The sequence below is a fragment of the Oryza glaberrima genome, chromosome 7, assembly GCF_000147395.1.
Source record: "Oryza glaberrima chromosome 7, OglaRS2, whole genome shotgun sequence".
NCBI classification, from domain to species: domain Eukaryota; kingdom Viridiplantae; phylum Streptophyta; class Magnoliopsida; order Poales; family Poaceae; genus Oryza; species Oryza glaberrima.
In genome coordinates this window covers 6,606,103-6,894,460 of record NC_068332.1, presented here as the reverse complement: position 1 = coordinate 6,894,460, position 288,358 = coordinate 6,606,103, and the positions used below count along the sequence as shown (strand labels likewise).

Sequence of the window (288,358 nt, the reverse complement as noted above, 5' to 3'; positions counted from 1 at the left end):
TTACCTGTTATTCTAGGGCTTTGAAACACAACGGGAATGATATTCCACCATCTCTTATGGTTGATTTATCTGCTTTTCCTCGTGAGCAAGGACTAGGAGGCTACATAACAGACACGCTCTCCGTTCCGATGCCACCAGAATTCTCTCCACCATGCTGTGGACAAGGTAAGCATCGCTAGATCTCGTTCTTTCAACCATTACAGTTCAAATGCAAATTTGCGAAAATAGTGGTTGTGAAACACTGAGCAAACCAACTAAAGGAACTCCCCCCAATGGCTTAGACTTGAAAAACTTGGGCAGGATGGATGGGTTAGGTCAAACGAAATGGTCTTTGTATAGTGTAAAGAACAAGAGAGGATATTGATTCTTTTGTTTATTGAGCTTGCAATTTAGTTGAGATCTTGTTGGCGTAAGAAACTGATGTTCGATGACTAGGTAATGCTTCACTATCGAGTTCTGCTCCATCATTGGGGATTTTCACACTTTTGTTCCCCACCTCGATGCCATATCCTTTCTAAACTATATAATGCTATCTTCAGATCAATTGCACATAACTTCTGATTAAGTGCTGCTCTATTTTTCTTAATGCATTAAATTCTCGAGTCACAGCATATTGAGACTGATCAGTTCTGATTGTTGCGGCGTTTTTGGCTGCAGCTGTCCAGCCCACCCAATCGATTGCTACCCAAAATCGTACAACCAGCGGTGGAAAATGAAAAAAAAATCTTACATCAGGCTGTCAAGCTTTTAAACATTTATATGGGATTGAGGCTGCAACTACAAACCTTTTGCTCTATATTTTTCTCTTAAACTTTATCCTGTTGCCTGTCATATTCATATGTTTACATGGGATTGAAGTAGCCAGTGTTGATGCAAGCTAGACTCAAGGATGCTGGACATGTTTTTTTTAACAGTAAGTTAAGAAATATTTAACTTACAAATAAGAGTACATAGGCTGCTAGGACTGCCTACAATCTGTTTTCAGAAGAACAAAGCTAGATTTCTTTTGATGTAAGTAGATAGCATTTCCTGTGTGGCCTGCATTTTGTAGAAAGCTTTATGAGTAGGGCTGGAAATGAGCCGAGCCAAGCCTAGCTCGGCTTGGCTTGCAGTGGCTCGCAATAAACTAAGCTTGGCTTGGCTCGGCTTGGTTTGGGAAACAAGCTAAAACTTGAGCTCGGCTCGGCTCGTTTCCTGGCTCGAGCCAGCTCGAGCTGGTTTGCAAGCCTTCCTGTTAAAACACCTCTTCATATATATTTTGTAATTATTAAAAAAAGCAAAGAACAAATCATCAACATGTAAAATTTAAATAAGTTTATATATTCAATACTTCAAAATCTTAATGATAAATTTCAAGTTGACAAATAATAATGCCATATAAAGTAAAATAATCGATATAAACACACAATGGCCTAGGCTCGTGAGCCAAAACAAGCGGCTCGTGAGCTAGCTCGGCTCGGCTCATTTCAGCAACGAGCTAAAAAGAAGGCTTGGGCTTGGCTCGTTTGGCTTACGAGCCGAGCCAAGCCAACTAAGCTCGAGCCAAGCCTGAGCTGAGCTCACGAGCCCGAGTTTTTTTTCCACACCTATTTATGAGGCTCCCTGAATTGGTTCTTGTTAGGCTATCAGAAATTGGGGTTTTCTGTACGAAACCTTCCATCCATTTACTCATATTCCATGGCTTTTAATTGCACTGCTTATGCTACATCAACAGATCAATGTCATTTGTTTAGAGCTGACTTTTGGATTGATTTGTTCCCTTTTTTCAGCAAAGTATCAATTTAGTGGGTCCAGGAGCCCTGAATAGCTACCTCTGTGCACATATGCAACTCAATTCAATTTTTTTGGCTTATGAATCATCCAACCATAGAATTGATTGTCCATTACCCACTTGAGGATTAGCTATTTCCTTGAACCATAGCGACTGTTCTAAAATATCCACCAAAAAGTTCCCCCTCTTCTCTCTTATAAAGAAGAGGCTCTATCCTTTGTTTTTAGGTCTGTATTTTCTGTAATTGACCCATGAAATGTCTTTGTTGTTGAAGAAATTGTGGAGAAAATTAAGAAATACTAATACTTTTAAGAATGCGGATTTGTCCTTTTGAGAAATAGTTCATGGGTCAATGTCATTTCTTGATCCAGATTTCAAAGCTTCTCTTTTATGCAACTATTTTCCCTTCTTCTTTTTTAAAGATTTTGCTGTGGCTGATGTTTTCGTCTTTGCACAAATTACATGTTATGCTCCAGTATATATTAGAAGCAAACACATAGTATTATCGTATAGAGAAAATAGTTATACGGGAATGGTATGACATACATATATAACTATTACTATATACTGGCAAATAAGGACTGACCTATTTTCCTCTAATCCAGGCAAACCAAACTAAGTCACTCTCTGATCTCCAGCAAGTGTACAACCTTCCTCCATTCCTCTCCCATTGGAATATCACCTGCTATGAATATGACCAAACAAGCTAGCTTGTGGTGCACCTGTGGTGTGTGATTCTGGAGGACATATTGATGCTTTATGTGTTGTGGTTCATTAGATTTTTATATTGAATATACTGCAGGCATAGAGAATATGTGCCTCATGACAAAAGATACTTGTGCGTGTTCTCAATCAATCGTTGACGCTATGATGTCCTAACAGTGCGAACATTATGGTATTGCTCTGGGTTTGAATTGCGGACGTGTGGTCCTATGCTGTATTGTTTGGTTTTGTCCCCTATACTCGCAAAATTACTTCTCTTGCATTCACTTGCCATGTTACGAAATACAGAATGCCATCTGTATATACTTGTTGCGATTAGTTACTTGATTTGATGTCATGAGTGTAAATACAACTAAATACGTATATCCCCGGACTGAATTAGGATTTTATTGCATTACTACTTTTTATTAAGAAGCACTCAATAACTATTCAGCACAATTTTACTCTATAATTTGAAATTGATGTATTATTTTTTTTCCCGTCGCAACGCACGGGCACTTAACTAGTGGGAAGAAAAAAAGAGAAGATGGGAGGATGGAGCTGAAGAAGATGAATCTGACAAGTGGGCCCCACGTGCCGATGGGAAAAAAAGATAGAAAACGTGACGGCGATGGCATGGTTCCATTTTGAAAATTTAAGTGGCACGATTACGAATAGACAAATTGTAATAACATTTATCTGAATAGACATATTTGCAATGGCACGGTTCAAATTAACCCAACTGAAAAGGGGTGCTCTTGATAGAGTTGTGATTAATGAAACTCAAATTACATATGAAAACCAAAAACAAATGGGGCTTATTTTACTTTATGCGCTGCAACCTTGGAACCGGAGGAACTGACGTATTCACAAGTCGTGTGTGCAGCTGTTGGATTCGTAAGATTGATCCCTGGAGCCAATCCTACAATCATACAGATCTCAGCATGAAGTCTTCATGTTTATGTACACATGCAGTGTGGATCCGCTGTGAGTGTGGAGTTCACTATTGCAATCCTGACACCACCTAATCCCACTGCACAGCCTGCGCTAGTAGTATGCACACCTAATAACAAAGAGTACTGCCAGAGAAACACAAGAGGCATACATGCTCAAAAGCCTAGCCGTGTTGCAAAATTTTAAAAGAAGAGAGATGAGAGGAAAAGATTTATAGAGCATGATAAGGCCAGTTCCAATCCAAGACATTAAACATAATTTTTATAAACTTTATATCATCAAGAAACTAGTACTAGACACTACTCTTACAATACAAACACCACTTTTTCATACTTAAATTAACTGCTACTTATCTCACATGATATCTTGAATGTTGTGTACAAACCATGTCTCATGCAAGACCTGGTTTCTCCTCTATCCTCATTTATGCACTTTCCATATCATCTTTCATCCTACGTGACCGTTTATTTAATGCTATGGACATCATCCTAATCATTGGGTTGGAAATGGCCTAAGGCTGTGTTCGCTATCTCCAGATCCCAACCGGAACAGTAACGCACGGAAAACGGAGCGATCCATTAGCACGTGATTAATTAAGTATTAGCTATTTTTTTGAAAATGGATTAATTTAATTTTTTTAAACAACTTTCTTATAGAAACTTTTTGCACAAAACGCACCGTTTAGCAGTTTAAAAAACGTACGCGCGGAAATCAAGAAAGAGGGGTTAGGAAAATGGGCATCCGAACACACCCTAAGTAGACTCGCCTCAAAAGTGCACATTAACTCAACTGTTCCAAGGAGTAGGATCTGCGTACACACATAGCATATTGCATAGGTACTATATATGAACTCCATCACCTGGCTTCGTTCGTTTCAGCCACTTCCCAACCCCTCTCTCTCATTTTTCACGCGCACGCTTTTCAAACTGCTAAACAATACTTTTTTTTTGCAAAAAATTTCTATACGAAAGTTGCTTAAAAAAATCAAATTAATCTTTTTTTAAAAAAATAGCTAATACTTAATTAATCATACGCTAATGGATTGCTCCGTTTTCAGGAGATGGGTTCCCAACCCCCAATAACGAACACAGCCCAATTTACACCACATGGGCCACATGCACCTCCATTTACACCACTACTAGACAAGCTCCAAACAACCTGAAGTATTAGGCTCTGTTTAGTTGGGGAAAAGAAAATTATTGGGTGTCACATCGGACGTTTGACCGGATGTCGGAAGGGGTTTTCAGACATGAATGAAAAAACTAATTTCAGAACTCGCTAGGAAACCGCGAGACGAATCTTTTGAGAGTAATTAAGCCGTCATTACCACATGTGGGTTACTGTAACACTTATGGCTAATCATGGACTAATTAGGCTTAAAAGATTCGTCTCGCGATTTCCCCCATAACTGTGCAATTAGTTTTTCTTTTTAACTATATTTAATACTCATGCATATGTCTAAACATTCGATGTGATGTTTTTGGGAAAAACTTTTTGGGAACTAAACGGGCCCTAAACCTTATTTGAGATGAAAGAGGAACGATGAACCATGATTGGTTACTCTCTACTACTAGTAGAGCGTACTGTAGTGAGGCTTTGAGTGTTTACCTTTGCCATTAACACAAATGCCTCAGTTCAAAGTTTCATGAATCAACAACTTCAGGATAGCTTTCGGTTGCATTTATCACATCATGCCTAGCTATGATGAATTTCTGGTTATGAAAGACATGGTTAATGAATTATATTTGTCCCAAGATAATGACCAATGTAGTTATATACGCGGAGGCATGAAATACACTTCTCAGAAATTCTATGCCCTCAATTTCAGAACAGTCAACCACCACAACACCTTATATGGAAATATGGATAAGGAAGAGTAAGTGTAACTCAAAATTGAAGGTTTTTTTATGACTCCTTTTGATGGATAGACTGAACCCCAGCCCATGTCATGTTGGATCATAAGAACTGTGCTCCACCAGATTGTGATTTGGCGTGTGTTTTCTGTAGTCATCAACCTCTAGAGACACTAATTTTTGGTTGTTCTTCCAATACCCTTTTTCAGTTGCTTGCTGGAATATTGTGGAAATAACTTGGGACACATCCTTGAGTATGGAGAAATTATTGTTGGTTGCATGGAACATTTGGAAGCTAAGGCCCTGTTTGGTTTCATGGGCTAATTATTAGCCCTCACCTTTTAGCCCTGAATTAGCCATCAAGAATCCAAACAGGTGGGCTAATTTGAGGCTTAAGTGAATCAGCCTCCCTAAAAACATTAGCCCCTCCATGGGGTGCTAATCGGGCTAATTTTGTGTGGGGACTATCAAAAAGCAGCTCTCTCTCTCTCCCTCTCTCTCCTCTTTTTCTACTCTCTCTCTCTCCACCTTTTAGCCTTGAATTAGTCCATAGATCCAAACATACCACCCTAGATTAATGTTTAGTCTACCAATTCATAACTAAACATTAGCTCTTAAAATTAGCCCTGGGCTAATCTTCCAAACAAGGCCTAAGTAATGGTTCGATCTTCAGTCATAATTCATCTACGTTGCTTTCTTGGACACACCTTTTCAAGTGAGACCTCTTGCTGCTTCTTTTCAGACTTAATGAGAGAGATTAGAGTGTAGTACAGAACTGAATTATACTGCTGTAATTGTTTTTTGTTTTTTTCTTATTAACAAGAGTTCTTAACAGCAAGGGAGCCCCTGCTGTTTTCTGATCGGCTGTTGATCAAGAAATTTCAACTTTGAACTCCAAATGTCAATGCCAACTACTTTTAGAGCCAGTGAATATACTAGATATAAAACTGTGCGATAATCTAATTCGGCTCATTGCAAGTATGACTCTTTAACACATACTAGAAGAAGCATTTCAAATTATTCAGGCCGGTATATAAAAACCATCCATCTCTTCCCCCATGAGCCCATCGGGCAAACACTTTTCCTGCTAGGCCATAGCTCACATATTCTTCCAGTGTGATTGTCTATATCTACCTTGACTTTGACGAGACGACAACGAACACCAATTTGCAGTACCATCCTCTTATCATTTCTCTCTTCACCATATTACACAACACTCTTGTCTCTGAGTGTGTGTGAGAATATCAATTCTAGCACGCATCGTCAGAGCAGTACTGTACCCTCTTCAGAATCACTAGAACAACTATATAGCAATTTGATACTTGAATGTGGTCATGCTATGAAGCCTGTATTCCCATTGCCTCCTAAGCCTACTGGACTTCATGCATGCACCCAGGGAACAACTTGGGCAGGAGGACTGCACAAAAATTCTAATAGGCTTAGAGCAAGACCAATGAGATGTGTAGATGACTGTGTGAGCAATGGCACATGCCTTATATGTAGGGCAAAGCAGAGGAAGAAAATAAATGGTTTCAATAGATGCAATTAAAATGGCTATCCATTTAGATTTCATGAAAAATGTGCAATTGACACCTCTGTCTATTCCATACACCTAACGCCGTTTTCCACTCCGTTCCCTAGTGCCAGGATTTATTGCCGCCGTCACTGCCTGCTAAACTGTGGCATCATGTAGTGACAAATTAATCCACTGCCCTACAATGGGTGAATTCCTTGTTCCTGTTGCATCCTAAACCTACTAGGATTTGCACTAGCTAGTTAACCAACTAAGGCAGAGGTAGATGAAATGGAAGAAACATGCATATAGAATTAAGAGCAGGATCGAGAGATAAGATAAGATAAGATGACTGTACCTAAGCAATGTGAGCAGATGAGCAAGGTCATGATGATTTTATCATTGCCGAAACAAAAGGAAGGAAATAAATAGTTTCTATCATTGCCATTAACAATGTCTTTTTTGGGGGATTACATGATTTACGCTTCGGTATACAAATATTAGAGCATACATAGTGCATGGATGCACAGTAGAGGTAATTATGTGAATCTCATGAAAATCATGTTGAAAATTAAATCTACCCCGTGCAAGAACACATGGAACACTCCATGTGATACCCATCAATATAATGGTTGTGAGGCGCAGAAGTAGGAGCTCCGGGAGGCCGTCGAACACTCCATGCCGCTGCCGCTGACTGACAGGGTAGAGGCCATGGCGGCAAGGCTACAGGCTTGTCTGCGCACCGCGTCGCCGGATCTGGCTCCCCTTCGCTAGATACGGCAAACCCCCCTAATGGATCAGGCTTCTTAGGCGAGGGACGCCGACTCCCCTGCGATGGCTCCCTGTGACAGGGAGGCGGTGGCATGCGGTGAAGGGGCAGGCGGTGGAGGTGCCCCACGGCGATGGTGCCACACGCGTGTGGATGAGAGTTGACGAGTTGGCTAGTGAGGCCCGTCTTGACGGTAGCGAGTGGTGCCGGAGGCAGCGAGAAGGATGCGTGGAGGTGGCCGATGATGCCTAGGGTGGGCTGAGGCTGACTGACGAGGGGCATCCAGCGGGGAACGAAGGGAGGCTAGCACGACGCAGGTGGCGTCAGTGGTTCAGGAAGGCTAATGCTGGTTGCTCCAGGAGGTTGGTTCGGGCGATGGCAGGGAGGCCGCCCCGGTCGATGGCGCGGAGGGCCGACGAAAGAGAGGTCGGTGAGGCTATCTGGTGGAGGGCGTCAGTACAGTGGTGACCATGTACCGATAGAGGATGGTAGGTGGTGGAGCTTTGGAGCTTTTTCTTCAGGTCTTCATGGACCGAGCGACATAGTAAAGCCTAGCTTGGTCTTGCCAGGTCGACAACAATGGTGTTTTAGGCGTTGTTTTCCATCTTTGGGGCATTGTCGAGCCGCCCCTCTTCCTCAGGTGGGCTACCAGGAGAAAACCTATTGTCTTGGTTCTCCTTGAGATCTCGACGGATGGCGATGTTGGTGTTCATCATCGTTTTTCTCACTGGAGATGTTGTCAAGGAAGCCTCACTGCGAAAACCTCTCTCGGGGGCTAGGCCAAACCATTTGCCCCCGCGTCGCTCCCAGGGTAGGGGCGACACGGGAGGCGACCCAGCCGCCGCCACCGCACCACCCCCACCGCCCTCCTTCCACCTCGCCGCCGCCCGAGCGGGCCGCCGGAAACCGCGCGGCCGCAAGGACGGCGGCGGTGGGGCCTTCTCCCCCTCCCCCCAAGGTCGCAGTGTTCGGAGCCCACGACCCCGACCTAGCTCTGGGGCAGCGACTTCGGCGGCTGCGACGTCGAGCTTGACGGTTGCGCATGGCGTCGGCGAGGTGGCGGTGCCGACGACGGTTGAAGAGGTGGGCGGCCAGGCCGACGACGACGAGGCGGCGGTGCTGGCTCCTATGCTCTCCTGCGTGGATCTGGTGCGGGGGGATGGATCGCCGGCAGGGGTGATGAGCGTGGAGGTGGCGGGGTGGCCGGATCCGGCCCCCTCCTGTCTGGATCCAGCACGGGAGGCCGAGCTCCGACCCCAGGCAGCGAGGCGAAGGGGGCGCGCAACGCTGGGCGGCGGTGGCTGAAGGCGGCGGAGACGGAGCTGGCCGAGGGCGCGGAGGCGGCAGCGGTTGTCCCGTGGCTGTGACGGCGCGGTGCCTGGCGGCGGCGTTGGCGGTGCTCCACAGATCCGCGCCTCTCGACCGGATCTTGAGGGTGGCGGCAGTTGGTGACGGCGGTGGCGGTGTGGCGACGGTGGTGGCGGCAGTTGGCCGGCGGCAGTTGGCGACGGCGGTCTCGGCCGGATCTGGACGCCGGCAGCAGTTGGCGATGACAGCCATGGTGTGGTGATGGCGGCAGCGGCGTCAGTTGGCAACGGCGGCGGCGGTCGTGGCTGTGGTGGCTGCCGTGTCAACTGGCGGCGGCGGCGGAAGACATGGCGTCGGGCAGCTAGCTGCTCGGTGGTGGAGGGCGACGGCGCAGCGGCAGTTTGCGGAGGCAGCGGCGACGGCGGCAGCGGCGACGGCGGCAGCGGCGACGGCGGCTGCGGCTGCGTCTCTGAGGTGGTGGCTACGTTGGCGGCAGGGAAGGAGTCGGGTGCGAGGTGAGGATGACAACGGCGAGGTGGCTGGGTGTTAGGCAGCGGCGGCTGTGGTGGTGGTGACTATGTTTGCGGTCACCGGAGGCATGGCGGCCTCGGTTGACTAGCCGAGGGCGTGGGAGACAGCTGCATCTGGCCGGCGCGGCATCGTTCGGTGGAGGGGTCGGAGACCAGCTTGGCGCAGAGAAGCGCAGCCGATGGCAGCAGAGGCCGGCTCGGCGCGAGAGGCGCGGGCGGCAGAGATGGAGGCCGGCTTGGCACGAGAGGCGCGGGCGATGGAGGGAGGCCGGATTGGCGCGAGAGGCGCGTCCGGTGAAGGAGGCCGGCTTGGTGCAGAGAGACGCGGCCGGCGGTGGAGTAGGCGATCTAGGTGTGAGGAGGAGCTGTCGGTGAGTGTGGCGCGGTCTTCGGCGCACTAAGGCTGTTCGGCGGGGGACGCCGGTGCAGGGGTCTCACATGTCGGCAAAGCTTGTGTGGTGGTGGAGCATCGGTGCATCAGCCGTGGTTTCAGGATCTCATCTGTGCCCCTTTGTTGGCCTATTGGCGGTCGGTCACGCTTAGCGGCGGCCGAGCCGGTGCTAGCCTTCTCCTGGGCGTGTGTGTTGGCGATGTCGGCATGTGGGTGGTGGTATATTTTTTCCTTTTTCTAGTTACGACTCTCCAGGGTTGTAATCTTGTAATTTTTTTTCGCTCTATCAATAGAACTTCGCACCGTCTAGTGCGAGTCGTTCAAAAAAAAACCTCTCTCAGAAACCTAGTGTGTGCTCTCTGCTGGCATATGTCCTCTTGCGGTGGCGACATAGTCAAATGCAAGCTGGCCATGTTGGTGAGCCTTGTAGGGGAGAGTGGTTCCATCTTCTCTCTCATCTTCTCCCCTAAAACCTCAAGGGCGTGGATAGAGTTGAGCACAGTGCCCATTGTTAGGGTTTGGCTTTGGTGCCCGGGTGTTGTTTCTTTGTTGGTCTAGCAGCGACTAATCATGCTTAGCGGTGGCTGGTCCGATGCTAGCCTTCCCCTAGATCCTGTATAGGTGATGTCGATGCGTAGTGTGTGGTGGTGGTGGTTCTTTTCCTTTCCTTGCTACCGCCTTCCAGGGTGCTAGCCTTATAATTTTTTCCTGTTCTATTCAATGAATCATCGCACCGTCTGGTGTTGTTAGTTCCAAAAAACATTATTTCTGATGACCTGTAGCTAGAGTAGCTGTAAGGGAATGAATGAGACATATTTGAAGCGCTTCTGAATTAACAAAATTCTGAAATGCCTCTACAGGGAGGTCATTGGTTTCAGGTTTTGTCCCCAATTTCAGAGTTTTGTCTACCTCTTTAGCTTATTGGAAAAATGGTTGCAGCACGTTCTGCCTGGAGTTTGTCGCAGAGTAGATCATGGTTGTTCTCACAGCAGATCGTAGATGGGGTCAAAGTTTGCGAGGAGGTCTGACTTGCATGGAGATAGCAAACCCAGAGAAGGAACCTCCTGGTAAAGGCATGTCCATCTACTGTGCTATCAACCACAAGTGTTTCAAGCCTCCGAATACCTCCTAAACCTATTTTTATCATGATCCCAAAAAATGTATACACATGATTATTATGGGCAAATCTTGAATTCAATAAAAGTAGCAAAAGCCTAATGGGCGAGCAATGGGAGCAAAGGCTTGCAGATCTTACTTTGGTTCTCACTCGAAGGAGTACTCCTAACTTTGGTTTGCTCTAGCATGTATCCAAGAATGCTAATATCTATATATAGTCGGCAGTAGTTGAAGAAAAGAAGCGAAATATATACATGCATGATTGTTGCATAGTAAAGTTTTGATATGGAAATAGTCAGCAAATCATGGGCATTTCCAAAATTTTGATAAAGTTGTGTTTGGTTTTGTCGCCGAATTTAAACTGAATTTCTTGTAGGGTTGCTAGGCCTATTGTTTTGTTTGAAGCAAACCACAGTATCAAGCATTGTGCAGTACCAAAGTTTTAGCATTAGATGGGGACACGTTAATTAACTTTATAAAGATAATACGTACATATCCCGTATATTGCCCTTAAACATGTACAAACATGAGAGAAAATTTCTATTGTGTTCTTTCTTTTTTTTTTCCATTTGCTTCCGCCACCATTTGAATAGTTTCTTTACAATAACTAATTTTCTCATGATGGTTGTTGCAGTCTGTATGCAGTGAAGTTTATGGAATTATGGAGGCTAAGAGTTAGAGGTTTGAATGGGTTATCAAATGGGGACGAGTCGGGAAGTTCATCTGAGGGATATGCCTAGCTTGGGGACAGCCCGGGCGTCATCCTTGTCAGAGTGTGTGTATATGGGCCTGTGTGTATATGGAGCTGGAGCTCAGCCAAACAGTTTCAACTCTACCAAAACTGGGAGTGGAGCTGGGTGGAGCTCTCTCACAAAATGAACTAGAGTTGTGGAGCTGGGTTTAGGCAGCTCCACAACTCCACTCCAGACCCAACTTTTGGAGCTAAATTTAGGAGTTAGAGCTGTACCAAACAGGCCCTATATATCTCCCTTGATTTCTCCACTTCACTGTCAACCACATTGAGTTTAAGCTATGTACTAGTCCGAATGCCTCCTAAACCTACTGTATCATTCACCAAAAAAATACTCTCTCTGTCCCAAAATAAGCCAATCTCATACAGGACGTGATACATCATGGTATGATAAATCTAGACACACCTATATATTTCTCTACACACCTATATGTTTGATTGAGGTTGCCTATATGTTGTCCACCACAGCTTTCTCTTTTTGTGTAGAAGTGCCAGTATGTCATGCCTCTCATGCATTGCCACCCATTTCTCCACCCCGCAGAAAGACATGAAAAGAAAATATATAACAATTCAGTACTTGATCAATTTAACAATCTGAAATCTGAACTCCCATTGCCTCCTAAACCTACTAGACTTTATATGCAAGCACCTAGGGGGTGGATAGAAAAAACAATCTGGTAGGCTTAGAGCAGAGCAGTGAGGTGGCTGTGTGAGCAACGGAAGATGAGCAAAGTCATGCAGGCTTTATGTAGGACAAAATAGAAAGAATAAATAAATGGATTCAATATTTGCCATCAATGTAGCCAGTTTTTGAGATTGCAGAGAAGACACATAAGCACATACGTTATCACATATCCAAACTTCTGTGAGTCACCCCTCTTAAAGACTTAAAATAGGCATAACACATAAGAGATGAGAGACAGATATACTTGTTCCGGATAAATCAATTGTCCACTAGCTGCTCTCTCTCTTTTTTTTTTCATGAATGAACAGAAAAAGGAAGAATTCAGCTTCAAAGAAAAATGTACACACACATACAAACGAGTCACATGAATATAATGCTCAGTAAAGCCACATTATATTCCGAAAGAGAATTGTTGACGTTGGATTGAATGGCCATCCAAGGTTTTATTTAACACTCCATTTTTTTCCAAAGTAATGGCTCGAAAATCAAATAACTAGAATCAGAAACAAATGTTATGGCGTTTGGCTGCCAGTTGAATCAAAATGATTATTGGTTCCACATCCAACCTCTCTGGTTTTTTACTCCAAATCTAACACCATCACCAATCGAGGTGAGTTTTTTCACCGCTATTCATCACCTCCATCGCCTCATATTCCCCATTGAACAATGTAACAAAAACCAGCTATATATCCTAACCTGCACACCGTCATCTCTTGTGCTCTCCAACCTTCCAAGATCTGCCACTAGTTCTAATGCTAAACATACAGATGAAAGATGCCAATTTTGTCGCATCATATATATGCAGAATATCCAAAACTCTCAAGTCTCACTAGATGTATTGTTTTGTACATTCTTCTGATAGGTTCTATCACGACAAACCCAATATCGTTGACCTTACATTCCCTATGCCTCCTAAGACTACGTTATGACATCCAAAACCAATGGCTAATACAAATACTGGAAGACTGTGTAAATTCAAAGACTCTATGTCATACATATGTACCGATCAAATGCCATTGAGAGTTTGAGACGAGATGTCATCCAGACTTTATACATCCCAACAATTAACATATATGCTCTAATGAGGTAGCTCTGGATTATAATCTGTAAAGCCGATTCTAAAATTCAGAATTTGATTATGTAATTTAATTTAGGGCTTCTCTTCATCACTCCTGTGACCTGGCTATCTTTTTTGTGAAGATAGATTGAAAATATACTTGAAATTGTTCTTAGAAGTTCTAGTTTGAAAATCAAACTATCTTTCTATCATAATCTGCAGCGAAGCTACGCTTTAAACTCATCAATTTCAGCTCTAGCCTTTTCTAATCGATCAACACATGAAGCATAGGCCAAAGTTATCTTCTCATTTTCAACCGCCAAGTAAGTGCAAGAATCAGAGTGTATTTTATCTAAAGATTAAGATCACTTATCTTAATTCTAGCACTAGCAAGCTCAATAGCTCATCTTGCAAAGCAACACAAGATTCACATGGAATAGAAGCAATGCACTTTAAAACATCAATTTCTAAAGTTAAACATGAAAAGAGAAGATTTTAGTTCATCATTTAAAGCAACAATTGAATTATTTTGAACGGTCAAATCATCACAAGAATTCTTGAAATGTGAACAATGTTTTGATAAGAATTCAACATGATATTCTAAACAGTTTACTATGTTCTTCAACTCCTTATTTTCCTCAAGCAATAAATCACAAATGTCATAGGAAAATCTACTGACATTTTAAACATTTTACTATGTTCTTCAACTTCTTATTTTCCTCAAGCAATAAATCACAAACTTCTTATTTTCCTCGAGCAATAAATCACAAATGTCATAGGAAAATCTTCAACTTCTTATTCTAAACATTTTACTATGTTCACAATGATTTGAGAGAAAATCTAGTGAAAGTAGATTATCATCATCATTATCAAAATTATCCAACACCTCATGAATTAGAGCACGCTTGATTGATGAAGACTTTTTGTTCTTCGGAAGTTTGGGGTTCCTATTATTATCATTCAAAGAACCACAAGACGATAAGGGAGACATAATGGTAGGTTTGTCATGAAAACTCAAAATCATAGAAGATCAAAAAGAGCAAACGTGGCTCTAATACCACTTAATAGGATCGAACACAGGAACTAAGCCTAGTCTAGATTCATCACAGGCCATACTCCTATGGCCTCAAGCAACAAAGAAACTCCATATCCAAGTACAAGTTCGCACGAACTTGACTCACATCAGCACACAATAGTATCACATACGGATATAAACCATCTAGAAGTCATAAACATGAAGCAATCTAGAATTTTAAGAAAACATTCCGAAACCGACTACCTCATAGAGTCACCCAGTCAGACCGTCGGGTCACCTGGTATGACCGGCCATACAGTGCCAACACACTGTTCGCCAACAAAAAAAAACATTATTCACCATATTTTCCAAAACACTTACCTTTGATAATTTATTCATCACATAGATTAAATTAAGAGTAAAGTCCATCACCGGTCCCTAAACTTGTACCGTTGTGTCATCCCGGTCCCTAAACTCGCAAATCGACCATTCAGGTCCTCAAACTTGTTTGACTGTGTCATCCCGGCCCGTAAACTTGCAGATCACTCGTTTAGGTCATCCAACTTGTTCAGTTGTGTCACCCCGGTCACTAAACTTGGATTTGAATATCATCTGGGTCAAATAGGACCGTCTAAAGACTTTATATTTTAAAATAATTCATAACTTTTTCATGTGAACTCTAATGAAGAAAAACTTTATATCAAACTTGTAGCCCTCGACGCGATCTACAACTTTGTAGTTGATTTTTTTATTCTAAGTCATTTTTGTCCCAAAATATAATTTTAAAATTAAAATTTCAAAATCTATAAACATGCAACAATATTTTAGGACCCTAAACAGTTTTAATTCAAAAACTTTTCAACTACAAAGTTGTAGGTCGCGTCGAGAGCTACAACTTTCATATAAAGTTTGTATTCATTAGAGTTCACATAAAAAAGTTATGAATTATTTTTTTATATAAAGTTTTTAGACCGCCCTGTTAGGGATATAAATTACTTGTTGCACCACCAATTCCGAATCACCAAAAGCCTCCACATGTTTAGCTCCAACTATCTCCATAACTTGTAAGCCGAACAATAAAGCATTGTATTCGGCTTGATTATTTGTACAATAATACTCTAAACGAACCGATGCCTCATAACACATGCCATTAGGTGAAAACAAAACTACCCCTATTGTCACGTCCCAAAACGACTCTAAAATATATACTTTAAATTATGCCTAGAATAATTAAAATCCTTGTGAAAGCCTTCAAAAATTAAAATGTGCAAAGTAAAAGTCAAACAAGGCTTAGAGGATTTTTGTATATTTCCTAAAAGCCTAAAATGTGTAAATAAATTTTAGTGGAATTTTCAGAGCACAAAAAAATAATTAAGAAGAAATAAACAAAGTTAAAATGATTTTATAAAAAGAAAAACCCTAAAAGTCCCCCTTCCCTCCCTTGGGCTGGCTCGGCCCATCTCCCATCTCCCCCCTCTCTCTCTCTCCTCTCCCCCGCAGCCCATTCGGCCTCCCTCCCCGCGCGCGCGCCTCTGACGGGCGGGCCCACCCGCCACCCTCGCTGACGGGTGGTGCCCACCCGTCATCCCCGTCCTCCCGCCGCTCCGCCGGCGCCAAGCGCCGCCGCTGCCGCCAAATCCACCACATCCCGCCGTCCCCGCGTGAAATAAAGTGGGCGGAAATACTCCCCGTGATTCCCTCTCCCTTTCCCCCCATTTTTCCCTCTCTCTCTCGCGTTCAAACGGGCGGATTTGCCCCCGCAAATCTCGCCGGCGCCATTGATGGCGGCCGGACCTCCCGCGCCGGTTTCCTTCCTCCCCGGCCGCTCTCTCCCCCTTCCAGCCCTATTTAAACCCTCCCCGCACTTCCTTCGCCCGTTTCCACCCTTTGCCGCGCCTTCTCCTCGCCGGAATCGAGCTCGCGACGTCGCTCTCTCTCTCTCCGCCGTCGCCGCCGAGCTCCGGTCCACCGCCGTCGTCGCCCCGGACCGCCTCCCACCTCGGCGCCGCCTCCTTTGGCTTCGCCGCCTCCCCGCCGACCTCGTCCACCTCTCCGTTTCGGTCGCCGACCGCCGGAGCGCCGCCGTCCCCGTCGACCCGAGCCGCGCCACTGCCTCCTTTCGCTCCGGCCGCCTCCTCCATCGCCGCCGTCGCCCCGGGGTGAGCCGTGGACCGTCGCCTCCTTTCTCCCTTCCCTCCCCTCTCTCAGCCGCCGCTCCGCCGCGCCGATGGTCACCGGCGGCGACCATCGGGGCGTGGGCGCGCCGCCTCCCGCCGACCGCGCCGGCATGGCCGCCCTCGGGCGCGCCGAGTGGCTGCCGCGTGGGGCCCGGCCGTCAGCCGCCCGCGCCCTCGGGTGCGGCTGACGTGTGGGGCCCACGGCGCCGGTCGGTGTGAGCCCGGGTGCACCCGGTCCACCGTGGACCGTGAGGCTGCCGTGTGGGCCCCACTCCCGTGGACCCGGTCCGCGCGCCCCTCCCCCTCGGCTGACGCAATAAACCCTTTTTAAATTAAAATTTAAATGAAGAAATTCGCAAATATTCATTTAAAGAGCATATAAACTTCAAATGGCCATAACTTGGCCATTTGAACTCGGAATTGGACCGTTCAAGTCTCTAATTTTTCCTTAAGAAGTCAAGAACCCATTTTTGTGCTTTGTTCCTGCTTGTTATATGGAGCTTATTAGAGTAAAAGCCTTTTCTTTTCCGTTGGTCGTGTAGACGCTGCAGCTTCGGAAGATCCGCTCTTCGTGGAGGTTGAAGCCGACGTTTGGGAAAGCGAGCAAGGCAAGTCACATCATCCTTGAACATATTGCATCCCATTTTATAAAATTATTTTGATTTAAATTATTGCATTATCGCTTTATTTAAATTCCCGCGTTATCACTGTTTTATTTAGCCATGCCTATCTACCTTTGTTATGACCTTATTATTATTGCTATTGTTATTATTACCTTGTTCACCCTAGAATAAACAAAACCCCAACTAGTGGACACTCTACTCATGGTACCACTAGTATGAATTTAGGTAGATGCTTCGCCGCTTAATTAGGCAACATTAGGTGGTTTTACAACTCTAGAGTTTGGGAATATTCATCCCACCTGGACACTATGGAATGGTTGGATTATTGTGGAATTGGATTCACACCTCCCCCTCTATTCAAAACCATCAAAATGGTTTTAGGCTAGGCTCGGGGTGCATGGTTTTGATAGTAGCACCTCGGCCATATAAGGACCGGTCTTCAGGCCTCTGTTGCAAAGCACTACCGTACTTCCACATGTCTAGTGGGTAAGGCTTAGTTTGTGGCTCGGTCTGGTTATAAACAAAAGTACACGGATGGAGATGGACGAAGTCGGGGGTCGATGGACATCTCTAGGGCAAATGAAGGCTACACGAGCTACGGCCCGGTAGTCGAGATGTCATGGCACAGGGCTGGTGTCCTGCTGCTAGGGGCTCAGTCCTGCCTACCTGTCCCGGAGGTTCCGGCCGTAGGTGGGGTTGGGTCGGTACTCTTGTCTATGGCTAGGATGGGTTGGAAACTATTTCACGTCTTCCGTCCGTATACCGTGGTGGTATGTGGCACGTGGTCACACGTGAGGAAGATGTGTCTTGTGGGTAAAGATGTACACCTCTGATCAGAGTATAACCTATTCGAATAGCCGCGCCCTCGGTTATGGGCAAGCCGAGCAATGTACCCAAGTTAGTGTTTTAATTCTTAAAACCTACTTAACAACTAAAATGTGGAATGGTTGGCCTGGGTTGGCTTGGGACGAGCTGGGACCCAGGGTCGGGTTGACAGTTCGGTCTGAATCATCGTAGGCCTTGGGTTAAGGCAGGTTCATGTGGGTTCACGGCCTTGATTAATAACCTTGTATAGCTCTAGGATCGTGCTTACAAAATAGCTTTGAGCAACTAAGTGGCTTTAATGCTGTTTACTGCAAACCCTAACCCCTTATATTATAACCCCGCTTGTACTCCCTTGCATTTATTCTGCACTTATAGGTGTGTCTTGTTGAGTACGGTGGTTGTACTCAGTCTTGCTCAATTTCTCCCAAACCCAGAAGAGGAGTTCCTGGAAGATGAAGGCTTTGGTGTCTAGCTCGTGCCTGCCGTCAAGCGCCTGTGGTCGTCGCCCTAGTCTTCCGTTGTTTTTCGTTTGTCTTCTTGTGTGCTGGGCCTTCGCCGCCCATGTAATAAATTAATTACTTACGCTTCCGCTTGTTAAACTCTGAATTGTATCAACTTTTGGTGTACCTTGCCTCCTGGGACGAGGAATAATACACGCACGTAAGGAACGCCCGTTGGGTTATTTCCAGTCGTGACACCTATGCCTTGACCTTCTTTGCAAGAAGAACCATCAAAATAAATCTTCCAAGGTATAACTTCAACTAAGCAAACCTCTCCCTCATAAGCAACATCTATATTATGGTCGACTATAAAATCACATACAATTTGGCCTTTTATAGACTTCAATGGTTCATAAGCCAAATCATATTCTATCAAAGCTTACGCCCATTTGCCAATTCTCCCACTTAGAATTGGCCTTTGCAACATGTGTTTAATAACATCGGCTTGACAAGTAACTATGCATGTACTAGATAACAAATAATGCCTCAATTTGGTACAAGCATAGTATAAGCATAGACAAAGTCTCTCTATAAATACATACCTTGTTTCGGCATCCAAAAGACGGTGGCTCAAATATGTAATGATATATTCCTTGCCATCTTCCTCTTGCGTCAAAACGGCACCAATGACTTTGTCTTCGGAAGCAATATATAACCAAAAAGGCTTTCCGGCTTTAGGCGCTCGCACAACGGGTGGAGTAGACAAATATCTCTTCAACTCTTCAAACGCCTCTTGTTGCTTTGCCCCCCAAGTAAAATCGGCTACTTTTTTCAAGCGAAGTATAGGAACAAAAGCATTGATTTTACCCGCTAGGTTAGAAATAAACCTTCTCAAATAATTCACTTTACCTAGCAACTTTTGGACCTCCTTCTTGCATGTCGGCGCTTTGAAATCACGAATCTTCTCTATCTTCTTAGGATCAATCTCAACTCCTCTCTCATGCACCATGAATCCTAAGAACTTCCTCGCCGACACACCAAAAGCACATTTAAGTGGGTTCATCTTCAAACCATACCGGCGCATCCTCTCAAAAGCTAACCTCAAATCGGCTATGTGTCCTTCCATACCATCTGATTTGACAACAATATCATCAATATAGATCTCTAGGATAATACCTAACAAATCATGAAAGATCAAATTCATTGCTCTTTGATATGTTGCACCGGCATTCTTCAACCCAAAAGTCATGACAACCCACTCAAACAAACCAACAAATCCCGGGCACCTAAAAGCCGTCTTGTACATATCCTCTTCCGCCATAAAGATTTGATTGTAGCCGGCATTACCATCTAAAAAGCTAATCACCTTATGACCCGAGGCATCATTAATCATCATGTCGGGTATAGGCATAGGATATTCATCTTTGGGAGTAGCTTTATTTAGATCTCTAAAATCTATGCAAACTCTAATCGTACCACTCCCCTTCTTCTCCACCGGGACTATGCTAGATACCCACTCCGCATAACGACATGGCCTAATAAACCCCACCTTCAACAACCGATCAATCTCCTCTTTGACCCGGTCATATAGCAAAGGATTAAAACGACGAGGTGGTTGCTTATAAGGCCTAAAACCCGGTTTAATTGGAAGCCGATGCTCAACGAGCTCACGGCTAAGACCCGGCATGTCACGCCCGGAATTTCTATCCAAAATTCCAAACGCTTACATGTGTGTGAACCCTCGTCCAGGAATCAGCCGAGGCACACAATAACAAATTGATAATAGAGTACAACTATTACTCTAATTAATAAGCGAATAAAACAACATTACAGAGGTAGATAGTTCCTCTCAATCAATAAAGATCTAAGCAGCGGAAAAAAAAATAAGATAAACGGCGCAGACGACTCCACTCCACAGGCAGCTTGACCAGGGCTACACCTACTCCTCCACATCATCAGCATCACTGTAGAACTCCTCCTCTGATGAATGATTGCAAGGTGAGTATATGACATACTCAGCAAGCCACGCAGCATTTATGCAAGTGCACAGGATAACAAAGGATGGCATAGTAGGGTTTCATTTGCCTAAACAGCATTTAATAGACATTTCAGAATTTATTAAAACAGTTAAGTAATAATTAAACATTATTAATCAACGCTATACAACATACCCTGTTGCATAGGCCCAACCATTCTGAACAACCAACCCGGCTGCACAGTTCTATCTCCAAACCAGGAATATACCATTCCAAACCAGGAGCTAATCAGATTATTACCAGTTATAGCATCTTTTATTATGGTGAGAAGTGTGAAACTAATCACGGAAGACATTGTTAGACCCACCCATAACCGCGGGCACGGCTATTCGAATAGTTTTACTCTGACCAGAGGTGTACCACTGTACCCACAAGACACAGCCCCACGACATGTCACCATGCGTCTTGATACCACCACGGTACCTCAGAAAGGAGCTGTGACCGTACCCCTCGCACAACACAATCCACCACAGCGCACCATTCCTGGATCACAATCACCCCCTTATAAACAAGGCATGGACTCCCCAGCGACCCCCGTGGGCTTATCTCCGCCACTTCTCAGTCTGGTGCCCCGCAATGAACCATGCTATACAAAAGGTAAAGCCGTTGCCCACGCTGGCTTGTGGTTGGCACGGTTAATGTTTCACAACCGAAACTCGTGAACCGGTCCTTAATTGTCATGAGCACGACCATCAAAACCATGTGCTCACAACCCACCATTATCAGGTTTTAGTTGGCAAATTAATTAATTAACCAATCATGATTAACCATCATGAGTTATCATTAAGCCATCATTAAATAATAGTGAGTCATAAGTTATCCCAATAGTGTGCTAAAGTTTCTAAGCATGGCTAAGCAATCACATCTAATATCTAGCTGAACCGATATATAAAGCTCAACTAGTCAATTTATAATAACCCAAGGTATCAAGGAATAAAGTAATCAAGAACAAAAGGGCTATAACAAACAATAGGTTAATTCTACCCAGTGACATTCGAAAATAAATGCAATAGTTGAATAGAAACAATAGCGTTAAACGGGATCAACATGCTCAAAGGGTTGTTTGGGATCTGTGTGACTTGCCTTGCTGGCCTCGGAACTCCTCAAATTCTTCTCCTGCGAAAACGGACTCTCCGGAAACGTCGGAATCTAAACAGAAAAGAGCAAAACACCAAAACAGCACATAAACAAGCATGAACAGTACATGTGGATATTTTTAACATGTAGATCTCAATTTTAGAAAAATTTAGAGACTTGAACCAACTAAATCCGAGCTAAGATGAATTAGTTATGAATTTTTAAAGATTAAATCGGATTAAAACACTTATATAGATTTTAATTGAATTATGACGCAATAATGAATTATTTTTGAAAAGGAAAAGAGGATTTATTGCGTCAGCGGCTAGGGTTTGCGGTGGACCGGGTGCACGGCGACGGTTCACGAGATTGGACGGCCGAGATCGACCGGTCCACGGCCGGACCACGGCGGACGGCACGGCGAACTCACCGGCGACCAAAGCGACGGCGGACGATGACCGGACGACGTCGGCGACGAGGAAGAAGCGGTGGCGACCTCCGGCTTGATGACGGCGACGGTGTTCCGGCGGTCAACAGCGACGGCGGAGGGGCGGACGAGGACGGCGACGCGACGGCGACCATGACGGCGGTCTTCCCGAGCGACGGCGACGACCGGAGCGACGGCGGCGCACGGCTGGAGCGACGGCGGCGACGGCGGCGCTAAGCTACACGGTGCTAGAGCTCTACCGGCGACGAGAGGCGAAGGCGAGGGTGGCGACGGGTAGCGGAGACACCGGGGATCCTTTTATAGGGGCAAGGACACGGCGGCGAAGGCCCACGGCGGCCGGCGACGAGAAGGAAAGTCTAGGGTTCGGAGGAGAGAGACCGATCCGATTCGACCTCGAATCCACGAATTTCCAAACGATTTTAGCCGATGCTTCCAAAAGAGAAAAGATAGAGGAGATCGAGAAGATCATTTCCCCTCTATCGATTTCATCGGAAACGGAAAGGATCGGCCGGATTTGGAAGGAGACGGCGGCGGCGCGGCACTAGGGTTTCGGGCGGCGGCGGCGCGAGGAAGACGAAGACCTGACAGGTGGGCCCCACCTGTCAGCGAGCGGGAGCGCGCGCGAGCGGCGGCTGCGGCTGCGGACTGGGCCGACTTGGGCCGAGGAGAAGAGAGAGAGGGTTTTGGGCCGATTTTCGGCCCAAAGCCAAAGAGACTTTTTTAAAACTTTTTCCAATTTAAATTATTCATGAAATGCAATTCCATTTATTAAAAATACTTCCTTAGCTCAAATAAATCCCAGAAAAATCTAGGAATTATAGAATTAAGCAAAGTATTTAATGAAATTTTATCTGGCCCCATTTTATATTGGAATTTATTATTTAAAATTAGATCTTCTCTTCAAGGCTTTTAAAAACAATTCTAATAATTCCAATTTAGACAACAATTTATATATTTGGGATTTTTAGGGTGTGACACGGCATCTCATGATACTCCCATGCAAAGCAATCAACATACTCTTTAAGTAGCTCGATTATTCTAACCTTATAATCGGCTCTCATATTTTTGTTTACAAAAGTCGGCCTTGGTTTAGTTCCATCACCTATGTCTACTTCTTCCAAAGGATCGGCCGATGTAAACCCTTTTCCAAGCTTCTCTACTTCCTCAAAATCCTCAACGGTTTCACCAATATCGTTCTTTGTAGACCGATATTCTTGCACCCTCTTTTGCAACCACTCTAAATTAGCCTCTTTACTCATTATACAAATTTACATGGCTTAGCCGTGCTACACTAGCCGGCTTTACAGAGATAGGTACAAATTTGCCATCGGAGATACTAATAAAATCATAGCTAGAAAGATCCCTCCCCGATAAGCATTGGATATTCCCATGACGCCATTCAAAAGTAGCATCGGCCATTGCAACCTCGGGCGATGTATCCGCTTGAACAATCTCAACATCATCGCCGTCCCATTGAATTAAACATTGATGCAAGGTAGAAGGCACACAACTATTGGCATGGATCCAACAATGACCCAAAATAACATTGTAGTTACCTTGCACATCGACGATGAAGAAAGCGGTTGGTAGCGTCTTGTTTCCCACGGTGAGCTCCGCCGAAAAGATACCCCTCGCCTCCGTTGGTTCACCATTGAAGCCATTGAGAATCATGTTGGTCTTTTTCAACTCATCATCCTCACGCCCCAACTTCTTGAATAACGAGTACGGCATCAAGTTCACGGCGGCACCTCCATCCACTAGCATCCTAGAGACCGGCTTCCCATCAACATGGCCTTTAAGATAGAGAGGCTTCATGTGACGGTTCGATTCATCGGGCTTCTCAAAAACCGCATCTTTAGGACCTAATGAGAGTTGAGCAACTTCAGCTTCATCCATAGCACAAAACTCCATAGGCAACATACACACCATGTTGATATCCATGTCTTCCTTTGGAGACGATTCACCTTTGTCAACCGATTATTCTTCCTTCCCCTCTACATCAACCGGTTGTTTCTTCTCTATGGATTTAGGCCTCCATACCGGTGGTGGTCGCAACTCATTGAACCTTTTATCTCTTTGTTCTTCGGCCTTTTTCTCTCTTAGTTCTTGGGCTCGAAGACGTTCCAACCTTCTCTTTTGAGTAGCCGTCAAATTCTTAGGCATCCACCTAGGATTCGGCTTTGTTCCAGGAGGTAAATAATGTCCTCTATTGACTTTGCTTGAAGACGATGAAGCCCTCACATCGCCTTTTGCAACCCTCTCATCAAACCGGCGCTAGAGCCCGGTCAGACCGGCCGTAGACCACCGGTCAGACCGGCCAGACGCGCCGGTCAGACTGACATGTGGCGCGCGGTCAGAACGGCCTAAGGCGTCGGTCGGACCACCGTCAGGTCGGCGGTCAGACCGGCCTGATGGCCCGGTCAGACCGGCAACATGGCCGCGGTCAGACTAGCCAGAAGGTCATGGGACCCCACTTTGATAGTAATTACTTCCGAAGTCCTCTCCTCCACCTTGACGCGTTTTCCTTCCCTCTTTTCTTCATTAGCCCGATTCTTACCATAGAACCGGCTATTATTTGACGAAGACAAACGCTCATGAATTGGCCTCCTTGGTCCTCCCCACCCTTGGTTGAATTGCATTGGAGGCATATGATTGTACATTGGCGGCGTTGCCCCCCATGGCATGAAGTAAGGATAAGGATAACCCGGCGGCGGCGTTGGATAAGAACCCCATGACATGTCTTGTGGATGATGATATGAATGCGACCGTCTTGGTGAATGACCAAATCGCTCCCTAGGGGGTGATCTTGGTCTCTTCCCTTTGTTGCGAATCTTCTCACCACCTTGCCTCTCACATTTCTCGAAAAGCATATCAAAGGTCACTTTGGTCTTCTTAGGAGCCTTAGAAGTTGAAGCTCCACTCTTATTTTCTTTCCAAACACCAACCTCCGGCTTCTTTGGAACTATCATCTTAGGCCTAGGTTCACCAATGACCACTTCCTTTCCCTTAGTAGATTCGGCTTGCTCCGGCCGAATCAACACCTTCTTATCATTGAAATTAATTGTGTTCACCGGAAAAGGATCATCATCAAGCTTCATCTTGGAGCCATTGGTGAACTTCAATCGTCTTTCATCTATGGCCGATTGAACCTGTCGTCGAAACACATTGCAATCATTAGTAGAGTGAGAATGAGAATCATGCCATTTACAATATGCTCGACGCTTCAACACTTCTTGTGATGGTATGACATGGCCTTTAGGTAATCTAATTTGTTTTTCTTGCAAAAGATAATCAAAAATCTTATCACATTTGGCCACATCAAAACTATATTTAACCTCACTTTGCCGATCTTTGCGAGGAGTCGGCATTAGGTTAGAACAAACAAAAGGCTTACTTTTATTAGTCCATGACCATTCGGCAACATAAATATCATGATCACCCTCCTCCTCACTATCACTAGCCTCAGGGTAATCAACTACATTAACATTAGGCTTTTTGTCAAATGGTCTAGCAAATTTTTTATTATCCTTAACCTGACTTTCCTGAGCCAGAGCCCTTTGCATGAGTTGACTAACATCAAAAAATTCTTGGCCATCTAGTCTTTCTCTAAGAGGAGCAATTAAACCATTAAAAGCAAGACCAGCCAAATCTCTATCAGTTATGTTCAAAGTATAACATCGGTTTCTAACATCTCTAAATCTCTTAATATAATCAACAACAGATTTATTATACTTTTGCTTAACCGATGTTAAATCACATAACCTAAGCTCAGTTTCTCCAGTATAGAAATAATCATGAAACTTTTCTTCTAATTGAGCCCAAGTATGAATAGAATTTGCCGGTAAAGAAGTAAACCATGTAAAAGCATTACCGGACAAAGATAAAGAAAACAAGCGCAATTTAAAAGTATTACTATTAGCCTCACCACATTGCGCCAAAAATTGACCTACATGCTCCCATGTGGTCTTACCATCCTCACCACTAAACTTGGCAAATTCAGGAACTCTATAATTGCGAGGAAACGGCACATTATCATAATAATCAGGATACGGCTTTTTCTAAGTTCTAGCACGATTCCTAGTTTCAATCCCGAATCTATTCCTCATAATATCACTAATTATATCCTCCATATTATTAGGCCCTTGTTGATTTGGTGGTGGATTTGGTGGCCTAATAGGTTGTGCTTGTGGCACAATATTATTATATTGGCCTTGTCTAGTATTGGGAGGATATCCCCTAGCAACATCATTATAAGCATTAGGAACATGTGGGGGAACTTGGGGACTACTTGTAGCAGTAGATACAGGGGGATCAAATGTTCTAAGATGATACAAATAACTAGCATTAGTCATAGGATCTATCCTTTGTATAGGAATAATTGCGCCGGTCCGACCGGCCCAATGCCCGGTCTGACCGGCGTCCAGAGGCGCGGTCGGACCGGCTTGAGTCCCGGTCTGACCGCCGGGGTAATACCCGGTCTGACCGGCCGTCTGGCCGATCGAACTGACGGCTGCGTCGCGGTCTGACCGACCGTTAGGCCTAGTCGGACCAGCCGTGTGCGCCGTTCCTTCGGTTTGACCTATAGGAGGTTGATTAGCAGTGATAGAGGCTTTATTTTTCACAATGTGATCGGCCAAAAGAGGGCCGAATTTAACCCTTAAAAACTCATCAAATTTACCCTCAAAAGTTGCATCTAACTAATCTTTAAAAACAAGCATAGATGAATCTATTGTAGGTGCAATTTGTTGTTGGATAGATTGTGATACCTCATCATTGCTTACCGAGTCGGGAGCGAGCTTAGGACGTGGTCCGGGCTTGAAGATTACGCCTTGACGGGTCCTAGTGCTTGCCCTCATCAACGCCTCCCGCGTGAGCTCGTTGATGTACTCCTCCATAGCTTTGCAATCTTCTCCTTCGAAGTCATCCAATGTGACCGGAATCATATTGGATGGCTCCACCTCCGTCTTGGATGGCGGCTTCGTAATGGCGAAGTCGAAGTTGAGTTGACGATGAACGGATCTCCTCCCCAGCGGAGTTGCCAAAAATCGTGTTGGCAACTTTTTGTGACAAGTTTACAAGCATGATTGCAGCACCTAAAGCTTTGCGGTGATCCTAGAGTCGCCAACCACCTCGATCTAGCAAAGAGCTAAACCTAGATGGGTTTTGATAACTAAACCGGCTAGCGGAGCCGATTTCTAGATAACTACCCGTCTCGTGGGCAAAACGGAACGTTTTCAGGACAAACCTACAAAGAGATGTCGCACTCTCGTAGCGGCAGCGGACGGTTTACGGCGCAAACTGACAAAGATGGACAAACTAAGAGAAAACTAAAAGCAATATGAGAAAAACGATTCGATTGATTGATGTAGATTAGTTTTTACAATGAACCGGCCATGTCCCTTATATAGGGGTTGATCTTGCCCTCTACAGGCCCTCCTCTACGTCCAACTCGGGGTAGAAACCAAAGGAAACCCGAAACATGCCTTCCCAAGCAAGGAAACCTCGAGACCCGATGAAACATAGTCGGACTCGGTCCTGCCGGTCAAACCGGCCGCACACCGCCGGTCTGACCGGCCCTCAACCGGCGGTCCGACCGCCCAACACACGGCGGTCAAACCGGTCCACTCGGAGGAAACCGGTAGACTTCCAAATTTTGGCAATCTTTCCTATTTTAATCCTAGGTGCCAAATTTTGGTGTAAACAGACTCAACTCTGAATTGTGCAATCCTGATACCTCCTAAGCCTAAGCCTTCTCAAAGACCCATGTACACATCCATGTAAATGAAAAGATTAAAATGCACCAATGAATGTAAACCGTAAACACCAGTGGCCAGCAAACTACATATCAAAGTTGCACAAATATATATGTTGAAATAGGGGGAATTCACCACTGAGATTGATGATATATATACCTACTGGCAAGAGACAGATCTCACCTGAGAAGGAGTCCTGACATGATCGATAATGCTATTTAAAACCATGCATGCCTCGGATTAACTAAATATGAGATTAATTTCTTTACTGTCCTAGAGTAGGTGTATAGTAAGATCAGAAAATCCGATGCACTGAACCAAAAAAATTCTAATAGAAATGTATATATCCTGTGAGCAAACATGCTGATGTATGAGTTTATATGTTATTGTTGTAGCTAGGTTGGAGTAATGCCAGAGCATTTTCTTCCATATTGATCTATGTGGTGACTGGTGAGTGAGTCAACTGAAGTGGATTAAAACAGATACATTTTCTGGTTATTCCAAGCGAATTAATAAGCACTTGATCGATTAGCAAGGCATACGGCATACCACTGTGCTACCTGCCCACCTGGGTTATAATCCCACCTGCCCACCTAGGTTCTAATCCCACTGCTACACCTCCTTTCTAAGTGCATGCCAGCAGTTTATATATCCCACAAAATGACCATGCCACTTAACTAGCTATTCTCTCAAACCAGACCTCATTCAAATTATAAAAAAAAAAGAAAATAAAAAACAGACCTCATATGTAAGATATCTCAATTGTTGGATGACTGATACTAGATAGAAAGATCACATCAACACATTTTAACAAAAAAATGTTGGGCCATGAATATTATGGACCTGTTTAGGGGAGCTTGTGTTGCAGCTTCTCCTAGAAGAAGCTCCCCCAAACAGTTCAGCTTTACATCCAAATTCTGAGAAGACGTAGTTATAGAATCTCAGAAGTTGGCTACCAACCAGCAGTTTCTTGGAATTTTAAGTTTTCCCAAATAAGCGATACATCTCCCACGATATGCCGATATTCACAGCTATAATCTAATTAGATGACTGAAAATAGAAAACATGTCAACTCGTCTTGACAGAAACCTTGGGTCGTCGACAGTATGAGTCACTCTATGCCGCATTCTCGATATGAACCTACCGATAGGCTCGTGTGAGTCGGGAATCTCAACCTAAGGTGTGGCTATGCATCTACATGCAGAAGATCCGAACTGTCAATCAACCTATGAGTTTGGACATGCATGTTCACCTTATATTCCCGACGTCTCCAAAGACTACTAAATTGTTTATATAAATGTTTGACATATATAGTATACATGAATGTAAAAGTTCTCAAAATATATAGGCCTGTTAATACCAACTAGACTCATTTTGAACATATGTCTAGAGCATGTCAAATTAGATTGTTGGTAGTGTCATCCAACATATGTGTCAACAATGTATAGCTCTACAGAAAAGTAATGGCAGAAGTGAACACTGAAGTGATCATTCCTAACCTAATCAATATATCCTTTTGGTAGGTGTGTTGCGTAGTAGAGAAAATAAATGGAATGATGATTCTTATTTACCTGGAACTTCACTCCTATAGTTGATCCAAATTTTAAACTCAGTTGTAGCTCACTTTACCTCATGAACGATGAAATGTAAGATTACATCAGATTACCAAAAAAAAAAAGTCTTTATCTCACTGCCCTGACCGAGCCTCGGGGGCTTGTGCCTTATGTTGTCTAAGAAAAGTTCGGTTGAACGTCAGTTGGATTTTTGTACATATATTGTTGGAAGAGTCATTCTTTTACCATTGACCATCCGCCTGGAGAAGATGAGAAATCACATCATCAATTTATTTTCGGTTAACTTAACTGTTAGGAAGCGATGGACAAATAAACGATGAAGAATAATAGATCAATCACAGAAGATACGACATTTAACGTGGAAAACCCTTCCAAAGCAGGAGAGAAAAAACCACGGGCACCAACTAGCAAAATATCTTCACTATATCGGGTGAGGTTATAACGCCGCACGACGGCTTACAAGAAGTATATATATATGGTGGAAACCCTAAAAGGGATGACGATCGGTACCGCGGGGCTCCACCCCCACTCCACTACTGCAGAAGCAGGCCTTTATTAAGTGCAAATGAATTTGTATCACAACTCAACATTAACAAGTTCTATGACTATAGCTAATTAGTTATACCTCAATGACTCATTTGTAGATAAATAATAACTTTTTTTAAGGAACACCGGGGGGAAATCCACACCTGAATTAGATTAAAACAAATATCTAAAATCTGTACAAGAAGGAAAAGGAAACGATCGAAAGAGGGGGAGAGCTAGCACAGCTAATTGCAAGTTATCGACGTCTTTCTTCGATCTGCATCGACTCACATCACACCGCTGTACTTCTAAACACTACTCCATCACCCTTTTCGCTAAATCTGGTTCATTAATTCCTCTTCTGGGAGAATCATAAGTTACTGCTGCCTCCTAATCCTAAGAAAATAAATGGTGTCTCTACGCATGACTCACAGCAGAGATATAATTTCATCAACCAAAAAAGTGCAACAGAAGGCAACGCATGTGGATGGGTGAAAATTTTCATGCCATCTCACACATTCATGCACAGTAGAGGTAGGTGTGCTTCAATAAAAATCCTAGGAGGTTCACAAATTGAACCCTTAGCTCGTCTGAATTTCACATATTTAAAACCATCTATCAGAAATTTCAACATACTGCACAAGTCTATTTATTATACTCAATACTATTATATCATAATAATGCGAAGCGACGTATATAAATGCGTATGGTTTTTGTACATCCCGTGGCTAAATCGGTGCCCTAAAGTCTTTATCTTTTGTGGCCGATGAATGAACCGAAAAATCAAATAATTGATGTTTAAAACAAAACAGACACATCCTAACAGAGCAAGTGAAAGTGTGAAGTCCAAAATAGACTAATTGAGATTGCATTTGCATCACGTACTCACATAGTGATAAAAAAATATTATTCATGGTAAACCTAAAAATGATCATCTAAGCCCAAGGTTTTGTTCAGTAGTAAGCTTTCTATGTCTTCTACCATCTCATTTTCCGCATGCAAGTTTCCTAAAAAAAAAAACTTTTGGTGCATATTTAAAACAATATAGTTATTTTAAGTCATATTAATCTAATTTTTAAGTTTTTTACTAAGTATTAATTAATTATGCATTAATCCATAGCTTCGTTTTATGTGCGAGGAAGTTTCCCAACATGCACAAATGAACATAGCCTAATTAAGGCTCTGTTCTTATGTCCCAACTCCCCTTCCTTGTTTTCCGCGCCCACGCTTTTCAAACTGCTAAACGGTGCGTTCTTTTGCAAAAAGTTTATATACAAAAGTTACTTAAAAAATCATATTGATCCTTTTTTGAAAAAAAAATTAGCAAATAACTAATTAATAACGTACTAATGGACTGCTTCGTTTTTCGTGTCGGAGGAATGGGTTTCCAACCCAGGCGAACGATTAGAGCCTAAAGACTTAGCACTGCTTTAAGTGACATCTTTCAGGCAGAAAATTAAATGATATTTACGTCACATGTGAACATTTTGTTGTCGTTGATGAATAATTTTGTTGAAACTTAAATGATTGATCCTTTATTTTTCTCACTTTGTGTCTGATGACTAGGAGATGACTCTGAACATAATATATCCAAATCATATCTGGAAGTAGTGACTCTGGTCGTACAAAAATTGAAAAACACTGTAATTTACCGAGTACCAAGAATGGGTGCTCTGGTAACTTTCTGGCCACGTCAGAGCTCCAACCGCCGTGGTAGTGCAACTTAGGAAACAGGCAGATACCCCTTGAACTTTCATCATCTAGACAATGTCTTCTCGTGGAGTGATTCTACTGTGCTGAGTGAGAAATTGCAAGAACCTGATACCTCCTAAACCTATTAGACAGTACTGCAGCCCATCTAAGAGAACTTTTTTTTCTCGAATACACAGGAGATCTACGTATCATTCCATTAAGAGAGTAAAAAAAAGGGTGGAGAGAAAGATCCCCCACAAAGGCCTTACAACAAATAAAACCAAAATAACACACACATCCACGCCAACCTTCCTACGGAGCTAGCACTATAGGAGACATTCTACTATATGACTTGATATGTAAGAAAACTGACTTGGTATGTGACTATAGGAGACATTCTCAAATTACTATGTCCTATATATGCGTCTATCTATTTGAATAAAAAAAAACTAGTAAATGATTTTAGAGAAATTATGAGCACTAGGAGCAGATCATATAGTGTAATGTAGGCATTATATATAGGTTGAAATCGAAACCGTACATGTAAATCATTTTTTTCATTACATGGATGACACACACACTAGCATATTCAAGTGTGGCTCATGTGTGTTAGTTCTTCAATAGAACAGGTACATACATATTATATGTGCGGGTTCTTAATTAACAAGGTTGTCACGTATAATTCAGTTTAGTGACCGTTAGTGAGTCCCGTCATATCTGTCTACTTGCGAGATGAAATGGCACTGAAACTGTGAAATTCAAGTCACATATAATGGGACTCACTATAGGTCACTAACCGAACTTCATTGTGAAATTCAATTGCTATCCAAAATTATAAGAAATAGGTAGCAAAACATAGAACAATAAAATCGCCCTTTCGTAGATCAAATCATTCATGATATCTGCACCCACATTTACATGGTCAGCAGCTAGCTAGTTGTGGATCAAGAGAGCAGCCTAGCATTAATGAACCGGGAGCTACTTTGCATTTGAGAGAGGCAGCTTGCAATGCTGAAAACCGGGAAACATTTTTTTCATCACCCTGACAACAATCTGAACTGAACGTTTCAAATCAGCAACCTCTTCATATTCTTTCTGGCTAGGGCTGTGTTTAATTAGTTCAGTGCAAAGTTTAGATTTTGGTTGAAATTTAAGATGATGTGACTGAAAGGTTGTGTGTGTATGACAGGTTGTTGTGTTGGAAAAAAACTGAAGTTTAGAAACACAGCCTAGAAAGAAGAAGCACCACCGACCGTTTCGATAAGATCATATTCAATCGAGTATGCAGTATAATCATGGAACAGTACCGAAAGGTTTATTTGTTGAGAAATTTTTAGTATTTAGGAAAGTACCTAGAGGTACCAAGATTTTACAGTAGAAATTTTACATTGGAACAATCTAAGGTTGTTTTGCTAAATATACCAAATTTTACACTAGAAAATGTGGTACCACCCGGTACCTTCTAAAGGATGGTAAAATTACACGTGCTTGTTTCTTTAAAATGGAATGATATCTCCATTAGCAACTTGGGCAAAAAATAAACAGTTAGTATTGCTGGAAATTCTATATGCAATTGCGGCAAACGAGATTGTCGCGAGGGAAACCCACCTCAGAAATAAACAGTCTATGAGATGGATGAGCAAGAATGGACTGTTATTATTGGAAGTTGAATTTTAACCAAGCAATTTCATTCACGGTACAAGAACTCGTCAGGCGGGTGTGTTATAGGCTTCTAGTAATATGAAAAATGAGCATAAAGTGAATCGTCTCTGTCGACGTTTGATGTCGTGATTCCGGTATTTGCATGGTATAGGGATCGTTGGTACTAGGATATACGCGAGACTGAGGTAAAAGAGACAGAGACGAGGATTTTTATACAGGTTCGGGCCCCTGAATTATCAGGTAATAACCCTACATCCTGTTGGCCGAAACCGGAGTTGTTTTTTATTCACCATAATCGCACCAGTACAATATGTGGGGTAGCCTATCTAACTGTTGTCGACATGGCGGTCTGAAGTTCTGACTCTTAGTCGACAACAGGGTAGTCTTCCTCCTCGAATCCGTGCACGGCGAGATCAGAGATAGCGCTTTCGTCTCTCCTGACAGTATCCGAAGACACCGTAGGGGACTAGCCGTGCTGATCCCTGAAGTCGATATCCGGCGTCTTGTCTTGGCGTATGTTGGCTTGTATGTTGTGGCTTCTGTTGTTCCGTAGATTGTGGTGTGTGTTGATTGAGGTGGTCGTGTCCCCTCTCCTCGTAAGGGGCCTTGTATTTATACCCATAGGTGTCCTCTTATCCAAGTAGAACTAGGGAAACCAATATGGATACAATCCGAGTAGTCCTTGTCGTTTCCATGTAGAACTCTGGTTGTCTTTCCTTATCCGGAACTCCCTCCATATCCGATGTCAATTTCCGTATAAGACATGGTATGTGGTGGATCCTGCCGAGATGTAGTCGACTACTATTAGGTATGTGGTATCCATAACCCTGACAGTCTCATTGTCATGACTATATGAACACCTCTCTTTTCCCATGATGAATACAAGTTCAAATTTGGAGTTCTTAAATTATTTGCTAAGAAGCATGATAAAAAAAATAAAGCATGGCAAAACAATCCTAGAAGAGATGGAGTACAAGAAAAGATAAGAGAAAATCAATCCTATAAGAAATGAAGTACAAGAAAAGAAAAGATAAGTGCAGAACAACCCTAGTAGAAGAAAAGATATAGAAGAGCTGAAAAATAGCAGAAGTAAAAGAAAAGATGTATAAGAGCTGAAAAATAGAAACAAGTGCAGAACAACCCTAGTAGAATGAAAAATAGAAATAAGTGCAGAACAACCCTAGTAGAAGAAAAGATATACAAGAGCTGAAAAATATAAACGGAGTGAAAATTATGTCAGAAGTGGGATTTGAACCCACGCCCTCGTTAGAGGACCAGAACTTGAGTCTGGCGCCTTAGACCACTCGGCCATCCTGACTTGATGCAATTACTTGAAATAATTTCATACAAATTTCGTATATTTCACGTGATTCGATTCTGCTTTCATGTCGATGACTCATTCAAGATCGAGCAGCCCTACTCACCTGTAAGGCTGTAAACAAAGAGAGTTGACAGAAACTTAACCTGAAAAAAGAACATATAAATAAGTAGTATCTGAACTCTGAAGTATCCATATTCTCCTATGAAACATTGGAGTCATCCCGAGACAGAGTGTGGTTGTGAATTTATGGACTACTCTATATTATGTTCGTCAAAGGTGGAAAATATGTGCTGAATAGATTGATCTTCATCTAGCTGAATATACGCCAAAGACATAATACTAATTTGGAAATGGGAGGCTTCAGGTCATTGAGATTTGCATTGCTGGATCAACCTACCGTGCCCTCTTCCTTGGCTAGTTGGCCGTCTTCAGATCCCATAGAAAATGAGACGCTAGCTAGTTTATAGCATGTGTATTTTCTTAAGAAATAATACACTCAAAATAATTATTTAAAGGTTTTCTTAATTTTAAATTTGTAAAATTAAGCTAGACTAGTAAAATCATCCTAATTAGTGGTCTTATCATGCTGATCGGACAATTTAATTTGGATAAATGACTAAACCTGACATATATTGGTGAAAAAACGTGTTTTATTAATATTCAACACAATTGTCATAATCCTGCAAGTGATAGAGTTTGTATAATTAGTTGGAAATACATATCTAAAATAAATGTGTCTACGATTACCTATTTCTTTATGCTGGTTTCATTTAGAAATAAGGGACATTGACATGGTAAAGATACTGAATGCAACACAGCTGGTTAATTTCCGTTGTTTCAATGGTAGACAATCTACCAATCTTCATCAATCCAAATATACTCTTGACGACCTAGTTTTCGGAGGGGCTCATATAGATTTACGTAAGTAAGTGTACGCAGGTGTATATGAGCGTCTATATTTATTTTGTGCTTCACACATAAAATTTATAGCAAAATTATTATTATTACTTACCCATGTTCCAAAATAAATGAATTCCTAGCACACAGAAAATATAATGTGAGGAGAGAAAAACAAAAATGTTCCGAACAAATAGGAAAGTAGTGGTGAACTTATCGGTTAACATGGAATAAACCTATATGTCCATCTAATTTCACATTTTATTCTTTCCATTATATAGAAATTTAGATATTTTCTCGTTTGAAGTAAACTTATTGTAGATTGTATTTATCTAAAGACTTTCGATTGTTCTAACACAATCATTGCTGCTACTCTATTATTTTTTATTTATTTTCACTATTTTTTTTAATTTTCTAGAAACGCATGATGCTAACGTGAAGTGACGACTTTCCCTCGTTCCGACTCTGTAGTGGATTAATTGTAATCCTATTGTTTTAGGGCCGGTTTGGATTGGATTCAAGCCAAAACGTGCCCTACCAAGATTTTGGGTAACATAGATAGTAAATGTGCTAGTTTGGATTGAAGCCAAATAGTTGGTAGTGACCATGCTCAATTTAGCTATATTCTAAAATCTTCTTCACCACCCTACTAAAATTTGATTTTATATTAGTATCAAACCAAATATAGATTAGTTAATTTTGCCCTACCTAAAAATTGGTAGTGCCAAAATCTACTAATTAATTGGTAGGGTAGAGAAGCAAGAAGGCCCTTATTCTTTTTTTTTTTTCCTTCTACTATAATGGCTTTGTACGTACTACCTTCAGTCCTTCACGTTGCCTTTTTTTTCCCAGCGAACGGCTTATCGCGGGGTAAGCTGATGGGCCACTGACCGCGCGCAGCCTTATCCCCTATATACTATATATACTAGTAGTATATTTAGTAGTATATTGTACTCCTCCTCATACTACTATACAATGTATTTGTATTTGTACACAGATATATATACTTTTAATATATACATACCAAGTCATTTTTTATGTATGAAAAATATATACACATATACAAACTTTATATGCATACATATGCAAACTTTGTACATGCACGTATGCAAAGTTTGTATACGTACGTACGTATGCAAAATTTGTATACATCGTATACAAAATTTGTATACATGTATAATATGCAAAGTTTGTATATTTATGTATACATGTACAAACTTTGTATACGATATATACAATGTTTGTATACGACGTATGCAAAGTTTGTGTATATATGTAGAAACTTTGTATATGATGTATATGAACTTTGTACACGTATATATAGATTTAAAAACTGGAAAAACATATATATATTAAAAAACCTGGAAGAAAACCCAAAGAAAAAAAAAGAGAAAAAAGGGAAAACCGCAAGGAAAAAACCCAAAAAAAACCGCATGAAAAGAAAGAAAAAACCGAAAAAAGGGTATGTGGTGCGCTCTCCCACCGCCCTCCTCTCTCCGTGCACGCCACGTGGTTGCGCCGCGGGGGGTGGGGGGGAGGGTGCGCGACTGACCGCTAGTTAGCGGTTTCAGCTTATCGTTGTGTGAGGAGGAGCCCATGCGCATGTACATATTGCGGAAAGGCCGTGGGACACCAGGGCAAGGCCCAAGGTCGCACGCCCTAGCTAGATGCAGGCCCACCCCGCATGTTTCTATTTTTCTCCGATCTCTCACGATGCGGATACTTCACCCATCACTTTAACACGTGGCAGTTTCTCAGAGAATTCAAACCAAATTCGTTGGGTGCCACGTGGCCCAATAGAAAACCAGATCACAGACCCTAAATTCGGTCTTAGAGATTTCTTGCCATGATACAGAAATCATTTGCCCAACCTTAGACGCAGACACATGCTATGCTAGGATAGCCCGTCATCGCCGATGCTGGACCACGGATAGCCTAGAGAAGAGAGGATTGCCAAAGTAGAGTCTTGTCTTTTGTTTGCAAATCAAAAGCAGATTCAATGCAGCTTGGACAAAATTGTTGATTTCTCTAGTACCCCTCTGCTTCATATTATAAATCACTTTAACTTTTTTTTCTTAATCAAACTTATAAAGTTTGACTAAGTTTATTAAAAACTAGCAATATCTATAATACTAAAGTAGTTTCATGAAATCTAGATTTGAATATGTTTTGATAATATATTGTTCTTTAGGTAAGTTTACCATTTTTTAAAAGATACTAGGAGGTACCACATTTTCTGATGTGTAACTTTGGTACCTTCATGTACTATAGGTATAGGATACCAAAATTTTAAGTACCTTGATATACTTTTCTCAATGACTGTAATATTTATTTTGTCTTGTGCATTGGAAATGTTTCTACGTTTTTCTATAAGCATGGTCAAAATTAAAGATGTTTAAGGTCCTATAATATGATATGGAGGGAGTAGCAAGGATGATCTTTTTGTTTGTTCAGTTGTAAAGGAACTTCCCTTTCTCACTTATGTGGAAATTAAACCAGCAAGAAAAGAATGCTATCACTTGTCACAGCTCTAATGATGATGCTGTAACATTGTAATCCAATCCTTCAATCAGCCTCCATACTAGTTATACAACTAGCTTACTACCACTGCTACACTATATAACTGACCAAAGTTTCTTCTCTGAATTCTGATCAAGACACTGAAGTCTGAACTACGTACAGTGTACAGTCACCTAAACATGAATTCTGAACAACTTGATCCCTTGTAAGCTGCTTCTTCTAGGGACATATAAGCCATGTCGACGGATTCAAGCCATGTAATCTACAACAACCGAACAGCCCTAGTCACCTGTAAATTAAGAGAGTTGAGAGGCACTGAACATGGAAAAGAACATATAAATAAGTAGTATCTGAAGTATCATGTTCTCCTATGAAAAATTGTACTCTTTTCGAGACAGAGTGTGGTTGTGAGTTTGTGGACTACACTATATTGTGTTCATCAAATATGAAACATGTGCTGACTAGATTCATCTTCATCTAGCTGAATATGCGCCAAAGACATGCTACTAATTTGGAAATGGGAGGCTTCGGGTCATTGCGATTTGCGCAGCTTGATCAACCTACAGTGCCCTCTTCCTTGGCCGTCTCAAGTTTCCTTCCTTGCCATGACACAGAAAACCAGGGTTTACAGGGAAATAAATGGAGGGAAACAACAGGGTATACAACAATTCCAGGGTGACCTGGATGGAGCCTTGTTGAGGAATCTTTGCTCTCTGTTGTCATGTTGTTTTTTTATGATTCTTTTTGTTTGTGAAGTTGTAACCTAAACTTTGCGCCTTTTCCTTCTTAATGCAATGATCGCACAACTCACTTCAAGTTTTCTGTTTATAAAATTTGCAGCATCATTCTTGTCCCACAGATTCAGTCCAACTCACTGGTTACTTATACCATTTCACTGAATCTGTTTATACTAAAAGAACTTTTCTTTCTCACATCTATGGAGTGAACACGGTCAGTCAGAACATACAAACAACAAGCAAACATGGTAAATTAACCAGCAAGAAAAAAATGTTATCACTTGTCACAGCTCTAATGATGATGCTGTTACATTGTAATCCAATCATTTAATCCGCCTCCATACTAGTTATACCACTAGCCTACTACCACTGCTACACTACAATCCTGACCAAGTTTCTTCTCTGAATTCAGAACAAGACACTCTGAAGTCTGAAGTACATACAGTGTACAGTCACCTAAACATAGAGAGCTCTGAATTCTGAACAATTTGATCCCCTGTAACTTGCTTCTTCAAGGGACATATAAACCTGACCACATTATGTACACAGCAATCACTCTTAGGCCTGAATGTCTGATGATAGATGCTGCCTGGCAATGCTGCCATTTGGCCTTCCATGCGTCAAGGTTTGTTTAAGCCATTAAATCTGCAATTGTTAAGCAGCTAAAAGTTTTTCTTTGCAAAATTCGTTGAGGACAATACCTTATAATAGAAAATAAAATATAATAACTATTTTACTAGTGCCTGAAACTTTTCAGATGAACAAAAAAACTCCTTTCGTATGACATAACGTATGTAATTCAGGTGTTTTCACGTTATGTTTGCCGCGTACAATGTTATTTCTCATACCAGATAGTTTCGAAGTCCAACGAAAGTTTTCTTCAAGGTATCCCTCGTCCTACCTATCTGATGGTGACAAGGTGGTCAAAACAAACTGTCCAAATCACCAAATTCAGCTCATTGACTGAAGAACAATATCACTTCTAGTCTCATATTCTCATGCTATTCACTCTTAAGTCATGTTGTAATCGGCAATATTCGAGCAGCCAAATTCATCTGTAAAGAGGCTTGAGTCACTTGACAGACACTGACCTTGGAGAAAAAACATAGAGAAAATAGAGGACTTTTACGGTACATTCTACTACAAGTATATACTTGCAGTATATAAAAGGGTATGTTTGGTATTTGTTAAAAATCTGAAAATGGCTGTTTAGTCATTTGAAGTTAGGATTTATTTTCATCGGGAGTAATTTTCCACCGGTAGTAGAGATTTTTTGGTCGCACTTGCATCTGAAAATATTTATCAGCACTGTTAAGTTTTGGCATGCATAGCCATGATCCATCAATTTGATAGATGGTGACTAGTTAGTCCATACTTTTTTGCCAGACATATCAAGTTCTCAGTATCTACTATGTTGATTTCTCAGTTTATGATGGGATGATTTGCCAGTTTTATCAATCCCTGCACGGAGGCGGCACCAGGAGACAGTCATGCAAAATGAAAACGACTATGGCTATCAGTACAATATCTCAATGGGGCTGGGGCTGGCGACCGGGCAAACGAGAGGCTGGGACGCGTCGTCGCCGACGGCACCGAGTTTGGCTCTGGCGCTTGGAGAGTTTTGGTTGTCGGCGGCGGCGATAGCGCATGGAACTAAGGAAAGCTAACCTCTCGAGCGGATTTCTCTCAAGCCGGATCTGAAAAAAAAACGCGAAAATACAAAAATACCCTTTTTAATTTATACTGCAAACTAATTTAGAGAGAGATCAGATGAATCTGTACCGTTGGATCGTTTATACTACAAGTATATACTTGCAGTATAGAGTACCGTAATCAGTTTGTGAGCTCTGATTATGAGGTATCCATGTTTTCCTATGAAACATTAGGCTTGGACTACATATTAAGTTTATCAATATTGAAAGTTGTTAAGAGCATTATAGTCTTCTCCCATCTCTTTTACATATCATATATACCTATTTGGCCTAACTCAATATTGCAACAAGTTCGATCCTTAATTTCTCTCTTCTTTCAGTATTTGACAAAAGTGAAACATGTGTTCCCTATATCCATGTTCATGATGAGTTATCTATTCGAAGACGTGCCGGAAATCCTAATTAATTTGGAAATGAGAGGCTTCGGGTCGTTACAGTGCCAGATCAACCTACAGTGCCCTCCTCCTTGGCCATCTCCAGCTTTCTGTTCTTGCCATGACAGAGAAATCCTAGGCCCCAATTTGTTGCAAATACTCGCAAGACTTGCAGTGGGTGTCGCTGTTACTGGACTGCATCATGCCTTGAGAAAAGAGAACTATCACCCCAGGGAACTGCATATGTGTGATCAAGTTACACAGAGAAACATTGATCACATTTGATGAAATTATCAGGGAACTGCGTTTTGTTCTCTATGAGTGCTTTTGGTTAGCTATTTTGTTTGTTCAGTTGTGGCCAGACTCTGCACTTCTTCTTGATGGAATGAATGCGCACACACATCTTTCGCACATTCACTAAAACATATGTGTGCACTTCTTGTTTTCTGTTATAATATTTACAGGTTACAGCACCAGTTGTTGTCCCACAAATGTGCTCAGCTCAAGCCCTATGTCCAAGTCATTGATTAGACCATCCCAATGAACTGAATCTCTTGTACTAAATGAAGTTCTCTTTCTCACCTGTGGAGTGGTCAGTCAATCAGAAAGAACAAGAAACTAGGGCTGTGTTTAGTTCCCTTCAAACTTCTAACTTTTTCGTGTAGGATCAAATCACAATAACTAAGCCAACCAAAGGGGGAGTGAATGGTTGGTATACCCAAAAACTGAAAACTTTTAGCAGAAATAAACGTTACCCTCAAATTCGACGGATCGCGTCTGACCGAAGGTGTTGCGCTGGTCTGACCGCCTGATGAACGTCGGTCTGACCGATGTACATTGATCGGTTGAACCGCCGAGATCGCCTGCTAGCTCCTGCCTTCGCTGCCGGTCTGACCGCCTCGTACCCACCAGTCTGATCGCCGCAATGTTGCCGGTCTGACCGCCGGTGCGTTGCCGGTTAGACCGCCGAAACCCAGAGAACACAAATCGAAGAACTCTTAAAGTGGATGACGACTTTATTGATTCTCTCTGTGTTTATAAAGTGCACCAACAGCACTCCTTACAAAAATTTCGACTAAACTCAAAACCGTAACTCAAAACTCAACTCAATTGCTCTCAAAAGCGATACCGGGAAGCCTCACGCTCCCCCTCTATTTATACCCGAGGTAGGCAGCCTAAAGCCACGAACCAAACTCATACTAGGAGTCCTAAACACCTTAGGAAACCCTCTAGCACAAGAACCAAACTTTAAATAACCAATTATACCAAATTTGGACTCCTTCCAAATTCGACTCCGCATCCCATATGCACACAATAACTCCATCGTATGCCATATGGAATCTTCACCAACCACGTGCATCAACTCTAGCCTAAGTATCCCACATGATCTCTGACCACCACGGACGTCGTCTTATCCCCAAGCCGACTCCCGGTCCATCACCGCAAATACTCTCCCCGAGGCATCGAGTCACCTACACATGAAATAAACAAAGAAACCATATTCCGAGACCAAGCTATCTCCAACTTGACTCATTAGTAGCAAACAACAGTATTACATACGTATAGTATCCATCTAGAAGCCATAATCATGAAATAATCACGGATATCCAAACAAACAACCCGAAACCGAAACCGACACAGAGTCGGCCGGTTAGACCACGGGCTGGGCCGGTCTGACCGCGCGATACACGCCGGTCTGACCGGCAACACCTGCCCGGTCTGACCGGTCACATGAAATAACAGCAGTATCCTGTAGATTCACCAGTGAAATCCAATCATCTCCATAACCACTTCGTGAATAAATTCCAAATATCAAAACCAATAATCTCCGATGCCAATTGTTCATCACAAAATAATAATCAAAAACACCTTTGATTTTACATTTCGTCACATCAAATATTTAGACACATGCATGAAGCATTAAATGTAGACGAAAAAAATCAATTGCACAGTTTCCATGTAAATTGCGAGACAAATCTTTTGAGCCTAATTACGCCATGATTTGACAATGTGGTGCTAAAGTAAACATTTGCTAATGAGGGATTAATTAGGCTTAATAGATTCGTCTCACTATTTACAGACGGAATCTGTAATTTGTAATTGTTTTGTTATTAGTCTATGTTTAATACTTCAAATGTGTGTCCGTATACATCAAATTTTTTTTTTGCCAGAATAACTAAACACGGCCTAGGTAAACTTGAAAGAAAATACTGTTCTCACAGGTCTAATGATGATGATTCCATTGGAATCCAATCCTCCCGATTCTTTTCTGATTAAGATATATATTTTATCTCGGTTTCCGTTGCCACACTTTTCAAACCACTAAACGGTACATTTTGCATGAAAACTTTCTATATAGGAATTGCTTTAAAATATTAGATAAATCTATTTTCAAGTTTAGAATAATTAAAACTTAATTAATCATACGCTATTGGTTTTCTTGTTTTATTATGTGAACTCAAATAGGGTAAAGTACTAACAAAAGTTTTTTTTTCCCTTTTTCTGAACAAGGCTGACCAAATTATGTAGCCCACAATCTATTGCTCGATACTCCCTCCTTACTCATAAAAGAACTCGTTTAGGGTAATGTTTAAGTCAAACCTTCGGAATATAAATCATGAATAACTCTCAAGTTGTTGAGTTTGAAAATATAAAAATTATATGAATATATTTGTCTTGAAAAATACTTTCATAAAAATATACATTTATCACTTTTCAATAAATATTTTTATAGTAAAAAAATCAAAGTTTGTGTTTTGGAGACTGTGTCGCTTTTCAAAATGACTTTCTTTACGAGTCCCGAGGGAGTACATGCTTTGGCTTCTCTGAAAGGCGAAGGGCTGCTCTTGACCTCAATTCTGCATCAATTTTTACCATATATCAAGGTTTGTTTAACCCATCAAATCTGCTCTCATTAAGCAGACATCTTGGCTTAGCACATTAATATTTATATAACATACTGTATATAATAACCAGTTACTAGTTTCTGAATCCTTTTTTTAGATGAGCACAGAACTATGTTCGTCAGGCAGCGTTTGTCATGTTTCTTCATGGATGAAAGCTGTGTAACGTCATCTTTGTCGCGTACAATTTTATTTCTCAAATTGTCATGCCAGATACTTTCAAAGTCCAATAGAAAATTTCTACAGGGTATCGATCGTCCTGCCCGTCTGATGGTGACAAGGTGGTCAAAAGAAACTGCCCAAATCACAAGATTTCACTGCTAGTCTCATGCTCTCATGGTATGATCACTCGTCTTCTTTAAATGCACAGCAATCCGTGTCAAATTATCAAAAGCAAGGAACTCAAGCAATGGCAAATTAAGGAGGGATGTGTTTAGCACTCAGTTAATCGTCTGACATACAATTCTTACCGCATGGTAAACCAGAAAAAAGAAACAAAGAATTTTGTGAATTGACACAGCTTGTACTTCAGTTCAGATACTATGGCCTGCTTGGACTTTGTTCACAAAATTCTTTGTTTCTTTTTTTTCCGGATTGTCACAGTTCAGATACTATATATTCACAAATGTATCTAACTTAAGTACTCATGTTCTCTGATGAACATTGGACTTTGTTCCTGAGAAAGAGTGAGGTTGTGAGTTTATGAGCTATATTATGTTCATCAAGGGTGAAACATATGCTTGCTCCATGTTTTCTGTTTATAAAATTTGCAGCATCATTCTTTCCCCACAGATGAGCTCAACTCAATTCCTATATCCAAGTCATGGATTAAACCATCTCACTGAACCTCTCTTTCTCACTTCAACAGAGAAGAACACATGGTAAGCCAGAAATGTATAAAGAGGGTAATCACTTGTCACTCCTCTAATGATATGACTGCATCGTAATCTAATCCTTCAATCAGCCAACATACTAGTTATACCACTGCTACACTACACTTTGTAACTAACTAAAGGTTTCTTCTCGGAATTCTGCACAAGACACTCTGGATTCTGATTGTCTGAACAACATACAGTGTACATTCCCCTAAACACAGAGAGCTCTGAAATCTTAACCACTTGATCCCCTACAAACTTTCTTCTTCAAAGGACAAATGAACCTGACCAAAAAGTCTGTTTAAGCCATTAAATCTGCAAATCTTAAAGCAGCCAATATTTTTCTTTAGCAAAATTGGTTGAGGACAAAACCATAAATAAATAAATACAGTATAACCAATTTAGGCTGTGTTTAGTTCAAGCCAAAGTTTGGGTTTTGGTTGAAATTGAAGATGATGTGACTGAAAAGTTGTGTGTGTATGACAGGTTGATGTGATGGGAAAAGTAGGAAGTTTGGATGAAAAGTTTGGATCTAAACACACCCTTACTAGCGTCTGAAGCTCGGATGAACATTTGACTTTGTTCGTCACACATAGCATCGTCATGGATGAAGTCTGTGTTCACGTCATCTTTGGCGCGTAGAATTTAATATCACAAATCATCATACCTGATATTTTCAGAGACTAATAAAAAATTTCTTCAGAGTATCGCCTTGACCTACCTATCTGATAGTGACAAGGTGGTCAAAAGAAGTGGCCCAAATCACCAAATTCAGCTCATTGACTGAAGAAGGACATCACTGCTAGTCTCAACTTGTATCAAATCCTTGTTAAATCATCGAATGAAAAGAACATAAGCAATGCCAATTCAAGGATGGATGTGCATTTATCCACAAATCTTGAGCACAACATGGTGAACTTGATCCAGGAAATAAAAAAAAAAAAAGAATTGTCACTTGACACAGCTCTGATGAATCTGTGATGATGAGTAACACTCAGTATACTACATTAATTAGAATCAAATCATTAATCAAATCTCCAATCTGGAGTAACACTGCTAAACTAGAAACTAACCTGCATATCATACTGCTCATAAGCCACTAATCCTTAACCATCTCTGAATTCTGAACTTGCCTGAGAACTCTGAATACTGAACATGTCTGAAAACTCTGAATTTATATACAGTGGTGCAGTCACAGAGAGAGAGAGAGAGAGAGAGAGAGAGCTCAGAAGAATGGCGCGCCGAGCGGCTCCGTCTTCGCCGCCGGCGGCGGCGCGAGCATGGAGAGGTCGTCGGCCTGCAGCAGCGAGCCGAGGCCCTGGAGGTCGTCGAGGCTCATCCCCATGAGCCAGTCGTCGTCGCGCGCCTCCTCCTTGGGCAGCAGGGCGTCGTCGAACGACGCCGCCGGCAGCGAGTAGTCCATCTCCGGGAACGCGTCGCTGTCGACGACCTCCGACTCCGGCGTCCGCGTCTCCCCCCACGACTGCGCCGCCGCCATGGCCTCCTCCTCCTCCTTCCTGCTCTGCATCTTCTCCCACTCGTTCTTCTTGTTGTACAGCCGGCACAGCACCCAGTCATCCAGCCTGAGCGCGCCCGCGCCCGCGGCGGCGGCGGCGCCGCCCTTCTTGGCGAGGCGGTACTCGTGCATGATCCACTCCGTCTTGACGCCGCGGGGGGGCTTGCCGTGGTAGAACACGAGCGCCTTCTTGATCCCGGCCGTCCTGCCGTTGTGCAGCACGGGCTTGTCGGCGCCGGTGGCCTTCCAGTAGCCCGAGGCGGCGGCGCGGTTGGGGCGGGAGCCGTTGGGGTACTTGCGGTCGCGCGGGGTGAAGAAGTACCACTCGCGGCGGCCGAAGAGGGCGCGGTGGGGGAGGTCCCATGGGTCGTGGCGGTAGAGGTCGAGCTCGGCGATGATGGGGACCGGGGCGGCGCGGCCCGCGGCGCGCGGGCAGAGGTAGTGCGCCACCAGCTCCTCGTCGGTGGGGTGGAAGCGGAAGCCCGGCGGGAGGTTCAGGTCCGCCTCGGCGTCGCGCACTCGCCGCTTCGCCGCCGCCATGGACACGAGGTGTTCGATCTTGGGACTTGAGGGAATGAGGGTGGTGGGTTGTTGGATGTGTGTGGCGGCGGGGGTGGGAGGGAGATATATATAGAGGGAGGTGGGAATGGAGAAGATTCGTGGGAAGGAGAGGGGGGGTCGAGGTGGATATGGGGAGGGTGGAGGAGGAGGAAGAAGCACTGCAGCGGCATATTCGGTCGTCTGTCTGTCCTCTGTCCGTTACTCGGTTGATGTTCATCTGCTTTTTTTATTTTTTTACCTTTAATTTTAAAAGTTAACCGTTCTAAAATTTGTTTTAAAAATCTAAACCTTTTTACAATGTTAGCCCGCTTACGCGTGGCAAAATAATACCGTCACACTCACAAAGCCCGCAATGGTTGTGATAGTTTTGTCATGTCACGGTGACATAGCAGGACAATATTGTCACGCCAGCTAGGGGTGAAAGCGGTCACGGAAATTACCGATCGACCGGACATCGTTTTCGTTTAAAGGGTACCGTTTCCGACTGTATCGTTTTTGGCTATTTTTAAATTTTATTTTTTCTAATTTCTTTCTACATCGTATTAATGTAGATACTGAGTACTTTAAATAATAAATATGGTCAATTACCGGCCGATCGAGCATCGTTTCCGAAGTGATGCTATCGATTCCGACCGTTTCCGATCGTTTTCACCCCTAACGCCAACCATACCGACATGGCCAAATAGCATTGTCACAATATTTAGACGAGCGTGGTAATGGTGTTTTACCACACTAACCCGCCTGGCATGATCAATAAAATTAAAGATTTTATAGGTTATAACTGTTGTATCAAAATATGAGGATTCTTACAATGACTCACATGATTCCAATCACTTCAATAATTCTAAATCCAACCACATGCTTGCAAAGGAAATCTAGGCAACTAAAAATTCAAACATTGACAACTGTAGTGACTAAAAGAAAATCATTTGATTTAACCATGGTACGTGCTAAATGACCTTACAATTCTTATTTTATCTAACAAAGGGAATAAGTAGTAGTACCAGCTAATAATTAATACTCCCTCCGTCCCTAAATGTTTGACGCAGTTGACTTTATTTAAATATGTTTGACCATTCGTCTTATTCAAAAACTTTTACAAAATATGTAAAACTATATGTATAAATAAAAGTATATTTAACAATAAATTAAATGATAGGAAAAGAATTAATAATTACTTAAATCTTTTGAATAAGACGAACGGTCAAACATATTTAAAAAGTTAACAACGTCAAACATTTAGGGATGGAGGGAGTATATTACTTCCTCTGTAGCAGAGTACTATTCTTCGTCTAAATAGTATATCCCTTTAGTTTAAATTTGAACTAGAGAAGTACACTCATTTTAGGACGAAGAGAGTACCAAATTAAGCACATCCGCTATCTAGTTTTTTAAATTTATTTTGGAACGGATGGTGTACGTGGGAGTAACGAACACCACAGCGAAAGCGACGGTAAACATACATGATGCGAAACCGCTAATTCGCATCACGTATTATATATAGAGAGAGAGAGAGAGAGAGAAAACGAGGGAACAAAACCTACCGCGCGTACGTTAACGCCGATCGGCCGATCGATGTCTGGGTCGTTTTCAACTGTATAGTAGAGTGAGTGGTCTCCGGCGTGGCGGCTACCGGGGCGGCACGTGCGGCCATCGCCTAATTTCATCACAAAAAGGAAAGAAGAAAGAAAGGCGACCGATGGAGACGTGGACGGGGGGTCGCGCGCGAACGTACGTGTGGATTCATCGAACCTGACTGACCCGACCCGATCGACCCGAGCTTCTGGACGCTTTTGTTATCTAGGCCGACGGCGACGTATACAGGCCTCGTGTAGTTTGCAAAAACAAAATTTTTAGGTTATACTTCCTCCTTCGTATTTTAATATAGGAAAAAGTATGAATTACCCTCCGAACTATTATGGTCGTCTGAATTACCCTCCTGAACCACAAGACCGGATATTTTTCACCCCGAACTATGTAAACCGGACAAATTACCCCCCTCGATCTAAACCGCGGTGATTTTGGTCCAGTCAGCAATTTATTTATTAAAAAATAGGTGGGCCCCACCTATCAGTCTCTCTCTATTCTATCTCTCACTCTCTCTCTCTTCTTCTTTAGACAGCCGCGGCGGAGGCAGCAGCGCGGCGAGGGGAGGCGAGGGGGTGGAGAGGCGAGCGCGTCGGCAAGGCGAGGCGGCGGCGGAGGAGGCGAGGGGGTGGCGAGGTGAGCGCGTCGGCGAGGCGAGGCGGCTCCGCGTGGCCCGCGACGCCGCCGCTGCCGCCTCCTCCACCGCACCCCGCCGCCGCGCTCACCTCCTCCGCCGCAACCCGCCGCCGCTCGTCTCCTCCGCCACATCTCACCGCCGCTCGTCTCATCCACCTCACCCCGCCGCTGCTCGTCTCCTCCGCCGCACGCCGCCACCCGCTCGCCTCCTCCGCCGCACCCCGCCGCCGCGCCGCCGCGCTCGCCTCCTCCACCGCACCCCGCCGCCTCGCCTCGCCTCGCCTCCTCCGCCGCGCCCTGCCGCCGCTCGCCGCCTCATCCCCCGCCGCTCGCCTCCACCGCCGCCGCCGCTCCCTGTCGCCCGCCTACCTCCGCGGCGCGCGTGAGTGAGAGAGAATGAGAGAAGAGAGAGAGAGGAATAGTTGGATAGGAGTATGACAGGTGGGTCCCACATTTTTTTAATAAATAAAATGCTGACTGGACTGCCACGCGTACGCCACGTAGAGCAAAACCACCGTGGTTTGGGTCGAGGGGGGTAATTCGTCCGGTTTACATAGTTCGGGGTGAAGAATGTCCGGTTTTGTGGTTCGGGGGGTAATTCAGACGACCGCGATAGTTCGGGGGGTAATTCATACTTTTTCCTTTAATATATGACGCCGTTTATTTTTTAATAAACGTTTGACCTTTCGTCTTATTCAAAAAATTTATGTAATTATCATTTATTTTACTGTGACTTGATTTATCATCAAATGTTCTTTAAGCATGACATAAGTATTTTTTATTTGCATAAAAAATTTGAATAAGACGAATGGTCAAACATTAGTTAAAAAGTCAACGGCGTCATACATTAAAATACAGAGGAGTATCGGATATTAGAATGGATTTTTTACACGAATAAAAAAACTAATTTTATAACTCGTCAGGAATCTTTTGAGTCTAATTAATCCGTAATTAGCACTTAGGCTCAAAAGATTTGTCTCATGATTTCTCCCCTAACTGTGCAATTAGTTATCTATATTTAATGCTTCACGTATGTGTCTAACAATTCGATGGGATGTTTTTAGGAAAAAATTTTGGATAACTAAAGCAGGCCATATAATTAATACTATTGGCAGCGATGACGTCAGTGCCGACTTCATCCACTCTTGCACGTATAATTAATTATATTATTACTTCGAGATTACTACTGCCCGGACGGGAGGTGATGCCATAGGCTACAGCAATGTGTGTAGGTACGTAGTTCTTCTGCAGCCATGGAAGTGTGTGGTCCGTTTGTGTGCATATTCTTTACCTGCTTTGCCGGTTGAATGTCGATGCAAAAGTTTTCAATTACGGATAGTTGTTCGTGTGTACACCTCTGTCCCTTAAAAACACAAATCTAAAATTGGATATGACACATTCTAATACAACGAATTTAGACAGAGACATATCTAGATTTATAGTACTAGGATGTATTATATTCAGTACTAGGTTAATTTTTTTATGGGACGAAGGGAGTGAGTGATCTTCAGAAGCATATATTGTTTACGGTATGTGGCACTTACATCAGGTGCTATATGGCAGAGGATATCAATATATAAAACACTCCCTAGATTAATATATATTTGGGGGGGTAAAATTGATTTTTTTTATGTATTTACATTGAAAGTTGACCGTGATAGCGAAGAAAGGAAAGCACACTAGCGCGGTAGCATTTTGTTTAACTCATGTTTATCCATGATAAAATGTGTAGTAGTAGTAGTAGTATACTTGAACTTTTTGTTTCATTTTCATGAATCCGTGCGGCATCAAATACTCTCTCCATTCCATATTAATTAATCATCATATAAAAATATAGAAATTTCAAGTTGATCATCGTATAAACCCGGTCCCTTTATTTGACATGCAATATTATTATTGCATCTATGCATGTAAATTGAGTATCCATGCATACATTTAGGGATAGGTAAGCGTTTGTTTCTTGTGCATATGAGGAGTTATAGCCTACATGCATGTTTCTTGATTCTTTCCCTCCACATACTTAGATTATATAAAATGCATAATAGTTTTTTCTTCTCAGTGGAAAGACTTATATGATAACTAATATGAAATGGTTGGGGTACTAGCTACGGGCCTATACATCGCACATGATCTAGATCCACCAATCGGCACTACAAGTGTAACTGTACACACTTGCGTACGTCCTACTAGTAGCTAGTAGGTAGTAATTCTATGTCCTATAGAAACTAACATTTAAAGTTTTCACTAATATCCTGCAAAACATGTCATTCAACAATATAATCAAAGAAGTTCCCTAAAAAAAGAATTAATCAATAAAGAAGTGGGACCATATACTTCAAAAATTTTAAATATGCTAAAGATTATTTTGCCATGTGTCGTAATTTCTGTGACCATATAGCTCCCGCGTTCGAAATACAACATGGCAATGAGTTGTGGAAAGGATCGACTAATTAATTAATTACACGCGGAGAGATTATTCGTGCTCCTGTCAACCACATTGCACGCACTTGACCATAAAATGACAAGCTGAGTCTTAGTAACCTGGTCATTTCTAGTAGGAAAACTAATTTGCCTCTAAAACCTTCTTACAACCGTCGAGTTTTGTGGAACGGAAGAAGTAGGTGAAGTAGTAGAGTGGAGCAGAAGATCCTGAGCCTCGAGGGATCAATGCGTGCATGCGACAGTGCTGACCTTTCCCTGTCGCCCTGTCGGTTCCCTGTTGGATGATGATTCCAGGTGATGAGAAGAGATGAGAGAGTGGCGCGCAAGTAGCCGCCGCCTCCTTCCATAGCATATCCACGAACCACGATGACCGTCCGTCAAGGGGAGCGAGGGGCCGCGGTTTATTGGCTCCGTAGTACGTACTACCTCATGTACTACGTAATAAATACAGCCGTAAATATTCGTACCTAACGTTTGATTGTTCGTTTTATTTAAAAAATTTGTGAAAAATTTAAAAATATTTAGTCACACGTAAAGTACTATTCATATTTTATCATCTAATAACAATAAAAATACTGATCATAAAAAATATCAAATAAGACAAGCGGTCGAACGTTGAACGTGAATAGTGCAGAACTGCACTTATTTTGGGACGGAGGGAGTACGAGCTAGGCAGCCGCGTGCGATTTTGGCTGTGTTTAGTTACACACTAAAATTGAAAGTTTAATTAAGTTTTTTAAAAAAGTTGGAAGTTTATGTGTGCAAAAACGTTTTAATGTGATGAAAAAGTTAGAAATTTGAAGAAAAAATTAGGAACTGAACTCAGCCTTTACATTCTTCTTTCAACGAACGAACGCTCGATCGCAGGTTGTTGACGGACGCATGCATTTCCACGTGCTGAATAAAAATCATACTCCAGCAATGAGGTTTACTTGCTGCCTACTTCGATGCGTCGCTTATGGATATGGGCCATATGCAATGCAGTGCACCCCACATCGTTCCATATACGCACAGCGCACACCCTGCTAATTAATTTGGTCAAGCCTGACCTTTACTGCTCGTGCTAATACTAATATTCTGGCCCACTTCTATTCTTCAGCTTCAAGCACACTTAATTTCCAACTATTAGATGATACTTTTTTTTTAAAAAAAAATCTCTATAGAAGTTGTTCAAAAAATTTAAATAAAACCATTTTTCAAGTTTATAATTATTAATACTTAATTAATTATGTGCTAATGAGATTTCTCGTTTCGTGTGTGGTACAAATCTTCCTCATCCACCTGTAATTGAACGAATCATAAGAATGTGTTCTGTTGGTTGATTTATCAATTCCATGCCCCAAAAAATTAAAAATAAAAGATAAAGTTCTATTTTATGTTTTTGGTGAAAAATAAATTCGCATATAACATGGCATTAACCCCAGCTCACCACCATCCCTGTAAAAGGAAGAGTAGGAGGGGGGACGCCCCAACTCTCTCAATTCTAAAACCCTAGAACCTAAGTCGTCCGATCAACTGATGCGGGAAGAGATTAGTGAGGTGATCTATATAATTTTCTTTTGTTTTATTGACAGAAAAGCCAACGCCCTATACTTCTCCTACAGTGAGAAGAATTACGAGAAGATGAGAAAAGAAAGAACAAGAAGTAAATCAAAGTGACCGGCTTCAATGGCTTCATCCTCAAGTTAGCAGATAAATAAATTCTGCATTGAGTAAAAGTAATCATGTTTAAACTAAATCATTGAGATTATGTAAATTAGACTCAACACGTTCAAAACTCCATTTTAGTTTGGCTACTTCCTCAATTTTTGTTAGCACACATTTAAAATTGCTAAACGTTACGTTTCTTCTAAAAACTTCCTATATAACGAGTTGCTTTAAAAAAAATAAAAAATATATGTTTTTCAAGATTTTAATAACTAATACCCAATTAATCATATACTTATCACGCTTCTCGTTTTACACATGGCTAATCATCCGTTCAAACGCACTTTAGAATGCACCCTAATAATAGCATCTTCTAACTAAAAAAATTATATCAAAACATATCAATTTCTAGCTACTTCAATCACAATCATCTCTCATTTAATTTCTCCATTTTTACTTTCTCATGTCTTAACTTATCACAAACTTTTCTCATTTAATTTCACATTTTCCCTTAATTTCCGTAAAAAAATACTTATATATTTTTAGATGGAGGGCGTAGTCCACTGTGATGCTACAATTTGTGATTTTAGATTTTCGGGCTTTCTTCATTGTTTTTTGTTACTCAACTTTTATATTGTTATGAAGAAAAGTAAAAGAAGATGACCTAAAATTATTATTAAAAAGAGTTAAAATCCAAAATTAGCTTGAAAAAAGCTGTACCAAATTTAAAAGCTACCTTTGCAAACATAGGTAGAGGGAGGAATAGCTTCAAATTAACATATTGTTTTTCAACGAGCATGCCAACTTCGCTGTGTTATAAGGTGAGGGTGGGGAAACTTCCCTTTCAGCATGAGAATCGAAATGATGGATTAGCGCACGATTAATAAAGTATTATAAAAAAACTCTAAAAATAGGTTAATAAACTTTTTTAAAACAACTTTTCTATATTTATTATTTTTATTTGTCTTAAAAAAAGGCATATCTTTTAGTAGTTCGGTAAACGTGCGCGTGAAAAAGGGAGCGAGTTGTGAAAGAGAAGAAAAAACACACCCACCACTATATGTCTTCACCGTTGACAGCACGGCATGTATGCCAAGCTGCATCTTACATATGCCTCCTCAATATATATTCGGATTCCTTATACTTTTAATAAAAATCAGCGCATAAATATCTCTTATACTACTGCAGATTCTTCAACTTTTTTACACCTAAAAGTCTGAAAAACCTTTTTGTCTAATGTAATAACATGGGAAGAAAGGCTTTTACCCTCGTGGGATTCTAGACACTTGAGTACATGAATCCAAAAAAAAAAGGCAAATGGACCTTTTGGATTTAGTGAGCATAGGCGCAGACCATACACGACTAGATGTGGAATTTACACTTACATCTTCCCTAATTGAAAACCGAAAATTCCTTCTTGTTAGGTTGAATGAACCGTCAAACTTTCGTATACCAGTAGAGAACACAGTAAAAAGCATAATTAACTTATTACTCTAAACAAGTTTCAGATGCTGATCGACTCCAATTACCACATGGTTGGTCCACATGTAAATCAGAAAAGAGAGTAGCGTCGCCCAACACATATTTTTAACACACATAATACTAGGATTAACACAGCAACTTAGGCAAGCAGGCAGCATCAAGTTACCAGATATGGAAGCTGCAGCTTCCAGATGCCTCCACTATCTAAGGCTCCTTTCATCTTGAAAGAATCAGCACCCAAAATTTCACACTAGATACTGCTTTTCACTTTTCTCAAGTTCAGAACGTTTTACATGTAAACAACGCAGAATCTTCAGATTTTCTTGGTATAGGCACTGAAAGAATAACCCAGTGTCAAAAGCAAAAGGTGATCTGATTTGGAGACAGAGATGGAGAGAGAGCCCCACACCTCTCAGATCTGGCACATTTTTCTTACCAACGTAGTACATGGTATCTTGTCTTCCAGAAGGGTTGGGCCCTGAGATATGTAGCCACCTTTGTCTTCCAGATGTCTGAGGCATATGGAAGAGGACATGAGATTTTGGATTAGTATGCAATCACATCAAAGGACTACACATGTAATTCATGCTTAGTGAAGACGACAGTGGAACAATGGACCTAAGCTTGACCACAGCAGCACCATTAATTCAAATGTTATTCTAGGATTTGACGATTTGTTACTGATTCTGCAGGAGCCTAAGGTGGATAAGTTACTAGCGAGAATGACCTGGCCAACTTTTGTTTTGATTAAATGTAAGATTATTCGTCACAAACTAGCATACCGGTTCACACAATTGATTATTCTTTGGTAGTATTGCCTGAACCATCAATCAACATATATGACCCTCCGTACACACAAAAAGACATTCCGCCATATGTAAAAGGTGGACTCCATTCTGGAACAGAGAATGGGTTTCGTGAAAATGCATTATTGAGCAATACAATGGTTGGTTTAACTCCACGAGACCTACAAAAAATCAAACTAACACCAGCCTTGAAATCAAATACAGTGTCATGTTATCTACCTATCCAATATCCAGGTGCTCAGCCGCCTTAATATAGAAATGCAGGAAACCTATTAGTAGCATTGAACTGACCGGGATGTTAAGGTCTATATAAACTCCTTGCAGTCCAATAATTTATTTTGTTTATATCAAAGATCTCGATCATGCAAAGTAATTTGTAGGTACTTACAAAAATATTTTTTTGTAAATTATAGGTGAGGTGTTTGATTAAAAAAAATTATAAGTGAGGGTTTTCTAATGTTAAAAGGCTCTTCATAATTTTGGTTGGTTCTGCAGTGTAACATCAGTAGCATGTAACAACTAGTTTCACTACAAATGGATTGCATCAATGTCCTCTCCAAAAGAGAAAAGAAAAAATAATATTTGGGAAAAAGATCGGAAGGGTGTGAATTGCATGCACTGAGCCACTGACTACTCCACTACCAGCAATACTATTTCAAAGCTTGTGCCATTTAGTATTGAGATACCATACAAGCGCCAGACAAATTATTAAAGAAAAGCTTCATTGGTAAATGATGAGAAACTAAGCAAATGACAAGGATGTGTAAGATCATAAAATTGGGGAGATTAAAAGCATGACAGCAAATCTGAAAGTTCTATCAGGCTTAACATTTGTGATTGTCTCATGAAATGTTTGATACGAAGAAACAAAGTACATTACTGATGTGCGTACGGCGTACCATCTAGTGCCAGAATGCTAGGACCACAGCAATACTGAAAAGTATCAACAAAGCAACATTCCCACCAGGCAAAATATCTTCACATGAACCAGACGATCTGTATGAAGAAGCATACACAAAACTGGTCATTACACACTAAAATGATAATATGTCGAACACTAAATCATAGAACACCAACAGTTTAGAAACTCAAGTTTTTTTTGTGTTACTGTAGTTTTATAATATTTTATATTACAAAACATAACATCATTTAATCATTTTAAAAAAACATGTCTTGTATCTGGAACCAATGATCCTATGTCACATATATTGCATCATGTTACTCACACACACATAAGATAAGATGTGAAACAAAGTCAAAGATATCTCTGGTTTGCCAAGAGAATGAAAGGGATGGATAGCTACTTAATTTTAGAATTATAAAGTTGGCTTGGTTGTTACTAATTCACACCCGTGACTATCATAGTTCTTGAAGAGTGACAGGTTTAAATCTAGAAAAAAGGTACAACTAATGTCTCGAAAACCATGTGATTGTATTAACAAAAGGAGGTGAAATGTCCTATCTTGAGGCTAACTTGAGTAGTAATAATGGTTTGTTACAGATGTGAAAAGAATGAGACACATGATTCACAAAGAAAGTACATCAATAGTGATGTTAAGAATGATATTTTGAGCTGGAGGTTGTGGACAGGCCCAAAAGCTCTGATCCTTGAATAAAATGCATGATTTAGTGCCTTCCAATGGTTTTCGTATTCAGTACATGTCAATCTTGCTTTCAATCCCTAATTGTTACTTTTACAACCTCTTTTTTAATTTCCTACTTGACCCAGTACAATATGAAATTTCAGTCTTGTATTTTGTCATAAGTTTTCTTAGTTACCATGCACCATGCTGCAGTTTTGCTAGACATTATCAAAGATTTTGTATAGTCATTCTAAGAATCATTACACATTATTTGAGCATTTCTATATCCTCCTTATTTGCTTCCGATTCATAATTGTTGCCTTTCTGACTATTTTTGTAATTTCCCACCAAACCTTTTCTTATGGTTCATCATGAACTTTTTGTAGTTACCATGCACCAGTTCCACATAGTTACACGGTCCAGTTCTTTTAGACATTGTACAAGATAAGGAGAATTTATACCAAATTTTCATAAATAATAATGCTACTGATCATCATACATTATTTGATCTGAGCTCTCTCTATCCTCCTTGATGGTTATCTAAATTTATATCAGATATATTGAGTTATTGACTAACTGCAAAAAGTATCTTCTAGAAGAGACATGGTCTAATGAAGTTACCTCTTTCATAAACTTTTGTTTATTTACCATGCACCAGTTCTGCATAGTTCCCATGTTGCAGTTCTGCTAATCATTATCTAAGATAAAGAGAGGCTGCTACCTGGACGATTTATATATAATCGTTCCACAGATCATTACACACTGTTTGAGCATCTCTCTATTCCTCCTTTAATTGTTTTCTGAATTTCATACTATAAGGCATATTGAAAACTGAAAAGTTTATCTTCTACTAGAAGAGACATGGCATAAAGCATAATTGATGTTACCTCTTTCTCTTCTGTGACCGGTGAATCCAGGCCATGACAGGAGGGAGGATCCCAAAAAGGAAGCAGTTTGCATAAACCCCAGCAAAATCCAGTGCCTTGGAGAAGGCCGCTGAGAAGAACGACGCAATAACGATAGGAATAATCAACACAATCCATGTGAGAATAGCCCCATTTCTTCCATGACCACCGCTAGATTCAGAGAGCTGCCCAATTCCTCGCTTCGGAGAAAACCTCTGCCCAATCAACTCCACTGTATCAGCCAGCTGCTTCGGAAAGCTCACCGCGTATCCTATCAAGCTCGTCGCCAATGCGGCAAACGCAAAGCCTCGAACGGCAGGCAATGCTGCTGGATTCACCGAGAGCAGCAGCTTAATTGGATCATCGAATCTCGCACCGCCACTGGAACTTGCCAACCCGAGAATGACGGCATTCCAGGACAACACCATGGCCAATGGGACGGCACCGCCGATCAGTATTGCGCGCCGCGCATCGTACACTGAATCCCCCACAATCTTGCAGATGAACGGCGTGATGACATGGAACCCAAGCGTCAGGACGGTCACCGGAATTGCAGGCAGGATGGTAGCAGGGCGCCAGCAGGCGTAGCCGAGCGATCTCAGCATGCTGCTCCGGCCGACGGAAACGCCGGTGACAACAAGCGCGGTGATGGAGGCGAGCATCAGGCCGCAGAGCGCGCGGTTGGCGCCGTCGACGGCCTTGAAGGGGAAGAACGCGATGAGCGTCCCGGCGAAGCACGGGAAGATGGCGTTGGCCAAGGCCGGATCCACCGCCGGGAAGAGCTGGGACACCAGCGAGCCGATGCCGGCGACGCAGGCGACGAGCAGGGAGAAGCTGAGGGCGGCGTAGACGACGGCCACGACCGCCCCGAGCGTCGCCCCCAAGGTGCTCGACGCAAGTCCCGTGAAGCTGACCTCGTCGACGCCGCCGTCCTCCATCGCGGCGAAGCTGAGCTCCGCGACGAGGACGATGGAGGACACCACGTAGACCCACGAGAGCACGATCGCCGCCGTGGACGGGACCGGCCCGGAGCGGATGGTGGCGGACGGCAGCCCCAGCATCCCCGGCCCCACCGCCGTTCCGACGATGAGGCTCACCGCCGCCCAGAAGCTCTTCTTCTCCCCTCCACCGGATACCCCGTCCTCGACGAGCGGCGCCGGTGATTCTTCTTCGGCGGCGTCGGCGTCGCCGTAGCCGCTCCGCCACCGCCATTGCCGCCTCGGCGACAGCCAGGACAGCGGCAACGGCTGCGGCTGCGGCGGCGCGGGGTTCTTGGAAGCTAGTGGCGGAGGGCGACGCGTTCGTGGCTCCGGGAGGCCGAGGCGGCGGCGGCGGCGGAGCGGAGAGGGGCAGGTTGCCGGCGAGGAGGGCGTGGCGAGGTGGAGGCGGCTGGAGAGTAACATGGTCAACGGTAAATTTTGGTAGGGTCAAAGGAGGCGGGTGAATTCTGGGCCTCTTTTACCATTCGAGGCCCAGTTTTTCAACATACGAGTTTCTAAAACATTTTGGATTGGGAATTTGAAGAATGAATAATAATACGTAGTACAAACTGAGCGGATTCATGTAAAAAAATACTGTAAAATTTCTGCGTCCTAATGGAGCCTCAGCAAGGCCTTGGAAGATTTGGGATTAGAGAAATTAATATGGCTGAATTTACGTTTCCATTGAAACGGAAGAATTTTAGTGAATTTTCATTATCATTAGTAAGTAGTTCAAGTGTTCAACCCATGCAAGAATCCTTGAAAACAATCCTACGGTTAACGCGCTCCACTTGTGATGGAGGAATTTTGCAAAAATGAAGTAATAAAGCCTCGTAGTGATCGATTGAGGCTACCAGTTTGGTGTGTTAAGGCCATTCACACTAGTTTGAGGAGCTGAGACTACCACATAGGACGAAGACACGGAAAAAATAATACTTACCACAAGTTTCACAGTGCTATGTGAAAGTCATTCTCTCCTCCATCTCCGACCGCCGCTCTTCCCCCCTTCTCCTCCCCTCCTCTGGTGGCCGCCGCTCCCCCTTCCTCCTCCAACCGCGCCTCCTCTTTCTTCTTCCGGCCGCCGGCCACCGCGCTACCCCACTGGGTATGCGCCTCACCTCCTCCATCTCCGGCCGCCGCGGCTCCCCCACTTCCTTCGACCGTGCTCCTCTGGGGTCGCCGTCACCATCCGCACCGCTCCCGGAGACGGAGACGAAAGGAAGGACGACATGGCGGTCGCGGAGGAGGAGGTGACATTGTCGGCGAAGATGGTAGAGCATGTACTTGCCATCGACGACTTCACTCGCTAAGAATTGATCTCTGGCGAAAGGCAGCTGGGTGCTACCAAAGCTTAGGGATGGCAGTGGGTCGGGTCGGGCACGGGCAGAGCGATTCCATGCCCGACCCGAGAGCCACATGCCCGTGCCCGACACATGCTCGCCAGCTCTATCGGGCAAAACTCCATGCCCATGCCCATGCCCGACGGGCACGGGCATGCCCAACGGGTACCCACTGGATACCACAAAGTTAAAAACGAATTTAATCACAGCAAAACCACATGTACACAACACAAAATTTCAGATCTGGCATTCACATACACAAAATCACAAATATACATACACAAATACTAAGATACACATACACAACATCAATTTCAGAAAATGCTTGCCGTCGTCTGTGCACAGCCACCGCCGTCGTCTCTGCGTCGCCGCGCCGCCCCTCCCGTGCGCCGCCGCCGCCTGCTCCCTCCCGTGCGCCGCCGCACCGTCGTGCCGCCCCTCCCGTGCGCCGTCGCGCCGTCATCTGTCCGCCGCCGCGCCACCCCTCCCGTGCGCTGCCGCCGTGCCGCCCCCTCCCGAGCGCCGCCGCCGTGCCGCCCCCCCTAAGCACCGTCGCCTCTGCCTCCGCCTCCCAACGCCGCCCCCTCCTGAGCGCCGCCCCTTCCCGACTCCTGTGCATGGTGCGCCATGCCGCCGCTAGACAGAGACAGAGAGACACGGGAGGGAGTGAGAACTGAGAAACTAGGGTTAGGGTTAATAAGTTGTGAAATATATACCATCTGATAATGGGCCAATGGTTGGGCCTAACTCCTGAGGAGGGATGTTAAACTACAGGCACATTTTCGGGTCGGGCATGGATTATCCACGGGCGAAATGTAAAACCCGGCTATGCCCACTAAGTTAGCGGGTGTCGAGTCAGGCGTGCCCACGGACAAAATAACGCGCCCACGCCCGTGCCCATCGGGTCGGGTATCCACGGATACCCGAGCCCGTGGGCATTACTACCATCCCTACCAAAACTGCTACTGTTTTGGCTCCCTGGTAGGCCCTCCCCCTCGCCTCGCTCTATCTTTCTCGTGCTAGCTAACAAATCTCTGACGCATTTTGACGAGGAACGCGTGACTAACTTTGGATCCACGTTCCTCATCTGGGCACGGGAGAGACCGACGTGGCTGGGAATATTCGAGTTGAAGGGCTGAGGATGAATGCCAGCGGTGCTCACTATAAATGCCCTTAGTGATCTCATCCAATTATTAAAAAAAAAATCAAATACTCTATTCCTAAGTACAACAAAATCAAATCGTAAACAAACTACTAATAAAACATGGGAGCTCCAATTCAGTGACTTTGTGCATGTTGGCCAATTGATTTCTCTCTACTCTTAAGGGTTTGAATGAATTTAGGTAATATTTTTCTCCCATTCCATATAGAAAATGAACTAATTCGTACAAAATTCAGTTAGAACACTATACACTTGATCATCAACATTGTGATATCTCATTAGCCGTATATCCATGAAGATCGTCACCGACTAAGTTGCAGTTAGTGGCCAAAATAATATCTACATTTTGGAGAGAACTCGCTCACTGTTTGCTGCCCAGGTGCATCCATCAGGGCCATTTCACTCTGCTATGGAAAGATTTATGCATCCACAACATGTTGTAATAATAGCTTAGGCAAAATGATATTCAAAGCCTAAGATGAGAAATCAGGATTTATGTCAGCATACAAGAAAGCATTATATCCACCCAAAAATTTCCAAAGAAATTAGCTTTGTCCATCCATGTCCAGCACATCATTAAGCATGCGTGACCCCAGTACTGCCACTCTATTTCACAATAATACAAAAGATCTTGTTTACAATAACATAAAAGATAACATTAACAGTGTAGTCTGCATATGACATTCTGGACATGATACACAACCAAATAGTGTACTCTGCATCACAACAAGAATCCTACAGGCAATGTGAAATCAAGCCACCAATTCACCCAAAACAGAACAACTAACCACAAACATCACATGCATTGCTGCTACACCGCAAAGATGATATATAATGAACAAAAACTGAACCATGCGAAGTAAGCTGAAAAATAGTTAACAAGCACAATGAACAATCCATAGCAACACCCAAAAGGCAAAACTGCATAGTGCAAACATGACCATAGCTGGAATGAACTGATCAAAACTTTTCGCGGCACAACAGAGTATATCGATTGGATGACAGCCAAAATTTCAGTGGCGATAATAGTTTGTAAACTAGCATACATCATCATGTATGTGGCATGCCTCACTGTAAACTAACAGACCAAAAAAGAATTCCGATACAAGAAAAGCACCTGTTCATCTACTGGCAAGTGCAAGCATGGGTGAAATCATCCCTTGGATCCCCTGCAATGTGTGCTGTATCTGAATCTCCTCTGCAGCCATCCTCTTAAGATTTCTAACACAACCCCTTAGGTTCTCATCTGATCGGATATCATCCGCGCGCATCTCCAGCACCTTGTTTGCCACCCCCATCAAGAACCTGGCATACCTTGGCAAGGTTGCATTTCGGTGCAGGAACAGCAGGAGAAGAACGAGTTCTTCCGTGTCCAAGTTCTCGATGCATCTGACCAGCTTTCTCCTTGAAACTAGCTCCTCCATCACCGCCACTATGCTCCTTGGATTGTTTCGAGCTAACGCTGAAACTAGAGCATCCTTGTGCCTGAACTTCCTCAGCAACTTATCGTGTTCAGCAACCTTCACCTTCTTAGGCTTCTCAATCACAAGGTCACCTTCCTTAGCCTTCGCATTTTGTCCACGGAGGAAGTACCTATAGTTGGACGGTGCCAACCGCCGCTTCTCCGGCTTGGTTGGTGCCCAATCAAGCTCACCACCAACACCCTTACCCTCTTCCTCGTCCTCCCCTGTCGACTTCTTTTTCCTCCTACCCATATAAATTGTGCCCTTTGAAGATCCAGCAACCAGCACTGTCCCACACGGCGAGCACGCCAAGGAAAGCAATTCCTTAGGATATCGCATCGAGTGCGTGAGCTTAAGCTTGCCATAATCAAAGCTCTTGACATAACCATCACTCCCCGCGCTAAGCAGCCGCGTCTCGCCGGTGTTGGTCATCTTGGCGAGCGCGAGGGCCATCACCGTCTTGACATGGCTCTCCACCGAGTGGAGAAGCCGCCCGCCACCAATGACATCCCAAATCCTGACGACGTTCCCGCCGGCTGTCGCCAGCAGCCCGCCGAACGGCAGGAACAGCACGCTCTCCACCAATTCGCCATGGGAGAAGGACAGCGTCGACGTCTTCCCCATGCGGGCGTCCCACAATTTGACGATGCGGTCGTACGAGCCCGTGGCGAAGATGTTGTGGTCGGCGGGGGACGCGGCGCCGGCGCGGATGTAGTCGCGGTGGGCGGCGGGGGCGGCGAACACGGGCGTCTCGGATGGCACGTCCCAGTAGGCGAGGAGCGCGTCGTCGCCGGCGGTGAAGAGGTGGACCTTGTCGCCGCCGGCGACGGGGTAGCGGACGACGCGGGTCTCGGCGGTGTGGGCCGTGAGCGTGCGGAGCGCGCCCGACGACTGCTTCTTGTCGGCGCGGAAGACGCGGACGACGCCCTTCTTGTCGCCGACGGCGAGGAGGGAGCCGTCGGAGCGGAAGGACGGGGAGAAGGCGACGTCCTGGGAGGCGGGGATGCGGGGGAGCGGGGAGAGCGGGTCGCCGGAGAAGAGGAGCACGGAGGTGGACCACGAGGCGGCGAGGGTGGGGGCCGACGAGGGGGAGAAGGCGAGGTGGGTGACGTTGAACTCGTTGGCGGGGGTGAGCTCGGAGGCGCGGAAGGAGCGCCAGTAGGAGGCCTCCGGGGAGAGGCGGGAGGGCTTGCGGCCGGAGGGGAGGAGGGCGGGGTTCGGCGCCGCCGGGAAGAAGGGCTTGGAGGTGTCGGCGGCCATGGCGGCGGCGGCGGCGGCGGCGGCGAGTGAAACCCTAGTTTGTGGGGGAGAAGTGGAGGAGAGGGGGTTTATGGGTTTTGGACTTTGTTGCAGATGGGCCGTGGAGTGGAGGAACGAGTCCTATAGGAGAAATGGCGATGGATGGACAAGGGAATTTTACAATTAGGCACCTGTTTCTCCCTCTTACAGTATGCCACCGAGAAGTTTGAAAATTTTTGGAAACTACTCGCAGGAGATGAAGTTCTTTTTCTATATTTATACCAGAAAATATACCCGTGAATTGCAATAAGTGAAGGCTATTTTAATCTTATTATTGTTATATGATTTAATTAAGGTGAAATTTGCTGTGTTAAATTCGCTTGGATATATTTTTTTTATAGAAAATTATGAGCTGCAATTAAGAGTATGATCGTCTCTAAATTAGCTTACGAGTTTTTTTAAAGAGATTTGTTATAAGATTCCTTCTGTATTTCAAAAGCGAATGAACTTTTAAAACCGACTCCTATACGGATGATGTACCAAAGTACCGGCAAAAACATCTTTAATTTTTATAATAGTAGAGATAAATAGTATGGAGAAAAAGAGAAAAAAAGTTTAAAATGGAATAGTCAAAAGAAACAATCAGATCTATTTCTCTCTACTTGTCTATTTTTCTTTCTGTTTCATAGTCTTATACGCAATCATTTGCGTATGAAAAAAACAATTTGGCCATTTGGGTCATGAAACATTTGTGGAATATGAGAAAAAAAGTGCAACATCTGGATATAAAAATGAAACTTTTTGAGAACTGGCATATAAAATAAATAAATAAGTTAAAACACCATTAAATTCAAATTATAACATATTGGCCTCACACGCGCTACATATAGTTGCAACGTTGGAATCATCAATATATTTATAGAGAATACCTTCTTCCTAACCAAACGGTTTGAGCCCAAGATCGTTTTCTTTGAAAACAGAGGAAAAACAAGAAACCACAGTCCGACATAACACAACTTGGACCCCAATGTCACTATGTAGGGCGACATGGGCAATGACCAAACTCACTCTACCGCCAGCCCTCCTCCCGCCATCCCCTTCCTCGTAACCGCCAGAGCATGGCAGCAGCCGTATGTGCAGCTACAAGGACGGTGATGACGGGCCTCTAATCTATCGTTTTCCATTCCTCCCCATCCTCGAGCTCCGTGAGGCCACGACCCCTATGATGACGATGGTGATTGTGATAGGGATAGCCAGATCTGGAGCCACCTCGACCGGATACAACTTCTCCCTGGATAGATCCGGCCTAGATCCCACATCCCTGATTAGATTCGTGCGCAGTGGAGGTATCGAAAGAGGCGAGCTCGACAAGCAAATGTGGTGACATTGGTGGTTGGGTGGCATCGGCGGTCAGATGTATGGACTATGGTGGTGGCACGCCTGAGTGGGAGAGGCCAGCGAGGATTGGTCGGAAGAGGTGATGACTTCTCATCTAGACTTGTTGTCTCCGTCGACTAGATCCGATACGGGACGACGGTCTAGAACGAGGAAGGCTGGCGAGGGTGTGCTTAGTGGGTAGGCGGGGGCGAGGTTGGCGATTGGGCGGCTCAGACAGTCATAGTGGAGATGGCGGTGTGCTTGAGGGGGCGGCACCTGATATGGAGGCAGCCCGTGAGGAGGTTGCTGAGGGCCTATAAAGGGGTGTTGATGTGGTGACTATGTGCTGGTGGTGGTCGACTTGGTGCAAGGTAGCTATGATGATAGGGGGAGAAGCCTCCAGGTGAAAGCCTAGCTCGTATTTCTATGAGCTGGCAACGATGACGTTTTGGGCATCACAATCCCTCGTGGGGGTGTTGTTGAGATGTCTCTTTCCCTCCCTAGCAAAGCACTTTGGATGAAAACCTTGCCCAAGTTCTCTTGGGTGGGAGACGGCAATGCTCTCAGTGTCAAAGCCTTACAGGAGGTGTCATCTTTGGAGGCCCAACTCTGCAGTTCCTTCCTTGGGGTATCTGTTTGCCTAGGACAACACTCTTCAAAGTTACATGGTGGTGGACATGTGCGATGGATGAGTGAATCTTTCTTCTATGTCGCCCTCTCTCTCTACACTCTTAGGCTATGGTGATGACTGGGAGCCTTGTTTTGTATGGGGTGGGCGATGGGTAGTGCTTTTGTGGCCCTTGCTCTCCTGGCGACGAGCGGTCACGTATAGCAGTGGTCAGCTTGGTGCTGGATCCCTTCCTTGTGGTCAGGTGTGAGGTTGTATCTGGCACATGGTATCGTTTGTTTCTTTTCTTTTTCCTAGTTATAGCATCCCAGGGCTTTATAGTACAACATTTTATAGCAAAAGGTGCATTCAATGAAATCACAATATTTAAAAGCACATCATGGAAGCAGGGAATCATGCTTACTCTGTCTTCAGCAACATTTTTGTTGTGAACTCTCATCTATAGTGCAAGCGATCCAGAATGTCCAACCTGCATAACAACATTGCTGCTCCCCAGATCCAGCCATATAGCCACCAAATATTGGATATTAGGATTGAGAAGCATGGGGAAATTAGCCCTCGCAAGGCGGTAGAGAGGATTTCTACAATTGTGTTTTTGTGTAGCTAACAATTCAACCAGGCAATCTCTCCACTTTAGGCAGATATGTGAAAATGTCGAATGATGCCTGCGAACCACTGAAATGGTGAAGTGCTGCTGAAAAACAAGTAGAAAATGCTGAAAGATAATTATCCACATAGGTTTCATGCAACTGGACATTGAACATCTGAAATACACCACCGTAAAGAAACCAATTACTGGTGTCTATTCGGCAATGTTTTTAATGCAAACTCTAATGATAGTTTCATAAACATGGACATGTACAATGGTTCGATCATATATAACTAGATAATCTCTAACATGTGTTCTTGTTAATCATATAAGTTTAGCAATTATTGTTATAAAAACCGGTACCTTAAACTACATCGGAGACCAAACGCGGAAGAATGCCATAGAAGATCCAAACTTGATGACAATTCTGAGGTACGATATTTGTTAACATAGTTAAGTGGAAACCTTGATCTACCGTCGACAGTCATCCCCTATTGCATATGTTAAATCGTCATGTGGTTACAACATGCATGCCTCTCTATTTAAGAGAGAGCATAGGTCAGAATCCGACTCTAATACTAGCCTAATACTTAGCATAACTCCAAACCCTAAACTGTAACGACTTTGTGCACATATTGGATAAAAACTCTAACCGTTATCACAAACAATTTATGATGTCAAGCTAAATCTTAGACTCTGAAATGGTTGTCAACCTTCAGAGATTAAGGGCTTAGCATTGGCGGCTTAGCATTGGCTCTTTTTCAATACCATTGGGATACTCTAAAATAAAGTGTTACAATGGTATCCGTGTGCTTACGAATTTATATGTGAACGTAACAAATCCCAAAAGGGGTGGAGGGCCGGCTGGGATTTTTATTTATTTTTATTTAAGTTGGGGTTGAGAAGACCTATAAGTTATCTCTAACAACACTCAAAATTATGTCCGTTACATATGAGAGACAATTATCGGTAACGGGCTTAGAGCCATTACAGATAGGCTCATCAATAACAGCTTCTTCTTTTTTTTAGATAATGAATCAATAACTGCTTCCTAACTGAACCATTGCAGATAGGGTGGATAATGTCTGTAACGACTCCTCATCAACTGTCCATTACAGATGAGTGTTAATCCTAATGGTTCAGATGCCACTCGTTACAGGTATGTGATTTGTAACAGATCGTTATAGATGTGAGCTAGGGTCGTCTATGCTAGTGCACGTAGATAGAGAAGATCCATTATATATGTACCAATGGTCACACAGTGAACTCTCCTTCACATTCAAGAAAACACACATTGGGAGTTTCCAATGGAAATGGCAAGCATATGGAACTTCCAGAAGAGAAAGATAGCAGTGTTGCTCTATCAGTTAGTGCTACCCAAATTGGATCTGAGCAGTTAGGCCTGAGAATCACCGGGAAATTCACCCTCACCGAATTATTATTTCCAGTGTAGTTGTTGTCCATAGGTAGGAGATGAACCGTAACCGTCCGTTAGGGATGAATCGAGGATATTACAAAGAAATTTTTGTTGGCCTCAAGAGCCCATTTCTGATCCTAGACTATTAATTCCGTTCTATCGAGGTTGTAGTGATCTTCAGATTGTTGGTTGTCTGTCAACAGTCATAGGCTACCAATATCTGGGATCTTGAATACTATAAGCGCAGTTGTACCATTAAGAATTATGCACAAAGTGGTAGCACCCAGATTCAAAATAATACTATCTCCATATTTTAATGTATGACCCCGTTGACTTTTTATCTAACGTTTGACCATTCGTCTTATTTAAAAATTTTATGTAATTATCATTTATTTTATTGTGACTTGATTCATCATCAAATGTTTTTTAAGCATGACATAAACATTTTCATATTTTCACAAAAAAATTGAATAAAACGAATGGTCAAACGTTGCTTAAAAAGTCAACGGCGTCATACATTAAAATACGGAGGGAGTATATAGTTAGTTGGGAGGTTGGACTCAAAGTAAATTAAAACACTCAAGTAGGCCAGAGTATGAGAGAAACATATCTTTTAATTAGGTGACATATTTTTCTAACTTTTGTGGATGTATATCAGGATGTGAAGCACAAAATTAGCTGCAGCACATGGAGGGGTGCAATAATGCAGGTGCCAAATTACTTGGTCAGTTAACAATCAATCACACTCAAGAGATGGAGCACAAGAAACAAAACTCAACGCTTGGGAAATGCTATTATAATCAATTAATCCGAATTCCGTAAATTACTTGTTAATTCCCAAATTATTTTCTGAAATATACTATAAAGTTTCTTGATTTTTTTAAGATGCATTAATTTGACATATTCTTAAGTTTGGTCTTTATTACGTGCCATGAATTTTCTATATATATATATATATTGTTCCGTTGAACCCTCTATGCCAATAACACGTCCATATTGTTTTTTCCAAGACTTCACAACCACGAAGAACTCGAATTCATCCTCAATGCGAGCCAATCATGCATGGATTTCAGGGGTGAAATCCGTGTGCTGCTTGGCATTCCAATTCTCTTGAAGGCCTCATCTACTTCATCGCTGTATCGCCGACCAGCTTGATGATCTTGCTACTAGATCTCGACTAGATTGCAGTCCTGTAATGTGGAAGGGGTGTGCTCTTGGATCAACACAAAAGAGTCTTCAAAAAAAAGATTAACAGCTGAAAAGGAATTGGAGAGCAATTCATTTCCCCACAGTATATCTGAATTGAATGTCCAACAGAATTCAACTCGGCCAATTCAGATATCCAAAACGAAGCCTAAAGCATCATGCATGTAGGTGATCTTAATAAGCGAGTAACTCGAATACATAGAGATCATGCCAAATGTAAAAATATAAAAAATCAAGGGAGCATTTGTAAAATTTGTTGCAGATTCATCCACTGCTTTGTTCTAACACCTCCAATTGGTCTACTTTCCAACTTCAACATGAAGCTGTCAAAGAACATGGTTTTTTGATTCCAGAGAGCCAAATCATTCCGTGTGCGTGGCGGCGCACCTAGGGGAAGTTTCAAGAATTGCAGTCCAAGATTATTGTGAATCCAGGAGCACTTTCTGGCATGATCGATGAAGCACGAAACTTGGTCAAGGTATCAAATTATTATCCTACACATCATAATTTGATCGATGAACACATATCATACATACTTGGATCATAATTGTTACATTTGAACGTAGTGTTGTGTGCGTATGGAAAGATGAGTAAAATTTAGATTGGAGTCTAAGTTTGGGAAAATTGGAGTGTGGAATTGTATGGGGATGTTCTTTCCCAGGTATGGTAGGTTTCCTATATATGTGATCAGGAGTCCTAGTTTTAGTTGGATTCATAGTTAGGAGTCCTAGTTGAGGCTAGAAGAGATCTATTTTTCTGGAGATAAAAGTTAGGGTTTGATTCGAGGTTTCAATCCTAGTTCGTGAGTTGAGAGAGGAGTACTTCAGATACACTTTGTAAACACATATTGATGCAATAAAGTTGATATACTTTCAGGAAGCGGTTTGATTGGAGTTCATTGGGCAGTCTAACCGGTGGCTTGGCGATGGTCTAACTGGCGTAGAGAGGCGGTCCAACCGGCGGCAAGGCGGCGATCAGACCAGCGGCTATACTGCGGTCAGACCAGAGATCTGACGGTCAGACCGAGGTACAGTGCAACTTTGTCACGCTTGAGGGTAATGTTTTAATTGTGCAAAAAGATTTGTTTTTAGTGTTTCTACCATTCACCTCCCTTTGGTAGACTTGGTTCTTGTATTCGATCTCACAAAAGTTTTATAGTACTGCAATTTATAGCGAAAGTTGCATTTAGTGAAATCACAATATTTAAAAGCGCACCATAGGAGCAGGGGCACATGCTTATTCATTCAGCAACTTTTTTGTTGGGAACTCTCATCTGAAGTGCAAGCAATCTAGAATGTTCAACCTGCATAGCAACATTGCTGATCCACAGCTCCAGCCATATATATAGCTACAAAATTTTGGATTGATGTTAGGGTTGAGAAGCATCGGGAAATTAGCGCTCGCAGCGCATTGGGGGCTTCTACAGTTGGGTTATTATTGTGTAGAGAAACTTTCAACCAAGCCCGTCAGCCAGTGAAACGGTGAAGTGATCCGGATGAGCCTGTTAGAAAATGCTGAAAGATAGTTATCCACCACTGAGTTTCATGCGTCTAGAGATTGAATAGGTGAAATATGCCATCCTGATGAAACCAATTACTGGCCCTCACTTCTTGCCACACTGTAAACTCTCCTTCACATTCGTGAAACACACATTGAGAATTTTCGATAGAAATTAGAAGCATATGAAACTTCTAGCAGAGAAAGATAGCAGCACTGCTCTAGCCATTTGATACCCAAATTGGGTCTGAGCAGTTAGGACTGAGAATCACCGGGAAATTCATCCTCACCTCATTTTCATTTCCAGTAGGGTTGTTGTCTATGGGTAGTAGATGTTGTGCAATCATCCGTTAGTGATGAATAGAGGATATTAGAAACCAATAAATATTTGTTGGTCTCAAGTAGCCACATCTGATTGTGAGTAGCCTATGCCCTCTTTGTAAAACCTTTTGTGAAGATACTTTGCATTTTTTTTTCACTGGTGAAAGAGCAAACGAAGTCTGGGATCTCCTAGGCTTGAAACATATAATTGCTGATGCTGTGGTAGTGGATTGTGCGGGTTCAGCCATGTTTGCACATTTGCTGCAAATGATCAGTGGTGGAGCTTGACCCAAAATGCAGAGGGGGCCAATATAATGTGTTACTGAACACAAAACCTCTGTTTTTTCGTGTTTAATACGTAATACATTAGATAATTGTTCTTTTTATTAAACAAAAAAAATATTATGTGTTACAGAGCACACAACCTTTGTTTTTCATGTTTAGTAATCCCTCTGTCTCTAAATATTTGACACTGTTGACTTTTTTATACATATTTGACTATTCGTTTTATTCAAAAACTTTTATGAAATATATAAAACTATATATATTCATAAAAGTATATTTAACAATGAATCAAATGATAGAAAAAGAATTAATAATTACTTAATTTTTTTTAATAAGACGAACGGTCAAACATGTTTTAAAAAAATCAACGGCGTCAAATATTTAGGGACGGAGGGAGTAATATATTAGTATATGATCGTCATGGACAAAAATAGTTTTGAGCAAAAGACACAACAGTAATAAGAAGATATTTCCCAATATATCGGTGGAAGAACAAAAGAAATATCTTCATAGGATAGAAAATATATCAACGCTTGGAGTTGGACAAATATTCCATTCAAAGGCTATGAGAAAATGAAATTGTCTAAATAATAACAGAAATATTAGTTAATTGGCGTTCGTGAAAAATATTAGTTAACACCATTAACACTTGGAGAACTGAAAAACACATGGGCTTGAGAGGTGTAGAGCAGAAGGCCTCGGGTCTCACTGGTGTAGGCTTGCAGGAGCTTATAGCAACGTCAGACAGTACTCTCATTTTGCCAGTGTCATCTTCAAGTTCACTCGTAATCAAAGAGTATGTGGTGTTCCTTTCTGTATTTAAATCAGCACTGTCAGGAGCCAGATTATGAAATGAAAATCAGAACAATGGACACACCATATAAACAGAGAAAGCCATTATATGTAAACCAATGGCCCTCATTTCTTGTCACACAGTGAACTCTCCTTCACCATTCAGGAAAACAAACATTGAGAATTTTCAATGGGAATTTGAAGCACATGAAATTCCCAGCAGAAGAAGATAGCAGTGTTGCTCTAGCCATTTGCATTTGATACACAAATTGGGTCTGAGCAGAGCAGTTAGGACTGAGAATCATCAGGAAATTTATCCTCACAGAATTTTCATCTCCAGGAGGGTTGTTGTCTGTGGGTAGGAGATGTTCTGTAACCATCCGTTAGGGATGAATCAAGGATATATATTAGAAAGAAATCAGTGGTGGAGCCACCACCTGGGCAGGTCGGGCTCTGCCGATGTCGTCTCCACTACGAACAGCTGTTGACACCTATTAAAATTAATCGATCGCTGAAAAACGCTATTAGTTGTCCAGACTTGATGACAATGCTGGCTCCGCCACTGAAAGAAGTTTTTGTTGGCCTCAAGCAGCCATCTCTGAACTGGCTATTCCATTCCACCGAGATCGAAGTGATCTTCTGATTGTGTTTGTTTGTTGCTAATTGTCATAGCGCCTTGGCTTATCCCTATTGATGCGAGGCCATGTCTTGAAAGCTAACAACATCTGGGATATTATCTTGTACTCTTCAGTCTTCAAGATAGCGATCACCCACTGATGGAAGGTTAAGCTTGTGGTTGAGCCATTAAAATTATGCATAAAGTGGTAGCAGCCAGATTCAAAATTACAGTTGGTGGAGAGATTGCAAAAAAAAAAAAGTAAGAGATTTTTTACCATACAACATGCCGATGCGGTACCAAATCGTCGCCATTGAGTGGATAGGATCCAACGGCTGTCAACACTGAGTATCGTGAGGCACCCACTCGTTCTTGTGGTGGCACTGCATTAGGATGTGGAGGTGGAAGGGTACTTTTGTACTTTCGCATGGCTGATTCGGTCTCATCCACTTGGATTGTTTCATCTGACACCGCCTCTTTCATCTCCATCTCCGCGTACCAACTTTGCAGCCCCGATGTAAAGCGAGCATGGTGTCTCCGCGGTGGCCGCCGTCGTGGAGAGAAGAGCGGGTGCACAACTGACGGCCCCGGACGAGCACGTCGAGAACCACAAAGCATGGCTCCGCCAAGGAGGAGCTCTTATTTACTGAAACACTCAAGTAGGTCAGAGAGTGAGTAGAAACATATCTTTATTTTTAGGTGACATTTATTTTTCTAAGTTTTGTGGTTGTATATAAGCATGTGAACCACAAAATTATAAACTCATATTTACTGAAGCTACAGCACACAGGAGGGGGCAATACAGGTGCCAAATTTTGACCTTTTTTAGTCATTTCATATTATTAGTCATTTTGACCTTTTTCTATTCAATTTTTTAAAAAATTATAATAGCGTTTTCAACACAAAATAAATATATTACCAAAATATATTTAATGAAATAAAATTGGTATTTTGGATGTTGTTCTATTTTTCTATAAACTTGGTCAACTAAATTAAAATTGACTAAGAAAAAATCAAGACGACTTATAATATAAAGGTAAATTATGCTTCAGGATACTCAAAATTTGTGTAATTTGTGGACAGACATAAAAAACGTGTCATTAATGAAAGATATCCTGAATATGATAATTTGCTATAGGATATATTTGGCTAAATTGGAGAGATAAATTCTTAAGAAAGACGGGAATGCCCCTAGAACCACATGTTTCAAACATGATGTTAGAGTAAAAATTTATATGTCATCACCCCAAGTACATCATTAGCGTACATCATATTCCATCTTCACTCCAGTCTCAACTCAAAAGCTTTTGACTCTAGGGACATTCTTGTATTTTTTTTAAAAATTCTCTCTCCAATTGAGCCGAAAGTGTCCTCTAGCAAATTACCAGTGCTTTAGAGTGTCTTTCAGTCATGACATGTTTTTACAATGTCTAACAACAAATTACACAAATTTTGAGTGTTATGTAGCAAATTTTGCATAATATGAAGGGTCTGTTTGGCACAACTCTAGCTCCTTCTCCACCTCTCCTAGAGTTAGAACTCAGCCAAATAGTTTTAGCTCCATCTAAAATGGGAGCGGAGCTAGGTGAGGCACACTCACAAAATGAACTAAGGAAGTGGAGCTGAGTTTAGGTTGCTACACAACTATACTCCAGACCCAACTCCTGAAGCTAAATTTAGGAGTTGGTGCTTCACTGAACAGACCCGAAATGGAGGGAGCAACAGACAATCACACTTGTGAAGTATTCAAGAGATGGAACACAAGAAACAAAACTTTGAAATATAAGTATTTAATTCGAATTATGTAAATTACAAGTTAGTTCCCAAATTAATTTCTGAAATACATTATGTTTCCTGATATTTTTCAGATGCATTAAATTGACGATCTTCTTAACTTTGGTCATTATTGCGTGCCAAGAATTTGCTGTATATATTACACCGTTGTCAGTAACATGTCCATTGTTTTTTTTTCCAAGACTTCACAACCACGAAGAGCTCAAATTCATCCTCAGTGTGAGCCAATGCAGGGATTGGGATGCGTCAGGAATATGGATGTGCCATATCTTTGTCCTATCATCTCAGGTATGCAAATGATAGTGTGCTTCTGAGAAATATCCCAGCTTTTGCAAGAATTGCTCATTTGGTTAATTGCTCTGCGGCTGGGATATATACTAGAAGCAGATTCACCTACCAACTGCTTGATCGCCCGCTTACCCGTGCAGGTTCTTAGATGAACGGAGTTCCATAGACCTGTTCGTTCCGAGCACTCGTCCGCGTATGTTCTTAGGTGGATGGAGTTTGGGAGGCCTGCTTGCTTCCGAGCACTCTTGCGTGTAAGTGCTCAGAACTGGGGAAAATGGATGTGCCATATCTTTGTTCATCATCTCAGGGATGCAAATGATGGTGTGCTTCTGAGAAATATCCGAGCATTTGCAAGAATTACTCATTTGGTTCATCGCTCGGCGGCTGGGCTACAGGAAGCGGATTCACCCGACCACTGCTCTCAACCAAATTGTAGAGCTGTAGTAGAGGGTGTGCTCTTGATCCAATCAAAAGGGATTGGAGAGCAGTTCATTTCCTCTTCAGATTTTAATGGAAGGAAAAGACAATTTGTTTCAGTAAATTCAGAGATCCAAAATGAAGCTTACATATATGAGATCTTAATAAGCAAGTAAGTTAAATAGATAGAGATTGTTAAAGGGAATATGTGAATGTGACGTGAGTATTATAGAATTTTCTCATCACTTGTACACGTTATGCAGTCTTTGAGCCAAAGTTAATACATACTGATGGAAAGGTTAAGCTGGTGACGACCCTTTAAAATTAGAGAAAATTCACTCTATGCCACGAAGCTTGCCCGATTCAACGATTTGCCATTGAAACAAATTAAATACACATAGTAAAATTGAAAAATGGATTTAAAAAAAATACTCTATGAAATTAATATATAGAAAGTTCTATAAAAGAATAGTGCTGAGCTCACCTGAAACATGCCCTTCAACTGTTGTATTTGCTAAAAAAACAATCCTAGTATTACACTATGGAATTAAGCAGGGACCATCTATATAACGAGTCATCTTTATTCCTCAGTAGTCGTTCAGTAATATTGTTGGTGAAAATCATCATCTGAACAGAAGCAATATAGAATGTCCAGCCTGCATAGAAGCATTGGTGCTTCAGTCATAGGTACCAAATATTGGATCTTAGGATTGAGAAGTATCAGTAAAGCCGTCATGACAGTGTTAGGGACTTCTACAGTTGAGTTATTGTGTAGATCCAAACTCTAGTCTCTACGCAGATTCGTGAACTCATCCTGAAAGTCCTCTTGACATTTATCCACCACAGCGATTTATGCAGCTAGACATTGATTAGGCGAAATACGCCATCGTGAAGAAACAAATTCCTAATGTCCATTTACAATGTTTTTACTACAATTATATATATGTCAGTCTCACAAAGATGGGCATGCACGATGGTTAAATTTAGATGGCTGATTAATCTCTAAGATGTGTTCCTGTTAATCTTCCAAGCTTTGGAATAATCACTAACGGTTTATGACTTCAAGCTAAATCTCAGACTCTGAAATGGTTCTGATAGAACCTTCAGATGTTATAGGGGTCAAGCATTGGCTGTTCTGTAGTAGAAGTGTGCAATAATTCTGCTATATATTATCAGAACTTTGTAAGGAATGTATGGAATAAACAGTATGAAATTTGTTTCAACAATTCATGCATATTACAAATGGACAATAATTTCCGTGGACTAATAATGAATTCTCTAGTAAAAAAGTTAATGTTCAAGTTTTACACTATCAATCAAAATGCACACAGTACTCCCATTTTGCCAGCCTCGTCTTCGAATTCATTGAAAATCAAAGAGCTAGGAGTTAAGAAAAAAGAAACGTCAGGGTTTTTCAGTACTTATCATGAAACAAACAAATGATACCAATGCTTTAATGTGGAACATATTGATAAATATATGTTAAATATTATAAAATGATAGATAGATTTGTTAAAATATTGCTAAAATATATGCTAAATATTACAAATACTTGCATGCCAATTTGTGGAAACTAAATAGATTACAAATGATGTTGCATGTTTGCATGGGGTTAAATATGTAGTTATTGCTAATGGGTAATGATGTGACATGGTTGCGTGTTGAGATTTAGAGTTAATGGGCTGTAACTTTATAGAAAGTATAGGTCAACCCCTTCAGGATATAGATTATATATAAGAAGAAAGTCACAACAAACGACACACCACATAATTGTTGGAATAAATGGGCTAGGCCCAATTTAATTCAATTAAAATATCAAGAGCCCACAAGTAATGTTAGAGACAATAATACTGCCTTGAAAATTTAGGTGGAAGAACCTCGACTTAAATAGGGTGATATGGAGATTCCCTGTTGACCGGTATAGGTGATGGTTGGACTGCCACGCGCGCACGTGCCAAGTCGGCCTCGGCCGTGGGCGTGGCGAGGCGAGGTGGCCGACCGAGCCGAGCCTGCCTGCTGCTCTTCCGTTTTATAATAGATGAGAATAAAGTCACCATTAACAAATGAAATTCATTGTGTTGTAACCTCCCCAACAAATGAGAGATTCATTGTGTTCTAACATCCACAACAAATGAGAGATTCATTGTGTGGTAACCTTCACAACAAATGAGATTTATTTTGTGGTAACCTTCACAACAAATGAGATTTATTTGTGTGTTAATGGAGATGTCTCTCTCTATATATAACGCAAGGCAGAGGCTCTCAAAGATTGTGTCTTCCTCCTGCTGTTGTTTCTCGGCGATACTCTCCTTCTGTTCCTGCGTTGTCTCTCTGTTTCCCCAGTTCTGTTCGTCCCGCACGCATGGGTGATCAGAACGAGCAGGTGCCTTCGAAACTTCGTCCGCTTGAGAACCTGAACGGGTAGGCTGGCGATCAAGTTTTTGGGTAACGCTTCAAGCGCGACTGCTCTGCATCATCTTCACCAACATATCGACAACCGGCGACAACAACAACATTGGAGATAAGGAGAAGGAGCCTCCCGTCAACACCAACGGAGGCAATACTGCCTCAAACTCCAGCGGAGGGCTATTCTCGGGGTATAACGTTTCACTATTACCATTCGTTTTTCGTTTCCTACAACTGTCAGTCGCAATATTATTGCGTTCTCTTGTCTATGTTGATGCTTATTCTATATTAAACATGCTCATGTTGTACACATCTAGCACTGCCACTAAATCTACTCAAATTACAAATGTCATGTTTATTGTCTTAATATTTTAGATTAAAATATACCGAATTATGACCAAATTTCCAACAGTAAACAGATAACCTCCAATGACCCTCATTCTTGCCACATTGAACTCTCACTCACTTCCAAGAAAACAAACATTGAGAATCTTCACTGAAACTTTGAAGGCATCTGGAATTCCTAGCAGAAGGAAGATGACAGTGTTGCTCTCTAGCCATTTGATACCTGAACTGGGTCTCAGCAGATAGGACTGAGAATCATCAGGAAATTTACCCTCTCGGAAATACTGTTTACGGTAGGTTTTTTGCACAAAATTAGGATGTGATTTATACTATACCGCCCATTTTGTCTCAAGCAGCCATATGTGCCCGAAGGCTGTTCTGTTTTACCTAAATTTATCCTCCTTGTGAGGGATTCATACAATGCTCAATTTGGTCATAACCTACTGATGCAGATTGGAGAGGTTAAGCTTTTGGCTTAGCCATTAAAACTATGCACAAGTTTAGCAGCAAGATTCAAACTAATAGCTAGTTGTATGAAATTGCACACGAAGTAAATTTAGACACTAAAGTAGGCCAGAGAGCCAGAGTACAAGCATATCTTCATGTTTAGGTGAAATTCATTTTTGTTGTTGTTGTATATTTTGCAAATGCATATGCGAACCACACAAGTAGCCAACTCAAGTTCAATGAAGCCATAGCACACTATCCATGCATGTTACTGTCTTCAAATTTAACTGAAAGCTTTGTACTGCTGCACTTTAAAGCAAGGTTGCATTCAGTGAAGATCACTATATTGGAGATCACACCATGGATGAAAGACCATTTATATAGCCACATGTGCTTATTTTTCTCAGTAACATATCTTGTTATAAGCAATCCAGACTGTTGTAAACCTGCATGGCAATATCAATTGCTGCTTCAGTCATATGCTCATAGATACCAAAATTGGATGTAAGGATTGGGAATCATCAGAAAATTAGCCCTCGTAACATTGGGGGAGAAGCTGCGAAAAAATTTCTATGCAACACGGACTAATCCCTCATCTCTGGAGGCCTCTTCTGGTATTGTGACAGGTAGCTGACGAGGATCTTAAAGCAATCTCCTTCCTACCACTCATCCTCCGGCCTGCGCGCTTGATGGACGTTGGTGTGGCAACTGCCGGCACCACCGGCCTCCTGCCCTGGTTCTGCTTTGTCGCTTCATGGATGCTGCCCATACTTCTACATTGGTGAAATGGGGCTTTCTCCCCCACTGGAAATATAGTCATATATAATTCGGCATATTTTAATCCAGATAAATAACATAGTAAGCATGACATGTTAATAATAGAGTGATCCAATGATTAGTACTAAACATGAACATGCTAATAACAGTAATAGCATCATCTAGTAACATATTTAACACTAATATGAGTAGAGTAATATACCCAGTGAACACTCCAGAGAATGATGAGGCATTGGTGTTGCCTCCGTTGATGTTGACGTTCTCAGTTTTGCCTCCTACAGTGCTACCATTCCCTCCTCCTCCAGTAGCACTGGCACCGGGTAGACATGACGTTGTAGAGAGAGAAGACCTTGACAAAGAGGATGCAGTACCGAGAGTAGTTGTGCGAAGAACACGCTCCCAAAAACATAATCGCTCACCTACCAACGCAGGTTCTTAGGTGGACAGAGTTCCGGAGGCCTGCTCGTTCTGAGCACTAATGCGCGCAAGTCCTCAGGTGGACGGAGTTCGGGAGGACTGCTCATTCCGAGCACTCGTGCGCGCAAGTGCTCAGAACCGAGGAAAAGCAGAAGTAGTGCAGGAACAGACCAGAAGGTGTGGTGTACCGAGGAAGAACAGGAGGATCATAGGAGAGATGAACCGAGAAGTGAGTTCTTTCTGTCTATCTTAGAGGAAGTGATAAGGATGCGCGAGAGACAGAGGAACGTTACAGGTGTCTATCCCGGAGGAAGTGATAAGGATGCGCATGAGAGAGAGGAATGTTACGGCCTTACGGGGAGTTCATAGCGATTAATGATGATGATTTCGACCATTATTGGAGAAACATCATCATTAATCACCGTCGGTTACACCTTTACTTTCAGTAACATCACCATTAATCACCTGGAGGAGGAATGTTACGGGGAGTTGGTGTGGTGTACCGATAAAGAACGGGAGGATCACATATGAGATGAACCAAAAAGAGAGTTCTTTTTTCTATCCTGGAGGAGGTGATAAGGATGCGTGCAAGAAAGAGGAACGTTACAGGGAGTTGACACAATTTATTAATGATGATGATTTTGTCTGTTATTGAAGTAATGTCATCATTAATCGCTGTCGGTTACGCCTTTGCTCATCAAAGCATTATTTATGATGATTTCGTCCATTTTTGAGTAACGTCATGATTAACGCTGTCAGTTACGTCTTTGCTCATCAAAGCAAAATGTTAGGGAGACAGGTAGCCGTCCGCACCACACTGCACCCATGCCTAGGCCTCGGCCATGGCTTGGCTTGACGCGCGCGTGTGTGGCAGTCCTACCATCACCTCAACCGCTCAACAAGTGCTCTGAATTAGCAGTGTATATAAGGTGGTATTAATCCCTTAACATTAATTGTCGGCCCATGAAATTTACTAAGATTAAATGGGGCCTAGCCGATTTAATTCTAACATGATCATGGCTACATATACTGGAATTCACCACTGCACCACTATCAAAGTCTGTCTGCAGTAGTGGATATAGGATTTCAAGCTAGGCTGTGTATTCACTCAACCATTGCCGATAAAATTCATCACAGGGAAATAAATAATGTTAGGAGGAGGAATTTCTAGATAATGGAATAAATATCTCGGTCGGCCTCTACATCTTGCAATATCAATGAACACAACCTCAGCAACCACACCATGAAACAGTAAACAATCCAATAGAAACAAACTTCTTAATAATAATCACTTGTCCACAAATCCTATGTTATTATGAAGTAAATGCCCACTAACTTCTAAAGTTCAACATGCAAGCATGCCATATCATCACCCACTAGCAATTATTATCTAGAGTATTTTAAATCACATGCTAGTGTACCATATTATCACCCACTAGCAATTATTATCTAGAGTACTTTAAATATCATACAAACATGATATATCATTTTCAATTTTGTTATATTTTTAGAGCTTAATATGCAAGCAATGTCAAATCATTATCTCCACATCATTTTCACATTATTTCATCCTATACATATATCATATCTGTAATGTATAACATACATTCTTTCACATATTCCGCAACAAAGCACGGGGTATCAACTAGTTCTATTAATAAACTTCCACCCATGATTGGTGGAATGTTCCCATCAAAAGTTTCCAAATGAAAACGCACACCTTTATATTTCCATTCCACCTTTTGTATCAAGGATAAAGAATGAATCTAGTGAGTAACCTTGAGATTACCTGCATGGCAAAAGTTTGTACAGGAGATATATTGCATATTGTAGTTGATTGTATTGAGCTTCAGTGGCCAGTGTATACATTGGGTACAAGAGATAAGGAAGACTACTATACAAATCAACCATATTATAATATCCTTCTAACTATCATATACTCTAACATCCCCCATAGTCCAAGCATGAGCAGCTTAGACATTTAGAGACTTAGACTGGAGAATAAACCGGTGATAGTGCTGAACGATACCCTTGTGTTGTTGTCGAGGGGAGCCGAAGTGAAGGCACGGTGGAGTCATGATTGATGTAGTTGTGTGCAGAGTAGCCATGATCAAAGTAGCCAGAGTCGGGTTGCCGATGATGTGCGAGGTAGCCAAGCTATAAAGGCACAAGGAGCGCCATGGAGTGGCCATGTTGGATGGTGCCTTGGACCAAGGTGTGCGTGAGGACTCACCAAGAACGAAGATGGTGACACGATCACAGTATTCGCTGAGGAAGCCGACTATGCATTGCTGGGGAACCCATCTTTACTCCCGGTTTGCAAACCGGGACCTCGAATCCGGGACGATTTTTTTCTTTTTTCATTTTTTTTGCTGCTTGCATATTGATTTCCATAAATCGAGTTGCTCTCTACATCCGCAAATCAAAGATTCACAGATAACATCACAAAGCACAAATAACATCACAGGTCCACATCACAAATTCTCAAAAAAAAATACATCACAAATTATAAAAAAATACATCACAAATGCATCATAGATTCACATCACAGATCAAATACATTACAATTTTTTTTAAAAAGACATCACAGATTCGTATCACAGATCAAATACATAACAAATTCTAAAAAAAAGAATTCCTGGTGCTGCCGCCTGCAGCCCGCTGCCTGCTGCGTGCCGACGTAGAGGGAGGAGTGGACGAGGAGGAGGGCCCCCGGCGGCTCGGTGAGCCGTGGGCTGCTGCCTGCTGCCTCCCATCCGCCGGAGGGGAGGGTGCTACCACCCGCTGCGTCCCGCCCGCCGCCGCCTGTCGCCACTCGGCTGAGGGCTGACGGAGTGGAGGAGGAGGAGGAGGGGATCGGAGGAGAGGGGAGGGGGGAGGAGAGGATAAGGAAGATAGAGAGAGAGAGAAGAGGATGAGAAGATAAGGTGCGCGGTTGCGATGCCGAGGAGATAAGGAAAAGAGAGAGAGAGAGAGAGAGAGAGATGCCAATGACGTGGGAGAGATATTTATCACCAACCGGAACTAAAGTTTGTTGGGGGCTTGATAGCTACTGAATCGGGACTAAAGATCAAAAAGTACCTATGGGATTTTGAATCGGGACTGGTGTGATTTTTGCATGACCCAACAAAGATCACTTCTCCAGTAGTGATGGAACCATGGAGGATGAGACGTCACCGGGCTTGCCAAAATTGGGTGACAACTTCAAAGGAAGGAGCACAATGGTGTTGCAAATACCGTGTGAACAAGGTAGGATACCAGCATGAACCTTACAAAATTGTCGAATTGAACTAAAAGAGAAGACCTCCAAGACAGTTGCGCAGTGGTGTTGCCAATACCGTGTGAGCAAGGTAGGATACCACCATGAACTTTGCACAATTGTTGAAGTGAACTAGAAGAGAAAGCCACCAAGACACTTGTGGTGCACAGGGTGATGTAAAGGTGGTGCACAGGATTAGGAAGAATTAGGAAATGAGCTCTCGCACCATGGGGGGGGGGGGGGGGATTTTGACAGTTGAGTTTGTGCAGATCTATCAAAGATGCCAAACCAAGCCTGCCAGCCAGTGAACCTGCGAACTCATTCTCAAAATACTCTAGAATAAGCAGAAAGATAATTATCCACCACTGGGATTTATGCAGGTTGAGAGTGATTTACTGAAATACGCCATCATAAAGAAACCAAATATCAATTTTTTAATACAAATATTAATGCCAGATTCATAAACATGGAAATGCATGATGGCTCAATCAGAAAACTGATTAATCTCTAAGGTGTGTTCTTGTTAATCGTCTGATATTAGTACATATTACTAACGGTTTGATTTCAAGCTAAACCTTGGTCTCCAGAATGGTTATCAAAGAACCTTCAGAGATAAGGGGTCGAGCATTAGCTGTTTTGTACATACAAGTGTGCAGTAATTCTGCTATATATATTCTTTTGAACAATATGAAGTTTGTTTGACGTCAAGGAATGTATGAAGTGAACAATATGAATTTCGTTTGAACAGTGCGTATTCAGATGGATCATAATTTCCGTGGACTAATAAGGAATTCTGTAATAGAAAAATTGAAGGTTCAACTATGATTTCTTTGTTTACTAGCAAGAGAACTGGTACTTCTGCTATTTGTTACCAGATTTTGGAAACCAAAATATCTGTCATGTAGGATATGTGTAGGATCCAAATTTGATATAATCGATCAAAACGCACACAGTACTCCAATTTTGCTAATGTAGGATCCAAGTTTGAGCTGATCAATCAAATTCCTTGGAAATCAAAGAGCATGTGGTGTTCCTGTCTTTATTTAAATAAGTGCTGTCAGGAGCCAGATTATGAAATGAATGTCATAAGAATGGATGCATCATATAGATAGTGAATGGCCATTATATGTACCAATGCCCTCATCTCTTGCCACACGGTGAACACACATTCCGAAAAACACACATCAAGAATTTTAAATGAAAATTTGAAGCATATGAAATTCCCAGCAGAAGAAGGTAGCAGTCATGCTCTAGCCGTTTGATACCCCAAATTTGTGTGAGCAGTTAGCACTGAGAATCACCAGGAAATATATACTCAGAAGAATCTTGTTAGGTGGTGATCTGAACTATACCATCAGTTAGGGATGAATCGAGGTTACTACAAAAAGAAGTGTTGGACTCAAGCTGCCATATCTGACCCAAGGTTATTCAGCTCTGATGGTTGTTTGTATGCCAACTGTCATAGCGCATTGGCTCATCCCAATTCGTTGAGGACATGATTTGAAAGCTTAACAACATTTGGGATCTTCAAAACTTCAAGATGGCAATCGCCCAGTGATGGAAATATTAAGCTCTTGTGGTCGAGCCATTAAAATTATGCACAAGTGCTAGCAGACAAATTCAAACTAATAGCCTGATTTCTGAGATTGCATTCAAAGTAAATTAAAACACACGAGTAGTCGGAGAGTCGGTACAAGCATATCTACGTGTTTTGGTGGCACTTATTTTTCTGATTTTGTAGATTTATATCAGCATGTGAACCAAGAAATTATCTAACTCAAATTCACACATGGAGGTGTGCAATTCAAGTGCCAAATTTCTTAGTTGTTTAACAGAGAATAGCATTCGTGAATCATGATAGGCTGAAGCCTTGAAGGGATGGAACACATGGAGCAACGCAAGAAACAAAACTCAATGATTGTAGAATGCCAATATAAAGTATTAATTTCACTTCTGTAAATAACTCGTTAGTTCCACAGTAATTAATCTGCCAAATCTCTCCAGTTTCTTGATTCATATGCATTAAATCATATATTTTTTTTTAACTTTGATCTGTAAATCCTCTATGTCAGTAACTTTGATATTGTAGTTTTTCAAACACTTCACAAACGCGGAGAACTCGATCAAATTTGTCCTCAATTTGATGCAATCATTCATGGATTGGATGCGTCAGGAATATGCTCCCATCATTTCAGGGATGCAACTGACAGTGTACCGCTGACTAATATTCCATTCCCAGGGAAGCACCACATCTAGTACTAGCTTGCATCACTATAATCGCCAACCATAGGTAGCTTGTTGATGTTTCAACTGATCTTAACCAGATCACTATAATTGCTGTAGTGGAAGGACTAATGCAATTCATCTCTTTATATTTGAACTGAACGTCCAATGCAATTCATCTCAGTCGATTCAGAGATCCAAACAGAGCCTAAAGTATCAAATGTTTGATCGTAATAAGCAAGTAGTATAAATAGATACAGATCACACCGTATGTAAAACACACCAAAAAATAAAAAAACCAAGGGAGCATGTTCTAACAATTCCATGTAGGCCAGCTGTCCAATTCCAACGTGAAGCTATAAAGAACACAGGGGTTTTTAATTCCTGAGAGCCAAAGCATTTTGGTGTCTAAAAAGTTCAAGAATGTTGCTCCAAGAAAGTTTAAGAACACATTCCAACATGATCAGTAACTAAAGCACGAAACTTGACCAGTCTATGTATAATACCATACCAAACGATGATCCATTGTCTTTTAACGTTTCAAAGCATTCTCTCCATTTGAGATTATAAATCATTTGACTTTGGTCAAAGTATTTTCAAGTTTGACTAAGTTTGTAGGCAAATATATTAATATTTACAATACTAAATTAATTTCATTAAATATATTTTTATAATATATTTGTCTTGTGATGAAAATATAAATATTTTTTCTATAAATTTGATCAAACTTCAAAGTCAAAACGACTTATAATCTGAAATGGAGGGAGTACTTGATTATGGTTTTTCTTTGTCAAGCTTTCAAATAACCGTTTGACAGGTTGCACATTTCACTATAGACTTGTCAATCTCAAATACATGATGTTCCAGTCTATATTCGAGGTGCTTATAGGGATAGATTATGTGTTTGGGTGTTCCAAGGGGATGACTGTGTGCACATGTGTACGAGCATCTACATTTGAATGAGTTTCTTTTCAAAAAAGTTGAAGATTATTTTATTCCGTGCTAAATGTTACTACCTCCGTCCCAAAATAAATGCAGCCATGGATATCCGTGCCCAACGTTTGACCGTCCGTCTTATTTGAAAATTTTATGAAAAAATTGAAAATATTTAGTCACACATAAAGTACTATTCATGTTTTATCATCTAATAGCAATAAAAATACTAATCATAAAAAATTTTCAAATAAGATGAACGGTCAAACGTTGAACGTGAATAGTGTAAAACTGCGCTTATTTTAGGACGGAGGGATTACATGCTGAGTGATCACAGTTTGGAGCACTAGTAGATTGGTACTATTTTTGCTTCTTTTTTTATAATCGTGATGTCACACTGATGTGCAGCAGCTAGCTTGCACGTGCTCACTGTATGCGCTCGACTATTGATAGAGTGTGCAGCCCGGCCCAGCAACCGTGGGTCACCCATGTTACATTGGGCCTGCTCCACCACAGACCCAATCGGAGCTACAACTTTAGGTCCTAGACCTACACAACCAAAAAGACTAGTCTGATGGGTGAGTAATGTTCGACCCATGGAAATTGGCTTCCAAATCAGAGCTCTGATATCACTTGTTAGAGTGTGCATCCCGGCTCAGCAAGTATGCAACCTGGCCCAGCAACCATGGGTCACCCAGGTCACATTGAGCATGCTCCATCACAGGCCCAACCGGAACCACAACTTTAGTTTCTGGGCCTACACAACCCAAAAAACTAGTCTGATGGGTGAGAATTGCCCGACCTTTTAAGTCGTGCTGCCCCCATCATCAATTATCGATATGTGACTAAACCCAACAACTATAGATATGGCTCAACTATATAAATTGAAGACCCTTACATCACATACATATATCAATGTTTCCTAAAGAAACCCATAAATACCAGTGAGTGTGTAGGTTCAGTTCACTTTACATATGAAATATATATAGTAAAATGGGAATGCATGCTATCCTTGAAAGAATGGTAAGGTCAGATAAAATTTGCATGCTATCCTATTCTTGTTGATGCTTGGCCACTATGACTCGAAGAAAAACAATAGTTGAATAGGCTTGAGAGGAATCTAGAAAGTTAATATCTCTAACAGCAACAGTTGGGGCTCACTGAAGAATCCTGCTGGTCTGTTTTGTTTTGCAGCAGTAGCTTCTTCCAACCATTGAGGAGGGTGAACGGTAGATTACGCCAGCAGAACTCAAATAATCAAATCTTGATAGATTAAAACATATCCCAACTTAAAAAACCAATGGAACGCACGTTCGGCGGTCTATTCGACCTACCAAGGTTAGTCTAACAGCAGTTCACTTGGCGATCTGACCGTCAACCTAAAAACAGTCTGACAAAGCTTCTGTAAAAACTCGATTTCACTTAAACCAACCATTGGATCCACTTGTAAACTTTACAGAATAAACTAAACAAACCAAGAAACAACTCCACTGAAGGTATTTGCAAACTAATAAACGGTTTAAGAGAAAACACCCTCGAAAGTCAGCTGTCTCAGAATTTCAGCAAATCTGAACAAAACCTAAAACTTAAGCAAATTCGAATAAAACTTTCCAGATCTGATCTATGAAGTATTAGAAAGGTTTTAGATAGTTTAACTTGAATAAAATCGCATCAAAATGAAGAATATCAAGTTAATGCTAAAACTGAACAATATCGTAAAACTTATGAACCGGAAGAGATCGTCGATGCCTCGATGATTGAATATAATATTTATTGCTCAAGTATTATTTACATGGTGCAGACACAACAGCTCTTGAGGCTAGCTAATCATACATTGTTTACTGTTAATATGCATCTGAAGCACTCCTTGTGAAATATGGTCGAAAGGATCTTAATATGTGCCAGAATGGAATGGTAGTACCCAGAATTGTTGTCAGTCGGTTAAAGAATTAGTTAGCTTTCGTTAGTCCTGACAGGACACTAATTAGTCACTCCTCTTACATGTGCAGTCTCTGAACCATTTGGTATATTGAAATCAATAATGCCTAGAAGTAACGTGTGAAAGCATTTGTGCTCCCGGTTCGTAACCCCATGTACTCCCAGTTTTGCAAGTGGGATTATGAATCCGGGACTAAAGGTGGGTATCTTTAGTATCTAAGACTAAAATCCATATTTAGTCCCGGTTGGTAGATGGTTAGGGCCACGTCACGATTGTTTTTTACTTTTTATTATTTTTTTTTGCTTGTACCTATTCCCCACCCAAACCATTCACAAATTATACACAATAAAATCATCCACAAATCATACACATTCACAATCCACAAATTATACACATCCCCAATCCACAAATCAATCACAAAATCATCCTCAAATCAAAAAAAAAAATCTCCGTTTGAATGGCAACTAAATAACAACGAAAAATTAATCGAACATAATATGTATTATGCGATACTAAATCACTATATCTAACAAAAATCAATTAAAACGCTCTAGAGCGCTCATAAATCACCATATAATATGTCCTAAAATTATAAGAAAAAAAAGCAAAATTTGATAAGGACACCCAAAAAATATGTAATTGGCTGGGAGACACTGTAAAAACGTGACATGGCTGATGGAAACTATAAAAATTATGTAATTGGCTATAGGACACCGGAGGCAATATTTTATATTTCCGAGTCAAAACAGGTGAGAAATTTTTTGAAATGGTGAGATTGCCCCTAACACAGAGCGTCGCCGCCGCCTCGCCCACCGTGAGCGGCGGCGGTTGTGGCCTACCCCACCGCAATCCGCCGCAGCGGCGCCATCCGCTACTTCCGATGGGTGGATCCGGCTGCAGAAATGTCCTGCGGGTTGACGAAGCGCCCTCGGTGATGGCGTGTCTTGAGCCGCTGGAGCTTGTCTCTCCTCTCCATCTTCGTCCGCCACCACCCGCCATCTCTCATCGGATGACGAGCTTGTCGCCGGTCAGATATTACGTATTGCTTTGTGATTTGCTCGATTCCGTTGGTTTCCAGCTTTCACTCCTATGGATCATCCCAGCTGATTTTATTAAGTTCGATTCAGAGTCTGTTGGTTTAATTTTTAGCTGATTTTGAATCAAACTCTTTTTTTTTCTTTGGCTATCGTATGGGATGTAATTGCGTGTGTGTGGATAGAGGGTACCGCTTGGTCGGATTGACGGACAAAAAAATATTGTAACGATTGGAAAGTTACTATTTTTTATAAGTAGTTAAGATACGGATAAATGTGAATTTGTCCATATTTATATCTAAATTTTTTGACACAGGGAGTAACCAACAGCCTTTTTCCCACGAATAGAAAAAAAAAGAACATAACGAACACGGACTACAAATCACCGAGCGACACGTGGCTGGACGTACGAGGTGCTAGATTAAATTTGATCAATTAAATTGACGTATCCAATATTTTATCTATTAGATCTATTTTTTAAAAATAAAATCTTAAGTTATCATGTCTCACGTCCTATAAAAAAGGGATAAATGACCTTGGAAATTCTTAGAAAAAATGAAACACCCTGTCATCGGCTCTCACTTAAATCATTTAGAAAAATTAGAAAAATAAAATCTCCACCTTCTCCTCACTCTCACATCTACACAACACTGTCGTTCCCTCCCTATTGTTTTATTTATTAAATTAAAAGAGAAACAAAAAATATGTTTGATATTATTTTAGAAACAAAGTACAAACGCGGGCGCTCACAACGTGCGCGCACTCACCTATGTGAAAACACACATGCACATACCCCCATGAGTACTTCTGATAGACTAGGATGACATATTTTGAGATTGACGAAGTCACTACGTACGTCTCGCTTTCGACGGGTACGTCACCTACTACTGAAAGAATTTGTAATTCTGGGACATGAACACGAGTGGGAAAATTCCATCACAACCAACGTTTACTTCGTAGTAATGTTGGATATTAAAACAACCATAATTTTTAAACTACATTTCTGGAATACTCCTATGCCCTTTAAACCGGTGGAATCATTATTTCTAACAGTTAGAGCTATCTTATATAAGAAAAACAAATGTGTATACATGGTACATCACATTTAAAATATTATTGTGCAATTATATTTCGCTTTCACATTAGCTTGCGTGGTACTTCTGACCCACTCTACATTAAATGTTCATAGATGGATCGGCTCTCAAATCACATCAATCATATTAGGCTATATAAACCCATATATTTAGTGGAGCTTCATGTCCCACCCAATTAATCCTCAAAGAAACCATGATAATATATATGCAATTAAAAAAAGAAAATACCTTAGTTTTACTTTGCACTTACTCTTCGTTGACATGTTTTCTAAGAAAAATAAGTCTACCTTCTTTTCAAATGATGAAGATTATAAATAATTGTTTATTGATATTACTTAAATATGATATAATATAAAGCTAATAGGTTAGAAAATTATAAAAGAAATTAATGTTGACGAAAAGAATTTACGGAGAAATCGTGGTAGATGTTCACCGGTTAATATTTTCGTCTTATAAGCGTCTCAATCTTAGCATACGACCCATGCCCGCGCGAATGCGCGGGCTACCTTCCTAGTTTGATAAAAAAGGCCTTACATATTTTACAGGAACATCGATCCATCCATGAGGCTAGCTACCAAAGCTGTTGCTAAAGAGATTTAGGACAGATGCATATGTGTAGTATGGGACTGGGAGGCATTGTGGAAATTTCGCATGCCTATCAAGTGTGGTTTTGCACGAAAGATGGTGGTGTGTCACCGTGCCCAGGCATTCGTCGCACTGACAGTCCACATCATCCTGCCACTCAGCAGCATTTGCAGGCTATCCAATATTTGACAGCACTATGCAATATATGAAATGCATGTCGCTAGCCTCGATGGTAGTGTTTGCATTAGTAATATGAGTGTAGAGAGAAAAATTAAGTTGAATTGATTATCCCTATCATTTTTCTCAATTGTTCTTTTCAAGAAGACACAATTAGTAAGTGAACTGTATGTGTTCAGCAATACTAACGCGGTAGGCTCAGTTCAACAGACTACGTACATATGCTTCTCATATATCACAATGAACAAGCTAATTTTTCAAATCAAGATCACAATGAAAAAGATTTAAAAAGTCTAAAGGGAAAAAAAACTATATTGTACATATATAATCTGATATAACCCATCTCTAACGGATAAAGATCATGCAACACAACATATGCTAATTGAACCTTCCTTGGACTGGGATGCGTCAGGATTATGCATATGTCTTATGCTTTCGCATCATTTCAGAGATAACTGACAATTGTGTTTCCCACGATAAGGGTGTTGCTTGTCTGGTTCATCAATGTAACATTGGTCAAGGAAGTTTGTTTCTACTTCAGATTTGAATCAAGGTCGCGTGCAATTCATGCCAGCAAATTCAGATATTCAAAACGGAGCCTACATATACGTGATCAAAATAACAATGTAATTGAAATAGATATGATTGAGATCACACCATACGTAAAAACATGAAAATCAAGGGATGGTTTGTGATATATATGTGTTTCAGATGAGCTGTCTAACAATAGCAAGTACACTATAGCTGTCCAACATGAAGCTCAAGCTACCAAGAACAGGATTTTAAATTTTTCAGAGCTGAAGTGACCAAGCTTGAGAATTTTGGTCCAAAGTTATTTTAAACCCTGCAAGAACAATGTCAACGAGATATCGTGAAGCATAAAAGTTGGCTAGTCATGTCAGTTGCGATGCAATGATCAACTTTCATATACAATTAACGTTTCAAAGTACTTAATCAAGGTTCTTAGTAGCAAGCTTAACAGTGATACAGGACAAACCATCTGCGGATCTGCCAGATTGCAGACTGCATCCTTTTATTCTGTCATATATAGATATCAATTAACCCACTTGTGTGAGTCATCGCAATTTGATTGATTGAAAATTACAATCACTCTGCAAAGTAGATTGATGTCTAACACAGAATATGTAAGTCATTAATTGCCACAAATTGCACTGAGAGTTTGTAACTTAATTGCAAGGGTTGATATAATCTTTGCATTAGTTTTTATATCTTCATGTGATATACAGCAGTTCTTCAACTTGCACATGTTCACTGAATCCGCTATCGAGATCAACTATCTGAACTGAAGACCCTATATATCATCACCATATATATCAACGAGTTTGTAGGTTCAATTCACTTCACATATGAAATATGTAACTAAATGGTTAGGCTAGATAATGTACAAGCACCTCATGTATGCATGCTGCCTATTCTTGCTGGCTTTTGGCGACTCTATGAGTCTCAAAGAAAACAGGAGCCATATACGCTTGGGAGGAATCTGGGGAGTCGATGTCACTGGTAGGAGTGATCAGGAATACGAACGGATGATCAGTTGAATTTGGTATTTCTCTCGTTTCTTATAGGCATGATCTTACAACCACTAAATTGTTTCTTGTGTGTTTGCTGGGAGGCTAGCTTAAACAGTAGATGCATTTGAACTTCTGAAGCTTGCCATGCCCAATTTGTTGAAAAGTAGCTTAATATATATGCAGAATTGGATCGCAAGGCCTCTACCGTAATCTATTTGCTCTATACAACCTTCTTAAGGTGGCCACTCTCTTACATGTGTCCATTCTCTGAAATCTATGGTATATTGGTACAATAATGGCTAGTGCTAGCTTATGAAAAAGAGGTTTTATCAGAACTAAAAACCAGTTAACATTGATAATACTTGCAGAAAATATCTCCAAGTTTTTTTTTTCTAATTTCCAAATAGTCTAGCTTTGTCTAGCATGAGGCTTTGGAACTCTCTCCTAGGGTGTGTTACACTACAAAGGTTGGTACAGCTGCATTTTAAAGCGAGGTCGCATTCAGTAAAGATCAGAATATCGAAGAGCATGACACGGCGGGAGCATGTACAGTATTGTTGGAAATATGGTCATATATCGGTATATTTTAATCCAAAATGTTAAGACAATAATCATGACATGAACAATTTGGGGTGATCTAGTGACAACATTTAGCATAACCAGAAGCATGCTTATAGTACCATAAGCATCATGAACATACCAAGAACGCAATGCGACCAACAGAACAAACAGAGGTATGAATGACAGTAGGAGAGAGACATACCCCGAGAATGGCCCTCCGCTGGATTTTGAGGCAGAACTGCCTCCGTCGATGTTGACGTTCGCAACGGCTCCGGCTCCCAGAGCTCCATCTCCAGAGACGGCGGCAGCGGTGGCTCCGGCTCCAGGTGCAGACATGGTGGACGACGAGACAACGACGAACAGAGCAGTCGTGCGGGAAGCACTCCCCAAAAACCTGATCACCCGCCTACCCGGTGCAGATCTCAGGCGAAGGTGTGGTTCCGGAGGCCCTGCTCCTTCCGATCTCTCGTGCGCGCAAGCGATTGCGATCAGAAGCGAGGAAGCGAAATAGAGGCAGCACTTATATAGGAGGAGAGATATCCGCCAGTTTAGCGGCCTCCTTATATAGGAGGAGAGATATCCGCAAATCGTTCTGATCGGACTAGCGGCCTCCTTATATAGGAGGGCGGAGGACTAGCCGCCTCCTTATATAGCAGGAGAGATATCTGCCAGTTTAGCGGCCTCCTTATATAGGAGGAGAGATATCCGCGAATTGTTCTGATTGGACTAGCGGCCTCCTTATATAGGAGGAGAGATACCCGCCAGTTGCCGCACGCGCGTCGTGGGATCGTGCACGCGCCGTTACGGAGGCAATCGTGGTAGCAAAAGGACAGAGACTGACGTGACGCACGCCCCGCCCCGGCCCGGCCAGGCGCACGCGCGTGGCTTTCCGATTCCCTCCTCAACCGGTCAACAGAGAGCCTCCAATAACTCCCTATTTAAGTTGAGGTACTCCTCGCTTAATTCCTGAGGTGGTATTATTATCCTTAACACTTATTATGGGCATTTGAGATTTAATAGAATAAATCGGGCCTAGCCCAATCTATCTATTATATACTAAAAGTCCATTAAACTTCCTACAAACGCTCTCAAGCTGCCACATGGCCTCCTACAAACACTCCTATGTCGCCACGTGGCATTTTATAATCTCACCGTCGATTTTCTTTTAAATTGGTGGAGCCGTTAATTTTAAGCGTTAGATCTCCCTTAGAGAAAAATCATCCCCACTATTTTTGAGAAAAATTACCGTATTTGCTTTAACTAATAGATAGAAAAAAAAAGGAGAATACCATAATAGGACAAGAGGCCAGTGAGGATCGGGCAGGGTACATACGTTCTTTTATTTTCTGGTGGCATACGTTCTATTTTTTTTTCCTGGTGGCATACATACGTTACTACGTTAGTATTTTTTTAGCCTTTTTTTTAGCAAACAATATTTTTTGCTTTACACATTCGGCAAACAGTACTATTACTACGCATACGATACGTACACGTACGGGAGTTTAGGGGGAAGTGTTAATAGATATAAAATCACATGTTACCGATTTAAGTGAAAACCGATGGTTTGATTTTTTTTCTCATAATTTTTAATATTTATTTTAATCTAGAGATATGACATGTAGTGACCTACGAGCATTTATACGAGCGCCACGTGGCGGCTTAAAAGCGTTCGTGGGAAGTTCAATGGACTTATATATACTAAAAGCCAATTAAACTTTCTATAGACGCTCTCAGGTTGCCACATGGCCTCATATAAACGCTCCTACATCGTCACGTGGCATTCTATAATAACACCGTCAATTTTCTTTTAAATTGGTGGACCCGTTCATTTTAACCATTAGATCTCTATCTCAAAGGAAATAAATCTGGTATCCCCACAACTAACACCTTACATACATGAGGTAAAAAAAAGCAGTACGTACTCTTTCCACCCTCCGAATCTCCCCTCCTCTCCTATTTTCTAGCTAACTTATCCTATTTTATAATTAACACTCAATATATCAAAAAAAAAATAATTCAGACATCTAAATGATCATAACCCTCAAGTTACAATTTTATTCTCATTTTTTGTTAATTGTTGTGTTATTTATAATTAAATATAAAATTCAAAATCCATATTGCTCATATTTTGTTATCTAAATATTAGATCATGCAACCATTCTAACTACAAATGTCTAGGCCTAATGGTACGCCCATAAACGCTTCTAAGTCATTTGCCACATGACACTCTATTAAATTAAAAAAAATCTATAAATGTGACAAATGAAAACAAAACATCTAACCATCAGTTTCCACTTGAATCAATGGATCCACTATCTTATATGGTTAGATCTATTTTCAAAAGGAAATCCCAAAACTCCGTCCCAACCGTTTGTCCCGTTCCTCTCTCCCTACCATTCATTATCTGTTCTTTTTATCTCCATAGCAACTAAATCCAAAATTATCTTTACGAGAAAAAAACACCCACAAATGGACTCCGCCTAACAAGTCTAGCTAGCTTTTCCTTTGTCATGTGCTTCTCTTCTCTTTCTCCTCAAGCTAGTACTTATAGAAACAACCTAAATTAGACTTTAAAATAATCGTAAATTTTTAAATCTTATATTCAATTTATGACATTTCTAAACTACTGTAAGTTTCAATTAAATCAATAATTTAATACATTGTGGACCCATCTATCCACCTTGAAGCCTCCAATAAATAAAATAAAATACTAAAATTTCTAATTAAAAATTAAAATATCCCACCTTATGTTTTTAATAGCAGTCAACCCATTATTTATACCATGCTAAATAGCTAATTGCCTTCCTCCAACTCCTTCTGTTTCAGATTACAAGTCATTTTAAATTTTGTCTATGTCAAATTACTTGAATTAGTTTATAAAAATATAGTAACATTTTCAACACAAAACAATTATATTATAAAAAACATATTCAATTTTGAATTCAATAAAAATAATTTGGTGTTGTAAATATTGATATATTTTTCATCAACAATGGAAGTAGTTAATTTCTCTTAACATTCAAATAGGGGCTATTTACTTATACTTAGATGCGCTTTTATGAATAAATGATCTTTTTAGAGGTAAATAGACGTTCCTAAGATCATCATAACATCTAAATTATACATATTATATCTGATGTCACTAATAGATTAGAGTAAAAGCTTTTAATTATATCTTTTTTTCTTGTCATAACGTGTACCCTGTCTAGGATCTATTTGTCATAGACAATAGATTGAAAACAATCAATGGATACTTTTATCCCATGCCAAGTTGTATGGCCTTAACCCACTTATATTTCCATACCAAATTGCAGAGATCAAAACATTTAAGGGATGCTTGATGGAATGGAAATCTAGAAAAAAAATAGAAAAATAACATGATAAAAATAATTGAAGACTGAACTTTTTTTTCTTCTAAATTTAACTTTTTTTGAATTTGAAACCTATTCTAAATAGCAATGTCCAAATATTTTAGGAGTACTGATACAATGAAAATAACTAAAATTTTAAATAAAATATAATAGAAAATTAGACTTTTTTGCATTATGTTGGAAACAAAATCTAACATAATTTCAGTTCGAAGTATACAACCCTAAACTACAATTTGGGAGCGATAAAAGTCTCATTTTTTAATATATTTTCTGATTTAGAAAAACTTTTACGGCTAAACCATAGTTTCATACTGCAATACTATATAATTACAATTAAATCATTATTTCAACATATTCAGCTCATTTAATTAGATCATGTAATCGTATTAGCCATATTTTTAATAGAAAATATCTTCAATTGATATATCCTAAAATTCAAAAAAACATATATAGTGCAAAAAAAAAGATATGCTAAATATTAAAAAAATAAATGCATTATGTACAAATGCATTATGTAGAAGTGATATATAGTTTCATATATATATTTCTTATAAAACCAAATTTGCACAGTTTTAAGTAATTTTAGTTTAGAATTTATACACCAGCGATGGTTACTAGCATTCAGAGAAACACCACACAAATTATTGAAAAATTAAACATGTTTACAATAGAGTAATCATAAAAATTCCTAATCAAATTTCTAACAAAGTTAAATAAGATGCCCGTGCATATGCGCGGGCTACCTTCCTAGTTATTCTAACAAGTATATGTATTATATATAACCACTGATGCTAGTTTTTCTCAGTAGCATGCATATTTATATTTCGTTGGAAACTCTCATATAGTCAACTGTAAGCAATCAAGACTGTCAAAAACCTGCATACAGCAAAATTGCAGCTTCAGTCATTGGCTCATATCTACCATAATTGGATGTCAGCAGGATTGAGATGCATCGGCAAATTAGCCCTCGCGTCATCGGTAGAAAGTGCTACATTGGAGCACTTGTGGATAGCACCATTGAACCAGGCAATCTATATTCTCTTCTCTTTATGCAGTTCATGTAAACTGCTAAGTCGATGAGTCCGTGATCAGCTCCTATTTAGGAATAAGCCGTACCAGTGACGGTTTTATTCAGTTAGGCAGGAATATATCTGTGAACCAGCAGTGATATGATGAGCCGGTTTCAATTGGCTTTTGTGTGATAGCATAAACTTTGTCCAGAAAATGCCGCAACTAGGTTTTGTATGCAGCTAGAGATTTGATCAGGTGTATGTTTAGGTGAATTACACCATTGTGAATTTGGGTGAATAACACCATTGTGAATAAACTAAATACAGATATACTTGGTGATGTTTTTAATACAAATCGATCTTATTGCCAATTTCATGAACATGAACATGAACATTCACACTGCTTCGTTATTAAAAACCTTTTGAAATCGATTAATCTTTAATATAGTCTATGCCAATTAATGGCTAGATATCAGCACAAATCATTCACGGTTTATAATTCACTACTACATAGACGATTTCTCTGTACGAGCATCCCTATAGTTTGCAGGCAAACAATAACTGATCGCGTCTAAAAAATCGACCTGCATTTTCACATACAACTCTTTAAAGGCCTGCGTGCAAATATCAATTTTCGCTGGTGAACCTCTTAACACACCCGTATGCAAAAAATGACTCTATTTTGACATGCGGATCTCTTAAGTGACCACATGCAAAAATAGATATTCGCATGCAGGCCCCACGCTTTTTCCCGCACCATTTTTTTGAACTCCCCTCTTTCTCTCCACCACACCTTATTCTCTCTCTTCTCTTCCCACTCCTCCTAGCTAACTCCTCCTCTCCCTCTCCCCTCTTCCGATCTCTTCTCCTTCCCTCCCCCTTCTCTTCTCCAGTGGGTGGCAGCGGCCAGCTAGCGGATCTGCCATCCCCGCCCTCGAGAGCAATGAGTCCGTCAACCCTGCCCTCAGGAGTGGCGGCGGCGGGAGCGGGCAGATCAGTCGCCCAAGACCTCGGGAGCGGTGGCGGTGGGAGCGGGTGGATCCGCCACCCCACCCTTAGCAGGAATGATGGCGCAGATCCGCCGCCCCTGCTTTCGGGAATGACGGCGGCGGGCGCAGCGGCCCGACGACGACGGCACCGGCGGTGACGGCTACAACGACGATGAAGGTAGCGACTAGGGTTTCGAGCGATTTTGTTTCTTTGGGATTTTTAATTTTTTTCACTGAAACTATTTTCACATGCGGTCGTCATAGGTGACAGAAAGCGAGAAATCCCGTTTTCGCATGTGGTTACGCTACCGCATGGAAAAAAATGACGATTTCGCACACACCTAAGTGCATGGAAAAATATGTTTTGGTCGTCTAGAAAAATCGTTGTGTAGGTTTGCAAGTCTTGAATGGTTTCTCACAGACCTGTTAGAGTCTTAGAGATTAGTTAATTAGACTTGACACTTGGTTGTCCGGTGGAAGTGTGGACTATTTTGCCTATTTACTATCAGAACATACAAAGGATTAAACAATAATACGATGTTGTTTCAACAGTGTATATTTAAGATGGATTAGAATTTTCGCAGACTATAAATTGGAATCCTTATGAATTTTCTTGGGGAAATGGGATTGATTAACCTTGATTTATATGTGTACTAGCAAGAGGAGAACAAGTACTTCTCCTACTATACTCCCTCCGTACATAGTCCGTACAAAGTACTTCTAGTATTTGAAATTTGTTCACAAATATAATGATTTTATTGTACTACTTTCCAACACAACTACCTATCGTTTAATGAATGGCACCATATTTTTTTCCCTTCATCCTTAATGTCTCAATAGAATTTAAAAGTTATTGTATTTGTGGACAGAGGAGTACATGTCTAGCTAGGATCAAAAATTTCGATGTAATCAATCAAAACGCACACAGTGTTTCCCATTTTGCCACCGACATACTCAAATTTCATTTGAAATCCAAGACCATGTGGTGTAAGGTATTAGTTTTGCAAATCATGAGAGTTCCAAAACTAGTTTCCCAAAACTATATGGTCCTTGATTCATATTCATTAAATTCAAGATTTTCTTAGTTGTGGTCTTTTATATTTGCCATGAATCTGTTGTATAACATGGACAGGTGAACCCTCTATCCTATATGTCAATAAAGAGTGCACCTCCGGTGTTTTTTACTTGGAGTAGAAATCAATCTAAACCGCTAATTCGTTTTTATCCAAGGGATTAGATTTATTTATACTACCACCTTATTAAGAGTAGTAGAAACGTGGGAGGGCAAAATCGTCCATTGAAAAATAAACATTGATGGATAAATTTGTAAATACGAATTGGAAACTTTGGGATGAGATCGATGGTGGTGCCGCTACAGGAGGGGGCAGAGGCGGCTACCGCGGTCGCTGCTATCGGCGACGGCGGCTAATCTGCGTGTGGACACTCATCGCCAACATGTCCATCTAGGCGAGTGTTTGTAATTCTTCATAGACAGAGGAGAATGACCAGATGCAAGGCCCAACGATTGTTTGTCCCGTATTTCCTCTGACTTCAATTGTACAGAGAAAATTTTGAAGTTTGTAAAATTTGTGTTGATGTCTTTGTAATTTAATCTTCATAATCCGTAAAGAGATGGATACTTGAAAAGAATATCTACTTAAAGAGAATTCGATAGAAATTGGATGGATGGTTACTGGCGAAGGTCAGTCGCCGAATCGAGTTGGCACCGCCGCCAGTGTAGGTGCGTAGAGATACAGCGAGAGAAAACGATATAAGCGGCGACACCAACAACAGATTCAACTATTAACGGAAAAATAAATATCAAAATTACCCCTAATTAACTATACAGGTAGCAAAATACTAATATACTCTTAGAAATCAACAGCTCAGATCATTCTACTTGTAGTAGAATACTACCAGTAGAAAGCACTGGAGCGTGACAAGTCAATAAAATGTCCATTCTTCTTCCAACACTTCTTCACAACCGCGAAGTTCTCAAATTTGTCCTCAGTTTGAAGCAATCATATGCACGACTGGGATGCGTCAGGAATTTGCATCTTTCTTTTGCTTTCCAGTCATCTCAGGGTGCAAGCGATTTTGTTCTGCTCACCAGCATTTCAACATTTGAGAGAATTGCACATCCACCTAACGCTACGCCGGAACCGCTCATCTCTGACAGCACACCAGTGACGGACGGAAGAACTCGTCATGGATGACCTCACCTTTGACCGGTACATCCACAGCCTGTAAGAGGTGAAGTCTCCAGCCGCGGGCCATCACAAGTTATAATCACTCTATCACAGGGCATGGATTTTTCATTTTCCTGTTGATCTCAACGAGGTTACGCAGTGCTGTAGTGGAAGCTGCGCTCTAGCTCTTTCATTCATTTTCACCAATGGAAATTCTGTTGGAATCAGCCTAGGAACACAAGAACAGAGCTCTCTTTCTCTCACACACAAGAATGGCTGGAGGTTGAAGATGAACAGTAGAGTTTCGGCGACGAACGCTGCGGAGCCGATCGCTCCTGTATCTTGGCTTTATTACTCACTGAACCTTGCAAAGAAACAACGAAGGAGTACAGGGGCCTCTTATAGACCGGGGACACACCGGGAGCTAGCCTCCATGCCGGCCATTGCGCCATGTTCCGCAGAACCCACTCGACATCGCCGTGAGCTGCACGCTCGCCCGGACGATGCGGCTTCCTCCGCAAGAACCGACGCCACGCACACCATGCACACCCACGACTCGATCAACACTGCAATGGCCATGCAAACAACCATGCAACAGCCATGCACTCGCGATCACGACTCAACCAAACTAACAGAACGGACACGACGCACACATGCAGCAGCACACACACGCCACAAACATACTGTGGCAAGTTTATTTCTAACAAATTCACCCTTTTAGATTCGAATTGAATGTCCAATGTAATTCGTCCTCAAGCGATTAAGAGATCCAAGCAGAGTATAAAGCATCATATATAATCTTAATAACCAAGCAATCCAAACAGACAGAGATCGCACTGTAGGTAAAAACACTAAAAATTAAGGGAGCATTTGTAATATTTGTTGCAGATTTATATACTACATTAATTCTTTCTCACACTTGCAAGTATGCTAGCTGTCCAATTCGACATTACCAAGAACAGAGTTTTAAATTTTAGAGTGCCAACTCTCTCTCTCTCTCTCAGCGCAAAAGCATTTCAGGGGCACTGAAATTTCAGTATTGAATTGTGAACTGTGCACGAACACTGTCAGGCCTTATTCGGTTTAGATGGGGATAGAAAAGTATTAGAGGGGATTAAGAATAATTCCCCACCAAATAGGTGTGGAATAAATCTCCTCTAATCCCTTCCTCACAGGGGTTAATCGAACATGACGTTAAGGCTGATTTGTGGAGAGCCTGAAACTAGGCATTTACATGCTCGTCGTTTGCATTAGAAAAAAAAGACAATAATCAGTTGCAAACATAATGACCGTATCAAAGTAGTTGAGTGTATTCAGTGAGCATGTGCAGAGCTCCAAAGCGATGCAAACATATGAAAATACAATAATACATTTAGAGATCTTCTTCAATACTTAAAATTAATTAGGACCATTGATCTGCAATGATCTAACGGATAGAAAGAGAAGGTACCTGGAAAAAGGTATTAAAAGGGTGAGTCAGGTATGGAAGGTGGAAGGGTAAAATGGTAATTGTTTTTCATTAAATTTTTTCGGTAAAGGGCAAAAGCGTATTTTTACAAATTCAGAACTTTTGAGAGAAGCAACAAACGTTTCAGCGTGAGGAAGAAAAAAAATGAGAGGAAGAATTAGAACGCTCGCGTGCGAGAGGAACCTACATAACCTGCTGGTCGTCGCTGCCGTAAAAGGCTGCCGCTTGCCGAGGCCGCACACGCCCGCCGCTCGCTGCTGCCGTACGCGCCTACGAAAGCAGCAGCTGGACACCGTCGCCGCCGACGCACGCGCCCGTAGCGCCCGCCGGTCACAGCTGACGTACGCAACAGTACATCGCTGTCACCGCCGCTGCACGAGCCCGTCGCGCCAGCCGGTCGCCGCCGTCGCACACGCTGGCTTGGTTGATTAGGGTTAATTGGGTGACGGGTGGGATTTGAGCAATTACTAAGCTACCCTTGTTAATAAAAATTTGTGTTCCTAAATTACCCTTTGAAGATTAATGGTGGATAACAATTCGTTAAGGAGGTACTTGGGGTACCTTCCAAGCACCGTAAAAGATCTCATATATTTACCATCACAAAGTCAGGTAGACCCTAGCATAGCATATGAGCACCAGTAAGGTGCTAGTATTTACTAGTAGTAAAAATTAATCTGAACCGTTGATCTTATCTCATATCTATTCATACTATTACCCCAGTAAGCGGTAGTAGAAATATGAAGAGGCATTATTGTAGAAAAAGGTGTGAAGAGGCATAATCATTATATAGCAGTAACTAAAACATTTTTTCTCCCTTTTTTTTTTTGCTTTTTCGATGAAATATGAGCGATGCCAGCTTAATGGATATTATAGGTCGATTTAGCCAGGAAAAAGAACATAAATGATAGTTACTCCTAATCATGGTATTAATAGATTACTAATTTAGCCCTAAAAATAATGGTAGTATAATTAAACTGTTAGAGAACACTGGAGCATCGTATCAGTGAGCAGGTTCACTCCACTTTTCTCATAAGAAACAACCAAAAGGTTAAGACTAGGACACTATACAAGCTCCTCATCTACGCAATCTGCCTTTTAAAGCAAAGGAGAGTCAAACAGGATTGGGAGGAATCTAGGAATTCAATATCTCTCCTTCTCAAATCCACAGTAGCTAATTGCCTATTTGGTTACCTGCGCACTCGCCCGCAACGAAGCTGGGATCCCCATGGCATGGGCTGATCACATTGCCTTACACTGGGAAGCAAGAAATGAAAGAGAGGATAGATAATAGGATCATCGAAGCATCACAAAATAGACGTGGCATTGCTTTTGAACCTCATCTCTTGAAAGAAAAGTAATCGAACACTGGAAAGAGTGATGTGGTGAGTTATACAACTTTATTGTTGATGACTTTTTCAGTTGAAATCATTTAGTATTCGAAAATATTGTTTGAAGTTGTTATATTTTTAAATTCAAATTCAAACTATTCAAACAAAGACATATAGAAAAATGACCAAAATAAAAGTTATAGATCTTGATAAGTTATACAACTTTGTTTTTGATAATTTTTCCATTTGAAATCATTTACTACCCGAAAAAATTATTTGAATTTCTTATATTTTAAAATTCAAATTTTATATAGTCCAATCAAACTCGGATAGAGAAATGATCAAAATAAAATTGGTAGATCTCAATGAGTTCTACATTTTTTATATGAGTTTATTTAGTATCATAAAATTCAATTCGAAGCTTAATTTTTTTCAAGAAGTTTGATTTGCCTCCTCTTTGGGTTGGGCTGGCTTATGGGCCTTATGTATAAGTCGGGTATCCGATAGAAAATACTGGATAATATCCGACGGATATCACCTATACCATATCGTTTTTATATCCAAAAAAAATATCTGAATTCGTTTCCGAATTCGAAAATTTTTGGATATATCCGACCAAAACTGTCCGAATCCGAAAAATGATCAGGTGGATGGAAATTATCCGAATCACTTTCCAACCCTACTGCTGAGCGTTCCCTGAATTCCCAAATTTCTGATCGATCGTGAGCCTGTTGATAGGTTATCTACAGTTCGTTTGCATCTCTTATAAACAACTTATTTCTGCTGCTTCTTGCTGTTAATTCTACGACCAGTGAGTTTTCGGTAGTTTTTTCTTAGAATCGCTTAGTAAGAACTAAGCCAACCAGGGAAGGGGGGGGGGGAATAGTTGTAGTACCTAAAACCTGAAACTTTTAGCGAAATTAAAAGTTACCCTCGAATTCGATATAGATCGGTGTGACCGGAGTTGATCCGCCTGTCTGATCGGCGTTGATTTCCAGGTCGAACCACCCTGCGATCGTCTCTGCCTCCTGTCGCCGCTGCCGGTCTGACCACCTTGTCCCCACCGGTTTGACCGATGCGATGCCATCGGTCTGACCGCCGAACCCGAACAAACACAAATAGAAGATCACTCAATTTAGATTGAAACTTTAATATCTCTCTGTGTTTACAAAGTGCAACAACAGCACGAAATTCTCGACTAAACTCGAAACCCTAACTTTTCTCTCAACTCAACTCTCTCAAAAACAATACCGGGAGGACACACCCTCCCTCTCTATATATACCCGAGATAGGCAGCCTAAAGCCACGAACCAACCTTGTACAACAAGTCCTAATCCCCTAGGAAACCTTCCCGTACAAGAAACAAACATTACAAACTTCAATTGTACCAAATTTGTTCTCCTTCCAAATTCGACTCCACATCCCATAGGTACACAATATCTCTATTGTATGCCATTTGGAATCTTCACCAAGTTATGACACCGCATGATATCCTGATCGTCATTGATCTTTAGCCTAAGCATACCGCATGATATTTTGATCGTTCAGACATCATCTTCTCTCATGTTGACTCCCGATCCATCACCGGCAACACTCTTCCGAGATATCAAGACCACCTACACATGCATCAACTAAGAAAACATATCCGAGCACAAGTTCTTAACAACTTGACTTATTCTTAGCAAACAACAATATTACATACGCATAGTATCCATCTACAAGTCATAAACATGAATAATCCACGGATATCTTGAGAAACAATCCAAAACCGAAACCAACAGAGAGTCGGACGGTCAAATCGCAAGCTGGCCAGTCTGACCGCTCGATACACGCCGGTCTGACCGGCAACCACTGCCCGATCTAACCGGTCCTACTTAGTTAGCAATCCCTGTTCATCACCTGCAAATCAATTATCTCCAAAACCACTTCGACAATAATCTCCAAATATCAAAACTAATAATCTCAGATGCCAATTATTCATCACAGAATAAGAATCAAACCAACTTTATTTTACACTTTTACTTGGAAGTTCTTGTGTTACTGCTGCTGCTGATTCAATTCGATTTACTCAGTTTAGAAATCAATTATGTCATAAGTGCTACCCACCTATATAAATATAGCTCTTGGATTTGTTTTAGATATGTACAGATTTCCCTAGAAAATCAAGAGTAAAAGGATTCATTTTCCCAAATCTATTCAGTTTCTTGATTCGTATGAATTAAAACAGAGATTTCTTTGCTTTGGTCTTCAATATGTGCCATGAATCTGCTCTATATATTGGCCCGGTGAACCCTCTATCGGAGTAACATGTCCATTGTTTTACCAATACTTCACAACCGCAAAGAACTCGAATTCCTCAATGTGAGGTGATCATGCATGGACTGGGATGCGTCGGGATTATGCATCTGACTTACTTTTGTAAATAGTTTCAGGGATGCAAGTGTTGGAATGCTGCACATGAGCATTCCACATCTTGCAACAGCTGCTCGCTTTGATCATCGCTCGGTGATTGGCCAGAGCAAGATCGTTCTTCTTCCAACTAATCTCAACCAGATTGCAATTTCTTCCATGGAAGGTGGACTGTTTGACACCTTCCCTGCTAATTCTGAGATTTAGAAGGTGCCAAAACCATCATATATGTGATCTTAATAAGAAAGTAATTTAAACAGATAGAGATCACAACGTCAAAACACGAAATTCAAGGGAGAACTGGTGGTATCTGTTGCTGGTTTATCTGCTCCTTTTGTTGTAACACTTCCAAGTTGGCTAGTTGTCCAACATGAAGCTATCAAGAGCAGGATTTTAAATTTCAGAGCGCCAAAGTATTTCAGTCCAAAATTATTGTGGGCCCTGCAAGAACACAGTCAAGGATGATCAATGAAGCACAAAACTTGGCCAGTCTATGTAACTACATTGCAACATAATGATCAATTTTGTTATATAGTTAACATTCAAAAGTATGTACTTGATCAAGGCTCTTATTATCAAGCTTGTAAATAACGGTGACATAGAGCCAACCATCTGCCAGATTTATAGGCATGATGCTTTAGTTCTGTGTTAGATGTCAATCTACTTGCTGACTGGTGGCAGGTTTGAATCAATACAATGCGTTATCACTGCCACATACTGCAGTACTGCACTGAAGAGTTGTGACTTGTAAGGACTGATCGATAAATCTTTGCATGTTTTATATCCATGTTAAGATTAGTTGTAAATTTGTTCTTGCACTTATCATGTGATGTTGATCTTTAGCAGCTATCTGGAACTTGCACATGCTCACTGAAGGAGATCAACTACTACCGATAGGATATATATCAACTATATAAACTGAAGACAATTCAGTACTTCTCATATATACGAAATATGTAAACAAAATGGTAAGCTCCTCATGCATGCACTGCCTATATATATTCTTACTGGTAATCAGATAGGCTTGGGAGGAATCTAGGAAATCAATGCCTCTGGAAACATTAAGAGATGCTGAGTGATGATCTGCTGCGTATTGTTTGGCTCGTTCTGCAGTGACAGCTTACAACAACCATTGAACTGGTTCTTGCACACTTGCAGGGCTAGCAGGAGCTTAATATCTGTTTGCAGAAAACAGCCTCCTGAATGGGGTCCGTCCTCTTACATGTGCCTAGACTCTAGTGGAGTACTTCTGAAAGAGAGTGGTCAAAACATATTTATCAGAAGCTTAAAAACCAGTGTAAGATTTCTAACACTTTGAAACACAGACCTATTGGTTGATCTTGGTGCTACGAGAATTAATTGTGCGAGGATGAAGTCCACCGTGCACCCGCCCAATACATTCACATGAGTTTCCAAATTAACCATGCACTTTCCTAACAATAATTCCATGCCATGATCAGCGGCGTTTCCACATATTTTGGACCGGCCACGTGTTCCACCAATGTCCTACAAAAGAATAGAAGGCCCATGTGAGGTAGTGAACAATATTGACTTCTCGCACACTAGAATACGTTGGGAAGGGACCCGATGGACCGCTTCCAAACCTACAGGATAAGGCCATTTCCAACCAATGATACTAGATATAGTATCTATAAACTCCATATCATCTAGAAACTAGTACTAGACACTATTCTTCCAATGCAAACACCACTATTCCATAATTCAATTTAATGCTACTTATCTCACATGATGTCTGGGATGTTGTGTAGAAACCATGTCTCATGCAAGACATGGTTTCCTTCTCCTTTTCTCATTTATTCACTTGCCACATCATTTTTTATCTTACGTGGCAGCTTAACTAATGCTATGGACACCATCCTAGTCGTTGGGTTGGGAATGCCCTAATTAAATCCTTGAAGGGAGATGATGAGGAATTAACCTAGCAAGTTAATGTGTCTGGGGCCAGCTCTGTCACATATCGTCTGTCTAATTTGGCAACGGCAACTTAATTATAAGCACTGAATTAGCTTTTATACGATTGTAAAGCTAGCTGACCGTGTACGCTATTTAAAGTTCATATACAAACTCGTGATATTGTCTGGCGCCACCGCACAAAGCTCTATGCTATCGTGCGATTGAGATGGTGCGGCTCATCGGGGGCAACGGCGATTGCGTAGGGACAGTTGAGATCGAGATCATGAGTCGCGGATGTTCGGCCCGCCGCCATCGCTCGCTTGCGACAGGAGGGGAAAAGAGACATTTCGCGTAAACCTTAATTTTCTCAAACATGTCATAAACGTCAAATAAAGAGGAATGGAGGGAGTACAAACCTAATATAGCCATGTCGCACTAGTTGATTGAGATTCTTATTATCATGCTAGTAAATATATGGGTGGTATATAGGGCCAACCATTTGTTAGACTCCAGACTTTGTTCCGTGTCAAACATCAATCTATTTTCTGGTGGTGAATTATCACAGTTTGGGATGTGTTTGCTGCCACTGCCACTTATTATAGCTGACTTAATTTTGTAAGCGTAACTATCACTACTACACAAAACCCTTTTGGTGCTGGTTGCAAACCCCACATAGGTGCCGGATTTGGCAAGTGGCACCCAGTTTCCAGCACCTATGAGTATTGTTAATGGTGTCGGTTCAAGAACCGACACCTTTGAGGTGTATGGATCACAAAAAAAAAAAGGACGGCTTGGCTCGACTCAATTCGAGCTGATGCCTCAAAGCTAAAAGAAATCAAAAAATATAAAATAAATGAGGCAAGTTATCAGATAATCACAAATTCATTCACAGAAACATTCATAGATACATTCACATCAAACATTCACAAATACATTCACAGATGCATTCACAAATACATTCACAGGAGGAGATCAGTGAATATATTCATAGGAGGAGATCAGCGACGGCGAGATCAACGAGAAAGGAGAGGGCGAGGGAGAGGGGAGAGGAGTATTGACCTTTGGGCTGGCCCACCCGCCGAGAGGCACCCTAGCTGCCGACCTGCTGGGCAAATGCTGCCGAGCGCCATACCAAGCACCCCGAACCCGGCCCAGGGCGGCCGAAGTGGGGGCGCACACGGCACTGACATGCGGGGCTATCATAGTATTCGCTAAGTTGATGGGCTGGAGATAAGCGGACTCGAACCGCTAACACGGCCACAAGGTAAAACCACCGCCTCTTAGGCCTACCCAACGGGGGGCCCTGGGGCGGACGAACCCGCTAGCCAGCAGCGGTAGCTATGCGCCCACTGTGAACACCAGCACCGACGCCGACACCGCCTTGAATGAGCTCGAAAGCCGGCGGTTCTCCTCGTTGACCACCTTCTGATGCGGATATCACTACCTCGGATACACACAACAATCCTCCAACGGTCATTCAAGGACCGATAACAAGAGCTCGTGCGCGACAATTAAATTTAGAGGTGAGTTCGTTCCTATGTTCTTCTTTGTATGAATTCGAGAATAGATTGCTACCTAATGATTCTATTATGATTAGGAACAATGGAGGGGACAAGGAGACACTTGGAGAAGGACTTAGAGCCATGGAGGATCATCGAGGACGTCCAAGTCAAGGTGGAGGCCCAAACCAAGTCGACGTCGGGTGTAATTCGGAGTCCAGGACCAGTCTGCACTAAAACGGGCATCCAGGTCGCATACGTGCTCGGATTGGGGCGTTCTTTATATGGATGGAAAGCTAAGAAGATAAATTTTCCAATGGTTTTGGTCCCACGTCCAAATTCTTTCCGAGTCAATGGGAATTGACCAAACAAGTTGACGTCCAGAATCTGTCCTGGTGCTGCGTCACCGTATTTGGGCCTTTCGCCCGTGTATCGTGTTGGAACCCATTAGGGTTACGTCGAGAGGGGTTTGCACGACCCTAAACTCTATATATCAGTACCCGCCGCCATCTTTAGGTTTTTGGGTTTTGCTGAGATTAATCTGTCGAGAACAGTTTCGCCGCTAGATCGTTTTGTAAGACCCCAACTCGTGAGCTTAATCATTCATCCGCAATTTTGGTTGTTTTCTATCTCGTTCTTGTTTGTGTTCTTTGACTGGCAAACAGGGATTAGCCTTCTCGGTGAGGTCATCCGCGTTTCGACATGGGTGATAACCAGAGGAGACGTGGTGCTGTGATTGCGGGGCTCAAGAGCATGCGCGTTCAAGAAGCCGGATCGATTTGTGTCGCGAGTCCGCCCAAATCGTTCTTTATCAGAACCTTTCGAAAGATTGGGAACCCTAGTGCACATCACCTTCTCCGTGGGCTCGCCATCGCCGCGTCGGCATTGCCTCCTCCTACGCCGGGCCCTGCCGCCTCCCCTCCTGCCCGGATCTAGCAGAGGGGAGGGTGTCACCGCCGCCTCCTCCCAACAGGATCAATGGAGAGCGAGAGAGAGAGAGAGAAAAGAGCGACAGAGAGAAAAGAGATCGATGGAGTCGATGGATCTGGATTGATCCGATGGCCTTATCTCCTCGTTCCTCGTGATGGAGCCTGCCAGCTCAGCTCATGCCTGCTCGGTAAATTCTCAGGTACCTATAATATAACACATAACACATAACACAGGTGCTAGTTTTTAATTAATAGCCACCTATAATATATTATAGGTGTTCATTCTTTTTTAAAAACCGGTACCATTAGTATTGGTACCGGTTTTCTTTAGAACCAATACTTATATTTGTTCAAAGGTGTTGATTTTCTATTTTTTATCCCATGGGAGGTGGAAAAAGGTCAATAGGTGCACCTATATGTGGAGATTATGGATACCCCATACCCACACGACATGTATATTCGACCGAGTATAGGGGTACCATATACAGATAGAATATATTTAGTACAGGACTCAGTTGGGTTGTTATGTTAACTTGTGTACCACGGAAACACCTGATGGTCCTAGTCGGATACGACTGTAATTTATCTTTACTTGCTTATTCCGTTAGGAACATGGGTTGTATCTTGTAATACGGGCTCCTCCCCCTATATATGGAGAGGTTCGGTGTCTCTTGGGGCATAACTTTTCTCCCGGATCATACGATGAATAATACACTCAGCGGATTATTCCCCGGACAGGAGTAGGGTATTACTTCTCATCGAGAAGGTCTGAACCTGTATAAAACTTTTGTCTCCTAACCCATCCACTTTTCCTGCTTGATAGCCACCCCCTTTAGTATTGCCGAAATATTGCTTCGACACTATAAGCCGGTCCCTACGAGGTTTTTTAGTAGTGTAGAGCGCCTTTTCATTCTACATCTATGTATATACCTAGGTACTTACATATTTGTCCTTGTGACTATAATGTGATATTGATGCGCAGCAGGTCCGGAGCTTAATTTGCACATGATCACTAAATAAACTCAACTACGAAAAGACAGGTCCCAACTATAGCATAGCCATATACTCGCTTCTTATTAAAATATAAATATTTCTAGAATTCAAAATTTGTCAATTTATAGAGAACCGATAGTAATGCGAAATTCGTACATTTTAAGCAAAGTGGGTGCGTGGGAGGGGAATTTAAGCAATTCAAAATTCAAAATTTGATGACTGAGATGACCGAAAGGGAATCTATTTCATTAAGCTTAAACTTTGCAAAACAGCCTAAAAATTATTATATTGTGAGACAGAGAGAGTATATCATATCAGTGACTTATAGGTTTATTCCTCCATTTCTTATAAAAAATATTATAGTGTGCGACAGAGATACTATATCATATCAGTACTGACTGATAGATCCATTCCTCCTTTTCTTATAAGAAAGAACCAAAAGGGAAAGTAAGACTAGAACAATGTACGAGCTCTCCGTCTATGAAAGCTGTATAGTCTTGTTCCTACTTGGCCACTATATATGACTCCAGAAAAGAGAGAGTCAAATAGGATTGGAAGGTATCTAGGAATTCAATTTCTCTCCAACTCAAGTTCGAAGTAGCCAAGGGCCTATTTCGTTACGTGCTCCTCTGCAAGCCTGTGCTCACATTCTATCCTCCTTGAGATTGCAAGAAATTGGGAGAGAGGATAGATGATAGGATCATCGAAGTACAGCACCAAATAGAGGAGGATGCGGGACAGATGGCACACAAGTTTGAATTGTGCTTTTTAGGTTGATTCTACAACAATTACTGAGTGCCTAGCAAAGCCGATAACTAGCCTCAAAGAGTCCAAGATAACTAGATGCAAGCAACCAAGATAGTAGTGCAACCTAAACCGTCATCTCCATTACGGCAACCTGCACTGAGGGTTAGCCCAACCACACTCTAAGTTACTAACCAACACAACCTACAATCAAACAAGAGAAATCTCGAAGGAAGTAGAAGTGCCAATTGCAATTGGGGAGCGTCGAACACTACTTCTGTAATCCCACAAGGAAATCACAAGAGAAAAGGGGTAGGGATCTCTCTAAATTTGTTAGCACACAGCTAAACAAAGGGGTTCATATTCTTATTGTCAAAAGTCTTTCAAATGGTAAAACAAAGGGAATATTTATATTAGGAATAGCCCTCCTAGTTGGGAATGAAAATTCTTGAGAGTTTATTGGACATAGACTAGCTCAAAGGTCTTAATAAGTGAATTCCCGAGAATACTCACACAGTCTTTAATGATTTGTCCATTACTCCTTATTGAAAAGTCAAAATGATGGGCCGTATGTTGGAGTTGAAACTAGACTTGATTATCTTTCCAACCATATATAATATGCAAGGAAGAAGTTGACTCCGAATTTGAAAGTTCGAAAGTTGGAGCAATGTTAGGAGACGTGGACTCCGAATTCGAAATCAGCATGGCGTAAATGGTCGTCGTATTCACGTAACCCATCATCAATTTGATCTTCTAGCTCATCATCAATGCCCTGCAAGTCTTGTGCACGTGTGAATCTAAGTAAAAGCAAAGTAGATGATTTAGGTAGTACATAATTCTCGTTAATATTAAAGTTAAATTCAGCAAGAAAAGAGTCAACCTTTTGTCGTACTTTTATTGAATGATGTTGCGCACTCCATCCTTGCTTGGCACAATCCCTTGGTGATGGAGTCACAACATGGCTTAGCATAGTCGGTCCTCGAGATTGTGGCACTAGTCCAAATGATGGTTTACGTTCATATGATAGCAAGGTTAGTGCACAGTTACTTCGCCTTTGTATAGTGGTGGTATTGGTTGAGTAAATAATCCAAGTCAAATATCTCTCTTTAGGCGCATCGATATGCTTTAACCTACAATTATAAAAGACAACTAGTAACCTTGTCTTTTGAAAATAAGAATATTTAGAGCTAAGCATAGCTTTAACCTTGCATGGATGTGTCACAATCAGATTATGTGTCAACTGCATTGGCCGATCCACATTAATCAAGATGTGTTTACAAAGTGCATCCAATGCAATCCCCTCTCAACTCACGAATTAGAATTGAAGCAAAAACAAACCATATTTTTTCACAACAAAACGTCGATATACTTCAAGCCTCAATCCATTTTCTTTTTGTACCCAAAACTAGGGGTGGGCGTTCAGTCAGACCGAAAAATTCGGTCTCGGTCTTCGATTTTTCGGTTAGTTCAGTCTTTGGAAACTCAAGACCGAATTTCATCCAAAAAATCTCAGGACCGACAAATTAGGTCTCGTTTTTTCGGTCTCGGTCTCGGTCTGACCGATTTTTTTTCACAGCCGCTGGAGAGTGGAGACGGAGGCAATGGCGACGACGCTGGAGGCAGAAGGCAGAGGCATTGGAGCCTGGAGGGCGCTAGAGCCGGAGGCGGAGGCGGCGGAGGGCAGAGGTGGAGGCGGCATCGCTGTCGGTGTCAATAGCACGGGGAGGAGGGGATGGGGATGGGAAGGGCTCGGTGGATGGGAGGATGCTGCTGGTGGTTGGTTGGATAAGGTTGTGGATGGATAAGGTTGGTTTTGCTGAGGAGGTATTGGGCCTAATGGGCCAATTCTATATTTCGGTTTTTTCGGTCAATTCGGTTAACCGAGGCCTAAAACCGAATCGCCCGACCTAAATTCGGTTAAGTACAAAGTGCTGACCGAATTTGTGACCGAATTTTTCGGTCTCAGTAAGTTCGGTTTCGGTCTCGGTCATTTTGGTTCGGTCTTTTTCTGCCCACCCCTACCCAAAACATGGCTACCCCTAGCCCCAAATCCAACTAGAACTAGGACTTCTAATCATATAGGGAACCTACCAAAGCAGGGAAACAACATCGACATACAACTCTAAACTCCAATCTTCTTGATTCAAATTTGATTATTCTTTCCATACGCACACAACACCACATGTATACCATAAAGAAACCTTTCCATGCATCCATGTGAATTGTTCTCTAGCCTGGGTATCCCATGTGATCTGCTTGACTGTCTACATCTCAACTTCTTCCAAATCTAGTTCCGATCCATCACCAGTAATACTCCCATGGCCTCAAGCAACACTTCCACAAGAACAACAAAAAAATATTCTATATCTGAGTACAAGTTCGCACCAACTTAACTCACATCAGCACACAACAATGTCACATACATATAAAAACCATCTAGAAGTCATATAGATAAAGTAATCTAGAAAATCCACGAAAACAACTTGACACTGACTCAAACCCTAAGTCAACCCAGTCTGATCGGGTGGACCGCATGGTCAGACCGGCTACATACCTCTGATCTGACCAGCACCCTCCTGACCGGTCTAACCGGTGATCCAGTGCCAACCACACTATTCACCATATAAAAACATTATTCACCGTATTTTCACAAACACTCACCTTTGGCAATAGTTCATCATATAAAATAGAGTAAATTTCATAAAACTGTATATACTTTGCATGATCTATTACAAAACTACATATTTAAGAACTTGTTTCACAAAACTACAGATTCAGTGTCTCCGTTTATCACAAAACTACATGTACTTTGCACAATATTTCACAAAACTATAGATTTAGTATCTTCATTTATCACAAACTACAAGTGTAATGTCTTCATTATCACAAAACTACATATTTTAGCATGTAGTTTTGTGATAATGGTGACACTAAATCGTGATAAATGAAGACACTAAATGTGTAGTTCTGTGATAAACGAATACACTAAATCAATAGTTTTGTGAAACAAGTTCTTAAATCTGTAGTTTTGTGATAGATTATACAAAGTACCTGTAGTTTTGTGATAAAAAAATCTGTATTTTTATGAAACAAGCCTGTAGTTTTATGATAAATTGTGCAAAATACTTCTAGTTACTCTATAAAATAAATCATCACATGATTCTCTATGCCAGTAACAGGTTCATTGTTTTACCCATACGTCACAGCCACAAAGAAGTTGAATTACTCAATGTGAGGTGTGTAGGATCGAATCAGAAGAACTAAGCCAACCAGAGGGGAGTGAATGGTTGGTATACCCAAAAACCGAAAACTATTAGCGGAAAGAAAAGTTACCCTCGAATTCGACGGATCGCGGTCTGACCGAAGTTGTCCTACCGGTCTGACCGCCTGGTTGCCGTCGGTCTGACCGAGATTATATCTCTGGTCCGACCGCCGAGATCAGCTACTGCTCGCTGTCGCCGCCGCCGGTCTGACCGCCATGCTCCCGCTGGTCTGACCGCCGCTTACCGCCGGTAGATTGTCGGTTAGACCGCCGAAACCTGGTAAACACAAATCGAAGAACTCTTAAAGTAGATGACGACTTTATTGATTCTCTCTGTGTTTACAAAGTGCACCAACAGCACTCCTTACAAAAATTTCGACTAAACTCGAAACCCTAACTCAAAACTCAACTCAATTGTTCTCAAAAGTGATCTCGGGAAGCCTCACGCTCCCCCTCTATTTATACATGAGGTAGGCAGCCTAAAGCCACGAACCAAACTCATACTAAGAGTTCTAAACACCTTAGGATACCCTCTAGTACAAGAATGAAACTCTACATAACCAATCATACCAAATTTGGACTCCTTCCAAATTCGACTCCACATCCCATACACACACAATACCTCCATCGTATGCCATATGGAATCTCCATCAACCACGTGCATTAACTCTAGCCTAAGTATCCCGCATGATCTCTGACCACCACGGACGTCGCCGTATCCCCAAGCTGACTCCCGGTCTATCACCGCAAATACTCTCCCGAGACATCGAGTCACCTACACATGGAACAAACAAAGAAACCATATTCCGAGACCAAGCTATCTCCAACTTGACTCATTAGCAGCAAACAATAGTATTACATACGTATAGTATCCATCTAGAAGTCATAATCATGAAATAAACTCGGATATCCAAATAAACTACCCGAAACCGAAACCGACATAGTGTCGGCCGGTCAGACCGCGGGCTAGCCGGTCTGACCGCTCGCATATCGCCGGTCTGACTGGCTACCAGAGCCCGGTCTGACCGGTCACATAAAATAATGAACCTGTGATTCACCTGTAAATCCAATCATCTCCAAAACCACTTCATGAATAAATTCCAAATAACAAAACCAATAATCTCCAATGCCAATTGTTAATCACAGAATAATAATAAAAAACACCTTTGATTTTACAAGGTGATCATGCGTATGGATTGGGATGCGTCGGGATTATGCATCTGACATATTATTGCGCATCATTTCGGAGATTCGAGCTTTGGTGTGCCGCTCATTAGCATTCACCGTCTTTGCAACGGCTGTTCACTTCGATCATCTCTCTACGGCTGGCCAGAGCGACCTCGTGTGCTTCTTCCTACTAATCTCAAACATATTGCGACTGAATTTCATCAAGGACCAGTTCAATTCAACCCAGCTAATTCTGAGATTGAAAAGGAGCCTAAACCATCATATATATATATTACTATATATATATATATATATATATGAGAGTAAATATATACATGTGATCCTAATAAGAAAGTAATTTAAACATATAGAGATCACACTGTCAAAACACGAATTTCAATGGATCAAGAACTGGTGATATATCTGTTTCTGGTTTATCTGCCCCTTTTTTCTAACATTTCCATGTAGGCTAGCTGTCTAACATGAAGCTACCAAGAGCAGCATTTCAAATTTCAGAGAGCCAGAGTATTTGAGGGGGAACCAGAATTTTCGATAAATTCAGACCAAAATTATTGTGGATCCGAGCAATTTTACCATCCATCATTTGGTACCTCGAGGTACCATATTTTTATACACAAATTTTAGTACCTCAAGATACGAAGTAACTCGAGCTACCAAATTTTACACTAGAAAATACCTTGTGGTACAAAAAATTTGTGTAACTTTGAGGTACCGAGGGCCTGTTTAGTTCCCAAAAAACTTTTCCCAAAAACATCACATCGAATCTTTAGACACAAATATGGAGCATTAAATATAAATAAAAATAAAAACTAATCGTATAGTTTATATGTAAATCGCGAGATGAATCTTTTGAGCCTAATTAGGCCATGATTAACCATAAGTGCTGTAGTAACCCGAATGTGCTAATGCCAGATTAACACTACTAGAGAAACCATCTTTGGTCGGTTGCCCAAAAACAACAATAGTCCCGATTGCTTAAAAAACTGGGACTAAAAAGCATTTTTAGTCCCGGTTTAAAAGTGCAATGATATTTAGTCCCGGTTAGTGTTACCAGCTGGGACTAAAGATCATCTTTTGTCCCGGTTTATTCATTGGCACGACGTGGTAGGTCTCCTAATATTTTTAATCCCGGTTGGTATAAACAACCGGGACTAAAGATCAGATTTTTAGTCCTGGTTGTTTATACCAACCGGGACTACAAATCTGTTTCCCACGTATCTCTCTCTTCCATCATTCTCTCCGCGCGCAGAGCCCTCAGTCCTCACCCTTATCTCTTCCTCCCCTCCACTCTTTATCTCTCCCTTATCTCTTCCTCACCTTCCTCTTTCACTCTCATCTCTTCCTCTCCCCTTCCTCTTCCACATCTGATCGAGTTTTCCTCTCTTCTCTTCCTCAGATCTGCGGGAGAAGCAGCCGAGGCAGCGGCCGGGCCCGTGCTGGACGGGGGCGGCGGCAGCGGGACCGGTGCCGAGGAGGGGCAGCGGCGGCCGGGCCATGCCGGGCGGGGGTGGCGGCGGTCGGGCCTGTGCCGGGGAGGGGCGGCAGCGGCTGGACCCGTGCCGGAGCGACGGCAGCCCGGCGCGGAAGGCCGCGCGGCGGCAGGGTCCATGGATTTTTTTTTTCTGTTTTTTCTTTTTTTTCTTTTCGTTGTGTGAATAATGTGAATAATTGTTTGTTGATTTGATCTGTGATTTGAGAATGATGTGTGAATGATCTGTGATTTGTTGTTTTAGATGATTTGGGATGTTTGAGATATTGGGTTGTTGTTGTAGATGATTTGGGATGTTGAGATGTGTGAACGATATGTGATGAGTGATGTGTGAACACAAATCTGTGATATTTGGCGCAAGAAAAGAAAAAAAAGAAAAAAAAACTTTTGTACCTGTTGGTAATACTAACTGGGACTAAAGATACTAAATCTTTAGTCCCGATTGGTATTACGAACCGGGACTAAAGATCTATTTTTAGTCCCGGTTATTTCAACCGGGACTAAAAGTATACATTTTTAGTCCCGGATTCGTAGTCCCAGTTAGGAAACCAGGACTATAGGGGGGGTTCCCAACCAGGACTAAAAAGCGATTCTCCAGCAGTGTAATTAGGCTCAAAAGATTCGTCTCGCGGTTTCCAGGCGAGTTATGAAATTAGTTTTTTCATTTGTGTCCGAAAACCACTTTCGACATCCGGTCAAACGTTCGAAGTGACACCCAAAAATTTTCATTTCACCAACTAAACAGGCCCGAGTGTAAGATGGTAAAATTGTTCTATTTATAAACTGAAGACCCTAGCTAGCGTCAGAAGATACAGAAGTGAGCTTGTAGGTTCCATTCTCAGTTCACGTATATACGAAATATATAATTCAAGTGATAAGCTCCTCATGCATGCAATGCTGCCTATTCTTACTGGCGATTGGCCACTATGACTCAAAGAAAACAGCAGCCAAATTAGGCTTGGGACGAATCTAGGAAATCGATTTCTCTAGAGAAGCAGTGTCTAGGGATGATGAACGATGATACGTACGATGCATTTGGTCTGTCACATTTTGCAGCGGCAGCTTACAATCATTGAACTGGTTCTTGGGCACTGGAGAGGCTAGCTACACATACTCATGTTACAGTTGATGCATCTGAAGCTTGTGTTTTTCAATATATTGAAAAGGAGCTTAATATCTGTTTGCAGAAATACAACCTCCTGAATTGAGTCCATCCTATTATCTGTGCACTCTCTGAAGTGTATGTTAATAATTATATTGGTAGGAGAATGTCTGGTACTTCTGAAAGAGCGAGATATTAGCATATTTATCGGTAATTTTAGACCAGTGTAACATTGGTAACACTAGCAACAGATACTTTCGGTTCACCATGTCTACGAGAATTTTGCGAGGATGAAGTGTCCATTTGCATGAGTTTTAGACCATGCGATTTCCTAACAATGCCATGCCAACATCAGAGGTGTTTCATTATATTTTGGGTTGGCCTCTTGTCCCATCACTGTCCAATAAAAGAAAAGAACACTACTACACAAAACATTTTCCTGGAAACCGGAGGACCGACGCAGGGCCAGCACCCGCACGGTAAGATGCATTATCCCGTGTGGGCGTCTTAACCGAACCGCACGAGATAATGCGATTATCCTGCGCGGTTGGGTTAAGATGCCCGCACAAGATAATGCATCTTCCCGTGCGGGCTGTTTAATCCGACCGCACGTGATGATGTCGGTCTATATACACCCCAGCCCAACCATGCCCTATTTATTCCGACGTTTTCTCTCTCCTAGACTTACAAACATTAAGGGGGGAGGTTTTCGACCTTAAATCTTTGATTTTGATCCATATAAAAGGTGTAATGCTTATTCTCGTCTTTCATTTGCTTCTATTTTTGTCAGTTTTTACGGGTGCAATGCGAAGAAATTTGCACTTTTATAAATGGAATAGTGTAGGCACTTTTTATGTTTTTTTATAATTTTTGAGATAATATATATTATTTGTATCACATGATTTTCAAAGTATTTAGTAGTCCGATTCCTTTTTAGGTTTGCCTCCATTAATTTAATTTGTCATTAGATAAAAGCTAAGAAAATTTTCATTTTTGGAAATGGAAAATTTTTTATTAATGATTAAAAATATTGTATGCATGTTTAAATTCTCTGTAAATCTTTAATTAAATTTTTGTTTAGTTCCCTCCGTTTATTTCAAACTTTTTCAATTGAATTCGAATATATTAGGTTTACAAATCTAGTAATTCTAAATAATTTTTAAGTTATTAATTTAATGCTATTGGAACCACTAGACCATGAATAGTAATATAATATTCGTTTAAGTTGTATCTTTTTTTCATATGTTAAATGTAGTACAATTCGACTCATGAAAGATGTTTTTTGGTAGATTATCTCGTGCGGTCCACTTAACTCGACCGCATGAGATAATAGATTACCCCGTACGGTTGGGCCGCCCGCACGCGATAAAGTTGATTTTCGCAGACACCTGGCTGTAGACAGGCACTACCTCCGCACGGAAAGATCAATTTTGACCGCACGGAAAAATCGATTCTGTACTAGTGGAAGGCCCGTGCGAGATGGACAATATTGACTTCTCGCAACAGCAAGGCTACTCTCCAAAGCCATAAACCTAGTGCGGTCATTAGAATACATTTGGAAGGGACCTGAAGGACCACTTCCATCTGTAGGATCGAACACAAGAACTAAGCCAACCAGAGGGGGGGAGTGAATGGTTGGTATACCCAAAAACCAAAACTTTTAGCGGAAATAAAAGTTACCCTCAAATTCGACTAATCGCGATCTGACCGAAGTGTATGCACCGGTCTAACCGCCAGAAGAACGTCGGTCTGACCGATGTAGATCGATTGGTCGAACCGCCGAAATCGCCTGCCGCTGCCTGTCGCCGCTGCCGGTCTGACCGCCTGCGTGCCACCGACCGCCGCCTTGCCACCGATCTGACCGCCAGTGAGTTGCTGGTTAGACCGCCGCACTCGAGAAAATACAAATCGAAGAACTCTTAAAGTTGATGATGACTTTATTGATTATCTCTGTGTTTACAAAGTGCACCAACAGCACTCCTTACAAAAATCTCGAGTAAACTCGAAACCATAAGTAAACTATCAACTCAATTGCTCTGAAAAGCAATACCGGGAAGCCTCACGCTCCCTCTCAATTTATACCCGAGGTAGGCAGCCTAAAGCCACGAACCAAACTCATACTAGAAGTCCTAATCCCCATAGGAAACCTTCTCGTATAAGAAACAAACTTTACATAACCAAGTCTACCAAATTTGGACTCCTTTCAAATTCAACTCCGCATCCCATACGCACACAATACCTCCATCGTATGCCATATGGAAACTTCACCAACCATGTGCATTGAACTCTAGCCTTAGTATCCTGCATGATCTCTGACCACCACGGACGTCGTCTTATCCCCAAGCCGACTCTCGGTCCATCACCGCAAATACTCTCCCGGCATCTCGTGTCACCTACACATGGAACAAACAAAGAAACCATATTCCGAGACCAAGCTATCCCCAACTTGACTCATTAGTAGCAAACAACAATATTACATACGTATAGTATCCATCTAGAAGTCATATTCATGAAACAATCACGGATATCCAAACAAACAACCCGAAACCGAAACCGACATAACGTCGGCCGGTCTGACCGCGCGATACACGCCGGTCTGACCGGCAACCACTGCACGGTCTGACCGGACCACATATCCAGCAGTACCTGTAGATCACCTGTGAAATCCAATCATCTCCAAAACCACTTCGCAAATAAATTCCAAATATCAAAACCAATAATCTCTCCAATGCCAATTGTTCATCACAGAATAATAATCAAAAACACCTTTGATTTTACACCATCTCTACAGGACAACCTTTGAAGGGAGATGACGATCGCCGGTGATTAGCATATGGTGGAAGCTGTGCTCCAGCTGTTTGATCCAGTACAAGAAAGATATAAGAGAGCAATTCATTTCCCCTTTAGATTAGAATTGAAGGTCCAATGTAATTCACCACAACAAATTCATAGATACATACAGAGCATAAAACATCATATATAATCTTAGAAAGCAAGTAATTTTTAAATAGATAGAGATCCCACCATATGTAAAAACACAAAAAATCAAGTGAGCATTGGGTTTTTTTTTTTTGCGAAGGGTATTATTTGTTGTTGATTTGTCTGCTACATTGATTTATCCTAATACTTTCAAGTAGGCTAGCTGTCCAATGAGAAGTTATCAAGAACAGAGTTTCAAATTTTAGAGTGCCCACTCTCAGAAAACAAAAAAGAGAGCCAAAGCATTTCAGGTGGAACTGATATAGTGGGAATTTCGGTCGAAAATTGTGAACCGTGGAAGAACACTGTCAAGGATGATTTGTATGGTGAATGGTCAAAAAATTATCTTAACTGAAGACCCTAACACACCATCATTTCGGTGACTTGTAGGATCATTCCTGTTTTCTGATAGGAAATAATTAGATGGTTAGACAAGATAAATGTAGAGAAGCTACTCATCACCTCATGTGTACTCCCCGTTTCACAATGTAAGTCATTCTAGCATTTCCCACATTCATATTAATGCTAATGAATCTAGACATATATACATATTTATGTTCATTAGCATCAATATAAATGTGGAAAATGCTATTGTGAAATGAAGGAAGTATGTAAAAAGCACATTCTTTGTTGGAACTTCGCCGGTATGACTCGAGTAAAAGAGAGTCAGATAGGATTGGGAGGAATCTAGGAATTCAAATTCTCAATAAACCATGATTGTGGTAGCTCTGCTATTCATGTTTGGGTGGTAGCTAAGTCTCTTTTTACTTACTTGGTCCAATATAGCCTATAGCTAGAACCCCCATGGCATGCACTCACGTTGTGTCGTACGAGTTGAGCATGATCATCAAAGTTTCACAGAAGCGATATTTGTTGCCATGATTTGTTCTGTAGAAGTCAAGCTGATTCAGTTTGAGTTACTCAGTTTAGAAATCAATTACTGTGTCTGTGCTACCCATATATGAACATATAAAGCCATTGGGTTGGTTGCAAATATCTGTTGTTGGGCTACTTTTCTTGGCTCTTATGCATTATACTCGAAGATTTTCTTTTCTTTGGTCTTTATTTTGTGCCATGAATCAGCTGCTTATATTGGCCAGGTAAACTCTCTATGCCATTAACATGTCAATTGTTTTTCCAAGTAATTCACAACCGTGTAGAGAACTCGAACTCCTCCTCAATATGAGTTAGGAATATACATCATTATGTGGATGCAAATGATGGTGTGCTGCTTATCATGAGCATTCCAATTTCCAAGTTTCCAACATTTGGGACAGCTGTTCCTTGGCTCATCATTCTCTCGCGGGCCAGAGCGTGATTGTTCATCTTCCTACTCATCTAAACTCCATCACAATGCTGTAGATGAATGTCTGCTCTTTGATCTACACAATAGGAATTAGAATGCAATTCATTTCCTCTTTAGATTTGAATTGTAGGTTGTTAGCATTTGGGGGTACTCTGTTATGTACTCTGTTTCTGTACCCTGTTTCTCACGTGACTGGTTCAGCTCATGTGAGCACGACATTATCTTGTAATGACCTGGGTGCATGTGTAGATCCCGTGTCGGGCTAGCGTTGGTTCAATTGTACACAGGTCGACACATTTAAATACTCTGGGTGCCATTCAGGCCAGGGTTATGCAATGAGAAATCAAACAAAACAACTACCTCCCTGTCTCTGTTCTTCTTCTTCCTCCTAACTACCCCCAAATCCTCTTAATTCTACCCCAATCCGATCACCCCTAAAGCTGGCACCACGCCAGATTGAGGAGTGTTCGTGACAAATCTGGTATCAGAGCTGTCGTTCCTTGCGCGATCTGGCGAAGAAGAAGAATCAACCAACCCTAACAGTGAGGATGGTGGTGGCGGAGGGAGAGATCGAGTCGCTGGGGTCTCGCGTCACCGAGCTCACCTCCAACCTCAGCAACATCTTGGGGTCACTCCAAGGACTGGAGAAATGGATTCCGAATGTGGATGCGGGCATCAAGTCTCTCCATCAAGCTGTGGACGAGATTTCCTCGCGTGTGACGGCGTTGGAGACGAAGCCCGCGGAGTCGCCGGCAACGGCAACTCCACCACCCTTCGGGCACGGCGTGATGACGCTTCCGGGATCCCTGCGATCCAGGAGCGAACCCTGGTCAAGGGTAAGCGACTCCACCAGATTTCTCCAATTACTTTTGATATTGGGGAGAGTTCAGAGAAGGGGAATTTCCATTCACAGAGTAGTGGTAGAAATGGGGGAACAAGGTTACCTAAAACCGATTTTCCTAAGTTTGATGGAGAGAACCCTAAATTGTGGAAAACGAATTGTGAGAAGTATTTTAGCATGTATCAGGTTCCCTTTGACACATGGTCTTCCTTTGCTACACTTCACTTCATTGGGAATGCTGCCTTGTGGTTACAAAAATATGAAGAGTTGCATTGTATAGAGAGTTGGGCAGAGGTAGTCGTGGCAGTGCATAGTAAATTTGGGAAGGATAAGTATCAGGAGTATTTGGAAGAATTAGAAAATTTGAGTCAAGTAACTAGTGTAGAGAGTTATTACAGTAAATTTGAGGAACTCATGCATAAGTTGCTAGTTTACAACAAGGGGTTTGATGAGACATTTTTTGTTACCAAATTTGTCGGTGGTTTGAAAACTGAAATAAAGGCAGCAATCAAGCTGCATAAGCCTCGAACAGTTGATGCTGCGTTGTCCTTGGCTAAAACACAGGTGGAACTACTTGGGGAAATCCACAAGAAGAGTTATCAACGGCACTCATTCAAGGAAGTTTTCAAGCCGGTTAATAAGATGACATTTCAAGGGAAAGGGATTTTGGGAGCAGCTCCTGAGGATAACAAGAAAGCTGAAGAGAAATCAAAATAGGAGGAACGATTTGACTCTTTAAAGGCAGCAAGAAGGGCAAGGGGTGAGTGTTTTAAATGTGGGGAGAAGTATGGGCCTGGGCATAAGTGTCCGAAGTCAGTGCAGCTTATATTATAGAAGAATTGTTGGATGTATTTCAGCTTCAGGAGGATAGTAAATCTGAAGAAGGGGATGCAGAAAGTTCAGAGGAGGAATTGGTATTGTCTGAATGTGCAGCTGCAGGCACGATGGGCAGGAAAACCATCAAGTTTCATGGGTTGATACAAAAACAACAGTTGCTTATCTTAGTGGACTCAGGGAGCTCAAGAAATTTTCTAGCTGAACATGTGGCCACCAAGTTGGGCTTACAGTGTCAGCAAGTGGAAGGAACTCAGGTGACAATTGCTGATGGGGGCAAATTATTATGCAACAGAATTGTTCCTGTAGTTGAGTGGTGGTGCCAGGGTCAAACCTTTGTAACAGACTTCAAAGTATTGACACTGAGTGGCTATGATATGATTCTTGGTATGGAATGGCTGGAAACCTTTAGTCCTATGTGGGTGGATTGGAGGAGGAAGAAGTTAAGGTTCACATATCACAACCAGAGACTGACTTTTATTGGGGTCAAAGATCAAATAAATTCTGGCAAGTTGATTACAGCAAAACAGATGCAAGGGCTCTACAAGGATGGCGCTATTGCCCAGATTGTGCAGTTGTGCCAGGCTGAGGTTCCAGCACATGCAGGGCAGACATACCCAGCTGAGATTGATCAAGAGATTGCTGAATTCAAAGAAAGGTTTGATGAGCCACAGGGTTTACCACCCCATAGACAGTTTGATCACAATATCCCTCTACTACCCAATGCAAAGCCAGTAACCAAGAAACCATATAGATATTCTCCACAACAGAAGAATGAGATTGAGAAACAAGTGACTCAAATGCTCCAACAAGGTATAATCCAATCAAGTGTCAGTCCTTTTGCATCACCAGTTTTGTTAGTTAAAAAGAAAGATGGCACATGGAGATTTTGTGTTGACTATAGGGGGTTGAATGAGATCACTGTGAAGAACAAATATCCAATGCCAGTAGTGGAGGAATTGTTAGATGAGTTGGCTGATGCCCAATGGTTTACAAAACTGGATTTAAGGTCAGGTTATCACCAAATAAGACTTGTTGAGCAGGATGAGGCTAAGACTGCATTTAGAACCCATCAGGGGCACTATGAGTTCAAGGTGATGCCATTTGGCCTTACCAATGCTCCAGCCACCTTCCAAGGACTTATGAATACTATATTTTCTGCAGTGATAAGAAAGTTTGTGTTGGTCTTTGTAGATGATATACTGATCTATAGTAAGTCTCTTGAGGAGCATGTTGATCATCTGAGAACAGTTTTTCAGTTGCTGCAACAACATGGTCTCTTTGTAAAAGCTAGTAAGTGCTCCTTTGCCCAACAACATTTGGACTACTTAGGTCACATCATTGGAATTCATGGGGTATCAACTGATCCAGAGAAGGTTATGGTTGTACAACATTGGCCCATTCCCAAGAATCTGAAACAGTTGAGGGGATTTCTTGGCCTCGCAGGCTACTATCATAAATTCATTAAGGGGTATGGTATTCTTACTAAACCGTTGACAGAGCTATTGAAAAAAGACGTCAAATACAAATGGGAGCAACAGGAGCAGACAGCTTTTGATGCAGTAAAAATGGCATTGACTCAATCACCAATTCTAGCTTTACTAGACTTTTCTAAGCAATTTGTGGTGGAAACCGATGCCAGTGACAAAGGAATTGGCGCAGTGCTGATGCAGCAGGGGCATCCAATTGCTTTCATTAGCAAGGCATTGGGTGTTAAATCACAAATGCTTTCCACTTATGAAAAGGAATGCATGGCAATTTTGTTGGCTGTTAACAAGTGGAGGTCTTACCCGCAACATGCTGAGTTTGTCATACAAACTGATCAAGAGTTTGACCCATTTGAATGAGCAGCAGCTGGGTACAAGTATGCAACAGAAGGCTTTTGTGAAGCTCATGGGACTTCAGTATGTGATTAAGTACAAAAAGGGGGCTGAAAATCAGGTGGCTGATGCTTTATCAAGAAGGGGAGAAGAGGAATGTGTGGCAATTACTGTCAGCACCCCAAGGTGGATGGAGCTTGTGGTAGAAGAATATCATAATGATCCACAGACCAAACAATTATTGGCATCTTTGTGTTTGAACCCTGAAGGGGAGGATGGGTTTCAGTTAGTGAATGGTGTCATTCGATTCCATGGCAAAATTTGGTTGGGACATCATCCTGAAGCACAACAATCTGTTCTTTTAGCTCTGCATAACAGTGGAGTGGGGGGACATTCAGGCATTACTGCTACATATCACCAAATTAAGGGTTTGTTTGCCTGGCCTGGGTTGAGGAAGGCGGTTCAGACCTATGTGTCCCAATGTGAAATTTGCCAGCAAGCTAAGGTTGAGCATTGCAAGACTCCTGGATTGCTCCAACCCTTACCAGTACCTCTGCAAGCATGGCACACGGTTACAATGGATTTTGTGGAAGGATTACCTAAATCTGGAGGGTATGACACAATTATGGTAGTGGTGAACAAGTTTTCCAAATTTGCTAAGTTCATACCTTTAACTCATCCTTTCACTGCATACACAGTAGCCTTGGCTTTCATTCAACATGTTTATGATGTGTTTGGCATGCCCCAAGTGATTATCTCTGACAGGGATAGGATATTCACTAGCGCTTTATGGCAAGAATTGTTTCGGTTGGCTGATGTGAAGTTAAACATGAGCTCTTCTTATCATCCCCAAACCGATGGTCAAACGGAGCGACTCAACCAATGTTTGGAAGCATTTCTTCGGTGTACTGTTCATGCTACACTAAGCAAATGGTCTGGATGGCTATCACAAGCTCAGCATTGGTACAACACTTTGTTTCACAGTGTGTTGGGCAAATCCCCTTATGAAGTACTATTTGCAAGGAAGCCAACTCATTTTGGCTTAGTGGACACTGGTAGTATCACTGTGCCTGATGTTCAGATTTGGTTACAAGAGCGTGCACAGATGAATGAGGTGTTGCATCAGCAGCTCACTCGAGCTCAGCAAAGGATGAAACACCAGGCTGACAAGAGGAGATCAGAACGTCAATTTGCAGTGGGAGACTCTGTCTATCTCAAGTTACAGCCATTTGCTCAAATGTCTGTGGCACGGCGTTCATGTCAGAAGTTAAGTTTCCGCTATTTTGGTCCTTTTACTATTCTGGAACAAATTGGGAAAGTGGCATATCGTTTGGTTTTACCTGCTTCTAGTCATATTCATCCTGTAGTTCATGTGTCACTCTTGAAAGTGGCTGTCAAACCTGATGTTGAGGTCAGTCCAGAATTACCTCTTCAAGAAGCTGAAGTTGCAGTTGGTGTCCAACCTGAGTTGATTCTTCGGCGCAATTTGATCAAAAGAGGTAAGACAGTTGTTCCATATGTGCTGATCAAGTGGACTGGAATGCCAACTGAATTGGCTACCTGGGAGAATTTGCGCCAATTGAAATCTCGGTTTCCTCATGCACCAGCTTGGGGTCAAGCTGGTCCTTAAGGGAGGGGGAATTGTTAGCATTTGGGGGTACTCTGTTATGTACTCTGTTTCTGTACCCTGTTTCTCACGTGACTGGTTCAGCTCATGTGAGCACGACATTATCTTGTAATGACCTGGGTGCATGTGTGGATCCCGTGTCGGGCTAGCGGTGGTTCAACTGTACACAGGTCGACACATTTAAATACTCTGGGTGCCATTCAGGCCAGGGTTATGCAATGAGAAATCAAACAAAACAACTACCTCCCTGTCTCTGTTCTTCTTCTTCCTCCTAATTACCCCCAAATCCTCTCGATTCAACCCCAATCTGATCACCCCTAAAGCTGGCACCACGCCAGATTGAGGAGTGTTCGTGACATAGGTCCATTTCATCCCAGCAGCACATTCAGATATCTGACGGAGCGTAAACCATAATATATACTTACGATCACAATAAGCAAGTAATTTAAATTTATAGAGATCACACCATATGTAGGAATACAAAAATCAAGGTAGCATTGGTAAATACTTGCAAGTAGCCAAGCTGTCCAGCATGAAGCTATGAAGAACAGGATTTTAAATTTCAGAGGGCCAAAGCGTTTTAGGGGGCTACCAAAATGTCGATAATTCTTGACCAAGATTATTAAGAACCCTGCAAGAGAAGTGTTAATAATGAGCAATGAAGCATGAAACTTGGCCACTCTAAGTTGCATCATATATATACAGTTAACGTTTCAAAATACATGATCAGCATTCTTATTCTCAAGCTTGTAAATAAAGGTGATTTAGGACCGACCATTTTGCAGATTCCAGATTCATTTCATTTATTATGTGTTAGACGTCAATCTACTTACTGCAGAGTGATCACAATTTGGAGTAAAATGTATTGCCACATTCTGCACTGACCACTGAGAGCTGTAAGGATTCATATAATCTTTGCTCCATTTTTATATCTTTGTTATAAGGATAGTTGCAAAATTTGTTCTTGCACTCGTCATGTGATGCTGATGTGCAGCAGCACTGGAGCTTCCACATGCTAAGTGAATGCGGTCGGCTACAGATAGGCATCAATTATATATCTGAAGTTCTGAACTGAAGGCCCTAGAATCACCATATATGGAATGATCATCAATTGAAGATTGCAGTGTTGCTCCAGCGATTTTGCTGTAGGATTGTAAAGGACTATTCTCACCCCAAAAGCTAGCCAATGAGATGAGGGGTTCCCCCACTTATATATTAGGTCATTTTGCTCTTCACAACCAATGCGAGACTATTCAACATTTGTTTCCCGAATTTGGATCATCGTAGTTAGGACTGAGAATCTTCAGGAAATGAGCCCTCCCAGAGATATACCAGTTGCAGTTGGGTTGCCGCCTATATCCTGGAGATGCTATACCATGTCATCCGTTTATGACGGATGGAGATAATACAAAGATTTATGTACCCTCGGACTTCAGGTCTCAAGGTGGCATTCTTCCTCATCGTAGCGTACGCCAACGGTCATAGTGCCTTGCTTCATCTCACCAATTAGATTGAGGTCATGATTAGCGTGCCAAGAACACCAAATTATGGGATCTTGTATTCTCCAAGACTGCTATATTATCAGCTACTTGCTGATGGAGTGGCGGATGCACATCGTCATTCATTCATGGATGTTCATGCATGTCAATACCAAAAAATATTTTCCAAGTTGTGCAACAAGCTAAGATTATATTGTTGGTTAGTAAATGGATCACTCAATCTACACGTCATGGGTTCAATATTGCCATTTGCCTCCTTTGTCTCAATTGAATTTCTCTCTTTCTTTTTTTTTCCTCAATGTTGCTTCCAATGTTAGCATTTGATTTTCTGGACAAGTCTTGAGCATCCATCTAATTTTTTTTTCTGTACAAGTCTTGAGTATCCATAATTTTTTTCCTGTACAAGTCTTGAATACCCATCTTGAAAACCCTGCCTACTGCTTGATGGAAATGGTAAGCTTGTTAATTGCCAGGCCATGAAAAGTAGGGGAAAAAAATCTATTTTACATCTTCGGACTCTCACCAAATTAAGTGTAGAAAACCCAGTCTGGTGTTTACCGACTTTACAAACCGTTTAATTGGACATAAAATAGACCCTTTCACTAAAGTTATGCTCAAGACCTTAATTAAGTGCTATGGCTTTCAATTAAAAACCGGGTCTCTGACCTTTCATCTAAAAAAAACCTCAAATGCTACCAGTCAGATTCAAACAAAACAAATACTAGCTAGTGGAAATTAAGTGATTGCACACAAGGTATATATTAACATACACAATTAAGTAGGCCAAAGAGTCCTTGCAAGCATATTTTATTTCTAGCTGACTTCTAGCCGTCTAACTTTTGTGGACATGCATCAGCTTGTGAACCACAAAATTAGCAACTCAAGTTCACTAAAGCTACACAATAGAGCAGTGCGGATTGCATGTGCCATTTCTTAGCCAATAATTAGTAGATAATCGCAGAAACAGGTTATTGACTGCATGGTTTAACAGGCTCAAAATATTCAAATATTCAAGAGATAGAGCACAAGTCAATGTGATTATTTTCAAAATATTTTTAAAATTTTGTAGAAGTATACGTGTTTTAAAAAAATACAAAAGATATATCGTGTCACATGGCCAACAGGCGACACCAACCATGTCATCCATCCATTGGGTGACACAGTGGGTGTCACCAAGTGCCCAAGGTAACCAAAGAGACATGGCGGATGGTGGAAAGCAAGCAGCGCTCTCAGCAACTAGCTAGCAACACTAGCATTATTTTCCTATGTATGGGTGAAAAGTGCGGTGTCGCGGCAACACAGGAATATTTTATTTTTTAAAAAAAATCACAAAATCATGAAAGAAAACGTGTACTTTTTTATTAAAAAACCAATCGATGGTTGGAAAATGCCATTATACGGCATTGATTTGAATCACTTATATATTCTCAGGCTGGCAGGATTGCTACATCCTGATTGGGCCACTTGGCACTATTGAAATTTGAGATAAATCAGGGAATTACGGATAGTAAAAAAAAACTAATCACAATCTGCACATCCACTATTAATAACAAGATAGTAACAACATCTAGATTCCTGATTCTAGATGCTTCCGATTCAACTACCCTAAAAGGAATAAATTCCTTGTAGTTATAGCTCATGCTTGTCTTTTTAATATAACTAGAAAAATGCCCGTGTGTTACAACGGGTGAATTCTATTTTAATCTTATTGTTATTATATTGTTTAGTTAAGAGTTAACTTGGATATATATATTTTTAGAAAATCATGAGCTGCAGTTAGGAGTCCGATCGTATCAGGTTAGCATGCGAGTTTTTTTTAAACGGATTTCTTATATAATTTCTTCTGTATTACCAAAAGTGAACGATCTTAAAAACCGACTCAAATACGGATATGTATTTTCAAAAGCAAACGAACTTAAAAACCCGACTCATATACGGATGACATACCAAAATACCGGTAAAAATATCTTTAATTTTTATAATAGTAGAGATTTAAGTGTAGGCAATTTATAGGAAAGAGAAACAATTTTATCTGAGGAGGATTAGAATCATTAATCGGCAAGTACCAGGAAATCCTTTCCTTAGTAGCAACAACCAATAGTAGTGTGGCATGTATCGATGCCAATCCGTGCACCTATGTGAATACGTGACCAAGTCACAGCCATCCAATCGATTAAATGCAACAGCAATCTATCGGGGTATTCAACTCGATACCGACTTGCGTTGACGACGTACGAAATTTTGCTGGCAAAAACATCTTTAATTTTTATAATAGGTAAAGATAGACTATGTTGCTAAAATATTTTCTTGAATATACTAAAATGATTTGCTCTTTCAAATATGTGAAGCACGGCGATTAGTAGCATATGAAAAAGCTAACCGGCTATTTTATTTATATATATGACCATGAATTTCTGCACAGTTTGCTTTATTTATAGAAAATAGAAAATGATAATTAATTTGAGTGAATTGCACTTAGTACCTGGTTTTATTACCACGGTTTCACATCGGATCAGGCATTAACAAATGTTTTTAGATTGGAACTAGATTTTACATTTGGACAGGTGGCCCCACAAGTCATTCACCAGATCGAGTCTTCTTCCTGCTCAATCTGGCTGTCCCCTCTCCTCACACGACCTTGCAGGATCTGCTAGTGCAAGCTCGTGGGGTATGCCACGCGCACCTCACACAAGTCTCCCGTCGTTGCTGCAGTGGTCTACCCAACACAACCTCACACCCATTGGCTGGACGACCCATATGCATATTGGCCCAAAATCGAGAGATGTTGGCCCAACTAGGAGAAAGTCATGCTACACCCCAAAAGCTAGCTCAAGAGGTGAGGGGCTCCCCCTACTTTTAAGTTGGTTTAACTTCCCCTAGATTAGCAATATGGGACTATTCCCAACAATGCATATGGGAGCTACCTAGCTTAAGTACCAGTAGACAGTAGTGCCACCGCCTTGGCTAGATCTAGGAGCACAATGTCACATAGAAGAACACACTTCCCATCGTCTTCAACATCGGTCATGCAGGCAAGGTAGAGGTTAAGCTCGAGCGCAGGCATTAATCATGAGCATTAGATAGGGACACGGTATATACATAGGAGTCGAGATGGAGGTGATGGTGGCTGCCTCCTCCAGCGATGCGCCCCCTGCCCAAGCTCCGGCCTTGTTGGTCCTTCACTGGAGCTCACCTTCGATTGGTACCTGCTGCCCCTTGCTCAGAGCTGCATTAATTCATGCAAGCCCTGCTTGAGCTATAGATTACGAGCTCCCCGCCAGCACCAGAGCAGGGGGCGGTAGACCGGTGGTGATGGGGTGATAGCTTGATCTGAAGAGGGAAGAGGACTTGATCTGGTCAGTGGCTTGTGACCACTTGTGCAATGTGTGAAGTTTGGTACCAAAATCTAGCCCAATCTGAAAACATTAGATGGTACCTGGTCCAACGTGAAACTAGGGTAATAAAATATGATCCTAACTGCAATACACTCTTAACTAAATTAAATGTATGGCGATAAGAAGGATAAATATAGAATGAAAATTTGTAATCCTAAGACTCAATAGATTGTTAATGGTTTATATATACATAGATTTTTTAAATTTGTGAAAGCCCTATTCCATAAAATACTTTTCTTTTTTTTAAAAAAAAAAAGGAAAGCTTGGTGAATGTATTTCTTGACACAAGCCAACAAGAAATAAGTTTTTAACGAAATTTTAAGGGAATTACAATATTTTTTATAAAGTATTTGTAGAGTAATAATTGTTACAATTCAAATATGCTCTACATTATACATAATATACACCGGGCATAAAATAGGTAGCATGCCAACGGACACGCTCATATTCTTGTTCTATAAATTACTGACTCGCAAAACAATTCTGTAAATTACTCTACCCAAATTATTAAGCCCACTTGATCCAGGTTCGTATTATCAAGCTTGTTGATAATGATGATATACAGCCAACCATTTTGTGCTGACTTGATTCTTTTTTTGTTCTGTGCTTAACATCTGCAATCAACTTGCTGAGTAATCGCGGTTTGGAATCTGATATGTTGTCACCAGGGTTTGCAATTTCGAAACCCTAGTTTTTGCCGGTGGGGACCGAAAAAACTGAAATTACCGAAATTTTTTAAATTCGGTATTTTTTGGCCAAAATTTTTTGAACTTTTAACATATTTGGACTGAATTTTAACAAAATTTGACCAAATTTACAAATATTTGACAAAAACCGAAAATTTGTCGGTGGGGGCCAAAATTACCGAAATTTTGAACCAAAATTTCAAACACTGATTGTCACTGCCATGCACTTACTATATATGTAATACCCCGTATATTAAAAGATACTTAGGTTTTTTTAGTTTGGGTTGACTTGTTTAAAATAAAGATGTTAACGGAAATAAATAAAAGAAAATATCTTTAGAAGTGAGCCAACATGAGAAGACTCATAAACCCAGCCCATTAGTTCTCCCCTAAAACCTAGAGAGAGGGGAACCGAATCCCACCTCCCCTCATAGTGCCGCCACCCATCTCCCTGGCCGGCGCCTCCTTCCTCCCCTCCTCCTGTGTTCGCATCTCTCCCATCTACAGCAAATTGCTCTCCCTAGATCTCCACCTTCATAGCTTGGATCACGAAGCGAAGTAGAAAAACGGAACGAGGAGGAGGAGAGGAGTAAAAGGAGGGGTTAGATCGGAGTCTCCCCTATTGTCTCCTCACAAGTTCTCTAACAAAACCCTAGGTGAGGCTTATCCCCTTGTTGTATCAGTTGTTCTAGCATGGCTTTAGTGCTTTAATTCGTGGTTAGAGAAGGCTAGAGAAGGAGTTTGGGTAGTTGCGGTTTGGTTTGTTGCAGTTCTGCATGTGGGCTGATTTGCAGTGCTTCAGTGTTTCAATGTTTCGGGGCTCTAATTGTTATTTTCTGCGAAAGTATATCACTAAGAAGTTGTAGATAATGTTTGGATGTATCTTCTGACCAAAGGGCATGATTTTATCTCAAGTGGTTTAGGAGATATAATTTTTTTAGTACGACTATTGTTTTTGTGTCATAATCTAGATAGCAGTAGATTGAACGTTTTTTGGACGGGTTAAACAGTGGAATCAGCTAGGCCGCCTATAGACAAAGTTGTAGAGGTTTTTCTTAGATTTCCATATTGGTAAAGTACACCCTGATTGGGCGAGTAGAACTCCAGTTATGGTTGTTTTAGTGTGGACAATTTGAAATTCTGGACAGATTCTGAAGCCTGCTTTCAAGCGCAAATTAGACCATTTAAATGGTAGAATAAAAATATGATTTCCACATAAGAGTTGTAGGCTTTGTTCTGTAGATTTCCAAAATGTATTTATTTGTAGTCATAGCCTTTTCATATTTCAAAATATAAAGGTTTGAAGCAGCAGTCTTGTTTATAGTCCAAGCGGCGTTCCTTGTTATTGCGTTGTGATGGGATGGGGAAGTAGGTTCACCTTTTTCATTGTTTTATATGCATGTTTGAATGTGTTTGCTGAGGTTTTTTTTGTGATTAGGTGGTGGTCCTTCATATCGTGCATGATACCAACCCTTCATTGGAGGCAAGTGTATGACGAACTAATTGTGTGATTCATGGATTGTTTGCTCTATCTATTTATTTCCGATATATTTCTATGTGACATGTGACCGCTTATATTCATATTGTTGTTCGCGCCATTTAGGTTTTCATGTCTATCCTATGTTTAGGACGTTATTCTTGTTTCAATATTCCGGATTCTGGTTTTGCTTAAATAATTCAAATTCCCTGCTTGCCATAGATGTACAATATGGTTTCAATTTGGTTCTTTGATTCCAGTTTCAATTATTCAAGTACCATGCGTAGTCATGGGAGTGCAATTTGGTTCTTTATTCAAGTTCCTATGGGTAAGCACTGATCACGCTTACTCGGCTTTGCCGGCAAATGTTAGGATGTATTCACTATTGTCCGGGATGAAAACTACTATTTCAATTCATGCCTGCCCGGGATGGGAACTACTATCTTCTTTGACTTGGTGTTTGAAAATGCGTTTCCTATCAACGAAAGAAAGGCTTTTGTTCATGCTTTATTTCCAATGTTGTGTATATGTGTTTTCTAGTTTCATATTATATTTGCTGAGTATTTTTATACTCCCTCTTGTGTTTCGCTTGGTTTTAGGTACATATTGAGACCGACATGCATGGGCGGGAAGTAGCACCCTTATATACACATCTACTTGCACACTATTAAACTATATTGCTTAGGTCCATAATAACATTTAAATTATATCCTGGTTTGGTCTTGTAATAATCTTTTAGATTTTTAATAGTTTATTTCCCATGGATTATAAGGATGGATCATATTATGGGAATGATATTGTTATTAGTTTAACTTACAATTGACCATCGTGAATGTCCGTATTTACAGGGGAGACTCTACTGAAATTTCTAATAATTTTGGAAGTTAGTGGTTTGAGTGTTTTTTAGTGTGGCACTCCAGGTACGTGGCTACCTGGGGAATTACAATATATACTGAGAGTTGTAGCTTGTAAGGATTGATATATATAGTATTGCATATTATTTACATCTATATTATGTCAGCTAGTTGCAAATTTGTTTTTGAACTCGTTATGTGATGCTGTTGTATGCAATTCTAATCAAAGCTTGCACATGCATATGCCAGGTCAAATAAAAAAAAGCTTGCACATGCATATGCTCACTGAATGTCTTCGACTATAGATAGGCATCAACTATCTGAACTGAAGGCCCTATCGATCTGATCATCTGAACAGGATCTACCGCAAATATCAGTTACTTGTAGGTTCACCTCACATACAAAATATATGATCAAAATATAAGGATAGATAATTTACGAACTTTCGATTCAAGATGCTTATTCGTGTTGGTGCTTGCCCAGTATTAGGACTAAAAGAAAATGAGTCAAATAGGCTTGGGAGGAATATGAGGAACTCAAAGTCACTAGTGGCCACTGTTTGGGGTAATTAAGGACTGTTTGGTTCATGTCCTAAATTGGCCTTACCAGTATTTAGGCCACATAAATAGCACAACTGGTAATTTTGGTTTGAATCCAAACTTTGGCCAGCCCAGCATAATACAAGGATGTGGACATGTGGTACTGGCAATAAATGGACCCGACAAAATTGGGATGGTCAATTTTGGCTCTTACCCAAACACAATTTCCCAAATATCGACATGCCAAAACATACCTTTGACCAAAATTAAAATTGGTAAGGCTTTGTTTTGGCTTCAAACCAAATCAGCCCTAAGTGATGAGCCACTCGAATGGTCTGTCTAGTTTTGCAGTGGTACCAAATCTATTGAAAATGAGTTTTTATATATTCCGGAATGGTCATTCGAAACAAAAATAACTCTATCGTAATCTAATTGAGCCCCATGAATGCAATCACTCCTCTTACATGTTCACTCTCTGAACTTCTGAAGCATATGGTAGTACATTGGTATCAAGAATGGGCTAGTACTTCTCAAAGAGAGAGGTCATGAAATCAGTATAAAATTGGTGACACCTACAGCAGATATGTCCACTAGTTTGTTCTAATAACAACCAAATTACCAAATTGTCTAGTTGTGTAGTCCAGCTTGAAGCTTTGAACTCTGTCATAATATGTCATTCGTTGCTGATCAGTGAAGAATTAAACTCAGCCGGTTTATGTTGCTTTGGATTGGTATGCACTGGGAAAATATAATGATCAATATCAAGCATGGAAGTGATGATGTCGTAGGGACTTATATATAGAGTCTAGCAAAATACCCGTGCTTCGCTACGGCGTATTAAAACTACAGTGCTTTGGTACTTTTGTGTTTTTGTTCTTTTAAAAAATATGACGTTGTCCAATCGGATAGCTGCATAAAACAAATATTTTGCCAAAAAATGCCTAAACTGGATATATTAATTTGTCTATATAAATAATACAACTTAATATAAAGTATGTGCAGCCCAATACCAAGGTGGCCTAGGAACAGCGCCCGACCCGATGCGGGAGAAGCCGGGGCCGTCCGATCTGATGGACGGTCCTAATTGATCCCGACCTAGATAAATATTCGGCAGCTCAAACCCTAACCCTAAAATCATTTCCCCCGATCCGCTTGCTCTCTCTCTTGATCTCAAAAAGCGACGGTGGCGACCTCCCCCCCTTCCCCCGCTAGCATTGCCGGCGGCGCCCTCCCCCACCGCGAGCGATTGCAGCTGCGCCGTCCCCCACCACAAGCGGCGGCGCCCTCCGCGGCTTCCCACGGCCAGATCCGACAGCGACAACGACTTCCCGTGGGCGTCGACGGGAAGTATATATTCTCTGAAAATTCAATCAGCAAAGTAAACGATGATAAAGCTTCTAATCCATCTAATCTCCACATTTTTTATAATAGGCAGCATTTGCCATTAATTAGTGAAGCTAATTTGGAATAACTATTACTTGGACAAATTTTCACATGCTACCACTTTGAGAGATCATTTTGGTGGAGGGATATTATGCAGTTCACAGATATCTTTTAATTTCTGGAATGGCAAAGTTAGATCAGTGATTTTTTCAAGAGTTTTTTCTTGCGCACTCAACTTAAAAGATCAGTTACAGTGTTATTGGGCGGGTACTAAATCATTTTGCCGCATCAACTCATGTCAAGACTCAACAAGACACAGATCGGATACTGTGTCGAGTCAATACTGAACTTGGTGAGAGAAGAGAGGGATGAGGAATAGAAAATGCTTGTAGTTTCACCCCCTCGACCCTCAAAATGAAAGAAAGTGGCAATCTGCAGCTTTTGCTTTCTTTATGATACCTTCTCCACTCTCCTGTCTCCTCTAGATTTCTTTATTGTCCTTTTTATTTATTCTTCTCTATTCGAGTGGATAAAGGACACATGCAATAGTTATCATGTACAACTGCAAACAAGAAGATAGGATCTTTTGTACAAAATAATGTGTGACACATTGTTTTAGTGTTTTACTTACTAAGAGTATGTTTTATTTGATGATATATATAGTATTTTTACTAAACTTATATATATGGGGCGAGTCTCCGAATCCTATATCTTATAGCATACCAAGTTAGACACTCAAGTCGGACTCCAACATATCCTGGTAACACTTCAATTAATGTGATTGAGGCTATGTTTAGATTCAGGGTGTAAAGTTTTGGCGTGTCACGTTTGATATACGGACACATATTTAAAGTATTAAACATAGACTAAGAACAAAACTAATTATAGAATCCGCCTGTAAACTACGAGATAAATTTATTAAGCTTAATTAATCCGTCATTAGTAAATGTTTACTGTAGTACCACATTGTCAGATCATGGAGCAATTAGGCTTAAAAGATTTGTCTCGTAATTTACGCGTAATCTGTGTAATTAGTTTTTTTTTTATATTTAATACTTCATGCATGTGTCTAAACATTCGATGTAATATATGGTGAAAAATTTTACAAGGGGATGCCTGAGATCAATCAATACAAGCATACGGTACTCCCATTGTGTCAGAGTTTTCAAATTCAAATCATGTTGTGTGTTTCTATCTGTTTATAAATCTGCCCCTTCTGAAGCCAGATACCCAAATGGAAGTCACAGATACACAGAGAAGGGCCATTACATGTAATACCGGCCGGCAATTAATGATCCTCATGTTCCTGCAACAGGGAACTCTCTTCACTTAAGAAAAGTATCTGATATTTCCAGCAAAAGGAAGATAGAAGTGTTGCTCTAGCCATTTTGCTACCCAAATTGGGTCATACCGTTAGGACTGAGAATCATCAGGAAATGCATCCCTCCCTCTCAGATTGGGATCAGGTGCAGTCGCTATAGCGACCGTAACTTTGGCAGTCCCTCGATCCATGTCGTCCGAAATCCATCAGAGGATTAGGAATGCCGTAGACCTCTCAACCGTGTGATCCATCAGCTACATGGCCTGGTCACCGGAGGTTCTTGCATTAACCGGTGAGGCAACGACAGTCTCGGTGTCCCAGCAAGACGGTGGTGGATGCCATGATGCACTTCGATGATCCTGTGAACAACGTCTGCAATCAAGGTGCGGATCCAAAATGGGGGCGGCGGGGTCTCGAGCCCCCACTACTGGCGTGAAGACTATGAGAACCTCACAAAGACCCCACTAATTTTTTTTATCATATGTAGATGGGAGAGGGGATTGTACCTCTATCTAGTTTGCTCAGATTCCACTGTTATTTTTTCTGGATCCGCCACTGTCTGCAATATGCATCTGTGCTTCACTGAGGTCAGCCAAGCTTGCACATTTGGAGAGTTGGACTTGGACATTACAACAGCAGCGTTTGTTTCCCATTCACCTATTCGACTTGGGCTTTCCAAGTGCTCCTGGATAATGTGGCAACCGAGCGCTCGGACCACGAAGGCAGGATGAGAATGCCTTGACCAATGAGTAGCACAAGTAAACCTCAATTAACCTTAATCTTGATGGAATTGAACAATATGACGGGATCTACCCGTTCATCCGAATTGAATAGTTGGGTTTTCTTGTCCAAATTGTTACTGCTGGAAGTGATGAAAGTACACAGAAGAAGAAAGAGAGATGGAAGAAGCAGATGAACATACGAGATAACGAGAAGCAGCAAATGAACAGAGAAAAGACTTCACTTAAGTCTTAGCCGTTTGATTCATTTTGAGCGCTATGGATTGATCAACTGTCAAACTTGCAGTCTCTATCACAACTGCACATGATCCCAATTGTGTCAGGGTCTTCAAATTCACATCGTGTCGTGTTTCTGTCTGTTTATAAATCTGCCCTTTCTGGAGAAGTGGGTGTCACAGATACACAGAGAAGGGCCATTATATATACCGGCCGGCAATGATCCTCATGTTCCTGCAACAGGGAACTCTCTTCACTTAAGAAAAAGTATCTGATATTTCCAGCAAAAGGAAGATAGAAGTGTTGCCGCTGCCATTTTGCTACCCAAATTAATTGGGTCATACCAGTTAGGACTGAGAATCATCAGGAAATGCATCCCTCTTAGATATATCATCTGCATGCAGATGCAGTAGGATTTTCGCGTATAGCCTAAGAAAATATGTACTTTATTGTATGCTTAGGATGGATCAAGGATAATAGCAAGAATGTTTTGTTGGACTCGATCTGACATAGATGATCCAAGCAATTGCATTCTACCCTGCTGGAACTTCTAGTTTTACCTTCTGATGATCATAGTTTGTTTATCAACTGCCACAGTGCCTTGGCTAATCCCAATTGGCACAAGGCCATGACTAGTAGCATGGCAACTTATATCACCTGGTATCTTGTATTCTTTTAGACAGCAATCACACCTAATGATTCCTTTGGAAGGTAATTAGCTTGTAGTTGGGCCATTAAAATTAAGGAGAAGTCCATTTCAAGTTGTCATTAACTTCTAAACCGAAAAATATTCATCATTCAACATTGCAAGCAGTTCACCTTTTACTCAACCAAAACCAGACCAGTTATAACCTTTTGTGGTGCTTACTTGACATCCCGATCAGAAAAAAAAAACAAAAAAAAGAAGTCCCCTATCTCTCCCAATCCTTGTCGTGACTCGCACCCAACGCATAGGCACTAGACGCTCTGCTGAGGGGTCTGGGCAGTGTCACTGTGATGCTTTGCAGTGGCAGGGTGAAAAAAAATGCAACAATCGCTCTCTACTCTTGTATTATACTACATGTATTATTAGAGAAAATTAATGATGTACTGTATTATACTACATCTATTATTAGGGGAAATTAATGATGTACTAATAACCATTGCTCTCTACTCTCTACTGTTAGTATTTTACTACCCCTATTATTAGGGGTAAATTAGTAATTTACTAATACGGAGTTACTTGTTATTTATGTTTTTTCCCAGATAGATCAATATATGATCATCCATTGCGCTGGCGTCGCTCATATTTCATTGAAAAAGCCAGAAAAGGAGAAAAAAAAGTTTAGTCATTGCTAAATGATGATTATAACCCTCCACACCTCTTTTTTTATAATAATATCTCTCCACGTTTCTACTACCGCTAATTGGTGGTAATATAAATAAGTCTGAACCCTTCGATCAAATGAGATCAAAGGTTCAGATTGATTTCTACAACCAGTAGAGAGTACCATAGTGAGGTTATAAACGGCGATGCATGGAGTATCATGCATTCATGCACGTGTAAATCAGTCTGATTTTTTAATTGAGGGGTATTAAGTGAATGGTTTGGATAACTGAGGGATGAATAATGTCGAGTTTTATAAGATTGTAGGGCACATTTCGGAGTTTCCATAAAGTTTAGGAACGTAAAACAGTTTCCATAAAGTTTAGGAACGTAAAATAGACCTCTTTCTGTGTCCTTAAAATTATTCACAAGTGCTAGCAGCCAATTTCAAACTAATAGCTGATTCTAAGATACTACACACAAATACTCAAGTACTTTTTTTTGAAAGGAACCAGCACAAGAATGTGCTTATTCATTGAATATAGCAGAAGAAAAATACAACCCCTAGGGGTAAAGAAAAAGCAAAAAACAAGGAAAGCTATACACTATACAAACTGCGGGATGATCTCTGCAAGACGCTTGGCGCCTGCCAAGGCCCACATGCCAGCCTCTTTTTTTATCTTTGAAAGAAGATACGAGGTTGCGGCTTCCTTATAATCAAATATCCTCCTATTTCGCTCCTTCCAGACTTCCCATACGATGAGAATCGAGCATATCTTTATTTTTAGGTGCCTTTTATTCTTCTAACTTTTGTGGACATATGTTAGCATGTGAACCACAAAATTAGCAACTCAAGTTCACTGAACCTACACTAAAGGGGTTGCAGGTGCCGAATTTCTTAGCCAGTCAACAAATAATCACATTCATGAAGTGTTCAAGAGAGGGGAACACAAGTCAGTGTTTGGAAAATGCCAATATATATAAGGCATTGATTTGAATTATGCAAATTACTTACTCGCAAAAGAAATCCTGCAAAATACTCGTTACTTCCCAAATCATTAAGCCCCGATTGATCAGGGTTCTTATTATCGAGGGCAACCCGCTTCAGATTGCAGAATTGATTAGTGTATTCTGCCTATATAATGTGTTTTCACTGCCACGTACTACACTGAGAGAGTTGTACCTTGTGAGGATTGATATAATCTTGTATATATTTTTTTATATCTATATTATGGTTAGTTACAAGTTTGTTCTTGAATTCGTTGTATGATGCTGATACCCATTGAATACCCCCGATCTAAGGCATCAAACTATCAAAAGTGAGGATTGAGATCAAATGCAGTCACTGCTAGGACTGCAAGTTAGTAACTGCATAGTATCATTTTTCAGATCAAGGGTGCAGATCAACTACTACAGTACCATCGCTACAGTAGCCGCAAGATATTTTTCCCCTATGTGAACAGTGCTTCAAGGATCTCAACCCTTAGATACAACTTGGATGGTGTCACGCCCTGAACTAGCCCTGAACAGAACTAGCCCGTGACGCTCCAAATTAACCTGTTAATCGATACCAGTCTCAGGAAACAGTGCTGGTATCACAGGAAGACAGAATATCACAGCAACAGAGGTCTCTTTATTATAGAGTAGGAGTACAGTCATATTGGGCTGCGGACAGATTCCGAGCTCACAACTGCATTACAAAAGGGAAAGCGGAAGCCAAGACTTGGACCAATCATCACAGGTGCGACTTGGGAACTAGGCCGAAACCCTAAAACTCATCGTAACCAACTTGCTCCTGGAAGAACTCCTCGTCAGCGGGATCCACATCATCTTCTTCAGCAACTGGGGAGGGTTATTTTATATAGAGCAAGGGTGAGTACAGGAGTACTCAGCAAGCCATGGAAATTAAGTGTTTAATGCAGGTCTCAAAGGAAAGGCTGTTGTTTTTGCAATTGATTTTATTTAAACTCCTTTTTGAAACAACTAAGTGAGTGCTTCTCAAATGACACGGATGAGGCAGTGCGTCTCGTCCGGTCGGAGTATGTGCAATGTATCAGTCTTTGAATTGATTCAAGGTTGGCACCCGGCCAACAACCTTAAAACGGCCACCCGGGCCTGGCTGATCCCATCAGCCGCAGATTTACCAAACATCGAACCCATTCCACAGCAGCAATTTCACAAAGCAGTAGTCAAACAAAACTACGCTAGGAATCACCTCACATCCGCCCATGACCGTGGGCACGGCTGTTCGAACAGTTTAATAACCTCTGCAGAGGGGTACACTTTACCCACACGACATTACTAACCCGGATCATCCAGCCCGTGCAGAACGGCCACGTCTAGAGACCTTAAGGCTTTCATGACAAGGCATTTCGAAAGCCGACACAGGTTCACCATATGCCAATGAGAGGGGTCCCAGACCAACACCAGATTAGGTCCCAGACCATACTGTGCCAGGAAACCCGGGGGTTCTCCCCGGCACCACCCCGTTGAATCCACATGTCTCTTGGCATCATGGCTCCCCCGATTAGCTAGTTACTCAGCCAGGGGTGTCCCATTCCACCCATGTGGTCGCACTTGTCTTATGTTCGGATGAAATTCCAAGGAAACAATCCTTAAGTGCAAGAGCGGGAAACCGTACTCCCGGTACGTTCCCCGGTCCGCGATTTTGGAAATTCATTTAGTTCGCAAGCACCGACCCAGGCGACGGGTTTTCCAAGTCTTTTGTAAAACCCAAGTTTTACCCATTGTTGGATATTTTAAATTTTGAGGGGGGGTGTTCCGATGCGCGTACCCGAAGGCCCGTGCATCGAAGCACAACAGTTGACAAAGGAGGTTTAAGTGTTCAATAATTCAAGGAGGGTAATTGCAGCAATTAGGATTGGGGGCCGGTAGGCTATCTCGCAAGCCGCGGCCAAATTACTTGTGTAGATCCTATTCATGCAATATTTGCGGAAGAGAAATACTTAGATTTGAATTATAGGTGCAAGATGATCAAAGGTGACTTGCCTTGCTCGAGATCTTGAGCTTGATCTTCGAAATCCTCGCACTACGGGTCTTCGGGCTCCGAAACTACACGCGAAACGGGGCAACTCAACAAACGGCGAAAATAAAGCCCTATTATTGACCTCTAAGCGTGCCATTAGATAGATCTCGAGATTTGAGGAATTTTGGAAGTTGAACGGAGTCAAACGGACTTACGATTGGGAAGATATTGAATTTATAAGATTATTGGATTTTTTATCTAAAGGAAAAAGGATTTAATTAGACCCTTTTAAAAAAGAAAAGAAAGAGGGAGGAGGAACGGACTTCGCGGGCGGCTTGAGCGTGGCCCGAGAGGGGTTGGCGTGGCCCGGCCTTGCCATTGGGCCGGCCGGTCTGAGGGGCGGCCCAAGGGGGCTCGCGGGGAGGGGAGGAGAGAGGGAGCCTGTGGGCCAGGTCCACCTTGCGTGGTCCCGGGTGGGACCCGCTTGTCGGCGGCTCGGCTCACCGTGAGCGAGGTGCACGCGGGGCGTGCTAGGGTTTGGGAAGGGGAGGCGCGGTGCATGCGCGGCTCGTGGTGGGCGCGGATGCGGCGGGCCCACGCGCAGCCTCACGGCTCGCGGTGGACCGCGCGCGCGAGCGGGGCCGAGGGGAGCGGCTGACCGGGGTCGGCTTGACCTGGTCGCGGCCGAGGTGGCGCCGACGTGGCGCCTTCGTGGCAGCCACGCGGGCCGGCGAGAGGTAGACGACGACGTCGGCCGGAACGAACGGCGGACGGTGGCTGCGAACGGCGGGGCGAACCACGGTGATACAGGCGAAAGCGAGCACACCGGGTGGTTGTACGAGACGAGGGGAGACGAGTCAACGGCTCGGATTCGCCGGAGGGAGTTTGTCGGTGGAGGATTGTGGCGGCAGCCACCGGCGGCGAGAGAAGAGGGGAACGACGACAAGACGACTAGATCTCGACGCGGCTCTCGCGCACGCGCACGCGCGTGCGGCGCACGGCAGAGCGAGGGAGAGAGGGAGAGAGATAGAGAGAGAGAGAGAAAGAGAAAAAAAATGGGCCGAGAGGGAAATCGACCCACCGAACCTGAGGGAGGCAAACTAGACTTTTGCGGAGGAATTCGATTTGGGAAGGAATTGGATTCGGGATTTGAGATCTGGAATTGGCACGGAGACTGACTACAAGCAAAGAAACAATTTTCGCAATTAGGGTTTTTAGAATTTAAATTTTCCCGCTAGGCGCCACGACGGAACGGGCGCTACAGATGGTCCTAGTGTGACTGCTTAAGTTGCAGACACTAGGGACTGCACCTGAACCAAATCCCAAAAGTGAAGACTATACCCTAGCTAGCATCAACATAAATATCGGTTACTTAATTGTATGTTCACCTCACATATGAAATATTCAGATATAATTGAAATGTATACGAGCTAGCTTCTCTTTTCAATTCAGTAATGCCTATTCTTGTTGAATTGGCACTTGTCCACTATGACTCAAAGATAAAGAATCAAATCAAATAGGCTTGGGAGGAGTCTAGGAAGTCAATGTCTCCGGTGGCCATGTTTAGGGTAGCTGTCCAGAGAGCGGTGGTGTATGGTCTGTCTAGTTTTGCAGTGGGTGCTTACAAGCATTGAAGGGGTTCCTACGTACTTGCGACGATAGCTACCCATACTCTCTATTTACAGTTGATACATCTGGAGCTTGTGGTACCAAATCTGTTGAAAATGAGCTTAGTATATGCATGGTCGATCAACCGAAAGGCATCTACCATAATATATTTGAAGATTAGAACACATCTAGCTTACATTTTCACTCTCAGAAGCATATGGTAATTTCTGACAGAGAGGCCAGAGTACATTTGTAGCAACTATTAATTCAGTGTAGCATTTAGTAGATATGTCCACTAGTTTGTTCTAACATCCAAATAGGCTAGCTGAGCCTATAGTTTGAAGCTTTGAAATTGTATCTTAGTGCATCATTCATTGTTGATCAGGTGAAGAATTAAACTCACTCAGTCTATGTTGCTTGCGCTATCCAAAATTTCTGACTGAGGATTTCCATGTATCTGTATAATGGAATGAAGCACACCTAGTTCTGAAGTCTTGAATTATCAAGTCATGACATATGTTTATTTGAAATTTTCTTCCTTCACGGGATCTTCATGTGTCCATGGATTGAATTTCTATGTTACTGGACTGGCCTTTTGTCTTGGAAGGGGTTGAATTTTCCATATTAGGGAGTTGAGTTTTTTTTTTATGGTTCTTGTTTGAGAAAGTGATGTGAATTATTGCACCTTTTACTGTAAATTTATGGTAGTGTCATTTCTTAACTCGGCCATGGACATAAAAATATCAAGGGCATTTACAAACTAGTACAAGTTCCAACTACTACAAGAGTCCAATACTGAATGCCAGTACACTATCATGACATAAAAAAAAACACATGATAAAACCAGAGGATGTGGCAGCATGGCCACTCCTGCTTGTTTCTAAACAATTTGGTGCAACTGTGTCCCAGTGCCAGTGAAGCAAACTGCAAGTATGCAAATATACAAGAGAAGCATTCAGATTATCGGCTATATATAAATCATTTGGACACTTGAAAACTGCAACAAGGAAAGGTTGTGTATACCTCCAGGTATCGAGGACGCCGCGAGAACATGTTCTTCCATTATCTACAAAATCTCTGGACAATCTGCTGGTGAGAATGGGAGGCAGCTGGGAAGAATTGCTCTACTTGGGTGTTTCTTCATGCACAAGGTATGCGGACTCTGGGTGAAACATGTAGCAATGTACTGTCACAAGCTGAACATAAGAAACTTCTAGTAGTCTCTGTTTGACAAATTAAACATTGAAAACCTTCTAAGACTGCCAGGAAGAAGTTACCCTATACCGAACCGGGCTGATACTTCTTGTCATTGAGGATGAAATAGTTTTTTTTTTTTTTACCGAGCGGCAAATATTTAGCACATTTTAGTTCTTTGAGAGAGTTCTTCAATATTCTTCTTCCAAACTCTGCTTAGTTATCTCATTTTATCACTCTACCATTGTAGCACGGGCCAAGTGAGGTATGTAATGTCTATGTGCCGAGCTGCCGTTCATCTGAGAGAGAGATCTATGCAACTCCTATATCACATCAAAAGCTTCGTAAAAAGGCTACTCGTAGTCGGAGTCGAATCTATGTATTCTCTGGTAACTCAATCAGCAAAGTAAATGATGATACAGCTACTGTTGAGACTTGGCTGTGTAGTACACTTATGGTGTAGAGGCCGTATTCTTAATACATTATTTAAAAGAAAAGGCTACTGTTGAAACTCTGAAAACTTCGAAATTTAGCTGAACAATTGACTGAAATATGAAGCACTTCCCCCCTTTTATAATTGGCAATGGACTAGAGAGAATATGCCAGAGCTGATTGTGTGGATCTGTTGAGGAACATATGCCAGAGCTGATTTTTTGAAGGCTATGTTCCTAATCATAACAATCATTTTATACTTCCATTTGTATAGTGTACAAAAAATCAATGCTCAGATTTCTCTCAAGGATCCAGTTCCTTTGCCAATTCTCTGGCTGCATTAGTGAATTTTGTGCTCCAACGATATGTTTTAAAAAGTAGGCAACTCGCTGCTTATGCACAAACCAAAAAGACAGAGTTTTGCACACGGGGATTTGTAGTTTATGCTTATGCACAAACCAAGAAACAGAGTTTTGCACACGGGGATTTGTACATTATACTCCCCCCTCCAGGAGTGGATTCTAATCCCTCGAGGGGATATCCTCTCGTATACTTTTTTCTTCTAAATTCGATGTAAATAGTTGTGAAAAATTCTGAAAAAAATTGACAATGTAGAGTATAATGATACCTACTAGTCCACCAAAATTTAAGTCCAAATTTGATCTACACATCCAGAAACAAAAAAGACAAATTTAGATATAAACAGTACGCTACTATTCATACGCTGAATTTGTCTTTTTTATATCTCGACGTGTGAGTTGAGTTTGGACTTAAGATTTTGTGGAGATGTATATATGTGTTGTATGAATGTTGTCAAATTTTTTCAGAATTTTTCATAACCGTTTAGATGGTTTTTAAGCAAATGAGGGAACATCCCCTCGAGGGATTAGAATAGTTTCCCCCACCGTACTCGTAAAGAAAATCGTTTAGGACAATATTTAAGTCAAACCTTAGAAATATAAATCATAAATAACTCTCAAGTTGTTGAGTTTGAAAATATAAAAATTATATAAATAGATTTATCTTGAAAAATACTTTTATAAAAGTATATATATATATATCACTTTTCAATAAATATTTTTATAGAAATCAAAGTTATGTTTTGAAGGCCATATCACTATCCTAAACGACTTCCTTTACGAGTACGGAGAGAGTACTTTACAATTTTATTAGAGTATGACATTGCGTATTAGAGTATGAAAATGCGTTCATTTTTTCTCCTGATTTCAATCTTCAACACAAACCCAGCTCCACGGTTCATCGCATCAGCGTTAATTTTTTTTTTATTTCGATCTTGTTTGTGACGGGGCAGAAGACGATATGGTCTACTATTTCTTTTGGGGGTTTGCAATATAGAGCGGAACACTTTTCAAAGGTCTCCACAATCTAAACAAGTTTGAAATCATGCACATAATACAGGTTTGAATCATGTCAAAAGTACCAACTTCAGATAGAACAATGATAAAAATGGCTCCAAAAATGCTTCAAACTAAGTTCTCCATTTGTATGGTACTCAGGACAACTGATGGTGCAAAAATTTCTTCCAAAAAAGGGTCTGGATAAATAACATTAGATTTTTGATCTAGAAGATATAATATCAGCTCTGGAAATGGGAGCATCTACCGCTTCCCACCACCACCACCGAGCTTTGGGCCTTTCCCAGGCTTGGGAGCATTGCCTTTCCCAGAAGCCTTCTGCGATTTTGCCACCTCTACCTTCTTCGCTTTCTTCTCGTCCTTTGTCTTCTTGATGCGCTCCTTGATCTCACTGTTATGGAAATAACATTGATAAGTGTATAATCCTAGCAGGGAAAAAGGTAGCATGCATAGACACAATAATGTGCCGATCATCACTAGATTTAGAGTTCATAAACAAAGAAAAGCTAAAATGATTTTAATAAATCTTTGCACAGCAATAATTTCTTACTACCAGGAAACGCAAGCTACACATTTCAATACTTGAAAACAAAGAGAGCCAATAGCCTGACACTGCTAGCATGGTAAGATGAGAAAGTGGTTGAAATGCATTGGCTTCTTCAAATCCATACATGAATGGTGTTAAAAAAATCCATAAACCAGAGATGGCATAGAATAGCATACCGAAGAGCGGCTTCCCTTGCTGCATCACGAACCTCTGGCTTCTCAGCTCTCTTCTTCTGGATGACTTCAAGGGTAGCACCAACTATAGACCGGGAGTACGGTTTCTTGGTGGTGCGGCGCCTCTTCTTGACTGCCTCGGCGTGAATATCCTGTAAAACATTGAATTACAAAAGTAAACATTTGAAGGACAATGCATTACATCACAAATTTAAATAAACAATAGATTAACTAAGATAGGTCACTGGTACCACAACATTCAGCATGACATAAAGTTAACAGTTCACAACAGCCAAAAAGAAGTTACATAACATCCTGAACCAAACAGCACTGTTCCAACAAGTTTGTCTCAGCACATTCACAGGCAACAGACCATCGGTACAAGAAACCTTCCAAGTGAAATATGGATGACAAGGAATTGTCACTCATACCTTCTTGTGCTGCTTTCTGTACATGGCTGTCCATGTAAGCTTGGCTGGCTTCAGACGGTTGTGGAAGTAGCGCTTGCACTTCGAGTTTGAAAACAGGAACACCTGATATAGTTTACGAAAGAAATTGATCAGAAATAGGTTAGCTTTTGTCCTACACATGTGTATCCATCTTGCCAAAGTACTCACCTGGGAGTCTGCACGGATGAATCTGATACCCTTCCCTGGGTAAATCTTGGCGCCGCTGAAACGGCACAGCTCTGTCCTGTACATCAGAATTCCCAAATTATGTAAAACTTTCTATTTGCAACATTCCAGCCTCGAAAATGCAGCACAGAATATAATGAAATTGAATTATGCAGGGTGCAAAATACATACTTGAGAACCATCTTCGCTGCCTCACCAAACCTTCAATGCCTCCTTACCTGCAAATTACAACGTCAGGAATCATCGCTAGAGCAGAATATAAATGCATTGCAATGTACAGACCACAAAGATCTCTCCTCTTCAGCCCAACACTACCAGACCCCAATATATAGCAATCTAAATTAACAAAATTCTAGCATTTCTCTATCCATCAAACGAGTACAAGAAATGACGCATAAAGCAAATGCGATTCCACTAAGTTGCCATTCCAAATCAGTGCCCAAAAACTAATCAAAGGAAATCTAAAACACATTTGCAGCATTCGGATGCACGGACAACGCCACCACCACAACTCCAATCCAGCTGAAACCCCCATTCCCCATCACAGCATCACTTCAACCACCAAAACAACAAGCCCCACATCTAATCAAACGCCTCGATCCAATCATACGCGTCGAGAACGCGAACAAACCTAGCCGCCGCGCCGCCATCACACAACAGCCCGCAAAACCTACCAAGAAACAAGCGCGGGACTCGAAACAGCGCATACGCTACATACACGAGACGGCGCAGCAACGCCATGGCAGCGAGCAGCGAGCAGCGAAGCAAATCCATGGGGGGAAGAGGAGCTCGACTCACCTGTGGGAGCAGCAAAACCCTAGCGCCTCCGCGTCCGCCTCCGCTGCGGCGCGCGTGGGAGGTGGTGCTCCCTTTTATAGTAGGGCAAGCGCGCGGCGGGATGGATCGGAGCCGTCCGATGCGGTGGGGGGACGGAATGGACGGGGTGGATGAGTTGGTGTGATGATAATGGGCCGGGCTGGTTTGTCGGGCCTTGGTCAAAGTGGGCCGTCGGCTTTTCTTCTGTACTCGGAATAAGTTCACTTCATGACCCTCAAAAGTGACCCGAATCTAATTCATGACCCTAAACCGCAAAACCGGATATCTTCACCCCCAAACTATTGAAACCGGTGTAATTTAACTCCCTTGGTGGTTTTGGATGGCGGTTTCGCTGACGTGGCAGTATTGACTCGGTCTTCTTTCCACGTGGCGTTGACGTGGCGCTTAGGTGGCATTAGAAAAAAAAATATGCATGGGACCCATTAGTCATTCACACACAAAATAAAAAATTGTGGGGCCCACTGACATGTGGGCCCCATGTGTCATCCTCTCTCTCCCTTTCTTCTTCCTCCCTTCTCTCTTTCTTTCTCTTTCTCTTCTCTCCCCTTTGGCTGGCCACGAGGGAGCACGGGCGACTGGAGCTGGAGCGGCGGTGGGCGGGGCCAGAGCAGCGGCAGCGGCGGCGGCGGCGGTAGCCTTGCCATCAGCCTTGCCAAGTGGAGAGAGGAGAGGAGAGGAGAGCAGGTGAGGGAGGAACGGAGGTGGTGGGTTACACGAGAGGCGGCGGCGGCACGTGAGGGCTGGAAGGGAGAGGGGAGAAGCGGAGCCGCTGAGCTCATGTTGTCGCCGCCGGTGCCTCCTCCCGCACTCGCGCTCGCTCGCACGCCGCCGGAGCCGCCGCTCGACCCGCTCGATGCCTCCGCCGTCGACGTCCCGCGCCCGCCGCCGCCGTCGACGTCCCGCGCCCGCCGCCGCCGTCGACGTCCTGCGCGATGCGAGGATGGATGCGAGGAGGTGGTGGAGGACGGCGACGAGGAGCTCTGATCCCGGCGATGTGGATGGATCCGAAGCCGTAGCCGGCCCGTAGACCACCGTCCCCCCGCTCGATCTCGTCGACGTCGGCGTTGCCATCCTCTCTCGCGTAGCTCTAGCTCGCCGGCCCACCCCCAATCCGGCCCACGCCCCACGCTGCCAGCTCCAGCCCACCGCCGCCGCCGCTCCAGCTAGCTCCCGACACCGCTGCCGCCGCCGCTTCAGCTCCCGCCGGCCGCGTCGCTTCAGACCCCGCCCACCGCCGCTCCCTCCCCGCAGACGCCCGAAGTGGAGAGGGAGAACAGAAAGAGAGAAGGGAGGAGGAGGGGAGGTTCGGGAGGAAGAAGAAAGGGAAGAGATGACAGGTGGGGCCCACATGTCAGTGGGCCCCAAAATCTTGTGTGTGTGAATGACAAATGGGTCCCACATATATGTTTTTAATTGAAATGCCACCTCAGCGCCACGTCAGCACACAGACTAGGTTAACACCGCCCACGTCAGCGCCACGTCAGCAAAACCGCCATCCAAAACCACCAAAAGAGTCAAATTGCACCGGTTTCAATAGTTTGGGGGTGAAGATATCCAGTTTTGCGGTGTAGGGTCATGGATTAGATTCGGGTCTCTTTTGAGGGTCATGAAGTGAACTTATTCCTCTGTACTCTGTGTCTTTGTGCGTTTCTTTTTCTGTTCTTTTAGGCTATTTTCTGTGCTTTATGCGTGTGTTTGTGTGTGTGTTTTAAAAGAAAATTTTGTGTGCTTTGTGTTGGAAATTTAAAACAGTTTCAGAAGAAAAGAGAAGAAATCGCTAGGACGTTGATATTTGTCTTAAGATGACCGAAAAATTGTTGTTGCACTCCATCCCAAATAAGTGTAGTTTTATAGTGGCCCTCTGTATATCTTTATATTTTACTTCAACTTTTCCATCTGATTGTAGCTATTGAACCAATAGTAATCTCTACTTACCTCCCCCCCCCCCTCCCCACAAACACAATCCCACCCTCTTATTTTCTTCATATTAGTGAAGGACGTAATCCTATATATTTATATAGTCCATCCCCACTCAGTGTAGTTAATGCTATTTCTCTCTTCTTTCATAAAACCACATCATTTCAATTATTTTTACTCTTTGGATGATACATCTATAGTACAAATAGTCATGTCTTTCCTCTCTCGTAAAACCACACAATCTCAATTATTTTTTATTCAAAATTCATAAGTATCAATTACATAAAATATGTTCATCTTGCATTATATTTGCAATCATGTGTTGATTATATAAAACATATGAAGTCATTTTATTTTGGTTTACAAAATATAATAGCTTATTTGTACATACGATACAACTTAATTTCCCGCAACAACGCGGCAGGGTATTCATCTAGTTATCTTCGTTATTACCTCCGTCTCATATAAATTGTAATTCTAGGTTATTTAACATATATTAAGGTTTGAGAATAAAGACTATAATTTCCTTATTAAATGGTGCATAGGTAAGAGCGGAAGGATAGTTGAGGGTAAAATATGAAGAAATTTAATGAGGAGTGATTAATGGGACCATTAGTACTCTATTGCGACAGTTATTTTGGGATAAATTTAAATCCTATAAATACAATTATTATGGACAGAAGTAGTATCTTTTAAGCTCTTGCTTAATACTATGTCTTTAACTCTAGCTATTTGAAATATGGTTGCGTTGATTTAGGGTGTGTTTAGTTCGTGAAAAGAAAATTTTTGGGTGTCACATCGAACATCTGACCGGATGTTGGAAGGAGTTTTTAGATACAAATGAAAAAACTAATTTCATAGATCGCCTGGAAACCGCAAGACGAATTTATTAAGCCTAATTAATTCATCATTAGCACATGTGGGTTATTGTAGCACTTATGGCTAATTATGCTCAAAAGATTCGTCTCGCGATTTCCATGCAAACTGTGCAATTATTTTTTTTATATCTATATTTAATACTCCATGCATGTGTCCAAAGATTCGATGTTATGTTTTTGGGTAAAATTTTTTTGGAAGCTTTAGTGTACTGACCGGCCGTTGTATGTGTTCTTGACAAGGAAAAGTATCAATTAGCACTTGTGTTAGTGACAGAGTGACAATGACAAGTTAACGTCAGCATCCATGGCATTGATATAGAACAGAGATTTTTATTTTTGTTAATTTTACTCTTTTAGTTTCTGACATGAAGCAAATTGTCCACTCGTGCCACGTTTCCACGCCATCGTTCTAGTGAAATTACATGAGCAATGCCGTTCACGTATAGTTGTCATCACAAATTCACGATTAATTAGGAACACTGATGCTGATGTGTATAACAAAATTAACCGCCTAACCAGCCATCTGCTTAACCAAAGAATGATTAATTAACCAAGTAGTCGCTCCCTTCTAGAATGACGACGTTTTAGAATGCAATGTATTTTGATCCCAAAATCTTAGATTAATAAATAAACAAATAAATGTCAAAAAAATAAATAAATATTTACTATGTGAAAGTGATACTAAGTAGATTTTTGGTACCAAAATAATTTCATTGTCATTATTTTTAATATGTTATTAGAAATAACAATGATTAAATATGTATATCAGAGACTACTTACATGTCCTAAACATCATAAGAACGAAAAATGTTAATTAATTGGTAGAATCGGTGGGCGCAAAGGCATGCTAATTGATTATACCATATATCTCCCCTGCACTTTACTCATCCATAAAATTAATGACATGTGTGCATGAGTGCATCGTTGTTTTTTTTTTCTTTCTTCTATTTTTCTAAAAGCACAGTAGAAATGCAAACGCTCACAGCGTGCGTATGCTTATACTTATGAATACACGTATGCACCTCTAATTCAATGAGTATCTTATAAAAACTGAACCGTACCGTTATATGTTAAGATTCATGAGATCACGACAGACACATCGTTGTCGAGTTATGTCATCTACCATTGAAAGAATAATTTTGGTGACTCGTGTTAAGCAACAAGTAACTTTGGGATGAACGCATTGCGTGCATGTATATACAGTCATTGAGTCTACCAATTTTTCCTTAAAAAAAAAGGAAATTTACGCACATATATAATTCGATCACGATTAACCGTGATAAAGCTAGCCCCTCAAGCTTTACTTTAGATGATAAAGCTAGCCCCTCATGTTTAGTTTAATTACCTGATGTCGGTTAACCTAACCGTCATCGACATGTCAACCATAGAAAAAAAAAAGGGAGAATTTGAATCACATCCAGAGGACAGACCTGTTGACAAAATGACAAATACTCCCTCCATTCCAAAATATATATAAGGCACAACCACCCTTAACCCAAAGACCAAAAAATAATTATTATCATCTTGTAGTTTGGATCATCCTAATAAATATAATGCATACATCCATAGATAGCATGAGAGTGGAGGATTTAAAAAAGTAATAATTTAATAAAGAAGATGTCATAGTTAATTAATTGCATGCTTGCATGTATGCCTTATATTATAGAATATCTCAGAAAAATGGTTGTGCCTTATATTATGGAATGGAGGGAGTAATCGCAAGTAATGCCTGCCGACTCACAGTAATATGAGGCTGAGAAGTTGATTGCAGACCATCTAGTGCAATCAATGGCGCTCGCTTTCGGTGATTGTTCCAAATTAATTACGGAGTAATTAGCACAACACGGCTCGCCGGCCTTGCCATCCCATTTAGACACATGGACAGAGTTGAAATGTGTTGAGAGCTAGGCTAGCTAGCTGATTTTTCGGTTATCAAATTGAGATATTCAATCTAGTCTCTGAATTGACTGATATCAAAGTTTAAAATCTTTAACTATAGATAAATTTTAAAATGTTTGTATTAGAAATATTGGTCTCAAAAGGTACTTCAAAAATCACATTTTTATTGAACAATAATCCTATATATATTATAATAAAAAATAGTGATCAGAGTTATTTTTTAGGCCGTGTCTTTATTTAAAACAATAAGTATTATTAATCCAGAAGGAGTGTATCTGATCGTATTCCAAACTGATTAAGACTATCGAATTAGTTACCATGGTATTGGTTAGAAAAAAGAACATGCATCGAAAAACTAAAAACCAAGATACCGCTATCACTTTTTGGGGAAAATGTGTAGGAGCGTCCATTTTCAGATTCAACTATAGGTTTTCATTACATACATGATTTTCACTACGTATTTTCTTCACTTGAGGTTCATACAACAGTGATAGTGGCAACAATAATGCTGGTCGAAAAACTGGTAAGCATATTCCCTGAGCGAGTTTGAATCGGCTTTTCCAGCGATCGTTTTCTGTAACATACTTTTTAAAACACTTTTTATATAGATTTTTCTCAAAAAAGATAAATTATTTTTTTTAATTTATAATAGTTCATTTTCAATTAATCGTATACTAATTGCTCATCTGTTTTGCATGCCTGGAAAAGTGTAACCATACTGCCCAATCGAATGAAGTCTTTAGCTTTGTTGTTTATTCTTTTATGCTCGACAGATTAAAAAAGCTACGCACCTACATATCATGTATTCATGTGTATACAGCAGATTACGAAGACGGCATGAGTTCAGTTCTCTTAATTTGCCGGATTAGCTGGTCGATAACCATGTCATTATCTTTGTCCCCAAGGAACTATTTGTTTACTAATGAGATTGATAGTTGAGCCATCTCAATTTAAAAATATAGTACTTATTAGACCTTTGGTAAGGAGTATATTAAGGGGATGAGATATTTTTCAATATAAATTAAGAGACAAGAAAAAGGTATATATAGCAAAAAAGTAATAAAATAATAACCAAATCATACATCTAGCCATTAATATCTGCTAGTACCGTAGAAGAACTCATATGAGGAGTAATCAATAGCATGTAAGAGCTCTCATATTAACTTGGAAATTTAGTCGTTGATTAGATGATCGTGTTATCATGATTATATGTCCGTGAGTATATTTCACAAAACTACATATATTTTGACTAAACTATCAAAAAACTATATATTTAAAAATATATATGTATCATAAAATTACAGATTTAGCACCAAATTTATCATAAAACTACAGGTTTAAAACATTGTATCACAAAATTACAGATCGATTTAGTGATGAAGTCATCAAACAACTATAGATTTTAGAGTTTATACGATGGCACTATCGAGGTTATAAAAGTTGTAGTTTTGTGATAAAACTGATCGATATTAAATATGTAGTTTTCTAATATGAAACCTTAAATCTATAGTTTTGTGATACATATCCTTAAATCTACAGGTTTGTGATAGATTGATCAAAGTCCCTATAGTTTAGTGAAATTTGCATGTATTTTCCATGTGCCACGTTTAAAAGCATATCTTCTACTCCCTCCGTCCCATAATATAAGGGATTTTGAGTTTTTACTTGCAACGTTTGACCACTCGTCTTATTCAATTTTTTTTTGAAATTATTGTTTATTTTATTTGTGACTTATTTTATTATCTACAGTACTTTAAGCACAACTTTTTGTTTTTTATATTTGCAAAAAAAATTTGAATAAGACGAACTCAAAATCCCTTATATTGTGGGACGGAGGGAGTATATGTTGTGAGAACTGAGACTCCAAAATAAATACATTGACTAAAACTCCAAATCAAGTACAACTCGATATTTGTTAATTACAAATTTCACAGTTATTTAGTCATGCCAAATCTCTTTAACCATTTTTAAACATAAAAAAAATAAAAAGCATAGCAACGCAGAAGTTAGCGAGTAGTATTTATAAACACGAATAAGAGTATGAATTGCTACAATACATATAATACATATAGTTACTTTGCAATTATTGTTTTAGCCGTTGTACTATGGTATACTAATTGTAAATGTAGGAGCTCTCATATTAACTAGAATGATTTAGCTGTTGCTTAGATAATTGTATTACATGACTGCAGATCTGTATTTTTCATGTTCCACATTAAAAACTCATCTATTGTGCATGTTGTGGTGATTGAGACTCCAAACCAGGTATAACTTAATGTTTGTTGATTACAAATTTCACAATTATTAAATCATGGAAAATCTCTTTTAATATCTTTGACATCGCTCAGTTATCATATTTAACTCCCAAGTCTTAAACAAACCAACATGTTATTACAAGAATGTCTAATGTAACATCACATTCCAAAGTTAACTAATGTTACCACAATATGGAAAGACAATTAAGGTTCAATGGGGAAGATTAGCTAATAACTATACTGCATCTTCCATCATCCTTCTAAATTCTAAGTAGCTGATCCTCCCATCTCTGTCCTCATCGAAGGTGTGGATCATCCTCATACAGTCCTCATACCTTTGCCCTTCTTTGAACCCTAGCCTCCTCATCACGCTCCACAGTTCCGAGGCACATATGAAGCCATCCTCATTGCGATCGAACACATAGAAGGCATCCTTAAGCTCACCCTCACTCGCCATCTTCCTATCCAATAGCTCATCCACGGTAGCATCCATAGGGATATCACACCCTTGGCACTCCATGGCGGCCTCCCCACTCCTTTGCCACCTGAGGCCTAACCTCGTTGTGACAGTCATTGCATCAAAGCATGACACCCCTCCTCCAAGCAACTGCGAAGAAGGAGGAGGGTCGTTGTCCACGACCATAGAGTTGATAACACTATCGTCATGTGCTAAGAACCTTGCAATTGCGCTAAATAACCTTCCAATCTTATTACTTACCGAAATCACATCTATGATCAATGGTCCCAGTACCAACATCATGAGGGATGACACCAGTGGAATTAGGATGTTGTGATCCATCATCATCACCCACTATATATGTTTGTGTGAAATGCAGCAAATTGAACAGCAATGAAATCCAGTGTACCTTATTGAAGTGCTTACTCAAAGGAACATCTCAACTTACATGCAAATAGCCTGTATATATAGCTGACATAGATCCTTCAAGATATCCATAAGGTGAGTCTTTGCATCATTTCGGAGAAATTCAGAGGAAGATGGATATGCTATTATTGCCTTATCTTTATTTTTTTTCTATCTGTGTAGATATTGGAGATGACTTCAGACTTAATAAAAGGTTATGGCTGCAAGCTGTCGATGAAACTTCCTGGAAATTACTCAAAACAGCTAGGACACAAATGGTTTTCGTAACTATCACCAAAAAGGACAAGGAGATATATAAATATTAATGCCAAACAATAAATGGCCACATCTTTTCTAGCCTTCTAGCTGATATCAACCTCCCCTCTCCCCCCCAGGTACCATTCGACAGAAACCCTTGCGAAATTTCGGAAGTAATCGCTTATTGATACTCCTTTCTGTTATAAAATAGGCTTAAAATCACCATCAGAAACCAAACGCGAAAAAAATTATAGGAAATTCAAACTAATGATAACACCGAGACACGATATTTTATAACGAAGTTCATCCGGGACACTGATAACAGGTGTTCCTCCCCGATCTAGGTTTCGATCAAAGTGACAACGACCCTCTACATGTTGCTGCTGGCAGCCGCTCCCTCTCGCTATGCTAAGTCGATATGCGGTTACAACAGGTGTGCCTCTCTATTTAAAAGAGATCTGAGAACATAATCTGACTCTTACTCTATTTATAGTATACAACTCCAAGTCCTAAACTGTAACAGACTACGTGCACATATTTGTCACAAATTAAACTCTAACACTTTCTATCACGACAACATGTTGTCTTAGACATGTATCAAGTTAAAAACATCAAAATGAATATTTTTTTGAAATATTTAAATTGGATAATTTCTTATGGGTAGATTTAACTCAAAAGCACTTTTATAATATTACATTAAATCATGTTTTTCAAATGTTTTAGAGAATAAATTAGCAATCAAAGTTGCATGTTGGAGACTTCTTCAATATATAGAACGACATGTGGCCCCATCGTTTCGCTTTCGTGGAATAAACCAAACGGCATGCTTGCAAACAAAAAGTAATTTGTGAATAAAACTTTTATATACGTGTTCTTAGCGTTCTAAAAGCAAATGCCGAAAAATAAACTTCGATGAAAAAACCACAAGATCAGTTCCAAATTTAAGGTTGAAAATTCAAATTTTGGCTGATAAGCTTAAGAGAAAAGATGAGGCCCCTTCTTATGACCAGCGCAAAGCAACACACCCGCCAATGGTGAACGTGACTCTGTGAGCGATGACAACTAGATTCTATACATATATACTACTATATTGAAACATGTCCGTGGAAATAACCCTTTTCTTTTCAATAGAAGTAACAATATCATGTTTGTCTATCCAAAACTGAAGTTGTAGCACACATATTATCTTATCATTGTTGATCCTTTCGCCATTAATAGAAGTTGTATATCCAACAATTTTCATTTTGATAATATAGGTCATGCCGTGCAAACAGACTGTTTTCGGTTCATTGTCACCAAATGGAACATTAGGAAGACCACTGAACTTATTTTCAGAATGAAGACAAGTTCAACGAATAGTGTTTCTTTGAATTTAGAATATGTGTCATCTAGTAAGACTAGTACACTTTATTCTGAATTTCTGATGCCTTGAACAAGAGCGCACACACCAGCTACATCGTGAAAAGCAATTAGAATGTGATACGGTCTTAGTTAATCTTCCAAGACTAGACACATGCAACTCTTAGTTACTGTTAAATAGGAAAAATGAAAAGGTATGCCATGGTTTATACAACCTTTTTTAGTTAAGAACTTCTTTTCAAGAAAATGACTAACGGCTCTCAGTCATTAACAACCCGGGTGGTTATAGACATTACAGAGAACCTCCACATGTCAACATTGTGCTTATTAAACATGCCAGCATACAAATTTTCCTTACAACTCCTTTTTGAGGATGAAATATATGTTAGCAATTTTTTATCATAATCACTCTCCAATGAAGTCCATTTCATTCAAACATACAATGCCACCCTTTTTTTTTTCCTAAAAAGTAGTGTGCAATACAACTTGGCAAAGCCCAATGCTTATATGGCTGTTGAGTGCACGTAAGGTTGATATATGCCAGCACTCATCGCACTGCCTCTTCGATGTGATCAATCCTTGCTAGGTTAACACTAATACCACTTTTCAATTTACTAGTCACAGTCCCCTGCATTACAAACAGGAGGGGATTTGATGAAGATGGTTGAATTTTTTCTCTTCTCCCATATTTTTCTCTCGGTTCGGTAGTTTTTTTGGTATACCAGTTTTTAAGAGCGGTTGTTTTATACATGAGATTAGGGTGATGACAACCACTATTAAAATTTAAAAATAGTATACCAGTGCAGCAACAACCATTTGCTTACCGTTTCAGATCTAATGTTACCGACAGTTTTGCTACTCTACACCTGTATGGTTTTTTGTCAATTTTTTATCCCTACACTAGTGTAAGAACTACAGGAAAGGAGAAGAAATCCCTTGCATAGTTGTAATGTTATTACTCGGAAATGGGCCGGCCATCGATCAGACTTGGTCCAAGTCTTTAGCCCAATTCCAACACCCATATGTGGTTGTCTCTTCCCAAGTTCCAAACGTCCAGATAGCCCACAGGATCTGGCAGGTTCAGACTTTGACAGTTGACAAAGTTCTGAGACATCATCAATCAATAACTCCTCAAACCTCACCGTTTTTCTCATGTTTTTGGTTTTTTTTTTGCCTACCTTGCTGATTTACACGTCCCTGTTTACTGTGGTCTGCTCCTCGGCTGAGTCTGTGAATTTTTGTGTTGCCGGTGCGCCGGTCATGTAATTAGTTAGGCTGGTTAATTGGGTAATTAGTTGCTGTGTTTGGGGTTTGGATGCCGGTCACTGTGATGCTTGTTCCCGGTTGGATGGCGCTTTGTATGGCGCGCGGCATGTGGCCATTTCTTGTTTTGATCCATTTGTTTCTTCTGTTATTTCAGTTTAGCCTCTCTGTCCTGTACTTTGTGCCTTCGTGCTTTTCTGTTTAGCCCCTTACGCTTTTTACAAATTGAATGTGAAGAAGACAAAATTCTGTTTTGGGGGTGTGTTTGTGGTTGGTAGTTATGCTGGGTATGTACATGTGCTTTTGCCCTTCCTTCTCTCTCTGTATGGTGTGGCCTGTTGACTTTTTTGGGTCTTTCTTGTTCTCTTTGGATTGGTGTTGTCTCCCCGTCGCTGGTGGCTTGCTCGTACGAGCTTTTCCGTCCTGTTGCTCGTGCCGGTGGCCGTTGCTGCTTGTCGTCTTCTGTTCCTGAATCGGTCGAGGTTAGTCCATCTTGCGGATGTGCTGTTTTCATTCTTTGTTGTTGTACTTTGGGGGTGGGGGTGTGTTGTTCCCCTCCCGGTAGTCTCTTCTTCCCCTTTGTTGTTCCTGATTCTCTGTTGGAGGTGACTCGATTTGGTGGATTTGGGGAGAGCTGTTGCTCCCCCGGTTCAGTTACTTTTTCCTCTGTTGTGACTGCTTCTTTCGGTTTCTTCTTCAATGTGTTCCTTTCCAGTGTGTTCGCTGACCGGAGGAGGAGCCGACGATGATGGGTGGGATTTGCGCGCTGGTGGTCGGGGATGCCGAGGAGGATGAGACGGAGCTCTGCGCGATCTGCGTCCACGTCATGGTGCCCGGACGGCCAGTGCGCGTCCTCCCCGGATGTACCCGCGCCTTCCACCATGACTGTGTCCACCGGTGGCGAACCATCTCGCCGCGCTGCCTCGTCTACAATGCGTGGGTGACGCAGCGGTCGCAGGGACCTAACCGTCGCCGTCGCCCGCCCAGCCTGATCTGAGTTCTTGGCATGTCGGCGTTCCTACTTTCCTTATAATGGCTCAGCTCTTGGCTCTTGGTGAGGTAGAACTGTCGTAGTCGGTTTCTAGGCTCTGCACAGTGCTCCTTGCCGATTTCTTGTTTTTTTTTTTTCTGGCGATTCTTCTTGGATTGCATGTATTTGGTGGTAGCAAGCAGTATGGTATGCAGGTTTTAGCCCTTTTCTCAATTTTTTGCTGTTTACTTTTTCCCTACATGTATTTTGTGCTTGCAAATTTTCCCAATGCGTCTTGCTTACCCTTTCCATGTGTTGGGTCTTGTAAAAAATTTCCCTTTTCATGAGGCCCCTGTGTAGGAGAAATTGCCCTCTTTGCTGTTGTGTGCGATATTTTATTTTATTTTTTAAACATTGTTCCAGTGTTACAGTTTTACATAGTTAGTAAAAAGGGTACCGTTGTTCGGAAGGGGTAAAAATAACTATGGGTCAACACACATATGGTCATATTTATGGGACCTGCCCAATTCCCGTTTGTAAGCGCCCCCCCCTTTGGGTGATGTAGGTTGCTGTGATGGCCGGTAACTTTTCAAGTGTATTTGTCAAGTGGTCTTAATTTGTTATTAGTGCAACCGTATGTATTTATGCGGTTGTCATTACCCTGCCTTTTTTGTTGATTGAGCTGATGTTTCTTGTCGACCTTGCTGTCCGGTTGTCCTGCCTGTGGGCTGATTCGTTGCTGCGTGCGTTGTCTTCTTTGAAGGCAGGGTATTTACTGGGGGTGATTCATGTGCGTGTCGACCTCCTGTGGTATTTACTGTCCTCACAGGTTGTGCTGGCGAGTTAATTCACTGTTTATTGGTGTAGGTGTCGGCTTGCATGTCTATTGTTTGTTGTATGCGTGTCCATGCCCTTGCTTGCTGTCCCTTCTTGCCCCTCCCCTTTATATGGTTACTCCGTGCATCAGTGCTTGCTCTTCTGTTTTCCTTTCTACGACCGGTTCGTTATTTGTTTCTTCTTTGTTCTTTTTTTTTCCCTCCCGACGCTTGCTCTGTTCTTTCATTTATATTGTGTTAATGTTGTACTGATCGTACGCCTCCTTGTTTCTGTAAAATTATGATATCCATGTTCTTACTTGTGAAATCTTATTAGGCACTGGGTTTACTTACTTAGTCGTATTGGTTTATGCCGTCTGTATCATCTGCTAGAGCTCGTCGTGCCGCAATCCTTCGTGGTAGGAGTTCTTCCTCACGGCCAGCATGTGAATCAACACGATCAACAGGTAATTGCCTTTTCCTTCGTTACTATATTCATTTTTACTCCCCTTTTGCCCGAAATGTAAACGTCACTTCTCTAGATTTGAATTTGTCTTTGTCCTTTGCTTTTGGAAAGTTTGATTACCTTACCTTTTTTTTAGCTACCTCGTTCAATTCTGGCCCTTCGTACCAGTCTTTGGTCATTCGGAGGAAAAGGAAATTGGCAATCTTGCGTCGCCGGTTGTTTGCTTCACCAGGTTGGTTCTTTAGCCGTGTTTAGTTGCAAAATTTTTCTTTAAACTTCCAACTTTTCCATCACATCAAAACTTTCCTACACACACAAACTTCCAACTTTTCCGTCACATCGTTCCAATTTCAAACAAACTTCTAATTTTGGCGTGAACTAAACACACCCTAAGGGTCTAGGCAATGAATTGCTTAAGACCCCTGTACTGTAGCTCTGTTTATCCGTACACAGTACTGCACATGAATAGATGATTGCCTCTGTTTTTTTTTTGGTCGAATGCTCAGGAGGCCAGTAATACAATATGCTTTTAGATTTTTTTCTGGAAAATATTCTCATTGTTTGCGATAAGTCTTATAAGCTGACAAATAAATGAAGCAATCAAAATTGATATTAGGGTAAGTTCTTATACTTCTATAAAGATTAAGGCCAGAAAATAGAGAGGGATCTTAGATTTTGTCACAGATGATATGATACTTCACCCTGTGTGACATTTTCAATTGAGGAGTTGTAAAGAATATCTGCAACAATAATTTGGAAGTGAATCATGACAAGTATTCTTCATATAATTTACTAGCATGATTCTATTTCTTTTTGCAAGAGATCAATGCTGCTATTAAATCCAGTCAAGAGTGTATCATTACCTTTCTAACATTAATATTGCCCTTGGATCATAAGGCCACACCATGAATGCCTGCACTTTTGGTCTTTGAAAATATATTTGTATTGTTTTGAGGGTGAAGCTAGCTATGGAGCAACATGCACAGATTAGAAAAAATGTAAAAGTGCTTGGGAAGACATGTTGAATACTGAGCATGCAGATGCAGGTAATCGAAAGAAAAGTTGAAATGGATATATTATGCTTCCTAAGGTATTAAGAAAACATCTGTTTTGTTCTAACCCATGTATGCCCTATGTCAGTGACATTCTGAAAGAGCATTTGGCTATATACGATTCAAAAAAAAAAAGATGCTACCGAATTTTTTTGGTGCAAACATGCTTACATGCTTGAAGAGCGAACCATTTGCATCTTGCAGCTGCGCTGAAGTGGTTTGAACATGTTTGCAGACAAAATTGTGGTTTGTAATGAGCTCTTCCCACTTGTAATCCTTTATGGTGGAGAAGAATGCCAATCAGAGCATCCACCTAAATGAACACCCATTTGAAAGTGTTTGTCCTTTTTGTTAATAAAAATTATAGCCCAATTCACTTTTTTATCGTTCATCTTTGTTGGTGTATTGTCTTCTATTAAGCCACTTAATGACAATGGATTCGCAAGGACGACTTATACTTCATTGTACTCTGTTTATTAAACAAATGTAGACCATATTTATCAAAATATGTATCTACTATCTAACCATTTTATGTAGAACTATTTGCCATCGCGCGCGGCGTGGCGCCGCGCTCTCCTTTCTAGTAAAAGATCAAGGACCATTTCTTTCTTTCCTCCAACGACTTCAACAATAGAATATGTTCTGGCTTCTACACCACATAAGAAGAGCAGGTATAATAGCAGAGGTATAAAGAGGTATAATAGCAGGCTGTAAGTCAGCTGTAAACATATTTTAAAGAGATAAATAAGGAGAGAGAAGAGTAGCGGGCTACAGATTTATAGCCAGCTATAGCACGGACTTCAAAACGTAGTGTGTGTATGACAGATGGGACCAGATATTAATAGTATAGTATATAACTATTGTATGAATAAGCTTTTAGATTGGCTATAAATGAATTGGAGCTAGTAGTTGGCTACACTATTTGAACTTGCTCTGAGTTTCTGGCAAGACGGTCAATCTGGGAAGAGGAAAAGAACTGCAGCTTACCTACAAAACATGCCTTTCTCTGAAGAATCATAGCTTCCTGAACTTTCTCTGAAAGCAATTGCTCTTTTCATTTCATCACTCTTTGCAAATTAGTAATTGCTCGGTGCAGGAGGAATTACCATATGCCAGCCTGACAGAAAGGGCCTTTATGACCAGGACATCTAAAGAAATCAATCCTGCAATGGTTCAGCTGCTGCATACAACTGATTCACCTGACGAAGAGATAGATATCAGGTATCCTTTGCTGCAAAACAAACGATATACTACTAGTATAAGGCCGAGTTTAGGCCCTTTGAATTAAGGATTTATATTAGAATTTCATAGGATTCAAATCCTATAGGAATTTTTTTCTATTTGGCCATTTGATTCAAAGGATTGAAGTTTCCAAATCCTATGAAATTCTTATAGAATGACACATTGCATATGGGTTTTGGAGGAAATTTAGCAAAAGCTCAAACCTTTTGGAAAATTTCCTTTGAGTCTATTTCTCTCATCCGATTCCTGCATTTTTCACGCGCTCTAATCAAACGACCATTCCTGTGTTTTGCAATCCTCTGTTTTACACTTCAATTCCTATCAGAATCCTATGTTTTTTCTATTCCTCCATTATTTCAATCATGCGATTCAAAGGGGCCCTTAGTTGCAAATTTTTTCTTCAAACTTCCAACTTTTCCATCACATCAAAACTTTCCTACACACAAACTTCCAACTTTTCCATCACATTGTTTCAATTTCAACCAAACTTTCAATTTTGACGTGAACTAAACACACCCTAAGCTATCATGTGACCTGCTGGTTCACTGAGGCAGATATCAGCTGACAGCATAAGGCCTCTCACAGTGCAAGCTATGGGGCCCGTACCCCTAGTCTAAAAATTTGGCCCAAAGACATCTATCCCACAGTGTAAGCACCCTTAGTTGTGTTGTTTAATTGGATGAAGGTACTGTGTAAAGAAACCGAGCCCACAGTGGGGCGTTACCCTGCTGCGTGGTCACGAGAGAGGAACGAAATTAATTTACTCACCTACCCTTCCAGCGACTTCTCCTCGCGCTCCCCTCCATCGCCCTTCGCCGCTTCGTAGTCCGCCGCACCCGCCGCTCCTCCTTCCCTTCCACCACCAGGCTCTGCTCCAGCCGCTCGTACTCCCCGTCAGCCGCGGCGCTCCGCTCTCTCTCTCTCTCTCTCTCTCTCTCTCTCACCTGTTCCACCGGCGCTGGCGTCGGGCCCCTCCTCTCTCGGCGGCGACGAGGAGGTGGAGCGAGGAGGACGGCGGCGGTGGCGCGGATCTGGAGTGGCCCGAGCTTCGCCCGTCCCGGGCGCCGCCTTGCTCGCCCCGGCCGCCGCGTCGTCGAGGACTAGGAGCTTCGTGGTGATGGCGCTCATCTCCACCTTCCAGAAGAATCGGCGGCGCGAATCTGGAGCCCCGAGGACGCAGCCACCTCCTCTCTCTGCCGACGACAAGGAGACGGAGCGTGGTGGTGGTGGTCGCCGCCACAATATGTTATTTTGCTTCTTTTTTCTTTTTCATCTTGTGGTGGCAACAATAGTGTTTCTTGAATCCATATTCTTGAGTTCTTCCAATCCCCAAGATCCTCTGCCACATTTTTGCTTGCTGAATTTGAGGATTATGCTTGGGCGGGAGAGGATTTAGGAGGGTGAATCGGGTATTTCGCTAGGAGGATTGACTGCGAGGTCACGGGTCGGCGAAGCAACGCTACCCACAGCGCGCGTTCCTTCCGTTTTCTCCTCCGCCCGTGGACTCGCGAGAGCGAGGTTTCACGCGTCTCTGCTTGGGGGCGAGGAGCTCAGTTGGGGCGCGCTTCCTCGCTCCACGCAAGCGCACATCCGAGCTGGCGAGGTGGAGCACCGGTCCACGTAGGTGCACTGTGAGAGGCCTTAACCACCATATGCAACAGGTCTCTATCATTTCAACCTCAGCAGATGACTGGAGCTACTGCCATGATGATTACAGGATGCATTATGTAGCCATTATATTACGGAAAAGCAAACGGCAGAGTGCAGGACTGGTATGCGAAGCCCAGGAAGATCATGCAATGCAACCATATGCACGGCATTCTACGTTTGGTAAAGTTCTCCTAAGAGTAAATTGCACCCACGGTGCAACAACTTGGCAGGTGGTTGTAATTTAATGTAATAACTTGAAAAATGAGCGTTCTAGCGCAACAACTTGGCAAGAAGGTGCAATTTAGTATCAGAACTTTATAAGTGATCGTATAAATGCAACAACTTGCAAGGTAGGTACGATTTTGATACAATAAATTAAGAAGTTGTGACAACTTAATTATTTAGAGCATTTTTATATAAATTCAATTTTTCAAGAACTTGACAATATACTAGCGTGGATTTGTATAAACATATTTATATTTTTATCCTAATAACTAATAACTCTAATAACTGAAAGTCAATTAAACTGGATGTAGAAATTATTATATTTCGGTTGATATTTGAGAAGGTGAAGAAAACAAAATTTTTTTAAAGGTAACTGAATGTAAATTGTATGTGCAATATAATTCTTAAAGATTAAATTCAATATTATAAGGTAATATCCATAGGATTACTGTGTATTGGCATATTGACATCGTGAAAAACCTCACTTAGCATATGCTTAGCCAAATTGATTCACCAAAATACTAAATTGTCAAGTTCTTGTACTAAAACGCACCCACTTGTTAAGTTGTTGCACTCGGACATTCAATTCTCATGTTCTTGTACTATATCGCACCCATCTGCCAAGCTGGTGTACCGTGGGTGCAATTTATTCTTTTCTTAAACAGGAGAAACAACTACACTACAAGAACATACTACTAAGGCCGTGTTTAGTTCCATTCCCAAAAATTTTTTTACGTATACGGACACACATTTGAAGTATTAAACACAGTCTAATGACAAAACAATTTACATAATCTGTCTGTAAACTGCGAGACGAATTTATTAAGTCTAATTAATCCGTCATTAGCAAATGTTACTGTAGCACCACATTGTCAAATCATGACGTAATTAGGCTCAAAAGATTCGTCTCGCAATTTACATGCAAACTGTGCAATTGTTTTTTTCGTCCACGTTTAATGCTCCATGCATGTGTCCAAATATTTGATATGACGGAATTTTTAGAAGTTTGGAGGGAACTAAACACATCTAACACGGGTCCAGCCTTCTCGGAATTCAGATGCTACGCTAAATACTAGTTATTCCAATAAAGTTTGGTACAATGCCAACGATTTTTGCAATAAGTACCCTCTTTTGCATTCTCATCCTGACTGTTTGGTTCAGACTTGACAATTGACAAAACCGGATCACTATTCACCTTTCTAATCTAACACAGCCTATAGGGTTCATTTCGTCCTAACCCTTTTTGTTCGTTTCCATTCACCTAAATTCATCTGTTCACAGTTTTCACGCCCGACAAATTTGGACCAAGTTTGAGAAGTTTCACAGCTTAGGTAGCAAACGACTCTTTGGTGTTACTTATTAGTGTCGATAAGAAGACGAACAAAACATTGCATCGCCTGAATTGGATCGGTTGGGAGAAGTAAACGGCCTTAACGACGATCACAAGGATGCATTGCTCTCAACCCAAATGTATAGCACTGATTAAATTCAGTTCAATTCAACCACAGTTAAAAATTTACTCATGAACATTTCGACAAAAAAAAAAAAAAACTCAAGAACAAACGAAATTTACAATTCGCTTTTCTCCTTTACCGATTCAGAGATGAGCAGCTTGTCAAAAATAACAATGTGAAGTTATAAACATTTACCGATTCAGAGATGAGCAACTTGTAAAAAATAACAATATGAAGTTATAAACAGTGACCAAAACGCCACATGGCGAAGATGTCAACCTAGTGCTAAAACTGCCTTGATAGATTGTAGTAAGAGACCAAGTGACTACAGAACTAGAGTAGTAGCTGCATCCTCATAGCAGCCGAGGAAACAAGCAATTCGCAGGACTGAAAACTGGACTGCCCCGTGCGGAAGAACACCTCAAATGTCAGAACATCTCAAATGTGTAAACCAATCTGAGAAACCAAAAGGTTCGACCGCTTCTTCAACCACCCAGCTCAAGTGGCTGACCAAAAAAAATGCTCAAATGGCACCAAGAATCCCGCAGAAGTTCAAGAATGCACTGCAACAACTGCGATCATTACCACAGTATTTTGCTGAATGCCCCTACTAAGAAAACCCTCCAGTCTGCGACATAAGTTCTGTACAAATGATTATGATTCAACTATAACGATGGCCTGCAGAAGGTTCCCGGTATTCTTATGCTGGCAACATAAGTTCTGTCTATAACTTGAGTCAGATTAAGAGTTCAGGGGTCTTCTTAGCCCAGCTTCCACCTGTGAAAAGGAAAATGTCAAAATAATGTCCCAAGAGTAAATGTGATTGCAATAATCTTTTGAATAAATACATCAACATAACATTCATGAAGTACTACTAAGTACACTGATGCCAATTGGTAGAAAGTTATTCCGTCAACATGATTCAGCAAGGATTACTGAAGTGTCAGCCATGAATTAAGTATGATACCCATTCCACATTCTGACAGATTTATCAACTAAAATCCGAGAACTGGAAAGTGTGGTCCTCCAACTGCACATGACCAGATATCCAAAATCAACTAAAATCAATAGAGGCATCAGGGGCCCATATCATCATAGGCCATAATTATGGCTTCGTACCAACATAATGGGTGCTCATGATAAATTGTATTTAAGACATGTAGAACCTTCATCCATTTGCAGAATCAAACCCAACTTAAATGAGACAGAAAATGTTCTTCCTAAGGACATTAGAAAGCCAGGGTTTTCGACATAAATGATGGGATTGTAGAAGTCTAAGAATGTGTTAATTACATTACGATTAAAAATCAGACATAGACTTACATCATTGGCCACAAAAGATCTACTGGCAAAAGATTTAAGTCGTGGAGATTGACCCACAGATGTTGATCCACTATCATTACTACCACTTTGTTTATCACCCTGCAGACAGAGAAGTCGACATGAATCTAAATATGGTAGACTTCAAGAATTGATGACACAGACAAAGACATATACTTGAAGCACTGAAACTTTTAAAACATTTAATTTTGTGGTATGAAACTAATATATTTGTGGTATGAAAATTTTATCGCTAGACATGATAGAAATTCTCTCATGATATTATAATTCGAAGTTGTATATCAAAGACTGACAAATAAAATATGTCAAGTAAAAAAGCAGAGTAGTGCATATTTAAACACCTACACACAGGAAAATATTTTAAGAAAAAATTAGGAGGGAATACCTGATGAGTGCATGTGTTGTTTCGGACATCCTCGAAAAGAGAAGAATAGTAGGCAGGATCATAAATAGAACCACCCAATATATCATCAGCCATGGAATTTCGTCTAACTGAACTTGATCTTGGGCTCAAGAAACTATTTCTTCCATCATAGTTTACTTCATGATATGTTGGGGTGCTTGATGAAACCCCTAGCCTATACATCTGGATCCATATGAAGGAAGACAAAAACCTTACTGAAAACCCAATAATTTGCATCCACAACGCTAGTTTGAGTGATAAAACGAAAAGTTGACCATACTTCTCTTCAGGAGTAATATTCCTGTATAAATATAATATTAGATTAAAACTCTGTACAATATCAAAATATTCTCCCTGTATCTTAAAAAAGAAGTGTATTGGCAAATATTTCCATGTCCATCCAATAGCAAGCATAACAACAAACTTATGTTTTCAGGTTATAAGTTGATGCAAGGCATGGAATACTAGAAGCAACCAAGCGCCATCACACATAAATCCAAACAGGTTTCATCATACAAAGGTACTTCCATAACACACTTAATTCCATAACAAAATAATGCAAAATCTACACTGGCAAGTGGCCTGATACCAGTGCAATTGTCACAAAATGGGAAAAAGAAAATTTGAAGGATTCCCTTAACTTCCAAAAGAATTTGAAACTATTTCTCAGCACAAATAAATGACAGAAACAAGGGAATCAAGATTGGCACAACTTGAACTAGAATGAGCTCCAAAGGATGGTATTAGGATGTGTGTAGCATGGTTTGCATTTTACTACTTTTGCCCCATCACACAAAAATTAAAACAGGTTATGAACTATAAAATATAGTGGTTGATTCATTGCAGAAGACATACCATATAGCATGTGAGAAGAGAATAAACCAAGCAACATCAAGAACAATAGCGAAGAACAGAAGGACTGCATATGTCCGACCAAGTGTCTGGCTGCTACTCTCAATTGCAACAACAGCAAAGAGCCCAATTACCAGGTTGATCACAAGAACGCCATTGAACAATGCTCCAAGTGACCCAATCAGCGCACAACCAATCTGAGAAAATACTGAGAAATTAATTATGCAGATGAAAACTTCAGTCTTCAGTAATTCAGTTTTGGTGTGCAAACCCCTATTTCAGCATGATAAGCATTAAAGCAGCATGATAGTAGAAGGAACCAAATGTAAAAGCAATCAGTGAAGATAAGCATTTAGAATGTTAAACCATGATGACCTTGGAAAGAAGATAGTTTTTGCTTGGAATGAGAGATTCAGTGCAGCATCTACAGGATTAAGTCGTATTCGGTCAAAAGTAACTTGCTGCTAACACTGTAAGCATCAAGAAGATGACTGCCGCAATTAAAAAAAAAAGGAGGCAAAACAAGGACATAATACAATTATGGAAGTAACATTAAATAACTCCTAGATTGAAGCAGAAAATTATATGTTCATTATTTCCTAAAATGCTACCTCTAACATAGACCAAAAATTTACTCAAATGCTAAAGTTCGCTTTACATCATAAACTCATAATAGAGCAAAACTAATTGCTTTGCAAGACAGCCATGAAGTCGTCAGAATCTACTCAAACATAGAAATATTGCACTAGTTCACATCAAAATAAGGTATATCTCCTCTTTTTCACCATATTTGCCAAAGCCCACAATGTACAATACCAAAATGGAACAAACTACAAAATCTAAGAAAAATAATCATTGATATTGGACCCTTCAAACCCTATTGTCAAGTACAAAAGCTCTCTGATATCATTTAGGCCTTGTTTGGTTTGGAAGGGATTGGAGGGGTTTGAGGGGGGCATAATAGGTGTGGTATAAACCGAATATCTCCCTTGGGGATTAACCGAACATGGCCTTAGTTGGTCAGAGTAAAGAGTGCAAATATAACAACTATAATCTCCACAAGCATTTTGAGAGAAGAAAAATCCCAAAACGCGGACTAAAAATATTGAGTGAGAAGCAGGTGAGTAGGTGATGCTTTTCCTGAAACATTGGGGATTGAATCTAACGAGTGGCAAAGCCCATAATCTGACAAACAGGCTACCTCACCAGAATTGGGGAAATTCGCAGTCCTAGCAAAATGACGGCATTGAACTTCACACTTCACCCCAAAATCAGATCGAACTGAAACTACACACTTCTCCTCTCTTTCTTCGTTTGATTCACGCAGAAGAACGAAAGCCTAAACCTCATTGAACCAAACACCCCAATTCGCCAACACAATCCAGACGCCGCGAGCACCACCACAGATACAAATTCGGCGCTGCCATTACGCCCTAACGCCGCCCGCGGCAGTTGCCTCTAATAGATAGGTGCCACAAAACCTAGGGCACGCGCTCAAACTCTCTCGCCTCTCGGTTCGCAAAAACAACAAGCGATCTCGTCCCGGGGTAGGCGCCGATCCGGTAGATGAGGGGGGGAATGCGCGCACCTGGAGGTAGATGAGGGCGAGGGCGAGCGACTGGAGCGCGTCGTAGTCGCGGAGGAAGGAGCGCAGCCGCGGCCCGATCCCGATCCCGAGCGCCGCCGGGCAGGGGCAGCAGCAGCAGCAGGAGCGCATCCCGGCACCACGCCGAGCCCGGACATGCAAAACCTCGCGGGCGGTGGTGCGTTTGGGGGGTGGCGCGGCTGCTTCCTCCTCCTCCTCCTCCTCCTCCGGCGGTGGCGAGCGGCGAGCGGCGTGATCGGCGGGGAGGATTCGCGGCGAGGGGGAAGGGAGGCGAGGAGATTTCGCCTGCTTCGGCTTGCCCTCCGGCGGCCGATGGTTTTTTTTTATTATTTTTTGGGTGCTTTAATTAATTAATTCGGTGACGGCGAAGGAGGGGCAAGAAGACGTTTGCGTTGCGTTGCCTGATTTGTTTGGGAACTAAGGATGTGTTTAGGGGTGTTTAGTTGGGGAAAAGTAAATTTTTTGGTGCCACATCGAAAGTTTGACTGGATGTTGGAAGGGGTTTTCGGACACGAATGAAAAAACTAATTTTAGAACTCGCCAGGAAACCGTGAGACGAATCTTTTGAGACTAATTAAGCCGTCATTAGCACATGTAGGAGGTTACTGTAGCACTTATGGCTAATCACGGACTAATTAGGCTTAAAAGATCCGTCTCGCGATTTCCTCCATAACTGTGCAATTAGTTTTGCTTTTTATCTATATTTAATGCTTTATGCATGTGTCCAAAAATTCGATGTGATGTTTTTGGGAAAAAAATTTTGGAAACTAAACGGGCCCTTAGTTGGGGAAAAGGAAATTTTTGGGTGTCACATCGAACGTTTGACCGGATGTCGGAAGGGTTTTTGGACACGAATGAAAAAACTAATTTCAGAACTCACATGGAAACCGCGAGACGAATCTTTTGAGACTAATTAAGCCGTCATTAGCACATGTGGGTTACTGTAGCACTTATGGCTAATCACGGACTAATTAGGCTTAAAAGATTCGTCTCTCGATTTCCCCCATAACTGTGCAATTAGTTTTTCTTTTTATCTATATTTAATGCTTCATGCATGTATCTAAAGATTCGATGTGATGTTTTTGGGAAAAAGTTTTGGGGAACTAAACGGGCCCTAATTCGGTTTGCCTTCGCTTTATTAGTGGTTTCCAACTGAGAGACTGTTGGTGAAATGAAAATTTTTGGGTGTCACATTAGACGTTTGACCGGATGTTAGAAAGGATTTTTAGACACGAATGAAAAAACTAATTTCGTAACTCGCCTAGAAACCGCGAGACAAATCTTTTGAGCCTAATTAAGCCATCATTAGCACATGTGGGTTACTGTAACACTTATAGCTCATCATAGACTAATTAGGCTCAAAAGATTCGTCTCACGATTTACATGCAAACTGTGCAATTAGTTTTTTTTATTTACATTTAATGCTCTATATATGTGTCTAAATATTCGATATGATGTTTTTGCGAAAAGTTTTTAGGTAAACTAAACTGGATGAATACCCCCTTGCTGCAGAAAATTAAGTTACTGTACATAATATATATAAGTAATATGTAATTTGATTATCAAAAATAAAACAATTTAATATAATTTTAAGCCTAAAAATAATTGAGATTACATGTTTTTAAGAGAGAAGAAAGAAGAGACAATTTAGACAATAGATATATCATCCAAAGGTTAGAAATAATTGAGTTGATGTGACTTAATGAGAGAAGAGAGAAATAGCATTAACTATACTTAGTTAGGATGAACTATATAAGTATATAGGATTAGGGTTTGCGAAGCCATGGTTCCGATGCATCACTACATCACCTCATCGAGTACTACCTCCGTTTTTTTAAATATATGATGTTGTTGAATTTTTTAAATGTTTTCATTTTATTCAAAATATTTTACAAATATAAAAATATTATTTAAGTTATACTTAAACAATATTTGATGATAAATTAAGTAATAATAAAATAAATGATAATTACATATAATTTGTGAATAAAAAAATGGTCAAACGTGTCTTAAAAATCAATGGCACCATATATTAAATAAATAGAGGGAGTAATACATATGAACCAGGGCTAAACTAAACTATTCCAAAAATCCAGCGGCCCCATCGTTTGGCATGAGGAAAAAGCGAAACGATATACTTGCAAATTAAAAAAAAATATGAATAAAATTTTTATATACGTGTTCTTATATCGATATAAAAGTAAAGGCTGAAAAATAAACTAGAATAAAAAAAATCCTAAAATTAACTTCAAATTTATGTTTGAAAATTTAAATTTTGGCTGATAAGCCCAAACAAAAAGACGAGGCTACAATACATTCATATACTACTAGCCAGGATAAATGTCGACTTGGAGGTAGCGATGATGTTTTATAGCGCGATCGCTAGTACGCGCGCGCTCGCCGGCGGCGTGCGTTTCAGGCCCACAAGGCCTAGCGCCGGCACGTGCGCGCTTCCTTCCACGCTTTTTTTTTTCGTTTTCTTTACCGATTTTATTTGTTTTTTCCCACTTTTTTATGATTATTTTTTAATCTTTAGCATGCTTTGAATTTGAAAGTTTTAAAATTTTGAGTTGAAAATTTTTAAATCTGAACTTGAAAGTTTTCAAATTTTTCAAATCTGGATTTTAAAGTTTTCGAATCTTGAGTTGAAAGTTTTTGAATCTCAAGTTGAAAGTTTTCGAATCTGAGTTGAAAGTTTTCAAAGTTTAACTTTAAAATTTAAATATTAAATCAAATGTTTTCAAATCTGACTTAAAAATTTTCAATCTGTTAGTAAAAAAATCTCTCGAAAAAAGAAACAAAATCTTGAGAATCTTCCCTAATTAGTCATTAGTGTTAAGTGTTAACTAATACTATAGAGTAGTTATAGTATTAGTAGTTATAGGGAAGTGCTCGCTGCTGGCGCGCACGTGCCAGCTAATAGCCCCCGTTATATAGGAATACACTGGTCCTACCTCTTTTTCTTTTTACTCTTGTCCCACTCAAAATGGTTTCATCATAGATTCTATGATCATCCAAAGAACTGATTTTACTTAGAGGGCAATGCACAATTGATAATAAGTAGTAACTCAGTTAGGCAGAATAACTAGAAGTAGGAATCAAGGTTTTTTTTTTATTTATATACGATACTAAGGCAACGGGCAATATGTTGTAAAACCTTCCTAGTGGTAATCTTATCAGCAGAGAAATGTGCCAACTCTTTATTAAAATTAGGGTGCATAATTTATTTTGTGTACAATAAAGTCATTGTCGTCTAATTCCCATTATAACTCAATTATACAATTTATGGTAGTATTTCTATATATACTGTATATCTACGGGCCTAATTGGCGACAGAAGTATGTACACGCGTAAGCACTAAATAAAGCCGTATTGCCAATGGTCCTGCTGGCAGCTTAACACGCATTACAGCGTGACTAATCTGACGCTAGCTAGTCCAACTTCTCGAACCTTGATTAAAAAAACACTTAACTTCTCAACTAATTCACTTGCAGGATTCAACAATAATATTCAATCTAATCGAACAGCACAGCTGTGTGACCATGTCATCATCATCGATAAAAGTTGCCTAAGGATGGTTAGTGACTAGCTAGGCAACTTTGTAGTTATAGTGGTTATAATAAGAGTTGTTTAGAACAATAGACTATCTTAGAAAGGAATTTAGTAGGATTAGACAGAGAAATGGCTGTAGGCAGGGGTCATTGAGCCTAGAGAATTTTAGAGAATTTTTAGAGAATTTTTAACTAAATATTAGTGGCTTTTCGTTGTAATTTTCTGTCATATGTGGGACTCAAGCTTAAGCTGCCCTGTACACTGCGTGCATCTTTAGTTGGTGTAGAGATCAAAACTTATAATTTCTTTGTAAAAGAGAAGATATATTAGATACGAGGTTATTTTTCTCTATGAGCGCCTTTGGATATCGTACAAATGCTCATTATAAATTGAATTTTCATTACGGATAAAGTTCATTGGAGGAAACTAAAACATCATTGCCCCCACCCCATCCCACCCCAAAAGAAGAAACATTATGTCAAATCTCATGGGGAAGTTTTCTCAAAAGTTCAAGGCAGTCTCGCTCTCTCTATATGGCAAGTCTAGTGAGCCATACTTAAATTAGTTTATCAACCTAGATGTTTTAGTTTTCTTTCTTTCGTTTAGATTCACTAATATTTATACACGCATATGAAACACATAGATGAGTCCATATATGGCTCTATTTAATACCTAAAACACCTTAAAGAATGTACAGTGAAATTTTTTGGAATACCCAACAGACATTCAAAGGAGCAAATGCACCAATGATATCATCCACTAAGAGACATGAGACCTACCCTGTAGGCAGGGCCAGCCCTGGGCCTAGGCCGGTTGTGCAACTGCCTAGCCCCAGGGTCGTGCTAGGGAGAGCGAGGCGCTGCTTTGTCTCCGCGAGATCGAATGCCCTGTCTGAGTCACCCTAACTCCAACTCCGCGTCTCCACCTCGCCTGACCACCTCCACGAGACCGCGATAGGCCGATAGCATCACAACGGCACGTCGAGTCGCCCACTCGCCTTGCCTGCCTAGCGCCTGAACCCTGAAGCCTGAAGGGTGAACCGCTGATTCCTGAAGCTGAAGTACTGAACTGCTGAAGGTGGTGCTAATCAATTAGTTCAATATATATCAATTTTCATCATTTCAATTCATGGTTATTGTTGTATAATTTACTAGAATTTCACTATTTCAGATGTTACAATGTTACCTAACAAATATTTGTCGGGAGTAAAGAAACAAAAGAAAGTGAGAAGATCAATTAATTGATCTCTTATTAAGGTATTTATAGTAGTTTGTTTCCATGGTGTTTTTTAATTATCAATTATATTATCGTTATTATTTATCGAGAATAAATTACTATATTACAACTTGCAAACTGATTGATTTATGAGCAATTCTATAGTCTTTGAGGAGGTACCAAACTTTACACTAAATTTTTGATACCTCATGGTACCTCCTCAAGAATTATATAATTGCTCTTGATTTTTTATTTATCATATTAGAAATGTTTATTTCTGTTATAGTATATGTGTTTCATAAAGTATATATTAGAAGTAAAAAAATAGCCTTAACTTGTCAAGGGCCCATGCTATCATCTAGGGCTCTCGAAATTGTTGAACCGGCCCTACCTGTAGGAGTAAACCCATCACGAAATTTTCACTTTCTTGTCAGTTTCCCTAGAAGAACAATTTCTATGGGTATTTTTCTGAGGGTCGAACATAAAAAAAATCCACTGTCGTCAGGTTTTTTTCACCAAAATTCTGACGTGGAACTGCAAACGTGAATGGTGGTTGCAAAATAATGTTAGATACCAGTTTTAGAAAAAAAAAAAATTAACAGGCCAGTTATTATGGCACTCCCAACCCATAACACTAGACATGGTTTCCATAAACTCCACATCATCAATAAACTAGCACTAGACGCTACTCTTCCAATGCAAACACCACTATTACATACTTCAATTTAATGCTACTTATCTCACATGATGTCTTGAATGTTGTGTAGAACCCATGTCTCATGCAAGACATGGTTTCCTTCCCTTTCCTCATTTATTCACTTGCCACATTATTTTTTATCCTAGTCATTGGGTTTGGAATGCCATTAGTGGTTATCGGGCAAATGTTTGAATCCGAATTCTTAAACCTATATGTTTTTTTCTGTGCAAAATGCATGCATTTGGGTAGGAGGAATCCTTCACGACAATTAAAACAGGTGATTTTATTAAGCACAAACCAAAAACAACTCTTTTCCATCCACTAGATTAGGATCACTCTATATGCCCCCAATCCCCCGTTAGGTTTCTTGCCGTGGGATCTATTCACTTAGGTTCAAGTCTATCACACTGCACGATGCTCATATCTATGCCTATTTATTCTTTTAGTAGAGACTATGTTCTTAATACTCCCTCCGTTTCAAAATATTTATCACCGTTGACTTTTTAGCATATGTTTGACCGTTCGCATTATTCAAAAAATTTGTAAAATATGTAAAGCTATATGTGTACATGAAAGTATATTTAACAATAAATTAAATGATATGAAAAGAATAAATAATTACTTAATTTTTTTTGAATAAGACGAATAGTCAAACCTGTACTAAAAAGTCAACGGTGTCAAACATTTTGAAACGGAGGGAGTATATACCAAGCAAAAGTCTTTTAGAGATGTTTACAAGAATAAGATGTGTGTTTGAGTGTATCTTCATACGGATGAGTGTACTTCCAAGATCGGTTTTGCAATCTCCCAAGGAAATATTACTCCCAATAACAAATTGCAGACCAGAGATGAAAAACATTTTCCCATTATCTAACATTATACATAATTGCAACAAAACTCTAATAGTTAAAACTAGAGCTGTTAAATTAAGTTTCAACCATTCTAAAGGTAGGAAGTAAGAGTAAGTTTCAAATCAAATACGGAAATTGAACAGTTTCTCAGATAATCTCTTGAGTATATAGTCTAGCTTTGATCCGAGCCATTCGTCTCAGATCGGACGGTCAGGAAACGTCCATGCAGTTTCTCTTCAAATATAGTAGCCGCCAAAAAAGCTGGGAATCTCCAGCTCGTCCAGCCCGCGAAGCACCTCGTCGTAGTCAAACCAGTCAACATCTTCCGGCGCCGCGCCGGAGACCTCGCCGGAGAAGCCACCATGCTGCCGGTGGTGATCATGATCCTCGCCGCCGTGTTGCTCGAGCAATGGCGGCACCGGCGAGTCCTCCGTCTTCTGCCCTTCTCCCTCGACAGTGGCGCCATTGCCGTCGCCCACCAGCTGTTCGAGCTCCGGCCCGGTAGTGACGGTATCCTCGCCGGAGACGGAGAAGTCGACGGCGGTTTGGTCGGCGCTCTCAGGCTCAGGGCCTGCGTGCGCCGCCGCGCTCTCGGCGGAGTGCGCGTGCTGTGGCGGCGGAGGCGGCGGCGGCGGCGGCGGCAGCAGGATGAACGACGGCATCACGACGTAGCGGCGCTTGCGCTCGCCTCGGAGCGCGCTCTCCCATATGGAGGACTCGAGCTCGGTCAGCCTGGAGCGGCCGGCCGCGGCGGCGAGGCGGCCGAAGTCCGGCGCGACGTGCCTCACGACGGCGACGAGCACGGCCACCTTCTCGGCCTTCGCGAGGCGGCGCGGGCTCGCGAACGGCACGGGCGTCGCCATCCGCCTCCCGCGCAGGTGCGCCGCCACCTCGGTGCCCCACCACGGCTCCTCCGCCTTCGGCCACCACGGCGGCGGCGGCGGCGGCGTGGCGCCGCTCTTCCTGTCCCGCCGCGCCACCAGCGGCGGCGTGCACTCCTGCGCCATCTCCCTCACCATGCGCTCCAGCGTGCCGTTGCGGAGCCTGCAGAGCGCGGCGGCGAGCGGGACGCCGCCGCCGCCGCCGCCGGCCACCGGCGCCATTGGCATCGCCACGTAGCAGAGAAGCTGCGCTTGCATGGTCACCGGCGACAGCATCAACGGCGCGACGCCAACCATGGGCATGGCCGCCACCGCATTGCGCGCCACGCCGTGGGTCTGGGAGAGCTCGTCGCCGGGAGCGCGTCGCCGGCGCTTGGCATGCTGCTGGTGGCTCGAGGTCGAGGAGGAAGAAACCCTCTTGCCGCTCGAACTGCTGGCCATTGGTACAGTGCTTGATTAATCCTGAATGGACACATGATTTAAGTTTCAATTATTAATAATAATTTGCTTTATTACCAGAACAAATTAACAAGCAATATTGATGGAAAAAACTTGCCCTGTCAAAATAAAATGATCAAAATGTAAGAAAGGGTGAGGCATAGTATATTTTGATGTCTGAAATGATCTCCTTTTAATAGAATCCGTTCAGCATTTTGGAAAACTAATTCAATTCTCTTCCTCTTAGAGTTTCTCGATATGATAAGAATGTTTGATCTTATCATATATTTTGATGTAATCTGGCACAATCCGTACTTTCTTCTGCGTAGAGTTCTTTTCAGCAACTCGTAATAACAATTTTATCATTTTTCGTCAGGGTATGCTTTTTTATCATTTTTTGTCAGGGTATGCTTTTCGAACGTTTAAACAATTTATCAACATGGAAACTGAAATTTTTGTCAATAATCTCATAAAGAAAATAAATAGCTGGTTTCCTGCCAAAAAATAACAGGAGGGAGAACTTTACAGGCTAATTAACTAAGGGTCTATTTGGGAAGCTTTGGCATTAGGCTATATTCTTCGTCAAGGGTTGGGAACCCTTCCCCAAAATGAAGCAACAGATTAGCATGTGATTAATTAAGTAGTAACTTAAAAATTTTAAAAAAATAGATTAATATGATTTTTAAGGAAACTTTTGTATAGATTTTTTTTTTAAAAAACATACCGTTTAGTAGTTCATAAAGTGTGCACGTGAAAAACGAGGAAGTAGAGGTTGGGATAAGAGACTTCTGAATGAAGCCTTACGATTCTAAGAAGTCGTTTGAGGGCCTAAGACATATATAGATAGATGCCAACAGTTTTTTTTTTGAAATTTTCGCAGGGGGGGGAGAGATTCCCCACCTGAATTTCATTAAACTGGAAGGGGACAGGAAGAAGTTCGAATTACAAATTTAGAGATCGCAGGGAGGAAGAGAACAATTCTTTCCACGAGGAAATTACAATTCGGTCATCTAGATGCCAGCAGTTATCATGTATACAACTTTTATCGCCAACTGTAAGCATCTGGTGCAGTCATAGAAAAAAAAATGTGTAGACAAATTATTACTTCATCCGTTTCACAATGTAAATCATTCTAACATTTTTCACATTCATATTGATGTAATGAATTTAGACATATATCTGTCTAGATTCATTAACATCAATATAAATGTGAAAAATTCTAGAATGACTTACATTGTGAAACGGAGGGAGTATCAGCTATGGGACATTCTATTTCCAGAGCCAGCGCGTCCAATGTGAAATAGTTTGGTTGGACAGGTCCGATGCCACAAAAGGATATGTGTTTTTAGACCGAGCGTGTGTATTGCAAGCCACACACCATATTGTCATCATAAGATAACTTTTACGCACAATTATAATGTAATCATAACCTGACTCCTAAAACATGTTTGCGATGACTGATGAACATGAAAATTATTTGTTCAAAACTTCTCTTGAAAGGGTTATTTTATACGGTTTTGCATAGTTTAGAGATATCTGGTCTTTTATTTCGGTAAAGTCGACAAACAGCATAGTCTACCATATCTTTTCTAGCATCTAACATTTGAGAAGCTCATATAAAGCAACATATATATAGTTCATTTTCTTAGTGTTTTAAATCATGTTTTTGCACTCCGTGTTTTTCTACATTCATGGTTTCTATGTAAAAGAATATGTACTTGCTGAAAAGGCTTGAAACTGTACATAAGGTCCCAATGATAGGATTAACTAGCAAACAAAGTTAAAAAATCGGCAGATTTTAGGAGAAAAGCCATTTTCAAATGTAACCAAAATCTTAACTTCATCATAGACAAACACTACTCAAATCTTTAGACAACCTCATACCTAATTACCTAGAATGCATGAACTATTTACTCGAAGTGAAAATCTTAACATAAAAGATGAATAAATTGTGTACCTTCAAGATGATCACTCAGCTGCCATCTTTTCATTAGAGACCAACAGCCGCTTTGTTAGTCTTGAAGACATAGCACTCGGCATCTGGAAAACTTGTAGTCAGGTGAACGATGGTAATGGTCACTGTAGTCCTATATATAGGGAAGAGGGATGCAATATGAGTTGGAAACAGAAACCATGGATTGGTACAGTTCTTCCATATATAGAAGATGACCACGAATGCCACTATATGCAATAATTACTTGCGAAAACGTATTTGATATTTCCAATTTTAAATATCCCAAAGTTTTACATTTGATAATGCCATGGTGGCAACATTTAGCGAGAGGGTAGGCGCGTCGGTGTCAGCTTGCAAGGGGAATGTTGAATATTTCCACATTGGTTGTCAAAGGGCAAGTGACACTACTGGAAAACTGATCTTTGCTAGGTCGTTCCAAAACCACAATAGTCCCGGTTCTTTTTATAACCGGGACTGTCCCGGTTATAAAAAGAACCGGGACTAAAGATGATCTTTAGTCCCGGTTTAAAACCCCATAGCCATTCTACGATCTTTAGTCCCGGTTGGTAACACCAACCGGTTCATCCCCTGTCAGTCCCTTGTCAGAGGGGCGGGGATCTTTAGTCCCGGTTGGTATCACAAACCGGGACTAAAGATCACCATTTTAGTCCCGGTTGGTAATACCAACCGGGAGTAAAGATCCTAGATATTTACTCCCGGTTGGTATTACCAACCGGGACTAAAATCACGCATAGTATATAATCCTTATTCCCTATCCTCTCCGCCACAACCGGCCTCAATCTCCTCAACAACCGGCCTCTCCTCTCCTCAGATCCATCTCCCTCTCCTCCTCCCCCTCCTCCCATCCCGGCCCTCTCCTCCCCCTCCTCCCTTCCCATCCGATGCCCAGCGAGGGCCGCCTCCTCCCCCTCCTCCCTTCCCGCACGCGTCAGGCGGGGCCGCACGCAGGCCGCGCACGGGCCGAGTAGCGAGCGGCGGCAGGAGGCGCTACCAGCATCCATTCTTTTTTTTTCTTTTTTTTTTTACAATTTGTGATTCACTGATATGTATAATTTTGTGATTTGTTGTATGGATCTGAGATGTATAATATGTGATGTATTTGATTTGTGTGTAATTTTTTAAAAATTTGTGATGTATTTGATTTGTGTGTACAAGTAACTTAAGATTTGTGTTGTGAATGTTTTGGGATGTTACTTTGATTTGGGGTTTGATTTGAGAATATGCATCCCACTCGATTTGGGAGAAAATATAGGGATTAAACTCTAGCTAAAAAATAATGAAAAAAAAAGAAAAGGAGACCTAATGGGACTGCCGCTACCGGGACTAAAGATCGATCTTTAGTCCCGGTTATTTCACCTAGGACTAAAGATAGCGATCTTTAGTCCCGAATTCGTAGTCCCGGTTGGATAACCGGGACTAAAGGGGGGTTACGAACCGGGAGTACAAAGGGTTTCTCCACCAGTGTGACCTAATATATAAGTGGTGGGTGGCCCTCACCTCATTGGCTATCTTTAGGTGTGGAAAAAACCCTTTAAGATCCTACAATTTGTATCAGAGTCTAGCTAGTTCAACATCTCTAGTCCGATGGACAAGAGTGTCAAGGCCTGATAGACCGTGGGTGCTTGTAGGGCTCGTATACCAGAGGGACCATCGGTGTATGGTGAAGGAGGTGAACGGCTGAGAGACACCAATGTGTAAAGGGGAAGATTGTTGAATAGTCCCACATAGGGTATCTCTCGCCTCATTGGTAGCTTTTAGGATGGGAAAAACCCATTATAATCCTGTACGTCCACTCGCGGTCCGACCGTTAGCCTAAAAATAGCTTGATAAAGCTTGTATAAGAAAAAGATGTTTTCTTCGAAACCAACCGTTGAATCGAGCTCAAATCTTTACAAATAAACTAGACAAACTAAGGAACAAGTTCGCCGCATGGATTAGCAAACTAATAAACGGTTTAAGAGAAAACACTCTCAAGTCAATCGTCTCAGAAATTTCAGCAAATCTAAACAAAACATAAAACGTAAGCAAATTCAAATCTAGCAGGAACCAATAAACGAAACCACCAATCGTCGGTCTGGTCGTTGGAATTTAGAAAAACACGTCTCGATGAAACAGATGTGTTTACAAAGTGCATCTAAAGCACTCATCTCTTAACTCATGAACTAGAATCAAAGCCTCAAAGCAAACCCTAATTTTTCTTTCCCCAAAATCAATGTATCGGCTACTAACCTTTACAGGTACTTTGGACCCAAGATGAAGTTACTTTGGAAGCTACCAATCCCCCTAAACAAACACATTTCCTGTGGTTAGCTATAAGAGATAGGATTCAAACCACAAAACATCTAAAACAAAAAAAAACTGGGAGGGATGTGAGTTTTGTGAGCTCTGAGCCACTCAAAATGCACATGTTATTTTAGCTGCCCTATGGCATATTTTGTTTGGTGTTTTGCTAGAGACAGTTTTGGTTGGGATTTTGTTCCATCATCTTTTTATCATTTTTTTCTGTATTGATGAAAGTTGATGATAGCTCTAATAATAGTTTGAGATATATTGATGTTTCTGGCGGCGGTAATCTGGTAGCTACGGCTGACCAGAAACGATATGATCTTTAGGCAGTGTTTGGCAAATGTCTAAGGCAAATGATTTCCCACCCCTCTTTAAATCTTAACCATTCATTCTCCCTCATCCATTTAATCCTAACCCTTCATTCATTTCCCAATCCCAATCCCACCCCTCATTTCCCATTATCCAAACACACCCTTAGAGATAAGTTGTTTGGCACGCCTCTAACTATAATCTACCGTGTGATCTCTCTAATGCAACAGTGGAAGATTCTGGAGAGATAAAGGACGGAGTATTTGACCTCATCGCTGCTTGAGGGGACAAAAGTTTCCACCCGCAAGAAGTGGGATGATTTTTTTTTCTTCAAAAGTTGTTGTCATTTTTATTCCCGCTAGTCTAGTTGTTTAGACCCTTTGAGATGTGTTGTTTATGGTTTTAACATCTTTCCTTCTCTATTTGGCATGCGTACCTTTTATACTGAAACAAAGCTAAAACTATAAAGCTGGTCTCCCCAGCGAACTAATTATTTTTGCTTTATATAAAAGCAGCGTAATGCCTTCTATCAAAAAAAAAAGTTGAAAAGATGATGATGAGAAACAGCATAAACTTTCAACTAGGTGAAGTCAGAAACTTAGAATCAAAATAATGTCAATAATCCTGACACATAGACTTGTTCCGTAAGAGTGTGAATATAGATAAAAAAAAAACACCCCCTTGTACTCACGACCAATAATGCCATTGGAAACTGTAAGAGATCTCAAACTGTAGATAGCACATGTGGAATGGCTCCATCGAATGAATTTGAGCAGCTTACCGGGCAGAGATGAAGATGACCCAAGGCGACATCCATCTCCAGGCTGCAGGCGCTCTTGATGGTGAGGCAAGGATCACGGGGCCAGCGACGATCGGAGAATGCGCGTGGATGGCCACGAGGAGCTGCGCCGCACTCACAGCTCTGGTGAGGTCTTGGGGATGAAACGATGGGGACGAGAGTGAAAGTATAATATCGAAGATCGTGTAGAAAACATGCGTGCTTCATAATTTGGGATGGAGGGAGTATTAACTATGATCTAAAATAGCACACTAGCTCTTGATGGTGAGGCAAGGTGTTGATGCGAAAAACACACACTGGTCTGGGAGATCTGCTTAGCTCCAGTGCAGGTCCAAAGGTTGGTAAGATGCGGGCGTGTCAGTCAGTTTGATCCTGCAACTGATAAGATATACAAACAGCAGATCAATAAGCCGATCGGCTGTCAAGCCGATGGAGCAATTCCAGCCGATGCTGATACCAGCCGATAGCGATAGGGTTTTGAGCTATCAGCTATATGTTTGATGTAGAGTCTAACACTTGATATAAATAAAGGCGATCAGCTGATAATGATAAATAACAAAAATATAGCAATATAATCCAGTAGAGACCAATCGGCTAATAATATGATATAATAGAACACAAGTATTGATTCGAAGGTCAAAATATACATCGGCTGGAGATCCGATGTCATAAAATCCACAAGATTAGATAGATCAATGAAACATTTGTTGTCATCAGCTAAATCCAACTTATATGTTTATGCAATCCTTATAAGCCGATGCAACATCCAGATAACTTATCAGCTAGCACCCCGATAAAACATTAGCATGAACCTATTGGCTTAACAAGACTTATATTATCAACAACAATCTAGTGGTCGAACCTAACCGATGCAGCACGAGATTGTATGTGATAATCTAATACTCGATGAGCCGATAGATCTGTCTAACGTGATGGATATAACAAATCTATTTAGAGCAGCATTGTGATTGTAGAGATATATCGGCTAAGATAGAAGATCGGACCTAACCGAGACAGTTCCAACTAAACCGATGTGTCTCTAAACACAATGCAATTAAAGATAGAATTGAGATATCAGATAGGCAAATATATCAATCAAACCAGAGCGATCTAAGAGATCGAAGCGATGCAGCCTTGAACAACACCAACGTAGCCGGTAGATTCACCAAGGCCGGCGGAACGTAGGACTTACCCCTTCGCCGGAGATCGAACTGAATCGATGCAGCCCCGCGTCAGGTGCTAAATTCGGCCGGTTGATAAGTAAAACCTCAGGAAAGAGGGTGGCAATGCGCCGAGAGTAGTTGTATTGATCGAGAGATTGATTACAGTGACCCTGGGTATACATATTTATACCCATGGGGAGATACTAGTCCTTGTAAGACAAGAAAGAAACTTTCCTAAAGATAAAAGGAAAACATAAAGTCCTTATTGGACACTAAACACACTTTCCTAAAGATAAAAGGAAACTAACAAACTATTTCTAATTAATAGATAACTTGTCATGCCGCATCCTCATTGAACTCGGACTCTTCTGGATAAATTTTCTTTAATTGATCCGACTCCACCAAGAACACAACTGCTGGCGATTTAACGACTCCCATCGGCCGATTCCAAAACTCTAAAACCAATACTGACTCTAGGCCAATGATGACTTCGGGCTTATCAAATTTTAGCATTAACACAAGGATCACGGGGCCAGCGACGACTGGAGAACGCACGTGGATGCCGACGAGGAGCCGTGCCGCACTCACAGCTCTGGTGAGGTCTTGGCCTCTTGGGGATGAAACGATGGGGATGAGAGTGTAAGTATAATATCGAAAACCGTGTAGAAAACATGCGTGCTTCATAATTTAGGATGGATGGAGTATTAATTATGATCTAAAATAGCACACTGATTTGCATTTGCCTCGTCAAATGTTTCTTGATTTTGAATAGAACCAATGTAGTATTAAGTACTCACTCTGTTTCAGATTATATTGACTTTAGTTAAAGTCAAACTGCTTCGAGTTTATCTAAATTTATAGATAAATATAGTAATATTTACATTACCAAAATTAGTTTTATTAAATTAATAATTAAATGTATTTTTATAATAAATTTATCTTAGATCGAATATATTACTATTTTTTTATAAACTTAATCAAACTTAAAATAGTTTGACTTTGACCAAAGTCAAAATATCTTATAACTTGAAACAAAGAGAGTATTAGTTTAATGCTTGTAACCAGTTCAAAGAGGTAATCACAAAGTACATCATGTGTAGTCCAAAGATTTTGCATACAAATTAACTTCTTTACACCATTCATTTACATCCATTTTGGTCAAATGATTACATAATTTAAGTATACTTAAAACAATGAAATGTGTATTTTTTTAAAAAAAATATGTATTCCTAAAACAATGGAATGTGCTTTTTAAAATTGATTCGGCTCATATCGATGGGAGAGGTTTAGGCCCTATTTGGGGAGCTTTAGATTCTGAGAAGCATCTGTTTGAGCTTCTGAGAATCTGGAAAAGTTCTGAAACCCAGCTTCGGGCTTCTTAGTTCATTTTTCAGAATCCTCTGAAACCCAGCTTCTCCAGCTTCTGGCTTCTTGGTTCATTTTTCAGAATCTGAGTTCATTTTTCAGAATCCTCTGAAACCCAGCTTCTGGCTTCTTGGTTCATTTTTCAGAATCTGAAGCTGTGGACTGTTTGGAGCAGCTTCTAGCAAAAGCAGCAGCTGATTTTTCAGAATCTGAAGCTGTGGACTGTTTGGAGCAGCTTCTAGCAAAAGCAGCAGCTGGGAAAAACTCCCCTGTGGACTGTTTGGAGCAGCTTCTAGCAAAAGCAGCAGCTGGGAAAAGCTCCCCCAAACAGGGCCTTAGCCTCACATCGCACAGAGGTTTAGCATTACACCACACAAGCATGTCCTTTCATGTCAATTTTGATACCACTTGGGATTCCAAAATACCAACTTCAATATTTTTTCCCTCGAGCTAAATACTACTCCCTCCGTTTCAGATTATTCAGATTATAAGATTTTCTAGCATTACCCATATTCATATAGATGTTATTGAATCTAGACATTATCTATATGAATATGGGTAATGCTATTATCTATATGAATATGGATAATGCTAGAAAGTCTTACATTGTGAAACGGAGGATAATTGACAAGTTCCAAATAACATGTCCCGGAAACATCCATCATGCTGTAAATCCTTGTGCAAAATGAACAGGTACAAATAATATCCAAAAGTACGGAACATTCAAGTGAGGTATCATTACAAAAATATTGGACTCGCCGAAGCCACATGCCTTACAAAAACAGATTGAAACAGTGCTTCGTCCTACATATGAATGAGATACATGCCATAGCTCCTAGTCAGCTCCATGTCTTAAAGGTCCACGTATCAAGCATCAAGCCTACAAGAGCAGAACAGCGAAGTTGAAGAAAAAAAGAGTATACATAGAACTTTGAAAAGGCACTATCTGTGCAAGCACAGTACCAGAATAAAGTCGAGTAGTATAACAATTGAACTGAGAATGAATAGTTTTGTACCTTGCTAGCAATGTTGCTGGACAGCCAATCCAGGCCCTCATACAGACCCTCGCCAGTTGTGGCACAAGTGCTCTGGATGTACCTGTCAGAAAGAAGACCAGGTTGAGATCCAGAGTACCATGGGAAAAAGTGAAGCAGTGAGTAACATGAATAATGGCAACATGATGTGTTACAATCGAAACAAAGGATAGAAGGAATTTCCCCTAGTCTATAATCAGTTATCATTGAGCATCACACTATATCTACAGAAAGGACTAAAAAGAAAAGAGCAAGGATCCACCAGTAATTCGTATTTACCAGTGACGCTGACGAAGGGAATGTAATCCGAGCTTATCAGTAATCTCAGCAGCATTCATAGCGTTTGGAAGATCTTGCTTGTTGGCAAACACAAGCAACACAGCATCACGCAACTCATCCTGCCATAAATCCAATTAAATTTCATCAGATAGGGTTGCAGAAAGTTGTTAGCTTATCAATTGGAATATGATATTTTCACAGTTGCTTTGTTAATTATTATGTACATCGATCAAACCAGAGGCATAATTGATCAAATAAGCCATATGGTACAGCGATAGCAAAAAAAAGTGATAGAGAGCAATTTACCTCATTCAGCATCCTGTGGAGCTCATCTCTAGCTTCCACAACACGGTCGCGATCATTGCTATCCACAACAAAGATAAGACCCTGTGTGTTCTGGAAGTAATGCCTCCAAAGAGGTCTGATCTGTTTTTGCAAGCATTTACAAAGATCAATCATAAGGTGAGATAACATCTGTCAACATTTTAAATATTAAAACAAATCAAGACATAGGACAGCTTAATGTAAACAACATAAATAACTAGGAAACCAGATGCTAATAATGACAAAGATAAATTTAATTGAAGGCATCAAATAAAAATATTGGTCAAAATATGGCTGCAGTTCTTACCTTGTCTTGACCCCCCACATCCCAGACAGTGAAGCTAATGTTCTTGTACTCAACAGTTTCAACATTGAACCCTATAATTCAAAGAAAATCAGTTAGCTTGAAAGATACAAATAAATAAATAGAAAAGGAGATAATACCATAGCACAAGGAGTCAAGAACATAAAAGGATCCAAATGTTGAATAGTTTAAAATTTAAAACCTAAATAGATGCCTAATAAAGTTCACTCCGACAATTTAAGATTCAATCGATATCCTACATGTAAAGTTGAAGTCTTAAATTTCATAAGAAACAGCTCCCAGCGTTATGCAATAGTTCAAATAGCTTTTCAAGTAAAACAAATGACAAGCAGACATCTCTGCCTATCAAGTGTGCTAGTAAAAACTTAGCATTCCCATGGTCATGGAATAGGACATTTCGTCTTTCCATCCAATTAGGAAATTTGACATCAATACAGCCAAGAAAACCTAGCGACAACAACTCTGCAGAACTAAAGTCCATTCTGGAAATGAACTCTAACAGCACGCGACAAGGCTAAAGAAATTGGCATATACAATGTACAGAAAGTCAGAAATGGAAATTTGATGTTTATACAACCATGAAAATAGCAGCACGAACTAAATTACATTCTGGAGGCCTCATCGTTTACCCATTGGCTCATATGCCACTGCAAAAGAATTGAATTTTAAAACATGATTTTGAAGTTGATTTTGACGCTTTTTCAATGTACCTTTTTTCTCAGCAATGGCTTTTAAGTTGCTAAGAACATATAAGTAAATATCTACATACAAATTATTTTCTAATCACTAATAAGACATTACGGCTTATAATAAGTCATAGGCAACGGATGGGGTCCTGGATAGAACACAAACAGCAAGCGGCAAGGCCAAAGAAATTGGCATATTCCTATACTACTTTAAATGATGCTAGTGGTGGCATCCGAGTCCGCCTCCAATGCTACGAGCTGACATGTGGTGTCTACTCAATTAACTCTATGCTATAAACTTGTAATTACATGCCTTTTTCTTTTGGATATAGCATTATATGCCTAATCAATTAACAATGCTACAAACTTGTCATTTTTTGCTTTTGCTTTTGATTTTATTTCTTACAATATCCGTCGCATTGCACGGGCATTTAGCTAGTAATATAACAATGTACATACAGAAAGAGAAACGCATGTGGCTGACCAATGGTGGGGATGGTGGTGACGATCTCGCCGAGCTTGAGCTTGTAGAGGATGGTGGTCTTTCCGGCGGCGTCGAGCCCCACCATCAGGATCCGCATCTCCTTCTTCGCGAACAGCCGGCTGAACAGCTTCCCGAACGCCAACCCCATCTTCCCCCCTCCTCTCTCCTCTTTTTTCACCTGCAAATCCATACGATCCCATCCGTTAAAATCCAAATCCGCCACGAGATCCAACCTCCCTCCCCCCACGCCCTAACGCCTCGAAAACCAGATCAAATCTCGAAACAAATGGCGCCGGATCTTCGCCCCCACGCATCAACCAACGAAATCGAACGCGGAGAAACGGCGGATCCAGTAGAATCATCGGGCGGCGGATGGATCGCCGGAGAAGGGAGGGGCGGGAGAGCTCACCTGATCTGATCTGCGATGGAATTCGGGGGCTGGGGGGTGGAAGCGGATGGATTTGGGGGGGAGGGAAGGGAAGAGAAGGGGTGGTGGAGAGGAGCGGAGAATAATATAAGGATGGTGGGCATGGGATGGAGGGCGTCCGATCTTGGGATGGACGGCTGAGATCGGTCTCCAGGGAAATTTGGTGGCACGCACATGGAGAGCGGAGAGGCAGGAAGCTTCTGAAAACGTGCGAATTTCTCTATACGGACTAAAAATTTTTCTCTCCGTCCAATAAAACAACAAAATTATTACTGGATACAATGGGATTCTTGCTTCACACGCGCTAGACGAGTAACTAGTGTTATGAAATCGATCTTCCGGAGGAGTCAGATTTGTAGGACCGTGATCGTGAGGATCACGGTACCTCCTCCTTCTTCTGTTCCCTTGTTAATGTAGTGGGCTTATACCAAATATATATGTATGTATCCATATAGGACATCCTATTGTGGGTATAAATACAATAGTGAGGTTGAGGGTAAAGTAATACTTGTCACAAAGAGAGAAACATCAATAAAGTTAATTGCCCTCCACTTTCGAACTTGCCCTCCACTTTCGTGTCTGTGTGTGCTTGTTCGATTGTTGACAACGTGAATTCTAACACGTTATCAGCACGAGGTGCTCTTCAGCGGTATATTGTCAACATCGATCTGTTCTAATCTCGTTCTATAGGGATAATGATAAACTTGCTAGATCGTTTTCTATTATTTTTTTTCTCCGCTAATCGTTTGATCGATGGATTGTACTACGTGGATTTGTCCCTTATGGCGCACGTAGTAGGAGAGTTTGCGGCTCTCCACCCCATGCACGACAGGCGTATGGGGTTAACCCTTATACAACCGATCTATCGAACGAGAAGCGGTTATCGCTATAGTCCGATTAGATCTGTTCCCAGCCTTTGCGCTGGGTTTCTTTTCTTGCAAACAAAGACACGTATACCGTACGCCCTAGATGCGCGAACGGATCAGACAAGCCGCCACAAGAATGACGGTTTAGAACTAGTGATGCCTCGAAGGGCGACGCTACGTTCAGGGTGTAATCGCGATGCACATGAGAAGAATCGTGTACCTGGCTAACATGATTGCCGATTCCGAACGAGTCGGCCCAAATCCTTATGCCAGCGCCACCGTCCTCCTGAAGTTGACGACGACGAAACCGAGTCGATGACACCAGCATGCGCCGTCGTGCCCTTGCCGCCACCAACACGCGTCGCCGGTCACCCCCTTCACCGATGGCTGCAGAATCGTGCCATCGGCTTTCTGTCATCGGTTCGCCCTTGAAAAGCCAGCCGACGGGTCTTCAATCGACCGCCCGCACTCGCCGTCGATGGCCGCCGCCTGCAGAGACGCTGAGGAGACCGCGCCCGCATCCCCCCGCCGCCGGCACGCATGGCACGCCTCCCGCGCTACCGCACGCGACTGGGATGGGGGTCGAAGCCGCCGCGGCCTCCCTCTGCCGATAGCTGTCCGCCTCGCCGGCCCGCATGCCGAACCAAACTCCGCCGGTGCACAGCAAGGAGCTACGCTAGCCGGACGCCGGATACGCCCGTAGCCAACCACGCCGGTATCGGTGCTGCTTGTAGCCTCACCGCCGCTCCGCCTCTATCGTCGACCCCGCCGCGCTGACGAGCTCCGTCGACCCCGCCGTGACGACGAGCCACCGCCGCCTCGCCCGCATGAGTCGCCGGGAAATCCGCCGCCGCCACCGAATTGGGGATTTTGGGGCTAGGGATTCAACCCTAGCCATCCGAATCGGATAAGGTGTGGCGCCCCTTTGTTGGGCTGCACTGTGGGCCAAGGCCATTAGCAGGCCAACGGCCCTGACGGGCCGGCTACTAATTCCTTGAATGGCCGGTTCATGGAGGTTGGCCGAAAAGATTTTGGCCTATAAAAGGAGTCGGGCTCGAATCGAAATTTGGCCTGAAAAACGGCAAACTTCCGAATATTTTCTGATTTCATGCGGATTTGGAATTTTAGCGGAATAGTCCCTCGGGATTATAGAAATTACGGGGAACACTATAATTTTGGTTATTCTGCATTATTTTATGCCGAAACAGAGAAGATGTTTAATGCTTTTTCTTTGTCTTAGCCCTCGATTTTCTATGTATTAAGTGTTCATTAGTTAATTTTTGAATCAACCATAGAATCCTAGAGACATGGTTTTTAGGAAATGAGCTCTCATAATTTGAAATTTAGTACACACCAGAGAGCATCATATTTATGGTTTATTTTCCTAGCTGTTTTATTTTTTCAGGATACTATTTAATGGGTTAGTAATTCAGTAATTACTTTGGTACCTAAATAAATAATAGTACAGCAATTCTGAGAAATGTTGGGAGAATTATGGGAATATATTGACACAGTACTAAATTTAGATAACCAGACAATTTACTATTTGCACACTTGTCATGCTCTTACTTGCAGTACTTATTGAATTTTGTATGACTAATGTAGGAAAATGACTGATATTGCTAAGAGATTTTGCTGAACTAGCAGTCAGCAGCAAGAATTACCTGACATGGGCACTGGATGCCAAAATCATGCTTGGTGCTAAGAAACTCCTGAACTGCATTCAGGACCCAACTATTGCAACATCAGCTGGAGGAGTTAATAATTTACCAACTTCAGCCAAGAAAAATCAGGCACTGCATTTCCTGAGGCACCATTTGAATACTACTCTCAAGAATGAGTATATGACTGAGGAAGATCCGAAGGTCCTTTGGGACTCACTGATGCTGACATGATAGACAAAACTTTGTCCACCTTCCATGCCAATCATGTGAATATTCAGAGGCAATACCGCCAGGCTAAATACGAGAAGTATTCTGAACTGGTCTCCGTGCTCATGGAAGAGCAAGGAGAAGATGAGACACTTGTTGAAAATCATACGTCTCGCCCCACTGGAAGTTCAGCAGCACCCGAAGCAAATGCTAGCCCCTTTAAGAAGGGGAAAAACCAGAATAACCAAAACAAAGGGAAGGATTTCTGGAAAAATGGTGGCAAAGTTAACAAGACATCTTTCAAGAAGAAAGGAAATCAGAACAGTAAGTCTAAGAAGGGCTCTACTAGTGGTGAATATGGAAAGCAAGATCAGGTATGCTTCAAGTGTGGCACTAGGGGACATTGGTCTCGCATTTGCCACACCCCTAAGCATCTCATTGAGCTTTATCAAGAGAAGCACGGGAAGAAGAAGTCAGAGCATGAGTCACACTTCACTGTTGAGATCTAGAACTCAGAGGAGAAGATGGCTGCCATGCATATCGACAAGAAGGTCGACGAGAAGGCAGTGGTTGCAATGCACATCGATGATAAGATGGAACATAATGCAGCAGACGCAGAGCTGAAGCTCTCAGATGATCTCATGGACTCTGATCAGTTATATGGGGACATTTAAGTCTTCCAATTTGTATCTTAGCTTCCTGCATTACAAGTTACTTTAAATTTAGACTATGTAATAGACTAAAGTTAGGTGATTTTTCAAGTGCGTATTTAGTTTGTGTTCCTACCAGAACTATAGTTTCTGTGAGCTCCTTCAGAGCATGGTTATCTTAATAATTGAGTTAACTCTTTTAGTTTAATATATTCTCCAGATTTTTATTTTTCTATCTTAAAGTGTTATTTTTACTATATGGTCATGAATTGATTATAATTAAATGCTTTATGATAGAACAGTGTTACGTACTATGGCAATGGAAGAGGAGATGTGTCTAGTAGACTGCTGTACCACCAATACTATCTTTTGAGATACCACGTATTTCCAGACTTTAAAGAAAAAGACTGGTCAAATCGCTACCATTGCCGGAAGCAATGCACACATTGTCGGAGTGGGACGAGCAACAGTAGTTCTCCCACATGGTACCAAGATCATTATAAATGATGCTCTATTATATCCAGAGTCCAGTCGTACTCTACTAAGCTTTAAAGATATCCGTGCTAATGGTTATCATGTAGAAACCAAAGATGAGAATAAACTCGAACTTCTTCTCATAACGAAATTAGACGGAAATCGTAATACTGTTGTTGAAAAACTACATTCCTTGAAATCTGGCATGTACTACACTCATATAAAACCCGAAAATGTTGCACTGAAAACAATATTTAAAAATCCTGAGTCATACAGAATATGGCATGACAGGTTAGGACATCTAGATCTAGGGATGATGAGAAGAATCATCTCAACTTCAAATGGCCATAATTTACGAAGTAACGATTTCCCAAACCAAGAAGATTTTGTTTGCACTGATTGTGCAACAGGGAAATTAATCGTTAGACCCTCTAATTTAAAGGTGAATGCCGAATCACTAGTATTCTTGCAACGAATACAGGGAGACATATATGGACCAATTAATCCAATGTCCGGATCATTACGGTATTTTATGGTATTAATTGATGCATCAACTCGATGGAGCATTGTTTGCTTACTTTCTACAAGAAACCACGCTTTTGCGCGGGTTATTTCCCAAATAATCCAGTTGAGAGCCAGTTTCCCGGATAACCGGATACAATCCATTAGAATGGACAATGCCGGGGAGTTTACCTCTAAGGTATTTAATGAATATTGCATGGCTTTGGGAATTAAAGTGGAACATTCTGTACCACATGTCCACACTCAGAATGGTCTCGCCGAATCATTAATTAAGAGGATTAAGCTTATTGCTAGGCCATTGCTACTGCATAGCAACCTACCAACTACATGTTGGGGACACGCTGTTTTGCATGCAGCGGCGTTACTTCAAATCAGACCTACTGCATACAATGCTGTATCCCCTATGCAGCTTACACGTGGATATGCACCAAATATTTCCCATCTGCGCAAATTTGGATGTGCTGCATACATCCCTATACCGCCACCTAAGCGTACGTCAATGGGTCCTCATAGAAAATTGGGAATCTATGTAGGATTTGAATTTCCGTCTATCATTAAATTTTTAGAACCATTGACAGGAGACCTACATACGGGTCGATACACTGATTGTATATTTAATGAAGATCATTTCCCGGCATTAGGGGGAGGAAAGTACCTACAGAAGGTCGAATGCCGCGAAATTGAGTGGGAAACTAAAAATCTCCTACATTTAGATCCACGTACTAAGGAATCTGACCAGGAAGTTCAGACCATAATTGATTTGCAAAGAATTGCAAATAATCTGCCAGAAGCCTTCACTAACCCAAAGGGGATCATGAAATCTCATATACCTGCTGTGAATGCACCGGAAAGAGTAGAAATACCTCATGACGCAGAGGAACCGGTTTTCAAATTAATTTCTACATCTACCCCAACTTCTAGGAAGAGGGGGAGACCACCGGTTGCACACAACCAAACTAAAGTTTCTAGGATACGTCCTTCGAAACAAAAGATTGGACAGAATACCACAGCACTAGAGAATAGTGAAGGAGCTCACCAGGTAGATGAGCCACCTGCAGTGATATGCCCAGATGGCAATGAACCCAGTGAAAATGCGCGCGCAATTACTACTAGCACTGGGAGACCGGAAATTCCTGACTTAAACATTGCGGGAAACAATGAAGATCAGGAATGTGAAAGAATAGAGGAAATATCCACCAATTATGTGGATACAGGTGAAACATACAATAGAGAGACTACTATTGTCGACATATACTTTGCCGGAAAGATTGCTAAGATCATTGATCTGGATCCAGAACCAAAGTCCATGGCAAAATGCAAAAAGCGTTCAGACTGGGTCAAATGGAAAGAAGCAATAAAGGCAGAGTTAATCTCGCTCAATAAAAGAAAAGTATTCGGTCCTGTTGATTGTACCCCCGTAGGGATATCCCCTGTAGGATATAAATGGGTGTTCGTCCGAAAACGGGATGAGAACAACCAAGTGGTTCGGTATAAAGCGAGATTAGTAGCACAAGGGTTTACTCAGAGACCTGGCATCGATTTCGATGAAACCTATTCACCTGTAATGGATGGAATTACATTCCGGTTTTTAATATCTATGGCAGTCAATTTGAACTTAGAAATGCAGTTGATGGATGTAGTGACCGCATATTTATATGGGTCATTGGATTCTGAAATCTATATGAAAGTTCCCGACGGGATTCAAGTTCCTGAAGAAACAAAACGCAACATATACAGTGTTAAATTGCAACGATCATTGTATGGGTTAAAACAATCCGGTAGGATGTGGTACAACCGGCTCAAGAATGATGACTGTCCCTGTGTGTTTATCAAAAAATCAGAACATGGATTTTGTATTATTTCTTTATATGTGGATGATCTGAATATCATCGGGACCTCATAGGTGATTAAGGAAGCTAGTTCTTACCTAAAGACGGAGTTCGAGATGAAAGAATTAGGTAAGACTAAATATTGCTTAGGTCTGCAGCTTGAGCACATTCCTGAAGGGGTATTGTTACACCAGTCTGCATATATCCAGAAGATATTGGAGAAATTTAATATGAAGGATTCATATCCGACGAGAACCCCCATGGTAGTAAGATCTCTAGCAGTAGAGAGTGACCCATTTAGACCACAGGAAAATAACAAGGAATTATTGGGACCTGAATGTCCATATTTAAGCGCCATTGGAGCTTTAATGTATCTCGCGAATGGTACCAGGCCTGATATTGCATTTGCTGTTAACCTACTTGCAAGGTTCAGTTCAGCTCCTACCAAACGGCATTGGAATGGTGTTAAGCAAATCTTCCGTTATTTATGTGGCACACAATATCTCGGTTTATTCTTTAGAAAAAATCAAGATTTAACCATGGCAGGATATGCTGATGCTGGATATCTTTCAGACCCCCATAAAGCATTGTCACAGACTGGGTATGTGTTTCTCTGTGGTGGTACAACCATCTCATGGAAGTCGACGAAGCAGACGATGGTCGCGACATCAACAAATCACTCGGAGATTATAGCATTATTTGAAGCGAGCAAGGAATGCATGTGGTTGAGGAGGGTGATACAACATGTACAGAATACATGTGGGCTGAATATCACACCAACTCCAACCATTATTTATGAAGATAATTCAGCTTGTGTTGCACAAATACAAACGGGTTATATGAAGACGAGTCTCACAAAACATATATCACCTAAATTCTTCTATATGCATGAATTGCAAAAGAAAGAAGAAATCAAGGTGACTCTCACCAAGACTAGTGAAAATCTCGCAGATTTATTTACTAAGTCTTTGCCAACTAGTGTTTTTGAGAAGCTTGTGCATGGCATCGGTATGAGAAGGATGAGAGATGTGCACAAATCAGGGGGAGCATTTCCCTGACTGTATTCCGTTGATATTGATCATGCAGATCAGTACATCATTCTTGAAGAATGATAGAGTTATCCAGTAGATTAGCTTATGGTTGTACTCTTTTTCCCTTAAGTGAGTTTTCTTTGAAGTTTCTCACATTTAGGTTTTTAATGAGGCAACAGTGCAATATAAGTAGCGTGTACTATGTACTCTTTCTTCTATTCCTTTTCTCCCACTGGGTTTTTGGAAGGAGTTTTGATGAGGCATATGTATAGCGCGGTATTCGCCCAAATGGGAGTGTTATGAAACCGATCTCCCGAAGGAGTCGGATTTGTAGGACCGTGATCGTGAGGATCACGGTACCTCCTCCTCCTTCTTCTGTTTCCTTATGAATGAAGTGGGCTTATACCAAATATATATGTATGTATCCATATATGACATCCTATTGTGGGTATAAATACAATAGTGAGGTTGAGGGCAAAGTAATACTTGTAACAGAGAGAGAAACATCAATAAAGTTAATTGCCCTCTACTTTCGTGTCCGTGTGTTCGTGTGTGCTTGTTCGATTGTTGACAACGTGAATTCTAACAACTAGCACAAGCGCCCCCCCCCCACCCCCCAGGCCACTAATGCGCGCCCCTAGTCCACTGTTCACTGTTGTTTCTATATATACGTATAAACTTTATATATTTATATAAATTTTATATGTATGTATATAATGTTTATATATATGTATGTAAAATGTTATATAAAGTGGTTTTTTAAATCATAAACACTTTATTAAAAAATAAGAGTTTAGATAAATAATCCTAGGACATCGTCGAATAAATCAGTTTAAAGCATTAGAATCAAAAGAACAGCTAACAGAACTAACGAAACAAACCTCACAATGAAACCAAACAAATAGTAGATGAGCAAATTGACAGAGGATCTGCGGCGTTGCCACAGAGTTACATCCTTGGCCTCCTTTTGACATGCACTCCGCTTGACAAATAGATGACCACCTTCTGCTGCCACCATAGGAACAAACATAGCTTTGCTGATGAACAGTAGATTTTCGTGTGAGCTTCACCAGACTCAGCAAAAGCATATCCATGGAGTTGGCCATTGAATATGAGGATCTCAGCCTTCAATCCTGCCAACCAAAGTTACACATTTGATTCATACTCAACCCGAACGATAAACCCTCCATGGTTACTGCTGCTAGGAGACAAATAGGGCTATGATTTCCAATAGTGAACTCCAAAATGAAACAAGCCCGACACTACATAATGGCATGAGAAGAGAAGAAATTGAAGAAACTCTAAAATAACCTACTTAGGGGTGGGCAAAATAAGACCGAACCGAAAATCCTGAGACTGAGAAATTCAGTCAGTAGTTCGGTCTCAACCAATGAAAGACTGAAATTTATTCGGTCAATTTTGTTAGTGACCTCGGTTAAACGAATTGATCGATATAACCGAATTTTGATATGTGATGTAATGCATGTCATGTGAAATTGAGAACTAAGTGCATGATGCTTTTGGTTTATTCTTGCTACTTGATCCTATCTTTTGATATTTGTTTGTTGTTTGGTGTTGCCTATTATCTTGTATTTTTGTGATATATAACTGTCAAAAGTTATCTAAAAGAGGTTCAGTGCTGTCAAAATTTATCATTGCAAATTTTATCTCCTGGAACTGGCACAATTCGGTTAGGACTAAGACTGACAATTTTGCGTTGTTATTTTTCTTCACTTTTTAATGACCGAACTGGCAATTTTGCGTTGTTATTTGGTCTTCACTTTTTGATGACCAACCGTGACCAAAATTTTCGATTAGACCGAATACTCACCCTAAACCTACTGACGAACTATGCCCAACCCGAAAACCTAATCTAGTGAGAAAGGTGTTGGCAACTTTTTTGACAAGTCAACAAGCACGATCGCAGCACCTAAACGCTTTCGGGTGATATGGAGTCACCAACCACCTCAATCTAGCCAAAAGGCCAAATCAAGATGGGTTTTTTAAGAAAATAGCTAAACCGGCTATCGGAGCCGATTTAGAGATCAAAATCAGCCTCTAGGCCGATTTAGATTGATATGAGGATAACTACCCGTCTCGTGGGAAAACAGAAGGTTTTCAGGACAAGCCTACAAAGAGGTGTCGCACTCTCGCGGCGGTGGTGGACATTTTACGGCGCAAACCGACAAAGATGGACTAAAACTAGGATAAAGTAGAAAACATGGCTGAAAAGTAATGATAAAAGAAAAAGCGATTCAAGTAGATTGTATGTTTGGGGTATTACAATTGAACTGGCCTTGTCCCTTAAATAGGAGTTAGTCTTTCTCTCTACATGCCTTTCTCCATGTCCAACTCGGGATAGAAACCAAAAGAAAACTCGGAACATGCCTTCCCAAGCAAGGAAACTCGAGACCCAACGAAAACAGACTCGGAGCAGACCCAAAGAAACCCAAAAGATGCCTTTCCAAGCAGACCCAACGAAAACAGACTCAGACTCGGACCCTAACGATCAGACCAGCCACATACCTGCGGTCAGACCGGCCACATACAAGCCTCCGTCTCAGTAACCTTACTACTTTGCTCTTGTTTATCTTTGTTTATCTGTGTAGATGTTTGCTTAAGGCCAAAGGGTGTAACTTGCAGGGAAGTTAAAAGGTCCAGACAATTTAGGAGAGGTTACATTCGGTTAAATTTCATTATACGAGAGTACGAGACAATCGCCAAACAGAATATATCTTAATGGCTACACATAAATTGAGCCTTACATGCAAAGATGCTCACGGGAACACACGCTCATCATTCTAAGATAACCAAAAAAAAATGACTAATGCTTGTATAAGCATACGCATGCATAGTCCTCAGCACCATGTCTCAGGCACACAGACAAAGGCCACAAAAGAGAAACAGAACAACTGTTTTCGTCGATTCCAGGATCCAGAGAATGCAGTACGTATTAGGAAAGAATTGAACTGCTAAACATGAGGCATGCATCAAATCCTATGAGCAGCAATATATGTTTTGTAGCAAAAAGCTGGTAGAATGTGTAGTAAGGTATTGGACAGGTTCATCACAACATGCCCACGGGAACATCATACTGCAAATCCTTGTGCAAAACGACCACAGGTTGGGGTAGGTACAAATAACACGGAGAAGATAACGTTGGAGTGAGGTATCATTACAAAAATATTGGGCTTGCCGAAGACACCTAACAAGATTGAAACAGTGCTTCGTCCTACGTATGAACGAGATACATGCATAGCTCCTAGTCAGCTCGAAGTTTTACGGTCGGAGTTCCAAGCCTCAAGCCTGTGCACAACAGCAAAGAAAAGGCCAAACAAGTATATACATTAGAACTTTGAACAGGAAACAATTTTACTAGCCTATTATCGGAATAATCTCCAGAAATGACAGAACTAAAATGATAATGAGGTACCTTGCTAGCAATGTTGCTGGACAGCCAATCCAGGCCCTCGTACAGACCCTCACCAGTTGTGGCACAAGTGCTCTGGATGTACCTGTGAGGAAGAAAACAGATTTAGATCAAGAATATCCAAGGGAAAAGTGAGGCAGTGAGTTACGTCAATGGTAAAAAAACCATGCGTCGCATTCTAGTTTCTAGATGCAGGATATAATGAATACAAGAGTATCCAAGGGAAAAGTGAGGCAGTGAGTTACATCAATGGTAAAAAAAAACTATGAATCACAATCCAGATGCAGGATACAATGAATTTAAAATAGTATTGTATTCGCTTATTGGAGAGCTTCAAGCTATATCCACAGCAAAAACAATATATAAGGGCAAGAATCCATCGGTGGTCCTTATTTACCAGTGTCGCTGGCGAAGGGAGTGCAGTCCAAGCTTATCAGTGATCTCAGCAGCATTCATAGCATTTGGAAGATCTTGCTTGTTGGCAAACACAAGCAAAACAGCATCACGCAACTCATCCTGCCATAAATTTCAATTGATCATTATACATGGTTGCAACTTGCAAGAGAGTTTGTCAATTTGTCAACTGATGAAATGCTTGTTTCCTACAACAGTGTCTGCAACAAAGATAATATTTCCCATCCTAAAGAAAATAAATGCATGACAACTAGCAGCTACTCAATGGGATTCTCCTGGATATGAGCCCTTTTCGCTTGGCTCTAGTGAAGAAATTTTCCCCAAAAGAAATGTGGAATATAGAATAGCTTTACAGTAAATAAATTAGTAAATCTTATGTACATTGATGCAGTAGTTTCATTTGTCATTATTTTCTGAAGTTCCACAGGATTGAACTAAAGAAGTAAAGGGTTGCTTTGCTAATCAATTCGCGTATCATGGATGTTAATACTAGTGGAATAATTCATGAATTAACTGATACATGGTAGAATTACAGCACCACATAAAAACACAGAAAAAATCGATTTACCTCATTCAGCATCCTGTGGAGCTCATCTCTAGCTTCCACAACACGGTCCCGATCATTGCTATCAACAACAAAGATAAGACCCTGTGTGTTCTGGAAGTAATGCCTCCAAAGAGGTCTGATCTGTTTCAGACGCACAGGCATTAAGTTAGACAACACTCCAGATAGTTTTGAAATTAAAATAGGTCAAGACAAAGGACCAACTGGTCTGAAATTTTCATAGTAATCTGATCGATTAATTTATTTATTTTTAAATAGATCACTAGGAAACTACATGCCAACAGTAAAAAAAAGTGGTAATATAGCATCAAACAGATTATAACAATCAATAATGTAGGATCAAAATATTACAGCATACCTTGTCCTGACCCCCGACATCCCAAACAGTGAAGCTAATGTTCTTGTACTCAACAGTTTCAACGTTGAACCCTGTATGGCAAAGGTAACTATTAAATCAGAAAGATCAAAGATACAGAAATAGAAATGGAAACGTTAAGATTGTACCATCAATTAAGTACAGAAGGGAGAGGGAGATCACACTTAATGCCTACCGACTATTCATTGTCCAAATTTTGTTGCCTAAATTAAGCTGACAACCAATAAAGGCACTCCATCAATTAAAGATGATATTGGACACGGAATGCTGACTCTTAATTTTACATAGATGACAGAAGTCACAATATTATGCTTTTCTTCCATGCAATTATTCAACCCAGGTTTTCAGGTATGGAAGAAAATATAACATATCTATGCATGAAAGCCTAATTTTGAAGTGTACAAGAAATGTTAATTATGCCTCCCCAAACAAAAGTTCACAACATGGTTCAGAAATGGGGGCACCAGGAGACCCGATAGCAATCTTTTTGGGGGGCATCCAAGAACAGAGATGATCAGCATCACTAAGAAAAATGGTTGAGAATGTAATCGACGTAATATGTGATTTAGCTTTTCAGCATGGACTTGGTGGGTACTCAGGTCTCAGGCGGCAACTCTGAAATTCAGCACCATTGGTATTGGAATTGTCAGGACATCCAAATCAATTAAGCACTTATAAACGTTTATCATCACGTTATATATCTGGATCAAATAATGTATACATGGAAAATGCAGTAGGAAATGCATCATTCCATATCCAATTAGGGAATGTGGTCGGCAACACACGAAGCTAAATTCTAGGAAATAAGTATAACATAATATAAAAAGAAACGCATGTGGCTGACCAATGGTGGGGATGGTGGTGACGATCTCGCCGAGCTTGAGCTTGTAGAGGATGGTGGTCTTTCCGGCGGCGTCGAGCCCCACCATCAGGATCCGCATCTCCTTCTTCGCGAACAGCCGGCTGAACAGCTTCCCGAACGCCAACCCCATCTTTCCCCCCTCCTCTTTTTCACCTGCAAATCCATACGATCTCATCCGTTAAATACAAATCCGCACGAGATCCAACCTCCCTCCCCACCGAAACCCACCCAATGATCCCCCCACGCCCTAACGGCTCGAAACCCAGATCAAATCTCGAACAAATGGCACCGGATCTTCGCCCCCACACATCAGCGATCGAAATCTAGAGAAGCGAGAAACGGCGGATCCAGTAGAATCATCGGGTGACGGACACGAACAGCGGGGCGGCGGATGGATCGCCGGGAAGGGAGAGGCGGGAGGGGGGAGCTTACCTGATCGGATCTGATCTGCGGGAGAGGGAGGGAGAGGCGGGGTGGGATTTCCGATGGAAAATTTCGGGGGTGGGAATGGGGGTGAAGCGGTGACCGTGGAAAATAATAGGCAGCGCCAGCGACGCGGTTCGGGGTGGGACGCGTGGGAGCGGAGGGGGAATTTTGGACTTTATTCCATCATCCCGGATGGCATGTTCTCAAATGCCAGCCTTCCAAATAACTTGGCATTAACTTGGCACGTTCGCGCCCAACTTCCCTTCGGTGGCGGTAGCCGTGGGCCTCCCTCCCCTCCAGCGGCAGCGGCATTGCGTAATCCCTCCGGCGATGGCAGCGGCCGTGAGCCTCCCTCCCCTTCAGCGGTAGCGGCCCTGCGCCCTGCTCCCCTCTAGCAGCATCCTTGCACCTCCCACCCTGCGACGGCAGTGGCCCTGCTCCCCTTTTGTCCCGATGCCGCTCCATCCGCCTCCTCCTCGGATCCCGCCATCGGTTCATCGTCGTTTCGTCGGAACTCAGAAAGAAGAGGAGCGCCAATGCCTCAGGCTCCTGTCGTCGCGGCCCATCTTCCATGGCTGCTCCTCTCATCCTTTGTCTCCTTGACTAGACTGAGTATGCGAGAGGAAGAAGATGAGGGTAGGGTGGATCCTAGTGGCAAATAATCTAAGTTTTTTGGGGAGAGTGGTATTTGAGAACACGACATCCAAGAGGATGGCATAAGATCAAAAGTCCTAGCGGAGGGAGGGCGCGGCGATCTCGGATGGACGGCTCAGATTCAAGATGGACCGACCGGGCGACCGAAAAAATATTTGTGCATTGACGATTTGTCAATGAAAACCGGTCAATTGATCCATGACAGTCATGACGGAGAAACTTGTATAAATTTTGCTAAAAGTTAAAAATTATCAAGCGATTTCTAGATGAGGACAACCAAGATAAGGCTGATGGTTATGATAGAGCGGTTTTTATCGTATTTGTAAACATGTCCAGTAGAGTATTGAGGAATTCTATCATATGGACCTCTATTCTTAGCCTATCGCAGCTTAAAAGTACAAGCATAGTGAGCTTTTTATTTGGTTCTTGATCCACAATTTGAGATTGTGTCGTCTTGTAAAATTATATAAAAAAACATAACTCACTTGTCTCCTAGTTGTAGCAACTAGAGAGAGGTATATATGAAAAACAGCACAACCATCAAATGCAAGAGAGAAGCAAACACAAGAGATCGGTGGTTAACACATGGTTCTCTTTAAGTTAGCAATTAGAGACATGCATGGATCAACTCCAAACTTGGTGAGCTCGTTCTATACTTAGAGTATTTCGATTTGGTCAGTTGGTTTGAGGGAATATTGAATGAGTAGAGCACTAGATTTGGGAATGATTTTATTGGCCGAATGTTTGCACTTTTAGCTTTAAGGATTTTGGGTAGAAATGTAGAATGTTAGTTCACCTGGGCTGGTATTTTTTAGCAACATGGAAGGTACTCATTGACCTTCAGTTCTATCAAGTTTTGTGATGGTTGCTTATCTTGTTTGTGAGATAAAATTAATAACCTAGTAGACTAATATTGTTATTTCTCTTATTGGTAGTACATGAACTCAAAAATAAACTAAAGAAATCTCAGCTTCATGTGGTTATTATCAACTTATATAAAATAATCACAATGCAATTGTATATTATATAAAAAGGCAATCCAAAATCCATATAAACATCCACAACGGTGAGTTACGTTGATTCATTGAACAGAGAGGAAGCCATATGGTCAAAAAGCTAGAGTCGACTCTTGGGCTAAAGCAGTGTTGGTCCCACATAAAAAACTCATTCCCCAAATAAAAAGTTACGCACAATTCATCTCTTCATGATACGATAATTGCGGCAAGCTTTCAACATGTAGGACTGATATATTTTTTATTCTCTAGAGTCGACTCTTAAATGTGAATCAATTATTTTCTCTCCTCGATACAAGTTGGCTTCTTCAGTGATGATGAGTCACTTTGAGCCTACCACGTCGGTTTATGCATCGATCACAAAATAGTTAGAGATGCTCTAACTACTGCTTGTAACATCTAAGGCAGAAAATTATGCGTGAATGGTCTAAATATTTATATTTCATGGACTAGTATATAGAGGAGTCAACTTGGATTGAAAATATTCACAAAAAGGTACCTGCAAAACCTTCCGGTGCAGATCACAAATCAAACCTGACTTTGTTTCTTTCAATCTACTTATCAAGCACATCTCTAAAAGCATTCGAGGGAGTATCCAACACAACTTGACAAACCCTGTAAGTTGTCTTGCAATTTTGTTTCATGACGTGACTTTTGTCTCACTTGCATCAATGTTACCAATTTCGTTGAGCAAGCTTGTTGTTATCACATTCTAAGTTGTCACTTGGTAGACCAGACTCATCTTCACCCAATGTTTTTTTTTACCTAGAGAGGGCAAACCCTCCCATTTCTATTAAGAGAAATTCATAAACAGAAGAGTTTCCTGACTAAGCACCTAATTTTAGCACAACCCCTCCTGCCTGATGCCATCCAATCAGTTTTACAGGAGTTGCCTCCCTAGTACATGCATCAAGTAAAATTGTTCCTTATAACATTAGATGGAGTATTTACACAAGCTATAGAGACAACAGTACCTGTTCTATTAGAGAGTATACCTAAGTAGCATTGAATCTACAAAAAGATGGCAAACCACGTAGTGCCACGATCTGTAACTCCAGATTCCTTTTAGCAATCTGCATAACAGTAACTGATTAACTGACAAGATGTTGGTGCTTCCATTTCGTCAAATGCAAATGCGACTCTCCACTGCTTCCATTTGAGTTCTCAGATATGGACTCAGCACTTGTCGTAGCTAGCTCGGAGATTTTATATCACTTCTTTGCCAGACCACCAGTGCCCATGACTTCTGTTGAGGAACACAGTGCTAGGGCTTGAACTTGATTACTTCTCTAGATATCCTCAATTCCTCATAATGTTAGGGCTTAAATTTGATCACTTCTCTAGCTATCCTCATGCAGATCACAGAGAGAATGGCCGTCAATCATGCCGGGAAAAACAACTGCTCATCATGGCTCAATCATACCGAGCAAAATGGGTGCCCATTGTCGCATTAGGAGACTACTAATATTGTGTTCTTCTTAATAGAACATAATGCTAAAATTTTTGTCATATTTGCCTCATGTTCCTGATTGCGATGCCCGTAGAGTGGCCAGGTTTGCAAGTTCTGAAATTTCATCAAATTTCCTTTCTCTCATCAATTCTTTGTCGAAAATAGCATCAGATAGCACCACTGCAGATGCCCCTGCCTCCAAATACCCCTTGATTGAGTCTACAATAAGCAATTTTGCAACAGATTGAGCGGCTTCATAGAGCAAACCATTAGCTATAGTATGTGTGCCTACTGTTTTTGTTTAAGCACTTCTTTCTAAAAATGGATGGGTGATAAAACTTTTGTTTGTGGCTAGCTTAAGATCCTTAGGTATTCTGAAAAGAACATTTGTATGCGTTCTTAGCTATAAAATCTGAGATATTTAACAGAAACATGGAGACATTTATGGAACTTTATTATAACTATGGATTAGCAGGTAACTTACCTATGCTTATTCCTTGAGAAGCGACCATTGGTAGAAAAGGAAATGGTTTCTTCAAAGCAAGCATATAGACCTCCCCACCCATTACTGAAACTGGGTAGACCTAATTTAATTTTACCACATAAGCCAAGAAATTCCAATTAGTCCTATAAATGCAGGCTGAAAACGGGTACATCTAACTAATTAATCGGGAATCAAAAGGACAAAACAAAGTAACGCACATGGGAAGGAAAAAAAAGATAGAAATTGTCTATTAATGCTTTATTTTTAATGGTATGACCTATCAACCAAAACTATAAAAAGAAAGGCAAAGCTACCTTAACGACTTCTGCTCCAGCATTGGAAGCAGATATAACCTGTAAAAGTCGAATATATCAGACACGTGGAATTAAAATAAGTTCATCGTAATGATATGATCAGGACTCCTCAACATACTTCAGTTGGTGTCAGCACTCCTGGAATACACAGGACTTCACTTTCTTTAAGAGCATGAAGTATTTCCTTACACAAATACAATATGCAAGAATCAATCAGCTTAGATGTATAATGATAATATGCAAGTATTAAGTAGTGTGTCCCACTAAGTACATCAAAGCACAGACTGAAATTGGATCAAACTTGCCAAATTAAATTCATTATGAAGCTATATAAACCATTGACATCATGCAAGGTTGCATCAACAAATTGTAACAGAAATGTGTAAGAAAGATGTTAAAAGGAACATCACGATATAAATATGGGAAATAGGCACCTCTGTTATTAGAAAAGAAACAATTCTGCAAATGTTCATAATACCTGTGCCACTTACCATGACTGTACCAGGACTCATGAGAAACTGTGCACCAGCTGTAATGGCTTTCCTTGCATCTTCAGGATTCAAGACCGTGCCAACCTAATATAACACCAGGTTCATAAATACTAGATAGTGCCATCAGCGACTAATGTGCTTGACATTAATAAAAATATTACGCATTACATTGTTAGCTCTGGTATAGCAGGATGTGACTACCACCTTCTAGAAACAAATTAATTGAGGAATCACACACTTGCACCACACAGCTTGGTTGGAAGTAAAAATAGTAAAGCGAGCATAGCGGCATACCTTTCATCTCGAAACTAAGTATATCACATCTTTAGTGAAATGTTGAAAATGATCAAAGCAGTTAGTATCAAGGAAACTAAAAAGTAAAATGAATACATGAATTCAGCGGTTCTGACAGACTGAAACAATAGCTAGGCCACAACACGTGATGCCATGAGACACCTATGCAGGCAATGAAACAGAAACCTACGAAGTTAATTATGGCAGGGACTAACCCCAAATGTCAAAGAAGGATAACTTCTGCGAAGATCACCAATAACCTGCAACGAGAAGATTTATCAATATGAGAAGATTTATCAGTCTGTTTTAAAATAGCAGGCAGCAATGATCATGGCAGAAGGGCAAGCTTGCAGAAGAATGGTGGAAATGGCACCACCTCCAGCGCTCCAGGGGTGGACATCACAATCTCTAGCTGCAAAACAGAACACATGTCTGTCAGAACCAGGGATGAGCAATGAGAGAGTAGTACATGACTGACATCGTCAAGCAAGAGCTTAGATGGATTGATTGTTGCGACCACAAAACCTAAGCGCGGTCGCACAAGCTCTTGTGCGAATATGCAAGAATCATCCTTTGGAGCCAGAGGGCTCGGGACGCATTGTACTAGGTGCCAGCCAACACAACTCACCACGGAGACGCCGCCGCGCACGGCCGCACGGGCCGCCTGCATCGCCGTCTCCCCGCTGCATGGATGGGAGGATCCACGGCACAAGAGTGGAAACACGACGTCAGACAGGCAGCGAAACCTTTTTTCCCCGGCGAGGCATACCGCCGAACGGGTGACGGGCGGCAGAGGAACCCGGGAAATAGAGAAGAAAAGCCTTTGCTTACTCTTGTGCGCGGAGGCAGGCAATGACGCGCGAGTGGAGTATGGAGCGGAGCGCCTGCGACTCGGGCGTCTTCCGCGATGGCGGCGCGGCCGCTCGCCGGCGACGGCGAGGCAGGGCCGTGCTCGCTGGCGAGTGGGCGGCGGCGGCAACAAGCATTCTCGAGCTCAAGGCTGGAGAGAAGAGGAGTGGATGGGGGGAAGACGAAACGAGAGGAGGATTGGGAGAAGGGGTAAATGGGCCTTGTGGGCCTAATGGATGGGGTTTGCGCAGAATTTTTAGTGGGCTAATGGGCTGGCAGTACCAACCCTATTTTTTACGATGGAAAAGTCCACTTTAGGTTCCTCAATTAGGGGTAAGTTTCATTCACGCCCAAAACCGGTTGTAAAGCATCCGCAATTATCAAACCAATACAAATCGAACCCCTTAACGATTTAGACAGTGATTTCGTTCTACGTGACACATTGACCTAGTTTTTATATACATAGTGCTTACGTGTAATTATGATCAACGAAAATAAAATACTACCTCCACTCTAAAATATAAGGAGTTTTCAGGTTGGGCATGAGTATTAAGCCCTAAAACATAAGGAGTTTTCAGGTTGGGCATGAGTAAAATTAAATTTGTGAATGTTGTGATTGGTTAAGAAGAGAAATTAGGCTACGAAATTAAGAGTTGGAAGGTTGTGATTGGTTAAGAAGAGAATATGTTGTTATATTTTAGGATAAATGTTGAAGGTTAAAAATTGTTATTTTTTAGAATTGGGGGAGCATATTCTTGGGATTTGATTCCTTATGGGATTGACGTGTGCTTCTTACTCGCTATCTGCTTGTGCATGGAGCACTAATCCGGCAGCACACGAGGGGGAAGGTTGGGAGAAGGAATGAAGGGCAAAAATGCAACTTCATTCATTTCTTAATTTGTGCTCCCTCAGTCCCATAAGGAATCAAATCCCAAGAATCAAATCTTAGATACGAACCATACAATTTACTCTCTCAACTATTTCTTTTTACTATTTAGCTCCTTCACTCTTAAGATACTAATTCTATTGGACACATGCTTTGTATTTATTAGAATGATTCAAATAATAAGATGATAATAATTGTTTCTTGGTTTTTGGGTTAAGAGTGGTTATTTCATGTATATTAGAATTTTTAGAATGGAAGGACTATCTAGATTCATCAACAGAATTTTTTTTAATGGGATACGTCAATAAAAAAAACCAGAGGGAGTGTTGAGCAATTGCAATGGCACATATCACAAGAACCAATTCCGTGACCGTGAGAAGCTCTTACTCGTCTATCATAGCGCATGGATCATAACAAACCAATTCCCATGTTTCAAGTGTTCATAGCAAAAATGAAACAAGAGAAGACACATGCGAGATGACTAGAAATTCAGAACACAGAGAGCCAGGGAATAGTGCATCTAGATGAGGTTACATCATACCCAAGCAGCAAAGGCCAGCACAAGGTCTATGATATAACTCCGTATGATGTGTTTCGAGCGTTCATGGAAATCATTTCAGCTCGATTCGGTCTAACATAATGAGCTTAGTTGTAACTTTGGTTGGTAAACCTTTTCATGTCAAGAAATCAAGTAGACAGACAGACATTCAGACAACTAGATAGAGCAGACATAGGTTGAGCATCACATAAACACGCATCATTTTGATGGGTCTTTTGGGGTGGAGTGGAGCTGTGGAGCAGCAAAAACCCAGCTCCACCCCCATAGCACAAATTTGTGGAGCTGCTCTGCCAACTCCGCTCCAAAAAACAGAGAATTTGTACTGTTTGGCACAGCTCCAGCTCTAGGTAAGTTGGAGTTGGGAGCTGGAGCTGTGCCAAACGGAGCCTAAGAATCATGTACCAAACCCCTCGTAACCATGGGGTTGCTGGTAAAGTATGCATTATCTTCATCACCTTGCTATATATATATACAGGTCAGAGCAAACATACAGGAAACGAAAACTACCATTCCATATACTCCATAGATTGCAGAAAAACAATACTATAGCCTGTAGGAGCATTGAGCTGCTACAGTTGCTTGCATACAAACAATCCAACAATCAGTATTCTGCAACCCGCAGAAATAAAGAAGTGCAAACAAACTGAATGTTTAAGTCTTGAAGCCATGAGAACAAAAGTGAACCAGGATGTAACACCCGGATTTTGATAATGCAAGCCGATGCATGAAAGTACATGTTCGGATGATGGAGAAAAAAATAGTAGGTACATGGCGCTCCATACTGGATCTCCACTGTATCAACTTCCAAATATGAAGATGGCTTCAGCAATGCAATAGTAGGTTTTAAGACACAGATTACCTCATAAAACATCTTCAGAACAGGGAGAAATACAGCCAAACAACAAGATGTGTACGGTGTACAAAACTATCAACTTTGTATTCAGGTGAGGAGACGAATTCTTATGAAGCTTCAACTAAACAGACAGAAGGCATAGCTAGCACAAGTTTTTTGCTAACTACAGCTCGAAAGGAGGAACAGCACAACAGGAAAAAAGGATACAAACACACAGTTCGTTTTTGGTCAGGTGCTGCCCAGTCAGTAACTCAAGCTCAAACAGAGTGCCAAGCTGTCCTCTGCTATAAGCCTATAACAACAACTACACTATTCAAGGTCCCAGAGATTGCAGAAAATAGCAGGAGTGTTGAGGTGCTACAGTTATGGCATCCAAACAATTCAAAAAGAAGTATTACGCAGAAATAAAGAAGTGCAAACATACTGAAGGTTTAAGCCTTGAAGCCATGAGAACCAAAGTGAACCAGGTGCCATCATAAAAACTGATATAACACCTGATTTTGATAATGCAATTAGTTGTACGGAAGTAGATATTCAGATGTGTAGAAATCCTTTGGCACAGGAAAGATTTAATAGGGTAAATGGTGCTCCATACTGTATGCTCCACTGCACCATCTCCTATGTCTGAAGATGGCCTCAACAATTATACCAGTAGGTTTTAAGACAGATTACCTTACCAAAGCATTTTCAGAACTAAGCAAGATATAGACAACTGAAAAGATATGCACCCAGTGTACAAAAACCATCAACTTTCTATTCAGGTGATGGGGATTACCTTATAACAAAAGGAGACAAATTCTGATGAAGCTTCAGCTAAACAGACTGAAGACATAGCTAACATAAGTTTCTAAATATAACTACAGATAGATATGGAGAGGCACGGCACAACAGGGAAAAGGGATGCAAATGGACAGCTGGTTTTCGGTCACAAGCAGAGTGTCAAGCCATGACAGCCATGCCTGCAATGCCAAGTCGCAAATCACCTGCTCTTAGCTAGTCAGAAGCCTGGTGGTCGCTTGAGAATGTGGCACTGGATGGTAGGGAAAATGCAAGTACAAACTTGAGTATCTGCCGTGTTCACTTCACATCATAAGCTTGTCTTGAACTTTATGGATTTGAGGGTTACGCGATTAAATGGGGTGTCTTAAACTCAATTTTATTTTCGGATGCAAGAAATGAAATACATTTGAATAGCCTAACCATAATTTGGTCACATAAAACCAAATTGAAAACTACTAAAATGGGGGAAACAAAAGGTAGCATACATTTTTCATGAAACTACTGAGATGTCCCACATCCTACATTATTTCCTACAATAACCGAGCCATGATTTTTTTAGCAGCCTGCTTGGTCTCCATATGCATAAGCAGATGGAAGAGAACTGTTAAAAGAAAATGCAACACTATGTTGTTAAAGAATGAAATTTGCACATACAGATCTTGCAACAAACTGGAGCAAGTTTGTGCACCACAAAACTAGTTCATCAACAACAGCACATCCCAAAACTATTTAACAACAACGGCACATCCGACATGATGAACAATTGAGCAAAAGAGCAAGAATCTAGCATCATATTGTCACAAAACCGAAATTGTGGATGTTACATTAGAGATCGACATCGATGGCAACATAACACATAATCTAGAGTACCAGGGACAAGTTTTCCTGAACCACTCCAGCAAAATTATTCATCCCCCGCAGAACAAAAATAGTAAATCAAGAAAAGCCTCACCACGGCACGACGGATCGGTGAGGTCAGGCGGCCATGGGGTGGTTGGCGACGTACTCGATGGCGAGCGGGAGGGAGTCGATCTTGTCGGCCTCCTGGTCGGGGATCTCGAGCTTGAACTCCTCCTCGATCGCCATCACCACCTCCACCGTGTCCAGGCTGTCCAGCCCCAGATCCTTCTCGAAGTGCGCCTCGGGACTCACCTGCCAACAACAAGCTAGGGTTAGGGTTCGGATGGCGACGGCGGCGGCGTGGATTCGAGCTGCGGGCTGGTTGTACCTTGGAGGGGTCAACCTTGGGGTGGCACTTGAGGACGTCGAGGAGGCGGTCGACGACCTCGTCGCGGGTGAGGTGGGCGTCGTGGGAGGACATGGGCCGCGCGAGCCACCGCGCCAGGGCGTGGGGCTGGGACGCCGCCGCGGCCCCCGCAGCCGCCGCAGGGGAGGGGGAGAGGCGGATGCGGCGGAGGATCGCCGGTCGGAGCGCCGCCGCCGCCATTCTCTCTCTCTTGGGGCGATTCGGATTTGAGTCGGCCGCCGGAATCGAGGAGGATGAGCCGATGAGGTCGCCGTGTGCTGGTGTGTGAGTGTTTCTCTCTGATCTTACTTTAGAGGACTAATCGAGTTGCTGGGCCGTTTGATTGCAAATCAACGGCGCAGATTAATCGAGTTGGAACTTTTGTTTTAATTACTCCACCCATCCTATTTTAAACGCAGTTATGAGTTTCCATGTCAAATTTTGATTAAAAACACATAAGTCACGCATAAAGTACTATTCATGTTTTATCATCTAACAATAACAAAAATACTAATCATAAAAAATTTTTAAAGAATAAATTGCGTTGGCGGTACAAGAACTTGGCAGGTGGGTGCGATTAGGTGTAAAAACTTGAAAATCAAGCATAGCAGTACAATAACTTGGCTAGGTGGGTGCGCTCATGGTGCAAAAGTAGCCATGTAAAAAAATTGCCACGTTGCTATTCCACCTTAGCAAAATTGCCACATCAGCTTTGATATGAAAGACCTATCTCATTTTATAGAAAACCACAAATAGCTTTTTTTTTGTTCCAATCACATTTCCTTTTTAACTCGACAAACAGAACAAACGAATGCATATCTCCTTCCATCTTTCTTGACGTGTTCCTAATTGAGAGGCGGCTACGGTGGTGGCGATGGCGGCGCAGCGACGGTGGCGGCGGCAGTGACGACGACAACGAGGAAAACCGTTACATCGCAGCGGTGGCGAGGGCTTCGTGTGCCACATTAGTTCAAGCACTAAACCAGTAACCAAACCAATTCAAGCCGACAATTTTCTCCTAGCTTGTTATCACTTGCTGATGGTTGTAGATTTCTATTTTTCGTTCATTTGATGGATGATTTCAAAGTTAAGGTTTCATTGATCTGTACAATGGCTGCATTTTTTTGGATTTTCACTTGAATATCCTGTTATTTGTTATTACAATTCAATGAAATGATCTAATGGTACTAGCCACTAGATTGGTTTTACTGTAATTATTGGTGTTTCCTGTAACTATATGTGATATAAGAGAAACATTGGCAATGAGAAATTCTTACTAGATGTGTTGTACCCTTTTCAGCAGATATAATTAGTTGAATAATCTGCAAATAATCTTAGTGTATTATTTTCCTTATGCGGTATAACACATCAACCAATTATTTTGTATTGCAGGTCATGAGGAAGAAGAATTCACAATTGAACTGTATCGTGGTGGGTTTTTTTTGGAGTTGGCAGTAGCAGAATTTATTTGGATGAGAAGATGGACTGGTTTGATCATTGTGATACAGGAGGAAAACAGATATATCTGAAGAAGTAATTGGAATACAAAAGTTATTAGGGACTTTCTGTAAAATGAGATGGTCAATTCATGCTCATGTGGCACTTTCGCTAAGGTGGAACTATGGCGTAGCAACTTTTGCACCATGAGCGCACCCACCTAGCCAAGTTATTGTACCGCTATACTCGGTTTTTAAGTTTTTGCACCTAATCGCATCCACCTGTCAAGTTCTTGTACTGCTATGCTCGGTTTTCAAATTTTTGCATCTAATCGCACCCACCTTCCAAGTTCTTATACTGCCAATGCAATTTACTCATTTTTAAATAAGACGGACGATCAAAGTTGGATGCGGAAACTTATGACTACGCTAAAAATGGAGCGGATGGAGTACTATCTAGCTGAAGTTTGAGCCAAACATCCCCCACTCTGTTATTATACTTTGATGCACGGAGTGCATTTCTGAATACTTTCATAACTACTTCACTATATCATTGTTGTTGCGGATTATTTACCCCACAACTCTAAAAATAATTTAGATAATTTCTCCGTTTTTTAATAGACGACATCGTCGAGTTTTGAACATATGTTTGACCATTAGTCTTATTTAAAAATTTTTATACAAATATATAAGATATAAATCATGCTTAAAGTATTTTGAGTGGTAAAATAACTCTTAATAAAATAAATTATAATTACATTTTTTTAAAAAAGACTAATAATCAAACGCAGTGTTATCTATTTAAAAAAACGAAGATAGTATATTACTTAGGTCACTTGTTTTGAGTTATTCCGTCCGTTGCAGAATAAAACAATACTACCTTGTATCCAAGCACTTCTCTGCTCGTCCCTATGTCCCATGATAAAACGATACCTTAAATACCTTATCCCGAGACATTTCTAATAGGAAGGAAAAAATGGCTAAAGTATCTATTATTAATTGAAAAGTAATATTGGTTAAGGGATAAAATGATGGTGTTGAAGAGATAATACTTATTAATTCGCTGACCAAGGCTAAGGAACACATGGTAGAAATCAACTTATTTTAAAACAAACCTTGAACTTTACAAGCAAACTATAGAGAGAGTATTTGTTGAGTTTATTTCTAAAAATGTTTAATTTACACCTGTAATCAAGTAGATAATCTCCATGGCAACAATCCGATGAATAATTTATTTTAAACGGAACCTTTGACAAATATAAAACGCACGCTGTAACTGTCAAAAAAAGAGAGAACGCACGGCGCATACTAATACTTGTCAGCAGTTTTACATAATTCCAATTTTGAATCTAGAAGTAATTTGTTCCATTGTCAAAATCTAAGCCTATAATTTGATGGCAAGGAAGCAAATGTCCTAAACAAAGCATCCTCGTTCCTCTCCCTTCATTATTTAGAGCATCAGGTGTTTTTTTTTTTAAAAAAAAACCATCATTAGGTGAAGTGCCCAACTCAGAATAATAGCCTAATAGTGGCATCCTAAAACAATGACCATAATAATGTAATATCAGAACATCATCTCTACCAAGAGCACAAAATCAAATCTGGAAGACATCAAAAGCAAAATTGATTCTTCTGCTGTGCAGTTTACCGGGCTCCAAGTAGTCTCTGTTCTGTAAAACTACTCAAGAAATGCATCGTGTGCTCCATCCCAAGAACAAAAGAGAGAAAATTCAGTCTAAGCCTGCAATCCATCCTTTCTGTAAGGTGTCAAGAGATGTAACGATTTTCTTTGTTGGGCGCACATTGTCACCTCTCATCCTCTCCAAGAACCCATGGGCTGGAACTTTGGCATTGACATACGCTTCAAGAAGAACAGCATAATGTAGTGGCCTTGGTGCGTACCCGACATTCTTCAGCCTGTCAAATATCTTCTCAGTGTTATGGATATCACCCCTTTTCGCATATCCCTTCATCAAGAAGAAGTACGAGGTGAAAAGCGGCTTTCTGTCAGGATTTTCTTCTGCCACATTCAGGAGGAATGAGTCGGCTTTCTCCACCTCACCTGAATTCACATAGAGATTGATGAGTGCATCCCAGGTTAGAGGACCGTTCGGGCACCCATCACGGCACATCCTTTCCACAAACTGTTTGCCCTTAGAAAGAAGTTTATTCTGCGCGTACACATTCAGCATCGCATTGTAGTACTTGGAAGATAGCTTTTCTGGTGCGTTCGCCATCGCCTCAAAGGTCTCCTCTGCTTTTTCAATAAGCCCGAGTTCACCCCATACCTTGATTGCAGACAAGAAATCCTCCAGCTTAGGTTCTGTGCACATTTCCCATATTCTGGCCACATCATTTGGCTTGTTGAGGGCAGCATAGAGGTGAAGAAGAGATTTGATGACATGCCGTCCGTCCTTTGAATTCGAGAGCTGCGCTTCCATCTCCTTCACAACTGCTTCCGCTTTCTCTGTGAGCCCACCATGGATGTAGAACCTAGCAACCATTGTTTGAGTTGAAGTAGATGGCTCAATGCCATAAGCCTTCATCTCATTTAAGACCACCTCAATGCCTGCCAGGTCATTTGACCGCCCTTTCAAGTCAATCAGCAGTCTGTATGTAAAGGCAGAAGGCTTGACATTTTCCTTTTCCATCAGCATGAGTACGCTAGCTACCTTTCCAGGAGCAATCCTCTTGTATAGCAGTATCATTTGGTTGCAGAGGGTGACAGTTAAACGCAAACATAGGTCTTTTATTTCCTTGAAGACTTCTTCTGCTTTCTGGATATCGCCCGCCAACACACAGTTCACAATTAGAGTTTCATAGAGTACCTCATTCCTGAAAGGTAGTGGAACCCTCTTAATATACTTTTGAGCAGTTTCAATACCATGGCTCCGTGCAATCAAATCAAGATGACAAGCATAGTCACGTTTTTCAAAATTGAGTAACTTTCCTCTTTCCATCCACTCCACGAACTGCAAATATTCACAGATGTATTAAAGAATAGTGTATTTTCCCCCAGTGATCTAAAAATGTAAAATGATATCTCCCGAAGTGGCCTCATGGTTTGAATCATACACAAAATGCATGGGTTAAATGACATAAAATCACATGTCAATGACGTCTTGCAGTTTGTCAGAGGCCTAACTCTTGCCGTTGTCGATTTAATAAGCCATAATTCAGAGGATGGATATGTTATCAGCACTAAATGAGCAATAAAAAACAATGAATGAGCAGCTGCTTGGATATAAATTAAGAAAAGAAAGTTGCAAATGATGAACCATTCCCTAATGTTTCAACAAGATAGAATGTCAGCCACCCCTTCTTACTAGCAGCCAATGGACAGCCATGACACCATGATTAAATTAAGAAAAGAAGTGCTCACTGCCTCACCCTACCCACATTCCTACAACACAAAGCTTGCATTCCCTGAATCCCCAAACAGTGTTGAATCAGCTGACCATGCACCAGAAATCCCCAAGTACATCAGCCCCTATGGCCAATCTGGCTTTCAACAGTAGCACCACCTTCATCTACTCCATCCTTGAAGCAATCACCAGTCTCAATTTCTTGACCCAAGCACCAACGGGCCATTCTCACCTACCTGCTGAGGTAGCTTGGCGAATCAGAGCAACTATCATGATTCATGACAAGGGTGCAGCACCAAGCTGTGGCAAGTGATGGTCAGTGCTTAGACATGGTAGATGCAGCAGCTGATTGCCATGGGCTTGACCGAGTGTGGCAGGTGTTAAGCGAACTATAGCGAGAAAGAAGTACTGCCAAGTCTGGATATAAACGACAAGCAGAAGACAGACCAGCCATGGGTGACAAGGCTTGGAATATGAACGCATTTGTTTTACTGAATTATATTCATTTTGAAACCATTGTGAACTTCTGCTGAAATTTGAGACTTGGAACTTCTTTTCAAGCTTTCAAACTTGCTGAGAAAGTACACAAAATCTTGGCATATTAAGACTTCAACATTCTGATCATAAAATCAGTAAAGCTAAAGCATTTAAATTTTAAAATTTGCATAGTTGGAAATTGAGGCTTCGACTTGCAAAGTACAACTCATGGTCGCAATTGGATTAAACTAACATTTGTATTTTTTTGAAAGACCTAAAATTCAATTTTGAAATTTTATGCTTCAAGCATCTCTGAAACTCAAAGTTCCAAGTTTGGGTTACAAACTTCCAATTTCTGAAACTTGAAACAGGGTAGATCTTGCATGAGACTTAGAATTGCATATCCTATTCGGAGAGTATATCATTTGCTAGAAATGCTCTAAATTAATATAATTGAATTCTGACTAACTTGTTCAACTGGTATCTAACCTTTAATGAAGATATGCACAAGTATTCAAGTAAGGCACAAAAGGCCAAACTGTAAAATTGATGCTGGTAATTAAGCAACTTGATATTTCATCCTTTCTTCAAATCTTTTATATGAAATATTAAGCTCTCTCTTTTTTTATTATTTTCTAGCATGGTGATACGTGCAAAAGGATTTTGCCAATAAACACATACTTTTCCAAAAAGGACCATCTGCTAATGTTATTCTATAATGAAAACAGTAGTCCTGTTCTCTAGATGATTGTTTCAGAAATTTTAACTTTACAATTTATCATTCAAGTATCCACTAATCGCCATGCCAATGATGGTACTTCATAATATAAGAGTGCTCTCGTTTTCCAGAATATCAAAAGTGCAAGTTTGAAATAGATCATCTGATTTAGACTTGTCAATGGCCATTCTGCATTGGGGTTTATTGTGCCAACAGCCCAACAGATGAACTCAAAAATGATTCATTAACACTTGGATTATTTATTGATCCAAGAAATATTCCAAGAGTCTTAAAGTATTAAGAGTTAATTCAAGTTCATAATTACTTCTATTCTAGAACAAGCAACTGCAGCAACATAACGGAAGATATGTTTCAACCACACTAGATCAGTAGATAGTTGATTAAAGGAAACTACATTCTTCAATTGGCTTACTGAAATAAACTTAGGCTATTTACACAGAGGAATGGAAAAAATCGCGGAAAACCGAACTATTATACAATACTTACCTTATGTAATACGTTGGGATTATTTAGCTACGATGTTTACAGAAGCAATAACGGTAAATGCACCAGAATTCTTGGAGAATATTCAAATACCCCAAAGAGCCAGCTATAGGCCCTCCCATGTGTAAGTAAAGATGATCCTATAATGCACGTCCACATTGAGAATAGCAAAAGCTAGTTCAACAACTTGTGAAGCTTTGTCCACTTAAACTCATTTCCTAACTAAGTAACCAAGCTAAACTTTAATTGAAATTTATTCAGATTGAGAGTCGAAACACATGCGTCATGAGATTACATAAGAATATATTTTTATAGATTCCTAGCTTTGTTAAGGTTGCAATGGAACTTCATCAGCAAATGGCATCATCAAGCAAAGTGCTGCTATTAGCTGGAAGAAAAGGAATGTTTTCTTTTATAGATTTTCAGTAAATAAGAAAAAAGTTATGTTTTATCAAAGTAGGAAGACAGAGATGCTGCATTGTTGATCCAAAACAGTATAATTTTGAGGGTTTCATAACAGAACACAATACGCATTTCCAAGATCTAACACTGCCAGGAGTCCAAATGTTGTTTGAACTTAGTAATTCAAGTATCCCAGGAGAACAGATACCACATGCACAGAAATCTCATCTCGAGAAATTTCAGCTTCATGTGGCTATCAGCAACTTACATAGAACAATTACAATGCAGTTCTATACTGCATACAAGACAATCCCCATACTAACTAGTAATTACTGCTTGTAATAAGTAGACAAGAAAAGTATGCATGAATAGTTCGAATATTAAGAACTCATAGTATTTGTGGGGTGATAAGTTAGATTAAATTCCAAAAGCAGCTGGGTTTACCAATAGTTGCATATTTTAGAAGCATTCACTTTATGAGAGGTAACACACAACATACATGATTGCCTAGTCAGTAAAACAGGTACCTGCAAAGCCTTCCGATACATATGTTGTTTCTTGAGGTGAAACAAAACCAGCATAGCGTCGTTTCTTTCAAGCTGGTTACCATCTTCAATCCACTTATCGAGCACATGCCTGAGAGAATTTGAGGGAGCATCCAACACAATTTGGAAAAGATAAGACCTGTAGGTTTTATTTTGCAGTTTTGTGTCACCACTACGATCTATTGCAGGAAACTGGGACCTTAGATTCTTAGCCTTCGTCTCACTCGCATCAATCATAACATTATGTTGATCAAGTTCGTCATCACATTCCAAGTTGTCATCTGGTAGTTGATCAGACGCATCGTCCCCCAATATCTCACTATCATTTTTGTTTCTGAATGGCCTTTCTGCAGGCTCTGAGGAAAGTCTTCGAATCGAGGGGAAACCAGTTCCTGAATAACCAAATGGGAGTTCTTGACAAGACACCTGGCAGCCAATTTCTCCCAGACCCCTCAAAGAACCACCATTCAGGTTATTATCCATTAATCCAGAACATGTAGGAAGCAAATGAGAAACATTCTTGAACCTGTGGGCAAATAAAATAAAAATCAAAGAATGGATCAGTGCCTAAAACGGAACTCTTTAACAAAAAAAAAATTCCCATTTCTAAGCGAGTTTTCATAATTCACAGCAGCATCTACAGACACACAGAATCAGATGCATATATTTCTTATTCACTCGTGACGTCATCTTCTTTTTCTGAAATTAATAACGCCAATCCACAATCCTCGCCGAACTAAGAAGAAGCATCAACACTCCCCCCCCCCCCCCCCCTCAAGACACCGAATCGAACGATCCTAATCCCTGAACAACGCGGGCGCGTCTCGAGGGGGAGACAGCGAGCGGCGTAGGCCTAGCCGAGCAACGCGAGGGAGCGGGGAGGAGGGGAGAGGAAGGATTCGGCTCACCTGGCGCCGCCGGCGGCGGCTGCTGCTCGCCGGAGCGACGGCCACATGCCGCTCGCCGGCGGGATCGGCGGCAACGGAGGAAGCGATCGAAGCGGAGGCGGCTAAACCCTAGGCTAGGGTTTGGGGACGCTGACGTCGATGAGCAAGAGGAGCAGAGAAAGCCTTTACGATTCGTGCGGCTAAGAACACTCCGGCTCCCTTTTTTTTCCATTCCGTGGAAAAACCTTTTATACAGAAGTTGCTTAAAAATATTAAATATATTAATTTGTAAAGTTTGTAATAACTAAAACTTAATCAAATATATCAATTTGTAAAGTTTGTAATAACTAAAACTTAATTAATTATGAGTTAATAGCTTTCTCTTTTATGTGCGTCAACTTAATTTGTCAGTTTCAAACACCAACTCCATTATATCCAAGATTAAAAAAAATGCTTTACATATGCTTGATCTATTATTACTTTTCCTTCAAACACAAGAAAATTCCAGCGATACCGTATTTGCACTTTCTCTTCGTAGTATTTTTTATGTTTAAATGTAAAGTGGTATTTGGTAGATTTCAAGCTTATGGAAAATTTAAAAATTTCGGTTGACTAAGGTACACATGGAGGCCTAAAATTTTATATCTAAATAGTATGGTTTTATTTGTTGTAACTGAGTTTGGATACTTTTAAATTTAAATTTTATATCTTTGTCAATCGTAAATTCATTTTATGTCTTCCAATAATAATCATACTTTTATAAGTGTGTGGAAGAATATTAAGTGGTTATATTGTTATCTAGGGGATTTAAGAAGTGGTTTTCAGTCCATCAACTATGAAATTAACCATCAACCATAGAATCAGACACTAACATCTAAAAATTAATCATGAAATCAGACATTTATAGCCTCGGCTATCAAATCTAGTCAAAATATGGCAAATTTTGTGCGGTTTTAGTGATGATTTTTTTTTATTATTTGAACATCTACTTTTTTTCCTACTTACAATTAGCTACTTTCTACATCTTTCATTATCAAAATCATGAAAACCACCATTAAGAACTACAGTTCCCTTACTCCCTTAGGGGGCGTTTAGGCTAGTTTTGATGGTTAAGAGGGGTAAAATGCCTGGTTTCTGGAAGGACCTTGATGTTGCTTAGAGCGGAGTAAATAGGCATTCCTCAAAAATATCACAACTTCATAGTATATTAGAGAGAAGAACTTCCAGTTTAAATTGGAACAAACTTTCGATCGAACTTTCCGATGTCAAATGAGAAAAATACTGACTATGAACTTGAAGCTCAAACAAAAAAATGTATCTGAATCAAAAGGTGACAAGCGAGGTATCTAAGCAAGATATAAGGTCACCAATTAGATCAATTAAGCATACAAGTAAATAAGGTAAAAACAAGCTCAAGCACAATATATTAAGAGAAGATAAGAATGAGCAAACCAAGAGAAGGGGTGTGTGATTTGTTTCCCGAAGTTTAGATCCATGGATACTATGTCTCGATTGAGGGGCAAAAAGGTCGGGAAAATGCCCACCAACGGGAGAAGATTACTGAACTTTTTTCTGTCCTCTTTGCTTCCTAAAATAGAAGCTCTTTCAACCCTTTTCCTCATGAGGTTGCACATATATATATATATACACACACTCCTCAATTTACTCTAGATTTCTTCCCTTGCGGAGGCGAAATCGAAGTCTTTACTAACTTCCTGTGGCACATTGCAATCTTGGGTGCTTACGGGAGACACCTAGCCATCTAGAAGACCTTAGTCCCCAAGAGTAAAAGATACAATCCAAGATTTGTTTGCTATGAACTTAAGTGCTCAAAGTTTGATGTGAAGCTCACAAGTTTTCAACTTCTGAATCTCTCAATCTAGATCTCTCATCTTCTCAAATCCCTCTAATAAAGACTTACCACTAGGGTAGAGGAATGACAAAGTCTAAGGCTATGTCATGCTCAAGAACTGATGAGCATCTAGGTCCCGATCTTCCGAAAGATATTGATAAGTTGATTATGGAGATCTCGACATTGATGATCCAAAGGCTCCGACCAGAACGATTGAACTCCTCATAATCACTACACCACAACTTTGTTGGTTTCAACCGCGTCGAACGCGATTGACCTCGCCAAGAAGGATATCTCCTGTAAGCTAATGGAGAACACAAGCAAGAGGGTAAAAGAATATCACAAGTTGGGGTTCCACAAATTGAACTAAGCGATGGAACCACAATAGGAGAATAATCTCAATAAAACCCAACTTTAAACGATGACAACTACTGAAAATATGATTAGGGGCATCCTAGGGTTAGCCATAGGCGCGCACCCCCTTGGGCTTAGCCCACGACACATTACAAGGTCCAAAGCCCAAATCAAACTCGGACAAGATGAGGTACACAACTTGTTTTATAGATTCTCGATAGATCAGGAGGAATTTTGACATGGGACTAGAACCATATGAAAGTAGACTTCATAAGTTTTCCAACAAGTACTCATGGATCCCGAGAGTCCTTCTGGATCAATGGCTAGGTTTGTTTGAATTTGATGTTGTTAGGAGACCATAATTTGAATCCAAAATGTGTTAAACTTCACCTCTTGCCTTATATGGACCAAAAGTGACATGGTGATGTCGGAGTAGACTTGGAAAAGGTATTGGTTTGGTCACCAATCAACTTCTTTGATCATTCATGCATTCCTTGCGCTCAATCTCTTTCCTCTTCACCGAAGAAAGTAGCTCCGCGAACGAGAGCAAACAAATCTCATGGTGCAGCAACATGATGTGAACTCACTTGCGAGGGGTGGCCTGATCTACATGACAATAGGTTTGTAGCAAGGGTTACCGGCGGAAACCATGCACCTCAAGAGTAACTAGCTATGAGAAGCTAGAGGATAACAAGTTTTATACATGCATGCCAAGGTTGGATGCAGCCAAGTGGAGAGGGTGAGAACAATCCGAAGACTCCTGAACTTCGACCCGTCAAACCGAGTAATCACAAAACCATAATTCGGGACAAATCCACATAAGAGGCCCGAAAGCCAGAAGCATGAACTAAAGGGCACCAGAGGAGCCTTGTCACAAGTCCAAAAGAACTCACAACAACAAGGGGGTAAGACACATACATAAGGTTTTCAATTGGACAAAAGTTGTCTAATGGATGGAGTAGAGGGGTATGTATACTAGGAACATCCCTCCTAGCTTAGGTGTGAACATTAAAAGGCATGTTCTAGTGGTCAAGGATAACGTAAACGAGAATACAAAAGGTTTTCTCGGGTTCGCGCACAACCCTTTAGCTCCTACTCAAACTTCAGTGAAAATACTCTACTTTTCATTGGAAAATGATATTGAGGTGGGGTTTGATGCATTAGAAACTAGACTTGGGCCTCGTTCCAAGTATGTATGCCATGCACTCCATCTCTTGACTGGCTGGATGGCACAAGGCTTGGAAGATGACCTCTTACAGCGTAATCTATCTTCTTGTTGCTGCAAAACAACCACTGATAATGTATGAGCTGGTTTCTGCTTGGCTTAACCCTTGTCATCCTCCATGTAACGCATCTTTCTCGGTGTAGGGATGATGTCTTCGGGTGTAAACCTCTTGTTGTATTTTCATAGCATGACCGCGTGTGATTGGACCATGGTATGTTTGATCATTCTTGTTGAGGCGTAATCCATCAACTTGGTTTACGTCATTTTCATTTTCTTCATGTGATGTATGACGTAAATCATCACCCTTGTTTACATCATGTGTAGCTGAGATGTCCTCATCATAACGCTTGTTCAAATATATAATATATAAATCTTACATATAAAGAATGCACCTTTGGTTGATAAATATATAAGGAAGCCATGGTCATATCCGAGCTAGTAATGTCCTCATCAAGAACATTAGCCACTCAAAAAGGGGTGGAGGGGTTTATATACCCGAGCCTCTCAAAACTAGCCCTTGTGCACATATCGGATATTCCAACCGAATTTAAATATCAAAATATCCGATATATTCAAAGCACACATACACCCCAAAGGTCACAACCAAAAGCTCCTCATCCTAGGATCTTACACATATTGGATATTCCGAAGTCAAATCGGAATATCCAATTTTCATTAGAACTTCCAATGCGACTCACCAAAACAACCATAACTTTTTGGTTGGAAGTCTGTTTTTTATGATCTTGGACTGTATGTAAGGCTCACTCAGAGGGCTTCCCAACCTAGCCAAAAGCAAGGTCTAAAACCACTCAATGGATATATTAAAACTTGGGTTTCTCTTAACTTAGCACTAGGATAGGTCACTTTGAGCAACGAGACATACACAAACACATCAACGTTGCATCCCTCTTAATAGTATGATATTCCTATACTCAAATGTAAATAAGAAGATAATTATACCAATAGAAATGCCTTTATGCAATCTTCCTTTCTTTGTCTTAAGGCATGTCAACACCAAAACTATTTCACCATATATTCTTCAAATGATTGATGTTACTTGTAGCTTCAAATAACCTTGCATAGTCTATCACGACAATATATTCACTTTATCATCCTTGATATCTTTAGGTGTCATGATCTCACTTGAGCGTCAAAACCTTTTCCAATTGTTGAGACATATTTCTCTCATTAAACTCAATGAAATTGTTAGTCCAAATAGTTCTAGTTGGGATCTCTATCTTCAGGTTCAGGACGCATAGACGGAGAGAGTCTTTTTCGGTAGCGTGGGATGGCATAAGGAGATTGAGTCTCACTCTTTTTTGAAATAGAATTACGGAATCAATATGTTAGAACGTTTTCTGATAGAGCGGAAAGCAAAGTAACCTATTTTAGAATAAGATTAAATCTGGAACAAGAAGCAAGCTTCCTAGCTTAGAGAAAGGTTTCTCTATGATAGGTATCTATTAATTGTCAAAGAGTTCAGATTAGATGTTTGATGTCTATTTAAATTCTGCCTTTGATTTGCAATAGTAGTAAGTCTACTCTTCTTCCCCCTCTCCTCAGATGTCTACAACAAGAATTGATATACCGCATTTAGAAACCATTTGGAAAGAATAGCAGCACTCCCCAAATTAACTCTATAGGTTGTGTTAGCTATACGAGCAAATTGGCTGTTTCGAGCACATAGCAACGCCAGATAGAAGATTTAGCTTGCATGAATAGGTATAGGTTAGTGAAAGCAGGCATGAGTGGAGGGCACTAGTAGCATTATCACATCAGGTAGCTTGCTATCCGAAGATATACGCCGCTTCGCTACAACTACACCAATTGGCTTACGGCCAAGACCACTTTTAGATAGAGAGCCATGGGCTTCTATCAAGTTGATCTCATATATAAAAGGGTACGAATAAATCGATGAGTATTAATCAGCACCACAAGTGTTATATACTCAAATGTAAAGATCTCAGTCAAGTGTAAGTGAATAACTTGGATCAAATAACAATGTATATGATTTGCTCCCCCTAAATGTATGCATACAAAATATTTGTGTGAAGCACGAGTATGCATAAATAGAGAGGAAACATTGGGAACTTATCCTATACAAGAATACAAGAAATTTGTCAAATATAGACATTAATAGAAGCATACCTTCATCATCTCCATGTTCTCAATGTAAAGAGACTAAACAAGATATGGCTCGAACAAAACATTAGTCTCACATGCATATGTCAATCAAATGGAAATAATATATATGAACATATCAGTATGTAGATGAAGAATGAGAGTGATATACATAGCTTGATCTCCATGCACTTCATACTTGTTGTGTTTTAGGTCCACCATCAATATATATTTCTATCTCAACTCATATGAACTCAGGGCCAACTTATTTACCAACCCGCCCGTGAAAATAGGTTAGTCCCACAAAATCAGTTTGCCATAAATCATCAAAACAACAATTACAAATTGTTTATTATAGATCCTTCAATCTTTTTCTTTTTGGTGCTGGATGTCAACTCGATATTAAATATATAGAGTTGAGTTAAAAATATAGAATGAGATCCCCAAAAGATGTTCACACACACAGACACATAGGAAAATGGTCCTATATATGTATGATAATGAATAATTAGGGGAGTTCATTCTATATTTGGATCCACAAGAGAGATAGGCTTAAAACATGTGGAGTTTATTACATACCTATCACAATTTCCACTTTCATATCCACATGAGACTAGACAAAGAAATGCTCATAAAAATATCGGTCTTAAATGATTGGATTTTTCATTAATCATCAAAACCAAATTAACGACATTTGAACTTTCAGTTTCAAAGTCGAGGGATGTTTTTCTTTTACAATCCCTGTGATAGTACTTATCCCCTATGTATTGACGTCTCTTTTTAAGTGGTTTGTGTTAATTATTTGTGATATGCGTAGATAGCTAGAGAAGTTAATGTACATTTTGAAGGAAGTGTGAAAAAAATTAAACAACAATGATTATTCAAGTCAATTTTTTTTAGCCATGCATCATTTTTTCCATGAGCGTGTGTGCCACATATAGGATGTTCTATGGTGGAAAAATAACTGTTTAGTCCTAGAAGGTGCATACAATGTTGGGAATAGACCTGTGTTACACAAGCACATAATAGAGTTGATAGGATGGTAGAAATGGAAATACCTAGGGAATATAGGTTTTGACTGAACCTAGTAAATAAAGATCTTGCCTTCTGTGCATGTTAAATATCTTGTCCGTTCTCTTATGATGTTTTCCATGTATGGAGATCGAAGTCAATTTTCATGCCAGTTCTATAACAAGAGTTCTCCAAGTGCATAGTGCATTTAATTGCCTTATGTCACCAATCACAATGATGCACACCAATATTAATAGGTTGGATAGTTCACGCTGTAAGCATTTTCCACGTATGGAGATCGAAGTTGATTTCCATGCCACTTTTATAACAAGAGTTTTCCAAGTGTTTAGTACATTTAATTGCATTGTTTTGCGAATCATAATGATGCAAACCAATATTTACAAGTTGGATGGTTCACCTTGTAGGTATTTTCCACGTATGAAGATCGAAATCTATTTCCATGTCAGTTTTATTACAAGAGTTTTCCATGTTTTTCCAAGTGTATAGTACATTTAAGTGCCTTGTGTTGCCAATCATAATGATGCAAACAAATATTAACAAGTTGGATAGTTCACATTGTAGGACAAAAGGACCAGAGGAGAAATTTGGATATACACCATCGTCAAAAATGGGTTTTCCGTAGTGTCGTCCTCCAAAATTGGATTCAATAAAATACCATTTTCAATAGGGGCGTGCACACTAAAATGCCATTACCACAATTTCTCCCAAATTAAAATGTTTCAGCACCTATGGGAAAAATGGCAAAGACAATTGATTTAACATAGATTGGGATCAATTCAAAATCATCTAAACAAGAAATCAAACTGTTTGAATTGGATGCTTTGTGCACAGTGTACGAGGCACGCACCAAGCTCCCCCCGCCCCTTGCAGCAGCGTTGGGCCTCGGCAACCCAAGAGGATTCGGAAGTAGCATCCATAATCTAACATGGAGCTTTGTTATCACACTTACATTCTTCAGATTCAATTTTTCTTGAACATTTTTTCTCACCAACTGACGAACATAAAGTGTGGAAATTGAGGGCTATAGAGATTCAGTTCTCGAAGTATGAGGATGGAGCCCTTGACGCATGGCACGGCGAGCCCATGCCTCCCAGTGCCCGACAACATCCCTCTTCCTCCTTACGTAGCATGGTTTGGGCAAAGACTAAAGAAGAGAAAGAGAGAGATATAGATGTAATTTGATGCACATACTTGACCTTACCTGATTGAAGTAGTACAACCAGCTACATTTTAGTCAACACAAATTGGAAAAAAAATGGCAAAACCATGTTAATTTGGGGAAAATAGAGAAAATTGTGTTTTAGTCTACACAAATCGGTTGCTAGTGGCATTTATTGAATCCCATGTGAGGGATGGCATTCCAGCAAAACCCACTTTTGAAAATGTCATATACCCGAATTTTTGAACCGAGGAGGTGTGGAGGATGAGTAGTTGACAAGGTGGTGATCAAAGTGCACAAAACTTATGGGACTTGTTTATCAGTGATCTTTAGGTGTCTCCCTAACCAGCTGGAGAAATCCATGAACAACCATCAAAATGCGACCAAGTGGAACCTGAAGTCAAAGCTCTAGATGATGATGATGAAAAAGAAGAGTGAGCAGACAATGCCACACAACTTTACCTGCTCAAGGGTAAATTCAGAATACCCTCTCGGTCATGAAGACTTGACTTGGGCCGCCACTAACAGTGTCTGTGTCGTTGGGGGACATCATTGAGTATAACATTGGGCTAGTAACTGTAAGTCCAAGAAACATCGTGCAAGGTCCGAGCAGCTCCAACCCACTAGGAATGAGGATGTACCTTGATCTAGTCAACATGACCAAACCACACTAGTAGCTTGGGACGATGAACCTGAACATGCCACCAGTTTCAAATACTATGTGGGCTCGGGGGCAACCTTCACTACTCCTAGATATGTAACAACATGGACACATTAGTACATGTTTTCATTAATTTGATAAATAATCTATATCTTGTGCCAAATCAAAACGCCAAATCTCTAACTGATAAATTGTGACACCCTGGAGTAATTGAAGAAAAAGAAAGAGATAAAGAGAAAAGCTAGTGGGCTGCTTTGGTGGTTCTTGGGCAAGCTAGCTAGAGTGCAGCGCGTGCAGCAGCCATGACGCATATAGTGTTGGACTTTAGTCCAACATCGCCATTCGGTTGAGAACATGACTGGTTTATTTGTAGGATAGCCCGATGACAAGTAACACATTCTCGAACCTTGGGCCTAATTCAAATTTTGGTTTGCGTGTTACATAAATATGTTAATTTTGTTCATACGTTATATTATCCTGTAGGTATAATTAATGTTCATCATTTTCTACTCTTTTTTCCTTGATACTTCTAAAGATAACGAATTTCCAAATATATAAGCCATGAGAATGAGATCAACCTTCTTGTTCTTAATAAAAAGAAGTAACTCTTGAACAACTAGTCATGCATCCAAGTGAAGCGATGGCAATACTACTTATGATTTTTATCTTGATCAGTAACAAACAATCAATGGTAACATCTTATTCAGGATCGATTGAGCCAGAACTAGTAAGCCATAGAAAAATGAACGAAGCAACCAAAATAATTTATGCATACAACTTTTACATATGTATTATTAGCGGTTTAGAAGCCAACATTGGAAAATAGACCTCGTTAAAAAAAGACCTAAAATCAACCCAAGACATAATTTTCAAAATTCAAATTTTGATTGCTCTAGCTAATAAGCCAGCAAGCAGATGATGAGATGCACACATTTGTGCTGCATGCAACATTCTAAATCATACTTGGTACATGATGCGCATATGCCTTATAGATACGACCATATACCCATGGCAAATTGATCATTTTAGGCTTGCATCTCTAGCCATTATAGCATACCTTATCACTTTGATCAATGTTTATCCTACTGGCAGCCCATCATTACTACTGATTTGTCTTTTGTATTGATAACTAGCCTTTTAGTGCGCTAGCTAATCTTCTTGAGATGTTGGATGCACTCGGCGTATATGGAACGCCATACTCTAGCTTTCTTTGTGGCCGTTGGATACTCCCAGAGATGAACGGTTGGTGTATCCCCGCCTCCCCTATATTATGAGGGAACTTGAGTCCCCATCTCCACACTAGACAATCCCCTTCTCAATTTCCTCCATATCGAGGTCGATTTGCCTCCCCAATCCTCGGCAATTCTTTCCGTTGCTTCTTTCCTTGGAAGGTGAATCATGGCGGCTGCAAGTAACTCCTTCCTCAACCAGGAGTTAGTGAAGGTGGCTGACGGGGTGTCGGATTGGCACCTTCCGAGCTCTAGCCATGGTGGTACTTGCCACACGAACACTCGTGGTGCTCCAATCACCGTGGGGGTCCCCGACTTAGGGTGCCCTGTTTCTAGCATAGGCATGGCTACGTCAAGCTCTCTAATGCCAAAGGAGGGCCTGACAACCGCTAGTTACAACTCGGTTGTTGCCTTTCCAGTAGGTGCTACGATGGTGCCTCAACAACAGCAGACACAAGCTGCTGGTAGCAACGACAACCCAGGGTTGGTCAAAGGAGGGTGGACAAGGGAAGAGGATGAGTAAGTGACAGATCTGTCTACTTCTAATCAGATTTTAATTCTTGTTTCTTGGCATCTCTTCATTCTTGTGATGAGATCTTGAACTATTGTTGTGTTCTTTTGATTATAGAGTTCTTAGGCAGATGGTGAGACACCATGGAGATCGCAAGTGGGCAGAGATTGCAAAGAGCCTCCCAGGTCGGGTTGGGAAGCAGTGCCGCGAGAGATGGACCAACCATCTGCACCCGGACATCAAGGTCTGTATCTTGCTATATTCCTTCGGTTATATGTGTAGATCTAAGGGATCCTAGTTCTTTCTCTGTGCAATTTTAGAGGTGGAGTTTATTTTCAGATTTACGTGAAAATGGTACAAATTTCATAATATTCAACATTAAACGGGAGCCGATTATTTGAGTAATTAGTTAGTCATGTTGCATGTCTTTTATTCTAGTTAATAAATGTAGGAATTTCTTCGCTAGGGCCATTAATGGATCCCACACATTATTTGTAGTCCTAGGAAAAAACTACTCTGGACAGTAGTCTACCAAGTTTATTTGTGTTTTTAATTATTGTTGTATATGCAAATTAAGCTCAATGTTTTAGACACTTATTAGTCCAAAATGTGTATGACACTTGTCAGTCCCAATCCTATGTTTTTATATATTGCTTTACATTTTACTAGGTACAATATCTTCTTTATTTGTCACTAGAGTAATCACTAACATTATTTGGTGGCACCCTGTACAAAAATGGTATATGTTAATTATCATATCTATGTATATATGCTTTTATTTCTCAATAAATGTGCTCAAATTAAAAACCATTAAAGTGGAATCCGTGGAGTTCTTTTTTCTTAATGGATACAATCTAAAATTCACTGATTTTCTTTAATGGTACATTGACCTTTAATAGCCTTATGCTGTTGATCATATGGATGCTTCCAAATTTAATAAATTGCAATGCGATTTACACTGCAGAAAGACATCTGGACAGAAGAAGAGGACAGGATGCTGATCGAAGCACACCAAACTTATGGGAACAGCTGGTCGGCGATTGCCAAGCGGCTTCCTGGACGGTCGGAGAACACCATAAAAAACCATTGGAATGCGACCAAGCGAAGCCTGAACTCAAAGCGGCGACTGAGAAAGAAAAACAGCGAGCAAACTGTGCCGGGGCAGCCTTCCCTCCTTGAAAATTACATCCGTAGCTGCCAGCACATGCTTCCCAGTGAAACTGTACCGCCACCGCCGGCGCCGCCCGCACCATTTGACATCAGCAGGTATGGCAATAGTGGGGTGATAGGTGCAAGTCCAACTCTACCCGTTGTGCAGGAGCCAGGCACCTCCACACCACCAGGATTGGTAATGTTCCTTGATCTACTCAACCAGGCCATACCGCACCCACCGCAGCCAGAGACCATGGACTTGTTCAACATGACACCGGAGGTATCACACCTCAACACCAGTGGATACTGTCTACAGCTCGATGCAGGGGGCAACCTGTATTATGGCCGGCTACCAGCACCAGCACCGGTGCAGCCACATGGGATCAGTACCCAGGATCTGCAGGATACTCCGCACCTAAGCCTGTACTACCCGCTGTTGTCATTTGCCGGGAGCCACACGGATGGCACTGTGGAGTTCGATCACCAGTTGTCCAACCCGGACGGCGGCCACTATGGCGAGGAGGCAGGCCTAAGTAGCGTCACCGCTGGTGGCAGCGCCAATGGCATGGATGACAATGACGTCGTCCAAATGGCGTCCAACCAGTTTATGATGCCATCTGAGGATGAGGGTATTCTTGACCTGGCCAGGTGGATCAACTGAGGCTTGTTCGCAGTACTTCCAAACCACCACCCATTTAATAATAACAATTATGATTATCATCTCTTAGTTTTTCTTTCTCCAATGAAGTTGAACTCTCACCTGCGTGTGCAGCGTGTGTGGCTATATGTCTGTACTTTAATTTGTTTGAAACATCTCAGTCTTAAGTGGTCCCTGTGGTGTGGGAACATTTCATTAATTTCTTGTGCTTTGTTTTAAGACGTCGTTTAAGATATGAACCTTTATTTTGTTGTGCTTACTTTTAAGGCGTCAATCAATGTATAAGTTTCATTGTCTGTTCTAGAAATTTACTTTTCGTTCTCCCGAAAAGTAGTTTTTTTAGTTTATATTGTTGAGTGGGAGAGTGGTAGTTTGTGGTACAAAACAAAACAAAACAAAAAAAGGAGGATCTGGGAAGTTATGAACCACTTTCTAAGTTATAAGTACATTTTTAGCGTTAGACGAAGTTTGGCTGTAGGGGTGGATAACAAGGTAGCTTGGCTCCTTAACCTAAATGGGTTAAAACTTAAAAGTCTAGCTTGGTAAGCTTGAGTATAAGCTGGATTGTTAAGCTTGCTGAAAAGGTCTAACTTATTTATATCACGTTTAAAATTTTAGCTTTTGATTATTAAATAATAAAGTACTGATTTAGCAGTGATATCGTTATCCTGGAAGTAATTTAAAGCATTGAGTACTAATTAAGAAGCACTAAGTATAAAATGATAACGTCCATTTTTTTTGCCAACTATGCTCAAAATCTAATTTTTACCCTGAATCCAAAACCGGCTGTTTTTTATACCCAACATTCAAATCTGAACGAATAACATGCTAGAACATACTGTATATATTTTCAGTGTTGTTGTTTGAAATCGAGGTGTTTTTTCTAGTTTGTATTCTTATTATACATACTTTGCTAATGTAGGTGTTACTTATTCGATCCACAACAATGGAACTTACCTACTTGAAGCTCATGTTAGCTAAAACCACTATGAAATATGGTCATTTTGCCCGGTTTTGAAATTTTAGTGTGAAAAATAACCGGCTTTGTAGTTTTGGATGGAAATGGACTTTGAAAATGACAAAAATTGGACCAAGATGCCTTTCTAAAATTAGAAAACACTCACGCAGATGACAAATAATATTGATCTTGTACCAAGATCAAAATGCCAAATCCCTAACCGATAAATTGTGACGCCATGGAATAATTCAAGAAAAACAAAAGAAAGAGATAAAGAAAATGACTAGGGGGCTGCTTTGGTGGTTCTTGAGCCAAGCTAGCTAAGTGCAGTGTGTGCAGCACTATCAGATCAATTGGCCTTAGCCCATGGCGAGCAGCAGCAGCGCATATATAGTGCTAAATTGTAGTTCCACATCGTTAGCTAGCTGAGAAGTGGTTTATAAGGTTGATTAGGGATGAAAATGGTTGGAAGCGGTTGGAAAAATGCTTAAACCATTTTTTTACCCTTTTTTTTTGAAAAAGGAATCAAAATGGTATAGTCAGAAATGGTAATGATATCAGATTTACCTAACACCAGAAAATATCATAAACAAAATCATAAAAATAATGCCTCGGAAACAACTTGTCAGAAGGGCAAGCAAGTCATAGTCATGTTTACATGTTGAATTAATGTCATAGACATATATTAGTGAAGATTCACAGCACTAAGTAACTAATTTAAATACTTCATAACAATATTATAGCATCAAAACAATGACAACATGTGAGGGCTATGGTTATGTTTTTAATATTCTGATGGGTATTCGGTATTATGCAATAATTTCTTTTGCAATTTTGCATGAAAACAGTATGCCACTAAAATATTCAGAAAATAACCCTATACCATTTCTGTTTCATTTCTGAACAATATGGAACCGAAATAAAATGGCTGGTATGATTAGGAATTTTCATATGGTTTTCATCCCTAGAACTAGATAGCCTGATTATTAGTAACATTTGTTTTAATATTTTTTCACAAAGAAATGACGGAAGCACGGAGTGTTACAGTGTAGGTGTAGTCGAACAAATTGAGTTGTGCCTAAACCATTTTTGGGTCAGGTGTTACATAAATATGTTAATTTAGTTCAATAGGGTATATTATCCTAGGTATATTTAATGTTCATCATTTTTGTACTTTTTTTTTTTGCCTTGATACTTCTAACCTTCTTGGGATGTTGGATGCATCTAGCGTATATGGAACATTATACTCTAGCTTTGTTTGTGGCCATTGAATAGCCCTAGAGATGAATGGCCGATGTATCCCCGCCTCCCCTATATTATGAGGGGACTCAAGTCCCTATATCCACACTAACCAATCCCCTTCTCAATTTGCTCCCTAGTGAGGTCGCTTTGCCTTCCCTAAAATCCTCCCCAATCAGTGATTCTTGCCCTTGCTTCATTCCTTCGAAGGTGAGTTGATGATGGCTGCAGGTAACTCCTTCCTCAACCAGGAGTTGTTGATGGTGGTTAGCAACATGACAGATAGGCACATCATGAGAAGCCATGGTGGTGCCAGCTACTAGAACACTCGTGGTGCTCCAATCACCGTACGGGTCCCCAACTTAGGGTGTCTTGTTGCTAGCATAGGCATGGCTCCGTCAAGCTTTCGGACACCGAGGAGGGGGGGGGGGGGGGGAGGGGTAACTGCTCGTTATAATATCGTATGTGCTGCCATGGTGCCTCAACAATAGCAAATGCAAGCTGCAGGTAGCAACGGCAACTTGGGATTGATCAAAGGAGGGTGGACAAGGGAAGAGGATGAGTAAGTGACAGATCAATCAACTTCTATTCAGATTTGTAATCTTGCTTATCAGCATCTCTTCATTCTTGTGACAATATAATGTCTTAATGTTGTGTTCTCTTGATTGTAGAGTTCTTAGGCAAATGGTGAGACACCATGGAGATTGCAAGTGGACAGAGATTGCAAAGAGCCTCCTAAGTCAGACCGGGAAGCAATGCCGTGAGAGATGGACCAACCATCTCTACTCAGAAATCAAGGTTCCTTTGGTTATATGTGTAGTTCTAAGGGATCCTAGTTCATTATCAATGCAATTTTACAGCTGGAATTTCTTCCGGTTATGTAAAACTCCAGGAAATTTCATCCCACCATTGGAAGGTGTGGCCGGTCATTAACCCTTGAGTAAATAGTTAGTCATGCTGCATGTCTCTTTCAGTAGTATTCTAGTTAATAAGTGTGGGAATTTCTTCATCGGGACTTGTAGTGGATCCCTAAGTAATTTTATTTTTAATCCTAGGGAAGAAGTTTAGGGGGGAATCCTCTGGACAGTACTCCACAAAGGGAATGGCCCGAGTAGTTTATTTGTGTTTTAGATCATTTTTGAATATATGCTAATAAAGACCAATGTTCTAGACACTTATTAGTCCAAAATGTTTTAGACACTTATTAATTCAAAGCCTATGTTTTTTTTTTGCTGCTTTAGGACTATAGGCAGGCAAACAAGATTCAATATCTTCTTTATTTGTTACCAGAGTAATCAATAGGAGTAACATTATTTGCCATCACCTTACACAAAAATGGCCACTGTTCATTATCATGTATATATGCTTTTATATCTCAATAAATGTGCTCAAATTAAAAATAATCAAAGAGGAATCTATGGAGTCCCTTTTTCTTTATTGGATACAATCTGAAATTCACTAACTCTTTAATGGATACATCAAGCTTTAAATGCCTTGGATGCATCCAATATTAAGTAGCAATATAATTTACACAACAGAAAGACATCTAGATAGAGGAAGAGCACATGAAGCTGATCGAAGTGCACCGAACTTATGGTAACCGTTGGTCAGCGATTGTTAGGTGGCTCCTCGGCCGGTCGGAGAACACCGTCAAGAACCACTGGAACCCAACCAAGCGAAGCCTAAACTCAAAGCAGCGACTAAGGAAGAAAAACAGCGAGAAAGCAGCGCCGGGGCAGCCTTCCCACCTTGAAGAGTGCATCTGTAGCTTCCAGAACCCACTACTTGATGAGACCGCACCACCACCGCTGGCTCCGCCTGCACCATTTGACATTGTTAGGTATGGAACTTGTAGGCTGATCGGTGTAATTCCAACCCCACCTGCCATATAAACGCCATGCAACTCGTCCACTTGGCCTACTGGGGATGGTGATATTCCTCAACCTGCTCAACCAGGCTATACCACACCCGCCGCAGCCGCAAACCATTAGCTTGTTCAACATGGCATTGTTGCCGCACCTCAACACCAGCGTATACTGCCTACGGATTGATTCGGGAGGGCAACCTACAATATGGCAGGCTGCTAGCGACGGTGCCAGTGCAGCCACATGGGATCAGCGCTCAAGAGTTGTAGGCTGCTCCGCACCTGGGCCTATACTACCCGCCATCATCACTCGTTGGGAGCCACGCGGACGCCCACATAGATTTTGATCACTAGTCATCTTACCAGGCTAGAGACGACTATGACGAGGAGGCAGGTGTTGGTATTTGCATGCAGATAAATCCGTAAGTGCACAGATACCGCTGTAACACTTCCCCTTAGAGTATTCCAAGGGTATCGAACATAAGGAACATGTGTGTACTATCTACGAACAGGATTTTCTACCCAAGGACAATAACCGATGGTAGCTAGGTTTGGCTAGAGATGACTCCTATGGACTTAACTAGTTAGCTTAAGTTAAAGGTAAAACTCTATCGAATACATCGAGCAACGACCCTCCCCTGGTCTGTCAGGTTGAGTCTGGCCTTAAGCTCTATGATGTACCCGAACATGGACGGATGCAAAGGATGGACAGAGTTGTGACCACCTGCCGCCTACCTCACTTTTTGTGAAGCACACAACAAACGAAGGTAACCACTAACCTAGACAGCATACCTAAGTTATTGATTACTACTCTAGACTTGCGTGGGAACATCCTTCTTTATCCAGAGTCTTAGTACTAGAGCACTTAATTGTACACTAATCGACGAACCCGCACCGATGAGAATATATCTAACTTAAGTAAACTAATTAAATAACATAAGCAGACTTGAATGCTTACTTTATAAAAGGAAGCATCCGCCGAGGTACAAGTGAGAAGAAGGCCGATAGTCCCGACGCTTCTCCGGAACTCCGTTTAAATAATACCGACACTCCCGGCACTCCTCCGTAAAAGTCTCAGAGAAAGCTCTGATATTCGAGGCACTCCTTCTAGAGCTTCCCCTCACTCTCTATTCAAGTTAATATACTAAAGTAAAGTCTCATTTCTAAAAGTGAGTTGTACTATACTTTGTTGTGCATTTTCAAAGTGTGAATGCCTCCTGCTTTTATAGCAGCTCTATGACGGTTGTAGGTCAGTAGTTAAGTCGATAAACCCTTGTAACCATCATTGGAGACCAATAGGGAAGTGCCACGTGGAAGTTGGCGGTTAGGGGCGTCGAGGTTTGTTCGGCCAAACCACCTCCACTGCCATTGGCAACCGACTTTCTTTAGTCTTTGACAAGTGGGGGTGAGGATGGTTTGGCCCCACTTTAGGTCGGTTGCGACTATCATGTGAGCCCTCCAATCCTTGTACTCACTCGTGATTGGTCAGAGGTTCATTTTTGTCGCATGGCGGGTGTATTTTCTCCTTAAATGACCTGGATACATATATTTACCAAAGCTAGTGGAAATGGTTAGTAGTAAACCTCTACCACTAAGTTCTGATATTATATTTTATTTCTTTTATGCAGGATTTGATGGTTAATGTTTGTACTTAACCACCGTCAACAGTAGGCCCAAGCAGCATAGATGACATGGGTGACATTGACGTCATCTAGATAGCATCCAACCAGTTCATGATTGATGAGGAACTAGGGTCCCAATCTTCCGATAGGTATTGATAAATCGATTATGGAGACTCGACATTAATGATCTAAAGGTTCCAACCAAAACGATCAAACCCCTCGTAATCACTACAACACCCTCCGTTGGTTATCACCCAAGCCAAAACACGGTTGACCACGCCGATAAGGCTATCTCCTACATGCAAATCAAGAACACAAGCAAAGGAGCTGAAGAAGCAATTTGAATATATTGTAAATATAGGATGAAGCTCACAAGTTGGGGTTCTACAAACCGAACTAAGCGGCGAAACTGGAACGACATAATATTCTAAACAAAACCTCAACCCTAATTCGATGACGGTTACTAAATAAATAGGTTCTAGGGTCCACCCAAGACCCCTCGGGGTGTCCCTATTGCACTCCAACACGATGCATGACCCAACGGGTCTAAAGACAGTGACGTAACACCTAGATAGATTTTTGATGCTTTCTTGTATCGATGATTACTATCGATTCACAAGTAATTTTGATGTGAGACCAGGACCATTGGAAAGGTGATCTTGTTAGCTTTCCATACATATGTACAATGTAAAAAATGGAGTCCGGGTGAGGTCTGGGTGGTGATTTTTGTGTGGACTGCTCCTGGATTCCGAGGTGGGCTCGAACTTGATATGAATTGGGCCTCCATTTTCTATCCTTTCTCCAAGTGCTTTTCAATCCTCCCTTGTGTGTATCCAAAGGAGTGATGTCCTCAGCAATGATGTGCATCCGAGGATGAGGGCATTCTTGACCTTGCTAGGTGGATCAACTGAGTTTGCTTGTAATACTTCCATGTCAGTCGTCTAATAATAGTTATCAATATCATCTCTTAGTTTCACTGTTGTTATTGTATTTTCTCCAAGTTGAACTCTCACCTGTGTGAGTATATGTACAGCTATATGCTTGTACTTTAATTTGTTAGGAACATCCTTGTCTTGGGTCATTCTTGTGATGTGGGAACCTCTAATTTCTTGTGCTTATTGTTGAAGATGTTGTTTGATGTATGGATCTTTGTTTTGTCATGCTTATGTTTAAGGCGTCGATCAATGTATGAGTTTCATTGTCTGTTCTACAATTTTACTTTTCTTTCTCCAATTTTTTCTTTCAGTTTTGTATTTTTGAGTGGGAATGCCGTAGTATCGGGTACATAAAACAATAAAAAAATGGAGGATCTAGCTTGTTATGAACCAGTTTGTACGTTACAAGTCCATTTTTAGCGTTCAATGAAGCTCAAAGGTGTAAAAATAGACTTTGGAGGTAATACAAGAGTTCTCCTTTAGGCTATAAGGGTAGATATATAACAAGGTAGCTCAGCTCGTTAACCTAAATGATTTAAAACTTAATAGTCTAGCTTGGCGAGCCGAGTGTAAGCTTCGCTTGGTTTGCTTGCGGACTAGGTCTAACTTATTTATGTCACATTTGAAATTTTAGCATTCGAATTTATTATATATAAAAATATATACATTAAACTGCTGATTAAGTAGTGATATACAGGAGTAATTTAAAGCATTAAATACTATTTAAGAAGCACTATTTATAAAATGATAAGGTTTGACTTTTCTCGAAGTCCATTTTTTACCCATAACTCCAAAACCGTTTCTTTTTAATACCCAACTTTCAATACCAGATAAATAACACGCAAGAACATAGTTTTTAGTATTTCTTTAAGAAATCATGGTGTTCTTTTTTTGAATGGAATAGAGGCGTTTTTTATAGGTCATCTTCCTATTATACATACTTTGCTCATGTAGATGCATGTTAATTAGATCCACAACAATTCAACTTACCTACTTGAAGTTCATCTTAGCGACAAGTGACTACTATATCGAGGAAAACTAATATGAGCTATGGTATTTCCCCGGTTCTGAAAGTTTGGGGTGAAAAATATCTGGCTTTGTAGTTTTGGATGGAAAATGACTTTGAAGAAAAGTTTATGGACAAATAATGGACCAAGATCCCTTTCTAAAATTGAAAAACACTTGCACCGGATTAAATAATCCAAATATTTTGGTTCAACATAGAACTTCCAATCTGAACCGGATTTTCTGATGACAGGGGTATAAAACTCAAACAAGCTATTTGCAAGCAAAACATTAATTTCTATTTGAATCTAGAGGCAAAAATTGATGTACCTGTAGTATATATAATCACCTAAAAAAGGTAATATATATGATAACCAAGTGGAACAAGTTGATCATAAAGAATGCAAAGTAAGAACAATAAAGAACAAGCAAGCACAAAGACAAGCAAATTGTTTTTCGAAGGTCAGATCCAAATATTCATATGTACCCGTTGAGGGGCTCCAAAGAGCCTACTTTATTTTAACCCTTTCCTCACCAAGCGACCATGCAGATCTAGCATGTAGATCTTAGGCACACTGTGCTTCCGTGGGCTTGGGGTTGTTGCCACAAAATTTATCCAACACACGAAGACATGAGAGATTTGCTTAACCCTAGTGCATGTCCTAAAAATCGGTTTTAGAGCGTGCCAGTTAGTTTAATCCTGCAACTGACAAGATGGAAAAGCAATTGCATTAGGCTAGATTTGAAGTGAGCCGATGCAACATTTTCTAAATTATAATAACATAACTTATCAGCTAATACTCCAATAAAACATTGAATATAATCTATCAAACTTGAAGAAATCTATTCAGCAAATATATCATAACCTAGTAGATCAGACCTAACTGAGACAATACGAGATTGATGATAATTAATAGATTTCAATGAGCTGATAAACTTTATACAAAGTAATGGAAACATTGAATCTATCTAAGACAACAAAGCAATCAAGAAAAAGCTGATATATCATATAAGCAACACTTATGGCAAATTAATTAGAATATTGAACCTAACCAAGAAAATCCTAATTACGCCGATACAAGAGAAGTTGATGGAACTTACTTTCACGCCGAAGATCGAATTGATGCAGTCCCACTCGAAACTAAGAACTCGTCGAGAGTAAAGGGTGGTGATGCACCGAAAGTTGTATATTGAACTGTTGTTGTTTACGAAGCTTGTTTGTACTAATATTTGTACTCTTAACCTATCTGAGTCTGACCCAAGTATGACTCGATCAGCTCGGAGATTTATCACCTACAAAGAAAAGGAAAACTAAAAGCATGCCTAATCACGATAGCTAATTCCAAAAAAAAACAAATCTAAGACTATCCAAGCGATCCGATGCACTTTCCAACCGAACCCAACCCAAATCATGGCATCAATTATTCCTTTGACCTGTTTTGACTAACAGCTATACGAAATTTTTCCGTTAACAGCGACAATGTCTATTCATCTAGGGTCAGAAGCTCCAAGACTAACAGCTTATTTTAGATCCAACTTGGGTAGAACTTGAATGCTTATTTATGCTCACTAGCACTTCTCTCCCAATCTCTCAACATAAATCAATTATCTATAACCAATAGGGTCTAGGAAGCTTGTCTCAACTTTTGGCACAAGCCTTTCTCAATAGAGGGATGGGGTACTTTATATACTTGAACCCTGAAAATTAGTTGTTATGTGAAGATTTGAACAATCCAAAACTCACGGATTGTAACACTTAGCTCCATAGACGACCCTACCTGGAACTTCTTGTGTGGGACTTGGAGGCTACAAGAGAATGCGGACTCAAAACTTCCAATCAAACTCAGCCGTGGGTGCCGCTCGGCCCGGAGGATTTCACCTCTATCGACGGATTGTACCCACCTACGGTATTTGCATAGTAATAGTATGGGGATCGACAGTACCCGGTATACATGAGGTTGAGGCAAAAGAGATGAGAGACAATGATTTTTATATAGGTTCGGGCACCCTACTTACAGGTAATAGCCATTACCCATATTCCTGTTGGCTGAAGCCTGTATTGCCATTATATATCGATATCTTATGAGTACAAGATAGAGGATAATCTATTCTAGTCTCTTGAATATAGCGGCATAAAGTTCTCACATGTGGTCGATGGTTAACAGTTGTCGACTTCATCGAATGTGACTCAGAGAGATTGGATGTAGCTTTAGGTCTCTTTTGTCGGCTTTTGCAGCTCTATATTGGGTTTGTCTAGGGTTATCTTGGAGTGTGTTGGCTTGTGTTGACCTGTCCCCTCTACTCTTGGAGGGTCTTATATTTATATTCTTAGGTGCTCTTTTGTCCAAGTAAAACTAGGGATGCAAGCTAGTATGGATACGATCTGAGTAGACCTTGTAGTGCTCAAGTAGGACTATGTTTCCTTTCCTTATTTGGAACAACTTTCATGTGTGAGACTTGATTCTGTATAAGACTTGGTTTATGGTAGGCTCATCGAGCCTTAATACATAAGTGTAAGGTATCCCATATCTAGGACACTAACGATCTCGTCTAACATAATCATGATGGGCATTGCGTACCATGACCCCAAGTTGATGGCTGTGTTCTGACGGCCCTTCCAGCCGAAGGTGAGTAAGAGGCCGCTCGACTTCTTGCCAGAGAACTACCGTTGGGCCATCGCTAGATCTTTCTTCCCTAGCTCTGTTGCGTGCGGATTCAGTGGGGGCGGAGGGGTGGATCAGGCTAACTCTGGCACTAGTGAAGAATGTCCTCAAGATCAATGGCTTCTTCCCTGAACCACATGTCGTCACGTGTGCGAGGTGAGGTAAGGTGAGGTGAAGTGAGAAAGGAGATAAAGCGGTGCGTGGTCAGCAGTGGCGCATGTGCGGGATCCGTAGGTAGTAGTGGCATGTCGTGCCACGTAGGTAAAAGTGGTATAAGTAGGTAAGAAACTCCTCTCTGTGAGCAAATTTATAAGGGGGAATGCAAAATTGGTATTTGTAGGAGCGGCAAATTGTTAAATTCTCCGAACTTCTTTCTGGTTAGGATTACAGGAGACATGATTAGATGATGAAAACATCCTGGAAATGAAAACATGCGTGAACAATTGACATCTACAGGGATGAAATACGTGTCTAAAATATTAGTTTACCGTGCAAATACATCTACAGGGAGATGAAATTGTTCCAAATACCTTACAATTAACATGTTCCAAATTACAATATTAGCACATGGAATAATTAATCTTTATCGATCTGTAGCGAAGCATGGTATTTAGCTAGTCATGGCCATATAAATGATGACTTGCTATTACTCAGTCTGAACGATATAACAAGGTTGAGATAATAATTTAGGTAATGCCTCTGCATGGTTGTTAAATACGTAAGTATATGGTTCGAGGAAGATAAGCTGAAACGAGTGTATGTTTGTTTTGAGTTTTTGAACAGATTTATATATGGATCCATGTGTGCGCTTTATATATATGTTTAAATTTATATGAATGTTAGTGAATTTAGATGAGAGATGATGAGAAAAAATGTCTCATAATATTTATAACATAGAACGGAATGAGTATTATTTAAGCACTGCAACTGAGCAATTGAGAGGAACTAATTATTGGGTAATCCATAGTTTACACTTGTCCGTAGCATTCTCACCCCACACGATCCCAATACACAAAAGCCCACAAGCCCAAAAAACCCAAGCCCACCTCTTGCCGTGTTTTTCATTCTCCTTTTCCTTTCTCCTTCTCCGCCCTCCTCCTTGCGTCACTATCACCCGCAAACCTTAAAAAAATCTAAATTTGAGACTAATGGTATATGGTTTGAGAAAAATAAGCGAGTTCGTTATCTAAAATAGTATAACTTAGGTTATACTCAGCAAAACTCAAACTCCTAAATTTAACCTCAAGAATTAGATTCGGAGTGAAGTTATGGATCATCCTGAGCCTCACTCTAACTCATTCATTTGGCGAAACCACTCTAGTTTGTTCCATTCCTTTTGCAAGTAAAACTAAAAGTTTAAAACTGTTTGGTTAGAGTCCAACCATAAAACAAGATAGAACTATAACGGAAACAATACCAAACAAACATGAGCAAATTGTCACTTCATGACGACTATTTCCTCCGTTCTATAGTAAGCTTATTTTTAACTCCTCCCAAATGTCCCAAATAAGTTCATTTCTGAATAATCATTGCATCGAAGTTTATGAAGATAAGAAATAATTGTATTGTGAGTTGATAAGATAAGGATAATTGTATTGAAAATGAATAAAGTAGAAACATTTTAGTTTTTTTTTTGTTTGTATTAGTGCGTGTGGCATAGATGAAAAATGAACAGGCATGGTGAAGAGTGCTCTCACCATAGTGATAGACGACGACGACGACGACTCAATCCCCAATTCACAAAAAGGCCCACGAACCCAACAGCCCAAGCCCACCTCATTCCATTCCATTCGTCTCTACCTTCTCCCTCTCCCTCCTCCTCCTCCTCCTCCTCCCGCCGCCGCCACACGCGGAACCCTAGAAAACCCTAGCAGCGGCGAGCACCGGGGAGCGGGCGGCCATGGCGGAGCACGACCTGACGGCGCGGATGGCGGGGCAGATGGACTGCCACCTGGTGTTCCCGCTGCTGGAGTTCCTGCAGGAGCGTGCGCTGTACGCGAACAAGGAGATCCTGGAGGCGAAGCTCCGCCTCCTCAGCGGGACCAGCATGGTGGACTACGCCATGGACATCCACAAGTCCCTCCACGACACCGACGAGGTCCCCGACGACATGGTCAGGCGCCGCACCGACGTCGTCTCCAGGCTCAGGGCGCTCGACGAGGCCACCGCCCCCATCGTCTCCTTCCTCCAGAACCAGCAGCTCGTCCAGGAGCTCAGGCCAGACAAGCAGTACAACCTCCACATGCTCCAGGACCGCTTCCAGGTCGATCTACTTCTCCCCCCACCTTTGCCCCGCTCGTTAGATCTGTTCTTCGTCGCCGCTAGCCTCTGTGTTATGTTAGGTTTGTTTTCTCTGTGCAGAAATGTTTTTGTGATTTGCAGGTGGCGATGCGATGTTGTGAAATTGGTTTAGTTTTATTCACTTGTTGGTTTGGGTAAAATTGGCACAGTTGGTGATTCTTAGCTTGAGATTGTGCTTGATCTTAATATGGTTAGAATAATTTTAAATCGCCGTCAAGTATAGGGGGGTTTGCTTGTAATTGTAGGTATTGGGCTTGTTTATGGAAGCATCAACTCTGTATGTTCCTCATTGCTTCAGTTGTTGAATTTTGTTGTTACCATGATTTTGTTAAGTCGGTTAGCATGCTGTATACTTATTGCATGTTTTTGTGCGACCCAACTAAATAATCAAACTCCTGTTAATGATGCAGATTGGTCCTGAGCAGATTGAGACTCTGTATCAGTATGCCAAGTTTCAGTTTGACTGCGGTAATTACTCAGATGCTGCTGTCTACTTGTATCAATACCGTGCTTTGTGCACGAACAGCGAGAGGAGCTTGAGTGCCCTGTGGGGAAAGCTGGCAGCCGAGATTTTGATGCAGAACTGGGATGTTGCACTGGATGAGCTCAACCGTTTGAAGGAGATTATTGATTCAAAGGTTTGGCTGAATGACTATATCACTTGTTGTGGTTGGTTAGGTGCTTTACCTAACTATTTTTTTAGGGGAATCACATAACTAATTTTGTTCCTTTTTTTATTCTCCCAGAACTTCTCATCACCACTAAATCAGCTCCAGAATAGGATATGGCTGATGCATTGGAGTATTTTTATCTTCTTTAACCATGAAAACGGCAGAAATGGGATCATCGATCTGTTCTTCCAGGATAGGTTTGTTTACTAAAATCTCAACATTATTGTGACCACTTGTCTTGTGCTGTTACAAATTTTTGAAGTAAGTTTTTCTGGCCAAGCCGAATTGGAAGAAAATAAAAAGAACAGAGTTAAAAAGTTGATTACAGAGCCAAGGGGCTTCTGTTGTCCATACAACACTTGCTTTACTACCTCTGTCTCAAAATGTAGCTACCTAGTACGAGATGTGACACTACCTAGTACTACGAATCTGGACAGCCTCTTGTCCAGATTCGTAGAACTAGATGTGGCACTACCTAGTACTACGAATCTGGACAGCCTCTTGTCCAGATTCGTAGAACTAGGTGGTGTCACATCCCATACTAAATAGCTACATTTTGGGACGGAGGAAGTATTATTTTTACTGTGCTATCTAGTTGCAATAACGGAACTATATTTTATTCTGTATATCAAGATTATCTCAGCTAATTTTCAATTTGCACCTTTCGTCTAACCAGGTACTTGAACGCGATCCAGACAAATGCACCCCATCTTCTGAGATACCTTGCTACAGCAGTTGTCGTGAACAAAAGGAGAAGGAACATGCTTAAAGAGTTGATTAAAGTCATTCAGCAGGAGCAGCACAGCTACAAGGATCCCATCACTGAATTCTTGGAATGCTTGTATGTTAACTATGATTTTGATGGTGCACAACAGAAACTCATAGAGTGTGAGCAGGTATGTTAGCATGTTTTGAACCTTTTGTCCATCCCATCACTATTTTTTTTAACTTGGTGCATTACTAAATATGATATGAAAACATTGAAAGACAATTTCTCCTCACTTTTTTTTTGGCAAAACATCCTTTTCCTATATGAATTTTCACTTGCTAGTTCTGTCCTCTGACTAAAATATTTTATGTTTGGCAAGGCAAAGTTCACCTCTGACATCCTTATATCTCTGAGGCCTATGTGGGGGGTTCCTGGCATGTATATATTTCTGGAGTTGAACATTAGCTTATTGTTGTTACTTTATTTTATGTTTTTCCTCAAATGATAACTGTTTCTCTGGGCATAGCTATGATTTTGCATTACCAAATTTTGGGCTATTTCTGTATTATTGTCTTCTCAATGGTGATCATACTGTTACATAACAATCTTGCATTTATCTGTTCTAATGGCTACCTTTGTAGGTCATATTGAATGATCCTTTCCTTGGAAAGCGCATTGAGGAAGGGAATTTTGTCACTGTTCCTTTGAGAGATGAATTCCTTGAAAATGCTCGTCTGTTTATCTTTGAAACTTACTGCCGTATTCATCGGTGCATTGATATTGGGTAGGTGTTTCTGTCTATATACTCATTTTTTTTTGCTGATATGAAAAAAAGTTCACTAAGATGAATGGTAGAAATCATAGTTATACATTATCATTTCAATAATCATGTGTCGGATATAAGTTGGTTCTGTACCTTGCTTGGGCTTGCATTGTTTTCCAATCAACTGCTTTCCATGTTATAGGGAATACTCAATGTTTATCAGCAAAAAACTGTATCATTACTTTATTTTAGTTGCCGTTGCATCTCTGTTCTGTCTTCTCAGTTAGAAATAGTTTTACTAAATTTGCACACGTTTTATATAGGTTTATTCTTCATATTATATGGACCATGCAGGAATACAGTTTCTTTCATATCTAAGATGTTCTTCCAATGTTTTGCAATGAACAGCATGCTTTCTCAGAAGCTGAACATGAGCTACGATGAGGCAGAATTGTGGATTATGAACTTAGTTAGGAATTCAAAGCTCGACGCCAAGATTGATTCAGTGTCTGGAACTCTTATCATGACGACCAATCATGTTAACATGTAAGTTGCTCAGGCCATACATGCTGCGAGTATATGCCAGTTCATGCTATGTGCTTTTTTACTCATTAAAGCTATGGTTGACCTAAGCTTTCGACAATGCGATTGAATCTAATTAATCATTTATTCATGTTGCAGCCATGAGCAGGTTATCGAAAGCTTAAAGAATCTTAACATGCGGACTTTCCTGCTAGCAAAGAACATTGTGGAGCCGGCTCAAGCAGCACAACAGGCAGCTCGGTGAGATTGACAGAGAAGACCACAGTTTTGAGGCGCCCGGAATTATTTAAGTAGAGACAATCCTCTAAACTTTTGGAGTTTTGTTGTTTAGCATTGACTCCGTTATCAGTACCTAAGATCATCCAGGAGGTGGTTTCTCGTTCGCTACAGCATATGCCGACGTTTTCTTTCTATTTTGTACTTGGAATCCTGTGGCTGAAGTTAATCCTTTCGTTGGTACTACAATCAAGTATTACCTGATTGTTATGGTGTTTCGTGTTGAAGTGAAGTGCGGAAGTGTGGTCATTTTTATAATTGTAGGTTCAATGTTTTTCTTGGTTCTGCTAAATTTGTGGCGCCACATTTTACCTTGATTTCAGTCAATTATTTGACCACACGATTGACGCTGAGATTTGTGCTGTTGTACGTAACCACCGGTAAATACGATGACTTCACAGTTTCACACCGGTCAAAGTAAACACATAACGAGGGATGGATAAAAACAGTCAGAGTGTAATTACACATGGAAGTGAAGTTGCATTGAGATATCAGCATGGGCAGTCAGGCTGACGAGTGTACATCACGCTGCTAATTTCTGGAACAACGTATGAGTATAAACTAAAATGTAGTTGTCTGATACAAAAATTTGTAGTAAACTTGAGACTACAACCAAGCTTTGAAAAAGCGAGCCGCTGTATAATTTCTGAAACAACGTATGAATAGGAAACAAAATACAAATTTTGCTACAGGTCATAAAGTTTGTGTAATTTACTTCTGGATATAGGTTATTTAAATTGGATGAGCAACCTGCCGACATAGCTTAGCATGCATATGATGAATGAAATTAAATGCTCCTTGCGTTACATAATATAACTACCTTTAGGATTCGAATTTGTCCCAAATACAACTCGTATATGTAAAAAGTGAATTTTGTCACTAATCTTCCCATCCTTCCCTTGTCATTCCTCAGCACGCCAACCAAAACTAGCACTTCGATGAGGGTATTTTAGATCCTTCACATCAATCCCTAATCCTTCTAAAACTCAAAAGATAGCTATATTTTGGGGCATGTACTGGAAAGAATAGTTCCGAAACATAAACAAATAGTATCTTTGGTCAACTTGGGACTACAACCAGCATTAAAAGGGGAAACTATTCTGATCCCTTGAGGGATGTCCCCTCATTGGCTTAAAAACCATCTAAACGGTTATGATAAATTCTGAAACAATTTAACAACACTCATTCAAAATATATGTACAACTCCACAAAATCCATAGTTCCATAGTTCTTGCAAAATAATAAAACACAACAAAACTTGTGGAACTCGTTAGAATAATCAAAATCAATGCGTGGTAATATGTTTTTTATATCCTTTTATTAAAATGTTGACAATTCTTTAGGGTTTAACAACCTCCAATAGGGTGCTAGGCCTGGTTGGAGCCACAATTTAAGGTCATGATTGGTGATAACCGTTCCATCCTCTAATTAACTTTTCCCTATTATTAATTTACCAATATGGGATTAAACCTAACGATAATAATAGGTGATGATCAATATTGGGAATATGCATATTATTAGCTAGGGTACGTATAGAGTTTGTCTGGTTGAGATATAGACGGTCAAATGGGTTGTCTGGCTCAGCCTGGCATGCGCACGACCAGCCCCGAGACATGAACAAAGTTCACATTTCCGCTCGAATTTCATCGAATATCCTCAGATTTTGGAGCTCCCTTGAACAGCTTGGTTTGTACGAGCATCTAATTTCGTTCGAGATTGGTTCAATTTTGTTAAATATTGTAAAATTGGGCCTTTTAGTTCCTAGCCATTTCTCTAAAATTAACCTTGGAATTTAGCTATAGAGTTATAGCCATGGAGGATAAACATATCTATTCTTTCTATAAAGCTAATGCACAGTAAATACCTAAAGCTCAACATGCAAGCATAGTATTGATTAGCACTACTAAAACCTACATGGAAGCATGCCACATCAATCCATTAAGCACACAAAGCTCAACATGCAAGCATATAGTAATTATATCTACAATTTATTTCATTTTAAAACTAAACATAATACACATGCTAAATTATCATTCTCAAACCATTTTCATAATATTTCAATCCAAATCATTTATTCATTTCTCCACTATCTAACATATATCCCGCAGTAAAGTGCGGGGCATCATCTACTTAGTGCTAATGATCATGGGCTATTCGGCTGCATTTTACAGCATAGTCACACAACCCATTGCTACTTGTTGTAGCAATTAAAGTAGCTAGATCTTGCGAAACAACACAGTAAATGGCAGCCGAACAACCCCATGTTACTAATACCTGGTATCTGTGGCATAGAGTGCCACAATTTATATACTTGTTTTATGCTCTTGGCAAGGGTAACTTCATACTGGGCTCATATGAAGGTTTGACGTTGTAATCTTATTACTTTGGAATTTATCCTGTATTGCATCACCTTTGCATTGTATTTGGAGTTATGTCGTGAATCTATAGTTGCGACCGTAGCTGTCAGCATCGTATTTTGTCATAATACGATACAGCTTCACACCTTGAGTGTGAAGTCAAGAATACATATCATTGCATTGCATATGTATATATTATAGATTGCTATAGAAATGATTGAAGTTGTCATTAAGGAGCGTCTGCTTCTGTATAATTTGAAAGAATGTGATTATACTTTCATTGATGATGTTATGAGGTTTTTATACTTGGATATTCCTTTGTCTATATATCTCATCTTGGCCCTATATCTAAACTCATTACATAATTAACTTGTGGTTTAAATAACTTAAAACAATTTGCTCGTTGAGATCCATTCACACCCCCTTATAGGCTTTTTAGGTACTTGGTTGTCAGGCTGGCACGACCCGACCTACACGCCCACGTGCTGCACCAACGGCCTATACACGACCCAATAAGACTCATGCCATACTGGCCCGGCCCGAAGGCACGAAAGCCTATTGTGCTCCTCCTTGGAATAAGTCTATTTTGCCTCCCTCATCTCTTTGGGTCATGTCTTACATGGCTGAGTAAGTCTATTTTCCATCCCTCATCTCTTTCAGCCGTTTCTTATGGCTGAAATAAGTCTATTTTGTCTCCCTTATCATTGGGCTGTGCCATGCCAGGTCGGGCCGGTCCACTATGCTGAGGCGGAGGCCCAAGCATGGTCGAATGGTCAGGGCGGGCTAGCACGGGCCCGACACCAGTCGGGCCGTGCCGTGCCTGGGCTAGGCCATCGGGTATAAATATTCCTTGCAATGCATGGCAAGCATCGTGTTCCAGCGTTTGCATTGCCTTGGTCCGATGATAAATCAAGGCCAGCTCAAAGGTGGATAAAAGCACGCAGCGTCTAATTTCTTCTACAAGGGCTGGCAGCAAGCAGGCGTTGTAATTAAAAGTTTAAAAGACTGCATATCCACTGTCCCCTAAAACAAAGAGAATAATACTGTAGCATTTGTTATGTAAGCAAAGAATATTACTTATTTATGTGCACTCCGGCCGGCCCCTCTTTCTTTCAAAATTAGTTAACCTTTAGCTAGTACTAGGAATTAATCTGGGCATACACGCAGCCATTGCAATAGAGCTCTATCCAACTCCATCACACACACACACACACACACACACACAGATATATATATATATATATATATATATATATATATATATATATATATATATATATATATACACACACACACACACACACACACTAGCATATACTCCCTCCATCCCAAAATATTTAACGCCATTGACTTTTTTAAAAATGTTTGACCGTTTGTTTATTCAAAAAATTTAAGTAATTATTAATTCTTTTCCTATCATTTGATTTAATGTTAAATATACTTTTATGTATACATAGAGTTTTACACATTTCACAAAAGTTTTTGAATAAGACGAACGGTCAAACATGTTTAAAAAAGTTAACGGCGTTAAACATTTAGGGAAGGAGGAAGTAATTAACATCCATATATATGTATATATATATATTGTGTATATATATATATGTGTGTGTATATTACACTAGCTAAGTAGCTAGCTCTAGTAGTATGAGTATGAGTTACTTGAACATACCTGCGCCGAGCAAATGCGCGATGGAGAGCAAGCTGATGGAGCCGGCGGTGGTGTATATTCATATATACCACCACTTTAGTATTAACCAAATAACAAGACTAACCCTTGCTTTAGTGAGGTTTTTCACATTGTCCCCTTCAAATCTATAGGCTAAGCTCCGGTACTAGGAGATCACAGGCTTGAGGTCACCCGTAGCTTTACGATCCACCCTCACACAATAAAAAGACGATCTCTCATTTATCTCTCCTAACGACCCATTGGCACTACTACAAAAAACTATCATAAGGACCGGTCTTATAGTTGTCGGTTCATTTAAAACCGATACCTATGAGCATTTTCCCACCTCCGCACGATGAAAAAAAGATAGAACCGGCACCTTTAAATACTATAGGTGTCGGTTATGTTAAAAAACCGACACATATACTTTTGGTGTTGGTTTTTTATTTAGAGCCGACACCTATAATATAAGTATAGGTATAGGTGTCAGTTTTTTTAATAGAACTGACTAGGTGTCAGTTTTTTTTAATAGAACCGACACCTTTAAAGAAAACCGAGCCGACTTTTTTGACCACCCACAGTGCCATCCACGCGACATCTGTATCTTATCCATCCATCCCACACTGCCACACAGTGCCATCTCTCTCTCCCCGCTCCTGTCCCATTGCGCCACGACGGTGACAGAGTAGCAGCGGCGGCCGATGGAGAAGGATGGCACGGCGGTCCTCCAGGGAGGCTCAGCGGTGGAGAATGCCGGCCGATGTGGGCGAGGAGGCGGTGCGGGGGAGGCGGAGGCCGGCGCCGAGGCTGGCGCGGCGAGGTGGCTGCAACGGCGGCGGTGGTGGAGTAGGCCTGGATCTCGCCGGCCTCCTCTCTCCCGGGGGACCTCGCCCCCTTCCCTTCTCCTCCTCTAGCATGGCGTGGCATGGCGACCGACGTGGCGAGGTAGTAGCGCGGTCGTTGGATCTCATCGACACCCTCTCTCCTGGGGGACCTCCCCCCCTCCTCTAGCGCAGCGTTGGGTGGCGGCCGCCGGCGCGGAGGCAGGCATGGCTAGGTGGTGGCGTGGAGGCCGGGCGAGGTGGTGGTGGCGGTGGTGGAGAAGCCGGTGGCAGTGTAGGTGCCATCATTTTTTTATTTTTTTTAATAGTATAGGTTAATAGATTGGTGAAAACCGTTCCACCCTCTATACAACCCAAAACACTAGCACCTCTCTCCCATTACTAATTACCGATGTAGGACTAAATCCAACATAAATAATAAATAATAGGTGATGAATAATAGTAATATGCATATTACTAGCTAGGGTACGTATAGGGTTTGCTCTGGTTAAGAGAAAACAACAAGTATAAATACTCCTTGCAATGCACGGCTAGCATCGTGTTCCCGCATTTGCATTGCCTTGGTCCGATGATAAATCAAGGCCAGCTCAATGGTGGATGAAAGCATGCAGCAGAGCTGATGCGCTTTACTTCTTTAATTTCTGATACATGCGCAAGGCAGCAGGCGTTGTAATTAAAGGCTTAAAAGCATGCATGGCCATTGGCCCCTAAAACAAAGAGAACAGAACTGTAGCATTGTTTTCTATTTAAGCTAAGAATGTTATTTCTGTACTAGGTAAGCTTACTCATGGATTGCCTCATTCATCGATGAGAACATATTCTATTTTCTCGAGAGGATATCACCTCGCTTTTGCATGTTATATCGATAGTTAAAATAAATAAAATAGATTAATATGAGATATATTAGTCGACAAACACGTAAATTCAAATTTGATATTCACATGTTGTAATAAATATAACTAATTTAACTTTAACCAGTATATGTGTATGTGTGCTTACCAGTGTTTTAAATCGTCGGCTAAGACATGCATTTAGCATCTGTCTTCTCAAACAACTAACGGTGGATTAACTAGGGCTATATATAGCAATTAAATTGTACTTTGTCTGTCCAAAAGTGTAAGGCATATTTTCTTTTTCACCAAGACCAAGGAGAAAACAACCCATCCCACATGTAAAAAAATAAAAAGGGAGTATATGCATACATGTCACCAATGAGTATTAAGATAGCTGCTCGGGTTTTTGTCAACAATTCAATTTAGCTTCGTAAAAACAAAAAGATAACACTACAATTTTAGTTTAAGATGCAATACGAGGACTAGAAATATGGATTAGAATTTTTGGATGGAGGGAGTACATGAGGGTAAATATGCCTCAAATTTGCATAATTATGAAATAACATATCACATATTAATCTATGTTTACCATTTCTTTTAGTTATCGATCGATCAGCATCTCCAGCCTGGCCTTGCTGCCGTGCATGTATATATATGCAGGCATTGCAAGTGAGCTCTTCAATTAACTCCATCGCAACAGCATACAGCTACAGAAGCATGAATGATACATATGGGACTGGCGCGCCGGCGCCGGCGCCGACGTCGTGCACGCCGAGCTCTCACGATTATACGAAGCCGGCGCTGGTGTTGGTGGTGGTGGTGATGGCCACCGTCTCCGGCGCCATGTCGGTGGTGGGCGTGGAGCGGCTGATCCGCGGCCGGTTCACGCTCTTCTCCATGGTGCGCTTCCTCCTCCGCTCCACCTTCGTCCTCATCCTCCCGCTCCTCTCCTCCATGTCGCGGGACACCGTGCACCGCCCCAGCGTCCTCTTCGTCCTCCTCTGGATGCTCCTCGTCGAGCTCATGCGCAAGAAGGTGTCGTCCATGGCGCGCTCGTCGGGCGCCGACGGCGGCGCCTTCTCCAGGGCCACCGGCGGCCGGTTCAGGCTCATGGGCCACTTCGACGAGGCCACCAAGCTCGCCTGGATCGGCTGGCTCATCTTCCAGAACACCTACTACTCCGACTCCAAGTGCGGCGACGACAAGGTGCTCGCCATGTTCGCCGTGCTCTGGTCCCTCGTCGTCGCCAAGCTTCTGCAGAGGGTGTTCAACGAGTGGAAGGCCCAGGAGTCGCTCACCGCCGCCGGCAACACTCACCTCATCGCCGGCTACATGCAGCTCGTCGTCGACAAGGAGGCGACCGCCGCCGCCGCCGCCGGCGGCACCGCCTTGGCACGCTGCAAGTACGTGGTGATGGGTGAGGAGAAGCTCGTCGTGCACGCTGTAAAGAAGAAGAAGCACGATGTGGTCACCACCACCATCACCACCCCTCACTGCGGCTACGGCGTGGGGACGTATCCCCAACACCAGAGCGAGCAGAAGCACGTGAACCTCCTCGTCGACATGGCCAAGTGCGACGATGTCGTCACCGTGCAGAAGATCAAGAGAAAGATAAAGCTGCCACGGTGGCGGTGCTGCTGCTGCTTCACCGTCACCGGCAGCCGGTTCACCGACTACATACACCAGCTGTGCTTCTCCTTCGCCCTCTTCAAGCTGCTCCGCCGCCGCTTCGAGCACTACCCGATGGTGGAGGCCGGGTCACGGACGTCGAGGCAGCTGCTGCTGGAGGAGCTCCTCGTCGGCGGGGCCAAGAAGACGTTCCGGGTGATGCGCCAGGAGCTCGACTTCCTCGACAGCTACTACGACGCCGGCTCACCCGTCGCCATGTCGTCGCCATGGCTGTTCATCGTCAACTACTTCTTCTCCCTCGTCTTCGTCTCCACCTACCTCGCCGCCATCATCGTCGTCCTCGTCGACGTCGAGTATAACATGGGCACGTTCAAAAGTCATCTCCCAAGCCCAGGGCTCTACATCGCCGTCTCCATCCTGCTCGTCGTCACCCTCGTCGCCGTCGAGTTCACGGATCTCCTCACCAACTACATCCTCTCCAACTGGTTCATGGTGCACCTCTTCTGCCTGCAAGCCCGCGACGGCGGCGGCCGGGTCTGGAGGTGGGTCTGCAAGCCGGCGATCTGGATGTTCATCGCCGGCCGCTTCCTGCTCTTCTACTCGTTCCGGTGCATGCTGCGGCTGAGTTGCAGGGGCGTCAATGTCGACAAGATCAAGCTCAAGCAGGTGTCCATCCTGCGGGTTTGCGAGCCGGTCCACAAGGTCTTGACGTGGTCGCCTCAGGTGAAGCTGGCCACGGAAGGCCAGACGGCCATCGTCAACTTCTTGGAGGACGTTGTCCGTGACAGTCTCAAAGACGATGGCAACGTGGCCATTGTCAGCATGCCCAAGGTAAGGTAACTAAGCCCATCGGGGGAGTCCATTTGATTTACAATGCATGATATATACTCCCTCATTCCCTAATTGTTTGACGCCGTTGACTTTAAACATATTTGACCGTTCATCTTATTCAAAAACTTTTATGAAATGTGTAAAACTATATGTATACATAAAAGTATATTTAACAATAAATCAAATGATAGAAAAAGAATTAATAATTACTTAAATTATTTGAATAAGACGAATGGTCAAACATATTTAAAAAAGTCAACGACGTCAAACATTTTGGGATAGAGGGAGTATATATATATATATATACTCTCGAGGATATCTCCTAGCTCGTTGTTTGCATGTCACTCAAATATATAATCATGAAAAATATTTGTGAAGATGTATTAACATGTGACATCATTCCACAAACATGTGATTAGTTCAAATTCAACTTCTACATCTCGCAATAAGAAAAACAAATTAAACTATAGCTAGTTAACGTATATTCACAGTTAAATTTGTTTTTATCGTTGTGAGATGTAGAAGATGAATTTGAACTTACTTGTTTGTGGAGTAATATATCACATGTTAATATATCTTCTCAAAATTTTTTCATAACCATTTAAGTGGCAAGCAAACAACGATGTAATATCCCCTCGAGGAATTAATTAAAATCCACTCCCTATATATAGCACTTGTCGTTATATATATATATATATATATATATATATATATATATATATATATATATATATATATATATATATATATATATATATATATATATATATATATATATATATATATATATATATATATATATAAAAACTATTCTAGACCCGGGGTATAGAATAGTCCCCCTCTCTCCCAAGGGCCAAACCCACCTCCCACCTCAGTCAAAGGTCGGTCAAAAGCATACCACGTCAGTCAAACCGCGGTCAAACCACTTGCTAACTCCTGCCACCACCCACCTCTTCTCAGCTCTGTCTCGCGGAACGGTGCAGTAACGCGACGGTGAACGTGCAGTAACACTACGTCTTATGTGTAGTAACATCGCTCAAATATTGTTAAAATATAGTCATGATGGATCTACTTTTGATAAGCGTTTTTTTTCTAGCATCATGGTGCAAACGATATTAAAAAATAGTATATCATGTGAGAGATATTGTTCTTCAAATCTAGGATTTTTTAGAATTTGACTCTCCACAAGTAGTAATGCTATAGCATTACTTGTTACTACTGTCAGTTGCACGTTACTATAATCCCATCGCATCATTACTGTAAGAGTGCAGCAAAAATTATAAGTTTTTGCAGTAACTGTGTTTTACTGTATTTTTTGGATAGTGTTACTGCATAAACATGTGGTAACGTGTACCTGCCTTTGCAGTAACACTCCACTTTTGTGTAGTAACAAATATATTTAGCATGTGAGACATTAACCCATATATCCTCCACATGCAGTAACACTATAGCATCATTGTGAAAACGGTTTTAAAAATAATACATATCTTGTGAGATATTGCTTTTCAAAAATTGGCATTTGAACTTTAGCACTCCATATACAGTAATAAAATATGTAATTTGCAGTAACATGGGTATATACATGCAGTAACATGGTTTTACCAAATATATAAAATTGTTCAAAACACTCGTACATCAATCAGACCTCACTCAAAACCACCTACAGACTTTACCTATAGCCCACCTATTCGATCTTCATCTCGTAAAACTGACATAGTAAAACTATAATTATCGTGCAGTAACATAACTACTTGGAAGTGGTAACATGCACCTATTATGTAGTAACACTTCTACTTTTATGCAGTAACAAGTATATGGTTAGCATGTGAGGATTTAACCCATATATTTTTGTTTCGATTCTTGGTCTACTACAATTTTACTACGATGTTACTGCCAAAAGTGCAGCAACGTCCTATGTGTTCTACAGTAACGTCACGTGTTACTGTACTTATACAACAATGTTACTACTGGAGCATAGTAACATGCTATGAGTTTCAGTAGTGAAAGATATTAGAATTTATAATCATATTACTTTCTCGCAAAATTCTTGAAACAAATAGCATCGTTAGATGAATTGGTTAGAATAATGTGCTTTGAACTATGAGGTCATGGGTTTAAGTCTTGGATTTGGCAATTTATTTTTTATTTTTCTAGAAAAGAGAAAAAATGTTTCAGGGAGAGAAAAAAACAGAAAAAAGAAAGAGAGATAGGGAGGGGGAGCGACGGAGGGAGGGGTATATAATAACTATTTTATACTCCGGGTGTAGAATAATCTTACCCTATATATATATATATATATATATATATATATATATATTTTTGCTTTTAGACTCATATATACATGCAATAGATTTCAATGAAGTAAGTACAATATTATATTAATTTCATTTGTTGTCAACGCCTGCAAAACTAATATTATAAAAATACATTGAACGAATATTGCCAAATTCATAATAAATTGAAAGAAATTAAAATTTTCATCCGAAATTATATCATATCTGGGGTCGGATAGAACCCGGAAATTTTGAACCCTGCGCGTGCTTTGACATTGTAAAAATCCTCTTCCAGTTAAGCGGCCTTCAACCTAAGAAAGGTGTTGATGACACTGCTACACAAGTCGTCCTGGCGTGTCACCTCGCCACGGAGCTCTTGGAGATGAAGCATGTCGTCATGGTGGACAAGGAGGCGAAGAAGGAGAAGAAGAAGATGAAGAGGGAGGATCGGAGAGCCCACGACCTGCACCGGGGCGTCGCGACGGCGCTGTCGCGGTACTGCATGTACCTGGTGGCGCGGTCGCCGGAGCTGCTGCCGGACAACGAGAGGTGGGTGGCCGACAGGTACGGCGACATGAGGGCCTTCCTCGACGAGGCGGCGTCGCGCCGCCGCCGCCGCTGCTGCTGCTGCCTGCGCCGCCGCCTCTGGAAGTGCGGGTGCTGGCGAACCTTCCTGATGGACGACATGGTGGTCGACGCCGCGGCGGACCCGGCGGCGCAGGCCGGCGTGGCGTTGTTCCGGGAGCTGCATGCGCGGACGACGACGACGGAGGGCGGCGCGGTGGTGGTCTCCGCGTGGAAGGAGCTCGCCGACTTCTGGGTCCGCATGGTCGTCTACCTCGCGCCGTCCAGCGACGTCGAGGGCCACGCCGTGGCGCTCGCCGACAACGGCGGCGACCTCATCACCTACCTCTGGGCCTTCTGCACGCACGCCGGCATCATCCGCGACCCAAACCCAAGTGACAAGTCGCCGGAGGGCGGTCAGCTGGTGTAGTAGGCGTGCAAGCATCTGTGCCCTACTACTCCATCATCTCTGCAGATCGATCGAATGTGCGCAGTGTCGATGATCATGACGTACGTACGCTACCAATGGTGTTGGTTTGATTGATTGATTTCTTTTTCTTTTTTGAAATTTCCTTCGCTTGTGTGTTTGCATGGTTTGGTGTGGTATATTGCAAGTTTGGTTCGTTGATTCATGGTATTGTATGATTTTCAGTTTGTTTTTAAACACATGTAAAGAAGATTGTATTGTGTGTGTATTTAATAAATTATATTTTGTGCTGTGACCAACAAGGGAATGACTCTCGGAAACAGTATATGTGGTCGTTACATGACTATTTTAAATTTTGGTGATACTCCATCTGTTTCAGGTTATAAGTCGTTTTGACTTTGGTTAAAGTAAAATTCTTCATGTTTGACCAAGTTTATAGAAAAAATAGTAATATTTTCAACAAACAAATTTATTATAAATATATATTCAATTATTGATTTAATGAAACTAATTTGCTATTATAAATATTAATATATCGTCTATAAACATAGTTAAACTTAAATTAGTTTGACTTTGACTTATAACCTGAAACGGAGGGAGTAATACATACTACACATATATCGGTGCACTTTTGGTATAAATTCAGTGAGATTAGAGATTTGTTGTTTGCCTCTATCTTCGAGGTGGGTTAAGCCAGCACAGTATAATAAATGAGTATTTACAAACAACATCATCTTAATTTTACCCTCTTCCAACATATTCTAGTTAATTTTAAATATATGTTGTTAAATTTTAACATGACATTTTATCATTTAATTATCTCATTAAAAATTAATTAAAATATGTATAAATATAAGTTATACTTAGAGCGTTATTTATGTTAAACCAGTCATACCAAACAAAAAAAATAATACTTTTAAATAAGATGGACGGTTAAATATAATGTAATGTTTAAAATTAACAACATTATATATTTATTTAAAAATAGATGTAGTATTAATTTATTGTCATGGCCATTACCCTGAGCTCAAAAAACACGTGCATAAATGCACAGAAAATGAACTAGCTAGAATCAATTGAACTGTAGCTAGATCGATGATCATATCAACCCATACAAGAAAAGAAAAACAAAAGAGACGCGCTGCGTGTATAGTCAGAATAAATTGTTGGATCTGATCATGACATTGTTTTTCACGGCATTTATTTTTCCCCATGCTTGCAAGCAACTCAAAACCCAGCTTTTGCATGATAACCCCAAATTCCGTTGTAAAATCCTCCCAAAAAAAAAATTCATGATCTGTCTCCTTTATTTTGCTTCAAACTTTTAGCTAAACTAATTTTATTCCCACAAGTCTACATTAATTGTTGAGCTGTGCATAATTAGTATTTAGTATATTACATCGCTAATTCCACAATTTAAGCCAAAAAAAAAAAAGACAAACGCAAGAATGGCATCCAGCTGTTTCAACCGTCGTCTCCTCCTCCTCCTCGCTGCCGCCGTCCTCCTCTCCGGCCTCGCCGCCGGCCGCCGCTGGGAGTGGGAGAGTCAGTGCCAGCCGGGGGAGGCCTTCCCGCACAACCCGCTCTCCGGCTGCCGCGGCTACGTGATCAGCCGCGCCTGCCCGGGCCACGGGCCGCGCCGCCCGGAGATGGCCAAGGCGCGGTGCTGCCGCGAGCTCGCTGCCGTCCAGCCGCGCTGCCGGTGCGAGGCGCTGCGGCTGTTCATGGACGGCGTGGGCGAGCTGCGCGGGTGCCCGAGGGAGGCGCAGAGGGCCGCCGCTGCCGCGCTCATGGCGGCGGGGGAGTGCGACCTGCGGGGTGGCTCCGGCGAGACGGAGCGGTGCTACTGGCCATGGCTCGTCGGCGACGGCGATGTGCCAGTGTACTGAGAAGAAGTGAAGCTTGTGATATTATATTATTTTCAAAAAAAAAATGTGGAGATTGTGATATGTAAGTTTTCGAATAAAGTGTTGCATCGGTGGATTGATCTGATATATTCAGATCGTCTCATTCAAATGCATTGCGAACTGAATTAATATTAAACGAATAATTGAATTAATATTAAACGAATAATACAGACTACTCATGATAAAAATTAAAAAAGTGATATTAATGTGTCCATTAATTTTTGCTCGCAAATCCCTACTTTTATGATACCTCAAATATACTCTCACAAGTCACCAGTTAATCCAAAATTCAGTTTCACAAGACTCCATTAAAGAAAAATTAAGGCACACAAATCCAACTTGAGTTTCAGAAGTCTACGTTAAGCAGAAAGCACGTGAAAACAAAGCAAGCTACACGATCACACCAAATTCTCTTCCAACAATTCTCGAAGTAATCAGTCATCACACGCACCAGCCATATTTCAGTTTCACAAGCATCAATTCAAGCAAAGAAAGCAAACAAAATCACTGTAAAATCATTTCTAAAATCACTTTATATACATAACTCATCCATCTTCATCAGCAAGAACTCCAATACTGCACTGCATAAGTTCAGAAAACTAGAGCAGATCGAGAATGGCAACCAAGAACCTCCTCCTCTCGGCCGCCGTGCTTCTGTCCGTGCTCGCCATCGCCGTGGCGGCGGCTGCGGCCAGCGCGGCGACGACGTCCTGCCAGCCGGGCATGGCGATCCCGCACGACCCGCTCCGCGGCTGCCGCCGGTACGTGCTCCGGCGCGCGTGCGGCCTCGCCGCCGGCGGGCGGCTGTACGACTGGTCGCTGAAGGAGCGTTGCTGCCGGGAGCTCGCCGCCGTGCCGGCCTACTGCCGGTGCGCCGCGCTGGCCTACTTCATGGACGGCGCGTCCGAGGGCCGCCTCCTGGAGGACCTCCCCGGATGCCCGAGGGAGACGCAGAGGGGTCTCGCCGCCATGCTCACCACGCCCGGCGAGTGCAACCTCGAGACCATCCATGGCGGACCGTACTGCCTCGAGCTCACCGACAGGGAGATGCCCAAATACTGAATTGAAGTGATGGATTAATTAGTAGTGTGTTCACCGTGAATAAGTGTTGCTAATCGCATCGATCTATGGTCCATGGATCATCACATGAATGCATGCTTGAGTGCATCATCAGTGATGTGTGTTGAATAACAAGCATATATACAATGCTTTTTTTTTCCCTTTTCTGACAGATTTTTTGGAAGATCCATTTTTTTAAAGAATGTTGGCAGGAGATGAGAAGTCAGAAGTGCATTTCATTCATAAGGGGGGAAGAGAGAATAGATAAGAAGCAGGCGTAACCCTGTGTTTACGTCCCAACCGTTGCCCACGCGTGGGCGGCTTGGGGCAAAACTCTTCCCCCAATCACCGCCCCCCTTTCCCCCTCTCCTCCACCTTAGAGCAAGTTCAATAGTATAGCCAACCATTGGCTCTAAATCATCTATAGCTAATCTAATAGTTCATTCATACAATAGTTACCTATAAAAATACACTAAATTAATACGCGGTCCTACCTCTCATACACTCATAACGTATTGAAGTCCGTGTTGTAGCCGGCTACAAATATGTAGCCCGCTTTCTTCTCTCTTCTCTTTTCTTCTCGATATATGATTATAGTTGGCTTATAGCCTGCTATTGTACCTGCTCTTACCGTCGCGGAAGAACCAGGCAGAAAACCGAGGTGGCGGTGGTGGGGTCATATCATGATGGCGCTATGTCTCTTGTGCGGGCGAGGCGGTGAGGCGCTCGGCCTCGGCAAGCTAGAGAGCTAGAGGTGGTGACGACACATGCTCCGATGGGGGAGGTGGCAGATCCGACACTGTCGTGACCGAATCCAGTGCACTCGTGGCCAGATCAGGTGCCTCCGTGTCCGATCCGGCTAGGGTCGTGTTGATGGAAAACACGAGGCCTGAGAGATCTGCTTAACTCCAATGCAAGTCCAAAACTTGCCTTCGGATGTATGAGCGTGCCAGTTGATTTGATCCTGCAATCAACAAAAAATAAAGACAAAGAAACCGTGGTTAAATCCATAAATGATAGCCGATCGGCTAGGTGCCGATGACATATCATTTACCTCTGGGCCGGTGTCATATATACATCGATTGGTAGTTATAAATGAATATAAAAGGAACTAAATCTACTCGATCGGCTGTAGACATTAACAATATATAATCCTTATGTCGATATATACTTAAATCAAGTGACTGGGATAGATCGGGCGCCATGCCGAGACAGTATAAATCACTTAGATCGAAATATATGTTAACAACAAGACTATATATGTTCATAGCATAGCCGATTAGATAGATCTAGCATGTATCGGCTAATACTCCGATTCAACTCTATATTAAGATATCAAAGCAAGTAAAAAATATACTAAACAAAAGCCTAATATACTTATATGCGACAAGATCTTAACATAAAGGGCGGATTTAACATGTTAATCAAGCGTATAGAAAAGAAGTAGTTAAATCAGATAAGATCGGCTGAAACTCCAATACTACCCTAATCGGCAACCAAAAGGCAGGCTAGAGATTGAGATTCTAAGCACGACTTAATAGATCAAACTCAATTAATGCAGCATTAAGTATGAAAAGAAGAAAAATATCAAGACAATCAAGCCACTGGATGTGACATAGAGTGGTAGATATCTAATCGGCTGCCATCTAAGCCAACATCGTTATTTAACCTAATCGGCTGCCATCTGTTAGCAGATGTTAGCTGATTATAGGTTAGATGATATTGCCAGAGATTATATAAGATATATGATAACTCGACGATTTACATTGACAAGATTAGAGTATCATAAATATGGAAGCACTAATCCCGAGAACACAAGCCGTCATAACAAGTTTTACCTCTTGCTGAAGATCGAAACCGATGCAGCTTAACCCGAAAGCAAGAACTCGTCGAAATAAAACTAAAGAAAAAGGGTGGCGATGCGCCGAAATTGTATTGAATGTGTGTGTTAATAATTACATAGGGCTCGGGGTCTATTTATACCCGAGAATTACAAGATATGTCCATATCGGGCACGACTCTTATCTCTAACAAACTCTAAAATACCATAAGTCTTTGCGGCAGACTTTTGCCCATATTTATCTCTAAGGGAATTACATAAAATATCTTAATTAATAGATACAATTGCCTTCTTAGGACTCTATCCATGCGTGGCAATCATCTTGAAGCTTATCAACTCAAACCTGATGTCGTACACAAGCCGTATTGTCGGAATCGGCTGTATCACTTAACCTAGTTTGATTCGGACTTAGCTGATCCTAGTCGTAGCCGATCCGGACTCCAGCCGATTCTTACTCTGTTTCCGCGACAATCCTCATCTTCGTTTCCTCTTCGATCTAATCTCCATCTCCGATGCTGATATTACCAAATTTGGTCGTTAACACATGCCCCCCAAGTCCGGGATATTTGGTAATGTTCTGGATTTGCCGTGTATCGACTCTGAGTAAGTTTCGCACTCTGCCGTTTTCCGACTGTTATCCTTAGTGCTTTAAATACTAACCGTTGCCCTAGAGAAATCTCACACCGTGACTTCCGTTTTCACCGCTCAAGTGAAACTTTGTCCTCTCTCTCTCCGGCGATTCCTCCGACGCACAAGGCGATCCCCAGGCGACTTAATCTCCGGCCAGATTTCCACCCTCGGCGATGTCATCCTCCGCCAGCCCGTCTGCTACGCCATCAGCTGAGTATGCTGAGGTAAGTTCTCATCGGCTAGATTCCCTTTCTTAGCACCAGATCGATTTTCTCTCGTCTTACATTGCTCTCCTCTTCCCAGTTGCTTTGGATTTGTAGCATCTCTCCAACCTAGTTGCAATTCCCAGCCTGTCGCATGAAAACCACTACTTTCTCGGCCCAGTCGGCAACCCTGATCCCACGGAGTTCATTACTGGTGAAACCAATAGGATCCCTTTTAGATTGGTCAACCCAGATCTAAGTCACTAGAAAACACTTTCAAATCCTGGCCATCCCTCGAGAAAACTCCACCCGAAAAAAGTTGGATCACATGGTTCAAGCGCATGTCCGCTAGTAAAAGAATTCATTGGGATGAGATTGGAATCGGCCAAGCACTTGACCTTACCATAGCCAACTCAGCTAAGGATGAACCCCTAATGGCAGCTGCCTCTTATTTCTGGTCCAACACCATCAACGCCTTTTTGTTCAACCAATGGCCGATGACCCTAACTCTCATAGATATCATCATGATCACGGGTCTGGATGTCACCTCATCGGCTAACCCTATGAGCCTGAATACAAAGAACCAATACGACTTCAAGACCAAGAGCATAGGCGGCTGGTCAGGCTATGTAGCAGCATACATGGGCCAGGGTCCTGTTACCCCTCGAGAACACGTGGCTTTCTTGCTAATGTGGCTAGAGAAATTCCTCTTCTGTGGATCAAGCTGTGGCCCTACAACCAATTGGCAGTTTGTAGCTGAAGCCTTGGAAACAAAGAGACAATTTCCTTTAGGCAAAATCCTCCTCGGCTACTTGTACCACATGCTAAATAATGCATCGGCTAAGTTAGTTGTCGGCTCAGTAGTCGGAGCGGGTGGACCATGGTGACTGCTGCAATCCTAGCTGAATTTGGTAGTCATGAAGTTTGTCAATCGGCCATCTGTAACAGAAGCTAAATTTCCAAGACTGGAGCCGATTGTAGACAGTGACGGAGAAGAACGCATCTATCGGAGATGCACATCCTATGGAGAATATGCCTCCACACCAACTGATGCAGGAGCAAAGCTATCAGCCAAGCTGCTCAAAGATTGGTTTTGCAGCTTTTATGAAGGATTCCAAAAAGAAGCCTGAGTCTGGTTCCTCTATGAAGATTCAACACTTCTAGAAAATCCTTTGGACTTCAGATTCGAAGACATCAACCATGACAGATATCAGAAACCCAAAGAAATTTTCTCAACTGCAATTAGCCCATGTATCCTTCCTGTCGGCATTCATCAAGGAAGAAACATCCAAGTCTCCTATGAATTTTATCATCCAATGAGCTCTGCTAGACAGTTTGGAATGGGCCAACTTCCAATCGGCTTATTCTTTGCCGATAAGATCCAATGCCGAGGGGAAATCTCATCAACCTTAATGATGGATCGGCTGCTTAATCTCCAAGGACCTCCTCTAGGCCGCATTGACAATATAGAGTTGGCAACCTTCAGGGGCAAAGCATTTGACAGATGGTGGGGCGAGTGGAAACTGCATGTATATGACAGACCTCTTTCCAGATGTTGTCCCTCAGGTATATCTCAACTCACTTAATTTCATTTGAATAGCTGCTTAGCCGATTAACCATAACTATTTTTCCTTTTGATTTGCAGACAACAGAGTCCTCTCCTCCTCGCCAAAGCAACAGTGGCAGGGATATCAAATATGCCCCAGGATTAATTCCTAATGGAGGTGGGCCATCTCCTCCCGTTATCGGCTATAATGCCCCCAAGACTTCAGCTCTTCTTCAAGGGGTTATCAGAGAACCAGCCGACGCTGGCAAGAAGAGGAAAACCAGATCATCGGCTGTAGATATTTTAGCCCCAGCTCCGAAGAAGAAGACCAAGACAAAGAAAGCAAAGCCAGCTGATGATCTGCCTGCCCTAGATCCATCCATTGAACAAGCTCTGGATGAAGAGGAAATCGAAGAAGACGTTGACCAAGCTGCATCCGAAATAAGCGACACAGAGAAAACACCATCGGCTTCACCCAAGCAAACCCCTCCGACTCCTGCTCCAGTTCACTTTTCAAGAGTAAACAGCTCTTTCTGATCCCTTTTGTAATCTTTTTACTTTATGGCCGAGTACTCACAAATTTTATAGTTGCAGAAAAAGAAAACTGCTGTGAAGAAGAAATCGGCTGCAATAACATCTAAACCAGTTCCACCAGTAAGATATTCTGAATTCTTTCACTAGTTGATTTCGACCGATTTTGTCTAACATTTATCTCTTCTTACAGCCACCTCCTCCTCCTTCTCCTCCTGTACAACAATCATTGAGTGACCAAACTCCATCGGCTGTAGGGAGTCACCATGTCGAGGGAGAAGTACAACTACTTGTTCCTGCTATCCCATTAAATATCTTCTCAAACATCAAATCTTAGATCGGTTACATTTGTTTAACATCTAACCATCTTCAAATTTCTCTTTTGTAGGCTTTAGCCGATCTATTTTCGTTTGATATCAAAGATTACTTTGATGAGATAGAGGAAGAAACCACAAGCAAAGCTCTGGCCCCCTTGGATGACACTGTCAAGAAGACACTTGGAGACATATCCCTTCGGCTAAATTCTTCACTGGATTATCTGGTGGCTGACTGTGGTTCGATCCGGGCAAGATTCACTGAAATCCAAGCCCTAATTCCAGATGACCTAGCAAACATCATTACTCCAGCTGTGTACCTTGAACAACACCAATTCAAGCTGGAGAAGGCCAAACAACGGATAGCCGATCGACGAGAGCGGAAGGACATCGAAGCTACTATCCAAGCCAATCGGCAGCTCGTGCATGAAGAGAAGTCCAAACTTGACCAGCTGTCTAAAGGCCCGATCAAGTCTAATATTGATCGACTCGAAGCTCGGAAGATTGAGCTATTGGCACAGCTTCAAGAATGCAATGCCAAGCTGGACATAGAACATAAGAAGCTAGCCGATATCCCAAAATCTATTGAAGAGTAGAAGGCAAGACTAAAATCGGCCATCTGAAATGTTGCCGATCTGACCAAGTCTTTAAAAGTCATCCCTGGAACCGATGCTCAAGACGCCCAAGCCATAGAAGAAGTAGAACAAATTAGGCAGAAGGCTATATCGGCTATCCAGCGCTATTTGTCCTAGTGACTTTCTGTAATAGACCTTAGAAATTTTTTGTAATCGGCTAAAATACTTCCAATGTTTTTCTTGACAATCCTTTGTGCCGATCAATATAACTTTTCTATATCTGCAACTTGTGAATATATGTGCCCCCCTAATTTTGAAATGACGAAGGCATTGTTAAAATTATAATCTGGACTAAGGGCGATATAACCATATCAGCCATTGTACATCGGCAAAACACAACCGATTACAATATAAAAACAACTAAGGGCGATATAACCATATCGGCCATTGTAAATCGGCAAACCTCAACCGATCACAACATAAAAACAACTAAGGGCGATATAACCATATCGGCCATCATGCATCGGCAACACTAGCCGATCATGCATTAACCCAAACACTTAGGTAATATTTCTTCAAGTATTTGCCATTGAGCGCTCGTCATTAGACTTCACCATCAAGCCCTTGCAACATATATGCCCCCTTAGACAGAACCTTATAGATTTGGAATGGCCCTTCCAATTTGGTGACCACTTGCCGAATCTGTTATCCCGAGTTCCAATCAGCAAAATCGACTTCCATACAAGTTCACCTTCCGAAAAATTCTTAGGTACCACTTTCTTGTTATACTGCCGAGCAACTCGTTCCTTATCCTTGGTAACCTTTGCAAGGGCTCATAACCGCAATTGAACCAAGTCCTCCCTTTCATCAGCCATGAGGTTATAATACTTATCGGCTGTCAAACCATCTTGCAACTCCGTTCTTCTAGTGCCGATTCGAACTTCCCATGGCAAAACAGCCTCATGTCCATAAACAAGCTTATAAGGAGGAACTTGTATCGATCCATGACAAGCCTTCCGATAAGACCACAATGCTTCGGCTAAACGAGTATGCCATTGCCGAGGATAATCAGAAATCTTTCTCTTAATCAATTTGATCAAACTTTTGTTAGACGCCTCAGCCTGCCCATTAGCTTGTGCATAATACGGTGAAGAATTCAACATTTTGATACCCATGTTATCGGCAAACTGAACAAACTCATCAGACACGAAGATTGAACCTTGATCGGTCGTAATAGTTTGAGGAATACCAAATCGATAAATTATATGCTCTTGAACAAATTGTATAGCATCCCCAGAATCAATCTTCTTCAAAGGAATCGCCTCTACCCATTTGGTAAAATAATCGGTTGCCACCAATATAAACTTATGTCCTTTACTCGATGGTGGATTAATCATGCCGATCATATCAATTCCCCAACCTCTAAATGGCCATGGTTTAATGATAGGATTCATAGCCGACGCCGGTGCCCTCTGGATCGCCCCAAATTTCTGACAATCTTGACATCCCTTATAATATCTAAAACAATCCTCCAACATCGTCGGCCAAAAATATCCAGCACGTCGAAGCAACCACTTCATCTTATGAGCCGATTGATGAGGGTAACATATCCCTTCATGAACTTCACCGATTGCAGCTTTAGCCTGATCGGCACTCAAACATTTGAGTAATACCCCATCAATCGTTCGATAATAAAGCTCATCCTCCAATAAAGTATACTTCAATGCTTTATATCTCAACTTCCGTGAAGCCGATTGAGATGGATTTCGTAAATACTGATGTACATCATATCTCCAATCATCGGCTGTTATGGCAGCAAGTTCAATCTTAACATCTTTGATCATCAGCTTATATCCCGATGCCCCTTGGGCTAAATCATTTGCTTCAATATTCTGCTCTCGAGATACATGCTTCAAAGTCACTAGCCAAAATTCCTTCATCAGTTCTTGGTACTTCTCATTATAAACTATCAACATATCATTCTTGCATTCATATTCTCCTGCCAATTGACTGATTACTAGTAAATAATCCCCCATAATTTCGATAGTATCGGCTTCAACTTCTCTGAGTAACTGCAACCCTTTGAGAACTGCCTCATATTTAGCTTGATTATTAGTCGCATAAGGTTTAATAGTATAAGCGAACTCAAAACATGCCCCCCAAGGGGAAATTATAACTAAGTCGATACCACAACCATGAGTATATACTGATCCATCAAAGAATAAGGTCCATGGCACAATCTCAACTGAGCCGATTGAATCATCACGATTCTCAACAATGAAATCGGCTATAGCTTTCCTTTTGATCGCTTTCGGTGACTCATACCGAAGATCAAACTCAGTCAAGGAAAATATCCACTTTCCAACCCTTCCTTTTAAAATTAGAGCCGATAACATGTATTTGACAACATCGGCCTTGCATATGACAGTGCATTCATTGGACAATAGATAATGCCTTAACCTTGTACATGAAAAATATAAACACAAGCACAACTTCTCCACAGGGGAATATCTAGTCTCTGCATCCAAGAGTTTACGGCTTAAATAGAACATAACCCTCTCTTTCCCTTCGAGCTCCTGAATCAAAACCGACCCGATTGACTTCTCACCGGCTGACAGATATAACCGAAAAGGTATCCCTTTCTGTGGAGGAATCAAAACTGGAGGAGAACTTAAGTACTCCTTAATATTATCCAAAGCTTTCTGCTGCTCTGCCCCCCAAGTAAACTGCTGATCGGCCTTCAATCTCAATAATGGCGTAAAAGGCTCTAACCTGCCGGATAAATTAGAAATAAATCTTCTAACAAAATTAATTTTGCCGATCATCTCCTGCAATTCTGTCTTGTTCTTTGGAGGCTTAATTTTCTTGATTGCATTGACACTCCTTTGAGTTATCTCAATTCCCCTCTCATGAACAAGAAATCCCAAGAACTGGCCAGCCGATACACCAAAAGCACACTTTGTCGGATTCATCTTCAAGCCATATTTCCCGGTTCTCTCGAAAACTTTTCTTGAATCGGCTATGTGATCCTCTATTTCCTTAGATTTAACAACCACATCATCGATATAGACTTCAACCAACCAGCCAATCAGATCATGATAAGTATAGTTCATAGCCCTTTGATATGTGGCTCCAACACTTTTTAACCCAAAAGTCATGACCACCCATTCAAATAAGCCAATTGCACCAGGACATCTAAATGCCGTCTTATGAATATCTTCCTCAGCCATTAAGATCTGTTTATATCCCGCATTTCCATCCATAAAACTTAATATCTTATGTCCTAAAGCAGCATCAACCAACTGATCGGCTATTGGCATTGGATACTCGTCTTTTGGGGGAGCTTTATTCAAATCTCTAAAATCGATACACACTCTCACCTTGCCGTTCTTCTTGATAACAAGAACTATGCTAGAAACCCACTCAGCATATCGGCAAGGACGAATAAAACCATCATCATATAAATGCTTAATCTCAGCCTTGACAGGTTCGAGCATATCGGCTTTGCATCTCCTCGGAGGCTGCTGGTGTGGCCTAACTCCCGGTTTAATAGGTAGCCGATGCTCGACGATCGATCGGCTGAGTCCTGGCATCTCATAATATTCCCAAGCAAAGCAATCTCTGAATTCTTTTAAGAGCTCTATCAACTTGGTTCTGAATTCTGGAGACAATAAATGTCGGCCTTGGCCGATCGCCTGGACATATATCAATTTCTTCCAAATCATCAGCCGACATGAAACCTTGACCTTGTTTGTCATCGAGATCATCTACCGTATCCTTGATGTCGACGTTTGAACCCTCCACAATGCCTTCAAAATAATAGCTTGGGTTCTCCATCTTCAATTGGCTATATATCAGAATTGGACACTTTTAGAAAATCTCCATCCCAAACTTTTCCAGATAAGCAATCAAGACCATCCATCTCCCAAAGAGCTAAATCGGCACTGGCAACATTAACTGACCTGTCGGCTGGCACAATTTCGATCTTGTCGCCTTGCCACTGGATCAAACATTGATGCATAGTCGAATGGATACAACAATTAGCATGAATCCAATCCCTTCCGAGCAACAAACTGTAAGAACCCTTCCCATCGATGACAAAAAAACGTTGTAGGGATGGTTTTGTTGCTGACTGTCAGCTCCACATTCAAAACTCCCTTGGTTTCTGATGGATTGCCGCCGAAGTCCTTGAGCACCATGTTCGTCTTAATGAGATCTTCAGCATTTCTGCAGCTTTTTGAATGTAGTATAAGGCATCAAATTCACTGCAGCCCCACGATCGACCATCATCTTAGACATCGGCATCACATTGACATAGCCATTTATATACAATGGTTTAAGATGCTGATTCTCTGTCCCTTCAGGCTTCTCGAAGACTGCTTGTTCTGGTGATAGAACCAATTTAGCCGATTCCTCCTCAACTTCGTCAATATCGGCTTGCTTGATCCCAAACTCAGCTGGCAAGGTGAAAACCATGTTAACTAATGTTGTTACAACACTTTTCCCTTTCGCCAAGTTCTTTGCTTCATCGGCCGTGACCTCATCGGCTATAGGAGCTTGATTCTAACTCGCCATTCCTGTCTCGGCTTTGTCCTTCTCAGCCGATGATTGATTTCTTGCTCGACCTCCTGAAAGCGTTCTCTATTTCTCAACCTTTGAATCCTTCTTTTTTGATTCTTCATAAAAATACCAGAAGGACACCACTGAATCTTCCTATTCTCGTTGTCCTCTTGGCTATAATCTTGGTTCACCAGGCCCAACATTTGATGAACAGGAACTCTTGTCTGCCTTAGCCGATTATTCCTATTAAATGATCGGCTTGAGCTCTCCGCAATATTACTGCAACCAGGACAATCTTCAATAGATGGCAGCCTCATATTTTCATTCCAACAAAACCTGAAGAACTCACAACCCCAATGAGGATCAAAGCCATCATAATCTTCTCCATAATGCTTCTCCTGCTGCTTATCATACTTTCTCTGATATTTGTTGATAATCTTAGCCGAATTTATCTGAAATCCTCTTGCACAACCCCCATCGGCTGCTCGGCCAGCTGTATGCACCATATTGACAGGGAAAGGATTACCATCAACTTTCATTGGCCTCTTAGAATCATCAAACTTAATCTTGCCTCCTTCAATAGCCGCTTGAATCTGCTGCCTGAAGACCTTGTAATCATTAGTCGTATGAGATCCGGAATTATGCCACTTGCAATACCTCTTCTTGCCCAACTCTTCAGCTGATGGAATTGTGTGTCCAGCAGGAAGTTGAATCTGCTTCTCTCAGAGTAGCAAGTCAAAGATTGTACCAGCCTTGGTTATATCAAAATTATACCTTTCCTCTTTCCCTGAGCTCTTCACCCATTGGCACGGTATAACCTTTTTGCTCCTAACCCATTCGGCTGCAGCTATTTCAGAATCATCATCCTCACTATCCGATCCATATATATAAGGACAGACATGATTAATCTTTCTAGAATTCTTCCTAGCCTCTGCAAACCTTTGTTCATGCAAAGCTATCTTCTGTGTAAGATGTGACAAGCTTTCAAAATCTTCAGATGAGAACTTTTCCCTAATCGGAGCAATCGTAACCTGGAAAGCTAAATCGGCTAACTGGTCATCAGTCAAACTTAAGCTGTAACACTTATTCCTCATCTCCCTGAATCTCTGAATATACTCGTGCACTGGCTCATCATGCTTTTGCTTGATCGACGTTAGATCGGACAATTTCATCTCATGAATCCCACTATAGAAATAGCTATGAAACTGCTTTTCTAAATCGGCCCAACTGTTAGTTGATCCATATGGTAAAGAAGAAAACCAAGTAAAGGCCGATCCAGACAACGACAACTGGAATAATCTAACCCTCAAAGCATCCACAGCCGATGCTTCACCACACTGAGCTAAAAATCGGCTAATGTGTTCATAAGTCGATGTACTATCTTGCCCTAAAAATTTTGAAAAATCTGGCACCTTAAACCGATTAGGTAGGGGAACTCTTTCAAACCATTCAAGATATGGCTGCCGGTACAAATTTCTAGCCTCTTTCGGCCTAAGCCCAAACTACTCCTTCATGACATCCACAATCAAATTGGCCCACGGTCGTTGTTGAGGTGTTCCCTGAGGTTGTTGTGGCATCGACTCGAACTGATTGTATTGAGGAGCAAACTGGGGCTGAGTCTATCCTGCTTGTTGGTACTGAACTTGCGGTGATAATGGCTCATATTGATAATTCAAGTTGCCCCCTGGTAATTTTGAAGATCTGGCTGAATGTTACGCACCAAATGCTCAGGGACAAGTTGAGGTATCAGCGTGCCATCTGGTTGTACATGATGAACCAAGTGCTCTGGGATAATTTGATTTACAACTTGCTGCACAGGCTGACCACCAGGTGTCGCAAACCCAGCCGATGCATTCATTGAGCCTTGCTGCTGAGTTGGCTGAACGACCTGCTGCCTTAACGACGTCTGTTGAATTGGCTGCGAAACCTGCCGTCTCGGTGGCGTTTGCTGAACTGATTGTGCGACCTGTTGGACTGGGGGTGTTTGTTGGATAGGCTGCACAACCTATTGCCTGGATGGCGTTTGCTGAATCGGCTGCTGCTGGGTTGGATCAACAGTATTTTGAGGTGGTAAAAACATAGATGCCACCTGGTCTTGCGTTAGCCGATTCACATTCTGTCCAGCGTGTGATGGTTGTTCCCTTACCAACAACTGGGGATTGACTAGCTGGCCTGGAGCCGAAGGCGGTGCAGCAGGTGCGGGAGGCAATGCTGGTGCCATCGGCTGAGCTGATGGTGCATTAAGAGGGGCTGACTGGATGACTGGCTGATTATCGATGATTAATGGCCGATAATTCGGGAACACTCCTCCGGGTAGGTAAACTAGTCCTGTAGCTTTATACTCGGCCATTGAACCATCAACCATTGACTTCATCATGTTTGACAAGGTATTAACTAATACCCCAGATTGATTGATCAAAGCATTGTGCACGGCGTAGTCAACCCGGTCTTGGAAGTTATTGAAAAACTCCTGTGCTGCATTGCCATCCTGACTAACACCTCCAACTTGAACTCCCTGAGTGCCATCACCTTGACCTCCATGCACCCCTTGAGAGTTATCACCCTGGTTTCCCTTAGCCGAGCCATCTGTAGTACCTTTGTCACTCGGTTGAGCCGAGTCATCCGGAGCTTGCTTCCCCTCTCCTTCCTTAGAGGAACTGGTCTCGGGATCATCAGCAACTACCTTTATTTTGTACTTCTGAACGAGTGTTCCCTTGCGGGTCTACATGAATGAGTTTAAGAACTGATCTCGTGCTTGTTGCATCATTGCTTCGAGCTCTTTCTTCTGATCGGGCGTCAACTTATCTGGAGTGATGGGCATGATGTTTCCTTCATTGACGTCAGTCAAACCTAACTTCTGGATCTTTTCGTTAACGGAACTAGGGCTAGCCGAGGACGGTGATGGCGGTAGTTTCTCGGCCATGAGGAAAATTACTTGCTGACTTCTAATCAGTCCTACCAGGCGTGCCAAAAGCGTGTTGATGGAAAACACGAGGCCTGGGAGATCTGCTTAACTCCAGTACAGGTCCAAAACTTGCCTCCGGATGTATGAGCGTGCCAGTTGATTTGATCCTGCAATCAACAAGAAATAAAGACAAAGAAACCGTGGTTAAATCCATAAATGATAGCCGATCGGCTAGGTGCCGATGACATATCATTTACCTCTAGGCCGATGTCATATATACATCGATCGGCAGTTATAAATGAATTTCAAAGGAACTAAATCTACTCGATCGGCTGTAGACATTAACAATATATAATCCTTATGTCGATATATACTTAAATCAAGTGACTGGGATAGATCGGGTGCCATGCCGAGACAGTATAAATCACTTAGATCGAAATATATGTTAACAACAAGACTATATATGTTCATAGCATAGCCGATTAGATAGATCTAGCATGTATCAGCTAATACTCCGATACAACTCTATATTAAGATATCAAAGCAAGTAAAATATACTAAACAAAAGCCTAATATACTTATATGCGACAAGATCTTAACATAAAGGACGGATTTAACATGTTAATCAAGCGTATAGAAAAGAAGTAGTTAAATCAGATAAGATCGGCTGAAACTCTGATACTACCCTAATCGGCAACCAGAAGGCAGGCTGGAGATTGAGATTCTAAGCACGACTTAATAGATCAAACTCAATTGATGCAGCATTAAGTATGAAAAGAAGAAAAATATCAAGACAATCAAGCCGCTAGATGTGACATAGAGTGGTAGATATCTTATATAATCTAAGCCAACATCGTTATTTAACCCAATCGGCTACCATCTGTTAGCAGATGTTAGCTGATTATAGGTTAGATGATGATATTGCCAGAGGTTATATAAGATATATGATAACTCGACGATTTACATAGACAAGATTAGAGTATCATAAAGATGGAAGCACTAATCCCGAGAACACAAGCCGTCATAACAAGTTTTACGTCTTGTTGAAGATCGAAACCGATGCAGCTCAACCCGAAAGCAAGCACTCGTCGAAATAAAACTGAAGAAAAAGGGTGGCGATGTGCCGAAATTGTATTGAACGTGTGTGTTAATAATTACATAGGGCTCGGGGTCTATTTATACTCGAGAATTACAATATATGTCCATATCGGACATGACTCTTATCTCCAACAAACTCTAATATATCATAAGTGTTTGCGGCAGACTTTTGCAAATATTTATCTCTAAGGGAATTACACTGGGTCATGCCACTGACGTGTCGAGGTCAACAGAAGTGTTCGTGTAACAGCCCACCCTCCTAGGGTCGGAATCCAATGCACTCACAGCTAGATCAGGTTCCTCCATGTTGGATCCGGCTAGGGTCGTGCCACTGACGTGTCGGGGTCGAGGCCAAATCAGGTGCCTTCGTATCGGATCCGGCTAGGGTCGGAATCTAGTGCACTCGCGGCTAGATCAGGTGCCTCCTTGTTGTACCTGGCTAGGGCCGTGCCATTGACGTGTCAGGGTCGAGGCCAGATCAGGTGCCTCCGTGTCGGATCCGGCTAGGGCCGGAATCCAGTGCACTCGCGGTTGGCTAGGGTCGTGCGACGTGTCGAGGTCGACAGCAGAAGTGTGCGTGTAACAGCCCACCCTCCTAGGGTTGGAATCTACACTCGTAGCTAGATTAGGTGCCTCCGTGTTGGATCCGGCTAGGGTTGTGCCACTGATGTGTACCCTCCTAGGGTCAGAATGCGGTGCACTCACAGCTAGATCAGGTGCCTCCGTGTTGGATCCGGCTAGGGTTGTGCTACTGACGTGTCGGGGTCGACAGAAGCGTGCGTGTAACAGCCCACCCTCCAGAACCGCGTAGCCAGCCCATCCGACGGGCACGTTCAATTACACATACCATCCCACTTACACTTTCGTCTTCGCTTTGTGTAAAAGGGTTAACACAGGAGTGATATGGGTGGAAGGAAGAGGCCTTATAAGTTGGTTCCACCCGTGCTAAACTACCAAGGTGGTACTAAACATGCGCACACAGCCCAAATGGGACATGCATGCCTCTTCTTAATTGGGCCAGGATGTCATAGTGCGGCCCGTGCGGATGGTGAAGGCGGTCGGTAGCAGTTGACAGGGCACGAGGTGGAGTGGGAGGACGGCGTGTTCATGGGTGGCGACGTCAGTGGTATAGATGGCCAAAAGGCCCAGCCGGCCCGGCCCGGCCCAGGCACGGCCCATCAGCCATCGGGCCGGCACGGCCCGATCGGCACTTCGTGCCGGGCCGTGCCGGCCCATGGGCTGTGCCTCCCGCCCAGGCACGGCCCACCAGCCGTCGGGCCGTGCCGGGCCGGCCCGAAGGCGCGGGTGGCCTATCGTGCCTTTTTAAAATAAGTCTATTTTCAGTCCTTTATCTTTAGGCTGTGACATATATATATATAGCGAAAAAAGGTCTATTTTCCGTCCCTCCTCTTTAGGCTGTGACATATATATAGTGAAAATAAGTCTATTTTTCCTCCCTCCTCTTTAGGCTGACATATATATAGCTAAAATAAGTCTATTTTACGTCCCTATTTTTTCGACCGTGGTATATAATATGTCTATTTTTACTCCCTATTGTTTATGTATCGGGCCTGGCTTGTGGCCCATCGTGCCGTGCCGGTGGAGAGGCCCAGGCACGGCCCGGTGGTCAGGCCGGGCCGGCACGGGCCCGACCCCTGACGGGCCGTGCCGTGCTTGGGCCGGGCCGTCAGGCCTCGGGCCTTTTGGCCATCTATAGTCGGTGGTAGGCTAGTGTGGCAAGCTTGGGTGACGCTCGATGTAGTGGAGAGGCAGCGGGATTGATGGCGGCTGGGTTGCGTGATGACCGGCGACGTGACACTGTCATGAGTGACCTACGGGAGGGTGGCTGCCTGGATCCAGCGTTCCCCAACGAGGCGGTTCTCGATGATGATGGGCGCTAGCAGTGGTGAGGGGTGGGGTGTGCGCCGACCAGGTGTGGTGGCAAGGTGATAGTCCTTCCTTCGCGTCGCACCACCTCTATCTTTGTTGACGGTGGCGATACTGTGGGCATGAGAGGCCACGGTGCTCACTGGTGTGGTGTTGACGGTAGCAACTCTCCTCTATCTCCGTGGCGAAGGCTATGGTGCAGGCGGTGGCGGGAGATTGCGGTGTTGGTACAGAGTGATTATATGCAGGACTTTGGCCCTTCCCTAGGGACCTCATACATGGTGGCTGGCTGGCGGTCGGGGCGCTAAAGAGGTTTTGGATGGTGGTGGCTGGTGGGAGCAATGGGGATGTGGCATGGGATGGCAAGAGTTTCTCCAGGCCAAAGCCTAACCTATTTTAGGGTTGGCAACATCAATACTTTCAAGGGCCGCTATACCTGATTGGAGGTGGTGCCGCGGTGTTCTCTTCCCTCCCGAGGAAACCTTTGGGTGAAAACTCTTCGCTGATTCCTAGGGTAGGCAGTGGCGGCGCCTACGAGATCGCAACCTCGTTGGAGGCGTTGTTTGAAGGACCAATCTATTCTCTATACAGTTTATCATCCTATGGCGGTGCTTCTGTCTACCATAGCGGGACTACGCAGGGGAGAGTAGATCCATCCTTCTCTCTGGCGCACTCACTCTCCTAATAGCATGGATGGTTTTGAGTGTAGTGGGATGTCATGTTCTTGTCTGTCTCTTAGCATTAGGCAATGTGTCGTAGACGTGCGGCATGTTGTTTTATCTTTTTCTTAATCATTACTTTCTATAGCCTTGTAGTTTTTTTCTGCTATAGGCATTGCACAATGTTGTACGGTTCATTTAAGAACAACCATGTGTTAATAAAGTTGAAAAAAAATGGACGCCAATGTCACTATTGTTTCACCACACGTAAAAATATGTTTCCAATGTTTCATTGTGCGGTGAATAATATTTTTTTTAAAAAATATTGTTCCACCATGGCAATTAAAAATTGTTCCAACTAGATACAATATTGAAAAAAAACTGATTGCAACTTCTGTATGTGCAATATATAAGAAAATACAATGCGCATCATGTGCAATATCCTAGTACTAAAACAGAGGATGAAACACTCGAAACAACAGATTGTAACAAAGATAAAAAAAATATGGACTGCAACAAGCTTATCCGTAAGTTTTCTTGGGCTCCCCAAGCTGATGGAAGTGGCCGAGACGTCTCAGTGCATTGGAAGGCAGTGCGGCACCATTTGAGTGCAAACTAATTCCTCCAGTTGCTCTCTTTCTCTTGGTAAATCTTCCCATTCCCATCTTTACAAAAGTACCACCATGTCAGAAATCCTAATGGGCGGGTGATCGCTCCCCCGTCCGCCCAGCGATCACCCCCTGCCTCTCCTATACTCAGATACACTCCTCCCTCTTCTCCCCCTTTCTCCTCCCTTCTTCTCTTCCTATAGTACACCACAATTTTTTTTTAAAAAAACAAAAAGTTAGAAAAATTTATGTATACAAATACTATATATAAAAAATTTGAATTCAAATTCAAATTTGAATCAGGTATGTAAACTTTTGACTTATAAACTTTGGGTCTATAAACTTTAGGTCTATAAACTTTAGATGTATAGAAATACTATATATAGAAAATATTTGAATTCAAATTCAAATTTGAATCAGATATAATTCAAATTCAAATTTGAATCGGGTATATAAACTTTAGGTCTATAAACTTTAGATGTATAGAAATACCATATATGAAAAATATTTGAATTCAAATTCAAATTTGAATGGGATATTTGAATTCAAATTCAAATTTGAATCAAATATATAAACTTTTGACTTATAAACTTTAGGTCTATAAATTTTAGATATATAAACTTTAGGTGTATAAATTTTAGATGTATAGAAATACTATATATAAACAAATATTTGAATTCAAATTCAAATTTGAATCGCTTTTGACTTATAAACTTTTGGTCTCTAAACTTTAGATGTGTAAACTTGAGGTGTATAAACTTTAGGTGCATAAATTTACTAAAATACGAAAGTAATACAGTGCCAAAAAAGGAAACCAGGTGAAGGGAGGGAGGGGGAGGGGGGGGGGCTACCGATCGCTACCAGATCGGTATGGCGATCGATCGCCCATTAGAACTACCCCCACCATGTTGCCCAATACATCATCAGTTTCAACGGGTGGAAGGAGCCAGTAAAAATACACCAATTCATTAGACGAACATCAAAGCTTGTATTGTTGGAGCTATATTATTCCTGATGCCTCTGAATCCTATCTCCTGACCGACTAGCTGCCATGCATATGAGTACATGCCAAGATGTCCCCGTAAAGCCATTGCTGGTGGTGGCCGTAAAAAAGAACGTACTCTACAGTGCTTAATGTTCTCCGATTTTCTTGGATTGTTGGTTGGAGATGTTGAAGTTCTGTATTTGACATGTGCAGTCATGTTACGTTGAATTAATGTAGTACCAGTCCTTTCTGGCATGTTTGATAGGTTATATGTCTTGCAAGTGTAAGTGCTATATATATTTTTCTCGACATGAACTGCAACTCCAACGTGAAAAAATTGCATGGTTCGGCAGGCTAACACTGTAACAGAAATGTACATTGGTGCTGGTTGGGAACCGACCATAGGTGCCGGATTTCCCAACTGACGCCCAGCAGGTGGCACTGATGATTTTGGTCATTGGTGCCGGTTGTAGTACCGATACCTATAATAATATATAGGTGCCGGTTTTAGCGAAAACCAACACGTAGGAGTGAATGAAGCTGACCAGAGCAGATTCACATCACTAATCCATCAAAAGTTCATTAAATCACAATCACTAAGAGAAAGATTCACCATCCAAACATATTCAGGAATCAAAATCGACCAAAAAAATTTGCTAAATCACAATCTCAATCACTCAAAAATTCACAGTTCTTGCCATCTTGTCCTCTTTGATTCCATTCCCAACCGGATCATGGACCTGCACAATCAACAACCGGATGCTCTCACCGATGAGGATGCCGCTGTTGTTGCTGAGGAGAGGTCAGCGCTGAGCATTGGGGAACCAGATCCAACGCCCCCCGAGCTCGAACCGGGGAGGGCGGGCGAGAGGATGACGATGAAGATGTGACGGGGATGATGCGACCGTCGACGATGAGGATGGAGGGGATGAGGCGGACGGCTTGGGGAGCCCGCCGCCTTCCCTTCCACCGGATCTAATGAAGGGGAGGGTGCCGTCGTCGGGTGGGGAACCCGCTGCCTCCCCTCCTGCCGGCTCGAGCGGTGGGGAGGGCGCCGCCACCTCCCCTCCCGCCGGATCTAGCGGAGTGGAGGGCAGTGCTGCCATCGCGAGCCATAGTCTTCGTCGTGTCGTTTTGCCGATGTTGTCGTTGCCTGGATCCCCTGGGCAAGAGAGTGAGAGTGGGGGAGAAGAGGCGTGTGCTGTGGAGGTAGGTGGGGGGAGGGCGGTGGGGGCGGATGGGACGGTGGTGTGGAGGAGGAGAGAGGAGGAAGGAGAAGGAGGGGGTGGGAGTGAGGCGGCAGTGTGGAGGAGGAGAGAGCAGGCAGGAGACGGAGGCCTGGAGGGGGCTAGAGTAAGAGGCAGAGAAGGAGGGGCGAGAGTGAGGTGGAGGATAGGGATGACGAGTAGATAGGTTGGTCGGTTCGGTCCGGTAGGTTCTTTAAATAGGTGTCGGTATTTTTTTTTAAAAAAATGATGTGGTTCTAAGAAAAACTGAGATCTATAATATATTATTGGTATCTTTTTTTTAAAAAGCAATATTAATACTATAGGTGCCGGTTTTTGTTGTAGGTGCCACCGTGGGCGCGTGTGTGGGCGGAAAAAGCATTATATGTGCAGGTTTTAGCTATTCTTGCACCTATAATGCTGACTCCTTTGTGCCTTTCTGTAGTAGTTTAAATATGTATTGTGCATCCTAGATGTACTGTTCCTGTTAAGTTAATTAAAAGGGACATTAATTTTTCAGTTGCTGGGGTTGTATTGAGAGTTATATTTTCTCATATCAAATTGGGGCTCGTCCGGTCCGAATGGTTCCTCAAAATGGACTGTAATATGAACAATACAATATGCCAAGATTCATTCATGATGCCTGCTGTTCTTAGCATGCCCTGCTTTCCGAAAGTAATATGCACCATGGTAACTGATCAATATATAAAGGAGCTGACACTACTACGAAAAACATTTTCTATGGTGGTCAAAATAGGTTATTGCTGGTGGCGGTAAGCTCTGCCAAAGACCAAAGGCCAGTGAAGGTGTGCCATTTTCTCCGGCAGCTGACAACCGCCAGCATATAAATATTTTTGCTGGCGGGCGTCATAAGGTAGCCGTCATCAAAGAAACTAATCCCTTGCGGTTGCCCTTCAAAGGTTACCAGTGAAAATACATCTTCAGTGGCACAATTAAGCTACGTGGTCGCCAACAAAAATGCTCTCCCTAGTTGATTGCCGACACGTGACCCATCAGCGAAAATTGATTATCCCAATTGATTGCCCACACGTAACCCACTAGGGAAGATATTTAATAATTCTTCCATATCACAAGGCACCACCTGACCAAAAGTTATGCGGCACAAGGCATAAGGCAGCAGGAAAAATGAGATCAAAAATGCATCCCTAATGAGCACAACATAGTATCACAAATATCCCAAATTAGAGCACAAGGCAGCAGGAAATGCATTTCTTTCATACATTCCCAAATATACCTCAATTCCGTACAAAATTTGTACTGCAGCCATTTCAAATTTCAGAAAGCCTTTTAGAATTTGTACTATGACCATAAATTCAGAAAGCTTTTACTCCATATTTTTTTAGACAAAAACTCAGATTCTAACAAATGAGCCTATTATCTGAAACAACCTAAATACTCTACAGTTTGAAACAACCTAAAATAACATTCAGATTTTCTCCCGAACAACTATCCAGCAGGGGAGCAATACTGTTTTATTAAACACAGATTCCAGCACATATATACATGTTGAATTTTCAGAATATTCGCTTACATACATGTTGAACTTTGAGAGAATTTCAGAGAATTGAAAATATCCAGCAGGGGATGTGGCTGAAGGAAGCAACAGGGGCAGCGCGCGAGGCCTACCAGGGGACGCCGGTGGCGAGGAAGTTGATGACGAGGCAGCGAGTCCCGGCATGCCGTGGCTTGGAATAAGACAACAACAATAAGGCAGCGGGCCAGAAGACGACAAGGAGGCGGCGGATAGCACAAGGGGGGCGGCGGTGAGTCCTGACACAACGACCCAGCTAGAAGAGGAGATTGAGGAGGAGGCGGAGGTGGACTAGGCAGCGGCAGAAGATGGGTCGCGACGGGAGCCTTCACTAAATGGCGGCAAGTCCCGGCCGGTGCGGTGGCATATGACGGTGGCTGCAAAGACAAGCGGGCGGGCAGAGTAGGTCGAGGAGATTTGTGGAAGGGCGGTCGTGTGGAGGAGGCAGCAGGCGGTGGCTAGTGTTTTCGCTAGCGGAGGCGGCTCAAAATTTAGGAAGCCTGGCATCGTGGCTAGGATTTTCGCGCCTGCAGGACTTAGAAAATGTTCAGAGTCACGCGCGACCCCACTTATATAGGCTAA

General features: G+C 41.5%; 17 protein-coding genes, 1 non-coding gene and 2 pseudogenes across 27 annotated transcripts; 6 read left to right on the top strand and 14 right to left on the bottom strand.

Moving 5' to 3' along the window:
* Window positions 1-8,337: 8,337 nt before the first annotated feature.
* Window positions 8,338-9,122, bottom strand: LOC127779358 (formin-like protein 14; annotated as a pseudogene).
* A 25,359-nt stretch (window positions 9,123-34,481) lies between these two features.
* TRNAL-CAA (transfer RNA leucine (anticodon CAA)) lies at window positions 34,482-34,565 on the bottom strand. The gene has a single exon. It is a non-coding gene; the product is annotated as a tRNA-Leu (tRNA).
* A 10,881-nt stretch (window positions 34,566-45,446) lies between these two features.
* LOC127778415 (NAC domain-containing protein 67) lies at window positions 45,447-46,782 on the bottom strand. The gene has a single exon (XM_052305012.1). The coding sequence runs from the start codon at window positions 46,640-46,642 to the stop codon at window positions 45,812-45,814; it is 831 nt and encodes a 276-aa protein (XP_052160972.1). The 5' UTR covers window positions 46,643-46,782; the 3' UTR covers window positions 45,447-45,811.
* Window positions 46,783-54,678: 7,896 nt separating this feature from the next.
* LOC127778362 (uncharacterized) lies at window positions 54,679-59,813 on the bottom strand. 3 transcript variants are annotated; one of them, XR_008018497.1, is made up of 4 exons: window positions 57,734-59,813; window positions 56,163-56,259; window positions 54,867-54,969; window positions 54,679-54,792 (listed from the first exon to the last, which is right to left on the bottom strand). XR_008018497.1 is itself a non-coding variant. In XM_052304946.1 (3 exons), the coding sequence occupies exons 1-2, from the start codon at window positions 59,152-59,154 to the stop codon at window positions 56,166-56,168; spliced, it is 1,515 nt and encodes a 504-aa protein (XP_052160906.1). In that variant the 5' UTR covers window positions 59,155-59,813; the 3' UTR covers window positions 54,679-54,969; window positions 56,163-56,165. The 3 variants fall into 3 exon arrangements, 1 of the variants encoding a protein (XP_052160906.1); XR_008018498.1 differs by having other exon boundaries at window positions 54,894-54,969; XM_052304946.1 differs by having other exon boundaries at window positions 54,679-54,969.
* A 2,346-nt stretch (window positions 59,814-62,159) lies between these two features.
* LOC127778304 (protein SLOW WALKER 1) lies at window positions 62,160-64,070 on the bottom strand. Its single transcript, XM_052304885.1, has one exon. The coding sequence runs from the start codon at window positions 63,954-63,956 to the stop codon at window positions 62,355-62,357; it is 1,602 nt and encodes a 533-aa protein (XP_052160845.1). The 5' UTR covers window positions 63,957-64,070; the 3' UTR covers window positions 62,160-62,354.
* Window positions 64,071-149,286: 85,216 nt separating this feature from the next.
* On the bottom strand, window positions 149,287-151,426 carry LOC127778406 (60S ribosomal protein L24-like). The gene is made up of 6 exons (XM_052305001.1): window positions 151,348-151,426; window positions 150,721-150,767; window positions 150,532-150,607; window positions 150,346-150,447; window positions 149,918-150,066; window positions 149,287-149,585 (listed from the first exon to the last, which is right to left on the bottom strand). The coding sequence occupies exons 2-6, from the start codon at window positions 150,729-150,731 to the stop codon at window positions 149,438-149,440; spliced, it is 486 nt and encodes a 161-aa protein (XP_052160961.1). The 5' UTR covers window positions 150,732-150,767; window positions 151,348-151,426; the 3' UTR covers window positions 149,287-149,437.
* A 7,006-nt stretch (window positions 151,427-158,432) lies between these two features.
* Window positions 158,433-159,236, bottom strand: LOC127780521 (calmodulin-like protein 5). The gene is made up of 2 exons (XM_052307441.1): window positions 159,054-159,236; window positions 158,433-158,942 (listed from the first exon to the last, which is right to left on the bottom strand). The coding sequence occupies exons 1-2, from the start codon at window positions 159,138-159,140 to the stop codon at window positions 158,571-158,573; spliced, it is 459 nt and encodes a 152-aa protein (XP_052163401.1). The 5' UTR covers window positions 159,141-159,236; the 3' UTR covers window positions 158,433-158,570.
* Window positions 159,237-162,445: 3,209 nt separating this feature from the next.
* Window positions 162,446-165,771, top strand: LOC127780639 (uncharacterized). 6 transcript variants are annotated; one of them, XM_052307573.1, is made up of 5 exons: window positions 162,446-162,559; window positions 162,793-164,046; window positions 164,200-164,329; window positions 164,465-164,560; window positions 165,291-165,771. In XM_052307573.1, exons 2-5 carry the CDS (start codon window positions 163,955-163,957, stop codon window positions 165,351-165,353), a joined length of 381 nt encoding a protein of 126 aa, XP_052163533.1. In that variant the 5' UTR covers window positions 162,446-162,559; window positions 162,793-163,954; the 3' UTR covers window positions 165,354-165,771. The 6 variants fall into 6 exon arrangements, 1 of the variants encoding a protein (XP_052163533.1); XR_008018803.1 differs by having other exon boundaries at window positions 162,793-163,136; window positions 164,256-164,329; window positions 164,465-165,771; XR_008018804.1 differs by having other exon boundaries at window positions 162,793-163,136; window positions 164,465-165,771.
* A 4,185-nt stretch (window positions 165,772-169,956) lies between these two features.
* Window positions 169,957-174,511, bottom strand: LOC127780814 (uncharacterized). Of its 2 annotated transcripts, none has more exons than XM_052307789.1 (5): window positions 174,136-174,510; window positions 172,551-172,744; window positions 171,678-171,996; window positions 171,275-171,373; window positions 169,957-170,728 (listed from the first exon to the last, which is right to left on the bottom strand). In XM_052307789.1, exons 1-5 carry the CDS (start codon window positions 174,262-174,264, stop codon window positions 170,693-170,695), a joined length of 777 nt encoding a protein of 258 aa, XP_052163749.1. In that variant the 5' UTR covers window positions 174,265-174,510; the 3' UTR covers window positions 169,957-170,692. The 2 variants fall into 2 exon arrangements, with proteins under 2 accessions (XP_052163749.1, XP_052163748.1); XM_052307788.1 differs by lacking the exon at window positions 169,957-170,728 and adding an exon at window positions 170,735-170,981 and having other exon boundaries at window positions 174,136-174,511.
* A 6,193-nt stretch (window positions 174,512-180,704) lies between these two features.
* Window positions 180,705-181,487, bottom strand: LOC127779356 (putative ETHYLENE INSENSITIVE 3-like 4 protein). The gene has a single exon (XM_052306090.1). It carries the CDS (start codon window positions 181,485-181,487, stop codon window positions 180,705-180,707), a length of 783 nt encoding a protein of 260 aa, XP_052162050.1.
* Window positions 181,488-190,273: 8,786 nt separating this feature from the next.
* LOC127779462 (ADP-ribosylation factor 1) lies at window positions 190,274-193,347 on the bottom strand. The gene is made up of 7 exons (XM_052306241.1): window positions 193,226-193,347; window positions 192,817-192,994; window positions 191,629-191,699; window positions 191,304-191,423; window positions 190,998-191,116; window positions 190,701-190,782; window positions 190,274-190,564 (listed from the first exon to the last, which is right to left on the bottom strand). Exons 2-7 carry the CDS (start codon window positions 192,962-192,964, stop codon window positions 190,559-190,561), a joined length of 546 nt encoding a protein of 181 aa, XP_052162201.1. The 5' UTR covers window positions 192,965-192,994; window positions 193,226-193,347; the 3' UTR covers window positions 190,274-190,558.
* A 10,125-nt stretch (window positions 193,348-203,472) lies between these two features.
* LOC127779460 (ADP-ribosylation factor 1) lies at window positions 203,473-206,732 on the bottom strand. Its single transcript, XM_052306239.1, has 7 exons — window positions 206,566-206,732; window positions 206,116-206,286; window positions 205,254-205,324; window positions 204,899-205,018; window positions 204,314-204,432; window positions 203,920-204,001; window positions 203,473-203,792 (listed from the first exon to the last, which is right to left on the bottom strand). Exons 2-7 carry the CDS (start codon window positions 206,261-206,263, stop codon window positions 203,787-203,789), a joined length of 546 nt encoding a protein of 181 aa, XP_052162199.1. The 5' UTR covers window positions 206,264-206,286; window positions 206,566-206,732; the 3' UTR covers window positions 203,473-203,786.
* A 2,038-nt stretch (window positions 206,733-208,770) lies between these two features.
* On the bottom strand, window positions 208,771-212,257 carry LOC127779459 (uncharacterized). 2 transcript variants are annotated; one of them, XM_052306236.1, is made up of 9 exons: window positions 212,091-212,257; window positions 211,888-211,942; window positions 211,636-211,671; window positions 211,475-211,519; window positions 210,966-211,049; window positions 210,593-210,658; window positions 210,475-210,513; window positions 210,161-210,260; window positions 208,771-209,895 (listed from the first exon to the last, which is right to left on the bottom strand). In XM_052306236.1, the coding sequence occupies exons 1-9, from the start codon at window positions 212,243-212,245 to the stop codon at window positions 209,744-209,746; spliced, it is 732 nt and encodes a 243-aa protein (XP_052162196.1). In that variant the 5' UTR covers window positions 212,246-212,257; the 3' UTR covers window positions 208,771-209,743. The 2 variants fall into 2 exon arrangements, with proteins under 2 accessions (XP_052162196.1, XP_052162197.1); XM_052306237.1 differs by lacking the exon at window positions 211,888-211,942.
* A 3,692-nt stretch (window positions 212,258-215,949) lies between these two features.
* LOC127779461 (acyl carrier protein 1, mitochondrial) lies at window positions 215,950-216,728 on the bottom strand. Its single transcript, XM_052306240.1, has 2 exons — window positions 216,415-216,728; window positions 215,950-216,338 (listed from the first exon to the last, which is right to left on the bottom strand). Exons 1-2 carry the CDS (start codon window positions 216,631-216,633, stop codon window positions 216,162-216,164), a joined length of 396 nt encoding a protein of 131 aa, XP_052162200.1. The 5' UTR covers window positions 216,634-216,728; the 3' UTR covers window positions 215,950-216,161.
* Window positions 216,729-219,043: 2,315 nt separating this feature from the next.
* LOC127779656 (pentatricopeptide repeat-containing protein At1g80270, mitochondrial-like) lies at window positions 219,044-224,960 on the bottom strand. The gene is made up of 3 exons (XM_052306493.1): window positions 224,788-224,960; window positions 223,862-224,405; window positions 219,044-220,840 (listed from the first exon to the last, which is right to left on the bottom strand). Exons 1-3 carry the CDS (start codon window positions 224,832-224,834, stop codon window positions 219,599-219,601), a joined length of 1,833 nt encoding a protein of 610 aa, XP_052162453.1. The 5' UTR covers window positions 224,835-224,960; the 3' UTR covers window positions 219,044-219,598.
* Window positions 224,961-231,867: 6,907 nt separating this feature from the next.
* Window positions 231,868-236,723, top strand: LOC127779355 (transcription factor MYB119-like; annotated as a pseudogene).
* Window positions 236,724-248,783: 12,060 nt separating this feature from the next.
* On the top strand, window positions 248,784-252,496 carry LOC127779910 (eukaryotic translation initiation factor 3 subunit E). Its single transcript, XM_052306841.1, has 7 exons — window positions 248,784-249,269; window positions 249,718-249,945; window positions 250,054-250,175; window positions 250,655-250,874; window positions 251,329-251,471; window positions 251,859-251,996; window positions 252,132-252,496. Exons 1-7 carry the CDS (start codon window positions 248,907-248,909, stop codon window positions 252,235-252,237), a joined length of 1,320 nt encoding a protein of 439 aa, XP_052162801.1. The 5' UTR covers window positions 248,784-248,906; the 3' UTR covers window positions 252,238-252,496.
* A 6,188-nt stretch (window positions 252,497-258,684) lies between these two features.
* LOC127780572 (uncharacterized) lies at window positions 258,685-263,971 on the top strand. Its single transcript, XM_052307495.1, has 2 exons — window positions 258,685-260,427; window positions 262,996-263,971. The coding sequence occupies exons 1-2, from the start codon at window positions 258,685-258,687 to the stop codon at window positions 263,692-263,694; spliced, it is 2,442 nt and encodes an 813-aa protein (XP_052163455.1). The 3' UTR covers window positions 263,695-263,971.
* A 1,168-nt stretch (window positions 263,972-265,139) lies between these two features.
* Window positions 265,140-265,584, top strand: LOC127780716 (alpha-amylase/trypsin inhibitor-like). The gene has a single exon (XM_052307675.1). It carries the CDS (start codon window positions 265,140-265,142, stop codon window positions 265,578-265,580), a length of 441 nt encoding a protein of 146 aa, XP_052163635.1. The 3' UTR covers window positions 265,581-265,584.
* Window positions 265,585-266,213: 629 nt separating this feature from the next.
* LOC127780741 (alpha-amylase/trypsin inhibitor-like) lies at window positions 266,214-266,660 on the top strand. The gene has a single exon (XM_052307694.1). The coding sequence runs from the start codon at window positions 266,214-266,216 to the stop codon at window positions 266,658-266,660; it is 447 nt and encodes a 148-aa protein (XP_052163654.1).
* Window positions 266,661-288,358: the final 21,698 nt, after the last annotated feature.

Bases quoted from the DNA above. Each gene is read 5' to 3' on its own strand.
- LOC127780639 (XM_052307573.1), top strand. From the start codon at position 163,955: ATGCCCTTGCTTGCTGTCCCTTCTTGCCCCTCCCCTTTATATGGTTAC. The intron at 164,047-164,199 runs GTTCGTTATTTG...AAATCTTATTAG, and splicing joins TGTTTTCCTTTCTACGACCG to GCACTGGGTTTACTTACTTA. The intron at 164,561-165,290 runs GTTGGTTCTTTA...TTGAGGGTGAAG, and splicing joins CCGGTTGTTTGCTTCACCAG to CTAGCTATGGAGCAACATGC.
- LOC127778362 (XM_052304946.1), bottom strand. From the start codon at position 59,154: ATGTTACTCTCCAGCCGCCTCCACCTCGCCACGCCCTCCTCGCCGGCA. The intron at 56,260-57,733 runs GTAACATCAATT...TTCTTCATACAG, and splicing joins CGGTCACAGAAGAGAAAGAG to ATCGTCTGGTTCATGTGAAG.
- LOC127779461 (XM_052306240.1), bottom strand. From the start codon at position 216,633: ATGGCGGCGGCGGCGCTCCGACCGGCGATCCTCCGCCGCATCCGCCTC. The intron at 216,339-216,414 runs GTACAACCAGCC...TGTTGTTGGCAG, and splicing joins CCAAGGTTGACCCCTCCAAG to GTGAGTCCCGAGGCGCACTT.
- LOC127780814 (XM_052307788.1), bottom strand. From the start codon at position 174,264: ATGCGCTCCTGCTGCTGCTGCTGCCCCTGCCCGGCGGCGCTCGGGATC. The intron at 171,374-171,677 runs GTATTCCCTCCT...CTCTGTCTGCAG, and splicing joins ACAACACATGCACTCATCAG to GGTGATAAACAAAGTGGTAG. The intron at 170,982-171,274 runs GTAAGTCTATGT...GGTCATGTGCAG, and splicing joins GATCTTTTGTGGCCAATGAT to TTGGAGGACCACACTTTCCA.
- LOC127780716 (XM_052307675.1), top strand. From the start codon at position 265,140: ATGGCATCCAGCTGTTTCAACCGTCGTCTCCTCCTCCTCCTCGCTGCC.
- LOC127779356 (XM_052306090.1), bottom strand. From the start codon at position 181,487: ATGGTGAGGGAGATGGCGCAGGAGTGCACGCCGCCGCTGGTGGCGCGG.
- LOC127778304 (XM_052304885.1), bottom strand. From the start codon at position 63,956: ATGGCCGCCGACACCTCCAAGCCCTTCTTCCCGGCGGCGCCGAACCCC.
- LOC127778415 (XM_052305012.1), bottom strand. From the start codon at position 46,642: ATGGCGGCGGCGAAGCGGCGAGTGCGCGACGCCGAGGCGGACCTGAAC.
- LOC127780521 (XM_052307441.1), bottom strand. From the start codon at position 159,140: ATGATGATGGATCACAACATCCTAATTCCACTGGTGTCATCCCTCATG. The intron at 158,943-159,053 runs GTAAGTAATAAG...CCTTCTTCGCAG, and splicing joins TGATCATAGATGTGATTTCG to TTGCTTGGAGGAGGGGTGTC.
- LOC127779459 (XM_052306236.1), bottom strand. From the start codon at position 212,245: ATGCTTGTTGCCGCCGCCGCCCACTCGCCAGCGAGCACGGCCCTGCCT. The intron at 211,672-211,887 runs GTGAGTTGTGTT...TCTGTTTTGCAG, and splicing joins TGCGCGGCGGCGTCTCCGTG to CTAGAGATTGTGATGTCCAC. The intron at 211,050-211,474 runs GTTAGTCCCTGC...GTGTTATATTAG, and splicing joins ATCCTTCTTTGACATTTGGG to GTTGGCACGGTCTTGAATCC.
- LOC127779460 (XM_052306239.1), bottom strand. From the start codon at position 206,263: ATGGGGTTGGCGTTCGGGAAGCTGTTCAGCCGGCTGTTCGCGAAGAAG. The intron at 205,019-205,253 runs GTATGCTGTAAT...CGTCTGAAACAG, and splicing joins ATGTCGGGGGTCAGGACAAG to ATCAGACCTCTTTGGAGGCA. The intron at 204,433-204,898 runs GTAAATCGATTT...AATTTATGGCAG, and splicing joins TCCACAGGATGCTGAATGAG to GATGAGTTGCGTGATGCTGT.
- LOC127780572 (XM_052307495.1), top strand. From the start codon at position 258,685: ATGAATGATACATATGGGACTGGCGCGCCGGCGCCGGCGCCGACGTCG. The intron at 260,428-262,995 runs GTAAGGTAACTA...ATCCTCTTCCAG, and splicing joins CCATTGTCAGCATGCCCAAG to TTAAGCGGCCTTCAACCTAA.
- LOC127779656 (XM_052306493.1), bottom strand. From the start codon at position 224,834: ATGTGGCCGTCGCTCCGGCGAGCAGCAGCCGCCGCCGGCGGCGCCAG. The intron at 224,406-224,787 runs GTGAGCCGAATC...ATTTGCCCACAG, and splicing joins GCCGCCGCCGGCGGCGCCAG to GTTCAAGAATGTTTCTCATT. The intron at 220,841-223,861 runs GTACCTGTTTTA...GAATATTTGCAG, and splicing joins TGTATCGGAAGGCTTTGCAG to TTCGTGGAGTGGATGGAAAG.
- LOC127779910 (XM_052306841.1), top strand. From the start codon at position 248,907: ATGGCGGAGCACGACCTGACGGCGCGGATGGCGGGGCAGATGGACTGC. The intron at 249,270-249,717 runs GTCGATCTACTT...TTAATGATGCAG, and splicing joins TGCTCCAGGACCGCTTCCAG to ATTGGTCCTGAGCAGATTGA. The intron at 251,997-252,131 runs GTAAGTTGCTCA...TTCATGTTGCAG, and splicing joins ACGACCAATCATGTTAACAT to CCATGAGCAGGTTATCGAAA.
- LOC127778406 (XM_052305001.1), bottom strand. The intron at 150,448-150,531 runs GTGAGTACTTTG...AAACTATATCAG, and splicing joins TCATCCGTGCAGACTCCCAG to GTGTTCCTGTTTTCAAACTC. The intron at 149,586-149,917 runs GTATGCTATTCT...TTTCCATAACAG, and splicing joins GCAAGGGAAGCCGCTCTTCG to TGAGATCAAGGAGCGCATCA.
- LOC127779462 (XM_052306241.1), bottom strand. From the start codon at position 192,964: ATGGGGTTGGCGTTCGGGAAGCTGTTCAGCCGGCTGTTCGCGAAGAAG. The intron at 191,700-192,816 runs GTCAGCCACATG...TTTGAATTATAG, and splicing joins CACCACCATCCCCACCATTG to GGTTCAATGTTGAAACTGTT. The intron at 191,117-191,303 runs GTAAATTGCTCT...GATTTATGGCAG, and splicing joins TCCACAGGATGCTGAATGAG to GATGAGTTGCGTGATGCTGT.
- LOC127780741 (XM_052307694.1), top strand. From the start codon at position 266,214: ATGGCAACCAAGAACCTCCTCCTCTCGGCCGCCGTGCTTCTGTCCGTG.